This window comes from Eretmochelys imbricata, chromosome 2, assembly GCF_965152235.1.
Source record: "Eretmochelys imbricata isolate rEreImb1 chromosome 2, rEreImb1.hap1, whole genome shotgun sequence".
Lineage (NCBI taxonomy): Eukaryota > Metazoa > Chordata > Testudines > Cheloniidae > Eretmochelys > Eretmochelys imbricata.
Genome location: NC_135573.1, coordinates 178,499,591 through 178,787,948, shown reverse-complemented (window position 1 = coordinate 178,787,948; position 288,358 = coordinate 178,499,591). Strand labels below are relative to the sequence as shown.

Genomic DNA, 288,358 nt, shown 5'->3' with positions numbered 1-288,358 from the left:
TTTACTTAGTGGGTGGCGCAAACTCCCACTTCCCTGGCTCAGGCAAATCCCTACACAACTTGGGCTGGCCGAACGGGAGTTCACACTGGCCATGGTTTGTGGGACTGAGGCTATGCCTGTTGTGTAGGCTGGTGTGCCTGGGCCAGGGGCAGGGCTCAGCCTGTTCTGCTGCAGCAGTAACATGAGAGTTGAGCCCCACACACAGAGCTGTGGTGGTTTTTGTGCAGGGTTCCAGGAAGCTTGTGGCACTGTGTAAAACCCCATATGGCACAGTAATAGCGGCCGCTGTCTGTCTCTTCCAGCTTGTGCACCAACAAGTTAGAGATGCTTTGTCTCCCATAGGCTGAGAACTTCTTACTGGAGAAGCCTGCCTCTCGCTTTAACGCCGACCCAGAGAGAGTGAGGTACAGCAGCCTGTGTGGGGCCTCTCCAGCTGGGGCTCGGTACCAGTGGATGTAGGTAGAGTCCGATCCACCAAACACCTTGCAAGTGAATTTGGCAGAATTGCCTTGAAGTGGCTGCTTTGTGACCGAGATCTGTTCCTGCTCCAGGTGAATGGCCCACAGAACAACTAGAAGGGAAAAAGAGAGAAAGCAACCATGAGGAGACAGCAAATAGACACATTTCCCTCTTCCGAGAGCAGTAACACGTACATGGCCTTGCAACCTGAAAGTTCTTGAGGAAGGTACATAGGCTTAATTATCCATTGCCTTGCACCTTGTATAGCCATTTATGTCTCTGTAAATGTGAGGGGGAAATGGGTAAAGCCTATCTCTAGTGTGAGTGAATGATCAATTTCTGTTTACACCTGGGCAAAGATGGTGTGAACAATTACACGAGGTACAGGGCAGTGAAGAATCAGACCCTTTATCTGTGAGGAACCATCCAGGATTACGGATCCTGATTTCTCCATTTCAGTACACCCGTTTTATTTCAGTGCAATGCCATTGGCTTTATTGGTACTGTACTAACATCAAGTTATTACACTGGAGTTGAGATTCAGGCCCATGTTGGGTTTTTTTTGTTAACAATAAATACAGAATAAAATCACTAACTACAGTTAATGTGTCCAGTAAACTTACCAGGGAAGAAGCAAGCAACAAGGGCTTGCAGACATCCCACCATGTCTCCTTAACTTGATGTACCTTTTCAGGAAGGAAAGTTAATGGTGCTCAATTTTGTCAAAAGAAAAATACTGTTACCCAGACCTGACTGAAGAAAGCAAGAAATGAGGATATTGCTGCTGTTCTTACTCTACCATCTGGTTTCCTGTTGGGTTGGGGGTGCGAGCAGGATGGAGAGTTTGTGAGAGAGCCACTAACCATTTTAGGTTTCAGAGTAGCAGCCGTGTTAGTCTGTATTCGCAAAAAGAAAAGGAGTACTTGTGGCACCTTAGAGACTAACAAATTTATTTGAGCATAAGCTTTCGTGAGCTGCAGCTCACTTCATCGGATGCATTTTAGGTTCTTGGGTCCAGATCCTAATTCAGTAGTTAGGATGATTTCAATGGAAGTTAGGAGACTAAATACCTCTGAGAATTTTGGCCTTAGTGCATTCTCCTTCCATGGACAGAAACATACACTTAGCAAATTGTAGTGCACTTTCCCACCATTAATGCTTTGTGGTTAAGGCACTGAACTAGGACTTGGGAGGTCTGAACTCAATTCACAGCAATGCCACAAATGCCATGCATGACCATAGGCAAGTTACCAAGAGCCTGAATTTCAGAGGTGCAGAGTATCCATTGCTTCTGTCAATTTGTGCTGGAAGGAGAAGTGCTCAGCTCTTCTTTAAAATCTGGCCTATAATCTCCTGTCCTCCATCTGTAAAATGAGAACTATCTTTTCTTTAAATGTCTTATCTATTTAGACTATAACCTTTTTGAGGCTCTTTCTGTGGTCTAGAACATATAGCAGAGTGGGACCCCTCTCTTTCACTTGGGGCCCGTAGGCCCTAAATCATGAAAATAACAATTTTACTATTATAGTGGAAACCAAAGGTCCTAATTAGGATTAGGGTCCCACTGTCCTAGGTGTTGTTCAGATGTGCAAAAAGGCATGGTTCCTGCCCCCCAAACAATTTACCATCGAATAAGAAAGTTATATCCCTCTCCCTCCATCCTTCATATAGAATCAAATAAACCTGAATACATCATTTGTAAAACTCTTAGAGCAGGGAGTATTTTCATCACATGATTATACAGTTCTGAGCACAAAGAGGTCTCCATCAGTTTGGGTGCTACCTCAATAGAAATAATATTACTGTATTTGCATTTAAAAAATGTAACTAGATAAAAAATGTCCTGCTGCAATTAAAAGAAACAACTGCAAGCACTTGGGTGTTCAACAGATACATATGCAGAGAAGGAAAAGCAAATAAAGCTTCATAGAAACTGGGAGATACAAAAAGTAGAGCCCACTTTGATGTCCTCTTAGTGCTGTCAAAGTTCACATTACTGTGGTCAGTGCTCAGATACCATGGTGATGGACATTTTAGGAATGCCTTACTCAGACAAACAGTTAGCCGTTTAAATAGATTAGATCAAAAATAGCTACGATATCGAGAATAGAGTAAGATCAGTGAATTACCAATGTAACATAAAATGGATGCGCAGCCAACCTGCTCATTAGTCATTTGGTAACTGACAAGGAAACTCCCCATGACTTCCTAGAAATATGAATGCCCTTTCCTTGTTTGGTTTGAAGAGCTTGAAAGTTGTCAGGAATTGTACTGCTTCTCTTGCATTGAGGGCTTCTCTGGGTGTGTATAATGTACAGTAAAGTTAGTTCTGTTACGTTTTGTTGTCTACCCCTGATCCCTGCAGCCATGGCCACAGAATTCCTGCATCCTGTGTATACTAGGGCTCCTACCATTGCTGAGTGTGAAACTGGGGCAAAACTGTTTCTAAGGCCGTAGCCTCCCAACCTGAAGCAAATACTCACCAGCAGCTACACACCACACAACAAAAACACTAACCCAGAACCCTATCCCTGCAACAAACCCCGTTGTCAACTCTGTCTGCATATCGATTCAAGGGACACCATCATAGGGCCTAACCACATCAGCCACACCATCAGGGGCTCGTTCACCTGCACATCTACCAATGTGATATATGCCATTGTGTGCCGGCAATGCCCCTCTGCCATGTACATTGACCAAACCAGACAATCTCTACGCAAAAGAATAAATGGACACAAATCAGATGTCAAGAATTATAACATTCAAAAATCAGTAGGAGAACACTTCAGTCTCCCTGGACACTCAATAACAGACTTTAAAGTGGCAATTCTTCAACAAAAAAACTTCAAAAACCAGACTCCAATGAGAAACTGCAGAACTGGATTTAATTTGCAAACCGGACACCATAAAATTAGGCCTGAATAAAGACTGGAAGGGATGGGTCACTACAGAAACTAATTTTCCCCACTGTTACTCACACGTTCTTATCAACAGTTTGAAATGTGCCATCCTAATTACATTGCCCTCATTACCACTACAGAAGTGATTTTTCCTCCCTTGGTATTCCACTGTTGAGAATAGCCCACTTCCTCTTTAATAGAATTGTCACATTAGCACTACCCCCCGCCCCCCACTGGGTAAGGCAACTCCCATCTTTTCATGTACTGTGTATATATACCTGTCTACTGTAGTTTCCACTCCATGCTCAAATAAAACTGTTAGTCCTTGTGGCACCTTAGAAACTCCTCATTGTTTTTGCTCATACAGACTAACACGGCTGTCCCTCTGAAACTTGTCTGTGTTAGTATTAGTCCCTGAGTGGGTTGTCCGAAGCAGAGATTGAAAGCATGAGCTCAAAGAGCCAGCAGTGTTAGCCAAGGCTGTAGCAGGCTATTCAGTCTCTTTCTGTTGCCCAACCATCACTAGCGGGAGATAAGAGCATCACACTGAAGGGGTTCATTCAGCATCTTTCTGTACCTTTGTCTACCATTGTTCACTTGGGCCAGCAACGTAGCAGATCCAGGAATGGTGACGGCGGTAGGAGGGAGAGAGCACAGTGGATGAGGTGTTTTTACACTGCATGATTTAGACCTGGGTTGAATAGGGTTAAACAGTGAGGTAGCAAAAACTCCTGCACCCTGGTTAGTGCTCCAGTCATTATTAAAATTTCCTCACAGAACAATTGCTTGTTCTGCCTTTAGGGATGGAGCCGGTATTGCTAGGCAGATGCTGGGGAACTGGGCCCAGTGCCACTCACGAAGAAAGTGGGATGATTGAGCATCAGCATGGGTGGGTGGAGCTGGGGCAGGAGTCAGTCTGCTGTATTGGCTACGGTATGAGTTTGAGAGGCTGTCTGCCCCATAGATAGGGTTGCCTGGTGTCCGCTTTTCAACTGGAACACCGGTTGAAAAGGGACCCCAGTGGCTTCAGTCAGCATTGCTGACCGGGCCATTAAAAGTCCAGTCAGCAGCACAGCAGGGCTAAGGCAGAGTCCCTGCCTGCCCTGTCCCCACATGGCTCCCAGCAGCAGCCAGCATCTCCCTGAGGCCCCTAGGTGCAGGGACGGCCACGGGGGCTCTATGCGCTGCCTCTGCCCCGAGCACCAGCTCCTCAGCTCCCATTGACCAGCATCTCCCCTCCACCTAGGAGCTGGACGTGCCGGCCCCTTCCAAGCGCCATGCTGAGCCAAGGTAGGCAGGGAGCCTGCTTTAGCCCTGCTGCACTGCTGACCCGGAGCTGCCTGAAGTAAGCGCCACCCGTCTGGAGCCTAAACCCCGAACCCTCTCCTGCACCCCTGCCCCAGGCCTGAGCCCCCTCCTGCACCTGAAACTTCTCATCTCTGACCCCCTCCCAGAGCCTGTACCCCAAGTTGGAACCTGCACCCCCTCCCACACTCCTGCCCCAGTGAGTGAGGGTGGGGGACAGCGAACCATGAAGGGAGAGGAGATGGAGCGAGCGGGGGCCGGGCCTCAGAAGGGGCAGGAAAATGGCGTTAGGGTTGCCAACTTTCTAATCACACAAAACCAATGTATAGAGTGGGCTGAGGGTGGGTCTCGGTGAGCTCTGCTGCAGCAGTAACATGAGAGCTGAGCCCAGCCCCCCAGGCTGTGGTATGTGTGGTTTTGGTGTTTGGGGGGTTTTTTGTGCAGGGCTGCAGGAGGTTTGTGGCACTGTGTATAATCCCATGCGGCACAGTAATAGTGGCCGCTATCTGCCTTTTCCAGCTTATGCACCAACAGTTTGCAGAAGCTACGGTCTTGAAAATGAGCGGTGAGTTTCTTGCTGGAGAAGCCGGCGTCCCAGCTAGGGTCAGGCTTGGAGTAAGAAAGGTAGAGCAGCCTCTGTGGAGCCCCTCCAGTTGGGGCTCGGTACCAGTGGATATAGGTAGAGGTCGATATGCCAGACAATTTGCAGGTGAATTCAGCAGTGCTACCTATATGAGGCTCCTTTGTGATGGAGATTGGTACCTGCTCCAGGTGAATGGCCCACAGCACAGCTGGAAGACAAAAGGAGGATAAGGAGCAATGAGGAAATGGCTGCTAGAAATAATCCCTCTACATGGAGCAGTAATGCCTGTCCTATGCAGAGCCCATGCTGCTTAGACTGAAGGGACGCGGGAGTTGCTTCTCTGCTGCCTTTCACCTTGTATGTTCATTTGGAAGTGTGCATGGTGAGGGTGAAGTGTGTAATTTCTGACACAGGTGTGAGTGAGAGGACAATTCTGATCTCAGGGTTTTTTCTCTCCCAAGCACAGATGTCAGTGACTACACAAGGGGTAGGGGAGTTGATAACTGGGCCCCCTGGAGTGTGGATTGTCTGTAAAGCTCATACACATTCAGGGGTGCTGAGACTCCAGTCTTACTCCACTGCTCTCACTAGAGTTGTCCTGGAATAAAACTGTTGTAACTCTGGGGATCCAAGCCCACAATGCTGCATAAATAACCATAAATGATAAACAGAACTGAGTTAAACGAACTTACATGGCAAGAGGCAAGCAAAGAGAATTTCCAGACACCCCACCATGTCTCCTGAAATTGCTCTGGCTCCTGAGGAGAAATAAAAGCACAAGAAGTCAATGCTGCTCGGTCTTCAGTGACAAATTCTCAAATACTGAAAGAAAAAGGTGGGAGAAGACTTCCCAGTCCTGAGCAGAAGAGATGAGGTGCTGTCGTTCTCACTGTATCAAAGAGTTTCTAATTTATTTAAGAGTGTGAGAGGGGACACGTGTCAGCCCAGTGTGTGAGCCACTAACCAAGACCAAACTCCTCACTGCCTTCTCTTCACTGTGTACTAGAGAACTACACAGTCACACGTCTCGATTAGTTGAAGCATACACACTGTAAATAGTTAATGTTAAAAGAATTCTTAGTCAGTAAAACTGGGGAAGGGCCAAACCATGACTGACTTTCAAAAACTCCACACCAGATCCCTCCATCGCAACAGGCAGGAGGTGCTGTCATTGGAAATAAAACACAAACTCATCCCTTCTTGGGAAGATCACTGCCTGCTCACATGCTTCCTTTTTTTTTTTTTTAATGAAATGTAAGACAAAGGTCATATTAACTTCCCATCATTAAAGATCCCATAGAACCTTTTGTAAGAGTAGGAGCCTATGCCCAATGCTGAAAGTATTTCTGTGCCTAACTCCCATTAATTTAAATTTGTGTTAGACACCCATAAACCTGGAAGATGTGGGCCCCAGTATCCTTGTCAACTTCCAATTTGAGTACTTCCGTTCCTCTCACCTAAACTTCCCCCTGGAGTTTCAGTTCGAGATGGTGTAATCCTCACTTCCTCTCCAAGCTGTTGTGTAGGCTCATTACATTTCACCCCTGAGACAGCTGCATTACAATATAGATAGGCTTGGAAGGATTAGATTTTTATTGTATGCCGGTAGCTATTCATTGCAGAATAGATAAGGGGAGCGAGTATGGTTTGATTTCTGGTATATGTTTTAATATGCATATGTGTTTCCCAAGGTGGTTTGCTATTACGTGTGATGCTGTGTATTGAATAATCTCCTTTATTTTTGCCGGCAGGTCTCAAAAGCCAATTACTGTAAGTGCAACACTGATTTTGCTTCTATAATTTCTCTTAATTTGCTCTGTCTATCTGCATAGATGACCCCTTCTTCCATGATAATAAATATTGCACCCAATTCCTGCTTGAAGACTGAACAAAATAGCAGCTCAGGTTAGCTAAATACAAATTCAGGCTTCTGGTACCCCCTTGTGGCGAGAAAGGAGTAAAACTCTAGGGAATCCGTTTGAATAGGCTAGTACTGAAATATGAAGAATGGTGGTTTCTCAAACTATAGCTGACAATCTTCTTTGATGTTTTTTTGTATCAATCACTCTTTCTTCAGTGATTTTAAAAAACAACAACACATAGATGAGGTGATTTTTAGTTCCCAGTTCATGCCAGGAAAGCACACGAAGAATGAAGTTTGTAATTCCAGTGCTGGGAAAGTGCTGTACCAGGACAGAGGAGATCCTATTGTGAAATATGCACAGACCACTATCAGCCATATGCTGATTGCATTTACAGAAGTGCGAGACCATGGCTGGTTCTGGCATTGCCTGTCTGTAACTGGTGTCAGAATTTGGCATAATTCTAATGAGCTGGTGATTGTACTATACATCCAAAAGTGATATTCCTGTAGCTGATATTCTCTAGGCCAGACTCTGCCCTTCATCACAGCACATGTTCAAGAACATGATGTAATGTTGAGCAGAATTTAGCCCACTGTTCCATGGCTCCCCAGTGGTCTTCCAGCTGCTGGGGATTGCTGGGCCCAGGGTGCTCCTGCCATGCCTACCTTCTCCCGGGAGTTTCCCCATCAGCCAAAGTGGAGGGGGAGGTGGTGGTTGCAGCGCAGACCTGCCATGCTGGTGCTTTGCCACCCGGGGTAGTTCTTACACAAGGGGAATCCTCAGAGCCAGCTATGCCACCAGAATGGTACGAAGTGATGGAGTGGGTCCTCCTGTGTGTGGAGCTGCTGATCATCATCTTTTGTAGTCAATGCTCCTGTGAGCTGTGAAGCCAAGGCAAGGCTGTCGTATTATTCAGGGTTCAGAGCTCTGCTTTGAAGGAACAGCAGGTCTTTGGCATTATTACTATTTTCAGGCAAACTCAATGCATTTCAGGGGTGGTGAGGAGCAGAGCTGGTGCCTCAGCTCTAACTACCTCATCAGCCCCCAGAGCCTCACTCCTCTGTGACAGAATTATTAATTTCCACCTGGGCAATTCGGCTCTCTCCAGCCTCTGAAAGTTCCACTTTCCATGGCCTCCAAAGCCCTCTGTAGTTCTCTGAATCGCTAGTTCTTGGTGTTTGTGGATGGACTGAAACTGTGTGCACTTCTACCTGTTAACCCTTTCATTGGTGCTGTTAGAACTGCTTGGGAACTTTGTTTCCCAAGGATTTATCATGGTGAGAATCCAAACATACAGTATTATTACCTTCCAAAATGACTTCAGCTTTGTAGAATTTGCGTTCATTGGAACTGCATCCCCTTTAATCACAGAAAACCTTCCTGTGTGTGCGTGTGTGTGTGTGTTTCTCACTTGTTCTTCCCTTTCAGTGATTTAAAATGTTGGCTTCTAGACACACTGAGGAGAGACTGGCTTATTTTAAATGCTGCTGACCAGCTGGTGCACACAACAAGAATCTATGGTGTGTTTGCATGAGGTCTGGATATGGGTAATTATTCAAGATCTACGAGGATTACTTGTGGCACCTTTGAGACTAACAAATGTATTTGGGCATAAGCTTTCGTGAGCTAAAACGGATGCATGCAGTGGAAAATACAGTAGGAAGATAGATATACACAGAGTATGTGAAAAAATGGGTATTGCATACCAACTGTAATGAGACCAATTTATTCAGGTGGGCTATTATCAGCAGGAGGAAAAATACCTTTTGTAGTGATAATCAGGATGGCCCATTTCAAACAATTGACAAGAAGATCTGAGTAACAGTGGGAGGTGGGGAAATTAGCATGGGGAAATAGTTTTTACTTTATGTAATGACTCATCCCCTCCGAGTCTTTATTCAAGCCTAATTTAATGGTGTCCAGTTTGCAAATTAATTCCAATTCTGCAGTTTCTCGTTGGAGTCTGTTTTTGAAGTTTTGTTATTGGAGAATTGCAGCTTTTAGGTCTGAAATTGAGTGACCAGGGAGGTTAAAGAGTTCTCTGACTGGTTTTTTAATGTTATAATTCTTGATGTCTGATTTGTGTCCATTTATTCTTTTGTGTAGAGATTGTCCAGTTTGGCCAATGTACATGGCAGAGGGGCATTGTTGGCACATGATGGCATATATCACATTGGTAGATGTGCAGGTGAAGGAGCTTCTTATGGTGTGGCTGACGTGATTAGGTCCTATGATGGTGTCCCTTGAATAGATATGTGGACAGAGTTGGCAACGGGCTTTGTTGCAAGGATAGGTTCCTGGGTTAGTGTTTTTGTTGTGTGGTATGTGGTTGCTGGTGAATATTTGCTTCAGGTTGGGGGGCTGTCTGTAAGCAAGGACTGGCCTGTCTCCCAAGATCTGTGAGAGTGAGGGATCGTCTTTCAGGATAGCTTGTAGATCCTTGATGATGCGCTGGAGAGGTTTAAGTTGGGGTCAGAAGGTGACGGCTAGTTGCGTTCAGTTACTTTCTTTGTTGGGCCTGTGCTGGAGTAGGTGACTTCTGGGTATTGCCAGGTTTGCTGTGACATACGGCTACCACTCTGAAACCTGTATTAAAGATCTGTACATTTGGGAAGACAGAGTCCAAATACCGGGAGCAGGTCTACACTACCGCTGAAGTCGATCTAACTTATGTCACTTACGGTGTGAAAAAGCCACCCCTCTGAGAGACGCAAGTTACAGCAACCTAAATGCTGTCCACACCAGCACTATGTCAGCAGGATATGCTCTACCACTGACATCACTTTAGCCTCTCGCAGAGGTGGAGTAATTATGCCCAGAGGAGAGCTCTCTCCCATCGGCACAGAGCATCTTCACCAGATGCACTCTAGCGGCGCAGGTGCATCAGAACATCTGCGCTGATGTAGTGCTTCTAGTGTAGACTGACCCTCAGATCTTAGCCTCAGTCTAGGGTTTTTATAAACAAATATACTGTTCTACCAGCCAACACTCATTTGCACAAACAGTTATACATATGCAACATTTTGTTGCCATAGGTGATTGTCTGCTCTCCAGGGATGGTTGACTATCCAGGTGCTCAAAGTTAAGCCTGTGTGTAAATCTGTCTCTTCCAGCTTGTGCACCAAGTTAGAGACGCTTTGTCTCCCATAGGCTGAGAACTTCTTACTGGAGAAGCCTGCCTCTCACTTTAACTCTGACCCAGAGAGAGCGAGATACAGCAGGCTGTGTGGGGCCTCTCCAGCTCGGGCTCGATACCAGTGGATGTAGGTAGAGTCCGATCCACCAAACACCTTGCAAGTAAATTTGGCAGAATTGCCTTGAAGTGGCTGCTTTGTGAGAGAGATCTGCTCCTGCTCCAGGTGAATGGCCCACAGAACAGCTAGAAGGCAAAAAGAGAGAAAGCAACCATGAGGAGACAGCAAATAGACACATTTCCCTCTTCCGAGAGCAGTAACACATACATGGCCTTGCAACCTGAAAGTTCTTGAGGAAGGTACATGGGTTTGATTATCCATTGTCTTGCACCTTGTATAGCCATTTACGTCTCTATAATTATGAGGGGGAAATGGGTAAAGCCTCTATCTCTAGTGTGAATGAACAATCAATTTCTGTTTACACATGGGCAAAGATGGTATGAACAATTACACAAGGTACAGGGCAGTGAAGAATCAGACCCTGTATCTGTGAGCATCCAGGATTAATCTGTCATCCAGGATTATGATTTCCCCATTTCAGTACACCAGTTTTATTTCAGTGCAATGCCATTGGCTTTATTGGGATTGCATGAGCATCGAGTTGTTACATTGGACTCGAGATTCAGGCCCATGTTGGGTTTTTTTGTTTTGAATAAATACAGAATAAAATCACTAATTACAGCTAATGTGTCCAGTAAATTTACCAGGGAAGAAGTAAGGAAAGAGGGCTTCCAGACATCCCACCATGTCTCCTTAACTTGCTGCACCTTTTCAGGAAGGAGAGTTATCAACGTTAATGGTGCTCAATTTGGTCAAAAGAAAAATACAGTTACCCAGTCCTGACTGAAGAAAGCAAGAAATGAGAATATTGCTGCTGTTCTTACTGTACTGGCTGGTTTCCTGTTGGGTTGGGGGTGGAGGGAAAAGGGGGAGAATGTGTGTGTGTGAGAGAGAGCGAACCACTAACCATTTTAGGTTCTTAGGTCCAGATCCTAATGCAGTGATTAGGATGATTTCAATGGAAGTTAGGAGACTAAACACCGCTGAGAATTTCAGCCTTAGTGCATTCTCCTTCCGGGAAAGGGAAGATTCATATAGCAAACTGTAATGTACTTTCCTCCTATTAATGCTCCGTGGTTAAGGCACTAAACTAGGATACAGGAGGTCTGAACTCAATTCACAGCAACGCCACAAATGCCATGCGTGACCACACGCAAGTTACCAAGAGCCTGATTTTCAGAGGTGCAGAGTACCCACTTGTTCTGTCGATTTCTGCTGGAGGGAGAAGTGCTCAGCTCTTGTTGAAAATCTGGCCCATACTTCTCTTTTTACAGCTGGAGGACAGGAGATTATTGTTTCTTTTTATGTCTTGTCTATTTAGACTGTAACCTCTTTGAGGCAGGGACCATCCCTCACTGTGGTCTACAGCATCTAGCACAGTGGGACTCCTCTCTTTCAGTTGGGGCCTATAGGCCCTAAATTATGAAAATAATAATTTTATTATTATAGTGGAAACCAAAGGCCCAAATCTGTCCTTGGAGTTCCGAGAATTAAACCCAGGAATCCTGAGTTTCAGTATTTCTCTTCTTTCAGCAAATATGTGTGAAACCCATTGGCAAAATGCGTGTATCCTCCCCCTTCAGTGCCTGATCCACATAGAGGATAACAGCCTAGTAGTGATACCAGTTACTCTGTTAGTAGAAGTGACAGAGGTCTATGAATGGAACCTCTATTTTTGTTTCTGTTTTTTAAATTAGGACAGTGTATAAAAAAAGACTACTTTAATAGACTATTAAGGTTGCAAAATCAAGCACTCAGAAGTTAGCAAATGCCAGACTTAATGTTGCCCAGGCAACTTTAATTTGGTCCGCTTATGTATATGTGTTACGATACAGTCTTTAATTTCATGATCACACACTTTTTCTTCTGCTGGACTCCTGTTTCATTTTGTGCACAGGGTGGCTGGTGCTCTGGGGATCAATCAGAGCATTGGAGGAGGCTGTTGTATGTAGGACCCTGGACACATTTGCTGCAGAATTTGGAAGGTGTCTGGTGGATGAGGGAGGGGCTTGCAGGAAAGGGAAGGCTGGTCTCATGATAAAGGCAGTTGGGTGTCAACAGGGATAATTGGATTCTATCCCTGCCTGTGCCTCAGAGTTCCTGTGTGATGCTGGGCAAGTCACTTAAAGCAAAATATTCACAGCTGGACACACATTATGTGCGTCTCCTTTTCTGGGTGGCCTCCTGGGACCTGATTTGCAGAAGTTCTGAGCGCTCATGACTGCAACTGAAGTTGGTCGGAGCAGTGCTTTGAACATATCAAGGTGCTATGAAAATGTGAAGTACAGTGGAAAATCGGGCAGTAGATGTCTCAGGTTGAGCACCCAAAATTAGTGGACACTTTTGACAATTTTGGCCACAGTCCTTCTGTGCCTCAGTTCACCAGCGTAAAATGGGGTTACTAACACCATTTAATCTCACAGGGCTGTTGTGGAAAGAAATTCATTAATGTTTAAGTACCCAGATAGTACAGTGACCGTACCATAGAAATGCCCATGTTTGGATGGTCTGCATTAAATAAGGCTTAGGGCCACATAATGGATGTGGAGGATAAAGAGAAATTCTGAATAACTACTGATTCACTGAATGAGGTAGGGATCCTATCCAAAAATTTCTTGTGATCATGTAAGTAAAGACTCTATCATAATACCAGGAAGAGGCAAGCATATATTTCATATTACCCACCTGCAACCTAGTTTTACTTTCACGTCCTTCCTGTTTTGGGGTGAATATTGTCAAGCCTGGGGGCAGGTCTACACTACCGCGTAAGTCAAACACACCCCGAGCTGCGTAAGTTAGAAAAAGCCACCCCCCTGAGCGACGCAAGTTACAGCAACCTAAATGCTGTCCACACCAGTGCTAGGTCGGCAGGAGATTCTCTACCGCCGACATCGCTTTCGCCTCTCGCAGAGGTGGAGTAATTATGCCAAGAGGAGAGCTCTCTCCCTTCGGCACAGAGCATCTTCACCAGACGCACTCTAGCGGCGCAGGTGCATCAGAGCATCTGCACTGATGTAGTGCTTCTAGTGTAGACTGACCCTCAGATCTTAGCCTCAGTCTAGGGCTTTTATAAACAAATATGCCGTTCTACCAGCCAACGCTCATTTGCACAAACAGTTATACGTATGCAATGTTTTGCTGCCATAGGTGACTGTCTGCTCTCCAGAGATGGTTGACTATCCAGGTGCTTAAAGTTAAGCATGTGTGTAAGTGTCTGAAAAATCCCCTCCAAAATTTGTTTTGGCTCAACCCAAAATAAAACCTATTTTGATTATTCTCCCCAAAATGAAAAACTGAAATATTTTCATTTCAGATTGAATGAAACATTTTGTTCTCACCAAAACATTTTTTTGTTTGTTTTGTGTTTCATTAGGTTTTATTTTGGGGAGGGTTGTACCTTTTAGGAGTTTTTTTTTTAAATGGTTAAATAAGTCTGACTAAATTTCAACACAAAATGTTTCAGAATGAAAAGTCAAAATGTTTCATTTTGAAAATATTGAAATTTCAACTTTAAAAAAAATCATTTTTTTCAAAAAGAAAAGGAGTACTTGTGGCACCTTAGAGACTAACCAATTTATTTGAGCATAAGCTTTCGTGAGCTACAGCTCACTTCATCGGATGCATATGAAGTGAGCTGTAGCTCACGAAAGCTTATGCTCAAATAAATTGGTTAGTCTCTAAGGTGCCACAAGTACTCCTTTTCTTTTTGCGAATACAGACTAACACGGCTGTTACTCTGAAACCTGCCTTTTTTTTTCAGTGAAACTATTGGAAAATTCAACCCAAGTTTGCAAATAGTTTTGGTCAAACTGAAATTGCAATTTTGAGGGGGAATAAACTATCTGTCAAAACAAATTTGACCTGCTCTAATCTGATTGATTTGTTACAAAATGTATTTCAAAACTGTAGTTCTGTGCTGTTGTTCTTCCTGTCATATTGCAGAAGCCAGTCAGGAGTTTCTGCAGCTGGTTCCAAGATGAGAATAAGGACAAGGGATGTGTCTGGTTTCATACACTTGGCTCAGAGTGCAGAGTGGGTTTTTGTACAGGCTGTCTATGGCTTTCTAGTACTGTGCGATCCCAGACGGCACAATAATAGGTAGCAGCATCCTCTCGGGTTAGTTGGTGTACTCTGAGATTAGAGGTGGATGTAAAACCAATTTTCTCAGCTTCAAACTTTTTGCTGTCAAAGCCTTCATCCATAATAGCTGATCCTGATCCAATATACAGAATCCTCTTTGGAGCTGCCCCAGGGCTCTGTTGATACCAGTGTATATAAGCACTGTTAAAATTAAAACTTTTGCCAGAAATTTTACACCACATATATGAACTTCTAGTTTCCGCTATGGTGACGGACAATGAAGTTTGTATCAGAGTTATTTGCATATATCCATCTAGAAAGAAAAAAGGAGAAATGATATTATAAACCTGAAGTCAAAGGAATTTGGAATGTGTCTGGTAGCTGAAGGAATGTGTACATGTGAGAAAGAACAGAATGGAAAAATGACTTACAAGGCTATGTCCAAGTCACAATAAGAACCTGCAACAGTAACATTCTCACTGGTTGGGTTGAACTTGAAACAGATGACTATGAAATAACCCCTCAGTTGGAGAGAGGTGCAGCTGGGGACAGAAAATGGGTTGTTTAAGCCTTCTCCAATGATAGCTCTCCTGGCTGCAGATGTGTGGGGTAAGTTTTTAGAAGAGTCAAACTATGTATGTAGTCAGGTGGTCAGAAGCGAAAATCCCAGGTTGGGGAGGGGGCTGAAGTCTCATCTGTTTTCATAAACCAACTGGAAGGGTAAAAATGTTTGCAAAGCAAGGATTGTGTCCTCCCGATAATGCAGCCACACATTCTAAAGCAGAAGTGAAGGCAAGTACAGTAAAACTTCTGTAGTTGTTTGAATAGAATCCCATCTGATTGCCATCTGTCAGGGGCTTTATTTTTGGTTTGTTTTACAGGCAGAGGAAGCAGGGGCATGCACAGGAATTTAAATTTGACCGCTTTTGGATGGGCACGTTGGAACAGTGGCCGGGGACTGGAGCAGGGGCCCAGTTGGGGCCAGGGCGGGGGCTGGAGCAGTGCATGGCCAGGGCTGGGGCAGTGAACGGTGGTCAGCTGCCAGGGCTGGAGTAGCGGCCAAGGCTAGGGCCAGAGCTAGAGCAGAAATGCATATTTTTTAGATGAATACTGGGGGGGAAGGGTATGCCCCTGCTTGCCCCCACTTGTGCATGCCCCTGGGCACAGGCATATTAGGAGAGCATGTAATGTGGTTATGAGCACGCTTCATTGCTCCTAGCAGTGCCTGAATCTGTGCTCAGTGGCTCACGTGGGCCAGCACTGATGTCCATGCTGGCTGGGCAGGAGCACGCTCCCTCCCATTACAAATCTGAGTCTGCGTCTTCTCTCAGGTGTACACATAGTCACTGGGCTGCACACCCGTCATTGTCAGTTCAATTGTGTGCTATTGGTGCCCACTACTGAGATATGACACGTGCTCGTGTACATTAATAACTGACCTTATCCTGTCTTCCAAAAAAGGCCATTTGTACACTTAATTACTAGTATGTAATTTTGCTTCAAATGTGTAGGTAAAATGTTGCCACAAGGTTTCATTTTAAAGATATAATATAAGCACATATCTATGAGATATTAAATAGCATATGTGATGGTGTGTATACTGCACACTGGCAAAGAAAAAGTTAACCTGGGCCCCTGCCAGACAGCAATTAGTGCATCTAGTTGCATCTGGAGGGTGGGCCAGGCCTAATTTAGAATTATGCTTATCTGGGTAGGATTTGGTGGGTGAATTAAGGATGAATGCTAGTTGGGAGGTACAGGCTGTCTGTAGTGGCTTGCCACAGGGTTCCTGGATTGGGCTGAAGATCTGTCATAAAGTCATTCAACTGTTGTTTTGTGTGACGCTCTGTAACTCTGTAATGATAACATCCTGTCTGGCAAGAACTCACTTATCAATAGCTGGGATGTGAAATCGTCATTTCTTTGTTGTTCTTTCACTGTAGTCCCCATTTCCCTCTTGTTTGTCTGTATAATCTCTGTCTGGTTCTGTGATTGTTTCTGTCAGCTGTATAATTAATTTTGTTGGGTATAAACCAATTAAGCTGGAGGGATATAATTGGTAAGATAATCATGTTACAATATGTTAGGATTGGTTAGTTAACCTTCAGTAAAATGATAGGTTAAGGTATAGCTAAGCAGAGCTCAAGTTTTACTATATTGTCTGCAGTCAATCAGGAAGAAGGGGGGAATGGGGTGGGGGAACTGGAATCATGATTTGCTGAGGGGGAATGGGAACAGGGACACAGGCAAGGCTCTGTGGTGTCAGAGTTGGGAAGGGGGACACTAAGAAAGGAAATTGGAATCATTGCTTGCTGGGAGTTCACCCCAATAGGCACAGAATTGTTTGCACCTGTGGACTTTAGGTATTTTAGCTCTCTGTTCATGTGAGAAGGACCAGGGAAGTAAGCGAGTGAAGGAATAAGCCCCTAAGACCCACCCTCAAATCCTTATATTATCTCTTATGAAACTCCAAATGCACAATAGCTTTACTCCAAGAAACTCCTTTATCTGCTAATGAGTTACAAAAAAACTGCACAGGGACTGGGTAACAGTTTCTGTATTTAAACAGCCTGATCCACTTGACCTTTAATTCTGCTTGATTGCACTTGCACAAATTATTGACTGGTGCTACTGGGCCACCAGACTGTGGTATGAGGGTGTGGATTTTCCTTCTCTGTATTCCTCCAAATGATCTTAAAAGCCCTTGATAGATACTGTGATACCCTGATTAGTGTATATGTGCAAAGAACAAGGATGGTACCCCAAATGCCCAGCTATGTGGCATAAACCCAGTCCTGCTAGCAGCTAAAGAAAACTCTTCCTCAGCCCAAGTGGAGGGGGCTGTGCTTTGAGTTAGAAGGATCTGAAATGTATCCCTGCTGCTGCCAGGGACTGCCAAGGCCACAGTGAGTAGCATCGCGACAATTTCAGTGGTCATGGATTTCTTTCTTTTCATTAAATGATGGAATGGAACTTCCACATGGCTCTGCCTGGGACATTTCCAAATGTCGATTAGCCTCATCTGTCTACACTAGACTTTTTTCCCTAAAATTTCTCTCAGTTTCTACCCCTGGGTCAGTTCTACTGGTGGAAGCAAGTACGGGAACGCTGCTGTAGAAAGGTGCCTGTGGCTGCCAGCAGATTTATGTCTTTCAGGGTGTGTTGTCACTCTAGATTTACGTTGGCTCTTACCCTGGTTTTAGCCAAAACCCCTCTCTCCTCCTCACACAAAACCCTTATGCCCAGGCTTATATGTGTTTTGAACCTGGGCTTGCTTGCCTGGCTGGGAGTGTAGATTTACAGCCTGGGTTTTGCTCTAAGGTAGGACCAAAGCTGCCCACTTTTCAGTGGGGATGCAGCTGAATCCCAGGTTGTGGAGCTCAGGTTTTGATACCCCTTCAATGCCATCTCACAATTCCCCGGAGCTGTATTTTCTGGCCTTTTACCTACACTACTAACTTCCCATTCGCCTCTACTGGCTTATATACCCAGTCAGCATTTAACACCTCATTTCATCTAACTTGCTCCACCTCTGCCCTGCTCAGCTCAGTCGAACAGCTTGAGAAGATGCTGTCCCAGCATGTCCTTGCTGGTCAAAGTTCATTGCTCTCTGCTGTGATTTTGGGAGGTGCATCTGAAACCAGCATCCTTGCGAGAGCATCTCGAAGAGGCTAGCAGAGGAGGGATCCGGTAGATGGCTCTCCAATGTTGGGAGTGAATCAAAATCCTTCAGGGTGCCTATCACAAGGCAAAGGATGCCAGGCAAAAATCCGGCAGTGGCTCATCAGCCTGCCCTTACTCCAAGGAGATTAACTGGGTGTTCACCAACACCATGAGTATGGATCCCTCCCTTCTTGCATGACAGGCTTTTTAAGCTGGGACAGTGTGAGTTCTAGACTAGTGCAGAGGGGATGAGGACAGCACCACAGGGTTCTCTGGTGGCAGAGGAGCAGGAAAAGAGCCCAGACATGGACTAGATCCTGGGACAGACTCAGTGGCCAGTTGGGCTGGGGAATGTCCTGCATCTATGTTCTGAGGATCTGTTTGGGCCCAGGGCATGCGCTGGACAGGAAACACCTGTGGAGCCAGAGCTGCAGCTGGGAATTGGCCATTGCTGCCACCTTTGTTACTATGAGGGAAAATTACAGCAGAAGTGGGATAGAGTTTGGGTTACAAGCAATAAAACTATTGTTATGGAGGATATTGATATGCTATAGGGTGGTCTTAGCTTCAGTTGTGGGTGGAAGCCATGCCCAGTTCCCTGGTCCCCCATCCTCCAACCTCCACACCATGTGTGATCCAAGCCTGGGGCGGGGTGGAATTTAAATGTGCAACTCTTGATTTATTCTAGCAACTGTTGCATTGATGGTGGGAGGAAATCTGATCTGGGACTACCGGTTTAGCAAGCTTAAGTACATATTTCCACATATTCTTCTTTCTATAGCTGTCACACTGTAGTACAGTTATTCCAATACTAGTAATACAGCGCTATGGCAGGAAGACTGCATTAGAATATATCCCAATATCTCCTGGTGACAATGGCATCTTGGTGTTGTGCATGCGTGGCACAATGTCTGGGGGGTTGGGGGATGTGTGGAGGCAGTTCCATTGTCAGCAAGTTTCTGCACCCTAGTTCAGAAGCCTGGTAATGTTTGTCTGAAGTTTTCCACGTTCCTGGTTATTGATTTTTCTCCTCTATAAAAAAAGTCTTAAGCATCAAGACAGTCAGGGATATTTCTGGGCATGGCAAACTTCTAGTAATCACCCCCGGGGACTGGAACAATTTGTATGTAACAAGGAGTCAGGTGGCACCTTAAAGACTAACAGATATATTTGGGCATAAGCTTTTGTGGGTAAAACATCTGAAGGTAAAAAATCCATTGCAATCCACATACTACACTGACTATGGTGAGAGATTGTGCCACACACTCTCAAAGAAACTGAGGAACCACCCGATCATCATCCTGTACAGCAAACAGGAGAAGATCAAGAATGAGCTCTCAAAACTAGAGACTCTCATACAAAACCAACCTTCCCCACAAACTTCCACTTGGCTGGACTTTACAAAAACAAGACAAGCCATTTACAATGCACACTTTACTTCTGTACAGAGCATAAAGGACAGTAAACTATCTAAACTCCTGCATGCCGCAGGGGGCTACAACAGTGGTACCCTTAACTCACCCAACAATATTGTTAATCTATCAAACCACACACTTAGCCCGGCAGAAAAGTCTGTCCTGTCTCGGGGACTCTCTTTCTGCCCCACCACCCCCACACATATGATACAGTTCTGCGGTGATCTGGAAGCCTACTTTCGCCGTTTCCGACTCAAGGAATATTTTCAACACACCACTGAAGAGAGCACTGACCTACAGGAACCCTTCTACCAACACTACAAGAAGGAGAATTCTGTGTGGACTCCTCCTGACGGTCTAAATGACAGATTGGACTTCTACATAGAGTGCTTCCACAGATGTGCACAGGCTGGAATGTGAACAAACAGCATCACTTGCCCTATAACCTTAGCTGTACAGAACACAATGCCATCCATAGCCTCAGAAACAACTCTCTGACATTATAATCAAAGGGTCTGACAAAGGAGGTGCTGTAATCATCATGTAAAGATCGGATTATGAACAGGTGGCTGCCAGGCAACTCTCCAACACCACATTCCATGGGGCACTATCCTCCCATCCCACTGAGGAATACCAAAAGAAACTACACCATCTACTCAAGAAACTCCCTGCTACAGCACAGGAACAAATCTACACAGACACACCCCTAGAACCCTCATATCTACTCTATCGACACCATCATAGGACCCAACCACACCAGCCATACCATCAGAGACTCATTCACCTGCACATCTACTAATGTGATATGTGCCATTATGTGCCAGAAATGCCCCTCTGCCATGTACATTGGCCAAACTGGACAGTCTCTATGTAAAAGGATAAATGGACACAAATCAGATGTCAGGAATGGTAACATACAAAGCCAGCGGGAGAACACTTCAATCTCCCTGGACACTTAATAACAGATTTAAAAGTAGCTGTCATAAATATAAAGGGAAGGGTAAACCCCTTTGAAATCCCTCCTGGCCAGGGGAAAGCTCCTCTCACCTGTAAAGGGTTAAGAAGCTAAAGGTAACCTCGCTGGCACCTGACCAAAATGACCAATGAGGAGACAAGATACTTTCAAAAGCTGGGAGGAGGGAGAGAAACAAAGGGTCTGTGTCTGTCTGTATGCTGGTCTTTGCTGGGGATAGACCAGGAATGGAGTCTTAGAACTTTTAGTAAGTAATCTAGCTAGGTATGTGTTAGATTATGATTTCTTTAAATGGCTGGGAAAAGAATTGTGCTGAATAGAATAACTATTTCTGTCTGTGTATCTTTTTTGTAACTTAAGGTTTTGCCTAGAGGGGTTCTCTATGTTTTTGAATCTAATTACCCTGTAAGATATCTACCATCCTGATTTTACAGGGGGGATTTCTTTATTTCTATTTACTTCTATTTTTTATTAAAAGTCTTCTTGTAAAAAACTGAATGCTTTTTCATTGTTCTCAGATCCAAGGGTTTGGGTCTGTGGTCACCTATGCAAATTGGTGAGGCTTTTTATCCAACATTTCCCAGGAAAGGGGGGGTGCAAGTGTTGGGAGGATTGTTCATTGTTCTTAAGATCCAAGGGTCTGGGTCTGTAGTCACCTAGGCAAATTGGTGAGGCTTTTTGCCAAACCTTGTCCAGGAAGTGGGGTGCAGGGTTTTGGGAAGTATTTTGGGGGGAAAGACGCGTCCAAACAGCTCTTCCCCAGTAACCAGTATTAGTTTGGTGGTGGTAGCGGCCAGTCCAAGGACAACGGGGGGGGGGGAATATTTTGTACCTTGGGGAAGTTTTGACCTAAGCTGGTAAAGATAAGCTTAGGAGGTTTTTCATGCAGGTCCCCACATCTGTACCCTAGAGTTCAGAGTGGGGGAGGAACCTTGACAGTAGCCGTTCTTCAACAAAAAAACCCTTCAAAAACAGACTTCGAAGAGAAACTGCAGAACTACAATTCATTTGCAAACTTAACACCATCAATTTGTGCTTGAATAGGGATTGGGAGTGCCTGGTTCACTAAAAAAGCAATTTTCCCTCTCTTGGTATTGACACCTCCTCATCAATTACTGGGAGTGGACCACAGCCACCCTGACTGAATTGGCCTTCTACCTTGGTTCTCCCCTTGTAAGGTAACTCCCTTCTCTTCATGTGCCAATATATATTAATGCCTAGATCTGTAATTTTCACTCCATGCAGCTGAAGAACTGGGCTTTTTACCCATGAAAGCTTATGCTTATTATGAAGGCCAATAAATCTGTTAGTCTTTAAAGTGTCACCTGAGTCCTTGTTGTTTTTGTGGATACAGACTAACATGGCTACCCCTCTGATAATTTGTATATAGTCAGGATGCTGAGACCCATTGAACCAAGCTGTAAAGCCTGCATATAATGGAAACCACTTCAAGCCAGATGGTGCAGCAGCATCCCTAGTTCCAGCACCTATGACCACTCCAGTAGCTTACTAGCCCTCTCCATTCATTGATTTGCTGTTCAGTCAGCAGGGGGAAAAATATCATCTTCTTAATAAATGGCCTTTTATCATAGGCCTGGAAAACTTACTTTCTCTTCCAGTCAGGGATCTTCCGCAGACTGTGATGGTCTTATATCTAGCTCAGAGAAAATGAGTATCTACTCGTGATTTCAGCTGATTAAGATTAAGAAGGCAACTATGTGTGTGGAGTTTTGTATTTTTTTTTTGTATACTTTTGAAAGTCTGTGGCTCCGAATACAGAATAAGGTTTTTGTGCAGCTTGTCTATGACTTTCTAACACTGTGCGATACCAGTAGGCACAGTAATAGGTAGCCATGTCATTTTAGGTTAGTTTCTCTACTGTTAGGGTACAGGTGGATTTTTCAGTTATCTTAACTTGAAACGTGTCCTGGCCAAAACTTGATTGATTAGTTTGTGTCTTAAAGTAGAGTATCCACTCCAGAACATCTCCAGGTCTCTGTCGATACCAGTGTATATAAGCATCACCAAAATCGATGCCAGAAACTTTACAGTGAATTCTTACTGTTTGTGTCGGTTTCCTTGTGCTGGATAACTGAGCTTGTGTCAGTTGTACTTGTGCAGCCCCATCTACAAGAAAGGAAGAAAAAAATATCATAAGCATGAATTTGGAGGCTTTCTGGTTATTGCTCAGTAAACTGCATATCTGTAGAAAACTAGGTGAAAACCAGCTTATATGACCAAACTGAAGCCACAATAAGAACCTGCACCAGTAACATTCTCACTGACTTCAGTTGAGCCTGCATGTAAGAAACAGAAGGCTGTAAGTTAGGATCTTGGATGGAGGGCCTAGTGCCTTTGGGGAGAGGAAGTGACTCACTTAAGTAGCAGCCTGTCATAAATATAAAAGGAAGGGTAAACACCTTTAAAATCCCTCCTGGCCAGAGGAAAAACCCTTTCACCTGTAAAGAGTTAAGAAGCTAGGATAATCTCACTGGCACCTGAGCAAAATGACCAATGAGGAGAAAAGATACTTTCAAAGCTGGGGTGGGGGGAGAAACAAAGGTTCTCTCTGTCTGTGTGTTGCTTTTGCTGGGAACAGAAAAGGAATGGAGTCTTAGAACTTAGTAAGTAATCTAGCTAGATATGCGTTAGATTCTGTTTTGTTTAAATGGCTGATAAAATAAGCTGTGTTGAATGGAATGTATATTCCTGTTTTTGTGTCTTTTTGTAACTTAAGGTTTTGCCTAGAGGGATTCTCTATGTTTTGAATCTGATTTCCCTGTAAGGTATTTACCGTCCTGATTTTACAGAGGTGATTCTTTTACTTTTTCTTCAATTAAAATTCCTCTTTTAAGAACCTGATTGCTTTTTCATTGTTCTTAAGATCCAAGGGTTTGGGTCTGTGTTCACCTATGCAAATTGGTGAGGATTTTTATCAAGCCTTCCCCAGGAAAGGGGGTGTAGGGTTTGGGGAGGATTTTGAGGGGAAAGACGTTTCCAAGCAGGCTCTTTCCCTGTTGTATATTTGTTAGACACTTGGTGATGGCAGCAATAAAGTCCAAGGGCAAAAGGTAAAATAGTTTGTACCTTGGGGAAGTTTTAACCTAAGCTGGTAAAAATAAGCTTGGGGGTTTTCATGCAGGTCCCCACATCTGTACCCTAGAGTTCAGAGTGGGGAAGGAACCTTGACATGGTGGCAGAGCGGTGGGATTAACTTGAAATCATTTTGAGATCAATTTGAGATTTTTTGAACAAGAAGCACAGATTTTAAAAAGTAATTTTTTTCCCCTTTGGGCTGCTGGAAAGCAGGTTTTCAGCTGAAAGCAGTTAGAGGTTTTTTTGTCTCTGCTTGGGGCCCAGAGCAGAGACAAAAGGGAATTGTCTTTTGTGAGCTGGAGTTTTCTCTACCTAAAGGCAGGGTAGTTACCTCCTGCAGGGAAATTCACAAGTCTTCACAGACGTGAAGAAATTTTTTTTTTTTTTTTTAACCTAAGAGCAACTAGAGGGGTTTTCTGTCTATTTGCCTGGAGACAACGGTGTTAGGGTTTTTTTTAAGGATTTCTCTGTAGGCTGACAACCACTATCAGAGAACATAGGTATCCAGTTACAGCACAACCTATTTTGTTTGACAAGCCAAGTTTTTTGTTTGTTTGTTTTCTTTTTCACTCTCGGGTTTAAAGTTAGTTAAAAACAGAGAGGCAAACATGGCAGAAACCAAGGCACAACACAAACTGGAGTTAACCAGACTGGAGGCAGCAAAAGAGGCAAAAAAATCCCTAGAGGCTGCCCACAGGAGAGCTATGGAGGCAAAGGACAAAGAAATGGAGGCAGTGAAAGAGGCAGAAAAGAACCAAGAGGCTGCCCACAAGAGAGCTATAGAGGCAGAAAAGAACCAAGAGGCTGCCCACAGGAGAGCTATGGAGGCAAAGGAAAAAGAAATGGAGGAAAAGGAAAAAGAGAGGAAGCATAAACTGGAGATGCAGAAGGTTAGGGCTGAGCAGAATCTGTTGGATAACCTGAACAATCCTTCCCCAACAATCCACAAATGAGAGTGACTATGTCCACAGTATGATGAATCCAGTGATATTGCTGAATATTTCCTCACCTTTGAGAGACTGTGCACTCTCCATAAAATTCCTGAAGCTCCCAAGATGACCACATTGGTTGCAGAATTGAATGGAAGAGCTCTGGACGTATTCAGTAAGATGCCTATTGATGAGGCTTCTGACTATAATAAGTTCAAGGATTTGGTTTTAAAGCAATTTCAAATTACATCTGAAATGTACAGAGTAAAATTTGGAACCCTTAAGAGAGGGTCTGGACTAAGTAATGTGGCTTATCTAAACCAGGTGAAGGATCTGTTAGATTAATGGGTCCAAGGAAGGGGTGTCACTAGTTTTAAAGGAATGTGTGATTTGATAGCTCAGGAGCAATTCCTGAATATGTCCAAGGAGGAAATAAAACAGTGTTTATGGGATAAGGAAATGGACTCAGGAGAAAGTCTTGCTTTTTATGCTGATTGTTATGAGCAGTCCCAGACCGCCAGAGAGGCAGGGCAAGCCAGAACAAAACAGGTGAAGGGAGGAGAGAGGAACAACTCTGGTCACAGTTGGAGCGGACACCAGAAGGGACACCCTCAGACCACACCCTACTACCGGGGGCAGCCCAAGGCCCCAACTACACACCAGCGAATACTCCAGACACCTTATCATCCTGCCACACCATTCTCCAGCAACCCACCTCGCCCCAGTGATCCGTCAGCTGGACGATGTTTTAAATGTAATGAGCCAGGGCATGTGAAGGCCAACTGCCCCAAGAACCCCAACAGCTTACAGTTCATTGCACCGGAATCACACCAGAGGTCCTCAGGCCCAGATGCCTTCCCCAGAGCAGAGGGAAACTGTGAGTGTGGGCGGGAAGAAGATCACCGCATGGAGGGACACCGGAGCACAAGTGTTGGCTATCCATGCTTCCTTAGTGGACCCAAATTTAATCGACCCAGAGATCCAAGTGACAATTCAACCCTTCAAGTCCAACTCTTTCTATTTGCCTACAACCAAGTTGCCTGTCCAGTACAAGGGCTGGTCAGGAACGTGGACTTTTGCAGTCTATGATGATTATCCCATCCCCATGCTGTTGGGGGAAGACTTGGCCAATCATGTGAAGCGAGCCAAGAGGGTGGGAATGGTCACCCACAGCCAGGCTAAACAAGTCATCACGCCTAGCTCTGTTCTGGAAACTTCTACCAGGACCCAGTCAGAGGTGATGGACCCAGACCCCAGGCCAATGTCTGCAACACCAGTAGTGGATCCAGTCCCAGAGACTCAGACAGAGCCAGTCCCGGAACCGGCGGAACAACCAGCACCAGACCCATTGCCAGCACTGAATCCAGTACTTGCAACCCCAACACCAGAGGGCCCCACCAAACCTGATCCGGCAGCAGCTGATAACCCTACATCAGAGGCTCAGCTGGAGCCTGAACCCCAACATAGTGCACCAGCGGAGAGCGGTTCACAGTCAACAGAAACAGTCCCATCACCTACATCGCTTCCAGAGGGACCAAGCCTAGGTCACAATCCAATGAGGAACTGTTGCCTCCAGCATCAAGGGAACAGTTCCAGACCGAACAGGAAGCAGATGAAAGCCTCCAGAGAGCTTGGATGGCGGCACGGAGCAACCCACCGCCTCTCAGCTCTTCTAATCGATCCAGGTTTGTTGTAGAAAGAGGACTTTTATACAAGGAAACTCTTTCTGGTGGACACCAGGAAGACTGGCATCCTCAGAGACAGTTGGTAGTTCCAACTAAGTACAGGGTCCAGCTCTTGACCTTAGCCCACGATCATCCTAGTGGCCATGCTGGGGTGAACAGGACCAAAGATCATTTGGGGAGGTCATTCCACTGGGAAGGAATGGGCAAGGATGTTTCTACCTATGTCCGGTCTTGTGAGGTATGTCAAAGAGTGGGAAAACCCCAAGACCAGGTCAAAACCTCTCTCCAGCCACTCCCCATCATTGAAGTTCCATTTCAGTGAGTAGCTGTGGATATTCTGGGTCCTTTTCTGAAAAAGACACCCAGAGGGAAGCAGTACATACTGACTTTCACGGATTTTGCCACCCGATGGCTGGAAGCAGTAGTTCTAAGCAACACCAGGGCTAAAAGTGTGTGCCAGGCACTAGCAGACATTTTTGCCAGGGTAGGTTGGCCCTCCGACATCCTCACAGATGCAGGAACTAATTTCCTGGCAGGAACTATGGAAAACCTTTGGGAAGCTCATGGGGTGAATCACTTGGTTGCCACTCCTTACCACCATCAAATAAATGGCATGGTGGAGAAATTTAATGGAACTTTGGGGGCCATGATATGTAAATTCGTTAATGAGCACTCCAATGATTGGGACCTAGTGTTGCAGCAGTTGCTCTTTGCCTACAGAGCTGTACCACATCCCAGTTTAGGGTTTTCACCATTTGAACTTGTATATGGCCACGAGGTTAAGGGGCCATTACAGTTGGTGAAGCAGCAATGGGAGGAACTAACTTCTCCAGGAACTAACTTCTCCAGGAACTTCTCCAGGAACTAACATTCTGGACTTTGTAACCAACCTACAAAACACCCTCCGAACCTCTTTAGCCCTTGCTAAAGAAAACCTACAGGATGCTCAAAAAGAGCAAAAAGCCTGGTATGATAAACATGCCAGTGAGCGTTCCTTCAAAGTAGGGGACCAGGTCATGGTTTTAAAAGTGCTCCAGGCCCACAAAATGGAAGCGTCGTGGGAAGGGCCATTCACGGTCCAGGAGCGCCTGGGAGCTGTTAATTATCTCATAGCATTCCCCACCTCCAACCGAAAGCCTAAGGTGTACCATATTAATTCTCTAAAGTCCTTTTATTCCAGAGAGTTAAAGGTTTGTCAGTTTACAGCCCAGGGAGGAGATGACGCTGAGTGGCCTGAAGGTGTCTACTCCAAAGGGAAAAGTGCTGGTGGCGTGGAAGAGGTGAACCTCTCCATGATCCTTGGGCTTATGCAGCGACAGCAGATCAAGGAGCTGTGCACTAGCTACACGCCGATGTTCTCAGCCACCCCAGGACTGACTGAACGGGCATACTACTCCATTGACACAGGTAATGCTCACTCAATTAAAGTCCAACCTTACCGGGTGTCTCCTCAAGCTAAAACTGCTATAGAACGGGAGATCCAGGATATGTTACAGATGGGGGTAATCCGGCCCTCTGGCAGTGCATGGGCATCTCCAGTGGTTCTAGTTCCCAAACCAGATGGGGAGATACCTTTTTGCGAGGACTACCGTAGGCTAAATGCTGTAACTCTCCCAGACAACTATCCAATGCCACACACAGATGAACTATTAGAGAAACTGGGATGGGCCCAGTTCATCTCTACCTTGGACTTAACCAAGGGGTACTGGCAGATACCACTAGATGAATCCGCCAAGGAAAGGTCAGCCTTCACCACACATGTCGGGCTGTATGAATTTAATGTACTCCCTTTGGGGCTGCAGAATGCACCCACCACCTTCCAAAGACTGTAGATGGTCTTCTAGTGGGATTAGGAGAATATGCAGTCGCCTACCTTGATCATGTGGCCATATTTTCGGATTCCTGGGCAGAACACCTGGAACATCTACAAAAAGTCTTCGAGTGCATAAGGGAGGCAGGACTAACTGTTAAGGCTAAGAAGTGTCAAATAGGCCTAAACAGAGTGACTTATCTTGGACACCAGGTGGGTCAAGGAACTATCAACCCCCTACAGGCCAAAGTGGATGCTATCCAAAAGTGGCCTGTCCCAAAGTCAAAGAAACAGGTCCAATTCTTCTTAGGCTTGGCCGGTTATTACAGGCTATTTTTACCGCAATGACAGACCTAACCAAAAAGAAACAGCCAAATGCCATTCAGTGGACCGAAGAGTATCAGAAGGCCTTTAACCAGCTTAAAGCGACATTCATGTCTAACCCTGTACTAAGGGCTCCAGACTTTGACAAACCGTTCCCAGTAACCACAGATGCATCCGAGCATGGTGTGGGAGCAGTTTTATTGCAGGAAGGACCGGATCAAGAATTCCACCCTGTAGTGTTTCTCAGCAAGAAGCTGTCTGAGAGGGAAAGCAACTGGTCAGTCACTGAAAAAGAATGTTACGCCATTGTCTACGCTCTGGAAAAGCTATGCCCATATGTTTGGGGACGGCATTTCCACCTGCAAACCGACCATGCTGCGCTACAGTGGCTTCATACCGCCACGGGAAATAACAAAAAACTTATTCCGTGGAGTTTAGCTCCCCAAGATTTTGATTTCGACATCCAACACATCTCAGGAGCTTCTAACAAAGTGGCTGATAAACTCTCCCGTAAAAGTTTCCCAGAATCAACTGGTTAAAATCGTCCTTGAGATATGGAAAATATTGTTAGTCTTTATATACTTGGTAGTATATTTAGAGGTGCATGTGTCTTATTAACTCTGTTTTATCCTAGAGCTCCAGGAAGAAATCACAGCCAGCATTTCACCCTATCTGTGATTTGGGGGGCGTGTCATAAATACAAAGGGAAGGGTAAACACCTTTAAAATCCCTCCTGGCCAGAGGAAAAACCCTTTCACCTGTAAAGGGTTAAGAAGCTAGGATAACCTTGCTGGCACCTGACCAAAATGACCAATGAGGAGACAAGATACTTTCAAAGCTGGGGAGGGGGGGAGAAACAAAGGTTCTCTCTTTCTGTGTGTTGCTTTTGCCGAGAACAAAAAAGGAATGGAGTCTTAGAACTTAGTAAGTAATCAGCTAGATATGCATTGGATTCTGTTTTGTTTAAATGGCTGATAAAATAAGCTGTGTTGAATGGAATGTATATTCCTGTTTTTGTGTCTTTTTGTAACTTAAGGTTTTGCCTAGAGGGATTCTCTATGTTTTGAATCTGATTTCCCTGTAAGGTATTTACCGTCCTGATTTTACAGAGGTGATTCTTTTACTTTTTCTTCAATTAAAATTCTTCTTTTAAGAACCTGATTGCCTTTTCATTGTTCTTAAGATCCAAGGGTTTGGGTCTGTGTTCACCTATGCAAATTGGTGAGGATTTTTATCAAGCCTTCCCCAGGAAAGGGGGTGTAGGGCTTGGGGGGATTTTTGGGGAAAAGACGTTTCCAAGCGGGCTCTTTTCCTGTTATATATTTGTTAGATGATTGGTGGTGGCAGCAATAAAGTCCAAGGGCAAAAGGTAAAATAGTTTGTACCTTGGGGAAGTTTTAACCTAAGCTGGTAAAAATAAGCTTGGGGGTTTTCATGCAGGTCCCCACATCTGTACCCTAGAGTTCAGAGTGGGGAAGGAACATTAACACAGCTGAGAACAGTTCTGTTGGTTGTAGGTATGTCAGTCCCATGTGAGGTTAATTTGACTGATAGTCATTAAGACAAAAGTGAGCCATCATGAGTTTCAGCAATAAGTCTAGTATGAAGCAGATGCTCCAGTGAACTTAGGACCCAACACACCACTGTTCCTTAAGAGGCTGGACAATGAAGGGTTCATGTTGGTTGGTACAGTAGACCCCAACTTTCTTATTTAAGCCTTTATTCAGGAAAGCATCTGCATTAAGCCCATGTTTAATCTTATGTGCTTTGCTGCCATCCCATTGAAGACAAATCAGTGCCTGTTTCTATTTTAATGATGATTTTTTCCCCAGAGTAAAAGCCTTCAGCAGTATTCCCTGTGTGGTACAGGGGACTGTGCCTGTAAGGTCTGAGATTCCCAGACAGAGTCTGGATGGGGCATTGAAGCATTTGTTGCTATGAATAGCCAGCTGGAATCTGACACAGAGAAAAGCAGATCTTTTGCAAGCTCCTTAACACTGAGTGATCACTGAACACTACACTTACCTCCACCCTCCCTATCAGGGGTATTATAGTATGTTGAGTGGTTTTTTTGTTTTGTTTTTTAAAATAAGCTAGTGTGGAGTTTCTGCAGCCGAATGGCAAAATCATGGAGGTAGCTGTAGTTTCATACATTTGATGGGATATAGCTCAGTATTCAGAGTGGGTTTTTGTACAGGCTGTCTATGGCTTTCTAACACTGTGTGATCCCAATAGGCACAATAATAGGTAGCTCCATCGTTAGGAGCTATTTCATTTACTGTTAGGGTAGAGATGGGCTGGTGAGGCTTCTTTTCACAATTAAACTTGTTCTCATCAGAGTCTTTGTCAAATTCAAGTTTTTCAGATGAGATGTACAGAATCCGCTCTGGAGCTTCACCAGGTCTGTGTCGATACCAGTGTATAACAGCACTCCCGAAGTTCTGAATGCCAGAAGCCTCATGGACTATACGTGCAGTTTTCTTTTCTGCCCTGGTAACAGACACCTGAGCTTGTCACAGATGTATTTGTGCACATCCATCTAGAAAGAGAGCAAGAAAAGAAATTAACATGAATCTAGAGCATGGTGATATGTTACTCAATGATGTACAACTGTGTAGAAGAGGGTAAAAAAGGAAACGTACAAGACAAAACTAAACCCAGAATAATGATTTGGAGCAGCTACGTATTACAGGTTTTGCTTGGACCTGCATTTATGAGAAATATGACTGTTGTGTTGGGATGGACAGAGAAGTGCATTTGAGGACAGGAAGTGACTTGTTTAGTTAACAGAGGATGAGGTTTTGCTGGCTGCATATGTTAATTTAAAATAGGTAGCGTTATGGGTGAAACTCCTCCGAAGATAAAAGTGTCTGGCATGAAGCAAATTCTTCCGCTATCTTTAGACCAGTGTGGGTTGCATCATAGAAGTCTGTGTAATGAAGGATTTGTCTTTTTATTATATTAGAGTGGTTCCAAGAGGCCTCTGTCCGGGTGCTGTCCCCATTGTGTGAGTTACTATACATAGCAATATATAGAGTGACTGTCCCAAAGATCTTCAGTATTTGCACCGGCAGAGAATTTTTGGTACACAATGTTTAAATATACCATATCCCTCACCCTCCCCAACCAGAGTTGTCATTTGCCAGCAGATTTCTTGTAGGAGTAGCAGCAGGAGTGGGTCTTGAGAGGGATTCGAAGGAGATGAGGCTAGTGGTTTAGGGATTTGGGGGCGGGGGCATTCCACACAAAAGTGGTGGAAAAAAGCACCAAGATGTTTGTGGCCCGGGATGCAAACTTTGTTGCTTGTTTGTACAGTGCCCTGTGCAGTGTGGACCAGATCTCTGATTGGGATTCCTAGCTATGATTATAACTAATACAAAGATGAAGGGACAGGCAGAGAGCCATGTTGATGTCACAGTGAAGACTAATTTTCTTGGGGGTTATTTTCTTTCCCTGTTGAAGATGGGAGCTGCTGCCCTGAGGGGTGCTGTCCTCGGTACAGCACTCGGAACGCTTCTGAAGATATTAAGCACTTCCCAGGATCCTGGTCTCGCTGAGTTTCCTAGATGTGAAGTAGTGGAATATCGCTTCCTACTACGGTGTGATACTATCCGTCTGTTCTATAAATAGTGTTGTACAGTGGCTATTATATCTGTGCACTAATGCCCTCTACTGAGATAGGATGGATCTGCAATTGTATATTTGCAGTCAATTTTGTCCTAGTTCTGAAAAAGGGCCAACTCTACACTGACGTTTTTCTCGAATTAATTTACGAGTAGCCTCGTGTTTTCTTAAACACTTCTTTGTTTCCTTGTGATGAGAGCTAATCCGATCCATGATGTCTTTTCTATATTGTAGCTCCATTAGTTTTCTTATGTCTTTCTAGCATCATTTAATAAGCGATGCTTCCACGTCTGCCCTTCTTTCAAGTATCATCTGCGATCACACGCTTTCCCCAGGGGTTCTGGAGAACCTGACTCCATTTATCCCCATTGCTCTAGTAACCCTCCTTAGACTATAAAATCCCTGGGGCAGGGACTCTTATTCTGTAAAGTTCCCTGAACGTTCATGCGAAGATTGAAATTCTACAGCATAATATCAGTTCAAGCAGAGTGTGGCCTGCTGTCACACCATGTGTTTTCTGCTGAACTGGCTTCAGAGAGTAAAGATAGGCTGGTCCTTCAGAACAGAACTCTGTGGTTTTTATAAAGTGAACAATAAGCTCTTTGTGGTTCAGGGCTAATTAAACAGCAGAAAAGCAACCAAAATAAACTTACTCCTGTTTCCATCGGAGTAATATCAAAATGTAAAGTAGCCAGGCTGGTTTGCAGTGCCATTAGGTGACTTGTGGTCTGATCCAAAGCCCATTGAAGTCAATGGAAAGACACTTAGGGCTTGACCCAATGGCCACTGAGATCCACAACTGGAATCTATAGACAGTAACATGAGGCTCTGTATCTAGGGAGGACACTATGCAAGATGAGCCCCAGTTACTTGGGAGTTATAAGGAGGTACATTGTTGCACCTGCACACTGGGTCCAACGCTCCTGTTTTACTTTCACTTGCTTCCTGTTTCAGCAGATGAATGATGTCTGGATTGAGAGACTGTAGTGTCAGGCAGCTATGGGGGTGAAAGCCTGGCCCCATTTCCTTCTCTGGAGCCAGGATTTTCACCCCAAGTGTTCTGCTCCTCTAGACTGATGACAAATCTCCACTCAGTCAGCCCATGATAACCCCCACAGACAACGATTGACAGTCAGCTTCACCTAATATTCAGCGGGAAATTTTTTTTTTAAAGGCCAAGGGGCAGCTAAACACACAACTCCCATTGACTTGTAACGAGATTGGGTGCCTAACTCCCCTGTGTTCCCTAGGTGACCTCGTGTTCTGCTAAACCTGACCTGGTCTTAGTGATTTATGTGGAAAATACGCACTAAATCAGCAGTTGCTGTTCATATCTAGTTGCAGAAGCCAATGAAGAGTTTCAGCCACTGGCTCCAGGCTGAGAGGAATTTTAAGGGAGGTGACAGTGGCCTCATACACACAAAAGGCTGTGGCTCAGAATGCAGAGTGGGTTTTTGTACAGGCTGTCTAATGTTTTCTAACACTGTGCGATCCCAATAGGCACAATAGTAAGTTGCAATGTCACTGGAGGTTATTTTGTTTATGGTCAGGGTACAGGTAGACTGGCCAATCTTCTTTTCAGCATTAAACTTTCCTTTATCCGAGACTCTGTCAAATTCAGACTGCGTTGAGATGAACAGAATCCGCTCTGGAGCTGCACCGGGTCTCTGTCTGTACCAGTGTATAGGAGCCTTGCCAAAATCCTCCGACAGAGAAACACGGCAGTCAATTCGTATGGCTTTATTTCCTTCCCTGGTGATGGACAGTTGAGGCTGGGTCAGAAGCACTTGTGAGGAGCCATCTGTGGAGAAACAAAGAAAAAATATCAACGTAAAACTGAAATAATGTGAAGGCTCTCCAGCTGCTGCTGTTATGTGACAAATGTATGCGGAGAGCAGTGTGAAGAGGGTGACCAGATTTCCTGATTTTTATAGGGACAGTCCTGATATTCAGGGCTTTGTCTTATATTGGTGCCTGTTAACTCCCTCAACCCCATCCCAATTTTTCACACTTGCTATCTTGTCACCCAAAGTGCGAGCAACACACTTACAGGAGCAAACCGTAGCCAGAACAAACGTCTCTAACAGCAACATTCTTGCTGCTCTTGTTAGAACTCCAGCCAGGGAATGTAAATGACGGTCTTGAATGGGGAGAGACATGTAGATGGGGAGAGGAAATGACTCATTTAGGTAACCTCCAGTTAAGTGGTACTGGCTGTATTAGATTTATTGCAAGCTGAGATAGTTACTGCTGGTCAGTATGACAACTTTGACCTTGGGTGAGTGTCAACCCTAGCACTGGAATGAAACAGATTCCTCGGGTGTGTTTCAGGATCAGTGTTGATTATTATTACTGTTGTTTATTACTTATATTACAGAAGCAACCTGAGATACTGTGCTGGATCTGGGTCCCAGGGTGAAAACAAAGAGGTAAAGACCTGCCTCATGCTGCTGACAGCCTAAAAAAAGGAGTGACCTCTCAAGCTTCAGTAGTTGCGGGTATTGAGGTTCTGTGCACTCCCCCTTTCTTTTCCTTTTCAACATAAACATCAGCATATTTGATCAAGGAATAATGCTCTCAGCATGAAAAAGGCAACTAATAGAACTTTTTCAAGCAGTGGTGAAAATAGATCACTAAGGGTCTGATGCCAAGTCCATTGAAGTAATTGGGAAGTTCTTCAATTGATTTCAATGAGCTCTGGAATAAGCCCCAATTCCTAGGGAGAATTTACTTAGGAATTTTTCATCCTCTTAACTCAGACTCTCCTCAAGTTTATAGATCTAATAGAATTGTTGTCAAGGAAAAGAAATCAGGAATCTCTTAAATAAACACATTGTGCTTCCACTGAATTTCACTCTTGCGTCATCCAAACTCAGAGTTGCCTCAAGGATTAACTTTTTGTTTTCACCTAAATCAATAGATTCCCATTGTTTTATTAGGGGTTTCGTATGCTGTTTGTGAATTCTGTTGCTATATATACCCTGTCTGTGAGTTTCCCTTTGGGTATCTGTTGGTGTCTATTTCCCCCCTCTGCACAAGGGTATGTAACTTTATTGGGTGACCTTCATCTCTGTGCAGAGAGCCAGAACAAGGTCCTTACACAGTTTTAACCCCACTTAAGTCCTATTTTGAGGGTTATAGTGAGAAGTAAGTGCTGTATAAGCCTCGTCCTTGCCCCTCTACAAAGAGCTGATTAATCTTTACAGTAAACTACTGTGAGAACTCCTTAAAATCTGGAACATTTTAAATATACTTTGAACACTATCCAAAGAAACATAGCAACAAATATACCATATTTCAAAAGTGTAGTGATTAAGTATATAGATGGAGTGCTATCAGCACTGTCCTTGCTTTTTGGGGCTGGGATGCGGGGTGGTGGGGGGGGGGGGCAAATATACCTTTTCCCCCATCAACACAAACTTCTTATGACCTTTCTTTGAACAGACCTAGCTGGGGAAAGGGAGTTAGGGCCAGATCCCTAAAGGAATTTAGGAGCCTGAACTTGGTCATCCAGAGAAACTTGGTCTGAATTCCAAGGATTTAACAATCATAGTTTGTACACAGGCAGTGATTTTCTAATCATGAGACCAGGAATAATCTCACAAAGAGGGCTGTACTGGATGTGAATGAGTGCGGACGTTTAAATGAGACTGAGAGCCTCCCGGTAGAATTCTTGCTGATGATGAGAATTATCTGAGCCGTGCCTTGTTAATTAAGGGTTAACTTACCTCTGACTCTTATGGGGATGTACAAGGGAGAGGAAGGTTTTGAGTAAGTTGACCCACATTAATAATCCCATTGACTGAAGTGGATTCATTCAGGATAGATGGTGGTTTTCAGAATCAATTCCTCAGGTAGTTTGATAATGCTCCATCTTCATCTAGCTCAGTTATATTTAAACAAGAACATTCAATTTATAGTAATTCATTTGCTGTGCACTTATTTTCGTACACCTTTATATCCTGTTAAATGGCCTTGTGATAGAAATCTATAGGGTTCTCTGATTTTAATTTTACCAGATAGTTTCTATGGAAACATGCAGTTCTAGAATGGAAACACTGTAATGACTGCTGTAAATATACAATATTCCTGTTCAAACAATCTCGCCTCTGAAGAATCAACATCATCCCTCTTCTTGGCATCTGGAGAGAGCCCTTTTACAGAACTTGTAGTGCCTCTGCGAAAGGGTGAGTGAAAGTCTCCAGGGAGTGTGTTGTGGATGTCTGGGGGCCTGATCCAAAGCTCATTGAAGTGGCTGGGAGTTCTTCCACTGACTTCACTGGGCTCTGGATGAAACTTGAAAAGGCCTGTCCTGTAAGGTGACGAGCACCTGCGTCTCCCATTACAGGCAACAGGAACTCACAAGGCCAGGGCCTTATGGCTTTAAATCCCACCAACAGTAAAATGAAAATCCCATTCCTAATAGCAGAATGTGGGAAAAGATTCTTCTGCGTGTACTTGGGGTGTTTTTGTTGTTGTTGTTGTTGCTTACAGAAAAGCTCCTTGCAATAATGATGAAGTAATTGGAATCCAAACCTGCTAGATGTTTAAACAGCATTTGTTGGTTTCCTGTTTTGATGATGAAGCAGCTGAAAGGTGACACATCCTGTTTGGTTAAAAGAATGTTTGTGTTCTGGGCAGGTTGGAAGTGGGGGTGGGGGGGTGGAATTTGCTGTATAAACTTTTTATTCTCAAGACGTCTTGTAGCTTCACAAAATAAGGTGTTAATGGTTCACTATGAATTCTGTTAAAATTGTTGGGTCATTTTCTCCCTTCACCATTTGCTCCATGTTACAGGAAGGAGCACATTCTGAAAAAGGTAGACTTGAGAAATCTCAGCTTCTAATGCCCAGGTCCATGTTCCAGATCTTGCTACAGCCCTTTGAAAATTCTTTTTTGAGGAACACAGTGGGATAACTTTGCATGAGGACTGGGTCATAACTTTTTAACATATATATATATATATATATTATATAATTACCGTTCATAGAATCATAGAATATCAGGGTTGGAAGGGACCTCAGGAGGTCATCTAGTCCAACCCACTGCTCAAAGCAGGACCAATCCCCAACTAAAACCGTTATAGTGTTGAAGAGACCAGGAGGAAAACAGTTATCCGACTCAAGTATGCAATCTTATTATGACTTCATTGAAATCTCCAAAGAAAACCTTTTGTAGTGATAATCAAGGTGGGCCATTTCCAGCAGTTAACAAGAACGTCTGAGGAACAGTGGGGGGGAGGGGGCGGGAAATAAACATGGGGAATGATTATCACTACCAAAGGCTTTCTCCCCTTCCTTCCCCACCCCACCCCCGCTCTCCTGCTTGTAATAGCTCATCTTAAGTGATCACTCTCTTTACAGTGTGTCTGGTAACACCCATTTTCTCATGTTCTGAGTGTATATAAATCTCCTCACTGTATTCTCCACTGAATGCATCCGATGAGGGGAGCCGTAGCTCACGAAAGCTCATGCTCAAATAAATTGGTTAGTCGCTAAGGTGCCACAGGCACATGTACGACTCTCTAAATTATATGTGAGTGAGTACCATATATAATCCATTGATATTAACAGGAGCCCCACACATCCATCAACACTACAATAGCCAGTTTCCTTTGCTCATTTGTAATGATGATCAAAAATTCTCAGTCAAAGGTGATTGATGGTGAAATGAGCTATCAGAGGACATAAGTGTGAGCCAAAACCTATCCATTCTCAGGAGCGGCTGGAATTCCTGGAACCTAGGATAAGGTATTCCATTTCCACTCTGCTGTAATGGACAAGGCTAGAGGGAGGTACTGCATTACTGTGATCCCTAACTCCCACAACTCCCGTTCCTAGCAGGGCACAACTAAATGCGCTAAGGTGTAGGGGGAGCAAAACAAGCCACTAGCTGACCCCAGCACTATAGGGGCACAGAGATGGCATCCAGCCACCTTTGTCACCAAGCTCAGTCTTGCACCGAGTGCAGTGCAGATGAATATGAGGATCTGGCCCTTTTCCATGGGACAAAGCCCCCCACGATTTCCTGTGTCCTTCTCACATTTACAATGAAGAGCTTGTAAGCTATAAATTTTGCTGCTGTTTTTGTCTTAAATCCTCGAGCATGGCACACATGTGCACTCAGAGGAGCCAAGTTAGTTATTTTATGTTTGGCCACTGAAACTGAGTAGAAAACTCCTGTATTCTGTGTACACTACAGCTCCAGCCGTGGAGATGTGCTGAAAATTCCCAGTGGAGATGCAAACTGCTGTTTGTTCCAACCAAGAAAATGTCTTCCCCTCACATTCCCTATTCACTTTACCCTGTCCCCCCCCAAGTCTCTCCCCAGTTATTGATTATCCCCACCCCATTCTCCCCCATTCTCCCACTCCCCAGTGTCTCTGGTCACCCATTACTTTGTGAAGTCAAATGGGTAGTGACTGTTCGATCCCTTGTTCTGCCTTTAGAGATGGAGCCAGCACTGGCAGGCAATCACTGGATGTCAGCTTTACATAGTGGGAGGCGCAAACTCCCACTTCCCTGGCTCAGGCAAATCCTACACAAATTGGGCTGGCCAAATGGGAGTTCACACTGGCCGTGGTTTGTGGGACTGAGGCTATGCCTGTTGTGTAGGCTGGTGTGCCTGGGCCAGGGGCAGGGCTCAGCCTGCTCTGCTGCAACAGTAACATGAGAGTTGAGCCCCGCACACAGAGCTGTGGTGGTTTTTGTGCAGGGTTGCAGGAAGCTTGTGGCACTGTGTAAAATCCCATGTGGCACAGTAATAGCAGCCGCTGTCTGTCTCTTTCAGCTTGTGCACCAACAAGTTAGCGATGTTTTTTGTCCCATAGGCTGAAAATTTCTCCTTGGGGAAGGCTGCCTCTCGCTTTAACTCTGACCCAGAGAGAGTGAGGTACAGCAGCCTGTGTGGGGCCTCTCCAGCTGGGGCTCGGTACCAGTGGATGTAGGTAGAGTCCGATCCACCAAACACCTTACAAGTGAATTTGGCAGAGCTGCCTTGAAGTGGCTGCTTTGTGAGAGAGATCTGCTCCTGCTCCAGGTGAATGGCCCACAGAACAGCTGGAAGGCAAAAAGAGAGAAAGCAGCCATGAGGAGACAGCACCTAGACATTTCCCTCTTCCAAGAGCAGTAATATGTACATGGCCTTGCCACCTGTAAGTTCTTGAGGAAGGTACATGGGTTTGATTATCCATTGCGTTGCACCTTGTATAGCCATTTATGTTTCTATAATTGTGAGGGGGAAATGGGTAAAACCTCTATCTCTACTGTGAATGAACAATCAATTTCTGTTTACATGTGGGCAAAGATGGTGTGAATAATTACACAAGGTACAGGGCAGTGAAGAATCAGACCCTGTTTCTGTGAGCATCCAGGATTATGATTTCCCCATTTCAGTACACCAGTTTTATTTCAGTGCAATGCCATTGGCTTTATTGGGATTGCATGAGCATCGAGTTGTTACATTGGACTCGAGATTCAGGCCCATGTTGGGTTTTTTTGTTTTGAATAAATACAGAATAAAATCACTAATTACAGCTAATGTGTCCAGTAAACTTACCAGGGAAGAAGCAAGCAAAGAGGGCTTCCAGACATCCCACCATGTCTCCTTAACTTGCTGCACCTTTTCAGGAAGGAGAGTTATCAACGTTAATGGTGCTCAATTTGGTCAAAAGAAAAATACAGTTACCCAGTCCTGACTGAAGAAAGCAAGAAATGAGTATATTGCTGCTGTTCTTACTGTACTGGCTGGTTTCCTGTTGGGTTGGGGGTGGAGGGAAGAGGGGGAGAGTGTGTGTGTGTGTGTGTGAGAGAGAGAGCGAGCGAGCCACTAACCATTTTAGGTTCTTAGGTCCAGATCCTAATGCAGTGATTAGGATGATTTCAATGGAAGTTAGGAGACTAAATACCGCTGAGAATTTCAGTCTTAGTGCATTCTCCTTCCAGGAAAGGGAAGATCCATATAGCGAATTGTAGTGCACTTTCCCACTATTAATGCTCGGTGGTTAAGGCACTGAACTAGGATACAGGAGGTCTGAACTCAATTCACAGCAACGCCACAAATGCCATGCATGACCACACGCAAGTTACCAAGAGCCTGATTTTCAGAGGTGCAGAGTACCCACTTGTTCTGTCGATTTCTGCTGGAGGGAGAAGTGCTCAGCTCTTGTTGAAAATCTGGCCCATACTTCTCTTTTTACAGCTGGAGGACAGGAGATTATTGTTTCTTTTTATGTCTTGTCTATTTAGACTGTAACCTCTTTGAGGCAGGGACCATCCCTCACTGTGGTCTACAGCATCTAGCACAGTGGGACCCCTCTCTTTCAGTTGGGGCCTATAGGCCCTAAATCATGAAAATAATAATTTTATTATTATAGTGGAAACCAAAGGCCCAAATCTGTCCTTGGAGTTCCGAGAATTAAACCCAGGAATCCTGAGTTTCAGTATTTCTCTTCTTTCAGCAAATACCTGTAACGTGTATATCATCCCCCTTTAGTGCCTGATCCACATAGAGGATAACAGCCTAGTAGTGATACCAGTTACTCTGTTAGTAGAAGTGACAGAGGCCTATGAATGGAACCTCTATTTTTGTTTCTGTTTTTTAAATTAGGACAGTGTATAAAAAAAGACTACTTTAATAGACTATTAAGGTTGCAAAATCAAGCACTCAGAAGTTAGCAAATGCCAGATTTAATGTTGCCCAGGCAACCTTAATTTGGTCCGCTTATGTATATGTGTTACGATACAGTCTTTAATTACATGATCACACACTTTTTCTTCTGCAGGACTCCTGTTTCATGTTGTGCACAGGGTGGTTGGTGCTCTGGGGTTGAATCAGGGTTGTGTACTGAAGGAGGCTGTTGTATGTAGGACCCTGGACTCATTTGCTGCAGAATTTGGAAGGTGTCTGGTGGATGAGGGAGGGGCTTGCAGGAAAGGGAAGGCTGGTCTCATGATAAAGGCAGTTGGGTGTCAACAGGGATAATTGGATTCTATCCCTGCCTGTGCCTCAGAGTTCCTGTGTGATGCTGGGCAAATCACTTAAAGCAAAATATTCACAGCTGGACACACATTATGTGCGTCTCCTTTTCTGGGTGGCCTCCTGGGACCTGATTTGCAGAAGCTCTGAGCGCTTATGACTGTAACTGAAGTTGGTCGGAGCAGTGCTTTGAACATATCAAGTGCTATGAAAATGTGAAGTACAGTGGAAAATCAGGCAGTAGATGTCTCAGGTTGAGCACCCAAAATTAGTGGACACTTTGACAATTTTGGCCATAATCCTTCTGTGCCTCAGTTCCCCACAGTAAAATGGGGTTACTAACACCATTTAATCTCACAGGGCTGTTGTGGAAAGAAATTCATTAATGTTTAAGTACCCAGATACTACAGTGACCGCAGCATAGAAATGCCCATGTTTGGATGGTCTGCATTAAATAAGGCTTCGGGCCACATAATGGATGTGGAGGATAAAGAGAAATTCTGAATAACTACTGATTCACTGAACGAGGTAGGGATCCTATCCAAAAATAGCAAGTGATCATGTAAATAAAGACTATCATAATACCAGGAAGAGGCAAGCATATATTTCATATTACCCACCTGCAACCTAGTTTTACTTTCACGTCCTTCCTGTTTTGGGGTGAATATTGTCAAGCCTGGGGGCAGGTCTACACTACCGCTTAAGTCAAACACACCCCGAGCAGCGTAAGTTAGAAAAAGCCACCCCCCTGAGCGACGCAAGTTACAGCAACCTAAATGCTGTCCACACCAGTGCTAGGTCGGCAGGAGATTCTCTACCGCCGACATCGCTTTCGCCTCTCGCAGAGGTGAAGTAATTATGCCCAGAGGAGAGCTCTCTCCCTTCGGCACAGAGCGTCTTCACCAGACGCACTCTAGCGGCGCAGGTGCATCAGAGCATCTGCACTGATGTAGTGCCTCTAGTGTAGACTCACCCTCAGATCTTAGCCTCAGTCTAGGGCTTTTATAAACAAATATGCCGTTCTACCAGCCCACGCTCATTTGCACAAACAGTTATACGTATGCAATGTTTTGCTGCCATAGGTGACTGTCTGCTCTCCAGAGATGGTTGACTATCCAGGTGCTTAAAGTTAAGCATGTGTGTAAGTGTCTGAAAAATCCCCTCCAAAATTTGTTTTGGCTCAACCCAAAATAAAACCTATTTTGATTATTCTCCCCAAAATGAAAAACTGAAATATTTTCATTTCAGATTGAATGAAACATTTTGTTCTCACCAAAACATTTTTTTGTTTGTTTTGTGTTTCATTAGGTTTTATTTTGGGGAGGGTTGTACCTTTTAGGTGTTTTTTTTTAAATGGTTAAATAAGTCTGACTAAATTTCAACACAAAATGTTTCAGAATGAAAAGTCAAAATGTTTCATTTTGAAAATGTTGAAATTTCAACTTTAAAAAAAATCATTTTTTTTCAGTGAAACTATTGGTAAATTCAACCCAAATTTGCAAATAGTTTTGGTCAAACTGAAATTGCATTTTTGAGGGGGAATAAACTATTTGTCAAAACAACTTTGGTCAGCTCTGAATTGTGTCGTGGTGTATTTGTAACGAAATATAGTTCAAAACTGCAGTTCTGTGCTGTTGTTCTTCCTGTCATATTGCAGAAACCAGTCAGGAGTTTCTGCAGCTGGTTCCAAGTTGAGAGGAAGGACAAGGGATGTGTCTGGTTTCATACACTTGGCTCAGAGTGCAGAGTGGTTTTTGTACAGGCTGTCTATGGCTTTCTAGTTCTGTGCGATCCCAGGCGGCACAATAATAGGTAGCAGCATCTTCTCGGGTTAGTTGGTGTACTGTGAACTTAGAGGTGGACGCAGAAACATAATTATCAGCTTTAAACTTTTTTCTGTCAAAGCCTGTATCCATAGTAACTGATTCTGATCTAATATACAGAATCCTCTTTGGAGCTTCCCCAGGGGTCTGTCGATACCAGTGTATATAATCACTGTTAAAATTAAAACTTTTGCTAGAAATTTTACACCACATATATGCACTTTCAGTTACCGCTCTGGTGACAGACAATGGAGTTTGTATCAGAGTTATTTGTGAATATCCACCTAAAAAGAAAAAGGAGAAATGATATTATAAACCTGAAGCTGAAGGAATGTGTACATGTGGGAAAGAACAGAATGGAAAAATGACTTACAAGACCATGTTAAAGTCGCAATAAGAAACTGCAGCAGTAACATTCTCACTGGTTGGGTTGAACTTGAAACAGACGACTATGAAAAAGCCCCTCAGTTGGAGACACAGGGAGAGAGGTGCAGCTGGGGACAGGAAATGGGTTGTTTAAGCCGTATCCAATGATAGCTGGCTGCAGATGTGTGGGGTAAGTTTTCAGAAGAGTCAAACTATGTATGTAGTCAGGTGGTCAGAAGCTAAAATCCCAGGAGAGGGGAGGGGGCTGAAGTCTCATCTATTTCCAAAAACCAACTGCAGGGGTAAAATGTTTGCAAATCAAGGATTGTGTCCTCCAGGTAATGCAACCACATATACTAAAGCAGAAGTGAACGCAAGTACAGTAAAACTTGTGTAGTTGTTGGATATCAGATGGGATTCTATGCAATCTGTCAGGTGTTTTATTTTTGGTTTGTTTTACAGGCAGAGGAAGCAGGGGCATGCACAGGAATTTAAATTTGACCGCTTTTGAATGGGCACATTAGAGCAGTGTCTGGGGGTTGTGGGCTGGACCAGGGGCCGGGTCAGGGTCCAGGGCTGGGGCTGGAGCAGTGCATGCCCAGGGCTGGGGCAGTGAACAGTGGTCAGCCGCCAGGGCTGGAGTAGTGGCCGGGGCTGGGGCTGGAGCTAGAGCAGAAATGCGTATTTTTTTTTAGATGACTACTGAGGGGCGGCTGTGCCCCTGCTTGCCCCCACTTGTGCATGCCCCTGGGCACAGGCATATTAGGAGAGCATGTAATGTGGTTATTAGCACGCTTAATTGCTGCTAGTGGGGCCTGAATAATAATCTCTCATTATTCTCCTAACCAACTCAAACCCACCCTCAAATCCTTACACCCTCTCTTATAAAACTCCAAATGCACAACAGCTTTCCTCCAAGAAACTCCTTTATCTGCTAATGAGTTACAAATAAGCTGTGCAGGGACTGGGTAGCAGTTTCTCTATTTAAACAGCCTGTTTTGGAAAGTGTCATCTCTGGATCCACTTGACCTTTAATTCTGCTTGATTGCACTTGCACAAATTATTGACTGGTGCTGCTGGGCCACCAGACTGTGGTATGAGAGTCAGGATTTTCCTTCTCTGTATTCCTCCAAATGTTCTTAAAAGCCCTTGATAGATACTGTGATACCCTGATTAGTGTATATGTGCAAAGAACAAGGATGGTACCCCAAATGCTCAGCTATGTGGCATAAACCCAGTCCTGCTCATAGCTAAAGAAAACTCTTCTTCAGCCCAAGTGGAGGGGGCTGTGCTTTGGGATAGAAGGATCTGAAATGTATCCCTGCTGCTGCCAGGGACTGCCAAGACCACAGTGAGTAGCATCGTGACAATTTCAGTGGTCATGGATTTCTTTTTTTCATTAAATGATGGAATGGGACTTCCACTTGGCTGTGCCTGGGACATTTTCCAAATGTCAGTTAGCCTCATCTGTCTACACTAAACTTTTTTCCCTCAAATTTCTCTCAGTTTCTACCCCTGGGTCTGTTCCACTGGTGGAAGCAAGAACGGGAACACTGCTGTAGAAAGGTACCTGTGGCTGCCAGCAGATTTGTCTTTCAGGGTGTGTTGTCACTTTAGATTCACCTTGGCTTTTACCCTGGTTTTAGCCAAAACCCCTCTCTACTCCTCACATAAAACCCTTATGCCCAGCCTTTTATGTCTTTTGAACCTGGGCTTGCTTGCCTGGCTGGGAGTGTAGATTTACAGCCTCGGTTTTGCTCTAAGGTAAGACCAAAGCTGCCCACTTTTCAGTGCGGATGCAACTGAATGCCAGGTTGTGGAGCTCAGGTATGATAGTCCTCTAATGCCATCCCAGAATTCCCCGGGGCTGTATTTTCTGGCCTTCTACCTATAGTGCTAACTTCCTATTCACCTCTACTGGCTTTTATAGCAAGTCAGCATTTAACCCCTCATTTCATCCAGCCTGCTCCACCTCTGCCCTGCTCAGCTCAGTCGAACAGCTTGAGAAGATGCTGTCCCAGCATGTCCTAGCTGGTCAAAGCATTGTTGCTCTCTGGTGTGAGCACGGCAAAGAAAATGATTTTGGGAAGTGCATCTGAAACCAGCATCAGTGCGAGAGCATCTCGAAGAGGCTGGCAGAGGAGGGGATCCAGCAGATGGCTCTCCAGTGTTGGGAGTGAATCAAAAACCTTCAGGGTGCCTATCACAAGGCAAAGGATGCCAAGCAAAAGTCCGGCAGTGGCCTATCTACCTGCCCTTACTCCGAGGAGATTAACTGGGTGTTCACCACCACCCTGAGTATGGATCCCTCCCTTCTTGCATGACAGGCTTTTTGAGCTGGGAGAGTGTGAATTCTAGACTGGTGCAGTGGGGATGAGGACAGCACCACAGGCTCCTCTGGTGGCAGAGGAGCAGGAACAAAGCCAGGACCTGGACTCGACCCTGGAACAGACTCTGTGGCTAGCGGGGCTGGGGAATGTCCTAAGTCCATGCTCTGAGGATGTGTGTGGGCCCAGGGAATGTGCTGGAGAGGAAACACCAGTGGAGCCAGAGCTGCAGTTGGGAAGTGGCCACTGCTACTAATGTTATTGTTACTATGGGGGGAAATTGCAGCATAAGTGGGATAGAGTTTTGGGTTACAAGCAATAAAACTATTGTTATGGAGGATATTTATATGGTATAGGGTGGCTTTAGATTCAGTTGCAGGTGGAAGCCATGCCAGTTCCCTGCTCCCCCTTCCTCCAATCTTCCCACCCTCCCCATCATGTGTGATCCAAGCAGGGGTGGAGGGGGATTTAAATGTGCAACTTTTGATTTATTCTAGCAACTGTTGCATTGATGGTGGGAGGAAATCTGATCTGGGACTACAGGTTTAGCAAGCTTAAGTATGTATTTCCACATATTCTTCTTTCTATAGCTGTCACACTTTAGTGCAGTTATTCCAACACTAGTATTACAGCGCTATGGCAGGAAGACTGCATTATAATAAATCCCAGTGGCTGTACCATGTGACAACGTCTCCTGGTGACAATGGCATCTTGGTGTTGAGCATGCATGGCACAATGTCTGTTGGGCTGGGGTGGGGGTGGAGGCAGTTCTATTGTCAGCAAGTTTCTGCACTCTAGATCAGAATCATAGTGATGTCTGTCTGAATTTTTTCCACTCCTGGTTAGTGATTTTTCTCCTCTATAAAAGATTCTTAAGCATCAAGACCATCAGGGATATTCCTGGACAGGGCAAACTTCCAGCAGTCATCTCTGGGGGTGCTGGAACAATTTGTATATAGTCATGGTGCTGAGAGCCATTGAACCAAACTGTAAAGCATGCATATAATGGAAACCACTTCAAGCCAGATGGTGCAGCAGAATCCCTAGTTCCAGCTTTCTCTTCCAATCAGGGATCTTCTGCAGACCAACATCCTCCAAAGGTTGTCCCTGCCTGTGATAGTGTTTAAAACAAATATTGCTAACAGTCCCCTGGTCTGAGTGTCCCAACCCCTGTATCGAGCCCCGAAATGGTAGCAAGCATGTAGAACATTCAAGGAGGGACTTGATAGGAATGGCTTTCTAAAGATTATTAACCAGAAATGAAGGAGGAATTGGATATCTGACTTATACTATAAGTATCTCCAGGATGTGGTCAATGAGATGCTATGCTGTACCTATAAAAGTTAGCTTTTATTACACCCTTTCAAATTTATGCCTGCCATACTTAAAAACATCAGTTGTATGTGATGGTCTTTGTCATAAATATAAAGGGAAGGGTAAACCCCTTTGAAATCCCTCCTGGCCAGGGGAAAGCTCCTCTCACCTGTAAAGGGTTAAGAAGCTAAAGGTAACCTCGCTGGCACCTGACCAAAATGACCAATGAGGGGACAAGATACTTTCAAAAGCTGGGAGGAGGGAGAGAAACAAAGGGTCTGTGTCTGTCTGTCTGCTGTGCTTGGCCAGGCATAAACCAGGAATGGAGTCTTAGAACTTTTAGTAAGTAATCTAGCTAGGTATGTGTTAGATTATGATTTCTTTAAATGGCTGAGAAAAGAATTGTGCTGAATAGAATAACTATTTCTGTCTGTGTATCTTTTTTGTAACTTAAGGTTTTGCCTAGAGGGGTTCTCTATGTTTTTGAATCTAATTACCCTGTAAGATATCTACCATCCTGATTTTACAGGGGGGATTTCTTCATTTCTATTTACTTCTATTTTCTATTAAAAGTCTTCTTGTAAAAAACTGAATGTTTTTTCATTGGTCTCAGATCCAAGGGTTTGGGTCTGTGGTCACCTATGCAAATTGGTGAGGCTTTTTATCCAACATTTCCCAGGAAAGGGGGGGGTGCAAGTGTTGGGAGGATTGTTCATTGTTCTTAAGATCCAAGGGTCTGGGTCTGTAGTCACCTAGGCAAATTGGTGAGGCTTTTTACCAAACCTTGTCCAGGAAGTGGGGTGCAGGGTTTTAGGAAGTATTTTGGGGGGAAAGACGCGTCCAAACAGCTCTTCCCCAGTAACCAGTATTAGTTTGGTGGTGGTAGCGGCCATTCCAAGGACCACGGGTGGAATACTTTGTACCTTGGGGAAGTTTTGACCTAAGCTGGTAAAGATAAGCTTAGGAGGTTTTTCATGCAGGTCCCCACATCTGTACCCTAGAGTTCAGAGTGGGGAAGGAACCTTGACAGTCTTGTATCTAGCTCAGAGGAAGTGAGTATCTACTTGTGCTTTCAGGTGATTAAGATTAAGAAGGCAACTGTGTGTGTGTGGAGGGGGGGTGTACACTTTTGAAACTCTGTGGCTCAGAATACAGAGTGAAGTTTTTGCACAGCCTGTCTATGGCTTTCTAACACTGTGTAATCCCAGTAGGCACAGTAATAGGTAGCCATGTCATTGTAGGTTAGTTTGTCTACTGTTAGGGTACAGGTGGATTTTTCAGTTGCCTTGTCAACGCTAAACTTGTTGTTGTCAAAATTTGATTTATCAGCTTGTGACTTAAAGTAGAGTATCCACTCCGGAGCTTCTCCAGGTCTCTGTCGATACCAGTGCATATAAGCATCACCAAAACTGATGCCAGAAACTTTACAGTCAATTCTTACTGTTTTCATTGTTTTTCTTGTGATGGATAACTGAATTTGTGTCAATTGTACTTGTGCAGCCCCATCTACAAAGAAAGGAAGAAAAAATATCAGAAGCATGAATTTGGAGGCTCTCTGGTTGTCGCTCAGTAGTCTGCATATTTGTAGAAAACTAGAGTGAAAACCAACTTACATGACCAAATTGAAGTCACAATAAGAACCTGCACCAGTAACATTCTCACTGACTTCAGCTGAGCCTGCATGTAAGAAACAGAAGGCTGTAAGTTAGGATCTCGGATGGAGGGCCGAGTGCCTTTGGGGAGAGGAAATGACTCAGTTAAGTAGCAGCAGAGAACAGTTCTGTTGGTTGTAGGTGTGTCATTTCCATGTGAGGTTAATTTGACTGACAGTCATTAAGACAAAAGTGAGCCATCATGAGTTTCAGCAATAAGTCTAGTATGAAACGGATGCTCCAGAGAATATAGGACCATATCCATTGTTTCTTAAGAGGATGGACAATGAAGGGTTCATGTTGATTGGTGCAGTAGACCCCACCTTTCTTATTTAAGCCTTTATTCAGGAAAGCATCTGCATTAAGCCCATGTTTAATCTTAAGTGCTTTGCTGCCATCCCATTGAAGACAAATCAGTGCCTGTTTCTATGTTAATGATTATTCTTTTCCTAGAATGAAAGCCTTCAGCAGTATTCCCTGTGTGGTACAGGGGACTGTGCCTGTAAGGTCTGAGATTCCCAGACAGAGTCTGGATGGGGCATTGATGCGTTTGTTGCTATGAATAGCCAGTTGGAATCTGACGCAGAGAAAAGCAGATCGTCTGCAAACCCTTTAACACTGAGTGATAACTGAACACTACACTTACCTCCACCCTCCCTATCAGGGGTATTATAGGAGCTGTGGTCATGGTACTTGGTTTTTCTGACTTTGAATCAGGTACGTTATATGGGTGGTGGCCTTAACTACTTCATAATAAAGATTTTTAGTAATCATGTTGCTTTTTTTTTAAACCTTTTAAAATAAGCTAGTGGGGAGTTTCTACAACTGATGGCAAAATCAGGGACGTAGCTGTAGTTTCATTCATTTGATCGGATATAGCTCAGTATTCAGAGTGAGGTTTTTGTACAGGCTGTCTATGGCTTTCTAACACTATGCGATCCCAATAGACACAATAATAGGTAGCTCCATCGTTAGGAGCTATTTCATTTATTACTAGGGTAGAGATGGGCTGGTCAGGCTTCTTTTCACAATTAAACTTGTTGTCATCGGAGTCTTTGTCAAAGAGAGGTTGTTCAGATGAGATGTACAGAATCCGCTCTGGAGCTTCACCAGATCTGTGTCGATACCAGTGTATAACAGCATTCCCGAAGTTCTGAATGCCAGAAGCCTCACAGACTATACGTACAGTTTTAGTTTTTGCCCTGGTAACGGACAACTGAGCTTTTCTCAGACGTATTTGTGCACGTAGAAAGAGGGCAAGAAAAGAAAAGCAGAAATTAGCATGAATCTGGAGCATGGTGACTCAGTAATCTACACTTGTGTAGAAAAAAAGGTAAAAAAGAAACGTACAGGACAAAACCAAAGCCAGAATAACAACCTGAAGTAGTAACATTTTACAGGTTTTGCTTGGTGCTGCATCTATCAGAAATGTGACTGTTGTGTTGGGATGGACAGAGTGGTGCCTTTGGGGACAGGAGGTGACTCATTTAGTTAACACGGGATGAGGTTTTGCTGGCTGCATATGCTAATTTAAGATAAGGTTGAGTTATGGTAACTCATCCAAAGTTACTTTTATCAAAGAGCATTATCTGGCATGAAGCAAACTCTTCCACTATCTTTAGACCAGTGTAGATTGTGGAAGTCTGGGTAATGAAGGATTGGTCTTTTAATTATTTATATTACAGTGGTTCCCAGAGGCCTCTGTCCGGATGGTGTCCCCATTGTGTGAGGTACTACACATAGCAATGTATGGAGTGACTGTCCCAAAGATCTTCAGTCTACAAGGGTATTTGCACCAGTAGAGAATTTTTGGTACTTCATGTTTAAATATACCTTATCCCCCTGCCTTCCCCAACCAGAGTCGTTATTTGCCAGCAGATTTCTTGTAGGAGTTGCAGCAGGAGTGTGTCTTGAGAAGGATTCGAAGAAGAAGAGGCTAGTCGTTTAGGGATTTGTGGGGGGGCATTCCACACATAAGTCCTGGAAGAAAGCACCAAGATGTTTGTGGGCAGGGATGCAAACTTGCTTGTTGGATTGTACAGTGCCCTGTGCAGTGTGGACCAGATCTGTGACTGGGATTCCTAGCTATGACTGGTCTCAGAGTAGCAGATGTGTTAGTCTGTGGCACCTTAGAGATTAACAAATTATTAGAGCATAAGCTTTCGTGAGCTACAGCTCACTATGACTGAAACTAATACAAAGATGACGGGACTGGCAGAGCCATATTGATGGCACAGTGAAGACTAATTTTCTTGGGGGTTATTTTCTTTCCCTGTTGAAGATGGGAGGTGCTGCCCTGAGGGGTGCTGTTGCCGGTACAGCACTCAGAACCCTTCTGAAGATATTAAGCACTTCCCGCAATCCTGGTCTTGCTGAGTTTCCCAGATGTGAAGTAGTGGAATATCGCTTCCTGCTTCAGTGTAATACTTTCCCTCTGTTCCATAAATAGAGTGGTGTACAGTGGATATTATATCTGTGCACTAATGCCCTCTACTGAGATAGGATGGATCTGCAATTGTATATTTGCAGTCAATTTTGTCCTAGTTCTGAAAAAGGGCCAACTCTACACTGATGTTTTTGTTGAATTAATTTACCAGTAACCTTTCTTTCCTCAGACCGGTTTCTTCTTTAGTCATTTGGTGCACTTCTGCCCAATTCAGCTGAATCTTTCTAAATGTAAGCGGGGGGATAGTCCCGCTGTTGTGGGGAACTTTCCTGGCTTCTGCACTACCCTGGTGAAGTGGGCTAGCGAAAGGAACTGAGTCCTCGCTCCCACTTCCTTTACCCAGTGGCCTCCCTGCCCTTGAGGACTCCCCTTCCACTCTCCTATCTGGCAGAATCCTTGTAACCCTAACAAGGCTGGGCCTAGGATTCCTGGGGGGGCTCGACCCCCAACTCTGCTGTGGTCACCTAGGACAAGGGCTAGGGTATCCCCACTCCGGGGTACTCTCTCTGCACTGGGCACTTCTCTGACCCACTGACCATTACATACAAGTTAAAGCAAATGCATGTTATTTAATCAACAATTCATTTTAAAAAGAATAAGGAAAAATGGGAACGGTTAAAGGAAACACATCAACCTGCTCTGTGGCAGGGAACATCACAAACAGTGTCTCTGGAATGTCAGGGCAGTTCACAGTCTGTTCCTTGTAAGTCCCAGGCCTTCTTCTCAGGCCCTGGCTGTGCTGCAGGGATGCTGTGGGTTGGACACTCACTCTGGTGGTGGCCACACGCTCTCAGGCTCTAAGTGGTAGGACCCTTCTTCCCAGTGTCGCCCCTGCCCTGTCGGGGTTACGATCCAAGCCTGGCCTGCAGAGCCTCTTGGCTGAGGCGTCTCCCTGTGCTGGACCTGCTGCCCAGGGTCCCACTCGCTCTCCCCGGTGGCTCACTGCACCCAGCTGCACCACTCTGTCTCTGCACTGATGCTGCTGCTCTGCCTCCAGCTCCCTGAGCTGCTTCTTTGGCCCCTCTGGCTCTGGTTGCTGCCGCTCTGCTCTCAGGACAGGTCCTGCTCTGCAGGCTGCTTCTGTGACTCTGCTCCCAGCACTGACCTGCTTCCTGGGCTGCTTTTCTGGCCCCTCTGGCTCTGGTTGCTGTAGCTTTCTTCCCAGGGCAAGTCTGCTCTCTCTGGGCTGTGCCTCTGGCCTTGGGGCTGCAGCTCTGCTCCCAGAACAGGGTCTGCTCTCTCCGGGCTGCTTTTCTGGTCCCTCTGGATCTGGCACAGCTCTGCTCCCCAGCTTAGCTTGGGCCCTTACTTTCTCCTTAGCTCGGCCCCACTCTGTCTGACCCAGGCAAATCCAGCTCACATGGAGGATGAGACCTCCCTGGCCTCCTGACTCTCTGATTAGCCTGCCTGCCCTGTTATTCAGGCTGTCCTGGAGCATTGGCCTCTCCCCATTGTTCCTGGGGGCTGGCAGTCTCAGGGTCCTGATTCCCCATCGACCCTTCCCCCTTTTTAGTACTGGGAGCTAGCAACTAAAACACCCCCGCTGAATGTTACTAAGGGGGCAACAGTCCCCTTACATAAACCAAGACCTACCCATTAAGTCTGGGTAATTACCCTCTCACCACAAACAGTGGCAATTTAGCAGCCTGTCTGTGCATTGAGCTCCACCTTAACATCAGTAATGCTCAACATGGAGACAGCTTCTCCCATATACGTCTTCAGAACAGTTTTCATTGCCTTAAGTGGAAGATGCTGTAGCTTTTCTTTATACATGGTCTCGGAGACCAGCGAGACGGCTCCACCGGTGTCCAGTTCCATGCGTATAGGTTTGCCGTCCAACAAAGGGGTTACCCAGTATTCATGTGAGCCCACTGCCAAAGACAAAACGTGGAGTGGCACTTCTTCTTGTGATGAGGTGTCTCCTTGGTCATCCTGGGTCTGCTCTAGGTTATGCAGATTTCCCTTTTTGGTCGGCCAGACCACAGGCCTCTTTTTCTTTTGTTTACAGGCACACTCAACATTTCCCTGCTTGCCACAGTGTCGACACACCAGGTCCTTACACCAGCATTCTGATGCCTGGTGACCACAGCGGTAACATTCCTGACTCTGAACAGTTTTGTGGGTAGATTCTTGTGACACTTTATGCACCCTAGGGGATGCACCGATGTATTGCACCTCCTTTGTAGCCAGTTCCATGGAGACCGCAATATCAACAGCCTTCTGTAAGGTAAGTTGAGCCTCTGTCAATAGGCGCTTCCATATAGCTTCACTGTGCAGGCCACACACTAGCCAGTCACGCAGGGTGTCATTTAATATCTCCTTAAATTCACAGTGATCTGCAGGCTTTTTCAAAGTTGCTACAAATTGTACAACTGTTTCATCTTCTTTCTGGTCTCTTTTGTGGACCCTATAGCTTTCAGCAATGACCAGTGGTTTTGGATTAAAATGGGACCCCAGGATTTCCACAATGTCACTGTAAGATTTGGTCTCGGGCTTAACAGGGTGCAGTAAGCTGCATAGCAGGGAGTAGGTCTTAGTCCCTACAACACTTAAGAATATTGGCACCTTCTTCTCTTCTGTAATGTCATTTGCAATAACAAAAAGCTCAAAATGCTCAGTATATACGTGCCATTGCACTATAGTCTCCCCAAAAGGTTCCAGCGGCTCTGTAAGTGTAGCCATGGTTTTAGTTTCAGTTTGCACACTCAGTGCAAACAAGCCAGTTCTCACCCCCTTCCAACAGCAAAAAGGTGGGTTTTTTTGGTGGTTTTTGGTTTCATTTTTGTTGTTGTTGTTGTTTTTTGGTACTTTGACTTCTACTTCCTTCTGTTGCCGGGGCAGCACAGACATCCCATCCTCATTGCCACGTTGTTATATTCTTGGGGGCAACAGTTTTAGGAAGAAACCACTTGAGACACGAGAGCTGTAAACCTTAAAAGCAGCCATTTATTGCCGCACACTGAACTAACCAAAAAGCAGCCAAAACTGGCTGGGCTATCCCCTAATAATCTACCTCAGTTGCCATAGCAACAACAAGATTCTATTACCACAACAACCAAATACACAACACTACTGAGATCCACAACTAGAATCTATAGACACAAACATGAGGCTCTGTACCTGGGGAGGATACTATGCAGAATGAGCCCCAGTTACTAGGAGTTATAAGTAGGTATATTATTGCACCTGCACACTGGGTCCAACGCTCCTGTTTTACTCTCACTTGCTTCCTGTTTCAGCAGATGAATGACGTCTGGATTGGGAGACTGTAGTGTCAGGCAGTTATGGGGGTGAAAGCCTGGCCCCATTTCCTTCTCTAGAGCCAGATTTTTCACCCCAAGTGTTCTGCTCCTCTAGACTGATGACAAATCTCCACTCAGTCAGCCCATGATAACCCCCACAGACAACTACTTACTGTCAGCTTCACCTAATATTCAGCGGGAAGATTTTTATTTTTAAAAGGCCAAGGAAGGGGCAGCTAAACACACAACTCCCATTGACTTGTAACAGGATTGGGTGCTTAGTTCCCCTTTGCGCCCGAGGTGACCTCGTTTTCTGCTAGACCTGACCCGTTCTTAGTGATTTATGTGGAAAATATGCACTAAATCAGCAGTTGCTGTTCATATCTAGTTGCAGAAGCCAATGAAGAGTTTCAGCCACTGGCTCCAGGCTGAGAGGAATTTTAAGAGAGGTGACAGTGGCCTCATACACACAAAAGGCTGTGGCTCAGAATGCAGAGTGGGTTTTTGTACAGGCTGCCTAATGTTTTCTAACGCTGTGCGATCCCAAGAGGCACAATAGTAAGTTGCAATGTCACTGGAGGTTATTTTGTTTATGGTCAGGGTACAGGTAGACTGGCCAATCTTCTTTTAGGCATTAAACTTTCCTTTATCCGAGTCTCCGTTCAAGACAGATTGCATTGAAATGAACAGAATCCATTCTGGAGCTGCACCAGGTCTCTGTCTATACCAGTGTATAGGAGCCTTGCCAAAATCCTCCGATAGAGAAACACGGCAGTCAATTCGTATGGTTTTATTTCCTTCCCTGGTGATGGACAGTTGAGGCTGGGTCAGAAGCACTTGTGAGGAGCCATCTGTGGAGAAACAAAGAAAAAATATCAACATAAAACTGAAATAATGTGAAGGCTCTCCAGCTGCTGCTGTTATGTGACAATGTTTGCGGAGAGTAGTGTGAATAGGGTGACCAGATTTCCTGATTTTAAAGGTTTCAGAGTAGCAGCCATGTTAGTCTGTATCCGCAAAAAGAAAAGGAGTACTTGTGGCACCTTAGAGACTAACAAATTTATTTGAGCATAAGCTTTCGTGAGCTACAGCTCACTTCTTCGGATGCATGTAGTGGAAAATACAGTGGGGAGATTTATATACACAGAGAACATGAAACAATGGGTGTTACCATACACACTGTAAAGAGAGTGATCAGGTAAGGTGAGCTATTACCAGCAGGAGAGCGGGGGAGGGGCGGGGAACCTTTTGTAGTGATAATCAAGGTGGGCCATTTCCAGCAGTTGACAAGAACGTGTGAGGAACAGTGGGCGGTGGGGGGGAATAAACATAGGGAAATAGTTTTACTTCTTTTAATGACACATCCACTCCCAGTCTTTATTCAAGCCTAAGTTAATTGTATCCAGTTTGCAAATTAATTCCAATTCAGCAGTCTCTCGTTGGAGTCTGTTTTTGAAGCTTTTTTGTTGAAGAATTACTACCATCTTCAGCGCCCAACTAAAACCTCTCCAACGCATCATCAAGGATCTACAACCTATCCTGAAGGATGACCCTTCACTCTCACAGATCTTGGGAGACAGGCCAGTCCTTGCTTACAGACAGCCCCCCAACCTGAAGCAAATACTCACCAGCAACCACACACCACACAACAGAACCACTAACCCAGGAACCTATCCTTGCAACAAAGCCCGTTGCCAACTGTGTCCACGTATCTATTCAGGGGACACCATCATAGGGCCTAATCACATCAGCCACACTATCAGAGGCTCGTTCATCTGCACATCTACATCTCAGATCTCACCTTACCTGATCACTCTCTTTACAGTGTGTATGGTAACACCCATTGTTTCATGTTCTCTGTGTATATAAATCTCCCCACTGTATTTTCCACTACATGCATCCGAAGAAATGAGCTGTAGCTCACGAAAGCTTATGCTCAAATAAATTTGTTAGTCTCTAAGGTGCCACAAGTACTCCTTTTCTTTTTGATTTTTAAAGGGACAGTCCTGATATTCAGGGCTCTGTCTTATATAGGTGCCTATTACCCCGCCCCCCAAACTTGCTGTCCCAATTTTTCACACTTGCTATCTTGTCACCCTAAGTGCAAGCAACACACTTGCAGGAGCAAACCGTAGCCAGAACAAACGTCTCTAACAGCAACATTCTTCCTGCCCTTGTTAGAACTCCAGCCAAGGTATGTAAATGACGGTCTTGAATGGAGAGAGAGATGTAGACGGGGAGAGGAAGTGACTCATTTAGGTAATCTCCAGTAAAGTGGTACTGGCTGAAGAAGATTTATTGCAAGCTGAGATAGTTACTGCTGCTTAGTATGACAACTTTCACCCTGGGTGAGTGACAACCCAAGCATGGGAGTCAAATAGATTCCTTGGGTGTGTTTCAGGATCAGTGTTCATGATTATTATTACTGGTGTTTATTACTTATATTACAGTAGCAACCTGAGATACTGTGCTGGATCTAGGCTCAGGGTGAAAACAAACAGGCAAAGTCCTGCCTCACACTGCTGACAGCCTATAAAAGGAGTGACCTCTCAAGCTTGTGGGAAAGGGAAACTTCAAAACCCCTTTTTTCTATATTTTTTTTTACCATGTCATTGTTTATGCACAAATACACTATTTTTTGTTTTCTCCTCACTCACCCCTAAAGCTTCAGTCACTGTGTGTTAGCAGATTTCTTATACATCCTGTGGAATAGAAATCTTGCAGAGGAGAAGGTAGTGATTTTCCATATGAGACAAGGGCCCTGTTCCATGAGTATGTGACAGTATGGAAGAAAGCCTGTATAAATTTGTTGGAGAATTGAATAGGCAGGTGGTGGACAAGATGGGGGAGGACAAGAGCTCCTGACCGTGTAGTTAAAACTGTAGTTGTCTTTCTGTCATTCACTTATCACTTGCCCAGAGAAGCTGCTGAGCCTTTCCTGATGGAGAGAATGAGTCAGTGCCCTCAGATCGCATGGATACCAGTGGAAGTTGATGGTGTTCACGACGTTTCTGGAGACACTGAGCATCTGGCAGAATTGAGCTGTAGTGTATTTCTCAGTCTTAAATTCTTCAGTTTTTCTCCTACTTAATTGTGATACTTGGCCATTTTACATCTCATTACTCATAACAGTGCTCATAATATGTGTACTAATGCCCTGTACTGAAATAGGATGGCTCTGTTCATGGACATTTAGTTTCATCCCAGCTCTGAAAAGGGGCCAATTTATACCTGAAGGCGTCTTGTACAATTAATTTACAAGCAACTTCTTTCTTTTATCCAATATTCGTTTTTATTGTCTTGCAGTGAGGACTAATCCACTGCAGAGAACTCTGCTTGAAGTAGAGAAGGACTCTGTTCAGCTCTCATTTAGTGATCAAAGGGCCACCAAGAAGATGATGTTCTGTGTATTTCAAGAGCCATTTTTGTGAACCGACAATTCATTTATCTATTAAACACAGAATAAAACAGCATGATCTCCCCTCCCCCACACACAAAGGAATTTGTTTAGCTGTATAGGGCCTAAGTCACATAGCTGAGCAAATCTAGAACCATCCACTAGAGGGTAGTGTGCATGAGCGCACACCCCCCCCTGCACAGCCTCCAGTTAATTAGAGCATATGACAATTGCTTGTAACGTTCTACACAATACCACTACTAGTTCACATTTATACCATTATACCCTGTTCCAATCGGTCATGTTTTCACTATCTCCCCTCAAAATTTCTGTCAAAATGCACTCTTTCCATGGGCCTTCAAAACCTAATTCCTCTTGGTGCTGCATGCGGTGTTTGTTTGTTTTGTTTGTTTTTTTTTTTTAAAGGGATGTCACATCACTTGCAGTCCTTGTTTTCCTTCCTTCGTTATCTATCCAAGCATTAATCCACATTTCTCTAGTAACTCCTCTCAGTTTAGGGGATCAGCTCTGTGGGGCTGGGACTTTGATCATCTATTTGCTCATAAGGTGCATTCACATGTATGGCTAGATAGAAATATCTGCTCCAGGAGAGCATAACTTTTAGATTACATGTCATCTAATAAACTGGTATCACAGACTAAGTATGAAACCGTTCTTTAGAACTGATTTTAGTGGTTTTATGAGCAGGCATCTGCTGGGCTAACAAGCTCTTTGCTGGTAAAATGCTAATTAAATAGCTTGAATCTTTTTCCTGTTTCTACTCTAGCAGTGTTGCAACATATTTTACACTAGCAGTCTAGTTTCCAGTGCACTTGAGTAACTAACTACATAAAGGTTACTGGAATATGTAGGCAGTATTAAAATGAGTTTATGGACCAGGTGTTAGACGAACTAATCCTCCATACTGTCAGTAACCAGGAGATTTTTCATTAGATCTGCATATTGGATTGAACTCCCTGGACTGACTCTCCTGTCCTTCCTGTTTCAAGGCATGTCCAATCTTGACCTAATTCAATCATAGAGTCAGCTCCCTTATGCAAACTGGTAACTGTGCACCCGTATCAAACCTTTGTCACCCATAAAGAGCAACTGAAAATTTAGCTGCCCTGTGCAACTACTTGGTCTTGTTGTTTGGCAGAGACAGGTGGGATCTTACTGTTTGCAAAACTTGTGAGAGCAACAGTTGTGTTGTTTTTATCTCTTGTTGCAGAAACCAGTAAGGTGTTTCTACGTCTGGTTCCATTATGAGGGGCAGGATTAGGAGGTAGCTGTGGTTTCATACATTTGAAAGATTGTTGTTGAGAATACAAAGTAGGTTTTTGTATGGAATGTGAATGGTTTAGTAATACTGTGTGATCCCAATTGGCACAGTAACAGGTAGCCACATCACTCTTGGTTATTTTCTTTACTGTCAGGACACAGATCGACTCGGAGAGCTGCTTGTCTGCCTCAAACTTTCTCTTCTCAGAATCCTGACCAAAAACAGGTTTTCCTAATGAAAAATAGAGAATCTGTTCCAGAGCTGCATCAGGTCTCTGTCGATACCAGTGTATATAAGCACTATTAAAGATTATGCCAGAAACATGACAGTCAGTTCATCCAGTTCTATCTTCTGCCCTGGTGATGGATAGTTGAGATTGTACCAGTGCTTGGGCCTCTCCATCTACAGAGAAAAGAGACAAATGCCATTTAATTTGAAATTGAATGAACATGGAGGATCTCCAGTCATTGCTCGGTAATGTGCCTGCATGTAGAAGGGTAGGGTGAAAAAAATCAACTCACAAGACCAAACTACTGAAGCAACAAGAAAAAGCTGCAATAGTAACATTCTCACTAGGTTATGATGAACCTGCTACTGAGAAACAAAGGAATATGAATTCTGATCTCAGAAAAAGGGAGGGGTTCACTTGAGTAGAAGTGACCGATAGACAAATCGTTACTGGATATTTCTCATCTGCAGATGAACATTTTCAAGGCAATACAAATTTACATTTGCCTTATATTAAAGTTCATGAAGCTCCACTTTGAGATATGAACATCTACTAACCTTCCATCGTGCTATTCAGCAACTCTTCTGACTGCTCCCTTGTTTAGAACTTTTTCAAAAAGAGTATGAGATTTTTATAACAGTGGTTACAGGTTCTTTGCACTCCTTCCCCCTCCCCTCCCAACATAAACGTCTGCAGATTTGATCAAGGAATAATGTTGTCAGCATGAAAAAGCCAACTAATATAACTTTTTCAAGCAGTGATGAAAATAGATCACTAAGGGTCTGATGCAAAATCCATTTAAAGTCAATGGGAAGTTCTTCAATTGATTACAATGAGCTTTGGAATAAGCCCCAATTCCTAGGGACTAACCTAACCTGACGATTACTTTAGATAAGCTATTACCAGCAGGACAGTGGGGTGGGAGGAGGTATTGTTTCATATTCTCTGTGTATATATAAAGTCTGCTGCAGTTTCCACGGTATGCATCTGATGAAGTGAGCTGTAGCTCACGAAAGCTCATGCTCAAATAAATTGGTTAGTCTCTAAGGTGCCACAAGTACTCCTTTTCTTTTTGCGAATTCCTAGGGAGAATTTACTCAGGAATTCTTCATCTTGTCTTAACTCAGAGTCCCACCAAGTCTACAGATCTGATAAAATTGTCTAAGAAACAAAAATCTCTTAAAACGCATTTTCCTTGCACTAAAATCGGGCTCTTGTGTCCTCCAAACTCAGAGTTGCCTCAAGGATTAACTTTTTGTTTTCACCTAAATCAAGTTTCCCATTGTTTCATTAGGGGTTTCGTATGCTGTTTGTGAATTCTGTTGCTATATATACCCTGTCTGTGAGTTTCCCTTTGGGTATCTGTTGGTGTCTATTCCCCCTCTCCACAAGAGTATGTAACTTTTATTGGGTGACCTTCATCTCTATGCAGAAAGCCAGAACAAGGTCCTTACACAGTTTTAACCCCACTTAAGCCCTATTTTGAGGGTTATAGTGAGAAGTAAGTGCAGTATAAACCTTGTCCTTGCCCCTCTACAAAGAGCTGATTAATCTTTACAGTAAACTATTGTGAGAACTCCTTAAAATCTGGAACATTTTAAATATACTTTGAACACTATCCAAAGAAACATAGCAACAAATATACCATATTTCAAAAGTGTAGTGATTAAGTACCAGCACTGTCCCTGCTTTTTGGGGCTGGGATGGGGGGCGGAGGGGAAATATACTTTTTCCCCCATCAACACAAACTTCTTTATAACCTTTCTTTGAACAAACCTAGCTGGGGAAAGGGAGTTAGGGCCAGATCCCTAAAGGAATTTAGGAGCCTGAACTTGATCATCCAGAGAAACTTGGTCTGAATTCCAAGGATTAGAAAATCGCTGTCTGTGTACAAGCTATGATTTTTAAATCATGAGACCAGGAATGATCTCACAAAGAGGGCTGTACTGGATGTGGATGAGTGCGGACGTTTAAATGAGACTGAGAGCCTCCCAGTAGAATTCTTGCTGATGATGAGAATTATCTGAGCCGTGCCTTGTTAATTAAGGGTTAACTTACCTCTGACTCTTATGGGGATGTACAAGGGAGAGGAAGGTTTTGAGTAAGTTGACCCACATTAATAATCCCATTGACTGAAGTGGATTCATTCAGGATAGATGGTGGTTTTCAGAATCAATTCCTCAGGTAGTCTGATAATGCTCCATCTTCCTCTATCTCAGTTATATTTAAACAAGAACATTCAATTTATAGTAATTCATTTGCTGTGCACTTATTTTTGTACACATTTATATCCTGTTAAATGGCCTTGTGATAGAAATCTATAGGGTTCTCTGATTTTAATTTTACCAGATAGTTTCTATGGAAACATGCAGTTCTAGGATGGAAACACTGTAGTGACTGCTGTAAATATACAATATTCCTGATCAAACAATCTTGCCTCTGAAGAATCAGCATCATCCCTCTTCTTGGCATCTGGAGAGAGCCCTTTACAGAACTTGTAGTGCCTCTGCGAAAGGGTGAGTGAAAGTCTCCAGGGAGTGTGTTTGTGGAAGTCTGGGGGCCTGATCCAAAGCTCATTGAAGTGGCTGGGAGTTCTTCCACTGACTTCACTGGGCTCTGGATGAAACTTGAAAAGGCCTGTCCTGTAAGGTGACGAGCACCTGCGTCTCCCATTACAGGCAACAGGAACTCACAAGGCCAGGGCCTTATGGCTTTAAATCCCACCAACAGTAAAATGCAAATCCCATTCCTAATAGCAGAATGTGGGAAAAGATTCTTCTGAGTGTACTTGGGGTGTTTTTGTTGTTGTTGTTGTTGTTGTTGCTTACAGAAAAGCTCCTTGCAATAATGGTGAAGTAATTGGAATCCAAACCTGCTAGATGTTTAAACAGCAATTTGTTGGTTTCCTGTCTTGATGATGAAGCAGCTGAAAGGTGACACATCCTGTTTTGTTAAAAGGATGTTTGTGTTCTGGGGAGGGAGGAAGGGGGGGAAAATTTGCTGTATAAACTTTTTATTCTCAAGACGTCTTGTAGCTTCACAAAATAAGGTGTTAATTGTTCAATATGAATTCAGTTTGGAAATTTTTGGGTCATTTTCTCCCTTCACCATTTGCTCCATGTTACAGAAAGGAGTACATTCTGAAAAAGGTAGATTTGAGAAATCTCAGCTGCTAACGTCCAGGTCCATGTTCCAGATCTTGCTACAGCCCTTTGAAAATTCTTTTTTGAGGAACACAGTGGGATAACTTTGCATTGATGACTGGGTCATAACTTTTTAAAATATACATTATATAATTGCTGGTGTAGTGGTTAAGAGACTAGAAGGAAAACAGTTACCCGACTCAAGTATGCAATCTTATTATGACTTGATTGAAATCTCCAAAGGAAAGGTGCTCTATCCTGCAAGATACTGAGCTATTTCTAAAAGCTAGTGGGTGCTATCATCATCATCATCATCTGTAGACACTAATGAGAGTTGAGAGACTTCTTCCAGCATTACTTACTGCTTTACAGGATAAGCTCTGTATGAGCAAAGTGTTCAGTTTATTTTTAATAGTTCTGACTTAGGTACAGAATTCAAAGTGCTTTAATCAATCTTTAATGCAAGAAAAAAGAAACGCCAAACATCTTCCTTACTAACGCAGAGGATGGCATGAACAACACACTTACCAAAGTTGCATACGATTCAAAACTGGGTTGAGTTGTAGACACCAGTGGGGAGAGAGAAAATATGGAAAAATTAGAATATCAAAAACTTAGTGACATTGATCTCAGTCAGGCATGGAATCATCTTTCAAAGGAGATGATGGAAGCCCCATTTTGGAGACCTTTAAAACTAGACTCAACAAAACACTAGAAAATACTTTGTAGGGAATAGTTCTGCATTGGCAGGAAGATGGACTGGATGATGTAATAGGCCTTTTCCATTTCAAACCTCTATGATTTTATGAACCTTAACTACATGTTAATGAAAACTTTGGAAATATATATGTAAGGACCACACTTCTGTAAATGTCCCATGTTCATGATTTGTTGTGGACCAAATGGTTTCCTTAACATACATGCCAAGAACTTGAATGGATATTAATCTATATTGGATATCCTGAACGGTGTCTGTAAGTGACATGCATATGTATTACTCTCTAAATTGTATGTGAGTGAGTACCATATATAATCCATTGATATTAATAGGAGCCCCACATAATCCATTGATATTAATAGGAGCCCCACATGTCCATCAACAATACAATAGCTAGTTTCCTTTGCTTATTTGTAATGATGAAGAAAAATTCTCAGTCAAAGCTGATTGATGGTGAAATGAGCTATCAGAGGACATAAGTGTGAGCCAAAAACCTATCCATTCTCAGGAGCGGCTGGAATTCCTGGAACCTAGGATAAGGTATTCCATTTCCACTCTGCTGTAATGGACATGGCTAGAGGGAGGTACTGCATTACTGTGATCCCTAACTCCCACAATGGCTCCTTAGGGCCATTCCTAGCAGGGCACAACTAAATGCGCTAAGTTGTAGAGGGAGCAAAACAAGCCACTAGCTGACCCCAGCACTATGGGGGCACAGAGATGGCATCCAGCCACCTTTGTCACCAAGCTCAGTCTGGCACCAAGTGCAGTGCAGATGAATGTGAGGATTGGGCCCTTTTCCATGGGAAGGAAGCCCCCACAGTTTCCTGTGCCCTTCTCACATTTACAATGAAGAGCTTTTAAGCTACAGATTTTGCTGCTGTTCTTGTCTTAACTCCTTGAGCATGGTGCACTCAGAGGAGCCAAGTTAGTTATTTTATGTTTGGCCACTGAAACTGAGTAGAAAACTCCTGTATTCTATGTACACTACAGCTCCAGCCATGGAGATGTGCTGAAAATTCCCAGTGGAGATGCAAACTGCTGTTTGTTCCCACCTAGAAAATGTCTTCCCCTCACCTTCCCTATTCACTTTACTCCCCCCAGTTATTTATTGTCCCCATCCCATTCTCCCTTATTCGCTCACTCCACAGTGTCTCTGGTCATCCTTTGCTTTGTGAAGTCAAATGGGTAGTGACTGTTCGATCCCTTGTTCTGCCTTTAGAGATGGAGCCAGTACTGGCAGGCAGTCACTGGATGTCAGCTTCACCTAGTGTGTGGCACAAACTCCCACTTCCCTGGCTCAGGCAAATCCCTACACAACTTGGGCTGGCCGAACGGGAATTCACACTGGCCGTGGTTTGTGGGACTGAGGCTATGCCTGTTGTGTAGGCTTTTTGCTCCTGGGCCAGGGGCAGGGCTCAGCCTGCTCTGCTGCAGCAGTAACATGAGAGTTGAGTCCCACACACAGAGCTGTGGTGGTTTTTGTGCAGGGTTGCAGGAAGCTTGTGGCACTGTGTAAAATCCCATGTGGCACAGTAATAGCGGCCGCTATCTGTCTCTTCCAGCTTGTGCACCACCAAGATGCAGGTGCTTTGTCTCCCATAGGCTGAGAATTTCTCACCAGAGAAGCTTGCCTCTCACTTTAACTCTGACCCAGAGAGAGTGAGGTACAGCAGCCTGTGTGGGGCCTCTCCAGCTGGGGCTCGGTACCAGTGGATGTAGGTAGAGTCCGATCCACCAAACACCTTGCAAGTGAATGTCGCAGAGCTGCCTTGAAGTGGCAGCTTTGTGAGAGAGATCTGCTCCTGCTCCAGGTGAATGGCCCACAGAACAGCTGGAAGGCAAAAAGAGAGAAAGCAGCCATGAGGAGACAGCACCTAGCCATTTCACTCTTCAGAGTGCAGTAATATGTACATGGCCTTGCCACCTGTAAGTTCTTGAGGAAGGTACATGGTTTTGATTATCCATTGCCTTGCACCTTAAAATGCCATTTATGTAAATGTGAAGGGAAAATGGGTAAAGCCTCTATCTCTAGTGTGAGTGAATGATCAGTTTCTGTTTATACTGGGCAAAGATGGTGTGAACAATTACACAAGGTACAGGGCAGTGAAGAATCAGACCCTTTATCCGTGAGAAACCATCCAGGATTATGGATCCTGATTTCCTCAATTCAGTACACCAGTTTTATTTCAGTGCAATGCTACTGGTTTCATTGGGATTGTACCAGCATCAAGTTATTATATTGGACTCGAGATTCAGGCCCAGGTTGGAGCGGGCGGGGGTTGTTAACAATAAATACAGAATAAAATCACTCACTACAGTTAATGTGTCCAGTAAACTTACCAGGGAAGACGCAAGCAAAGAGGACTTCCAGACATACCACCAAGTCTCCTTAACTTGCTGTACCTTTTCAGGAAGGAGAGTTATCAACGTTAATGGTGCTCAATTTTGTCAAAAGAAAAATACTGTTACCCAGTCCTGACTGAAGAAAGCAAGAAATGAGGATATTGCTACTGTTCTTACTGTACTGGCTGGTTTCCTGTTGGGTTGGGGGTGAGGAGAAGGAGTGTGTGTGTGTGAGAGAGAGAGAGACAGAGACTCTCTCTAACCATTTTAGGCCCTTAGGTCCAGATCCTAATGCGGTGATTAGGATGATTTCAATGGAAGTTAGGAGACTAAATACCTTTGAGAATTTAGGCCTCTAGTGCATTCTCCTTCCATGGAAGGATAGATCCACGTAGCGAATTGTAGTTTACTCCCCCACCATTAATGCCCTGTGTTAAGACACTAAACTAGGACTCAGGGCATCTGAACTCAATTCACAGCAATGCCACAAACGCCGTGCATGACCATAGGCAAGTTATCAAGAGCCTGATTTTCAGAGGTGCAGAGTACCCACTGCTTCTGTCAAGTTCTGCTGGAGGGAGAAGTGCTCAGCTCTTCTTGAAAATCTGGCCTATAATCTCCTGTTCTCCATCTGTAAAATGAGAACTATTTTTGTTTCTTTGAATGTCTTGTCTATTTAGACTATAACCTCTTTGAGGCAGGAACCATCTCTCACTGTGGTCTAGAGCAGAGGTGGGCAAACTTTTTGACCCGAGAGCCACCTTGGGGTTGCAAAACTGTATGGAGGGCCGGGTAGGGAAGGCTGTGCCTCCCCAAACAGCCTGGCCCCACCCCCTATCTGACCCCTCCCAACCCGCCTGCTCCTTGTCCCCTGACTGCTCCCTCCCAGGACCCCTGCCCAACTGCCCACCCAGGACCCCACCCCCATCCAACTCTCCCTGTCACCTGACTGCCCTGATCCTTATCCACACCCCCGCCCCCTGACAGGCTCCCCGGGACTCCCACACCTTTCCAACCCCCCTGTTCCCTGTCCCTTGACTGCCCCTCCAGAATCTCCGCCCCATCCAACCACCCCCTGGCAGGCCCCCCAGGACTCCCACACCTATCCAACCACCCCCTGACTGCTCCCTGGAGCCCCCCGGTCCCTTTACCATGCCGCTCTGAGCCAGATGTGCTGCCCTGCGGGAGCGTGCAGCCCTGCCACCCAGAGTGCTGCCCACGCGATGGCGTGGCTTCGGGGGACAGTGGTGGCCGGGGCTAGCCTCCCTGCCTGGGAGCTCAAGGGCCGGGCAGGACGGTCCCGCGGGCCATAGTTTGCACACCTCTGGTCTAGAGCATCTAGCACAGTAGGACCCCCTCTCAGTTGGGGCCTGTAGGCCCTCAGGCCCTAGGTCCATGCAAATAATAATTTTGCTATTATAGTGGAAACCAAATGCCCTAATCAGGATTAGGGTCCCACTGTCCTAGGTGGTGTTCAGATGTGCAAAAAGACATGGCTCCTGTCCCAAACAATTTACCATCTAATAGGAAAGTTATATCCCTTTCCCTCCATCCTTCATATGGAATCAAATAAACATGAATACATAATTCGTAAAACTGTCTTATAGCAGGGAGTATTTTTATCACGATTGTACAGTTCCGAGCACAAAGAGGTCTCCATCAGTTTGGGTGCTACCTCAATAGAAATAATATTACTATGTTTGCATTTAAAAAATGTAACTAGATAAAAAATGTCCTGCTGCAATTAAAAGAAACAACTGCAAGCACTTGGGTGTTCAACAGACATATATGCAAAGAAGGAAAAGCAAATAAAGCTTCATAGAACCTGGGAGATGCAAAAGGCAGGCCCCACTTTGATGTCCTCTTAGTGCTGTCAGAGTCCACATTACTGTGTTCAGTGCTCAGATACCATGGTGATGGATGTTTTAGGAATGCCTTACTCAAACAATTAGCTACTTAAATAGATTAGATTTAGATCTGAAATATAGAGAATAGAGTAAGCTCACTGAATTACCAATGTAACATAAAATGGATTTGCAGCCAACCTACTCATTAGGGATTTGATAAGTGGTAAGGAAGCTCCCCGTGTCTTTCTTGTTTGGTTTGAAGAGCTTGAAAGTTGTCAGAAATTGTACTGCTTCTCTTGCATAAATCCATTAAGGGCTTCTCTGGGTGTGTATAACGTGCAGTAAAGTTAGTTCTGTTACGTTTCATTGTCTACCCTTGACCCCTGCTGCCATGGCCACAGAATTCCTGCATCCTGTGTGTATTCGTGCACCCACCATTGCTGAGTGTGAAACTGGGGTAAAATTGGTTCTAAGACCTTGTCTATGTTAGTGTAGTGTAATGTCATGTCCCTGGGTGGGTTGAGGGATCTGGGAGTGAAAGGATCTGGGAGCTCAAAGAGCCAGCAGTGTTAGCCAAGGCTGTAGCAGGCTATTCAGTCTCTTTCTGTTGCCTAACCATGGCTAGCGAGAGATAAGAGCATCACACTGAGGGGATTCAATCAGCACCTTTCTGTACCTTTGTGTTGTATCAACCAGGCAAGTTACTAACAAGCTTCAACAGGACTTTATTTTCAAAGTGGAAGCCTCTTTACCAAGCTGCTGCTGCACCCTCTGTAGCTTTCTCCCAGCCTCTCAACTCTTCCCCCCTCCTTCCTGTTTCCTGTCCTATCAGACTCCCAACACCCAGTGTTCCCAATTCTGATAATTACAAGCAACATCTAAACACCACATTCCCTCCTCTCTTAAGAAACTCTCCCAATTAAAATAAACATTCTTGTTCTAACCACAGGAACAAATATGAAACAAGACACTATACTGTTGGCAGAAATATTACACTGAAAACACTGTAGATACTACATAACACAGTCTCTAGTCCGGACAGGTGGTCGTCTGTGTCTGACAGGCCGTCTCTCAAGCCCCGGTTCCAGTGCAATGTCTTGTTGTGTTGGTACTATGGTGAAGTCATCCAATGCAGACTGGGTGTTGGCATAATCTCCTCTTGGTGCATAGGCAGGTGCAAGATAAGAAGCATTTCATACCCGCCCATCAGAAAGTCAATAGGTGTAAGGTCCCTTCTTCTCTATGATTTTAAGAGGAGCGGTGAATTTAGCTTTGCATAAAATTCCAGTTTTTTCGTATTCTAACGAAGGAACCACAGTCAAACTTTGGTTCCTTAGCACCCCGCTGCTTGTGTGTGGAAAGCCTTAGACTTTGCTTGGTTCTGTTCAACTGTTTTTCTCACATCATCCTCATTTGGGACATCAGGTCGTGCCTTTAACAATCCAGCAATGTTCAGTTTAGTATTCATCTGTTTCCCATGCAGTAACTCTGTGGGTGATCTTTGCATTGTGGCATGTTGTGTAGCCCAGTATGCTTGCAAGAAATCAGTAGTGAAGGGTATCCACAATCGCCCTTCCAGTTTAGCCGTTTGCAAACTCTCTTTCAAACTTCTGTTAAACCGTTTGATTTCCCCACTGGCTTGAGGGTAATATAGGGATGAACACCTGTGTAAAATGTTCCTCTGTGCTAGAAAAGTTTCAAACTCCAGGGAAGTAAATTGACTATCATCATCTGAAACCAGTTCTTTGGGGTTGCCTTCCCTGCTAAAAACTGAAGAGAGGAACTTAATTACTGTAGCAGAAGAGATTTGCGATGTAAACGCTACCTCGGGCCATTTACTGAAATAGTCTATTAAAGTGATGGCATAATGGCAGTCAGTTGGAGCAGTATCAAAGGGTCCTACAGTGTCAATCGCCACTTTTTCCCACGCAGGTTCAGGAAGAGGAACAGGCTGTAATGGAGGGGTACATGTCACTGCTGTCTTATCATGCATTTGGCAAGTGACCCAGGATTTTATGAGCGCTTCAGTTTGAGAGTCCATCCGTGGCCACCAATGCAGATCCCGTAGTCATTGTTTGGTTCAGACAATTCCTTGATGAGTATTGTGTGCCAGGTGTATGAGTTTTGACTGTAATTCTTCTTGCACAAGGAGCCAGTGTGTACCTCATAGCACGCAGCCATCAAACAAACAAAGTTCATCCCAAACTCTAAAATAAGGCAGCAAAACTGGGTCAACGTTTTTAGGGTGACTGGGTCGTCTGTTTGTCAGAAATTCCTGTACTTTTTGTTGAATTGGACATGCTGAACAAGCAGCTTGAAATTGTTCTTTTGTAACTGCAGTGAGAGTGCTTGTAATAAGTCCAACAACTACATCCTCATCCTCTGGTGGACCATCTGGTGAAGGCAAAGGCAGGCAAGAAAGGCAATCAGCGATGACATTTTGGTTTCCAGGCTTATATTCCAGTTCATAATTGAAAGAGAGTAGTCTTGCAGACCATCAAGCAATACGGTATCCTGCTCTTCCCAGTTCTTTTGTGGTGAGCAACATCGTCAAAGGGCTATGGTCTGCGCGCAACTTGAATGTGCGGCCCCACAGGTAAGTTCTCCATTTTTCAGTAGCCCAGACACAAGCAAGTGCTTCTTTTTCAACTGTAAAATATTTTCTCTCAGCATTACTTATTGTCCTTGAAGCAAATGCAACAGTCCTCTCTGTGTTGTCCTCATGCAGTTGTGTGAGAACAGCCCCAAGTCCATAATCAGAAGCATCGGTAGTTACAATTGTGGGCAATGCACGACTGAATAGTGCAAGTACTGGACTATGTACAATCAAGTCTTTCACCATTTCAAAACTAGCTTGTGCATCCGTTGTCCACACTAAGATAGAACGTCTCCGTAAAAAGAAAAGGAGTACTTGTGGCACCTTAGAGACTGACCAATTTATTTGAGCATGAGCTTTCCTGTAGCTCACGAAAGCTCATGCTCAAATAAATTGGTTAGTCTCTAAGGTGCCACAAGTACTCCTTTTCTTTTTGCGAATACAGACTAACACAGCTGTTACTCTGAAACTTCTCTGTAGTAATTCCCGTAATGGTTCAATGACAGAAGCATAATTAGGAATGAATTTTGCATACCAGGAGGTAGGACCCAAGAAGGAACATAAGGTTAGCAAATCTGTTGGAGGAGGAGCATTTGAAATTGCCAGGATATGATCTGGATCAGGTTTTAGTCTAGCCTGTAAAATTGTATGCCCCAGAAAGAGTTCAGTTTGTCTAAATATGCATTTGGACCTATTGAGCTGGAGGCCTGCATTGCTGATGCAGTTTAGTACAGACTGCAGGTTATTGTCATGCTCCTCAGAAGTATTTCCAAACATGATAATATCATTCAGATAGCACTGAACTCCATGTTGCTTCTTCAGAATCAATGACATCATGTTTTGGAAAGGCACTTGGAGCACATGCGAGACCGTATAGAACATGTTTAAAACGAAATAGTCCCTCATGTAATAAATGCTGTGAGGTCTCTGCTATCTTCATGCAACATAACCTTGTGGTATGCGCTCTGCAAATCAAGAGTAGAAAACATCTTTGCTCCACGGAGTTCTGCAAATACTTCTTCTATGTGAGGAAGAGGGTGGCTGTCAATCACAATAGCTTTTATTTGCCTTCCTTAAGTCCACACAAAGGCGAATGCCTCCACCCTTCTTCTGCGTCACTACTATAAGTGAAACCCATTCCGGGGAGTCGATCTCTTCCATAATGTCCTTTTGAACAAGTTTTCTAAGTTCCTCTGAAACAGCTTCCCTGACTGAGAATGGTAAGCACCGTAACTTCTGTCGTACAGGCATCACATTATTCCACATTTTAACTTTATGCAGAAACCCATAAGCACAGCCGAGTGTCTCCTCAACCTGGTGTTGGGTTCCAGCTGAAACTGGTGTGTGTACCACAAGAGTGCTTTGCTGAGGAAGATCAATTCGTCCGTTAACTACCCTGAGATTTAAAGCAGCCAATAAATCTCTGCCAAGAATAGGAGTACCTTTGTGGACAATGTAGAACTCTGCAATTACACAGCAATCACCAAAAGTAACTATTACTGGCAGGCAGCCATGTACTGGAATATGGTTTTTCAAATAGCACACCAAGTGAAGTTTGGATTCAGTAAGAGGCACATCTTTAAAGTAATGCAGATAGATGGAATCAGGTAGTATAGATACTGCTGAGCCAATGGCCAACATTAGCTGAATAGAGTGTGGTTTGCCTGAGGGTATGGCGGAAACGTTTACAGTGCACTTTATCTGTTCTGGAATATGTGCAGTTGTGATTTTGTCCATGCTCAACACAGTAACATCTGGTATTGTAACTGCATGCACCTGTTGATTGAACTGGCTACTGTGACATACTTTAGCAAAATGTCCAGTCTTTTTGCAATGATTGCACTGAGCTACTTTTGCCGGACCTCCTGTGTAGCTTGCAAGGTGTTGTGGGGATCTACAGTGAAAACATGCTTTTACTGTATTTTGAATTTGCTGATTTGGTGGTTTTTCATTAGTTTTCCTCTTGCAATTGTGTGTCTGCAGTGGTAGTGAACTTTTCTGCAAAGGAGTCACAGCCTGGACTGTGCCTCCTGTATCCATGCTCATTATTTTGGCTTCAGCTGTAGCTGACTCAATCTGAGTAGCAATGGTTATTGCTTTTTCTAGTGTAACTTGTGGTTCTAGAAGTAAGCATTCTCTTACATGAAGCATGGTTGTTTTCTCAATGAGCTGGTCTCTAATCATCTCATCTGCCATATTCCCAAAGTCACAAATTACAATCAGACTCCTCAGAGAAGCAATATACTGCATTATAGTTTCCCCTGGTTTCTGCTCATGCTGGTGAAATCTGTAGCCATTAGCTACTACATTCACTTTTGGCACAAAAAAGTTCTTAAATGCAGCGAGTGCAGTCTCGTATTTATCATCTGCAAGGGGAAAAGTGTAAAATGTATGCTGCCCTTCTGCTCCAAGGCAGTGGATAAGCAGAGCACGCTTTCTTACTTCAGAAATCTCTGTAGCACTGATTGTAAGTAGATAAGTCTCAAACATATGGATCCAGGTAGTAAAACCAATTGGAGGCTCACCTGGGCTTTGCAGAAAGGGTGCAGGTGGGTTCAGAGGCAAAAAGAATCCATTCTCATCGCCAAAATGTTGTATCAACCAGGTAAGGTACTAACAAGCTTCAACAGGACTTTATTTTCAAAGCGGAAACCTCTTTACCAAGCTGCTGCTGCACCCTCTGTAGCTTTCTCCCAGCCTCTCAACTCCTCCCCCATCCTTCCTGTTTCCTGTCCTTTCAGACTCCCAGCACCCAGTGCTCCCAATTTTAATAATTAGAAGCAACATCTAAACGCCACACCTTGTCTACCATTGTTCTCTTGGCCAGCAATGTTGCAGATCCAGTGATGGTGACAGCAGTAGGAGGGAGAGAGCACAGTGGATGCAGGTGTTTGTACCCTGCATGATTCAGACCTGGTTTGAATAAGGTTAAACAGTGAGATAGCAAAAACTCCTGCACCCTGGTTAACGCTCCAGTTATTGCTAAAAATTCTCAGTGGACATGCATTCAGTGACTTGCTCATGTGAGCAAACTAGAAATTCTCTTCCCCTCAGCTTCCTCATTCACCTACCCCAAATTCTCTGCAGTTTTTTATCCTCCCCACCCTGTTGTCCCTTATTCTCTCCTCCCCCGCCATCATTCTCAAGTCACTTGTGAAATAGTCACATCACAAGACAATTGCTTGTTCTGCCTTTAGAGATGGAGCCGGTATTGCTAGGTAGATGCTGGGTAAGTGGACCCAGTGCCACTCACTAGGAAAGCTCCTTCTTCCAGTTCCTGGGATCAGCATCAGCGTGGCTGGGTGGATCTGGAGCAGGAGTCAGTCTGCTGTATTGGCTACGGTATGTGTTTGAGAGGTGTCTGCCCCATAGATAGGGTTGCCAGACATCCAGTTTTCCACTGCAACACCCGATCAAAACTGGACCCTGGCGGCTCTGGTCAGCACTGCCTGCCCTGGTTCCATGCAGCTACCTGGAGTGGCCAGCATATCTCCCTGTGGCTCATAGGCTCAGGGACAGCCAGAGGGGCTCTGTGTGCTGCCTCCACCCCGAGAGCTGGCTCCACAGCTCCCAATGGCCAGGAACCTCCCTCCGCCTAGGACCTGGACATGAGCCATACAGAACTGAGGTAGGCAGCGAGCTTGCTTTTGCTCCGCTGCACCGCTGACCCGGAGACGTGTGAAGTAAGCACCACCTGGCTGGAGCCTGCACTCCGAACATCTTCCCACACCCCAACCCCCTGCTCCAGGCCTGAGCCCCCTCCTGCACTCATACTTCTTATCCTGGCCCCACCCCAGGGCCTACATCCAGAGGCGGAGCCCACACCCCCTCTCCCAGCCTGAGCCCCCCCCGCGCTCCGAACCCCTCAGCCCCAGCCTGGAGCCCCCTCCTGCACCCCAAATCCCTCACCACTGGCCCCACCCCAGAGTCCACACCACCAGCTGGAACCCTCACTCCCTCCTGCACCCCAATCCCCTGCCTCAGCCCGGTGAAAGTGAGTGAGGGCGGGGGACCGTGAACTGTGAAGGGAGAGGGGATGGAGTGAGTGGGGGGCAGGGCCTCAAAAGGGGTGGGAAAATGGTGTTAGGGTTGCTTTTGTGTGATTAGAAAGTTGGCAATCTATAAAGTGGGCTGAGGGTGGATCTCGGTGAGCTTTGCTGCAGCAGTAACGTGAGAGCTGAGCCCAGCCCCCCAGGCTGTGGTGTGTGTGGTTTTGTTGTTTTGGAGTTTCTTTGTGCAGGGCTGCAGGAGGTTTGTGGCACTGTGTATAATCCCATGCAGCACAGTAATAGTGGCCGCTGTCTGCCTTTTCCAGCTTGTGCACCAACAGTTTGCAGATGCTACAGCCTTGAAAATGAGCGGTGAGTTTCTTGCTGGAGAAGCCGGCATCCCAGCTAGGGTCAGGCTTGGAGTAAGAAAGGTAGAGCAGCCTCTGTGGAGCCCCTCCAGTTGGGGCTCGGTACCAGTGGATATTGGTAGACTCTAACGTGTCAGACAATTTGCAGGTGAATTCAGCAATGGTGTCCTCATGTGGCTTCTTTATGATAGAGATTGGTACCTGCTCCAGGCGAATGGCCCATAGCACAGCTGGAAGACAAAAGGAGGATAAGGAGCAATGAGGAAATGGCTGCTAGAAATAACCCATCTACATGGAGCAGTAATGTGTCTCTATGCAGAATCCATGTTGCTTAGACTGAAGGGTCGCTGGGGTTGCTTCTCTGTTGCCTTTCACCTTGTATGTTCATTTAGAAGTGTGCATGGTGAGGGTGAAGTGTGTAATTTCTGACACGGGTGTGAGTGAGAGGACAATTCTGATCTCAGGGTTTTTTTCTTTCCTAGGCACAAGGGGCAGGGCAGTGGAGAATTGGGCCCATTGTCTGTGGATTATCTGTAGAGCTCCATACACACTCAGGGGTGTTGAGATTCCAGTCTTACTCCATAGCTTTCACTAAGGTGGCCCTGGAATAAAACTGTTGTAACTCTGGGGATCCAAGCCCACAATGCTGCATAAATAACCATAAATAATAAACAGAACTTAGTTAAACAAACTTACATGGCAAGAGGCAAGCGAAGAGAATTTCCAGAAACCCCACCATGTCTCCTGAAATTGCTCTGGCTCCTGAGGAGAAATAAAAGCACAAGAAGTCAATGCTGCTCAGTCTTGAGCAGAAGAGATGAGGTGCTGTCGTTCTCACTGTTTCAAAGAGTTTCCAATTTTATTTAAGAGTGTGAGAGGGGACACGTGTCAGCCCAGTGTGTGAGCCACTAACCAAAAACACACTGTTCACTGCATTCTCTTCACCCTGTACTAGAGAACTACACAGTCATACATCTTGATTAGTTGAAGCATAAAAACTTTAAATAGTTAATTTAGTCAGTTAAACTGGAAGGGCCAAACCATGACTGACTCTCAAAAACTCCACACCAGATCCCTCCATCGCAACAGGCAGGGGGTGCTGTCATTGGAAATAAAACACAAACTCATCCCTTCTTGGGAACATCACTGCCTGCTCACATGCTTCCTTTATTCCTTTTTTTGTTTCAGTGAAATGTAAGACAAAGGTCATGTTAACTTCCCATCATTAAAGATCCCATGGAACCTTTTGTAAGAATAGGAGCCTGTGCCCAGTGCTGAAAGTATTTCTGAGCCTAACTCCAATTAATTTCAATTCATGTTAGACACCCATAAACCTGGAAGATGTGGGCCCTAGTGTCCTTGTCAACTTCCAATTTGAGTATTTCCATTCCACTCACCTCAACTTCCCCCTGGAGTTTCAGTTCGAGATGGTGTAATCCTCGCTTCCTCTCCAAGCTGTTGTGTATGCTCATTACATTTCACCACTGAGACAGCTGCATTACAATATAGATAGGCTTGGAAGGATTAGATTTTTATTGTTAAATGGAGGGGTCTCTCTCTCACACACACACACGTATTTCCGTCAATGATGATCAATTTACAGATAGATAAAGTAAGAGAAGTGCAGCTTGAGAACTTACTAGCTTGATTTAAGGATATTTAATTTTTATATTTTGACATGCGATGTCGAAAAGTTGTACTTTAACAGCCATAAAGCTTTTAACATTTTGAATCTGAACATCTACTGTCCTTAAACAATTGTCTGATCTCCCATAAAGAAACAGGCTTATTTTAAATGCTGCTGACCAACTGGTGCACACAACAAGAATCCACGGTGTGTTTCCATGGGGTCTGGATCTGGGTAATTATTCAAGTTCTGTACGTTTGGGAAGACAGAGTCCAAATACCCAGAGGAGCTTTACTGTTTGCATTTTAACCGGGGTTGAGAATTTGCTACGGCCTACAATTCCTGTCCCTGTGGCTTCATTTTAAACAAAGTTTGATTTTTAAAATTCAGTGTTCCATGTAACTAAAGCAAAACTTTATATTTTGCAAGAACACAGACTAAGGGGTGTTCGTTTTGTGTAATACACTGCTGCTTGCTTATTTGCATCAAGTCCATTCCAATCACTTTGACTCCCATAAGCAGCTAAACTAGTTGCCCATGTGATCAGCAGAATGCATAGCAGAGCTTGCAGAGTGAATGGTGCTGGTTATAATCTTGTTAATGCCTGACTGACAAACATAACTTTAGTTGTATTCAGTTCTCCTAATCACATGGGTCTGTTGTTTTTTTCCTATTCCATGCAACAATGTGGCTTTATTTATTAAGCAACAATTTATTGTCATCCTTGATTGATTGGATTATCCACCAATACTTGCCTAGAGCAATCAAAACAGATACTTGTGTTGTTTTTTAAATACAAGTAATTTGGTTCTTGAACTTTTGATGAACTTAACGAGTGAAAAGCCAAACCCTTCTTGAAGTGCATTGTGTAAATAGCTGGGTTCTGCACTGTGGCAGTGTGAGGATCAAGGAATCCTCTTTTTATTCAAACACTGGGGAAGCAGTGGAGTTATGGGGGAGGAGTGGAACTGCTCCTGTAACTCCCCAGCTCTGGTATGTGGGTGGGTGGTTTTTGGGGTGTGTGGAAGTGAGTGGTTGGGAGTGTTTAATGTGGGAAAGGGAAGCTAAAAGAGTTTTTCAGTTAGTTCTAAACCTAGTAAAACCTCTGGTCATCCTTCACTCTTGCAGTAGTGAGCCCCATAATCTAAGTCCAGCCCCTGTGAAATGAGTCTCATGCAAGCCTCTTCTTGTTGGCTGATTAATACTAGTGTTCTGATGGAATATGGTTTTCATGACACATCTTAGTTGCAGAAAGAGGCAATGTCTTAAGTAGGGAGAGCAAATCATATGGAGGGCTTTGAATGTCAGGCCAGAGACTTTCAACAAAGCTTGGTGACATCCTGCTATGAGCCAGGAAACTTTTGGTGCCAACTGGCAGAGGGCACAAGGGGTTACAGTAATCCACTGGGTGTGATGTCTACATAACAGTGCACCAAAGGGTGGCATGTGGGGGCTCTACTACCAGCCACTAATGTACTGGTCAGCTTAGTCACCGTGAAATGCATGTGTGGGTAATGGTTAAGAAGTCCTGTATCTATACTGGAAATTAAAGCCTTGAAGTTTTAAAAGCAGGTCACCAGGAGGTGACAAGCCTTGGCCAGACTCTGTTCAGGCAGGGGATAGGTAATGCTTCTCTTGTATTGTGCATTGTATCTCTCACAGTGCAAGCCTATCTGCATACAAAGCCAGATGCCAATTTAAAGATTTCAAGGTCAGCAAGAGAGGGGAGGCCAAGAACCATCAACAGGGGATTTCCTGATTATGACCAAAGTTGAAGGACTTTTGATATGTCTGGGATTGCAAAGAGGCACGAGATCTTACCATGGAGGAGACAAGAGGCAGTATGACTCGTCTCATGAACAGAACATCACAGCTATGCCTGGCTGTAATACACTGGGAGAACTTTAGGTGACCTTTTCCTCCATACAACGTGACAATAACTAGTTTAAGTCAGTCTGGGTCCTAGAATACATGTTATAATTTTATTTTGTATGTAATAATTTGTTTCCATTAATTCTACTTGCTTCTCAATCTCTGTTCTTTCTTCTGGTTACAAGAAGAACAAATAGTTTATTTCTTAGAGCTGTGTGTTAAGTGGAGTGGTGACCCTGAGGTGTAACTGACAAGCTGGTGTATGCTATTCCTTTGGGAGTAGCAGATCTGTGAATTCTGTGAGTGTCCAGTGGAAGCAGATTGTCCTGATTTGGGAGGCCATATAAAGAGGTGCGAGATCTGCTGCCATAATTTCCTTCTCAGCTGCCTGCAGCTCAAGACAGAGCAATTGCATGCCTCTCACCCTCTCTCGTTTCTTAATTTTCCTCTTTATTATTTTTGTTTTATTTTTTAGTTTCATACAGTTGTATTTAAAGGGGTGGAGGGTGTGCCCCTCGTGTCCACTAACACTCACTGGGTTATGCTGAACACCGCAGGCTTTAAGCCCTACCAGAGATCTCCTCCCTGTAGTGATGGGCATTCAAGCTGTCTTTGCTGCCTCGGAGACACCCATGTCCTATCTAAGTGTAAGGTCTGTATGGGATTTAGAGGCAGGTTGGGGAAAGGCAGCGGCTAGATTGATGCTCCTTCTAATGGAGTGTTTGCTAGCCCCAGTGGAGTCTGCTTCCCCCAGCCCCAGACACCAGCCTCAACATCCCAGCCTGCCTCCATGGCAGCAGCACCTTCAGAGGCTTGGAAACCTCTTTCTCCTTCCAGAGAGCCTAGGAAGAGGGGTAGATGGCCCCATAAATCCCACTCTAAGGAGACCTCATGTCCCTCAAGGGGTTTAGCTGAGGCTCCATCTGAGCCTGGTATTGAGCCATCAGTACCACACAAGAAGCAGTGTACAGACAGGTCTTCTAACACTGGGGTTCCGAAACTTTTTTCCCTGTGGCCGATGTGTGCTGCTGCAATGGGCAGGGTGGCCCACTATTAACACTTCTTGAGGAACAGTATTAACTTTAATTATTACATGCATATAAACTCTGTGTACCCATAGGTTTCAGAGTAACAGCCGTGTTAGTCTGTATTCGCAAAAAGAAAAGGAGTACTTGTGGCACCTTAGAGACTAACCAATTTATTTGAGCATGAGCTTTCGTGAGCTACAGCTCACTTGAAGTGAGCTGTAGCTCACGAAAGCTCATGCTCAAATAAATTGGTTAGTCTCTAAGGTGCCACAAGTACTCCTTTTCTTTTTGTGTACCCATAGGGAGCCATCTTTCCTCTCCCCTATGAATCCTGGCCTGTCCACCCTGCAGCCTGAGGATAGATGCCACCCGTCCTCCCAAAAACCAGTGTACCCCATTTATGCCCAGCATCCCTTCCCTTGAAGAGCCAAGGCCAAAAGCACTGTTTTTTGGGGGGAGGCAGCCTAGGTGCTGCCCATCACTGTTCTTATCATTACCATATCATTCACATGGACTATATTTATGTGCTATCGGGTGGCCTTAGCTTCAGTTGTGGGTGGAAGCCAGGCCAGTTTCCTGATCCCCCTTCCTCCAACCTCCCCACCATGTGTGATCCAAGGGATCCAAGCGGGGAGGGGAGGGATTTAAATGTGCAACTCTTGATTTATTCTAGCAACTGTTGCATTGATGGTGGGAGGGAATCAGATCTCGGAATGCAGGCTTAGGAAGCTTAAATACATGGTCTTCGCTTCCTAGAACTGTCTCATTGTAGTACAGTTATTCCAGTCCTAGTATTACAGCACTGTAGCAGGAAGACTGAATTATAAATTCCAGTGGCTGTACCATGGGAAAGTCCCTTACTGACAATGGCAAACTTATGTTGTCCGGGGGGTAGGAACACCATGTCTGGGGGGTAGGAACATGGAGGCAGATTCTAGTTTCTGCATCCTATTTCAGATAATGTTTGTTAGAATTTTTTCACACTTCTGGCTAGTGAGGCTTAAGAATTTTTCATAGAGGAGAAAATCAAGACAGTGAGTGATATTACTGGCAGGGAAATCTTCCAGCTCTGTAGCTTAGCTCTCTCCGTTCATTTGATGTGCTGTTCAGGCCGCCATGGACAAAATGTCTTCTCGTTGAAAAACAGATCTTCAGCCATCGGCCTGGAAAATTTGCTTTCTCTTCTAAGCAGGGGACTCCAGCAAACTAACATTCTCCAAAGGTTGTCCCTGCCAGTAATCGTGTTGAAACCAACATTGGTAAGAGGCCAAACAAATGGTAGCAAGTATGTAAAACTATATTCAAGGATAGATTTGATAGGAATGACTTTCCCAAGATTATTAACCACAAATGAAGGAGAAACTAGATATCTGACTTATAGTATACATTTCTGCAGGACATGGTCAGTCACATACTGTATTGTACCTATAGAAGTTTGCTTTTACTACACCCTTTTAAATCTATACCTACTATACTTAAAATCATCAGCTGTATGTGTTGGTCTTATGTCTAGCTGAGAGAAAACAGGAAGGAGTGTTGTCATAAATATAAAAGGAAGGGTAAACACCTTTAAAATCCCTCCTGGCCAGAGGAAAAACCCTTTCACCTGTAAAGGGGTAAGAAGCTAGGATAACCTCGCTGGCACCTGACCAAAATGACCAATGAGGAGACAAGATACTTTCAAAGCTGGAGGGGGGAGAAACAAAGGCTCTCTCTGTCTGTGTGATGCTTTTGCCAGGAACAAAAAAGGAATGGAGTCTTAGAACTTAATAAGTAATCTAGCTAGATATGTGTTAGATTCTGTTTTGTTTAAATGGCTGATAAAATAAGCTGTGCTGAATGGAATGTATATTCCTGGTTTTGTGTCTTTTTGTAACTTAAGGTTTTGTCTAGAGGGATTCTCTATGTTTTGAATCTGATTACCCTGTAAGGTATTTACCATCCTGATTTTACAGAGGTGATTCTTTTACTTTTTCTTCAATTAAAATTCTTCTTTTAAGAACCTGATTGCTTTTTCATTGTTCTTAAGATCCAAGGGTTTGGGTCTGTGTTCACCTATGCAAATTGGTGAGGATTTTTATCAAGCCTTCCCCAGGAAAGGGGGTGTAGGGTTTGGGGAGGATTTTGAGGGGAAAGACGTTTCCAAGCGGGCTCTTTCCCTGTTATATATTTGTTAGATGCTTGGTGGTGGCAGCAATAAAGTCCAAGGGCAAAAGGTAAAATAGTTTGTACCTTGGGGAAGTTTTAACCTAAGCTGGTAAAAATAAGCTTAGGGGGTTTTCATGCAGGTCCCCACATCTGTACCCTAGAGTTCAGAGTGGGGAGGAGCCCTGACAAGTGTCTACTCCTTAATCTTGCCTTTGAGCTGAAGCCAGGAGGCAGCTGTAATTTTTGTACTCTTTTGAAAGTCTGTGGCTCAGAATACAGAGTGAGGTTTTTGTACAGGCTGTCTATGGCTTTCTAACGCTGTGCCATCCCAATAAGCGCAATAATAGATAGCGCTGTCTTTAGGGTTTATTCCATTTACTCTTAGGGTAGAGATGGGCTGGTCAGGGTTATTTTCACCATCAAACTTCTTATCGGAGTCTTTGTCAAATTGAACTTTTTCAGGTGAGATGTACAGAATCCGCTCTGGAGCTTCACCAGGTCTGTGTCGATACCAATGTATAACAGCACTCCTGAAGTTCTGAATGCCAGAAGCCTCACAGACTATACGTGCAGTTTTCTTTTCTGCCCTGGTAACGGACAACCGAGCTTGTCTCAGACGTATTTGTGCACATCCGTCTAGAAAGAGAGCAAGAAAAGAAAACATGAAATTAACATGAATCTGGAGCATGGTGAGTTGTGACTCAGTAATGTACAACTGTGTAGAAAAGGGTAAAAAAGAAACGTACAGGACAAAACCAAAGCCAGAATAACAACGTGGAGCAGCAACATTTTACAAGTTTTGCTTGGATCTGCATCTATGAGAAATGTGACAGTTATGCTGGGGTGGAAGGAAACGTACATTTGGGGACCGGAAGTGACTCATTTAGTTAACATGCAATGAGGTTTTGTTGGCTGCCTGTGTTAATTTAAAGTAAGGTAGAGTTATGGCTTAAACTCACCAGACTTTACTTTTATCAGAGAGCATTATCTGGGAAGAAGAAAATTCTTCAGCTATCTTTAGACCAGTGAAGATTGTATCATAGAAATCTTTTTTTTCTTCTCTTTTCTTGTTTATACCACAGTGGTTCCCAGTGGATGGTGCCCCCATTGTGTGAGGTACTATACATAGAAATATATGGAGTGACTGTCCCAAAGATCTTCAGTCTAAAAGGGTATGTCTACACTGCAGCTGGGAGTGGTAGTGGGGCTCGATCTTGCACACTAAAAATAGCAGTGTTTGGTCTGAGCTCGGGGGCTAGCCTGAGTCATAACATCCATGCTGGTATTTTTAGCACACTGGCTCAAGCCCAGTAGGACAAGTCTGTCTACCCAGAGGTGGGAATGTCTGCCAGTTGCAGTGCAGACACTCTCACTGGTTTTGGGGAAAAGAAACACTAACATATACACTATATATGCAATGTTTAAAGCCAGTTTCTCTGCTGGTATCAACTGGCACAGCTCCATTGGTTTGTTTTTGTTTTTTAAATGAGGTTTCAACCATTTGTACCAGCACATAGTTTGGTACGTAATGTTTAAATATAGCATTTCCCTCTTCCCTCCTCAGCCAGAGTCGTCATTTCCTGGCAGATTTCTTGTAGGAGTTGCAGCAGGAGTGGATCTTGAGAGGGATTTGAAGGAGAAGAGGCTAATGGTTTAGTGGGGTGTGTGTGTGTACCAAGATGTTTGTGGTCAGGGATGCAGTCTTTTTACTTGTTTGTACAGTGCCCTGTGGACCACATCTGTTATTGGGGTTCCTAGCTATGACTGTAACTAATACAAAGATGAAGGGATAGGTAGAGCCATGTTGATGGCACACTGAAGACTAATTTTCTTGGGGGTTATTTTCTTTCCCTGTTGAAGATGGGAGGTGCTGTGTTGAGTGGTACTGTTGCCAGTTAGGGTGACCAGATAGCAAGTGTGAAAAATCAGGACAGGTGAAGGGTAACAGTCCTGTACATAAGACAAAGCCCCAAATATCAAGACTGTCCCTATTAAATTGGGGCATCTGGCCAGTAGAGCATTCAAACTGTTCTGAAGATACTAAGCACTTCCCATGATCTTGCTCTCGCTGAGTTTTCCAGATGTTGAAGTAGTGGAATATCGCTTCCTTCTTCAGTGTGATACTTTCCCTCTGTTACATGAATTGAGTCTTGTAAAGTGGCTACTATATCTGTATGCTAATACTCTCTACTGAGATAGAATGGACCTGTTCTTGTATATTTGCAGTCAGTTTTGTCCTAGTTCTGAAAAAGGGCCAATTCAACACTAAGACGTCCTTGCTGAATTAATTTACGAACCTCATTTGTTCTTAAACCCTTCTTTGTTTCCTTGTGATCAGAGCTCATTCAACCATGATATCTTTTCTACATTGTGGCTCCATTAGTTTTCTTATGTCTTTCTAGCTTTATTCAGCAAGCAATGCTTCCACCTCTGCCCTTCTTTCAAATGTCTGCAATCACATGCTTTTCCCACGGGTACTAAGAATCTGACTCCATTTATCCTCACTGATCTAGCAACTCAGCTTAGACTATAAAAACACTGGGGCAGGGACTGGATCCCTTATTCTGTGAAGTTCCCTGAACATTCATGCTAAGATTGAAATTATACAGCATAATATCAGTTCAAGCAGAGTGTGGCCTGCTGTCACACGATGTGTTTTCTGCTGAACAGGCATCAGAGACTCCCTTAGGGGAAGATCTGTTAATTGAGATTCTCTATATCTTAGTAAGGAGGAGAGGATGGAAGATGATAAATACAGGGAGGATATGATGAGAAACAGCCAAATGAAAGAGTCCAATTCAATTACATCACAAAATGGAAGACAGCTAAAAAGTGACCATTTTTAAAGTTCTTATATACAAATGGTACAAGTTTAAATACTAAGGTGGAGGAACTAGACTGCCTCATATTAAATGAGGATATTGATATAATAGGCATCATAGAAACCTGGTGGAATGAGGATAATCAATAGGACTCAGTAATACCAGGGTACAAACTATATCAGAAGGACAGAATAGGTCATGCTCGTGGGGGAGTGGCACTATATGTGAAAGCAAGTGTAGAGTCAAATGAAGTAAAAATCTTACCTATTCAGTGTGCAGCAGCAGTCAAAAAAGCTAACAAATGTTGGGAATCATTAGGAAAGGGATAGATTATAAGACAGAAAATATCATATTGCCTCCATATAAATCCATTGTACGCCCACATCTTGAATACAGTTTACAGATATGATTACCCCATCTCAAAAAAGATATATTGGAATTGGAAAAGTAACAGAAAAGGGCAACAAAAATGTTTGGGGTGTAGAATAGCTTCCATATGAAGAGCAATTAATAAGACTGGGACTTTTCAGCTTGGAAAAGAGGTGACTAAGGTGGGCTACGATAGAGGTCTAAAGATCATGACTGGTGTGGAGAAAGTAAATAAGGAAGTGTTATTTACACTCAAAAGGCTGTGGCTCAGAATGCAGAGTGGGGTTTTGTAGAGGCTGTCAACAATTTACTAATGCTGTGGGACCCCGCCCCCCAGTAGGCACAATAGTAAGTAGCAATGTCACTGGAGGTTATTTTGTTTATGATCAGGGTACAGGTAGACTGGACAGTCTTTTCAGTATTAAACTTTCCTTTTACTGAGTCTCTGTCAAAGACAGACTGTGTTGAGATGAACAGAATCTGCTCTGGAGCTGCACCGGGCCTCTATACCAGTGAATAGGATCCTTGTCAAAATCCCCAGATACAGAAGCATGGCAGTCAATTCATATGGCATTACTTTCTTCTCTTCCCATCAGGTTGGGTCTGATGCACTTGGGAGGAGCCATCTGTGGAGAAACAATGAAAAAATATCAACATAAAACTGACATCATGTGAAGGCTCTCCAGCTGCTGTTGTCATGGGCCTACAGATGTGGAGAGCAGTGTGAGCAACACACAAGAGCAGACCGTAGCCAGAACACAAGTCTTCAGCAGCAACATTTTTGCTGCTCTTGTTAGACTCCAGCCAAAGAAGGTAAATGCTGATTTTTAATGGTTAGGTAGGACGAGGAAGGTACATATAACTAACCTCCAGTTAAACGGAACTGGCTGTAGAAGACTTATTTCAAGGTGTTGTAGAGTTACTGCTGCTCAGTATGACAACTTTGACCTTGGGTGAGTTTCAGCCCTAGCACTGGCATGAAACAGATTGCTTGGGTGTGTTTCATGATCCTTTAATGAACCATGACGGATCAGTGTTGATGATTATTACTCTTGTTTATTACACCCTAAGGTACTACGCAGGATCTGGGCCCTGGGATGAAAACAAAGAGGCAAAGTTCTGCCTCAGTCTGCTGACAGTCTAAAAAAAGGAGTGACCTTCCAAGCTTGTGGGGAAATGGAAGAGTCAAAACAAATAACCGTTTTTCCCCATGTCCTTGTTTATGCACAAATATACTGGGTTTTGTTTTCTCCTCACTCATCTCCAAGGCATTGTGTTGTGGGCAGTTGGGGAAAAAGAGTGTGGAGAAGAAACACAGTTGATGGTGCAATTAAACTGTTGTTGTCTTTAGATCATTCACTCATTGCTTTCCCTGCGAAGCTGCTGAGCCACCACAGAAAGAGAAAGAGAGACAGAGTGCCCTCAGATCCCACAGATGCCAGTGGAAGTTGATGGTGTTCACAATGTTTCCAGAGACACTGAGCATCTGGCAGAATTGAGCTGTAGTGTATTTTTCGGTCTTAAATTCTTCAGTGTTTCTCCCTGTGACGTTACACTCCATATGTTTGAGTGTGAATATAATGTAACTGGAACATGCTTTATGCAAAAGGTCTCTTGTAAGGTATCATTACAAATCTTGTAATCTACTGAGCATGTTCATCCTATTTGTATGAATGTATCATTCTTATATCTGAAGCTAGAAATATGAAGTATTAGTCTGAAGTCCTATTGTAATTATGCAAAGTGTGGGCCATTAATGGTGGCTTGGAATCTTGGTGTCTCCCATTAACTAGGACAATTGATTGTAAATGGCTCTGTTTACTTGCAGGCCTTCCTGCTTTCATGAGAGGCCAGAAAGAGGAGGCTTGGGGTTTCACAGGACATGTCACCATGTCACCTGGTCCTGGAATCCATCTTAAACCTGGTGCTTTTCCATTTAGAAGGAGGGGTGGGGACCCAGAGAGACAAAAGATTCCCGCCTTATGCCAAAGCTATAAAAGGGGCTGGAACAGAACAAAGAAGGTGGCCAGTCATGAGAAATCCCCTGGTTACCACTTGAGCTGGAACTAACAAGAACTGTACCAGGGGAAAGGATTGGGCCCAGACTAAGGAGGAGCCTAGTCTGTGAAAGAAGCTTATTGGAACATCTTTGAGGGTCAGCTTTACCTGTGTTCAGTTTCTTCATGTATTAGGCTTAGACTTGTGTGTCTTGTTTTATTTTGCTTGGTAACTTACTTTGTTCTGTCAGTTATTATTTGAAACTGCTTAAATCCTACTTTTCATACTTTTGTTTATTAATTAACCCAGAGTAAGTGATTAATACCTGGGGGAGCAAACAGCTGTGCATATCTCTCTCTCAGTGTTCCGGAGGGTGAACAATTTATGAGTTTACCCTGTATAAGCTTTATGCAGAGTAAAATGGATTTATTTGGGGTTTCGATCCCATTGGGAGCTGAGTGTCTGGGTGCTGGAGATAGGTAACTTGCTGAGCAGTTTTTGGTTAAAGTCTGCAGCTGTGGGGGCGTGGAGCAGACCTGGGTCTGTGTTGCAGCAGGCTAGCATGTCTGGCTCAACAAGGCAGGGTTCTGGAATCCCAAGCTGGCAGTGGAAAACGGGCTCAGAAGTGATTCCAGCACATTGGCTGACAGTCCCAAGGTGATCTTTGTGACCGAACCCATCACACTCCCTACTTAATTATGATAGCGTGGCCATTTAATATCTCACTACTCATAACAGACCTAACATCTCTGTGCTAATGTCCTCTACTGAAATAGGATGGCCTGCTCCTGTACACTTAACCCTGGTCTATAGTACAAACTTATGTTAGGATAACTACATCACTCAGGTGTAGAAAATCCTATGATCCTGAGTAGCAGTTATACTGACCTAACTCCCGGTATAGACAGCATTATGTTGATGGCAGGGGGAAGGGGGGCTTCTACCGTTGACATAGCTACCATGTCTCAGGGAGGCAGAGTATCTACGCTGACAGAAGAATCTTTCTTGTTAACATAAATAGTGTCTTCACTAAGCACTACAGCAGCGCTGTAAATGTAGACAAGTCCTTAGCTTCACCCCAACTCTTAATTTACAAGCAACTTCATTAATTTTTCGTTATTAGTTTTTGTTGGCTTGCACTGAGGACTAATCCAAGGCAGAGAACTCCATCTATTTGAACTGAAGAAGAACTCGGTTTCGCTCTCCCCTTTAGTGATCAGAAAGCCATCAACAAGGTGATGTTCTGTATATTTCAAGAGCCCTTTTTTGTAAACAGACAATTCATTTCAGTGTTAAACACCAGAATAAAGTAGCATAATCCCACACAAAGGAATTCATTTATCCGTATAGGGCCTATGCCACATAGTTGGGCAAATCTGGAATCGTCCACTAGAGGGTCGTGTGCATTAACGCATGCACACACCTACACAGCCTCCAGTTAATTGCTTTTAACGTTCTACACTATGGCACTATTAGTTTACATTTATACTGTTATACCCTGATCCAGTCTGTCATGCTTTTACCATCTCCCCTCCTTCAGATTTCTGTCAAAATGCACTCTTCCCGCAGGCCTTCAAAACCTAATTCCTCTATTCTGTGTGTGTGCATGTGAGAGAGAGAAATATATATATGTGTGTGTGTATGTATATATATATATATATATATAAAATGCCTGACCATATGGCAGAGAGTAGAAAAGAAGTAACTAAATAGATTTTAAAAAAGCAAAAAAAAAAGCGTGAGTCTGAAGATGTGTCCAGATTCATGTCACATGACTGCAGTCCTTGTTTTCCTTCCTTCATTATCCATCCACGCATTAATCCACGTTTCTCTAGTAACTCCTCTCAGTTTTGGGTATCAGCTCTGTGGGGCAGGGACTTTGATCATTTATTTGCTTGTAAGGTGCATTCACATGTGTGGCTAGATAGAAATATCTGCTGCAGGACAGTGTAACTTTTATAGTACATCTCATCTAATAAACCGGTATTGCAGACTAAATATGAAACCGTTCTTTAGAACTGAATTTTGTGGTTTTATGAGCAGGCATCTCTGGACTAACAAGCTCTTTGCAGGTCAAATGCTAATTAAAGAGCTCAAATCTTTTTCCTGTTTCTGCTCTGCTAATGTCAAAATGTGTTGTAACATTGCTAGTCTAGTTTTGTGTGCTCTGGAATATGTAGCTCTCCTGTGCAACTACGTGGTCTTATTGTTTGGCAGAGACAGGTGGGATCTTATTGTTTGCAAAACTTGTGAGAGCAACAGTCCTGTTGGTTTGATCTCTTCTTGCAGAACCCAGTAAGGTGTTTCTGTGTCTGGTTCCATCGTAAGAAACAGGATGAGGAGATAGCTGTGGTTTCATACATTTGAAAGACTGTTTTTGAGAATACAAAGTAGGTTTTTGTACAGAATGTGAATGGTTTTTTGATGCTGTGTGATCCCAAGTGGCACAGTAATAGGTAGCTGCATCACTCTTGGTTGTTTTCTTTACTGTCAGGGTGCAGGTCGACTCGGAGAGCTGCTTATCTGCCTCAAACTTTCCCTTCTCAGAATCCTGGTCAAAGGAGGGTTTTCCTGATGAAAGATAGAGAATCCGTTCCAGAGCTGCATCAGGTCTCCGTCGATACCAGTGTATATAAGCAGTACTAAGGGTTATGCCAGAAACATGACAGTCAATTCGTGCAGTTCTATCTTCTGCTTTGGTGATGGATAGTTGAGATTGTACCAGGACTTGGGCCTCTCCATCTGCAGAGAAAAGAGACAGATGCCATTTAATCTGAAATTGAATGAACATGGAGGATCTCCGATTATTGCTCAGTAATGTGCCTGCATGTAGAAGGCTAGGGTAGAAAAAAGCAACTTACAAGACCAAACTACTGAAGCAACAAGATAAACTTGCAGTAGTAACATTCTCACTAAGTTATGATGAACTCGCTACTGAGGAACAAAGGACTATGAATATGTGATCTCAGAAGAAGCGAGGAGTCACTTGAGTAGAGGAGGTGACAGGCAGATCTGAAAATGAGAAATGTCCAGTGACGACGAGCTATTTCAAAGCAATATAGATTTGTGTTTTCCCTCTATAAAAGATCATAAGGCTGGACTTTAAGACAGGAACCTCTCCTAAGCTGCCCCAGTTTCCCCCATGCTATCCTACAACTCTTCTCTGACTGCTCCCTTGTTTAGAACTTTTTCAAAAAGAGAGTGAGATTTTTATAACAATAGTTACAGGTACTGAGATTCTCTGGACTTTTTTGTGTTGGGGAAAAAAATCAACAGATTTGATCAAGGAATAATGCTCTCAGCATGAAAAAGCCAACTAATAACTTTTTTTTCACCAAGCAGTATTGAAAATAGATCACTAAGGGTCTGATGCCAAGTCCATTGAAGTCAATGGGAAGTTCTTCAATTGATTTCAATGAGCTTTGGAATAAGTCCCAGTTCCTAGGGAGAACTTACTCAGGAATTTTTCATCCTGTCTTAACTGGGAGTCCTATCAAGTTTATAGATCTGACAGAATTGTTGTCAAGGAAAAGAAATCAGTACTCTCTTAAATAAACACATTTTCCTTGCACTTAATTTGACTCTTGTGTCATCCAAACTCAGAGTTGCCTCAAGGATTAACTCTTTGTTTTCACCTAAATCAGTAGATTCCCATTGTTTCATAAGGGGTTCATATGCTGTTGGTGAATTCTGTTGCTATATACACCCTGTGAGTTTCCCTTTGGTTATCTGTTGGTGTCTATTCCCCTCACTCCACAAAGGTATGTAACTTTTATTGGGTGACCTTCATCTCTGTGGAGAGAGCCAAAACAAGGTCCTTACTCTGTTTTAACGCCACTTAAGCCCTATTTTGAGGGTTTAAGTGAGAAAGGAGTGCTACATAAGCCTCATCCTTGCCCCTCTGCAAAGGGCTGAATTGAACCCATTAAACATTACAACGAACTATTCTATCTGACAGGTTTCGGAGTAGCAGCTGTGTTAGTCTGTATTCGCAAAAAGAGAAGGAGTACTTGTGGGACCTTAGAGATTAACAAATTTTTTGTTCTATCTGAGAACTCCTTAAAATCTGTAACATTTTGACTGTACTTTGCAGACTATCCACAGAAACATAGCAACAAATATGGTACAATTATACCACATTTCCAAAGCATAAAAGCATAGTGATTAAGTATATAGATGGAGTGCTACCTGCACTGCCCCTGTTTATTTGGGGGGGAGGGAATGTACCCCCCCAACACAAACTTCTTTGAACAGACCTAGCTGGGGAAAAGAAGTTAGGGCCAGATCCGTAAAGGAATTTAGGAGCCTGAACTTGGTCACCTTGAGAAACTTGGCCTGTATTCCAAGGATCTAAAAATCATAGTTTGTACACAGGCAGCCATTTTCTAATCATGAGACCAGGAATGATCTCACAAAGAGGGCTGTACTGGATGTGGATGAGTGCGGACGTTTAAATGAGACTGAAAGCCTCCCACTGGAATTCTTGATGATGATGAAAATTGTCTGAGCCCTGCCTTGTTAATTAAGGGTTAACTTACCTCTGACTCTTACGGGGATGTACAAGGGAGAGGAAGGTTTTAATTTGAGTAAGTTGACTCACATTAATTAACTCATTGACTGAAGTGGGTTTATTCAGGAGAGATGGTTGTTTTCAAAATTGACTCCTCAGGTAGTCTGATAATGCTCAATCTTCCTCTAGCTCAGTTACTAGAATTGAATTTTTTCTTATTTCTATGTAATGCATTTGCTATGCACTTATATTCATACATGTTTATATCCTGTTCAATAGCCGTTATAGAATTTTATCACAGGGTTCTCTGATTTTATTTTTGCCTTTTAGTTTATATAGAAACATGCAGTTGTAGGGATGGAAACACCGTAATGAATTATGTAAATATACAATATTCCCGATCAAATAATCTTGCCTCTGAAGAATCTACATCAGTAGTTATATATTAAATTAAAACTTGGAAAATATGGGCCCCATCCTGCTCTCATTTATGTCAATGACAAAGCTATTACCAACTTTCATAGGAGCATGCTGAGGCTGTAAGGGTCAAATCCAGCCCTCTCTTTGGCATCTGAAGAGAGCCCCTTTATAAAGTAGAAGTTCAGTTCCACTGCAAAAGGCTGAGTGACAATCTGGGGTGGGAGGGTGCGCGCATGTGTGCTTGCCTGATCAAAAGCCCATTGAAGTGGCTGGGAGTTCTTCCATTGACTTCATGGGGCTCTGGACGAAACCTGATGAGGCCTATCCTGCAAGGTGCTGAGCACCTTCATCTCCCATTACGGGCAACAGGAACTCACAAGGCCAGAGCCTTAATGCTTTAAATCCCACCAAAGTAAAAAGCACATCCCATTCCTAACACTAAAGTGGGAAAAGATTCTTCTGAGTGTACTTGGGGTGTTTTTGTTGTTGTTTGTTGTTGTTGCTTACAGAAAAGCTCATTGCAATAATGGTGAAGTAATTGGAATCCAAACCTGCTAGATGTTTAAACAGCAATTTGTTGGTTTCCTGTCTTGATGGTGAAGCAGCTGAAAAGCGACACATCCTGTTTTGTTACAAAGGATGTTTGTGGTTATGTGGGTGGAAAAAATGTGCTGTATGAACTTATTTGTGAAAATACAAGATATCTTGAGAATAACAAGGGATTAATGGTTCAGTATTTAATTCAGCGATTAAATGTCCTTGTCCCTGGCTTTATACATATCAAATGGGTTTGTCTCCCTTCACCATTTGCTCCATGCTACAGAAGGGAGCACATTCTGAAAAAGATTAGCAGCTTAGATATCTCAAGTCTATTTATGTCCAGGTCCGTGTTCCAAATCTTGCTACAGCGCTTTGAAAATTCTGTTTTTCTGAGGAATGTATTAGGAGAACTTTGCATTGAGAACTGGATCATAATTTTTAAATATATATTATTGCCACTGTAATGATCAAGAGAGTAGAAAGGAAAAATACCCAACTGAAGTATGAAATCTTAAGTCTTTCTTAGTTACTAAATTGTGTACATAAATCTACTAAAAATAAAAAACTGAACACTTTGCTCATACAGAGCTTATCCTGTAAAGCACTAGGTAACCCTGGAAGTGCTAAGGTCTCCCAACTCTTATTAATTTCTATAGAAGATGAATTCACCCACTATCTTTAGAAATTGCTTAGGATCTTGCAGAATAGATCCCCTTTCATTTTGAAGATCTCAGAGTGCTTTAATCGGTCTTCCTTATTGATGTGGAGGATGGAGTGAACAATATATTTAAAACATTTGCATATGATCCAAAACTGGGTTGAATTGCCGCCGTCAGTGAGGACAGAGAAAATATGCAAAACTTAGAAAATCAAGAAAACTTCCTGACTTCTCAGTCAGGCTTTGGAATCATCTCCCAAAGAACATGATGGAAGCCCCATTTTGGAGATCTTTACAAATTATTTTCTAGTGTTTTTTGTCTAGTCTATTTTTAACGAACAATCCTGCATTGGCAGAAAGATGGACTGGATGCTGGACTCCATTTCTAATCTTTATGATTTTATGAACTTTAACCACATAGTAATGAATTCTTTGGAAATAAATATGTAAGTACCACACTTCTGTAAATGTCCCAGGTTCATGATTTGTTGTGGACCAAATGGTTTCCTTAACATACATGCCAATGAATGGATATTAATCTATATTGGACATTCAGAACAGTGTCTGTAAGTGACATTCACATGTATGTCTCTCTAAACTATATGTGGTGATTTAGTACCATTTACAATCCATTGATATTAACAGGGTCCCCATACATCAATCAATATAATATCCAATTTAATTTGCTTATTTGTAGTGATAATTAAAGATTCTGTCAAAGCTGTTTGATGGTGAAATGAGGTACCAGAGGACATAAGTCTGAGCCAAAGCCTATCCATTCTCGGGACAGGCTGGAATTCCAGGAACCTAGGATAGGGTCCATTACAACAGAGTAGAAATTAAATACATGGCTAGAGGGAGGTACTGTACTTCTGTGAATGTACTTCTGTACTCCCAGAATGGCTCCTCAAGGCCACTCCTAGCGGGGCACAACTAAATGGACTAAGTTGTAGTGGGAGCAAAACTAGCCACTAGCTGACCCCCAGCACTATGGAGGCACAGAGATGGCATCCAGCCACCTTTGTCACCAAGCTCAGTCTTGCACTGAGTGCAGTGCAGATGGATGTGAGCATCGGGCCCTTTTCCATGGGAAGGAAGCTCCGCAAGATTTCCTGTGCCCTTCTCATATTTAGAATGAAGAACTTGTAAGCTACAAAGAATTTAGCTGCTGCTCTTGTCTTAACTCCTTGAGCATGGCACAGAGGTATGCTGAGAGGAACCTAGTTAGTTATTTTATGTGCGGCCATTGAAACTGAGTAGAAAACTCCGGTATTCTGTGTACACTACAGCTCCAGCCATGGATATGTGCTGAAAATTCCCAATGGAGATGCAAACTCCTGTTTTGTTCCAAATTAGAAAATGTCTTCCCCTCACCTTCCCTATTCACTTTGCTCCCGCCTCCAGATATTTATTGTCCCCATCCCATTCTCCCTCATTCTCTCACTCCCCAGTGTCTCTGGTCTCTGGCTTTGTGAAGTCAAATGGGTAGTGACTGTTCAATCACCTCTTCTGCCTTTAGAGATGGAGTCAGCACTGGTAGGCAGTCAGCTTTGTGCCACCCACTAGGTAAACTCTCTCTTCACTGGCTGAGGCAAATCCCTACACAACTTGGGCTGGCCACACAGGAGTTCACACTGGCCGTGGTTTGTGGGACTGAGGTTATGCCTGTTCTGTAGGCTGGTGTGCCTGGGTGGGGGCAGGGCTCAGCCTGTTCTGTGGCAGTAGTAATAAGAAAGTTGAGCCCCACACACAGAGCTGTGGTGGTTTTTGTGCAGGGTTGCAGGAAGCTTGTGGCACTGTGTAAAATCCCATGTGGCACAGTAATAGCGGCCGCTGTCTGTCTCTTCCAGTTTATGCACGAACAAGATGCAGGTGCTTTGTCTCCCATAGGCTAAGAATTTCTCCTTGGGGAAGGCTGCCTCTCGCTTTAACTCTGACCCAGAGAGAGTGAGGTACAGCAGCCTCTGTGGGGCCTCTCCAGCTGGGGCTCGGTACCAGTGGATGTAGGTAGAGTCCGATCCACCAAACACTTTGCAAGTGAATGTCGCAGAGCTGCCTTGAAGTGGCTGCTTTGTGAGAGAGATCTGCTCCTGCTCCAGGTGAATGGCCCACAGAACAGCTGGAAGGCAAAAAGAGAGAAAGCAGCCATGAGGAGACAGCACCTAGATACATTTCCCTCTTCAGAGAGCAGTAACATGCACATGGTCTTGCAACCTGTAAGTTCTTGAGGAAGGCACATGGGCTTAATTATCCATTGCTTTGCAGTTTGTGCAGCCATTTATGTGAATGTGAGGGCAAAATGGGTAAAGCCTCTCTCTAGTGAGTTAAGAATCAATTTCTGTTTACACCTGGGAAAAGATGGTGTGAACAATTACACAAGGTACAGGCAGTGAAGAATCGGACCCTTTATCTGTGAGAAACCATCCAGGATTATGAGTCCCGATTTCCCCATTTCCGTACACCAGATTTATTTCAGTGCAATGCTACCGGTTTGATTGGGATTGCCCCAGCGTTAAAATTGTGTTATTGCACTGGAGATTCAGGCACATGTTGCTGTGTGTGTATGTATATGTGTGTGTATATATATATATATAGTTAACAATAAATAAGAGAGAATAAAACAATTAACTACAGCTAATGTGTCCAGTAAACTTACCAGGGAAGAAGCAAGCAAAGAGGGCTTCCAGACATCTCACCATCTCTCCGTAGCTTGCAGCAGCTTTTCAGGAGGGAAAGTTATCGAAGTTAATGGTGCTCAATTTTATCAAAAGAAAAATACTGGTACCCAGTCCTGACTGAAGAAAGCAAGAAATGAAGTTGTTGCTTCTGTTTTTTTACTGTATTGGCTAGTTTCCTGTTGGGTTGGGGGTGAGGAGAAGGAGGGAGAGTGAGTGAGTGAGTGTGTGAGAGAGAGCCACTAACCATTTTAGGTTCTTAGGTCCAGATCCTAATTCAGTGAAAAGGATGATTTCAGTGGAAGTTAGGAGATTAAATACCTCTGAGAATTTTGGCCTTAGTGCATTCTCCTCCCATGGAAAAAGACATCCATGTAGTGAATTGTAGTGCATGCTCCCACCATTAATGCTGTGTGGTTAAGGCACTAAACCAGGACTCAGGAGGTCTGAACTCAATTCACAGCAATGCAAAAAGCTCAATGTATGACCATAGGCAAGTTACTAAGAGCCTGATTTTCAGAGGTGCAGCGTACCCACTGCTTCTGTCGCGTTCTGCTGGAGGGAAAAGTGCTCAGCTCTTCTTGGAAATCTGACCCATAGGTCTCATTTTACAGATGGAGGACAGAAGATTATCGTTTCCTTTTATGTCTTGTCTATTTAGACTGTAACCTCTTTGCGGCTCTCGCTGTGGTCTAGAGCATCTAGCATAGTGGGACCTCTCTCTCTTTCAGCTGGGGCCTGTAGGCCCCAAATCATGAAAATATCAATTTTACTATTATAGTGGAAACACCAAAGGCCCTAATTAGGATTAGGGTCCCACTGTCCTAGGTGGTGTTCAGATGTGCAAAAGGCATGGCTCCTGCCCCAAACAATTTACCATTGAATAAGAAAGTTATATCCCTCTCCCTCCATCCTTCATATGGAATCAAATAAACCTGAATACATCATTTGTAAAACTCTTAGAGCAGGGAGTATTTTCATCACATGATTATACAGTTCCGAGCACAAAGAGGTCTCCATCAGTTTGGGTGCTACCTCAATAGAAATAATATTACTGTATTTGCATTTAAAAAATGTAACTAGATAAAAAATGTCCTGCTGCAATTAAAAGAAACAACTGCAAGCACTTGGGTGTTCAACAGATACGTATGCAAAGAAAGAAGCAAAGAAAGCTTCATAGAAACTGGGAGATGCAAAAAGCAGGCCCTACTCTGATGGCCTCAGTGCTGTCAGAGTCCACATTACTCTGTTCAGTGCTCAGATACCATGGTGATGGACATTTTAGGAATGCCTTACTCAGACAAACAGCTACCTAAATAGATTAGATCAAAAATAGCTACAATATAGAAAGATCACTGAATTACCAATGTAACATAAAGTGGATGTGCAGCCAACCTGCTCACTAGGAATTTGATAACTGGCAAGGAAGCTCCCCGCGACTTCCTGGAAATGTCAATGCCCTTCCCTTGTTTGGTTTGAAGAGCTTGAAAGTGGTCAGGAATTGTACTGCTTCTCTTGCATTAATCCATTGAGGGCTTCTCTGGGTGTGTATAACATACAGTAAAGTTAGTTCTGTTACGTTTCGTTGTCTACCCTCGACCGCTGCTGCCATGGCCAGAGAATTCCTGTGTGTACTAGTGCAGAGATCCTCAACCTTTTTTTTTTTTTCCCTGAGGTGCCCCCCCCCCAATGCTATAAAAACTCCACGGGCCTCTTGTGCCACAACAACTAGGTTTCTGCATATAAAAGCCAGAATCGGCATTAGGGGGTAGCCAGCAGTGCAATTGCCTGGGGCTTTATGCCTCAGAGGCCCCCAGGAAGCTAAGTTTCTCAGGCTTTGGCTTCAGTCCCAGGTGGAAGGGGTCGGAGCCCCGGGCTTCAGCCCCAGGCGGTGGGACTTCAGCTTTCTGTCCTGGGCCCCAGCGAGTCTAACACTGGCCCTGCTTGGCCAACCCCCTGAAACCAACTTGCGGCCCCCGCAGGGGTCCCTGGACCACTGGTTGAGAACCACTGTACTAGTGCACTCACCATTGCTGAGCGTGAAACTGGGGCAAAACTGGTTTTAAAGCCTTGTCTGTGTTAGTGTAATGTCATGTCCCTGAGTGGGTTGTCAGAATCAGGGACTGAAAGCATGAGCTCAAAGAGCCAGCAGTGTTAGCCAAGGCTGTAGCAGGCTATTCAGTCTCTTTCTGTTGCCCAACCATGGCTAGCGGGAGATAAGAGCATCACACTGAGGGGGTTCAATCAGCACATCTCCGTAGCTTTGTCTACCATTGTTCACTTGGCCAGCAACGTTGCAGATCCAGGGATGGTGACAGCGGTAGGAGAGAGACAGCACAGTGGATGAGGTGTTTTACGCATGATTTAGACCTGGTTTGAACAGGGTTAAACAGTGAGATAGCAAATGCTCCTGCACCCGTGTATGCTAGTGCTCCGATCATTGCTAAAAACTCTCAGTGGTGATGAATTAAGTGACTTGCTGATGTGAGCAAACTAGAAATTCTTTTCCCCCTCGTCTTCCCCATTCACTTACCCCAAATCCTCTGCAGTCTTTTATCCTCCCCAGCCTGTTGTGTCTTACTCTCTCTGCCCCCAAACCCTCATCATTCTCAAGTCACCTCTCTTGTGATGTGATTATTTAACAATTGCTTGGTCTGCCTTTAGAGATGGAGCCATTATTGCTAGACAGACATTGGGGAAGTTGGCCCAGTGCCACTCGCTAGGTAAGCCCCTCCTCCCACTTCCTGGGATGAATGGGCATCAGTGTGGGTGGGTGGAGCTGGGGCAGGAGTCATTGGCTAGGCGGTGTGTGTGGGAGAGGCTGTCTGCCCTAGAGAGTGGGCTGGGGGTGGGGCTTGGTGAGCTCTGCTGCAGCAGTAACGTGAGAGCTGAGCCCAGCCCCCCAGGATATGGGGTGTGTGTGTGGTTTTGTTGTTTTGTGCAGGGCTGCAGGAGGTTTGTGGCACTGTGTATAATCCCATGCGGCACAGTAATAGTGGCCACTGTCTGCCTTTTCCAGCTTATACACCATCAGTCTGCAGCTGTTTTGGCTTTGAAAATAGGCAGTGAGCTTCTTATTGGAGAAGCCGGTCTCCCATCTTGGGTTAGAGTCTGAGTAAGAAAGGTACAGCAGCCTCTGTGGTGCCCCTCCAGCTGGGGCTCGGTACCAGTGGATATAGGTAGATTCCGACACGCCAGACACTTTGCAGGTGAATTGAGCAATGGTGCCCACATATGGCTGCTTCGTGATGGAGTTTGGTACCTGCTCCAGGTGTATAGCCGATAGCACAACTGGAAGGCAAAAGGAGGGTAAGGAGCAATGAGAAGACAGCAGCTAGAAATAATCCACCTAGATGGAGTAGTAATATCTATCCCAGTGGGCTGAAGGGACACTGGGGTTGCTTCTCTGCTGCCTTTCACCTTGTACATTCTTTTACAAATGTGCATAGTGAGGGTAATGGGTGTAAATTTCTGCCACAGGTGTGAGTGAGAGGACAATTCTGATCTCGGAATCTTTTCTTTCCCAGGCACAGATGCCAATGACTGCACAAGGTGCAGGGTGGTGGAGAACTGCGGCCCTGGTCTGTGGATAATCTGTAAAGCTCCATGCACGCTCAGGGGTGCTGAGACTCCAGTCTTAATTCATTGGTTTCACTAGGGTTGCCCTGAAATAAAACTGTTGTAGCTCTGGGGATCCAAGTCCACAAAGCTACATATTTAACTAACAATAAATGATAAACAGAACTGAGTTCAGCGAACTTACTTGCAAGAGGCAAGCAAAGAGAATTTGCAGAAACCCCACCATGTCTCCTGAAATTGCTCTGGCTCCTGAGGAGAAATAAAAGCACAAGAAGTTAATGCTACTCACTCTTGAGTGACAAATACTCAAATGCTGAAAGAAAAAGGTGGGAGCAGGCTGCCCAGTCCTGAGCAGAAGAGATGAGGTGCTGTCGTTCTTTCTCTATCAAAGAGTTTCCGATTTTATTTAAGAGTGTGAGAGGGGACACGTGTCAGCCCAGTGTGTGAGCCACTAACCAAAAACAAACTCCTCATTGCATTCTCTTCACCCTGTAATAGAGAACTACACAGTCAAACATCTTGATTAGTTGAAGCATACAAACTTTAAATAGTTAATGTTAAAAGAATTCTTAGTCAGTAAAACTGGAAGGGCCAAACCATGTCTTTCTCTCAGAAACTCCACACCAGATCCCTCCATCGCAACAGGCAGGAGGTGCTGTCACTGGAAATAAAACACAAACTCATCCCTTCACTGGCTGCTCACATGCTTCCTCCTTCCCTTTTTTTTTTTAAATGAAATGTAAGACAAAGGTCATGTTAAATTCCCATCATTAAAGATCCCATGGAACCTTTTATAAGAGAAGGAGCCTATGCCCAACGTTCAAAGTATTTATGTGCCTAACTCCAATTGATTTCAATTGGTGTTAGACACCCGTATATCTGGAAGATGTGAGCCCTAGTGTCTTTGTCAAATTCCAATTTGAGTACTTCCATTCCGCTCAGCTAAACTTCCCCCTGGAGTTTCAGTTGGATATGGTGTAATCCTCACTTCCTCTCCAAGGGCTCGTGTAGGCTCATTAAATTTCACCCCTGAGACAGCTGCATTACAATATAGATAGGCTTGGAAGGATTCGATTTTAACTGGTAAATGGAGGTAAATGTTGATTTCAGTGTGTGTGTGTGTGTGTGTGTGTGTGTATATATACACACACACACACCCCACAAACAGTATTTCCATTAATGATAATCAATTTACAGCTAGATAAAGTAAGAGAAGTGCTGCTTGAGAACGTCTTAGTTTGATTTAAGAATATTTACTTTTATATTTTGACATGCGATGTCGACAAGATGTACCTTAACAGTTATAAAGCTTTAACATTTTGAATCTGAACTTCTACTGTCACTAAATAATTGTCTGACTCCCCCATAATTTCCTGCAGCTGTAAAAATTAAATTGATAAAATTGCTGAAAAATAAACATTGATATTAGCTGTCACAATTACAAACAAATAAAAATTGAATTATTCCAAGCCTAAATCTAGGATGAAGTGCGTCCTGGATGTAGTGTATATATCAATTTAGTAAAGGTACACCACCCAATTGAAACAGACTTTGCCGTCTGAAGATGCTGTGCCTACTATTGGCCCAGAGCAGCCCCTCCTCTGGGAAATCCATTCACAGGAGCTCAAGGAGAGGATGTCCCTCTAAAGATGCCCTCACTGACTTTCTTGCACATTATCCATTGGGGGCGGGGGGGGAACTATATGGAAACAGCTATGGGGCCCACCTGTCCCCAGGCTGAGAGGGGCTTCCCAAGGTTCATTATAGGAGAGGCAGGGCCATTTGATTGGAGTCCCATCTCCCTAGCAGCCCTCCCCTCAGCTCCCTGGCAGTGCCATTCTATTGAACTCTGGGAGGCAAAAAGGTGGGTTATACACAAAATGGCACAGGCTGGAGCTAACTTGAAATCAGACACTATTCTGCATTTCCCTTGCCCTGATAAAAGAGCCAGGATTATAGAGGAGAGAGAGAGAGAGAGAACTTGCTTATTTGGGTTGTTGCTACCCTTTCTTAATTCTCTCCTTCCTTTTCCTTTTTTCCCTTCCCCGACATATGATGCTAGACAACTAAGGCTGTGTGTAAACTATGTTGCTGAATACTGACTTATGAAGAGTGCTTTATATGGGAGAGTCAGTTTGTGTTATATGTTTTGTGGAACTAAAAGGGTCACTATTGGACAGATGTGAGCCAATATTTGGGGGTCAGCTACTGGGTAAAAAGTGGGGAAGAGGGAGATTTTTACATACTCTAATGTGAATAAAATGAGAACCATTTTGTTTGTGATTAAAAGCATTCTTTTGCACTGCTTGCAACTCAAACATTGCAGCTTGGGGCCAGGGCACGTAAACCAAGAAGTGAAACTAAGTAATTTGTGTTCCTTGTCCAAGTGGAAACAAACAGAAAAAGTAAATCTAAGAAAACTGGGAGCATAAATTGGGTTTATGGCTGCTTTGCATCGCCAAAGTAGTGTGACGCTCTCTGAGCCGCAGAGTGAATTGGGCAGTAGATTTAAACATTGCTTTCATTATTGTGAAATGATGATTTGAGTTAGTTTTTACCTATTTCAAATAAATAGCAGACTGTTTTTTTCCCTGACAGTGCCCCTCAAACCAAATCAGCTGTATGCTGCTAGTTATGCATTGCAGAATTGCTAAGGGGAGAGAGTATGGTTTGATTTCTGGTGTATGTTTTAATCTGCACGTGTTTCCCAAGGTGATTTGCTATAACATGTGATACTCCATGTGCATTGAGTAACATACATTTATTTTTCTGCAGGTCTAAATAGCCAGTTACTGTACATGCAACAAATTCAAGCTTCTGCTACCCTCTCGTGGTGATAAAGGAGTAAAAAGTGATTTTTTTATTTTTTTTTTTTTTTTTAGTGCACATTCATGCCAGGAAAGTACATGAAGAATGAAGTTTGTAATTCCAATGTTGGGAAAGTGCTGTACCCAGGATAGAGGAGATCCTATTATGAAATATGCACAGACCTCTATAGGCCAAATGCTGATTGTATTTACAAAGGTGTAAGACCATGGCTGGCTCTGGCATTGCCTGTATGTAACTGGTGTCAGAATTTGGCATAATTCTAATGAGCTGGTGATTGTACTATACATCCAACAGTAATATTCCTGTAGCTGACATTATTTTCTAGGGCAGATTCTGCCCTTCATTACAGCACATGTTCATCCCCATTGAGTTCAAGACAATGATGTAATTTTGAGTAGAATTTGATCCACTGTTCTATTCATCTGTAAACCACCTTGATTACAGGATGTATGCCAGCATCTCCTTCCTGATCTCTAATGGTGGTGGTGGTAGTTTGTTATAAAATACATATGCGTCTTGAAAACCTGTTAACCTCCTCTTTTACAGGGTGACTTACCTCTGCAGAGTACTGGCATTCTATCTACTCCTGTAGGTACGATATACACAAATGAACATGGAGCTGAAGCTTGCACTGACATACTCAAGGTTAGTCTGTGGCTATGTCTACACTACGAAATTAGGTCGAATTTATAGAAGTCGGTTTTGTAGAAAGCGGTTTTATACAGTCGATTGTGTGGGTCCCCACACAAGTGCTCGAAGTGCATGTAGTCGGCGGAGTGTGTCCACGGTACTGAGGCAACCGTCGACTTCCGGAGTGTTGCACTGTGGGTAGCTATCCCACAGTTCCCGCAGTCGCCGCTGCCCATTGGAATTCTGGGTAGAAATCCCAGTGCCTGATGGGACTAAAACATTGTCGCGGGTGGTTCTGGGTACATATCGTCAGGCCCCCGTTCCCTCCCTCCCTCCGTGAAAGCAAGGGCAGACAATCGTTTCGCGCCTTTTTTCTTGAGTTACCTGTGCAGACGCCATACCACGGCAAGCATGGAGCCCGCTCAGCTAACCATCACTGTATGTCTCCTGGGTGCTGGCAGACGTGGTACGGCATTGCTACACAGCAGCAGTTCATTGCCTTTTGGCAGCAGACAGTGCAGCATGACTGGTAGCCGTCATCGACGTAGTCCTGGGTGCTCTTTTAATCGGGCACCTGGGCAAACATGGGAGTGACTCATCCAGGTCATTTCCCTTTTAAGTTTTGTCTCGTGGCGATTCAGTCCTAGCGGCAGCGCGCTGTCTTTTAACCTCCAGCCAGCAGAAGATGATGGCTAGTCGTCATACTGCACCTTCTTCTGCCGAGCACCCAGGAGATGATGACGGTCATACTGCACTGCTAGCGGTCATACTGCACAGTCTGCAGCCAGCAAGATGTATAAAGATAGATGAAGTGGCTCAAAACAAGAAATAGACCAGATTTGTTTTGTATTCATTTTCTCCTCCTTCCCTCTTTGAAATCAACAGCCTGCTAAACACAGTTTTGAGTTCTATCTTTGAGGGGGCCATTCAGTTTCTCGCAAAGCCACCCCCTTTGTTGATTTTAATTCCCTGTAAGCCAACCCCGTAAGCCATGTCGTCAGTCGCCCCTCCCTCCGTCACGGCAACGGCAGACAATCGTTCCGCGCCTTTTTTCTGTGCAGACGCCATACCATAGCAAGCACGGACCCCGCTCAGATCACTTTGGCAATTAGGAGCACATTAAACACCACGTGCATTATCCAGCAGTATCTGCAGCACCAGAACCTGGCAAAGCGATACCGGGCGAGTAGGCAACATCAGCGCGGTAACATGAGTGATGAGGACATGGACACAGACTTCTCTCAAAGCAGGGGCCCTGGCAATGTGGGCATCATGGTGCTAATGGGGCAGGTTCATGGGGTGGAACGCCAATTCTGGGCTCGGGAAACAAGCACAGACTGGTGGGACCACATAGTGTTGCAGGTCTGGGACGATTCCCAGTGGTTGCGAAACTTTCGCATGCGTAAAGGCACTTTCACGGAACTTTGTGACTTGCTTTCCCCTGCCCTGAGGCGCAAGAATACCAAGATGAGAGCAGCCCTCACAGTTGAGAAGCGAGTGGCGATAGCCCTGTGGAAGCTTGCAACGCCAGACACCTGCCGTTCACTCGGGAATCAATTTGGAGTGGGCAGATCTATTGTGGGGGCTGCTGTGATGCAAGTAGCCAACACAATCAAAGATCTGCTGATATCAAGGGTAGTGACCCTGGGAAATGTGCAGGTCATAGTATATGGCTTTGCTGCAATGGGATTCCCTAACTGTGGTGGGGCCATAGATGGAACCCATATCCCTATCTTGGCACCGGAGCACCAAGCTGGCAAGTACATAAACTGCAAGGGGTACTTTTCAATAGTGCTGCAAGCACTGGTGGATCACAAGGGACGTTTCACCAACGTCAACGTGGGATGGCTGGGAAAGGTACATGACGCTCACATCTTCAGGAACTCTGGTCTGTTTCAAAAGCTGCAAGAGGGGACTTTATTCCAGACCAGAAGGTAACTGTTGGGGACGTTGAAATGCCTAAATGTATCCTTAGGGACCCAGCCTACCCCTTAATGCCATGGCTCATGAAGCCATACATAGGCAGCCTGGATAGTAGTCAGGAGCTGTTCAGTTACAGGCTGAGCAAGTGCAGAATGGTGGTAGAATGTGCATTTGGACATTTAAAAGCATGTTGGCATGGTTTACTGACTCGGTTAGACCTCAGCGAAACCAATATTCCCACTGTTATTACTGCTTGCTGTGTGCTCTATAATATCTGTGAGAGTAAGGGGGAGACGTTTATGGCAGGGTGGGAGGTTGAGGCAAATCGCCTGGCTGCTGGTTTTGCACAGCCAGACACCAGGGCGGTTAGAAGAGCACAGGAGGGCGCGGTACGCATCAGAGAAGCTTTGAAAACCAGTTTCATGACTGGACAGGCTGCGGTGTGAAAGTTCTGTTTGTTTCTCCATGATGAAACCCACCGCCCCTTGGTTCACTCTACTTCCCTGTAAGCTAACCACCCTCCCCTCCTCCCTTCGATCACCGCTGTCAGAGGCAATAAAGTCATTGTTGCTTCACATTCATGCATTCTTTATTCATTCATCACACAAATAGGGGGATAACAACCAAGGTAGCCCAGGAGGGGTGGTGGAGGAGAGAAGCACCAGGAGGGGTGGTGGAGGAGGAGGGAAGGACAAGGCCACACAGCACTTTAAAACTTATTGAAGGCCAGCCTTCTGTTGCTTGGGCAATCCTCTGGGGTAGGTTTAGTTGTGTTTAGTCCCTATAATCACATGGGTCTGTTGTGGTGGTGTCTTTCTATTCCATGCAACAATTTGGCTTTATGTAAGTGGACAGTTGCCCCCTTACTCACATTCAGGGGGGGTGTTTTAGTTGCTAGCTCCCAATACTAAAAAGGGGGAAGGGTCGATGGGGAATCAGGACCCTGAGACTGCCAGTCCCCAGGAACAATGGAGAGAGGCCAATGCTCCAGCCTGAATGACAGGGTGGGCAGGCTAATCAGGGAGTCAGGAGGCCAGAGAGGTCCTGTCCTCCGTGTGAGCTGGATTTGCCTGGATCAGACAGAGTGGGCCTAAGCTAAGCTGGGGAGCAGAGTTGTGCCAGATCCAGAGCGACCAGAAAAGCAATCCAGAGAGAGCAGACCCTGTCCTGGGAGCAGAGCTGCAGCCCCAAGGCCAGAGGCACAGCTCAGAGAGAGCAGACTTGCCCTGGGAAGAAAGCTACAGCAAACAGAGCCAGAGGGGCCAGAAAAGCAGCCCAGGGCTGGGAGCAGAGTCACAGCAACCAAGGACAGAGGGGCCAAATAAGCAGCCAGGGATCTGGAAGCAGAGCAGCAGTGCAGCGACAGAGTGATGGAGCTGGATCAGTCCGGAGCTCGGTGGGGTGAGCAGATGGGGAGAGAAAGAGGGACCCCGGGCAGTGGGCCCAGCACAGGCAGACACCTCAGCCAAAAGGCTGTGCAGGCCAGGCTTGGATCGTAACCCCGACAGGGCAGGGGCGACACTGGGAAGAAAGGTCCTACCACTTAGAGCCTGAGAGCGTGTGGCCACCACCAGAGCAAGTGTCCAACCCACAGCATCCCTGCAGCACAGCCAGGGCCTGAGAAGAAGGCCTGGGACTTACAAGGAACAGACTGTGAACTGCCCTGACATTCCAGAGACACTGTTTGTGATGTTCCCTGCCACAGAGCGGGTTGATGTGTTTCTTTTAACCTTTCCCATTTTTCCTTATTCTTTTTAAAATTAATTGTTAATTAAATAACTTGCATTTGCTTTAACTTGCATGCAATGGTCAGATAAGTGCCCAGGGCAGAGAGAGTATCCTGGAGTGGGGACACCCTAGCCCCTGTCTTAGGTGACCACAGCAAGGTTGGGGGTTGAGCCCCCCAGGAATCCTGGGCCCAGCCTTATTGGGGTTACGAGGACTCTGCCAGACAGGAGAGTGGAAGGGGAGCCCTTAAGGGCACGGAGGCCACTGGATAAAGGAAGTGGGAGCAAAGACTCAGACCTTTTCACTAGCCCACTTCACCAGGGTAGTGCAGAAGCCAGGAAAGTTCCCCACAATAGTGGGACTATTCCCCTGCTTACATTTACTTATTAAGTAACATCTTCCTGTCATCCATGATTGATTGCTCTAAGCAAGTACTGCTGGATAATCAAATCAACATTGATACTGGTGTTTTTTTAAATACAAATAATTTTGTTTTTGAGCTTTTGATGAACTTAACCAGTAAAAAGCCCAACCAGTCTCAAAGTGCGTGGTGTAAATAGCTGAATTGTGTGCGGTGGCAGTGTGAGGGCCAAGGAATCTGGTTCAAACACTGGGGAAGCAGGTGAACCAGGGAGGGGGAGTGGTGTTGCACCTGTGACTCCCCCTACCTGTGCTGGGAGGAGCGGGAAGCTAGCAGAACGAGCAGCCAAGGCCTACTCCATCACCAGCCACATTTGATTAAGTAAAAGGCACTGTAATGACACTATCCTCTACTTATTTGGGCCCTGATCCAGCCAGGTACTGTAGCTCATGCCCATCTTTAAGCACAGGAACAGTCCCTTTTGATTTCAGTACTTAAAGATTAGCACTTCAGTCAAGCAATCAATGTCTCTGAACTGGAAGCTGTGGAACCCTATTAGCACAGGTCTGTGTCCTGAACAGTTTACCCTCCCCCACCTCAGAGCTGATCTCTGGGGAGAGGAGGGAAAGCAAATGGACATCAAATTTATTTACAAAAATTAAAGTAAAGGTAAGGGCTGAAGACCAGATACAAATATACACTGTACTAGGTAGCTGTATCTTAGACTATATGTTACTCCCCTGCCAGGTATACTTTCAAGCCCACCTGGTGCATAATCAATGCACAGTAGTGGGAGGCCCATTAGGTCTTTCAAGGGTTCATTTTATTCAGACTTAGAAATTGTCGCTGTTATGGAAGGTTACTAGACTCAGCATGTGCTATTGCTCCAGCATAAATAAGTCATTAGAAAAATTGAGATACAATGGGTTTGTGCTCCAGTGACGCAGAGCCTGAAATGCAGCAACTCACCAAACCCAAGCCTGTGCATTCATCAGAAATATAAAGCAGGATGTCATTCTTAACCAACCTACAGCTGGCAGAAAGTCATTGCAGTGTGTACAGCTTCATAAGAAAGTATTTCCTGGCGTACTCTAGGGCAGGTGTATGTACACTGATACATGAAATTTAACATTTTGTCCATTTATGGAGCTGCAGACAGGAGAGTGCCACAGAGAAAACTGTGACTGCATAATCACGCTTGAGTACGAAGAAATTGCGTATTGAAAAAATCAGTGTTTGCCGTCTACAGAGACACACAAGATTCATATTCACAGCCTGCACTTCCTAAAGGGAAAAGCAAAAATCATTATGTATCTGTTCATCTATTTATCACAATAGTGCCCATCACTGTAGTATTTAAGCATCTCCAAAGTATTTTAAAGATATAACACTTCCTTTTGAGTGGGTTGGAGTTAATGTTTGATTAGAATTGTTTTTGTGGTGGGGTGTGTGGAAGTGAGAGTTTGGGGGTGCTTAATGGGGGGAAGTGAAGTCAAAAGAGTTTTGTGTTCAGTTCTAAACACAGTAAGACCTCTGGACATACTTCACTCTTGCAGTAGTGAGCCCCATAATCTAGGTCCAGCCTCTGTGAAATGTCTCTCTAGCATTAATCAGCCAACAAGAAGAGGCTTGCATGTGTTCTGGTGGAATGTGGCTATCCTGACACATCTGAGTTGCAGAAAGAGGCAATGTCTTAAGTAGGCAGAGCAAATCATATGGAGGGCTTTGAATGTCAGGCCAGAGACTTTCAACAACTCTTGGTGACATCCTGCTCTGACCCAAGAACCTCTTAGTGCCAACTGGCAGAGAGGGCACAGGGGGTTATAGGAATCCCCTGGGTGTGATGTCTACATAACAGTGCACCAAAGGGAGGCACGTGGGGGCTCTACTAGCAGCGAGTAATGCCCCGATCAGCTTAGTCACTGTGAAATGCATGTGCGGGTAATAGTTAAGAAGTCCTGTATCTATACTGGAAATTAAAGCCTTGAAGTTAAAAGCAGGTCACCAGGAGGTGTCAAGCCTTTGACAAATTCTGTTTCGGAAGGGGGTGCTCCTGTCTTTATCTGGTCAGGTGTGTATTGTGCATTGCGTCTCTCACAATGCAAGCCTATCTGCATGCAAAGCCAGAATCTAATTTAAAAGTTTGCAAGGTCAGCAAGAGAGAGAAGAACAAGTAGCAGGGGGTTTCTTGATTATGAATAAAGATCAAAGGTCTGCCTTAGGGACACCCCCATCCTGTCTAAGCGTAAGGTCAGTATGGGATTTAAAGGCAGGTCAAGGAAAGACAGAGGCTAGACCAGTGGTTCTTAACCTGCGGCCCAATCAGCACATAGCTGCAGCCACGTGACATCCTCAGGGCCTTACAAGTAGTATTGGATGCAGCCCACAATGGTAAATAGGTTGAGAACCACTGGGCTACACTTACGCTCCTTCTAATGGAGCATTTGCTAGCCCCAGTGGAGTCTGCTTCCCACAGCCCCATATATCATCCTCAACATCCCAAGCTTCAGAGGCTTGGATTTCTGAGAGGAAGAAGCCTCTCTCTTTACAGAGCACCAAAGAGGAGGCATAGATGACCCCATAAATCCAACTCTAAGGAGTCTCCATGTCCATCAAGGGATTCAGCTGAGTTTCTGTCTGAGCCTGGTATTGAGCCTCCAGTACCACACAAGAAGCAGAGTGCAGACATGTCTTAGACCAGACAGCCCAGGGAGCCAAGAGGCTGCCTGCATATGCCCCAGTACCATCACCTCCCTGACAGCAGGGCTCTGAGGCTAAAGAAGCTCCACTACAAGTCTCACAGGTTCTGTACTCACCATCTCACAATGCCAGGCCCTGGTACTGACTTGGTCTTCTGGATACTATTGTTAGGGGATATTTTGTTAACCCAGCAGTATGCCTAGGCCACTACCACTAACTGGAATATCAGTCACACTTATTGCCAAAAGCAGCTATAAGGCCTTTATAGCAGCCTTAGCATAACCAGGTAGAGGGGGTTGAATGCAAGAAACTCTGCTGCCATCCTGTTGAGCATTCCTTTAAAATTTCTGAAGCATGCAGCTTTCAAAAACAGGAAGTCTAAATATATTTGTTGGTATGTAGAAATACAGCTGCACAATGAATGGCTTGAAGTGGCTTGCTTAACAGTTTTGGGGTTTTTTTTAAATGTATATATATGTTGTTGTAATGCTTAGAAGCCTGAAAAGGTCTGGGTTGAGTGGACTCTTCTGTGGACTCATCTTAAGACCCTAGGTAGCAGACAGAAGGCTGGTCACCGGAAACCTACCATTGACCACTCAAAGACTACTCCAGATTTGGGTAATTATAGATTTGGGGTGCTCTAAGCTGTTGCTCGTGTGTTTGTGCTTGAGACTGACTAAAGGAAAAGCTTTAAGCGAAAGTACTCATGTTTGGTTTATTAGACAGATGTGCTGTGTCCGCATTGATTCATTTCCTGACACTGCCTCACAAAGAATAAGGTTACCAAGAGATTTGGGTTCAGAAAAACTCCAGGTAACATCATAACCCTCCAGATTTTTTTTTCCTGGAAGACCTATTTATACCTGAGGTACTGGAGTCTCCTGTGCTATGATCTTCTACCAGGACCCTTCACTGGCACTGCTCATCTATATCTGAGGCTGCCCCATTCAGCCCAGTGGATGATTCTTAGTCAGACTCTCAGATCTCAGCACAGGGCTCTCTTTTGGCGCTTTACCACCATGTCCTGCAGAGCCGGTATTCTGAAGAAGCTCTTTTGAAATATCACTCCACAGGCTCAGGAAATGGAGAATTCTTTTCCCATTCCACTCCCAATTCCCTGGTGGTGGATGTAACTAATGAAATTAATAGACATTGCAGACCTTCTCCTTGTGATAAGGAGTCTCACTGTTTAGATTTCCTGAGTAGGAAAAGCTACTCCTTGGTAGCTCTCCTTTTTCGCGTGATACATTTCGCCAACAGGGCTTGGTAGTTTGACTTCAACACACGTCCCAAGTTCACGCATTTTAGTGAACATCTGCTACACAACCAGAGGGAACAATTTCAGGCCTTCATTTCAGGAGGGTCAGGTGGTATCCAGAACCTCCCTCTGAGCTGTCCTTGAGGCTGCAGAAACAGCCATGATTGGGTAGAGAGCATCCAGGCTCCAGTCTTCCGCTCTCCTCAGAGAGATGCAGGGTTCTCTAGAAGGCTTTCCCTTTGAAGGCCCCTAGCTCTGACACAGACTGCCCCCTCCACACTCTGAAGGACTTAAGAGCTACCTTATGGTTGCTGGGAATTTACATTCTTGAAACAAAGAGACAGTTTAGGTCTCAAACATCACCACAATCTAGGCCGTTCCAGTACAACCCCAACAGCCTTTTCCCAGACCTTTGGAATTTCAGAGTAGGCGATCTAGATGTGCTATAGAAGGGGATGCTCCCCTTTTCTGACATCAGTTGCACCTCCCTTTTAAAGAAACAGTTTTGACTTCTTAGTTGAGGGCCTCAAGAAACCTCCCTCTCGGGATCATGTGCTGAACAATTCCATCCAACCCTCTTTTGGAAATCGGCTATCCCACTTCCTCCCTGCACACCAATTATATTTGTGGGATGGGTGGATGGCTAGATGAAATTAGGTGTCAAGGGCAATGAACCAGTCTCCCAGATCTAGGGATGAAACTAGAATGGCTGGAGGTGATTGACATGGAATACTCTATCCCCTTCCACATGATCTCCCCTCCCACACCCCTGCCCTGTCCCTCTTCCAATCTCTCAATCACCCCCAAGAGTAGGAGAGAGTTTCTCCCAGAATTTGTTGGAAGAGAGTTCTACTCCAACTATTTCCTACTTCTGATGAGGGGCAGAGGATGGGGACCAGGTTTCTTAGATTGATGATTGAACACCTCTATCCTTTCCCAGCACTTCACTAATTTCATCCCTAGATCTGGGAGACTGGTTCACCACCCTTGATCTCCAGGATGCCTACTTTCATATAGTTATCTACCAATCCCACAAACATTTCTTACACTTCAAATTAGACTCAGAACATTGAGTACCGAGTCTTTCCTTTCCAGTTTACAGCTGCTTCTAGGTTCTTCTCTCAGCATTGGTTGCCCTTTTTCAACAGTAGGGCATAGCATTATTCCCTGCCTGAACAATTGGCTTCTCAAGGGTCAATCACCTCTAGAGGTCCAGTCAGCAACCTCCAGGGCTGTAGGTCTGTTTCAGTCTCTGGACCTTTATATCACTTGTAAGAAGTCTACATTGACCCCAGTCCAAAGAATAGACTTCATCAGAGTCACTTTAGACTGCCTAACTACCAATCTCCCCAAAGAGATTATATTCTCCACTCTGTTCAGTCTAATCTCAACAATGCAACATGGCCTGCAAACAACTGCAAGAACCGGTCTAAAACTTGTCCACGTCAGCCTCCACGTTCATCATGCCTCACGTGAGACTGCACCTCAGATGTGTACACCCCAGACAGACAGTCTCTCCACCAGCATCACAGTACTTCAAAATTCTGGACTCTCTCTGGTGGTGGAAGGAGCCACTGAAGGTCTGTGTGAGAACCCATTCTCAGATTCCCCCATCTTCAAAGATTCTCACAACAGATGCTCCTCTTCTGGGATGGGGGAAGGGAGGGGAACTCACCTCCAAGGAAAAGTGGTCTGCACAAGAGGTCATGCTCCATATCAATATTCTGGAGCTGAGCAATTTTTTACGCGTGCCAACATTTCCTTCACATAATACAGGGCCACTCCATCGGTGTGTGTATGTATATATGTATTAACCAACAGGGTAGAGCAAGATCCCAGTATTTATGTGCTGAGTTGCTAAGGCTATGGAACTGGCACATTTCCCCATTAGATAGAAATCTCAGCTGTCTGTCTTCCAGATCTCCAGAATACAATTGCAGACACTTCCTTCAGGGTCACAAATAAAAACTCAATGGTTCTATCTTCCACAGAATTTGCCAGACTTGGGGCTTAGCAGAAACAGACTTCTTTGCCACTCCCAACAATGTGAAATGCTGTCTTTTCTGCTCCAAGGGAGGATATGGCCACAACTCATTGGGAAGTGTCCTCATAACACTGTGGGTCTCATATCCTATTGTAGGCTTACCTGCCTCTACCTCTACTCCACAAGACCTTACTCAAATAGCGTCAGGAAAGACTGTCATCCTCCTAGCACTGTCTTGGTCAAGACAAGTGTGGTATTCGAATCTCCTACATCTCTCTGTGGCAATGCCTCTCAGGAAGGAGCTCATGTTGCAAAACCCAGGGACCCTGATCTATCACAACTACTCCTTGAACCTGTGAGCATGGTTCCTAGATTGCTCTTGAACATGGAACTAACCTGTTCAGATATGGTCCAGTCAGTTCTCCTATTTAACAGGAAACCAAGTACTCACAAAACTTACCTTCAAAAGTGGAAATGCTGCTTCCACTCCTGGTGTTCCCTTTGCTCTTCCCAAGCCTCAGCTGTTCTGCTCTCCAAAATCCTGTACTACCTGTTGGCTTTAAAGATGCAAATTCAATCAATTGGCTCAGAGTACATTTTGGCCATTATAACAACCTTCCTCTCACCCATCAAAGACTTCTCAGTCTTTGCCCACCCTACTCAGCTAGATTCCTCAAGGGCTTATAAATCTTGTCCCCCTGCCCCCCAATACAGAATCTGGCCCCTCAGTTTGGTTCTCTAGGCCCAGAGGAAACCTCCCTTCAAACTGATGGCTACCTGATCTCTCCTTCATCTCTCCCTCAAGACTTCATTCTCCATAGCCATCGCTTCAGCTAGACAGCCATAAGTGCACTATGCTCTCCCATTTGACCCATTCTATGCCACCGTTTATAAAGACAAAGTAACACTGCACCCCATTCTCTCTTTCTCCTGAACTTCTCTTTAGGATACCACATTAATGAAAAGATTTGCCTGCCAGAGTTCTACCCAAAACCTCATACCTCTTAGAGGCCAGTCTACATATGCTAGATGTCAGATCTGTCAAGGTAGAAGCTGAGGGCCCTACTAAGACCTTCTGGGCCTCTCCTAGGCTATTTGTATCATTTGAGAAGAGGATGAAGGAACAACCCATTTCCACTCAGACTTCAAAAGGTGGGTTTCGAGTTGCCATCTTAACTTGCCATGAATCTAGTGGGATGCAGCCCCCTCAGAGAGAGAGAAAAAAAAAACACATTTCACTCGAGCTCAGTACACATCTACAGCTCTACTGAAGGATGACCCAATAACATAAATTTGTAGGGCCGCAAATTGGCCTTCCCTTCATACTTTTGCCAAGCACTATGCCATCTTACCTGCTTCCAGGGATGATGCTGTTTTTGGTGTCCCAGCACCCTCCTCCTCACTGCGTTACTGCTTGGGAGTTTCCTATGATGGAGCACCCATAGAAACATATACTGACGGAGGAGGAGAGGTTATTTACTTTACAGTAACTTGAGTTCATTAAAGATGTTCTGTTGCTATGGGTGCTCCTCCTGCTCTCCTCCTTCTCAGCTGTGTAGGGTCTGCTTTGCAGTTGAGAAGGAAGTGAGTAGCGGTGGGTTTACACCTCCGTTATGTCCTTACTTGGAGGCAAGAAGTGCTACTCTGTGCAGGCACTGGCTTGCGGACACTGCTTTGCACTCTCCACTTGAGACCCCACAGGCACATACCATCCCACAGCAGAGCACCCACAGGGACAAAACATCTAGAAGAACTCAAGTTACTATAAGGTAAGTAACTTTTCTCCTTTAAACCTTCAAAGCTGGCTACTGGAACCCCTTCCCTCCCCAATAAAAAAATTCCCCCTCATTCTAATTTCTCCCTTCCCTCTACTGCAACCCCTGTCTGCATCTAAAGGGCCTTTTATATACTGCAGCACACATGTTACCACCTTCCATGTCTCCCTACCTTTTTCCCTGTCAGGGAGAGAAAATGGTGATGGACTCCGCTATTGGACAGATTTTACTCCAGACCTTCTGAATCCTTCCTGGGTGACCGCAAGCAGTAATAGTGCGCAGATAGTTGGATGCCCCTTCATCTGCCTCTGGCAGGGCTAATCTGAAATTAGACTTGTCAGAGGCTGACACGCTTCAGGCAGGCACCTGAAACCTTCCTCTGCACCTGTAACTCTGGCTGCCAGCAGCCCATGTACTGCATTGATTTAGATTGGAAAAGGCTCTACTCGAGCAGGAGGAGTTCCCCCATGACATATCAGCCACACTTGCAGTAACCTGCAGCACATAATCCATATGTGGATACTAGAGTCATTATTAGTGGGTCTTATTATTTCTGGTATCCTGTTGACTTATGAACTGCCATTTTTCTTTTAAAAAGGGAGGCAAAATTGCAACATGAAGAAAATAGTCACATAGTATTTATGTGGGGCAAAAGTATCCATGATGGCTGTTTACTCTAGATCAGAGCTTTCCCGTTTTAATATATATGTGCTCTGTGTAAATTCTTGTGTAGGCTGCATACCAGATACCAATGGCAGTGAGACCAGCACCAATGGCATGGGACAGTCTCAGATGCACTTAGCACCCCCAAGGCATCAAGTGTACAAAGTACAGTCAGCATTGGTTAAATTAAGACATTCAGCTGATCACTATGTCCTCCTGCCTCTTATCTCCTCTACTGTTCTGAAGCAACAGGGCCTGGAGTCCTCAGTCTCCTTGCTGTCAGGAGATGAGGACAACCGTGGTTCTAGGAAAGAGGTGAGGATGCTCCCTTTAATGCGGGGGCGGGGGGGTTGTTTTGTTTTTACTGTTTTACAGAAAATTAATGAAATGTAGATGTCAAACACCATTTAAAGCAATGTGGGGCATAAGGACATCAAATCTGTGACATACACCAGCAACACTGGGTCTCATTGACCACCTCAAACTTGTGGAAGCAGAATTCGGGGTCTACTGCACCAGACCAAAACGGAGGAACAGTTTTGGTTCCCAAATGAAATCCTGTATTCTGGATCACTCAAAGACAAGGACTTCTAGGCCTGTGGGAGCTACAAGATCAAAAGTCCTAGCAAGTCCACTAATGGATGTGGAACCAGGCGTCAAGAAAAAGAACTCGAGGAACATCCTAGATGTTCTTAAAGATACACAGCCCCACAAACAATGCAATTCATGAAAGATTTTTCTTTCCAAGATTTGGATTCAAAGTACAGTAAATGGACAAAGGATGCAGAATAGAAAATGTGAACTGCAGTTGTGCGTTAACCAAATCCCAGGTAAGCTCCTTCTCTTGTGGTCAGAAACTAATTGGGGGTTAGAGCGCTAAGAAAAATTCATTCTGTTTGAAGAGCAGGTATGAGATGGTTTGTGCTAGAACTCATACATATGGGTGGGTATCTGTTGTGCTGAGTATCTTTTGGGGTGGGGGTGGAAGGGAGAGTAACTGGTAGGATTATATTCATTCCAATTTAACCAAACTTCAAAAAACACTCTCAAAAACAGCTTCTTTTGGATCAAAGGTTTATTTTGAATGACACAACACTGAAAAACATAATAGTTTACATATGACTTCTTGATACATGATACATTATATACCTTATTTTAAAAGGATCTGTGAAGGTGTGCTGCATAAATACATCTAGTGAAAATATATTGTTTGTTTTTGTCCTCAGATATTTTTTGTTTTCATAATTCAGCCAATTAAAGTATAGATTAGCATTATAACCACTCCATCCACACAATCTCAAACTATTGCAGCTAGAAATAGAGGAGACTGAGCCATGCCTTCCAATGTTTTAGCAGCTTTGAACGTGATAGTAATAATTGTTCATCTCAGAATGAAAATTTCACATTACAAACACAGATACTGTATAATGTTTTGGCAATGGAGCAGCTAGCTTTGTTTTGGAACAAAGCTATTGACTGTAATGCCAGACCTGGTAAGAGCAATGCATCTATCAGTGATACTACAGAGTCAAAGAACTACAATGGAGGGTAACGTGTTAATGCATATGTATCTGTATGCACTTATATACACACAAGCATATATGTGTATATATGTTCAAAAATAACATTGAAAACCTTTGCAGCAGTTCATTTTTTTAAACACATAATTTAATAATTTGACCTCATTACTAAAGGATTACTAATAAAATCTTCTGTAGTGCAGCAACTCAATACAATACACTTAGTGCAGAGAAGTTAAGGTTCTTGTAGTGAGGAGGCTAATTTTAGATTTCATGGGAAAGGATCAAATACAGGATCACCATAGCTCCGACAAAGCACAAACAAACCTGTTGCCACATACGTGTGAACAAAGAAGGACATTTCTCTTAATACATTTTTTCATATACTGCTTCAGACGAGGCTAGCTTAACTGTTTGCATTCATGCTCATTTGATATGTTTCACCAAGCTTTGTCTGGCACCAGTCTGTAAACCATTAGCAGTTTAACTACAAAAGTGGATTCCTGTGTTTCAAAGAGATTTAAAAACCTACCAACTGAACTTCTTATAACACTGTTATGCCTGAGCTGAGAACTACTCCAAGGGCTTTGTGAAGTTCTCTGGGAAAAGTCCCTTATAGGTTACTGCATCTCTGTACTGCAGCCAATCAGATTCTTTAATGCCTGTCAGCCATCCAGCCTCCTGCAAGGTAAAAGGGAGAATTTATAGGCAGACAGCATTTTACAGGTGCAAAGTGGGAGGATGTGGTGAGGTCCTTTTAAAATTCATACTGTGTAATATTAGGGGTGTTTGGGGTGGGGGAGAACCTTCTAACCCCAACAAGCTAGAGAAAATTACAGGTTTTTTCCTTTCCAATCACCCTAAATTCTCCCCTTTTTATGCAGGATAGTTCACTGTGGTTCCTGTAGTGGAAGTGGGTGATGGCAACAGGTCCTGGCTCTTCCCTGTTAAAGTACCTCTAAGATTCCAAAACCATTACTTGAAACTTTTCCAAATATCCAGGCTGAGGCAGACACCTGGCACTGAAAACTTCACACCAAATTATTATAGTTTGGCAGTTAAGTAACTGAAAAGCAGGGTCTCACAGGGGCTGGCGTTGGGGAAACTTAACTTGCTGTGGTGCTAACCTGCCCTGCTTAGAATAAAATTCATTCAATGTGTTTCAAAATATATCCTCTGCTCTCAGCTCCAAATCTTTTTGGCTAGGTCAGCGCTGCAGCTGGGAGTGAGCCTCCCAGCCTGGGTAGACATCATACTTTATATACATCATACTCTAGCTAGCATGTTAAAAATAGCAGTGTGGATGTTGCAGCTCCAGTGGAGACTTGGCCTAGCCCCCTGAGCTGCAGTGTTCACATGGTGAGCTAACATGAAGCAGTTCAATTGACCACTAACAGGCCCATGAAATACAGTACATTGAACTGCTGCTATAATTTAGGGCAGCAGAGATTGCTAAGCAAATAGCAGGGAAACGTTGAGACCTGTCCCAGCTTTCACAAAAGAGACAAAAATAGGTGGGGGTGGGGGTGGGAAGAGATAGTAGGCTAAATTTTCAGTGTCTTCAACTACCCTATAACTTTGCAACTACACTGTTGTTGTTGCACATTAGACTATAGCAGTGAGACCTGCACAGATGACACAGAATTGCAGTGTCTAACTTTAGGCATCCTTCTGCCTAGTGGAATCCACAGCCCCTAGTAAAGCACCCAGCCTTCCTATATAATGAATGAGGAGAGCCTGACACCTAGGAATGGGATTTACAAACACCAGCATGCTGATTTGCCTAAGCCAGCCAGTAGGAAATGCCAAGGAGGGGTGTGTGGCCTAAGCCCTACTCCTAACAAGGGACTACGGGCTAGTCTACACTAGAATCACTACAGCAGCGTAGCTGTGCATGCTTTCACAAAATAAAAAGAGAGCAGAGGTGGTCTCTTATATCCTAGCTCAGTGGTGAGTGACCTCACCCAGGATGTGGGAGACCTAGGGTCAAATCCCCACTGTGCCCGATTTGGAGTAGGAACTTGAATCCAGGTCTCCCACCTCCCGAGAGAGTGCCTTTACCCCTAGGCTATGGGATATTCTGGGGCAGGGTTCTCTGTCTCTACGGTTTCACTTTGTATAAATAAAATACTCATTGGGCCAGAGAGTGACTAAGTACCTCAACCACTGGCTTTAGGTGGGAGATGTGGCTTCAACTCCCTGCTCCACCTCAGATAGGGACAGGTGAGATCTAAACATGACTCTTCCCATATTGTGTTGGACTATGCTCATCACCGGGCTATGGGCTATAAGAGGACAATATCCTCCTACTGTGTTTTGTAGGGAGCCCAATCCGCTAGATACGCACTCTGGCAGTCTTTGAGCAAGTCCACCAAATCGCTCTAACATCTGAACTTTAAGATTTAGAGCTAGATCCACAAAGGGATTGAGGTGCCTGATCTGCATATGCAAGTGTCTGTATCCTGGCCATTTAAATTTAACCATTTTTGCCCACAAGTGACTACACTTGCAGAATGGTGGGCACACTTAACTGAATCCATAGTAGTGTAGGTCCCAAATTAGAGGCTGTTTTTCAGAAATATGATCCAGACAGTCACAAAATAATGAGACATGGTGGAAACTCCTGCCATTGCATTGTGATTATTTTATCATGTACATGTAGAGGTTGAATGCTTTTGATAGAACTTCAACACAATACAAAATTACATCAAATTGTGATTATTTAATGGCTTTCTGAAGCTTTTAGTCAGTGGTGAAATGACTTTCTAATTAATCAGGATTGAGTACCACTGAAGCAGGTAAGGATGACAACATTTTAGACTGGCAGTGAAATAAACCACGGTAAATTTAACTGAGAAAATATCTTTCAAGCACGTGGCATGATTGAGACAGAAGGGGCAGTAGTAAATGACAGCTTCCTGATCATAGGAGGCGGCAGATTCTGCTAGGGACAGGTGCTGACTAGAACTAATCTTAATCAATTCAACTCAAGTATATTAGAAAAAATGGAGTCACCAGGATCAAACAAGCACAAAGTGTTCTTGTTTGGTATGTTCTGAAACTATGAATCGATACTACCAAATATACAAGAAATATGGCTTTAGACAGGCCACTTTTGAAGGAAGAAAAATGAACAGCTGAGAAGAAAAAAAAAGAAAAAACTCAATCTTTTTTGTCCTTCACTAGGGTATGTTGTGGTATTATATTAAGTTTAATGATGATGATAAACATGAAGGGCAAATGTGCACTGAATAATAATAGATGTTAACTGAATTCAGAAACATGAATATATAAAAAAGTCTATTTTCTCCATCAATACACACAATTTACTCCAATTAATGCTAATAGGATTTACATGAAAACAACAAGAGAATAATATACCTTTCTAGATTAACCCAGAAAAAAATATTAAGTTTACATTTAATACTCCAAGAAAAAAGAGCTAAGGCATATAGCCCAGAGCTTCAGAAGTATTTGAGTGCCCAACTTCCATTGACTTCAATGGAAGCTAAGGGCTTAAGTAGCTTTGAGACGGATTCTGTCATCCTCACATTTAGCACCTTACTCTGTGAATAATGCCATTGAAATAAATGGGACTACACATGGAATAAAGTACTACTCAACTTGAATCAGGATAGCACAATCTAGCTTTATAAGAAGAGTGTAGGGTCATGCTGAAAAAGTATCCAGTACAGTATACTAGAAATGTAAAACAGATAAGATATCCTGCTCATATATTAAAGCAAGAGATCAGCTGATAACATTAGCACTGCTTAAAAGGAATATTACAAGGACTGAATGTTGCAAACACATGCTGTCAGGAACAGTGCTTAGCATTCTGAATAGTCCCATAGAAGACAATAGGATTATTTAGGGTGGTAAGGAATATTCCCAGCACTACGTACTTGCAGGATCAGGCCTCGAAATGACAGAAATAGAGGCATGTTCTTCATATCTTCCCCTACCAATGGGGAACTAACCAACAAGAAGAAGCTTGGTAAAATAGGTGCAGTACCTTCCTTGAACCCTTTGAAAAGGTAAAATCATTTCTCCACTGCCTATGGAAGAAGGGGGGAGGGTAGATCCATGTTTTAAGCAAAGCTGAAGACTGCTTTTTGTTCAAATCAAATTGTGATCTGGAGCTATGATCTCTTTTGGGCTTATCCTTTGGGAGTCTTTCCATTGACTTCAATAGGCATTTTATTTAGCGTATAAAATTGTATCTTCTATTTAAAAACCATTTTATTTTATTATTGCAAATGTTTAAAATTTAAATGAAATTAAAACATCTTTCTGTGTTCCAGCAAAATTAAAGCTCTGTTGCCAACAACCTGAACACTTTTGGGGGCCTGGTCCTCCACAGCTAATACCACTGGAGGTTTGGCTGAAGCTGCCAGATCTTTTGCCTGGGTAGGGAACTGCAGGATTAGTAGAAGTTGATATTTCCAGAACCAATACTATAGGAGATTTAGACTTCCAGAGGGCAGAGTTAAAGCTACAGAGTTACTACACAATTTGGTTGTAGGGTTACACAATTTGTAAGCAAAATACTCTATGGCTTAATTTGTATTGATTTGATCTGTTCCAATCTATATGTATAAGCTCCAGACACTAGACAACGATTTTGCTGCAATGTTAAAACAAGATTTACAGTGACTTAATGCACTGTTTGTATGCATCTACTGTGTGTGAGAGAGAAGTAAAACCATGATTTAAAGCAGCCAAATGAAATCTAGAAGAATGTTGGTCCATAATGAAGGTTAAATCATGCTATCAATACATCTACTGCATTTCCAGGTTATAATCAACATTGCCTTTTACTCTTAGATGAAAATGAAGTATGAAGACCATTTTAGTCTTAATATGTTCTAACAGTGCCATTTTAAATGACTACATTTCTTATTAACTCTAGACGGTTAGAAATATCTCCAGGAAAAGAAAAATAGCAAAAGAAATGGTTCCTCGGTTGTTTACCTGGTCATCTGTGGCCTCAGAAGGGATTACTAGTACAGTATCTCCTCGTTTTAAGTTAAGCTCATCAGTATTAGCTGCCTCAAAATCATGTAGAGCTTCAACCTGAAGAAAAGAATACAAAACATGAGGACATCATCTAGGGAAAGTAGTAAGAAAAATTAAGTAGAAACAAATTCTCTCTTTCACAACTCACATTTAACAATGTGCAGCTGTACTGTGCTTTCAAACTCTCAAACACACTGCCATGGCATTGCCTCTTTCAACTGATATCATTACACATACACTTCATTTTTTTGTTTGATATGTTTGTTAATTCCATGTTTTTTATTCTCTTCCATGAAGAAATTCACTTATTAAATATGAATTTAATTATTCACTCATTCCTTCAATGACAGGTGGGTACCCTCAACTCACAGGGATCTGGAGGATCGGTGATGCTGCAACATCCCATAAGTACTGCTGCTTGGACAAATCCTGTTGTCCTTATTCAAAGACTGGCATAATTGGAGGCTTTCCCGAGGAAGGGTGAAAGCATTTGGCCAACCTATCTTAGGCAAACTGAGTATGGAGTTAGAGTAATGCTGATGCCCTAATGATATCTGTGGTTCTGGGGTTTTGATCTTATTCCTGAAGGAATTATCTTCCTGAAGCAATCCTCCCTGTAAATAATAGTGAGGAAAATGGTATAATTCCAGTGGTAAATTAAAGGTGTGGGTAATAGGAATCCTGCTGTGTGGACCGGGAAGCACTCGTTTGCTGGTAAATTAGGGCTATGATATTTCTCACTTCATCTAGTAATTATTGATGAGATAATCTGTTCGCAGAGCTAAACGGTCCACTTAACTAAATAATTCCATCTCCATAAACAGATACCCTGTTCTAGTTTCCTTGATGGCAACTAATCCCATGGCATCACTGCGGCAAAGGCCGGAATGGTAGCTGTGCATTCTCCCTTAACTCACAAGAGTTTGGTGAAAAAATAGAGGCACACTATCAGTGTGTCTTAAGTCATAGTCACATGACATGTCTCACTCTGACCTGTTACTTTTAAAGTTTGCAAAGAATATTTGTGTATGAGAACAGAAAAAAACAATCCAAAATAACTGGGCATAACCATGGCTTGTTGTGGGACTAGTTAGACTGAACTATCCAAATTATAATACAGAGCACATGAACGTCATTCATCTTCGTTCAGCTTACCTACTAGTCAATCATTCTGAAATAAGAAATATCAGGTACCTGGGAACCAAGAAACACAAAGGTTCTTAGGAGCCAACACACACTTAGGGCAGAATTTCTCAGACCTGTTCACTGAACTACAATGCTTTACAACATGATCACTTTAAAAGATACTCTAATAATATGTGGAATCTTGGTTGCATTGAAGTCAATTGCAAAAGTTTCATTGGATTTCAATGGGACCATGCTTGTACTGATAGATTTTCAGGCCAGAAAGGAACATTTTGATCTAGTCTAATCTGCTGCATAATGCAGGCCATAGAAATTCTCCCAACATATTAAAATATTTTCACTGCTCTGATTAGATTAGTGTACTTGCACATTTGATTGAATGCCATACTTCTACATGGATCATGTTTCCACATAAAGAACAGTACAAGTTTTATTTCCCCCTTTATGTAGAAAAAAAAATTCAAGGAAAAATAGCTTGACATTTTTGCTATTTAACCACACAGCCATCAGCCTAAATAACCTGTGCCCTTGGATATACTTACTTACACTTGATGCTAGGTTTAAAGGAATGTTTAAAATAAGAGTGACTAAATACTCAAGTAAACCTTAAAGAGAAAGCCAGGTGGCATTCCATGGGCTGCATCATCTCCTGACACAGGCTGTTCTTCAGAGGATGTAGTTTGGGTTTCCTCAATGGTTTTCTGCTCACTTACAACCTGGGAAGTTTCACTGGCATCACTTTCAATGCCCTGAGCGCCAACGTCTTCCACAACAGCTTTGGATTCATTCACTAGGACTTCGTGTTCCTCTCCCTCCCCTTCGTTGTTTGATGCTGGCTCTATTACTAGTGAAGGGATGCTGCTGACTTTCTCCTGGGGAAAAAAAAAAACAAAGAGAGAAATGTTTTGAGAGTGATTAATTGGCCTCGTTAGCACTGACCCCCTACTTGGTAAGGCAACTCCCATCTTTTCATGTGCTGTGTATGTATACCTGCCTACTGTATTTTTCACTCCATACAGCTGATGAAGTGAGCTATAGCCCACAAAAGCTTATGCCCAAATAAATTTGTTAGTGTCTAAGATGCCACAAGGACTCCTCATTGTTTTACTTCTAAAAAGTATGGAACAAAACTTACTTTATTTGCTTTTCTGTTTATGAGAGAAAATACGGATGTATTTTCCTCTCATCCACAGCTGATCTTCTCATTGAGAAGAGCTATGCTAGTGCATCTAGAAGATAATATCCTCCCAATTTGTGACTGCCGGTCTCCATTCCTCCCCATGTCAATTCTCTCTCTTACTCCCCATGGATTAGAACTGTCATCATAGCAGATAAAACATTCTACACCCTGTTCTGTTTTCACTTAGGCTCCTGTCCAACTTCCAGTGAAATTAATGGGAGTACTTCCACTAACTTCAGAGTGCTTTGGATCAGGCCATAACACTGCCCTAAATCAGCAGTAACTCCACTTACATCAGTGGAGTAACACTAGTGTAAACTTTGTGAGAGATCGAAATCAGGCACGCTATATTCACTTGCAATAGTTTAAATGCCAATTAAAATTTCTCCTGATTTACACCAGCATAAATGAGAGAAGAGACCATGTGAAGCTCATTACAATCATAAGAGCCCTATTCAGACAGTATTTTAGGCAGCTGTCTGGGGCATGCAACCCTCTAAAGGCCGCATTGGCTAGCTATTCACCTGGCCAACATATCCAATTCAGCCTGGTGCTCAAGGGAAATACCTCTCCCCCAATTCTGTAGCATTGTTCATTAACATGTGGGTGTGGGAGAGGTTGTGTAAATGAGTTCCCCATTTCCCAAATCTCAATCTGTACCTCCTCTCCCATCCCCCCCATGAGGAAGCAGGTAGAATGGAGGATGATCAGGTCTATCAAACTATTGCTTATTTTATATAGTCTGGGTCAAAAATACCCCCAAACCCTTCAGAGAGAGAGAGAATTTTTATTGATGGGTCAGGGACTGTTCTGATTATTATTATTTGTACTGTGGTAGCACCTGGGGCCCCAGCTTCATTGTGTGAGGCATTGCATAAGCACATAACAAAAAGCAATCCACAACCTGAAGAGCTTGAGACAACAGGAGGGTGACTGAAACAAATGGATATGAAGAGCCTAAGGTAATCATGACATGAAGTCCTTGATCTCTAGAGTGCCAGAGTACCACTTGGGGTCTTTTCTTTGGTCTCCAGCTGCTAGAAAGCTGAAAGCCAGCCTGACCACACACTAGAGTATCCTTGCAATTTATGGCTTCTAGAGTTACATGAGATTCAAGGCCTGACTTTCAGCAGTGCCGGAGGGGGAGGACAGGGGGAGGAGGGGAGGGGATTTTCAGAGGCACAAAGGTACTGAACTCCAAATGGAAATCAGTGGGAGTTAGGCCTTTGCTACCCTTTGTGCCTCTGAAAATCTCCCCTGTTAAGCACTCACCACTCGTATTGACTTCAAGGGGAATTACATGTGCTCAGCATCTCTGAACACCAGTGCACTTGATCTTATTTATCATTATGGGGGGGGGGGGGGAAGAGCAGTTAGATAAAAAACACATTTGAAGAGAATCAAAGCTCTGTTTAACAAGCCACTGCTCTCCAGATTTATAGCTAATGGAATGAAATAGCTTCTGCTTATCTTTAAGATTAATTGAGCCTGTTAAAAACCCCAGAACACATCTGAGAGTATCTATCAATTGTAGAGTCATCAGAAATTATTTTGTGTATACTGGGCCAGATTCCCAGCTGGTATAAATTGGCATCGCTCCACTGAAGTTATGGTGCTACTTCATACCAGTGTCACTTAAAACAGAATGGGGGCCAATATAGACAGATAAGTCACCGCTCTCCTGAGAAGGGGTGTTGTGGTAACTCAGGCCAGGAGACATGAACAGTCCAATATTTTCTTGTGTAGTGCTTCAGAAAGCATCTTACTTGAGCCACCTCTGCTTCCTTCTCTTCTGTTTTAAGTTTGTCACCTTCATCAGACGTTTCAGATGCAGCAGTAGCTTCACTGGCTTGAGTTACAACAGCATTTTCTACTGCACCAGCATCTTCAGTTATAGCTACCATCTACAGCCAACAGAAAATGGAAACAGTTCAGGCACATCCATCATTCTGGACAACAGCTATTCACCAACTGCACCCAGGCCACTTTAAAGAGCTCCAGTCTTTAGGTAGGTAGATAGGTGAACTGGCATCAGTTCGCTTATTTAGATCCATTAGACAATGCAGTGGACTTTATTATGATCCCACACTGGTTTTATACCAGGGTAATGCCACTGATTTCAGTGGAGTGTCTCTGTATTAAAGTAAATACAAAAAGAATCATGCCATTAGATACTATTCTGCACCTTATGATAAAAGGTGGGAAAAACCTGTTATGATGCTTCCTTAGTATATTTAGTAACAAAAGTTACTTCTTCAGGGAGGGTTTCCTAAGGCATTAGCTAAAAGAAAAATGGATTAAAGGCATCCTGCTGCATATTGGGATGGCTCCTTACTGAGCACAGATATAGAACACACTCCACAATAAAAAAAAAGTTTTAGAGCAGAGTTTGAGGGTTCATTTGCCTTAAAGCCGCATTGCTGGAGGATTTGCCTTGAGGAGAGAGCAGAATAGGTCTGCACTGCACTTTACAAATAGGTTCTGCTAGAGAAGGGCCACTTGCAACAGGGCTGTGGCTCTATAGGAAACCAGCAGTGGAGGTTGTCCATGGAACATAATGAATGGCTGCCCTGGCCACATCCCCTCCCCAGCTAGTGTCATCTACTTTGGGGGCTGGGCAAATGGAAAACTCCTACTCTAAATCCAACCAGCTTCATTATGGTATTTCTGATTATCATGCAATAGTGAAATTGGGGGTAAAAATGAATCACTTTCCCCTCCACCACTGCATCTAACAAGTTGCATTTAACAGAATTGGCTTTGGTGGCTAAGAGTCTGATAACGCTTGTTGCCTCAGATCAGATATCTGCTTCATAGATGAGGTTGATCACATCCTATCTGAGTTGCTGGACATTGCATTGGTCTCTGCCATCACGAACTCTTAATGAGACTGGTAAACATTTTTTTTTTTAATACAGAGGAAAAGAAAAGCTATAAATTCACACAATATATTTTAGAGACTTTTTAATTGCATTCGACACAGAATCAAGTATACACTGCTTTAATGGGTAGCCAGATCAAATTATACCAGCAAATGTCACAGGATTTCTGAGTAAAGTCTTCAGGTCAGGACTTCATTGTACTACCGATTTCAGCAGTCTTGCTCCAATAAGAGATTTAAACAAACAGTAGTTGTAAAAACCCAGAAAGAAGCTCATGGAGGAGAGATGGGGGAAGCAGTGCATATTAGATTGCTTTATACACTATGCTTCTAACAAAATGCTACAGAAATTGATCCTATTATCTGATGTGATCAGAATCAACACTTTGTTTCTATTTATTGGATTTGTGCAGTCCATGATCCATGAAGGAAGCATGTTCTAATTTTACAAATATCAGTCCTAAAATACAGTACACTGAAACGGTCAGACTCTGACAGCCCCTTGTCATAAGTCACCATATGTACAGCATGCATCAAAATGGTATGATAATTCATTCTTGTGACAGACTATAACAAGAAAGGAAAGAAAATCATAAATATGGGGTTTTGCCGATATTACAAGGGTAAGTGGCAAAAATGAAGCCATTTCTTTCTATCATATCTCAAAATCTTGGATTAGCCCCATAGCTATTTAGGATGAAATTCTAATCTATTTAAGTCAATGGCAAAATTCCCATTTACTTCACCAGGACCACGACTTCACCCTAGATAGCAGTGGTGAATCATACAGGTACTTTTATATTTACATATGCTACCTGATTTCATATTGTAAACAAACCCTCCTGTATACAAAAGAGGTGTAAGTAAGAGGAGAAACACGGCCCAAGGTATTTACTGCTAGGGGAAGTCTATGAGTTAATAGGATCTAGTCCACAATGTTTGACCTGAATAGTGCACGCCAGTTTTCACTAACTTAAGATTGGTCCCAATGGCTGGATTTAAAAAGGGACTGGATAATTTTTATGATCATTAATTATAATTGTAGCTAAGCAAGCTAATATAATGCTATGGGGAACCGAAGCTCATGCTTTAGGGAATAAATCCATTGCCTGCGGAGGTCTGGATGGATTTCCCATATACGGAACTGCACAATTGGCTAAACAAATAATGGTGAGTGTGTGGGTCTCTCTCAAGCATCACATACCACCTTCTGCTGAAGGCAGGATACAAGACTCGATGGATAGAGTTTGGCAGCTGTTATACATTGAATATTGCCATTTTAAATATGAGATTTTTAAAAACTGATGCATGTGTGTGACAGGTGAATGTGCCATGCAAGAGAGGTTGAGTTTACATATACACTATACTAGCGAGCTCGATGAACAGTTATATTTGGAAGACAGTCAGCTCGCACTTTATGGACAGTAAAGGATTTCTTGGATGCAAGCTGCTGAAACAGACATATCAAGAGTGACAAGCCAATTGCTCTAGAAGAAAGATGGTGGTGTATTAGATACTATTTCAACCCTCAGATTTAGAAAAGTAAGGCTTGATTGACCACTATATTACTCCAGTGTCATGCCTGTGTAACTCCACTGATTTCAATGCAGCTACGCTGGTGTGAAATTGGAATAAGCACTGGTGAATCGGGTCTATAATTTTCTGTTTAAATGGAAAAAAAAAAAAATCAGCATTACACTGCAGGGCCTGGTTCTCCATTCACGCCAATATAAAGCAGTAGCAACTTTCATGAAGTCAATGAACCAAATTCTATCCTCAATTACCCTGGCATAAATTTGGAGTAACTTTACTGACAGTAGTAGATTTACTCCAAATTTACACCAGTATAACTAAGGAGAATTTGGCCCATTGGAGTTACAATCATCCAAAACCAGAATGAGTAGTGAATTGGTCTATGATATTTTAGCAAATACTTACATACCAGAGCTTGAAAACTTATAAAAAGAGAAGTAGTTAGCACCTTGCAGGATTGGACCCAAATTGAGGAGTTACCGGAGTTCACGGTTTCCTTATTTTTCAATCCTTTTTCCTATTTCTGAATTTAATTTCCAGTCTCTAGTGCTGAAAATCTCGTGTTACTTTCACCATAATTTAAAATGCATTGTGAAGGTTGCACTTTAGTAAACAAAGATCCAGAATAAATAGTATATGTTCTCTCACCCATATGAGAACATAACCTAAAACAGTCGATCAGAGGGTACCTGGTCTTAAAGAGAAATTCAATAGGTCATTGAACTTTTAAGTTGTTTTTAATTTGATTTTAATCATATCTAATGAAATGCCCAATTTGTGCTTTAGAAAATAAAGTTGTAAGATAATTATATTCTAACTTCTGTTTCAGTTTAGGGCTTAGCATGCTAGAAAAATGGAATGATGAATGAAAGCTTTTTTTTTTTTTTTTTTTTTTTTTTAAAGACACTGTTCGGAGCCCAGACAAACAAATCCACAGGAAGTGTTAAAGTCTTTCAGACTCCATGGCAGTATATTTTCTGTTCATTCTGAATGTCGATAGAAACAACATCATATCACCTTCTACCACATAACCACATTCTTCCCTGTCCGAAAATATTTATGATAGTATACGACTGCAACAGATAGGTTCTAAAATAGGTCTCCATTGAATTGAGAGATGTTCTAGCTAGCACATATTCTATTGGCCAACATATTCATAACACAGAAACAAAAAACCAATGCACACAACTTTGTGACACTTTTCTTGATATATTAAAGAACATATACCCTCCTACGGCTGTTCATATTTACCTCACTCTCCTCCTCAGCAATCCCAGCTGTCTCCTTTTCACCTGTTGTGACAGTCTCCTGCTTAAAAAGGAAATATGGTCAGCACACTAGAGTTTTTAGCAACAGAAAAGTATGCATTAATAAAATGTAATGGAAGCAGGGCATGTACTGGATGCAACAAAATTAATAGCTGAAGTCTAATGGCATATAATATATGGAAACTAATTCAGATATTGTCTGGCAAAACAAGCCATTCTTATTATAACACAGCATCAGAGCAACAAGTCAGCATGGTCTAAGAACTAAGAAAATTAATCCTTTCCTCCCTCTTCATCATCAATCACCACCACCACCACGCTAGGAATTTGGAGAGCTCCATTATTAACTTTTTATGGTTATTCTCACGGTAATGTTAGCTTTGAAAAGTTTTTGATAAGTACCTTCCCGGGAGTACTGTTGAGCTTTTCCTAAAGCTGGCTACAACTGTCCTGTCCCCGCCGTGTACCCCAACAACATTTAACACATTTTCCTCTTGGAATGTCTCAAAAATGAAAAGACTTTTTTTGATGTGGACAGTGATTCATTTAAGTGAACTGTGCAGAAAGATGTTGTGCCACAGAATATATTGTTTTTCCAAATTAACCAAGGACTGGTCTACTCTACAGTTGGGTTGGCTTAACTACATTGCTTAGGGCTGTGAAAAATGTCATGCCCCTCTAAAACATAATTAAGCCTCTCAGAAGAACCTCTTCCATTGCTGTAGTAATTGTCCACACCACAGCGGCGCATCTGTAGCCATGGTGCTGTATTGTTTCTAGTGTAGACATACCCACAACCTACTTTAAGGCCTGATTCAATGGGCCTCAAACACATGCCTAAAGTTAAGAATGTGATCAAGTGCTCTGCTGAATAGGGGCCTCAGATCTTTGCATAAGGTACTCAGATGTGTTAGGTTTTAATTGAATTAAAGAACTACTATGATGTAACTGGCTCCCCATACCTGGTATTTTCTTCAGTGTAGCTGGGACTTAACACTAAGGCCCTCTAGACAGGAGGAGTAAAACTGTACTAACTGCAAGACCTGCTGGAAAACAGACGACAAGTACATTTCTTCCAGAACTTTTCTGGACAACCATTTCCTAGCTGTTTTCTGGTTCTACTGTAGCAAGCAGAGTTTTAACACCAAGGTAGATGCAGCTGTGGACAGGGATTATTTAAAGACAGGCTATAAAATCTACCCTCTTAGCAAAATTTTAGCATGCTTTCTGAATGTGGGGGGTAACCCAGTCTGCAACAGTAATGTGTATGAACACAAAGCATGTTACAGTTGTTTGGCTACAGCCATAGCTGAAAATAGTTTCCACATAATAACGTGGACAGAGTCTCAATTAGCAACCTTCACAAGCCTGTAACTGTCACTCCAGAATTGCACAAATTTAATTGGAAATGGTTGTATTTTTTTTCCCCTAACAAAAGGATGCTGAGTTATTTCTGAACTTCATATCAATCATGTTTTTAATTTAATCTTCTAGTATTGCCTGCAGTCACATCATAAGCCCTAAACATGTCCAGATGCCAGGGCAAGTCAATTGCTATCGGCAGCGTTACCATGGAAACCTCTCACAGCTTTATCCTGTTAAAATTAGTGTTATATAACTATTATTAATTCTCCTTTGAAGCTACCAAAGCTGACTTCTTGAATTTTTTTTTACCTATTTACACCACAAGCTTGAGTGAGACTTTAGATGCATGAATATATGAACAAAGATTGATCATAAAAATGATAATTTCTTTTAAGACGTAAACACACACACACACACACTCCCCCCCACCAAATGCAATTTTCTGCTGAATCGACTTATCAATATAAAAAAAGTGTGTCATATAAAAATGGTCTCTCAAACTGGCACTTTTGCTCACTAGTACCCTGGCTTTTTGTATGCTTACTGGGAAACTTCCACTGTTTAGGTACCTTCAGTTGTTTAGGTCGTCCAATAACCTGGCTTTAGCCCTCTTCCCAAAGTGCTTCATCATATGTCCATAGATAAGGTCCAGTCCTTGGGATTTGCTTGGTTCACACTTCTATTGCATCTTGGAGCTTACATATGAGAGAGATCTTTCTGAAGCCAAGATTCTCAGTTGGATATGTATCCACGGTTTTAGATTCTCTTGGTCTGTCCTCTTGAATAATCCATCTTGTGTTTTGCACCAGCTCTGTCCTCATCTTTACATGTCAGCGTGCTATTTCTCTCTTTACATGTCAGCGTGCTATTTCTCTGTCACAATCTCTCACATATATGTCCCAGAACCCTCAGTTTTAAAAGAGCCTCATGCTCCAATTTGGCACCTGCAATTAAGTGCAAGCACAAAATTTTAGCCACAGTTAATTGCAGGTGCAGTCCATAGCACTTCCATACCTAACTACCTCACTGCACTCCCAAGTCAGCTAGTGAGGCATCTACATGCCATAAACTGTCCACAACTAGATGCAGCCACAATTTTGTAACCTCAGATGGAAGGCTGCTTTTTAAAATGAAGCCCAATGTATGCTGTACTCATTTTGTGCTTGCCAGGAACTTAGCAGGTGAGAGTCTCATACATAGTTGAATAGAACTATGAAAAAATATAGAATTTAGTTTAGACTTTGATTAATTTAAGGGAGGGGGCACGATGCAAGCAGGCATTACCAGTGGTTCTCACAATAAAAGTTTTGGTGGCCTCAGAGTGCGGGCACCAACTTTGGCTGCTGGCTGCATGGACACTTTTTCCTAAAATACTTATTAACTTGAGGAAAAACAAATAAATATGCACGTATATACACATCCAGATCATTGTCATTTATTTATGTAGGTTATTTTTACGGACTCAATAATAAAAGTAATGCTGTGAAAAATACTGGTATGTTAATATCACTTTTCACAGTAAGTTCTGGCAAACTAAGACCCGGATGAAGGACGGCGGGGGGGAGAGGCTGAGGCAGCAGAGGCCGGGGCAATGGATGTGGGGCCCCGCCACCGTGTGGGTTGGAGGCATGGGTCGGCACCTGGGGCTGGCACCCTGAGCTAGCACCCACTGGAGTCCATAGTCAGCACCCACAGTTGTGTGGCCAGGGCTGGGGATCAGCACCCACTGCCACGCAGCTGGGGTCAGCATCTGGAGCTGGCACCTTCTGCTGTGCAGCTGCTGATCAGCGCTTGTGTTCCATGCCCATTGCTGCACAGCCAGGGCTAGGAGTCAGTGTCCTGAGCCAGAACCTGCTGGAGCCTGGGGTTGGTGACTGCTGCCACATGACCGGAGCTGGGGATCTGCACCTGGGGCTGGGGGATCAGCACCCATGGCCAGCACTTGCCAGAACCCAGGGTCAACATCCAAGAGCAGTGCCTGGGGTCAGCGACCAGGGCTGGGGGTCTGCGCCTGCTGCCACACAGCCAGGTCTAGGGGTCAGCATCCAGTGCCAGCACCTGCCAGAGCCCAAAGCCAGTGCCCGGGATCTGCACCCAGGGCCAGCAGCTGCTGGAGCTCAAGGTCAGCGCCTGGGGTCAGTGACTAGGGCTGAGGATCAGAGTGCATGGACAGGGGGGTCAGCGCTTGGGGCCAGCGGCCACCAGCGGGATTGGGGGTCGGTGCCACACAGCCGGAGCCGGGAATTGGAGTCTGAAGCCCTATGGCTGGAGCCCTAGTCTGCAGCCAGGCTCCCTAAGTCCCTGCCGCCCAACCATCCCAGGGCGGAAGTCTGAGCCCCACTAAGTCCCCCATCTCCCTCACAGGTAGAGGGCTCACCTTGCTCCTTCAGCATTGTGCCCCACCTGTCTCCAGAGACGTGCAGAGTGACGCATCCAGGGACAACAGGGAGGAAGGGGAAGAGCCCAAAGCTTTGCCACCCACACCCCCCACACCCCACTCCCCCATCACCGCCCAGGAAGGTGGTGTGGACACAGGAAAGCCCCCTGGTGGCCGCATTAGACCCAAGGCACAGGAGAGTTCTCTCAGAACTACTAAGTGTAACTAATAAAACAGGGATCTCTGAATAGCCCCCATAAACATCAGTGTGTTCCATACAACATACAAATGGCTAGGAAATGAGCATAACACGGTTAATTAACTTTCACATTAAGACACCACATTGTTGCCTTCATTTCAAATCCAATCTCTTATTTTCCCCCACGTCTTGAATATGAATTACTACTATATTTGGTGGCATATTCTGACATTTCAATTAATGCACATCTTCCCCACACGTGCAGCAGGACATCTGCCCAAAACATACAGCCATACTCAGAGTTGTGGTCAGTGTTTGGCTGAAGATGTATTGGAGTTTGAATGAAAAATGGACACAGTGGAAGGAGCATTTTTTAAATCAGAAAAAGAAACAGCACAATGGCTAGCGTACTATGTGCTTTTTACATGGTATTCTACTGCTATCTTTTACTAGTGCATAGAAATAGGTGGCAGAACTGTCTCCAAAGAGCTGCATTAGTGATGAGACTGCCCTTCCTATACCAACATAAGCTGATGATGCCTCTACTTTCCCTGGTTCTACGGAACACTGTTAGAAGATAGCATAAGTGTACATGTTGCACCTTGGAATGCCAATCACTTCCTTCCCCACAAAAAATGAGAAAAAAACCCACAGATCAATTGTTGCTGACAACTAATAAAAATCTGCAGTTGGTCTATGGCACTTGAGCCCTGAAGGAGAAAGAAAGGAGCATGAAGCAAGTTCCTGTACTGCACTGACATAATGAGACACTGGAATGAGGACACAGGGGAACACAAATGGAAGAATGGCTTGTTTTTTTCTCCTTTCACTCCCCACATTAAGTATTTTGTTGAAGAAAAATGGAGGAGGAAAGAATATACCCATGTGTCTGACACAGCAGAAAATATCAGACTGATTTTTCAAGAACTATTCACATCTAAGGGCCATTTGTGTTAGTAGGAGTTATGCCTGAATAACAAGTACTTCAGGATTTGGCCTTTGGAAAATATACTCTTATATTACTGAATGAGACCTATTGGTAGGGACCTGAAGCTTACTATAAGCTAACATTTTACTTAAATCAGCTACTTACAGCTGGTTGAAAAAACAAATTTAGTCCCTTCCTCCCCACCCCATTTGCAAATCATTAAAGTACCAACCTGGATTTCTGCAAATTCATTTGTTGTTTCTAAGTATTTACTAAACAATTTGGGCAATCAATTTTCAGGCAAAGGATGGTTTTTGAACAGTTCCCTTTGTCTATTTGTTATTCTTTGTGTGTGTGCGCAATTTATTACTTAAGCCATGTCATACTGATTCTGTTCCCTCACTTGGTGACTGAAACATTTTAAAACAGGAGACTGAGGATTAAAGAATCACAAGTAAACAACAACAAGGCCAGATTCTGACAGCTACTACTCACTATGAGTTCATGCTGCACAAGAAGCCCCTTTGACTTACATGAGAATATTCAGATAGCAAATTTCCCAAGATATGCATTCAATAATAGAGGGACTTATCCATAAATCACATCTATCTAAGGTACCTCTATCCCCATTTTACAGATGGGAACTGAGGTACAGAGAGACTTAAGGGCCAGATTTTTAAAGGTATTGAGGTACCTGACACTACAAATATGAACCTAGTGGGATTTACAGAAGTGCCTAGGTGCCTATTGGCCATTGACATAATTGACTTCAGGTGCTTCTGTAAATCCCATTAGCTGCCTATATGCATCTTTAGACACTTAAATAAATACCATTGAGAATCTGTTCCAGAAGGTACGTCTACACTGCAGCAGCGAGGCTCCCAGCCTGGACTGAGAGAGACAGGCTAGTGGGGCTTGCACTATCATTCTAAAAACAGCTGTGTAGACAGCACTTTAAAGTCGTGGCTTGGGCTGGAGCTTCAGTGCCTGACACAACTACTTCTAAATGATGTCTACACAGCTACTTTTACAGCACTAGTGCAAGCACTACTAGCCCGAATCTTCTGACCCAGGTGGCTCGCTGATGTGAGCGGTGTCAATACCCTAAGCGACTTACCAAGGCCACACAGGAAGACTGTGCAGGAGCTGGGACCTGAACCCAAAGTCTACCAAGTCAGAGCTTAGTGTCCTGATAACTGGACTATCCCTTCCCTTCCTTCAAATTAAATGAGACCCACATTATGCTGGAAAATTTACCCTAGCCCCACAAGGTTGGCAATACATGTCCAAGGTACATTTTCTGGCATAGCATGGTCTGACAAGAAATATACTACAGGCAAATTACACCTATTGATGATGCCACAGTAATTTGAGTATAATGTAAAGCCAAGAGATACGTAGTGGGAGAAAATTTACAAATATTTTATAACACACATTTTTTAAAAATTCACATGGATAAACTGAATGCAGGACTCCTATTGAGGAATGTTTTCATCTATGGTAGCCTTATCAAATGTTGGCCTTTGACCTTTTGTCTATTTCTTCTTTAATCTTAATCTTCAAAAACTCTTCTTATATCACATATTAAAAGCTATTTTTCCAAAGTAACATTTGCTTCTCCCACTGGACCAGATTCCAACAGTAAAGCTACCGCATGCGTTATTAAAATCAGCATGTTTCATTTCTTATTTCCCAGAGGACTCTTTTTTCCAAATGAGCAAGAACTTAGTTTCATTTACAAAATAAAACAAAGCAGAGAAAACCTTAACAAAATCATTTAACTGCTATTTAATATCTATCATCTATCTTCTGAATTGCTACTAAGTCGCCCTCATTTTCTGGCTGTGAAGAATGCTTTCTGCAGGTGAACTAAAGCAGTGATACAATACATTTACTTGAGTCTACAGAGAGACTGCGTGAAACAGCAGTTCTAAAAAAAGGGTGAACAACCGCATTATAACTATTTCAATATAAACAAACCTCCAGCTATTCTCTAGTCAGTGGCCAAAGTATGGGTTGGTAGCATGATTCTGAGTAGAGTGCCTTGGCACATATGATAAGGCCTGTTCACCGCAGTACATATGCCATAAATAAATTCTATAGATAATACGTTTGTCTAGATGGAGACAAGGGCTGTTTTGATTTCATATAGTCAAATAGGAAAAAGCAGACATCCACTTCACCTACCCCTAGTGAAACGGTGGATAAAGAAAGGCCTAATCCTAATAAATACCTAACTTCACAAAGTAGATAGCACCAGAAAATGAGGCACAGAAACTTGTCCATGTCACTCATCAGGCCCTCTGATTCCCCAACCAATGCCCCTATCTCTGGATCAAACTGCTTCCTGGGGGTCATAAAAGGTGAATGAAACACTCATTGACTTCAATGGCAGAAGGACAGGCCCATAAAGCAGTTCTTTTCCTGTCTAATTCTGATCATGTGTCTGTAACAGTCCACAGGAAAATTCCAGACTCCGTTTTGGGCCTCACTGAACTGAATTTTTGGAGTAGCCATGAGGAATATCAAATAATTCTTTGGAGTATTTTACTAACTCTAAAAAGGAGTAATTAAGGTGCCTTCAAATGAGGGTGATGCCTCAGATGTCTTCCAGACAAATTCCTCTCTTCCCACACAATGTGAGTAAAAAGCAATGGTGATATAATCTGATTTAATAACCTTTAATGTGACTTGTGGAAAGTCAGGATTTGGCCCAGTGAATACCTGTTCAGATTTTAACAGTGACAGACCACTAGTTACTGACCTGGAGAAAGATAATACACTATTAGGCTGGCAATCAACAGAAATAGATGCATTTTTCTTTAGATCATGGATTCTCAGCACTGGGGTGAAACCCTCCTGGCCTTTCCATATTGCTAAATAGAAGGGATGCCCTGGCTAGATGGAAGGGGTGTCAATGGTGGCACCATTATGGAAAAATGGAGATCCAATATGGAAAAGACTGAGAACCACTGGCTTAGAGTACCTCTTGAAATCTAACAGCTTGGCTGAGGAGGAGAGGGAAGCAGCTCAGGCAACCTTGCTGAGGTTTTCTTTGAGAGCTATCATCTTTTTCCACAACATTTGAGTCCCAGTTTTCTGAATGTTGACTTTGAGACCTTCAATTTAGATACCCTCAATTGGCTTTGGAGCTCAGTTCTCCGGCTGACTTCCAACCTTAGGAGACTTGTATAAACCTGTGTTTTGGTTTCTATTAGGAAGCAGTTCAATGCTCAGGCAAACAACATTCAAGATGTACATTAGCCCAGTACTTCTCTCTCTACTTGAAAAGAGAAAAGCATGAATAGTGTCATTTATAAATAGTATCAATTCATTTCCCTGGTTATGTTTGTCTGACAGTTACAATATCTGAATCCACAGTAGTTCAGTTGAACTTCACTCTGAAACATCAGCCATAAGAGGAAGGACATTTTAGGGTAAAAAGGCACACACAGCTTTTGGAAAGCCTGTTGTGACATGGGAGGCTAGAACGGAAACCAGCCCTAAAAGTAAAGAGGATAAAAATGGAGAGGATGGCTGCAATATGGTGGACACATATGCAATGATGAACAAAAAAAAAAATAATCAGATGAAAGCTGGGGCATATGAGGTAGTGGTCACTCACCACAGCTTCCTCTGCTGGCTCACTAGGCTCAGCAGGCAGAGCTTCCTGTTCAGGAGCCACGGCCACAACAGGAGCAGGAGCCGTGGCCGGAAAAGAGAGGGGTTCTTCAGCCTGGGGTTCCAAAGATGGAGCTTCTTCCGCCTCAATCTTATTTAGGTTTTTTAAATGAAAAAATCATTGAACATTTGAAATTGGGGAACAGGAAAGAGTGCACAACTACAGTTCTGTATTTATTACAATTCTCTTTCCCTGGTAGCTGTCATAACGGGCTTGATCTTGCAGACCCATGCCTCTGAGAGGATAGCAGAACTGGGCCTCGTAACAACAATAATTAACACCTAGCATTTTCATCTTCAAAGCACTTTATATATATTTAACTGATCCTCACAACATCCCCCTGAGGTAGGGAAATAGTATCATCCCAGTTTTAGAGATAGAAAATGAGGCACAGAGAAATTAGATGACCTGAACAAGGATATTCTGAAAGTCTGTAGCAGAGCCAGAACCTGAACTCAGAGCTCATAAACCCCAGTCCAGTCTCTAAACCACAAGGCTATTGTTACTATGAGATTTTAAAACAATCCCTTGTTCTTTTATATGCAGTTTTGTCTGTTCTGAAAATAAATGGTCCCTGTTCTGTCTATTTATGCTGGATGTAGTCATACCAGACAGCCATTTATAGGGAGCAAATATCATGGACCGAAACAATTTGCACTCCTGCTCTTTTCCAGATCCACTGTCTACCCTTTTTCCCATTAACAGTTTATTTAAATCTGGCAGAATGAAAATAACCAGATTGTGATGAACAAGCTCCCCCTCTACCAGTTAATTCCAAACCACCTATGTGGAATCCATCTTCTGAGCCATGTTACCGCGATTCAGAGTCTGATGAATTTTAGCATACATTTGTTGTTAGCATAAGGATGCATCCAGGAACACCAGTCCTGGCACAAACCTCAATTCTGCAGCAAAGTGCCCCCCTCAAAAAAAAGAGAAAGCTTTTCCACCGTTCGTAAGACAGTTTCCAAGCAATTAATGTAACAGCGGTTAGTTTGGGGGTAAAAATACTTAGGGCAGGATTTGTTCCATATTGAAGGAGAGCTACAGGTTGGGATCACTTACACAGAATAGCTAGCTCAACCAGACAAAATAACCTTAATGGATTAGTCCACCATGAACAAATTACTCTGTACATTGCAAAGCTCAGAAGTTACTGAGTTCAGTCAAGCATCTTCATTCACATTTAATAACACTTTGGGTGGAAAGTCTCTTGTGATATAAAAGGCAGCCTCTATAAAAGTCTCTAAGATTAAAACATTTTCTTTTTCAATATTTTTCAAGTAAAATCAAGAGGTCTTTACTTATTTTTCACTCATTCCTTAAATAGGCCAATTCCCACTGCAGTCAATGGAAGTTTGCCTAAGTAAGGATGTCAGGAGTTGGCACAGTATAAAGACACACTCATTATATTGTACCATGCTGTGCAGCACATTTCTATGTAGTGAATTAATATTAGCTGTATGGTATTTCACAAAGAAGACATCAGAAACTGGAATGAAAAACACTAGGCAGTTCTATCTAGGGGAGTCCACTAATAAGTTTCCTGAGGTTTATTACTATAAGTAACTGTAGCTACTTAGACAATTGTTATAATGCAGATTATATTGATTTTCTTCAAGTTGCTTGCACATAACAGGATTTATCAAGTAATCTGCAGTCTATTTACCATGTTTGAACTTCAGCTAAATACTGCCCATAGTACACTTATTGAATAATGGAAATACAGTATTTGATTATGTTTCTGGATATATGCATATGCACATGCACTGTACAAAAGCCACACCAAATAATGTTCTCAAACTTTTCCTGTTTGCCAGCTGACATATATAGTGTATGTCTATTTCCTACTATGCTGATACTTCATATTTTTACATCACCTTTAGCTAAATCAAGACTGCAGTAGAGTATTGGTGAGAAGAAATTGTCTACCAGAGCATGGTCACTTGCACAAACATTTCTAAACCCCTATATGATAATAAAAATGAATGTGTCTGATTAAATATATGAAAAACCACTAATCAAAAGTAATATTTCCAGGTGGATAAATTGTGACAAAGACAATGTATTATTGTAACAGAGAATAAAGTTGGTGACATTTTGTGCCAGCTTCTACTTGGTTAACATTGCACAGTGGTGTTTATTAATACCCTTTCTTGATTGAAATGACTGCACCAGTTATAAAAACAAATATAAATTATGTGCAAACTGACCATTGCTGTTATATCATAAAACTAAAATTCTAGAAATTAAATTTGGAATATTTAAAAACATCCCTTTTTAAGATGCTGGGTGTCGGGCAATATTTCCGGTTGTTGTGGGGTTTATTTTGTTTTGGTTTGCTTTTGTAGAAAAATGTTTGAGTGGGGAAAGTTCACAGCTACACAGAATCCTTAGCCCAATGTTGCAAGCAAAGGGTACATGTTTTAAAAGATGGAAGCACATCAGTGCAATAGAGGCATTTGCAAAAACGCAACACAATATTTTAAGGGATATTTTAAAAAAAGGAATAAAAGCCACAACTTACCAAGTTATCTACCACATTCTGATTTGATTGCACTGTGAATAGAGAAGTATCCTAGGGATATACAAAGAAGCAGGAAAAATATTTTAAGCAAGCTTGTAGAAGTCTAAGCCTTACAGAATCAAGCCTTTGGTAGTCAGGCAACCCTCTCATTGATTACAGAGCTTTACCTAAGTAAGTGATGGAGAATCAGATTCCCAGACAGATCATTTTAATAAGTTTACCTCAAATGTAGACAGTTAAACATTGTTTTTTAGAAATACTTTATGGAAGAATGAAAATCTATTAAACATTATCCTGATGAAGGCATAGAAGTGTAAAACTGAGTTCACAGTCTCACAATACACCTAACTTACAACAGCTCCATTACAGAGACAAGGTGGGTGAGGTAATATCTTTTATTGGATCAACTTCTGTTGGTGAGAGAGGCAAGCTTTCGAGCTGGCACTCCCTGTGTCACAGCTTAATACAAGGTGGAGCAGTTTGTTTAGCATAAGTAGTTAGCACATACTATAAAGGACCATTCAAGGTAGAGGGATAAGCGTCTGCGGGCAGGTCTACACCACAGCAGGGACTGACACTCTGAGACCCACCAAATCGACTGCAGATCGCTCTCCAGTCAACCCCTGTACTCTACCCCGACGAGAAGAGTAAGGTAAGTAAACGCGAGAGTTTCTCCTGTCGAACCTTCCCCCCCCCTCCACCCAGTGTAGACCCTGCGGTAACTTGACCTAAGGTACGTCGACTCCAGCTAGCCCAGGGAGTTGCTTAGCATAGGGCGACTTACCGCGGTAGCATAGACAGCCTATGATATGCTTTTAAGGACAGAAACCCAGAATAAGCAGTCCGGGTGCTGGGGTGGGGTGGGGCAGGTAGGGGGGGAAGAGGAGAACTAAGATGGCTATAGCTCACCACTGTACTTTCCTGATTCTGTGCTGTTCTGAGGCCTGGACTGGCTAAATTATGGCAGCCTGCCCCCATCTTTCTATGGGAGGCAGCACTGCTCAGAATCTCCACAATGTTGTGCTGTGGCTCTGCCTACCCCTAGACATGCTCTCAGCACATCCCCTATATAAAAACCAGGATTCATGATGGGGTTCTTGGAGGATAATTTGAATCCATCTTCCTCAGTTCCTGCACTAAAGGAATTCTCCTTCAGCTGGACCTGGGGTTGTTAGGGCTCCTTTATGTGGCTCTGGCTCTTTTCTACATTGTAAAGTGGCTGGAGCAGGGATGAGAATCACAATCACAGAGCCCAATTCTGCCTTCCCGCGCACCCTAGCAACATGGTCTATTCGTATTTACCAGAAGACAGTTTGGTAAAATGATTGGTTGTTGTCAGCCCAATGATTATGTTACATTTTATGTCACATTACAGGATAGTTTCAAAATCAATGAAGACATCTTTAAAAATTTGAAAAGAAACTCATAAGAAAAAAGGAATTTAAACAATGAACCATACACTAGCACAGAACTTTCAGACAGTTAAAATCTGCTTATCCACATGAGATAGGGGATGTGAAAGAAAGTTAAATAGGTTTTTTTCACATAAGTATGGAATTTTGGTACGTGTATCAGATTTCACATAACAGATTTAGATAACTAACGTTTTACTAAATCTACAAAATGTTAACTAAGCACTATCTGGTCTTTTGACTTCCTCTAGGGGGTTATAATATAAAATAGACATTGGGCTGTTTTACAAGTTGAGTGCATTGGGTGCAATAACTTTTACATTTGTTAAATGTTTATTATAAATACACAAATTCTCTTCTGCCTTTCTTTGGCAGATGATAGCACCAGCTAGACAGCTCAAGCTGTACAGCTGTTCCAAAAAAAGGTTAGTATATTTTGTGAAACATTTTCAAAGAGTGGATTTTTTTATTTCTTTCAAGAATTTTCATGCTTTTTTGATGAAAGTTTTAGAATTAGATTTTTTTTAATTAAAGAAAATTTTGTTTTGGTGGGGAAACCTCCCACTCTCCCCCCACTCCCTTCTTTGCACACTTTCTCCCATTTTCTCCAATGGAAAAAAGTTTAAAAGGGAGAGAAAGTATGGATTTTTCTATCACTGTCTCACCAGCAAAGAACAAACAAAAAGCTTTACAAATTTAAAAAAAAAATCAAACACTTACAAAAATGTTCAATTTGAATTTTTACTGACATTGAAATGTGGTAAGAAATACCTCAAATTTGTTGAAACAGCATTCTTCAACAATTTTTTTTTAAAATCAAAAAACATTTTGACCAGCTCTGCATGGCTGTTTTATAGGTAAAGTGCACTGGATTCAATAGCTTTTAAGTTTTCTAAATACTTCAGCAAGAGAAGAGTCTGGCCAACATTCATTTGAAAATCCTACCCTAAAATTTCAGTGTCAATTTAAAATCCCTCCATGTAATGAGGTAGATTTTTAAGTACTGGCCTCCATTTTTGTGTTTGTAATTATTTGCTCTATTCTGTTCTACCCTGCTTAAGTTCTTTTCTGCTCCCATCACAGAGTTATCTTAGCAGGTGAAGATGCATAGATGTCCCTATGATGTAAACTGTCCCACCAAATAATTGTGGATACAAAATTGCACCCATAATTTGCAGGTGCAAAGGTGGAAGACCACTTTTAAAAATCTGGTCCTTTATATGCAGTCAGGTCATTCACAAAATACTAAGGACAAATTCTGGTCCTACTGAATTCGATGAGAGCTTTGATTTAAGTGGGGGTACAAAGATTTGGTTCTGTAAGACATTAAGGGTGAGATTTTCTTACCCACTCCAGACCCACTGTATGGGTAAAAGGGCTGGAGCAGCATTGAAAGCCCCAATTCTAGCTGTGCCTTCTGAGGGCCACACCACAAGACTTAGTGTAAGGGGGGGATGAGTGTGGGAAAGGCATCAGGAGAGGGGCCACAGCACTGCAGAGATTCCAAGCAGCATGCTGTGGCCCATAGGGTAGCCCATGGATGCTGCTGTATCTCAGTCAGCCCTGGGTCCTAAGTTATGCTGGGGGCCCTGGAGCAGCCCAAGATTGTGAGGGTGCAAAGGTCACTTAAAGCAACTTTTCCCCATCATACCCCCTTTTGCTTCACCTCTCAGAGGCCCAGCACTGAGTAAACACTAGTAAATTTCTGTGGTTAACAAATAATCTAGAACTAACTTCCTTACTGAAAATCAGATTTAAAAAAATGAACACAAAGGTGTACACAAGTATAAAAGTTGGTGGAAGAATATGAAACCCACACTTAATATTTTGCGGTCTGAGTAAACTCACTTCCAAAAAATTCAACTAGAAATCTAAAACACAGTAGCTTACTGGTGGAAACCTTGGCCCATAGAAGTGGTGGGAGTTTTGTCATTAATTTCTGTGGTGCCAGGATTTCACCTGAAATATTGGTGCCATATCAATGACATTTAGGGTGACCAGACAGCAAGTGTGAAAAATCAGGACAGGGATGGGGGTGATAGGCACCTGTATAAGACAAAGCCCTGAATATCGGGACTGTCCCTATAAAATCGGGACATCTGGTCGCCCTAATGACATTGGGTATGTCTACACTGAAGTCATGGGATGTGATTGCAGCTTGTACAGATGTACTTGTGCTAACTTTACTCAAGTTGGACAAGCCCACCCAAAACCCTGGTTAATTACTCATGGGGCCAGCCTATGCTGAAACCCATCTTGGAGCAATTTCACTGCTCCAGTATCCGAGCTGCCTAGATTAAAGCTAACTTGGGTATAGCAACATGAATATGCCCATTATGTATGATGTTTGGAAATGGAAGGGGTAACTCATGGTCTGGTATTGTCCTCTGCTTTTTATGCTTCTGGCAGTTTGAGACTCGCAAAGCATAAGGCCAGTCCCTGTCCACTCTTGACAGCCCAGCAAATCTCTCAAACATGTTTATTTCTTACCTGTGTGAATCCATTAAATGTGCTGCTGGATGCCTAATAGAAGTGGAAAGCAGAACAAATATTATTAGTTTATTAACTCAGAGAATAAGTCAATATATTCTTAGTTGAAAATTTTTTTAAAAATGCAAAAAATACACCAAAAATATAAAATTAAAAAAAAAAAATGAAGGTCAAGACAGTGAGAGAAGCTACTTGGTAACTTTTTAATAGGCTAAAAAAGGCAGAATGATTGATTTTAGGATTTTGAAAAGACTGTAGGTGTATTTTTTTTAGAAAATATAAAATACAAAAATGGGCCTTGATGGTTTAGTGCTGCACCACATTTTGGATAGTTGCATGAGAAATTTTCAACAAGATTAGCAAGGGGTTTAGAGAAGGCGGGGGAACAAGTAAATGGATTGTTTATAAAACACAGGGTTATGTACAACCTAAGGAACTCTTTTTCTAGACTATGCTACACACTGGGGTAGGTACCTCTTCTTTATCAGCCTCAATTTCCTGGTACAATAATCCAAATCTCCGGTTAGCAATTTCATCTTCAGATAAATCTGAGTTGTTGGTCTCATTGTCTTTGGGACTAGTTGAACTCTCGGTGCTAGTGTTTCTGGAATTTCCCACTTCAAACAGAACCAAGGGTCTAGCTATCTCCTTGCTTAGTCCAGAGTTGCTAATGCTTGCCTGCTCCCCGGATGAGCCTTGTTTTAAAGGTACCTCCTGATTTTTATTGCTTGTGGTTACACCCATATCTTGCCAGCTATTATCTATACTTCCCAAGTCTTGGGTAGACCATTTATCACTAAAGCTTGGCCAAGTGTTTTCCATATTACTTTCCTCTGAGTCTTGTTGCTTAGGGGAAAAGGGCCAGTTATCAAATCCATTTGTTTGGCCACCTGACAGACTAGAAAACCCCCAGGGATCATTATTAACGGTGGGATCCCAGTTTGTCAGCCAGGGATCTGTTTCCAAGGCTCCTCCAGGGACACTAATGTTACTACTATGGTCTTCAGTCACTGCAGGTGCTGCCCTAGCTACCAATTTATCTCCCACATTATCTAAACAAGAATCACTGCACTTTGCACTAGCTTGGTCAGCTGTCTCAGGCTGCAGTGCCAACTCTTTTTCAAAGGGTATAAAGTCAGCTTGACCTTCATCAGCAGCACTACCATTTTGGAGGGTGCTGAAGCTATTGTCTTCAGTTTCTTTAACAGACTCTTCCGCACTGAATAATTCAGCATCACATAGAACTTTCCCAACATCCGCAGTGTCCCTTTCAGAGTGGTCTGTAACATCTAGGACAACATGTCCCAAAACATTTATGCGCTCCATGGCTGTACTCCCACCAGCAACACTGCCAGCATGGTCTACGTCATCCAAAAACTCTGTTTCATGGTCACGATTCCAGTTATCTAAGACATTTTCAGGTTCAACATCAGCACATTCTACATGTTTACATGTGTTCTCTACTATGTTAGCCCCATCTTCCAACCCTGCACTCAAACTTCCAGGAACCATTCCATCTATCTCCTGAATGACATTTACCCCTTTAAATTTTATTTGCCCATGATTTTCCAGGCCAGTTTCCTCAAGGTAATTGTCAACAGTTGTCTCAGTTTGCCCACTATTATATTCTGACTCCCATACAGTTTCTATCTCAGTATTTTCTACAATTTCATGGTCTCGTTTTGCTAAGCCCTTAAGAGGTTCTACTTCACTGTGTTCTTTATTTTCATAATCTGTCTCTTCAAACTCCTTTGTATGTTTTATCTCCTTGAAGTTAACAGCTCTGGTCTCTACCTTTTCACATGGCTCCACACCTGCCCACATAGACTCTTCCTCCTCCTGCTTCTTCTCCTCTGCCTTTTCCACATCACATGGGGATTCATCCAATAAGCTATCAGTTCCAATTATAGGCATCTCACAACTGGATTCATTTGCTAAAGGCTGATCAGGCTCCAAATCTTTGCATGGGATATTTCTAGCATCTGAACGTGCCTTCAGTGAAGTCCTCTGATTTTCACCTATAGAAGAGGACCCTGGTGCATGATCCTCCTGTTCACCTACAGCAGGCCAAACACTAACAGACAACGTGCCAGTGGATTCTCTTGAGGTTTGCTCTGCCTCAGGGAAAGGCAAAGAACCACCTGCAGTGATCTCCTGGCTGACACTGGCTGTGCTAAGTTCTAGGCCCCAGTTGAGTGAACCTAGATCAGTTTGGGATCTGTTAATATCTTCTGTTGACCCATTGTTTGGGTTTTCCTCCATGACCAGGTTACACAGGGAAAGACTTTTTGAAGAATCAGGCTTTAGGCAAGCAGAAAAGCAAAGAAAAGAACAAGATGAAAAAGATAATGGCTGACTTGATGAGAAAACACAAAATTCATATTATACTATAGTAATTTTAGTTTAAAGATAAAGAATGCAAAATAATTAAATCAAACAGCTTAAGGAAAAGTTATGTGGTTTGTAATATTTGGAGACAATTGCTACAATCTAAAGAACGGTATCGGTAGATGAAAGAGAGAATACTAATTAAAAGATTAAAACAGATAGAGTTTTAGTAGGTTTGCTTACCGGCTGCACCAGTTCACTGCTTGTCTGTATGGAAGAAAACCATATAAATAAACAAATGTAAAACTAAACCCTGTGGTTCATCTAAACTAGTGGTTTGTTGTTTTTTTTTGTTTGTTTTTTTAATCAGTACCATATAGATTACCAGTGGTTATGGAGCTGCTCAGTGGATGATCACATGGTGCTGGCTCTCTTCCATGTTTCCAGATGCTAACTCATATTAATAGCTAAATTAATATTAAATAGTTCCTTAACATTGTTGTTCCATGTAAGGAATTTCTGTGCTTGTCAAAAAGATCTTATACAATCACCAACAGAAAGGGAGATTACTCTGCGTGATCATGAATAGGATGGGAAGTGATCCAAAAGACAATAGTTCTGGTCTATACAGTGTAATTGTAGCCTTGTTGGTCCTAGGATTCTAGAGAGACAAGGTAATACTAGAGAGACCGACAATGGGTCTGATATCATTAACTCTAGGGCCCTTTACACAACTCTGGCAGGGGCCTTACTGTAAAATAGGTCTGATTCTCTGTTATCATCCACCTTGCATAGACATTTGCATCAGCGCCAAATGGGTGTAAAATGCTGCCAAATTAAAATGCCAGCTTTTACAAACACTTTGCACTGGTACAAATGACTAGACAAAATGCAGGGCAAAGGTGAATCTGGCTCAGTTTGTCTGTTAAGAGGAAGTTCACAATGTAATAAAGCTTGTGAAACCTCTGATCCAAACTATTTAACAGTAAAGCCCTTGTCAAGCTTGTTACTTGTTTTAACAGGAATGGAGAGAACTAGAGTTAGCTATAAAAAAAAAGAAAAATATTGACAAGCTACAAAGGAAAAATGTGAGACAAGCAGACTTACATAAAACATCTACTATTCATTCAGTGTTATAATTTCAAGAGGTTCTCATGGCATTTACACTGGCTTTGAAATTAAAAGTAAAAAACTGAATTCTAACTAGTGTGTGTAGATGAAACCTTAATTTTTCTTCTGGACTCTGTTTAATCCTCCCTAAGAAGCAGAGGTGACCATTATAAAAGCATCACACTTGCTATCTATTCATGCAACACTGCTGTAAAATTTTGCTACTTAAGGCCTTGAGTCAACAGAAAAGATCCATAGATTTGTGTGCTGTTTAAGTCTGCACAAGGTCACAGATTAGAGTTTTGCTTCCTCAGGAGGTCTAGCCAGCCATCACTTTGACATAAAGTAGGAAGAAAGCTCACGAAAACTAGCCCTCTTCTTCCTGAACACCATTATACCCGATTCAGCAGCAGGAGATGGGAGAAAGAGCAACTGCATCTTCTACAGCAGTGGCTGCTTTTCTGAATGATACCAGAGTATGGTATGTCCACTGTTGCTTTTAAATTTACTGTATTTAAAGATCAATTCTCTCTCCACCCCTGAACTTTGAAAAATAAAAAATTAGGTGTCTATTGAAAGGAAGTTCAAAGGAAATACAACCTCAGAAAAGAGGTGACCAGTAGCGTCCATTACCACCCACCAACAGCTATTAAATACATGAAAATAAAAGCAGAAAATAGCGGTCATCAGCTTGACTGAGTGAACCCATCTTAGAACAATTCAATATAAATACATCATCTTTGTTAGCACTGCCCCTTCTGTTCAGAAGCTGAGTCTCTCCTTCCCTTCATATAGGATTGCCTTCCATCTCTGTGACCAGATCTCCTATTTCTGGCCCCAGAGCTCTGAAACCCGGTTTGGTTTCCTTGCTGGCCTGTAATGCATCCTCAAAGGCTTTGCATGTTGTGCCTGAAGCAGTGGACATGAGGCAAAACTTTCTGGGGTCTATTACTGCTGCTGCTGGAGGGCAAACAAATGGGTTCAGGAGTGCTGAGGATATTCATGGAAAACTAGCACAGCAGGGATGTAGGAAAAAGATAAGGCCAGATGCTCAGCTCATATAAATAAGTGCAGCTCCCAGGAAACCAACTATGCTAATTGACACTGGCTGAGGTTCTAGACCATTTACTTTTGTCTCTCTGTGCTTTACATGGGATGGGTGAGGAATTGTACATATGAATCCCCTGCATATGAGACATCTGTTCAGCAGGTAATGCAGGATTTAGAGAGAAGGTTCACTTTAAATCATTTAAATCCAGGAGTTGTTTCCCTCTTGAGATGAAATTAACTCCACCTCCAGTGTGATGTGACCATAAACGGGCAGCTGGGTACATATCTAGGCTCTTACCAAAACAGGCCGTCTAGGTCAGGACCTCATTCAAACTTATTGACTTCAATGAGCTTTAGATCAGATCCCTACTGTAAAGCTTTCTGACCTGGATTATGGCTTTGCATCAGATTGTTTTACATGTAGGTATTTAGATAGGTAAAATCTTATTCTGGCTATCAATTAAGAACAGCCAAACCTTCCTTACATATGTCAGAAACCCTCTATGTGCATCTTCAAGGGGACTCCCAAATAACATTCCCTAATGGCTTTATACGGTACTCAGGATGGGATGAGCAACACCTCTTGGGAGTGGAGCAGTGACTGCACCAATGGCTTAAACGTACATTGTTAAAATAGGATTTTGGCTGATTAATTCAGCTATAGGGCTATGGTAGAACTCTGGCTGAAGATCCTATTTCCTTTTAAATTAAGCCTCCAGAAAGATTTGTTGTATATGAGCTAGATGATAAAGGTCATAAAACCTTGTTAATATACTGCAATTTGTTGTTTGCACTAATAAGCAAAATAAATCCCTTTAAATTACATTAGTAAAAATGACTTTATCGGACCTTGAATCACCAGCATGGCAATTTTAAAGCCAAAAAATGTCACGAGTAGCAGAATCCTATTAACCTGGATGACAGTAGCTGTTTGTTTTTTGTTGTCCAAATAATAAAGACTTTTTTTCTGTTCATTCCTAATGGTGATAGGTGGGCTTCACATACTTTAAAATATTCTGGCATTCTCTGTAAATGCTTCATTTTGCCTTATGTGAAATCCTCTAGAGTGCTACAGAATCAGAGGCACAGAAAACATCTCAATGCACAATGATAAATATCAATCTTACCGTCCATAAATCCCAGGGCAATGTCTGGAAAAAGGGCGAAAAAAGACATTGTTGAAAATATTGTCTGTACACTGTATGTTAGAACTTATCTATATAGTGCTGTAACTATACCCGGTACTTAAGCACAGCCTTAGTATATTTTGGGGGCTGGGGGAGGGCAAATGGAGGGTTGTGATAGTTCCTACTACAACAAAACTGCACTTGTCCAGTGAGATCATACCACTATGCATATGACTGGCATGTATGGAGAACTTCAGGTAGGAAGGATAGGTCCACCAATGGCTATTAGCCAGGGATACAACACCATGCTCTGAGCGTCCCTGGCCTCTGTTTGCCAGAAGCTGGGAGTGGACGATAGGGGATGGATCACTGATGATTGCCTGTTCTGTTCATTCCCTCTGAAGCAGCTGGCATTGGCCACTGTCGGAAGACAGGATACTGGGCTAGATGGATCTTTGGTCTGACCCAGTATGGCTGTTCTTATGTTCAGGTCTCCCCAGTCTGCTATTACTGCAGAAATGGAGGCCAGCTACTTGGATCATCAACATAGTCATCAATAGGTACACAAGTTTTGCGAGGGACAGTTGCTCATATAAGCCAGAGATCTGGCTTTCCAGTAACTGTAGGGTCTTGTCACGATCCCTGTACAATACAGGGATGTATTGTTTTATTTTACAGATGGGGAAACAAAAGCAGAAAAATTGTGACTTGACCAATACCACAGAGAGAATTAGTAACAGAACCAGGAATTGAATTCAGGAGTCCCTTGCTGTCAATCCCTTGCTCAGCACACTGGATTTCTATACCTCTGAATCTATTAAAATATTGATAAAATTTAGTGGCTTATCAGAAGGGCCAGCCTAGCTGCATGGCACAGCTGGGAAAAATCTTGTAGTGACTTTAGCAACATCAGAGGCAGGATGGGTGTCTCTGCCTCCCACAGCTATTAAATGATCAAGATTCCTTTCAAAAGATCAAGGAATATGTGGCCATGATTCCCACAGACCTTAAAGAATAATCTTGTGTGACTGTTGTAGGGACCCAAGAAAAACCTATAACTTTAGGTGAAATCAAGTGACAAACTTTACACCCTCACAATTGGTTTGCATTGGTTTACATTCTGAATGTTCTCACCTTAAGCAAAGGGCCAGAGAAAGATGGACAGACAAATGGATGAAAGAAAGCTAAGTTTAGTCCTGACATTAATATTCCCCCACATCCAAAGGGTCTTCATTGATCTCAAAGGGTGGCTGGGACACTTTACAACAGATAAAACTTGTGCTCCATAGAGGTTACAAAATAAAAACACAACTACCAAAAAAAATTCAAAAACTGTTTTGAGAACTGCTACTAAATATTTGCTTAACTTCAAGGATGGAGCATATTACCTTTGCCTTCCTGTCTTGCTAAATGCCTGCACCCTAAATCTTCTGAAGGCCTTGAAGCAAATCTGCTGCTTATGTAATGAACTACTTCAATTTTTTATGACTACAAACCCCTTTCCATAAATCAAAATCAAGTACTTCAGTACCCAGCTTTCCTGAGGATGAACATCATCATCCAGTTCTCAATTAGTTTATTCCCAGATAAGTATCTCTTTTATGGACATATCCCAATTGATATTTATCTGCATGCATCTTTATAGTCTATTAGCTAAATATCACTACTTTCCTGAAAAATTATGGGCCCAGATCTGCAACCTTTGCTCAAAGGAAACAATCCGACTTATTGACGCTAAAAGTCCCATTCACTTTAAATTACTTCTCATTCACATATGTAGTACCATTAAAGTCAAAGTTGGAGGGTTGCATCCCATGCTGTTGTCTGACATTAATACTACAATTAAGTAGCTGCTAGAATTTTCATTAGAAACCCTGTTTTGAGTTGTGGCTTTTTTGTTAGTGACAATAGTGGTGTTTGGGAAAATTTCTTTGCATCCCTTTATCTCTCTTCCCCCACAATGTCATAATCTTCTCCAATTCTTAAAACTCCATGGTGTGACGGCAACACAACTCTGGCATGTCAGCAGAACTATTTCTCCCAATTCTACTATTTTAAAAAGCACAAAAATTAAATTCCACAATGCTGGTCTCTTTTAGGCTGATGGATGTGTCTCTAAACACTAGGGTAACCAGATGTTCCAATTTTATAGGGACAGTCCCAATTTTTGGGTCTCTCTCTTATATAGGCTCCTATTACCCCCCACCCTGTCCCGACTTTTCACATTTGCTGTCTGATCACCCTACTAAACACACTCAAATAGCATTAACTTAACTGTTCAGATGCAAAATACCAACAGCCAAAAGAATTTAAAGTAACATTAACCCTAAGGGATGTTATCTCATTCCCATGCCAGTGGCACCTGAGGAAAAGGTGGATTTAAGATGTTAAAATCAGGCACTTGTGAGTGATATGGAGATTTGACAGCTCGGAGGTGGGGCAGAACTGTGTGCTCTAGGAGACAGGATACCAGCAGGACTCAGAATGAAGATCAGAATGTTTCTCTGGTTGGGTTTATTAGCTAGGGGGGATAGAGACTAGGTGCTTGTGGGATGCATGTGTAATAACTGGGGAGAGAAGGGACAGAACACAGAGGGTGGTCTGGACTGTGAGGGTGTTGGGAGGTGGGGAAGTTACTGCTGGAAGAGTGGGATAGGCAGAGGGAGAATACTGCCAGGCACTTGTGGAATGAGGGTTACAGAGATCGAAAGGAGGTAGGGGCAGAGACGAGAGCAGACGGGCACTTTTCAGGGTCTGTTTGCAGTTGAGGGCATGTGGTGGGAGAATTAAATGGCAGGTTGGGAAGGCATTTGGGAGCCACTGCACAGAAGACTATGTTTATCTTCAGTACACTTCCTCAGTGCACTTTACTGAGAGGGGGAAAAAAAACCCACAACAGTAAAACCAACACAAACTCAGAAAATGCACTTAAGGCGGGAACTCCATCCTTAGCGTCCCCCTCCCCTCCAGTATTACAAGGCTCTCCAAACACAGATCAGATTTCATCCAGTTACACCTAGTCAGAATAGTGGATTGTAAGTGAATTGTAATCCTCAAAGATATCCTCTGAGTGGGGGTAGCCACTATGTCTCACCCATACAAAAGATAGATAATCCCCTTCTGCATGTTTATAGGGGGTGGGGGCAGGGCGGTGGGAGAGCGTTTAGTGAATGCCTTCTATGCACCTACTTGGGAATACACAGACAATGTACATAGTCTCTGTTTAATAGTTCTCTATATTTCATGTTGGCAAATATTTCCAGCCACTGCAAAAATAAAACCTACTGCTATTTGTACATTATCCTGACAGCGCATGAATGCTCTTTTATGGAAGTTTCATGTTTTGTGTTTAATTCTCCCATTTCTCTTATCACATTCAGGATTATTGAATGAGGAGCTGAAAGGGCAGAGCTTGCAGAGTCAAAGCTGGAATTTTCTGTCAATACTGAACGCATAAATCTAAAACCAAGGATTCTATTTTTTTCAGGGAGGGGAATTAAACAACAAGCAGGATGTGACAAAGCTCTATGATAATTAAACATTGAAAACTGCAACTAGAAATCTGACTTGGAGTTTGGAGTGCTGATAGTGTGATGTTTTTCTGTCCCCACATGTATCAGTGGAAATCACCACACATCTATTATGTAACCAGGCATGCTCACCAAATAAGTTAATTCACAGAGAGAAAGATCAGCAGAAAACCTGGATTGTCTCAACAACCTGGCTTGTCTTCTCACTCCTTCACCACTGTTGAGCTCCTGAACAATTGATTTAGACTCTAACTACATTACAGTTCAAATCATGTCAGGCCAGAATCACACTGAAACATGGTCCTTGCTAGCAGTGTTAACATGGTTTCTCTGGCTGCTGTATAAGAGACAGGTCCATGCTGGCCAGAGAAATTCTTATCACCCAACCAGAAGTGTATTTAGAAAGGATTCTATTAACATTATTTAGTACCAGTATAGACAGAAACTTAAAATTGCAGCTTCACTAGGTCAAGCCAGCAACTCCCATGTTGCCCATAATTCTGCTGAGGGAAGCTATCTTCAGTCAACATGGCATAGAGTGTTATATAGTACAGAATAATTCTTCCCTATAATATCCCACATAAAAACATGTGAGACAGTTTTATTTTATTTTTCTTATAGTCTAACTAAAACAGATTTATGAAAAAGAAAGCCAATCAGGTCATATTCTGTATTTAGTACAAAGACTATCACAGCATAGCAGTAGTATGCTGCCCCTATAAGACTGAGTGTCTCCTGAGCCACAGACAGTCATAGCTGGATTTTAAAAAAAGAACCTGTCAGCAAAGCAGGCTTGGGAAGATTACAACATTTTTTTCAGAGTTAGTCTATGGTTTGAAAAAAAGGTATAACGTCAGAGTCAAAGCCATCAGTTACAGGTGGCTGCTCTGCTTGACTATAATCTCATATTAGCCTGACGCTTCTCTCTTCCCCTACCCGGTCATCAGGTTGTACTGGTATTGCTGAAGAAGGAAGATGGATGGCTAATGAGAACTATGAAAGATCAAGTTTTTCAGAAATTGTAAATCCATCATTCATTAATTCATGAGGCAGATGTTTGTTACCAAAGTCAACACACTCCATTCCTGTATAGCATACCTCTAGCAAAGAAATACCTGAGACATGGGAGAGTGGGTTAGGGTTATTCCTGTTGATACCACTTCTGGCTTGAAAGGGTCAAAGTCCAGATCTAGCAAACATTCCTCTTTCTTCACTTCAGGAGCTTCATTCTGTTGGAGAAGAGATGCTCACTTAAAACTCATATAGAAACCACACCGTACAAGCAAAATATGAAGGTTTCCTATCTACCTGCAACCAGAGGGGAAAAGTTCTCTAAAGACTTCAGAGGATTCTCCATAGAATTCAGTGTTCACGACTGCCAGACCTGATAAAAAAAAAAAAAAAAAAAAAAAAAAACAAAAAAAACCCCTTCCCTTATAGCTTTAAGTTAAAGAGATTTGGATGCCTAATTCCCATCCGACATCCAACGTCCTGGGGTCCTCAGAAAATCCCAACAATAATGCTCGACTGTTTGTGAAAAGTTAACATAAAAGGACAATGAATATGCGTGAATCAAATTTCACTCTAATAAAGGTCTGTGACTCCAAACTGTAGAGTCATCCACAGCCCTGCTTAAATCTTGCTACACTGATCTGTCCAAAAGTCTGCATTAACTACTGTAGTGCCTTTCTTATTCACAATTAATTGTCAAGCAAGGGCCTGATCCCAAGCTCAATGGAGTCAATACAAATATCTTTTTTGACTCATTGGGCTTTGAATCAGGCTCTGTGTGAACAAACATGAAAAAATAATTAGAATACTGCATCAGAAAGTGCTTCTTTTCACTAATTTCACAGTTACAACTTAGATTTAATTATTTTTCATAACTGTCCTAGTTTTTGCAATAAGACCTCACTAAAGCATTTGTTTTTTAAATTTTGGCAGAAAAATAGGGAGAGACCCCACTGGTTTTTTACATATGAATTGGGGAGTATGCAGGTTACTGAAGTGTTAATTTGTGAGGCTCTGGTGTATTGTTTTTAAAGGAATTCAGGTTAGCCACACCAGTGTGGCGAATGATAAAATTCCACACACAAACACCTCTCTGGTGGCTAATGGTCTAAACAGATAGATCCAGAGTTTTAAAATGTTAAGAGTGAAAACACTGTAAATGAACTCTACTACTGGGAAATGGCAGGTTCAAATGTGTCTGATTAGATAATTTCTCATGAAAAAAGCTGACCTGCATGCACAAGCATGTCAACTGTCCCATGGAAATTAGGTGCATAAATTATCTGAAAATCAGGCTATTAATATTTTCTATGAATTCATACACTTCATTTTAAAGCTGTATATACACAGAATTTATTGACCTATTCAGTGCAAGGAATTACACTGCTAAAAAAATCCCTCGGCTGTTGATTTTCATATGAACTGGCTCACAGTTTTACATGGAGGAGTTCCAGTTAGATTTGAGCATAATCCTAGGTCACATGGATATATTGAAAATATAGTAGATACCATGACTCAGGTAATTAACACTCCTCCCCACCCCTGCATACACACTAGGATTATATCCTTTGTTAAGATTTGTCAAGTCAGCTTGTCAGCAACATTTAGATTATACCATAATCTTGAGGCACTAGCAGGGCCGGCCTTACCTAAAGTGATGCTCTGGGCGAGGCTGAAGGTGGAACAGGGTTGGGGGAGTGGAGCTGGGGGGGGAGGGGGAGGGCTGGAGCTCGGCTGGGGGCGGAGCAGAGGTGCAGGCAGAACAGGAGATGGGGAGGAGCTGGGGATGGGGGAGGAGCTATACTGGAGGTGCAGCTGGGCAGGAGGGCAGAGATGCAGGAGGCGCAGGGGATGGGGGCAGACCAGGGCTAGAGGTGGACCGCAGCTATGAGGTGAATAGGGCTGGGGGTGAAACTGCGGGGGTTGGCAGAAGGCTGTTATTGTGACACTCTTGATGCCCCTCTCCTCCCTCCCCTGCCAAGCACAGCACCCTATGCAGTCGCCCATGTCAACCACCCATAAGGCCAACCTTGGGCACTAGCATTCATATAGTTATACAGCTTCATGAAATAACTCAGAGTGTTAACCAGTATGTAATCAGAATCAGATTGAGTACAGAGAAATTAATCATCTTTTACTGAGATTTGGGAAGGAAGCTGTTATTTATGAGAACTGAAACACATGAGTGGGAGTCTTATTTAATCCCTGCAAAGTGACAAGGTGAAGTACCTGTTGTGATAGGATATGGACTGTTCAAGAGATTGTTACATCATCAGCTACCTTTAGGTCAAAATGAACAGCATGCTCATTTTAACTCTAGAAAAAAAACATCTCAGAAGAAAGCTATAGTTTAATTTAGATACTGAATTATTAGGAAAGTGGAAAAACTAAAAAAGACGTGAAACACATAGAAATGTCTAACAAATTACTCAGTATATTCTATAGATTAACACCTGTAGAATGGGATGAAGCATGAACAATGGCATGATCTACCTCTAAGAAGGCTTGAACTGGGAGTGTATTGCAAAGGCAAGATTGTGCCTCTCTAAGCACAAGTGTGCAAGGGAGGAGGAAGATGCAAGAAATGTAGGCACCCATGCTAGGGATCAGCATGATGTGCCCTTTGCCACCCAGTGAGTACAAAGACTATGTAAGGCCACGGTCAGTACTAGCCTCTCCAAGAGAGAGAAATATAAAGGGGTGGAGTGGAGACAGGGCCATTGCTTTGCTTCCTCACCAGGAAGAGCCAATGGAACTAGCTCAGTGCAGTGGGGAGTGCACGCTGTAGCCTCTTCAAGCTTGACTCAACAGCCATGCTCCCCAACCCTCACTGGAGCTCGGAGCATTGTGTGAGACATTTTCAAAAGTGCTCAGCATTGGCCTCATGCTGCTCCCACTGAAACAAGCAAGAGTGTTCCCACTCACTGAAAAGGAAGCAGCGTTAGGCTAAAGCAGAGTATTGTTGAAAATTCCTCCTCACACCTGCTTCATCTCTCCAACAAATGTATCTGGCACCCAGAAATGACAGTGATGGGAACGGCTCAATCATTTTCTATTTGGTTTGTCTGGCAGCTGAAATCCTGAAAATAAAAAAGAGTTATGTGAACAGCAAAAAAGTATTATGCAAGTATTGTAGTGACACCTAAAATCTCTAAATTGTGTCAGATGCCTTCAGTATCTCAACCTAACACTGTCTGAGACCAGGGAAGAAGAAAACACACATAAAAGCAATAAAACAATTCTAAATTATCACCTTCCTCTGGTCTCACAAGATGTCAGTTTTCTTGATGTCTGTCTTTTAGTCAATGGGAATTAAATGCTATCCTGAAAAGGGATGGACATGAGCATGTCCTTATCTACTTTCCTGAATCAGAGCCCTAAATTTTAAACTCTCTCAGGAAGGACTGTCCTTATTTTTACATCTTGTGCAGCACCAAGCACATCGTTGGTGCTTACTAAATAAACAACCAACAACAAACATGACCAATCATCATAATGTTTTTTTTTTTTCTGCTGGAGGGGAAAGGAGGAGGTAGGCTCTGAACTACTGAAAATCCTTTTTGAAATGGGTAACCAGTGCAGCATGGCACCACTCATCAATCTGTGGCTTTGGTGTTTCTTAACAACGTTAAAAATGTTTTAAAGCTCTGCACCAGTAGAGGGCCTTGTAGGCTAGATGGCATTCAGACCACTTGGCACTGCACTGTCAAATCAACTGGAGTAACACAATACTGCATACGTAATATATAATGTAAAAGTGTATGAGGGGCAAGTATGCTTTCTACTCTTTTCATTTATTATATTTTCAATAATTACTTCCCTTATAGAAACCTACAACACCAGTAGTAAAAACACATCGTATTCTCTGTGCGTGCATATATATTTACCCAAAATTCTTAGTTACATTAAAGACCCTTTATACCATCTGGCCGTGTAAAAGGGCCTTGAAAGTGGTAGAAATATGATTGACCTTCATTCAAGGCCCTTTTACACCATTAGATCTTTGTGTAAATGAAAATCAGGCCCACAGCTATCAATCTAGAAAGATGCAAATTAGATAGATATGATATTTAATGCAGGGGGTTATATTCAGGAACAGGTTAGACTGGCACCTTCTGCGTAAGCCAGGACTCAATTTCCCCCGCAGTGGCAAGTCCACATGAACTCAAAATACTGTGGTGCAAGGCACCTGAAACACTCACTCTGTCAGGGCCCTTACAACCTACCTGCAAAGGCCTCACAGTTAGTGGTTTTGGCCCAGCAGAGGTGTGTGGCCATGGTGGCCAAGGCATGCACTGTGTCACTACATCCCACTGCCAGCAAGGCCCCATGGGGCACTGACTATAAGGGGTTGTCTATATTACAAGCGCTACAGCAGCACAGCTGCAACTGTGCCATGGTAGCGCTATGGGGTAGATACCTACTACAGCAACAGAAGGGGCTTTTCCATCACTGCAGTAAATCCACAGCCTCCAGAGGTGATAGCTAGGCCAATGGAAAAATTCTTCCATCGACCTAGTTGTGTCTGCAGTGCAGTTCGGTCAACCTAACTACGTCACACAGGACATGACATTTCTCACAGCCCTGAGCGATGCAGTTAGGTTCAAGGTGACCTAAGTTTAAGGTGTAGGCCAGGTCTAAATTAACACGGCCTTCGCCACGGTAGAATCCTTGCGAAAGGTGGCACTGCATTTTTGTCAAGAAACTCAAAATATTACTTGAACTGAGTCTGGAATCTAATTTTGTTTTTCTTAGTTCCGTTTACACCCTCTTGATCTTCTATAAATTTAGGTGAAAATATTAACTCTCAAACACATACCACATCAATGCATACTTTATATATTTGTACACAGCATACCAGACCTAGGCTCAGATTTCAGACTATTTGTACCTGTAATTACATGACTGCCTGCAATCACAACTACTAAGTGAAATTTATGCATGCACATTTTGCACAACTGATTTTTGTTATAGGTATTTGAACATACACCATTTTTTATTTTATTTTACAGTATAATTAGATTAAGAAATCACATTATCTTGTACAGTGCACTGTTGTGTAATTAATATTCATACAGGTCAAAACCAGAGAAGTACCTGATTCAGTCGGGGATGCTTTACATGAATACATGCAAATATATATTTTGCTTTCAATACACATAATCATGGAGAAATCTGCACAAAAACATAACTGAAATCACAGTGTCAACCTCCCCTCCCACCTCCCCCTGCTTTCCCCAGTCAGAATCAAGAGAAAGATTTTTTCCCCCCTCATTATTTTGTTGGAAGCCCATAAATTACCCCAGGATTACTCAAAAGTGGATTTTGGGATATTTGGAAGTATTAGGCTTTAAAAACAAAGTAGGCTGATTTTTAATGAAACCTGAAATCAGATGAATGTCAAGTTTGGTTGCAAACATTTCACAGGCTTTTTAGTTGTAGCCATCCTCAGAACATTGCATTTCTTCATTTTTCAATATGCCACCACTTCTAATCCTCCTGAGAGCGAACAATGTGTATAAATCATTCAACGATACTATAAAAGATGAGTGTTGTATGCCCTCTGCACTCAGAACCCCAACTGACATTAATAGTAGTTCCCCTCTTGGAGAATTGGAGGATTTGCAAGATTATACTCATATTGTAGCAACCCATCATCTCTGAGACTGACCTGTGAAGGAGTCGTCACACTGATTTCTGGTACGAAGTTGTCTTCAAAGAAGCTGATGATATTCTCCTGCTGCAGTTCCTTTGTGGGTGTGAGTTTAGGCATCGGTGGGACAGGAGGCCCTTTCCTCAACTAAGCAAAGAGCAAAAATGTCACAAAGTAAAACCTTAAGGCAGGTATAACTGAATGAATTTTAGGTTTTAAGTAGGACTAAAATAAAGAGTTCATCTTAAATATTTTGGGGTTAGATTCTGATCTCAGTTGCTTCAGTGCAAATCTGAAGTAACTCCGCTGACCTCAGCAATTCCACTGTGGTAATTCAGATCAGAAACTCACTGTCTGTTCAAAATCATCTGGTTTGAGGGAAGAAAACATTTTTTAAAATAAATCTCTCATGTTTACGAGGACTCCAGTTGAGAGGATTAATACGACAGCATTTCTTGGCTGAAGATTCAAACTATTAGAGTAATAGGCTGGAAGACACTTCACCTGCAACACAGTAGCATCATTTGCACTGCAGGGTTGCACAGAAACTTAACTCTCTCATTACTTGTTTTCTTAAACTTTCTTCAGTTTATTCATTTTTCGGACCCATGTTCACCCATTATTTAAGGCTAGTAATGGTTAGTTCCCAGTGCTGCCAGGTACTTATGTCCTAAGACTAAGGGAATGTCTATGCTGCCCTGGAGTTTGGCCCATGGAGGCGTGAATAGCAGTGCATACCAAAGTGCTGTGTTGTAACTCACCTGTGTGGACGACAAAAGGTGCCATTCATCTACATCAATTACTTTTTTCTTGACTGTGGCTTCTTATCCAATAGAAAAAATGTAAGTTTTTCTTTATTTAAAACTACAAGCAAGCAATCCAGAATGAAATCAATTAAAGGCCAGCGATTTAGCCAGAAGTTGCCTAGTCCCCAATTGATAAGATAGGTACAATACTGTATATTGTATGTTCAAGAGGAAACTTGAGTGCCTATAGAAAAATCTTATTTTACCTTTGTGCTATTATACTCTAATCTGCAGAACCTGGACTTCACCCTGACACAGGATTTGTTAAATTTTGCAGTTACAAAAGTTATTCGCTGTAGTGACAGGTTTCTATGTGGAATAATCTATTGGTAAAACATATTTTGGCATTTTCTGTTTTCCAGGGAAACCATCCAGTATATTGTCTGGGACAGAGTATACCACAAAACTACAATTACTTTTTTTAAAAAAAGTAATCTTTTTACACTTAAAATTAATTTTAGGGGGCTACAAATTTCAGAGGCAGCATCAGAGACTTGTGCTGCTGAAATCCTCAAATATGAAAGAATGAAAAAATCAGGTCTTTTAGGATAAGTTTTTAATCTTTGTCTTGTGGGTCCTGATCCAAAGCGGAGTGAAGTCAATGGGAATCTTTCTATTCACTTTGCTGGGCTGTGATTATAATTGTGATAAACAGCATCAAGCAGAGATGGCAGAAAAGAGAACATTCAGGGTCTGCTACAGCAGGGGTGGGAAAACTTTTTGGCCTAAGGGCCACATCAGGTTTCCAAAATTGTATGGAGGGCCGGTTAGGGGAGGCCCAGCCCCTGCCTCCTATATAACCCCCCTATTCTCTGTCCCCTGATGGCCCTCCCGGGACTCCTGCCCCATTAACCCCATCCTGTTCCCTGTCTGCCCGCCCCCGGGACACCTGCCCTATCCACCACCCCCTGCTCCCTGTCCCCTGACCACTTCCGGACCCCCACCCTGACTGCCCCCTGTCACTCCATCCAACCCCCCCCTCATTCCTGACTGGCCCCCCCAGAACCCCTGCTGCATCCAACCCCCCGTTCCCTGCCCTCTGACCGCCCCGACCCCTATCCACCCTCTCTGCCCCCTAACCACCACCCCGAACTCCCCTGCCCTCTATCGAACCCCCCCTGCTCCCTGCCCCCTTACCATGCAACACAGAGCACCGGCTCAGGCCACGGCTCTGCAACTGCGCTGCCCGGCTGCCCAGAGCGTTGTGCCGGCGGCACAGCGTGCTGAGGCTGCAGGTGTGGGGAGATAACGGGGGTGGAGGGGCTAGCCTCCGGGGCCAGGAGCTCAGGGGCCGGGCCAGATGTGGCCCGCGGGCTGTAGTTTGCCCACCTTTGGTCTACAGTCAGGAACTAACAAAGTCTAAGGACATCTACTGTCCAGTTGGTCTGTACAGCATTGTATCCTGCACTGAGGAGAATCTGACGGTTGATAGTACTGCACTTTTTCCAGATGTAACAAGCATGCTGTGATGACATTTCTTACAACGTGACACAGAAAAAGTGACAAAACAAATCAAATCATATTTATTCTTTAGGAAAGGAAACTATAATCCCTCTGATATCACAAGGATAAAAATAGCCATGGTAAATCCATAGTTTGGACTAATACCTAATAGGATATCCGTGCCTATGAAAATGTCAAAAACAGGCATATAAATCTTGGGCAGACCTCAGATGATGTAAAGCAATGTATCTCCAATGAAATCAATAGGGCAACATTGAATTACAAGTAGACTGAGTTACAGAGGCAAACAGTGTGCAAACACACTCTTCGGAGACAAATAATTTCATGAAAATACAATTATGTTTAACTGTTCCCCATATAAAAATAGGGATTGTCTCATACACTGCAGTACTACTATTTTAACATATAGTATGTCAAACTACTATCATATTTTTACTGTAATTTTAAAAAATATAATTCTGTAATCTCTCTTTTTATAAGAGTTTTAGCAGTGTTGTGCTTGTTTTAATTAAAAACTTTAAATTCTGCCTTACTATAGAAAGTATATGCTTGATATACATGTAAACCATCATGTACAATTCTTACACTACTCAAGCTGCCATTAATGAGCCAGATTCTTATCTCACTTTCATGATTCTCAGTGTATGACTCCATCGAGATCAAACTTCTCAATCTAGTATAAAAATCAATATAATAGGACAATCAGGTCCAATAAGTGTTTTGCCAAAAATTACCACAGTAGTATAGTATTTGAGCTACCACAAGTATTCCTTATCCCAAAGAAAGGAAAAATTATGGTATCTCAGATAGCTCTGTGTGGTGACAACTCTTGGTTAATGTTGACTTTTTAATGGCAAAGCTGTGCCTAAATAGTCAATAATAAACAAACCGTAATCTACAATTCTATTTTTGTATTAATACACAAATGTTTTTAAAGTTTTTCATACAGTAATTTATGTGCTGGATAGATCTAATTCCCATGAAAAACCCTGAATATACATTCTTTTAAAGGTCCTATACATAAAGTATCTCAACACACACACATAGTTCAATCAGCACCACTTTCTAGTCTCAATCCATTCTCCCATCTCCTCTTATTAAGATCAATTTCAAACAAACACCTGCAACAGGGGAATGAGCAGCTGGGGCAACTAATGGTGTTACAGCCCTTCCTGATAAAGCCACATCAGTGCTGCTCACCATCACTTTTTCATTTTAATGTAGACATCACTCCTCCTGCACTCACCACCCAAATGTAAATCTCACCCGATTTATCTCTGTGGAATCTCCCACAATAGCTCAGCTACATCTGTGTAAGAGGCCCACTCCCCAGGTTAGCTTTGCTCCTACCTGTGAAGGTGATTTAGGCCGAGCTGGTGCAGGAGATGAAACAGGTGCCAGTGTATGATTGGGACTAGATGAAGGGCTAGGCAGAGGAGAGGCCTCCTCAGGGGGTGATGGTGTTTTCGCAATGCGGAGAGGACCTGAGTCACTGGATGAACACAAAGTAACAAGTTCTGAATATATCATGAAGCTTCACTGACTTTATACCACGAGTTACATTTCTGAACCCTTTGAGAAATGTAGGTTTCCAACTCTATAGCCTCAAATGATGATATTTTTGACACAATAGTTGAAATGCATCCCTGGCATCAGGGATGTATTTTGCCCCTTATGTGATTAAATAATTAAAACAGTGATTAAATTCAATCTATCAATGAACTATAGTGCCAAAGGAAATTCTTACTTTCTAGAGGTTGTTTTCTAGAACATCTACTGTTCTCGTGTCTTTATCTTCAAAAAACAGAGTCCTTACATTTCAGAAGGTTCTGTATTTGAAATGATTTCTCGTGTCAGTTTGAAAATATAAAATGTGAATGACAATTATTGTCTTCATTAACCAATTTACTTTACACAGTTCACAATCTAAAAGGCTCTAGCGATATACAATCCCAGTTCAAGGGGCAATAATAATTAATAGTAATCATACAGAACAACAGCTATAAGAAGAAATTTAATCAAAAACCAAAACTACTAATTATAGGGCCACATGCTCAGCTGGTGTAAATCAGCATAGCTCAGTTGATTTTTGTCAGTGCTACATCAATTTATACCAACTGGATCAAGCTCAAAGTCAGAGGGACATTTTACTGTCTAGAAATTTCTAACATCTAATATTGAAGAAAACAGATTTTTCCTTCTATAATTAATGAGCCTACAGTCTACAGCATTCTATGAGCACAGTATTCAATAAGAAGAGAACTGGCCCTACATATCTTTAGGGAGAAGTGAAGCATTACATGATTGAGGAGACCAACCACAATCATGTTTTTAACACTAAAGCAAAGCAAATTTATTCTTTGGCAAGAATATATTGTAGCTCACACTCACCACCTCTTTCTGTGGAAATTTTAAAAAAAAAAGGAATATGCAGTTATTAACAAGCTCCTTCCTATCTATTTTATTTCCCTTCAAGGTAGCATATTCAATTACATGCCCCTTAAAATTTTTTGTTTTGTTTTCCTTCTCACACTCTGAAGAAAAGTCCAAACTTCAGTGTGTTCTTTATTTACTTCTTAATAAAAAATATTAACTCTCTTATTCTGAAATGACCCTTTCCTGAGTTCCTGAACAAGCTTTTCAAACGCCACTAAAAAAAACTGCCCTCAAAGAATCCTTCCAGGTTTGACACAAGATCTAGTGCACGTTGGGGCATAAGATATTTCAGAGTGTGCACGGTAGTTAATTTTATGCAGGCTTTCGGCAAAACAGTTAGACTCAAGTAAAGCTGTTCGTTCTTCATCTTAATGCTGAATCTTAGCATAACAATGAAAAGCTTCCAAACCAGGGTTATGACAGTATTCACATAACATAATGTAGTGATGCCATTATATATATATTTTACACACACACAAAACTTGTCATACCAGAAGGTCAAAAACACAAGGTTATTTAAATAAATTAGAAAATAGCCCATACTGTATTAACCACTCTCTCTCATTCATTTCTGAGAAGAGTAACTTGGCAAAGGAAGAGCAGGGGAAGCATGTGTGTGCTTGTGGGGCTACAGCTGGCCAGAATATGGGTATATATTAATGCTAGTTTAAAAGTATTTTGATGGAAAATTCCTAACGGCAAGTGTGTTTTCTGTAAAATCAAAGTTTCTGCAAGTGCATCATGGGAGCTGTAGTCCAAACAGGGAAGTCCATAGGGAAGAATGGGGACATTAAGGAACTAAAACTGCCATGCGGCACTGTGGCAGCTCAGGGAGATGCAGATTAAGGTCAAATGAACCCAAAATGAAATGTTTGGATAATTCTGAATAGACATTTTTCTAACCTTTGCATTTTGTGAAAAGTTCCAATATTTCAAGTTTACCTTCTGATTTAGGATGAAAACAAATGTTGAAATATTGGAATCTCCTTTGGGATAGAAATTCTGGTTTATGATGAGCTCTAATGAATGCTAATGTGACACTGTTTTGGGGGCAAATTAGCACATTGGTCAGAATTTAGTTCCACAATTGCTTATGGAAGGGATGATGGTTATAAATGAAGGAGTTATGTATTCTGTCTCTCTAAAACTTAGATTTTTTTTTCTATAGATCAGTACCATTCTTTTTACACTTTGTGCCGTTTCATCCCATCATCATTATATAACTGAAAGCAGAAAATCCATTTCTGTCTATGCCAGGCAGAGAGGCAGCTGATCAAGCTGTGCAAAGTAAAAGTCAGGAGATAAAGCATCAGTATCACGAACCCAAAATATTCCCAAAACATGAGCATGAGATTGGCTTAGAAATCATAATTTTAAAAATATATATATAATTTTGGGATTCCTTTAATTTGCCTTTTAGTTTTTGAACCTTTAGGGGGCACTTGGGCAATGTTCTCAGGCTTTCCTCGGCCACCATGAGGGTTAGAAACAGACTGTTTTTAACTAAATCTACATGCCTTCAGGAGCCATGGCTTTAAGTAAAACACCATATATTACAAGATTTGTGGTAAAATAATTAGACAAGGCAACACTGTTGTATATTCCACCTATAAGAATGCAAGGGCTAGATCCTTAGCTGCTGTACACTGGTGTTCATGCTATAGCTGGGTTGACTGTTTTAGAAAGGTGAAAGCCCATTGTAATTTCTATTACCTGGGTGCTCCTTGGATGGTGAAGGCCTTGTCAGCATGCTGATCTCCCAACTTGGTCATCACCTCATACAGTTTGTGGCATAGCTGAGAAGAAAAACACATGCCTATTAAATGTGATATTAGGTTAAAGGTTGCAATATTAGATAAAAGTGCAGATGGTAAGCCAGGTTTACAAATTGCCGACTTCTCTAAAACAATATAGACCTCTTCAGGTATACCGTAGTGTCATGTTCATTTAGGGCCTGATTCAAAGCTGACTGAAGTTGTGATGATTTGGGGAGTCTATATATAATTTATTCATTGTGTATGTGATTATGAATTCCATGTGTTACTCTAACCTGCAATGTGTAGTGAATGAGCTGTGGCTGTCAAGGACACTTGCATATTCACACCCTATCTGGATGAAGCACCAGAACAAATAAAAGAAGTGGTTAACATGAATGGCTCTCATGCAAATGAGAACACCATAGGACATTAGGTTGCCTGAAGCCTAGGAAAACAAGTTTTCTTCAACTTCTCTGCAGGGTTCCTTGGTTTGAAGAAATGGAATTTCCACAGAAGCAGGACATAGAACCAAGTTGCTAATACTAGCTTTTAAAAAACTACAGACTGAGTGTGTCAGGGAGCCAAAGGGAAGCTTAGGGCAGGAGAGACTAACAAAGGGACAGGCTTTTGACGGAGAGGGGACTTTTTTGACTACAGAATCAGCCAAGGAAGAAGGGAGCTGTCTGCAGAAGGGAGAGAGAAAGGTTCCATGGTTCAATAATTAACTGACATTTGTAAAGTTCTATGGGGTGTTTCTTAGATGAAAAAGAAGCCAATTTTATGGCATATTTTGGTTTGCGGGGAGAGCTCCTGAAGGGAGCCAGTCTTAAGCTAACTTTATTAACAACAGAGAAAACAGGTCACAAACACCTCCTGTAGCTTGTTGTGTCTAAAAAAACCCGTAAAACAGAGTTCTGTTAATTACCAGGCTTAATCCATAGGTTTGCCCTTAGTCCACCTTGACATCCTACAGATATGAAGCAGAACTCACCCTGTACCAGTACTGTAGAAGGGTGTGGGTTTTATCATTGCACACAACTAGAACGCATACCTCTGGAATTCACACTCAAAGGAACAGGCTTTTTTTATTTTTGGAATGTGGTGGGATCTCCAACCTGTAAGAGGACAGTGGCTGGGGATTTCAAGTGTGAGGCACAGTCAAGATTACTGCTGGACCCTTACCTGAAAACTTGGTTAGTTTCTAGTATTTCTTTAACTCTCTCTCTCTCTCTCTCTGTCTGTCTCTCTCCCTCTCACACACACACACACAATCTGGTCTGCACACAGTTATTGTACTAGTCTAACTATTTTTAAATTTAACTGATTTTTGGGTGTAGACAAGCTCTTAGGCACTGACTTGGTGAAGTATATAAGCATACGGTCATAAATAGCTTACTGAAGTTACTCTATTAGCTTGAGAACCGTGGCGTATTGATAAATTGCTGGCAGTGTAGGAATTCACAGAGGTAGATCTTGAAAGGGGAAGCCTCTACCATTGCCTCTTGTACCTGTTGAGTTGATGCCGTTTGAAAGTTAATGCTGGCACAAGGTGTTCAACAACCTTGCCCCATTAATAATGTGTAAGAGGACAGTGTGAAGGTGGAAAAAAGAGAGGGAGGACATTCTAAAAAAAGAGAGAAAGAGCTTAACATTGCAACTGCAGTTGGATTTTTATCCAACAATGTCAGGGAAATTACTTTTGTATAGTGAGAAGAAGTATAGTGAAAACTCATGTTAATACTACACTGTCACCAGAGATCAAGGCAGTAAGGACAAATTCTCAGATACATTGCTGCAATATTTTCCACTGCTCCCAAATAAGACGACATTTGTTTGTTGCATAATTCACACAGCACATTTAGTTTTACTCACCAAAGCTATCTCCTTGTGAAACTTGGCTTCAAGGCTGGATATATTTTTGAAAGTGTTCACATAGAAGCCAACTCGTCTGAAAGAAGATGACAGAGAGAAAGGAAAAAAGGAGGGTGAAGAGAGTGAAGGAGAGAAAATGAGCTGTTCATTTCTTTCAAACAACAAGAAACGTTCTTCATTGTGTTCCGACAACTGAGAAAAGCAAACAATTGAACCAGAATATTAAACAAAAAATTGTATCTTGATTCACTGATCATGTAACAATTCCTGAAGTGGTGCAGCTGCGGGGCCAGATTCTGCCACACTTGTTCATGCTGAGGGTTGCTTTCTTCCCAGTATGGTCCCATTTATGTCAGTGGAAATACTTAGGGAGTAAGTTAATACTCATTGTGAATAAGGGTGGCAGAATCTGTCCTGTAGGCATTATCACTGAAGTTAATATCATCAGTGCCCAATAAAACAATTATATTTATGTATTGTACGTAAGCTCCTACCATGTTAGTACAGAATTATTATTACGTATTTGTAGTACAGTAGCCTCTACAGCGCTCCAATGGGAGCAGGGCCCCACTGTGCTAGGCACTGTACAAATACATAGTAAGAGACTTAGGGCATGAGAGAGGAACAAAAAGGGACAGGCTTTTGGAATTTACAGGCTAAATAGACAAGACAAAGCGGGGGGAGGGGAAAGGCAAGGCAGTCAGAATTGAAGTGACTTGCCTTAGGCCACACTGCAAGCCTGTGGCAGAGCCTAAAACAGAACCAAGATCTCTTGGATCTCAGTCCAGTGCCCTATCCTGGGCCACACTGCCTGTTCAAATCATGGTAATTTCAGATCCAAGAGACGAGAAACATGTTCCCCAAATCTGGAATACCCATCTAGTTGCTGGCCTTACTGAAACAAGAATATATGATGTTTAAAGCATCCAGGCTTTAAGCAAGCAAAAAAAATTTTCCAATGTCTATTTTTCACAAGACTCTTAATGAGCTCTTCCAGTCTCACTATAGTAACACTGTGAGACAGGCAAGATTAGCAAATACTCCTGTGCACATAGAGATTAGTGCATAAGTATCTTATCTCACATAGGGCTTCTATGGTGGAGAACATTACAGTATCCGAGTGCTTCAAAAACATTAATGAATATATTTTCACAGCATCCCCGTGAGACGAGGTGGCATTATTTCCATTTTACAGATGGTGAACTAAGGCACAGGGACATTAATGTCAAAAGCACACACTAATATTGGGTGATCAATTTGAAAATCTGAGGGGTTTTTGAGGGCATTTAACATTGTGCAGTTTTTTTTGTTTGGAACACAGTCTCGCAGACTTCAGTTGCAGTCAGCACTTCTGCAAATCTGATCTCCAGGGTGTCAAATTGGGCATCCAGAAAATGAGATGCATACAGTTAGTGACCTCCTGTGAAAAGTTTCGTTCAAGTGACTTGCACAGAAACAAGGATAGAATCCATTTCTACAGACCACCGTTAAACTGTTGTAATCACAAGACTGTCCTTTCTCTTCCTGCATTACACCTTCCAACTTCTGGAACAAATGAGCTTCATTCACTAAACAAACCTGATTCATTCTTCAAGCACCATCCATCGCCTCACAGGCTGTATACATACAAAGGTTGACTGCAAGTTTTAAAACACAGATGACTAAATAGAGGATGCAAAATATGCACACATGTAAAAGAAAATAATTATGAATGCAAAATACATACTTGTACATGCATGTAGGTATTTGCATATGGAAGTTTGTGAGACCAATTAATTGCACTGTGTGTGTATGCATATTTTTGAAATTGTTTGAATTTTTTTTTAATTTGGTCCTGAAAACATGTCTTTGGTTTATATTAGTGCAGAAAACTTTGAATAATCCTAAGAGCATAAAAACTTAAATTTTACACCTGTTTGGAAATTCCACATGCAATTTCTCTAAATTTTCACCAGCAAAAAATCGCCTTTGGGCCGAGAATAAGCATGAGAAATTTCATCCCAATGGGGTGGGAGGGATAGCTCAGTGGTTTGAGCATTGGCCTGCTAAACCCAGGGTTGTGAATTCAATCCTTGAGGGGGCCATTTAGGGATCTGGGGCAAAAATTGGGGATTGGTCCTGCTTTGAGCAGGGGGTTGGACTAGATGACCTCCTGAGGTCCCTTCCAACCCTGAGATTCTATGATTCTATTTTTCTGTAAAGTGTCTAAAAACAGGGGCTTTGAAGGAATGTGGTTCCTGAACCATGACTGTAGGCTCAAATGTACATTGAAATTCTATCAACCCTGTAGTCTAGTTAGAAGGTAACAGACACACCGTGATGCAAATAACGTGTATGCCAAAGTGTGTGGTGTGGACTTTTGGGGGGGTTTGGGGCAGTTGGTTGGGGTTTTTTGTTTGGTTTGTTGTTTCTTTTGGTAGCCTGCAAAAAGAATGTATTGAGGTGATAAGTGCCTGAAAGGACTAACAGCACAGAAAAATCTGAACTCATCCTCACTTTAAACAGAAGTTTAGAGGACAACAGCAGACAAATTCTGGCCACCCAAAGCATCCTTTTTTCAAGTCTCATTTGTCAAATAATGTAACACTCTAATGGAACGTTTCTCTGCAGTTCTTGTTCACCTGCCTATTAAATCTCTAATAGAAACAGAATACCTGCATTTTACAGCTATTTATCTCTTGCCAGTTTTTAAATTGTAACTTGTAACACAGGGACTGCCATGCAATTTTAAAGAAAGCAAGCTGCTAGAGATGCTCAGAAATTATGGTTCTGATACTAGTTCAGACACTGGGGAATTGGACCTACTTCATTTACTGGGCCAGCCATCCTGTGACACACATTAAAATTCAGTGGAAGTTGGGAGACTACTGATTCTTTGAAAATTCTAGCCTATATATGCAAGTTGTTTGGCTTACCTTGACCATAGAGATGGCAGCTCTTCTTGTAAATCAATATTAAAGTCTTCAAACACTTTCTGTGCTTTTTGAAACTCTTCTTCTGCCTATAACAAAGCAAGACATGTTGGCTTTTATTCTCCAAATAATAGAAAAACAGATTTGTGCAGTTTCACTGTACTGATCTGTTTTTCTATTAACAAAAGAAGAGCGTGGTTCAAACTACTGTTGTTTACTATAGCTTGTTTCATTTCGCAAAGGCTACTGCAAACATTTTTGTCTCGTTTGGCTTGCATAGGTTTGAATCCCAGGCATTTCTGGTTCCAAAGAATACAATCAACACCAAAAGAAAAAGTCACCTTTGTGTGTCAAAATGTGCAAAATCACAAAGTTCCATGGGGTTTCAATACAAACAATAAATTGGCCCAGCTTTACTGTATAGGTTCAGAGCCTCTCTAAACCTTTGGGTGAACCTTTGCCGAGTCTTGAATTTATAACAAAACTGAAAACCAGCAATTTTCCAAAGAACTCACGTTGTAACGTCATTTCTCAGTTTTACTATTTACACTCTTTTCTTATTTATTTACAGAGCGATAGACAATATTCTGAAGAATTTAATAATCCAGGGCAAGATCATGCAAACCTCATTCATGTGAGCAGATGCTGTTAAATCAGTGGGACTACACATATGATTATGGGCTGTAGGATGAAGCCCCTCATGGTGGTCTTTCATCTCATAAAGGGCACAACTGATCCCTGTACAAAGGGCAAGCACAAAGCCTATGAACCCCTTAAATCCCAGTGCAACTCAAAATAGGATTTAAATGGGACTCAGTCCTTCAGGAAGCTGAGCACTCTGGCCCTGATCTAGCAGAATGAATAATGTGTTTAAACGTCAGCATATGAGCAGTCCCATTTTCTGGAATGGAAGAGAACAGACTTTATGCTATCGAGTGTGCAGAAATAAATTTCACCCAAACTCAGGACGTCTGCGCTAGTAACATTATTATTTAAAGATATACCCTACCTTTGTAATTCTGCTTTCATCTCTTCTTTTTGAGCTCTGCAAGGCTTCCAAGTGATGTCTTGCACTGTCATAGTCCACCAGCTTTCTGCTTCGCTTTGCAATGCGAGTCTGCAAAAAATTCAGCACTATTGCCACACAGCCAAGCAATCGGAGATGGAACTCTCATTTCATTTGCTTTAATTTGTCTTTGATTCTTTATCCTCTCACTTGCAATCTAAATTTTATTTATCATAAGATTGTACAGTGAAAGAGACAATTTAGGTAATTTATTATTTTAATAAGGAACCTATTTATTGAGAAATAAGGGCATGACAAGAGATGTCTGCGTGGAGAGCTTGCAGGACTGGAATCTCGCATATCAATTTTATAATATATGAACCCACGCATCTTTTCTCCAGCAGTGTGAATGGACTCATTAAGCTAGACTATAATAGTATCATAAACTATCTTCCCTTTCACATTACACAGTGTGTGAATTTAATGATTAATATATATTAATTTTTTCTTTGAGTTAGGGAAAATGCTGAAAACACACTTCTCAATATGACTTTTGAATGTATAACAAATCTAATTTTGACATCACGTAATGGGAATTCCAATTAAGCTACTGTAGGTGTCATAGGACCGCTCATTATACTAAAAAGGTGCCTTGGAAAATTGCTGACACTACACTAATGCATATGGTATATGAATTTCCTTTTATAATACTGTGGACCAGATCCCAGGCTGCAGCTAATGAGAACCAGGCAAGCTCAGGATCAGGAATGGGACTCTCACACCTTTGAGCACCCAGGACTCTAGGGTTGTCCTGGTGCAAATGTCAATTATAGCAGGGGCTGAATGTACAACCCATACACTCAGCTGAAGATCATCCCTTCATAAGGAATCTCTGGTCATGTCCCCCTTTCCCTGGCTATTTTTCCTGTGTCAGAAGCCTGGGGAGTGCTGAAGTCACTAAGCTGGCTCTATGCCCCTCTAAGATGCCTCAGTACTACCAGAATCTTCTAGTGGCTGGCTAAAATGACTTCAGAGCAGCTTTGCACCAACGGCAAGATGTAAAGTTGACCCAGCATATCAGAGGATCTGCCCGTGTCTCAAATGAGACTAAGTAAACTTGCCAGTTACGGTGGTGATTTTTGCAATATGGCCACCTGTTTTATAGAAAGTCATTGAGTCCACTCTTTCCTTTCAAATAAGCACTGAACAGCCCTTAGATGACAATTTTGAGAGTCACAATTAGCGTAGGCCTGATTCAAACCAGCAACACAGAAGCAAAAGGACTAAATTAATCACAGGCATGAGTGGCTGCACCTTAGTCACTCATGGGTGAATTTTGCTCAGAAGTCTTGAGCTCCAATTCCCCAGTACCGGAAGCCATCCAATCTGGCTATGGCTCTTAAAATGGATGGTGTTAACATAAGCTGGCTACAGCTTTGATGGTACTTATAAAGGCAACACATCAGGATGTTTGATTACAAAGATTGCTCCAAATTCAGTTCAATACATCTTGACATCCTTATCACCTCAATAGCATTTCATTGTGAAAACAAAGCTGAACCCAGCATTTCTTGAAATATCAGAACACATGCCTTTAACAAGTACCACCAAGAGCTGTAGCCAACCTTGACTGGCTGCCAATGCCACAAAATAGTAACCTTAAACTTCAGCCAATCACTGTCTGTAGAAACAGAGTATTTCTGCCCTTCTGAACAAAGGTGAAATCTTTATTTTTTGATGCTTTGGCATAAGTATCCAAAGGATGGCATCTACCTGGCAACTAAATGCGAGTCAGGAATGCTTTGAAAATTTACGGTATCATCCAGTTATAACATTCTCCTTCCTCATCATCTGTTGGGTTAATGAGTTGTTTTCCTTAAAGTCCCATCTCTTCTTTAGTCATGTACTTATTATGTACTCCTCCACTGCACACGGTTGATCATAGCCATGCTCCAGGGCCCCAGTCCAACAAGGCACTTAAGCATTTGATTAACTTTAAGCATGTGAATAGTCCCATTTGTCTTCAAGTGTTAAGCTTTGTGCTTCAGTGTTTTACATTATTGAAATTTCACACGATTGGGTACATGCTACTTTGAAATCCTTACAGGGAAGACAGAATTAAAAGGGGACTTGGGGAGTGTATGTTGTGATTTGTATAATAGAAATCTCTATGGAGATGTATTACAAAGCTTTTGTGATTGATCAAATCACAGAAGCCATTTATTGCTTCAAATTCAACAAAGAAAACAATTGACTTTTAAACATCTAGAGGTGCATCTCACCAAGAAAAGAATAATGGCAGAACTCTTCTTATTCTAATAATTCTGCAGTAACACTTTGGACCCAAGGGTGTGCTCCAGCACTGCTGAAGTCAGTGGTAGTTATGCCATTGACTTCAGTGGGAGCAGAAAAGACCTACATAAAAGTCTGAGATACAAAGGCTAATTTAAGAAAATTAAAGGCTATTTTAAGAAAATCAAATGGTGCTACTGCATAATACTTAATTTTGTTCACTCAGGAAAATAGCATAGACTATGAATGGAATTTGCTTACAGAATTAGATGTGTTACATTCCACATGAGAGCTGGCTTCCTGTATATTCTTTATTTCATTTCTCGCATGATTTTGACTCAATTGTAATAGGTAACCTTTTAAATCTTCCCTGTATAGAAATGTATTACTGTACTTTGATATCAGGAAACTGTCCCAGGTATGTATCCAGTGTCAGCAGTGATCCATCCACCAGCTTTTGATGAAAGTCTTCCCAGAGCACATCACATTTCTGTAAAGAAAGATGAGATATAGAGAAACAGTTGACAATCACTTTAATTTCACTCAAAATTTAGGGGAAACGCTTCTGTAAATGGAAAAACACTTATGTAAATTGCAAATCTTAATTCTCCTGTAATCTTATGTTTTTTCAATAAAATGTATGGACAATGGAGAAATTGGGTTTATTTTATTTTGACAGTTGTTTTCTGGTTGAGTATCCTTCCAGACCAGGGGAAGTCATACATTCCCCATATTTGTTTCTCTCTGCCTATCATTAATAGAGCATTTTGAAGGCAAATAGGTGGCCTTCACAAAACTCAATGGATCTGTAAGTCAGAAAATTGCATTCAGGATACAAACCACTGCTACCCCAACAGATAAAAAGACCCATTCTTCACATGAACCTCACATCACATCCATTCTTCGCGTCAGCTGGGGGCTGTCTCACTCCCATGTAAAGTCATGGGGGGACTGCCAGAGCATGCTCCTTGGAATTCTCTTGTCACTGAGCACGTTAATGCAGCTGGACTGATCAGGAATACTATGGAGAAAGGCAAAGTTCTGCTTCTGGTAAACATCAGTGCCCTTCTGAAAGTCTCCTGGGACTTGGTTTCCCAACGTTGGGATTTGAACAGGTGTTGGGGTGCTCACAATCACCTTGTTCTTCTCATTTTTCCAAATGGGAGGGAGGCCCCAGCTAGATCTCACCTAGATAAGGGGGAAGTTTTGGGGGGTTCCTGGTATGGGAAAGGTGAGAACCACTGCCCTACAGGATCCAAGCAGCAGTCCTGAAGGCTATTTTCTAGTGACACTGTTTACTCATTCTGTGCCACAAGGCAGACTTATTGTAAATGCAGGATGACACACAATGCCAGAATTTATTTCATCTATTTCCTATCTTAGTTGAAGACTCTAATGAAGAATACTCCATTAATAATCCATCACACTTTAAAAAGTCCATATTTATTAACACGATTTAATTACAGTTGTGTAAAAAGCAGCAAAGCATTAGATCATAGCAAGCAATAGCAATTATGGTACATTGGCATTTGAAAATAATTTGCAGTGACACATTTTAGATAAATTAAAATCTTGGAGATTTTCAAAAAAGCTAATGGGACTGAATAGCACTTGCTAAATAAATGATTAGTGCCTCAAATCACCTTCTCTGCTCACATAAAGATCAAGATCATTTAGATGGAACAATTTAGGAATAATTGCCTGTGGACTTGACAAGGTAAGCATATTCTCCTAAACTCTTTTCAGCACTGCATAAATCTATAACATCACATCCAAACTTCAGATTAAATTGGAAAAGACTCAGCTGTAGAAACTATAGTGTGTCATGTGTTACCCTGATTGAGACCATATTCACACAGGTGGGGAGATAGAAGATTCTTCCTGTATGTAACAGAGACCAAGACCCAGCTGTGTTCTCAGGTAAACTATTGTGACTCCAAGATCATTCCTCTTAAATCAGCGGGAATACTTTGGATCTACACCAGCGTGTGATGGATCTGCTAAGCACAGGACAACAACTCACATCACCCTCTCTCCACTGCACTTCCCTACCTATTTCCATTATTGGAGCTCAGGGGAAAACTTAGATCATCACGGTTGTTCATTTCTACCCACCAAGTAGCCCTCGTGCCTCTGGCTCCTGCCCTTTACATCCTGCCAGCCAACTTTGCCTTTTGGAATCCCATCGCTGACACCAGTGTAAATTACTGGGGTTTCTCATGACAGGACTACACCGAATCCCTAAGGTTCCAGTGGCATGCCAGGTGCACCATGATGTAGAGGCAGGCATTGCAGGTGCTTCAGCATCTAGGCCTTGTAGGTGCTAGCCCTCGTGGGATTCAATAACCACTCAGACCCATGGCTAAGTGAACAGGTATTTTACAGGGCTAGTAGGCAAGGAAATGGTTGCAAATACCCTAGTTATAGAGGCTTAAACAGTAACAGTTCAAAGTGAGCAATAGTGGTTCTTATTCAGGATCCTGGGGCAGTCCAACTGAGACACTGGGCTCTCCATTCCTAGTGCCTGAGGTGCTGTCTCCAGTTCAGTTTCCATTCAAGCAAATAGGAGCTTGCAGACTAGTCTCAGTCAGTGTCCGTCATTGAGACCCTTCTGCACTGGCTTCCTGCCCAGCTGCTGCTGTTCCTTATGCATACCATACTAATCTGCACCTGGCTGTAATATTAGCAGCCACAATCTGTTCCACATGCAGCTATGTATGCAGTTCTTGAGGAATCTGCTCTGAATTCAGCTTCTCTGCAGTTCCCTTCTTGCCATGTGGCTACTGCCTCCCAGCAGAGGCCAGACAGCTCTTGGTTCAGGATCTTTCTCCTTACCTGGCCAGGGGAAATGGAAATGCAGTGGGATGGGGGACTGATGAGAGCTGTAGTCCCCTGCTTCGCAACTCTTCTGGAATCAGTGGTAATATTTTGTATTTACAATAGCATTTATGAAATAAGATTCTGTACCCAAGTCCAAAATTAGCAATGATGTAACTGGTAATATAAGTTATATGTCAGATGTAAGTTGTTCAGACAATAAATTTAAGTGGGTATAAGCAGTGAAGTAGTATAACTTATACTAATTTGGCACTGTGTGTGTTTACAACACAAATGTAACTTGTATTCCATTGGCAGCGAGCAAGGTGGGAGGAGAATAGCAAGAAAAGCAATTAATAGGAGATTTTGTATTTGTTTTTCCTGCTACAGCTCCTACACTTAATGCCAGATCAGTACAAATTACATTTGATTATAATTTACATCATTTTCTGACCAGCTTACACCCTCATCATCAATAAATTTGCTTATAGACTTCCATGGGATTTAAACCGGCTTACACTAGGTCCTAATTTGGCCTCTAATATTTATTACACCCTAAAGAAATTCAATAAAAACACCACCACCACCAGGCTTGGTCCAAAGATAAAAGGGTCATATTCTACTCTCACAATGTTATAAATCTGGAGTAACGGTTCAGTGGAGTTACTCCAGTCTTGCACCACTGTAAACAAGAACAGATTCTGGATAGAGAGCAGTCAGTATGCAGTCAGGTATTCTCTCTTATAATTAGTCCTACCATTATTATGAAATACTTCGGGATGATCATGAACATTCTAAATCTTATAAACGTGCATATAAGTTATTTGACAAGCTACTGCGAGGCATCTGTTATTGAGCCTGAATCTGCTTTCACCTCCGGTACACTGAAGTAATTCTGGAATAACTCCAAATTAATGAAGTTAATAGAATTACCTGGGTTTTCAATGAGCATGTGTGAGAGGAGAGTAAAGGCAATTATGCATAATGGTTTAGAATGTCAACCACATTTTTATTTTAAAAATAATTATTTTAAGAACACACTTTTCCACTATTGCTGTGTTTTGTAAATATGGTTCATGGAGTGTTTTCTGATTACCATGAGATGCTCTCTAGGAATCTTACAATTACATTCTGCACCAATACATTAGTACAGTAAATGAGCAACTCAGTGACTTAAGTTTAATATTTCCATTCTTTGGTTCAGATTAATATATTCTCAACCATGTTTCTTCACATTCACATCTCTTACCTCTCCAACCATTTTCACATCTTCCCGGCCATACCATTCGGGTTCGTACACTTCATGAAGAGACTCTGTAAGCTTCTTAGAGGCTTCTTGCATGCCTAGGATTTTGTAGAAAAACAATATATTATTCTACACAACACAGGGAATAGTGGGTCAAATCTTTATTTACTTCCACATTTTCCTCCTTCTATATAAATAGGACCCTACCAAATTCATGGTCCATTTTGATCAATTTCATGGCCAGAGGGTTTTTAAATTGGTCTATTTCACATTTTCAGATGTGAACATCTAAAATTTCATGGTGTTGTAACTGTGAGGGTTCCAACCCAAAAGGTACCCAGAGAAAGGACTGACCTCCCTTGCCCCCCCCCGAGAGTGGCCAGTCCGGGTAAGGACAAGTCCTGTCCTCCCCTAGCCTGGCTACAACTCACAGCTAGGAGCCCACCTCCACAAGCCTCCTCTGGCTGCAAGAGCCTCTAAGGCGGCTGCCCAGCCCCAGAGCTTCCTGCAGCACGTGGAGGCACCCAGAGATGATCTCCTCCCCGACAGTGGCCGGAGCTCGCAGCTGGGAGCCCCGAGCTGGGGTGCTCAGATTTCATGGGGAAGGGCTTATTTCATGGTCTGAGACACGTTTTTCGCAGCCATGAAATTGGTAGGGCCCTGTATATAATGCTTGTTGGTATGGTAAGAATGTAGCTTTCAAAGAGTTTAAACAAAAAATAAACCTTGTGTTCAAGGTATAAACCAGCTACTAACTACCTGGAGTTAACAAGAAATGTCCTTTATAGTCTGTTATGAGTGTGACAGAGTAGGGTATCTTTGTACACAATTATGAACTCCATTTTGTATTATGTGCTGAACAGGCTTCTAAACTGGCCCAAGGCAGTGTATTGAATTACATTCAGACAGCTGCTCTGCCCATTCAGATTGTGGCTCTGCCCAGGAAAATCACTTGAAAACTTGAAGGACTGTCACTGAGAAGCCAACAAAATGGCGATCTGTAGCTATCAACTTTGAATGCTCTCAGCTCCTGGCTCACCCCCATGGAACAACGTTTTTCTATGCAGGTGGTGCCAGCATGAATGGGGGATGGGACTGAAGCATGCCAGGGGAGCACAGGCAAGCAGGCAGAGACACTGTTCAAGAGAGCATGCTGCTGTGTGCAAGAGGCCAGCCACTGTAACACTTAAGCAGGATGTGCAGGAGAGACTCTACCCAGCCTGAAACACTGACTCGCAGAAGGGGTGAGATCAGACTGGGGTAGGCAGCATCCCAAGACCTTTTGTCATTTTAAAAATCTGTAAGTCTTGAGAGCTTTTAAGAGTAAAGTGACTTTGGTTAAGAAATTCTTTTGCTAAACCTGTGTTCCTTGCTTTCTTGCCACATTGAAATACTTGTTTAACCCCTTCACGGACAGAGAGACCACAGCCTCAGCAGAGCTCTAGGGGAGCTTGCGTACATGACTGATAGTTGGGAGCTTGGGTGGTTTGAGGCACAGGTTTCAGGGTCTAGGGTAGTTGCATTGCAGTCCCATGGAAAGGATCAGACAAAGAGTCTGAGCCTGGAAACGTGCCTAACAAACCCAAAGCTAGAAACAGTGGCCATAATTCTGTCCAGACCCAGCTGGCTTGAAAGCACATGGGGCCCAGTGATGGAGTCCACTCGCAACAGACTGCTGGTCATACTGAGAGGTACTGTGCCAGATTGTAACAATGAGATTCTTATGCCCTCCTTTGAACCGTTGGTTATTACTGGTGAGAAGATAAAATGGTCTAGCTTAGTCTAATCACTCTAATATACAAAATGTCTGCTTTCCTCTCACTTACATTGATGTAAGTAAGTAGTAACTCCACTGAAGTGAGCACAGGTAACATCAGTCTAAACCTGTGAGAGGAGAATCAAACCCAGACCAACTGGTCTGACTGAAGTAGATGGGAGTGTTGCTGTTGATTTTAATAGTGGATGAAATCCTGGCTCTATCTGCAGAAGTGATCTGACCCTTCCTGAGATACCCATAAGGGTCAGGCCAACATTATAGCTTTCTTGTTTTAAAATTACAGCCAAACTTTATTTAAACTTTTACATAAAACCTGCTGAAAAGAGCTGAATTCCAATGACAACAAAATGGAATGGTTGAAAAAAGTCCAGCTTTTCAATTACAAAAAAATTGCCAGCCAAAATCTTTGTTTGCAACAGCACATCTGCTCTGCCTTGGAAATATCTCTAGTGTAAGCTTTAGAATAAACCCTTAATTGACTGAATTTTGGAATAGCAGTGAAATTTCTATTTTCCCTGGAAAGAAATAGAGACGTTACCCCCAAAATCTGGAATAGCCTGAAACCCCTGTTCAAATACTCCAAGGAAGGTATTTTGTGACCTGCTCAGCGACCCTCCCACTCATTGCCCACTCTTTGAAAAACACACGGGACATTAAAAGTAAAACAAAGTACTTTTCTGTTTACAAAAATGATTTTCTATGTAGAAAAGAAAAAAATTAAGATTTCTCTTTTCTGGCCTCTGCATGGAAACTTAAAGGAAGGAGGGGCACAAGGGTCAAGCACAATGGGAGTTCTTGCATTCAATCTTGCACTATTAAATCCATGGGTGTCTTGCCACTATGAGCAGGCTGGGACCAAGGAATGCTTGAGCACCTCAGGGCTCTGAGTGCTAATAGGGGTTTGTGTGGAAGAGGGTAGGAGGGCAAGGAAGGGGAGAGAGCAGGATCAAGCCTCATCCCACCCCTGTGGAGCTGGCTGAATGCAGAGTGGCACTTTCACTGCACTCACTTTAAAGATAGTGCAGTGTCTGTGTGCTTCCCCAGAGCAACAGGAGACACTGTGTACAATGCCTCACAATGCTCCAACTGGGCGTGCTGCATCACTCCCAATGAAGGACGATTATTTAATGCCACAATCTAGCCCAGAGTGTTTAAATTGATGGTAAGGGCTTACGGAAGATTTCCCTTCCTCTGCTGGAATTCACTCCCCTCTCTAGATATGGCTACCTGATCCTTGCTAGGAATAATGCATCACTGGACCTTAAAAAGGTATTACTGATTTTTTTTAAAACGTGATTTAGAATTTACCAAACAAAATGAAGAGGATTTTCAAATCTTTTAGTAGAGCTCTATTTCAAATCCTCTTTCAACTGCCACAAATTAATTCAGCCAATAAAAAAAAGAAACAAAGCAGCATTGTTGCTTTTAGGAATACTGCGTTCTGACCATTCACTCAATAAAAATGCACGTCAGGGAGGTTCAGACATCCTTACTCACACTTTGATCTACTCTGAATCATCATTCTTCTGCTCTTGTGCCCTTGAGCACACTGCGTATTACACCCCCAACATATGTTCCTGCCAACAAAGCCCTTCTCTTTATATCTATCTGCTGCTTACATTCAACTCAGCCACAGATAAGATACTGTGCAAACAAAAATCAGTGCTGGGTATAAGATCTCGATTGACAGATACTTTCTTTTAAACATTTTATATAAAAACAATAAAAATAAGCATATATATATACACACACACACACACGAAGGAAATAGCAAACAAACAAAATTCAACATTCATTATTTGTAAAACCTGAAAAAAAAAAAATGAAAACCAACCCTGAACATGCAGCTATCACACAAGGCATCAATTATTAAAATGACTAAATAGATAAATAAGTGAGAACATAACCTATGAGTATCGTGGATTAATACACACAAAACTGACCACACATTCTCATTCTTTCCAAGCCAGTCATTTTTTTTTCCACTAATGCAGTAGTAGAAAGGACAAATATTATCTAAATGTTGCAGATCCTAATTATACGTCTGTTTTTAAAAAATGAAAAGGACTCTTTATCTTGCTTGGCCTGTATCAAAAATACACCAGAAAAGTGCAAACATAATATTTTTATCAATACCCAATAATCTGTTCTTTCCCCATATTGCTGTAGACCCCATAGACCAAATTCAGATGTAACCTGAGATAATGGGAGTTGTACCTTAGGGCTAAATTTGGCCTTGTGACTATGATTCTTGCCTCCTGACTATAGTTTTTATGTTATATTTATTGCTATATTCTTCATATGTGTATGTATACATGTACAATGATCTATGGCTAGGCTTTCAGCTTGTGGCTTCCCATTTGTATGTGTGTACACATCTGTCTCAGCATGAACTCACAATGTCCAGGGATTATTTATTTCTATTCACATTCAATATTTTTCAGATACTGATAACTCTTATGTGTTTTTTCAATACTGAAATTAAGAAGATTAGTGCCTTTCCTAGGCTGTGTGCTGTCTCTTAACTGCTGTCATGAGAAAGATAAATTACTTTTAAAAAACCATTTAAGTTCTGAGGAATGGTAAAATAATTTGTAGCAATGATGAATGGTTAACAATTCATATTTAATATCAATTGCTTGTTCTTGGTAATTGGATCACTTACTTTTTAATCACTAGTCATGATGAAATAATTGAGTTACTTAGTAAAATCTGTGGTAAATAATCCAGGTCTTGAGGTTTGTATCTTTCCCCTGAAAACTTCACATGGATGAAATCGACTCCCTCTTTCCATGCAGAAGAGCCACCTTCCATGGATCTTGCAAGGGCTCTTAGCAAGATTAGGGATCCACACATGGAGAAGGGCAAGCCTGAAAGCAGCAGGCCAGGCATGGGAGGGAACAAGTCTGCCCCTACCTACTCTGAGTAATTTGCTTTAAACATTATAAAAGCCTGAAGAAGTGGAGATCTTCCAAGATGTGATGCTCCCACTGATGGGTGTTTCCAGGGGCAGCAGGGAATCAGAATCCCTAATGGCACAGCATCCATGAAAACAGGCTGCCAGGGAGTCCAAAGCCAGCAGAAAGCCATGGCTAGGGTTCAGAGGAACAGGGTTGCTGTATGTGTGTGGTGGGCCCTTAACTCCAGTTGCTCCCTTGTGATCGACACATTCTGGGGCTGACCTTCTTGTGTTCCAAATGGAGATCCCCACTCAATCTATGAGAAATTTCCGTACCTGTGGCTTGAGCTGAACAATCCGGCCTGGCTCCTAGTATTTTATTACTCAAGAGGGGAGGGTTTTTTTCCAAGGAGGTTCTCAGAGGAATTATCTGAGTTCATTAGTAAGTCTTATCCAAAAGACAAATTCTAAGAAATGAAGTGACTAACTTTAAGTAATTTATGTTTTGGGTATGTGTGTGATAGGAGCTCATATGTCAGCCACAGAATGTGTGAGCTTTCCTACAGCTCTTCTGAAGGCCAGCTGTCATTTCCATGCCAGATCAAAGAGACAGGGCTTGACTCCGTCAATTTGCATCCGCAAATAACTGCAGGTAAACATCTACATGCCTTTGTGTACCTTGCAAATAATTTAGGGGTACAAAAAGGGAAGTTGATTTAGGATTTATTTAAAAATCAGGACCATTAAACCCAAAATTGATTAAAGCCAACTACAACTCTGTGGCTTTTGAAGAGCTCAGAGATAAAAACCCCCAGAGAGCCCTGAAGGCACTTGATACTAGAGAGGCTTGAGGGAAGGAAGGACCCCAGCCATCAGATGAAAACTATAGTAAACAGGGAAATTTTATCCACTCCCTTAATCCTCTGCTCTAAGACAGTCCTAATACAGGTTGAATAGATGCAGTGAAATGTAGCCAGAATGATACAGAAATGCAGGCGAGGTGTAGCATTCTCTTATTAGCATCTCATAAATATTCTACACATATTTAACACAATTACCTTATTCCTTCCAATGGTCACCAGAAAAGAGCAAGAGCCATAGAGGGACAAGAAGGGCCTGAATAGGCTAAAGCCAAGAGATTTAGGAAGCACCACAGAGCCCAGGGAGGTGCATGAATTCTGTAGAAACTCTTTTCTTTTAGGAATGTGCATTATTAAAATTCAGAAATGATCTTCTTACATTAAAATGAATGAAAAAAAATGGTCAAAGATAGTCATTTGACTACACATAGTTTGAAGCATGCAATGATCTGCTAGGGCTTTTCCACATTTAACTTCTAGAATCCTGAGATTCCAATTTCATGGAGTAAAATTAAGTTTATTACTAGAGTTCATACCATGACAGCTTACTGCCAAATAAAAGAGAAAAATCCTTTTAATTAGAGATTAAGTGTTTCAGTTTGTCTACTTCCTGAGACTCATGATGCTGGTCTACTGTACTTATATCTTTGAAAATAGCTACCAGTGTAATCTGTTCTGATAAGGATATCAGCCATCTCATCAAAAATGTATCCATAATTAAAGAGCAACTGATGCAGGCTCTGTAATTCTGCTCAGAATTTCAAACTTCTGTTTCTGCCTACCACATCAACTAACAGTATTTCCTGACTGTTGAAACACATCTAAGTATGACTAATTATTAATTATTTATTGCTATTACTGTAGTATCTAGGAACCTCAGTCACGGACCAAAATCCCATTGTGCTAGGCACTGTGCAAACACAGAACAAAAAAGACAGTCCCTTCCTCAAATATGCCAAGTTATGGTATACATTCTCTGTTAATATGGTTAGAAAGTGCTGACTTATCTCCTATGTATAAGTCCTTATACTAAAAGGTAACAATTGTTTGTTTTATTATTTATTTGTTGAATTCCAACAATGTGTTCAGCACAGTAAAATACACAAAAAGACAGTACCTGCCTTGAAGAACTAACAATTCAAGAACAGTTGTACTATTCAGCAAGTGCAATTGTGATAAAGTAGCAGAATTCCCATATATGCCTCAAATGTCAGTTACAAGATATCATCATCAGTTTACAGTGGAGGCACTGACCAGTTCAAGAACTATACACTAATCTGTTATTTGCTGTGCAGTGAATACTCAACTCATACGTGTGTGGGCTGGAATGTTGCAGTTTCAACAAATGCAAATTTTGGCATTAGGTTGAAGAATGTTCAGCAGTTTCCTCATCACTGAGGTGACTGGACAATCTTCTGCTGGTTTTTCTAGGAGCTCATCTAAACCTTTCAGCACAGCTACAAGCATAGGGCAACACAGAGCTCGACAGCCCTGGGAGGAGTATTAGGGCACAGGTATCTCTCTGAAGTACAATTCCTCTGGCACTCCCTGTTCTCTGCGGATGAAGGAGCGTACTGCATGGTGGCGGGGGGAGGAAATGAGGGGGAGATGAAGGGAGGGGATTACTCCTGACTCACTACACATTGTGCTCAGTTGCTCGCTTTTGGGTGAGCAGTCTGTGTTCCCCACCCACACCCAGAACAATCTCCACATAAAAGTGTTGTATGGCCAACAAGGGAAGAAGGGATTCTTTCCCTTTATTGCCCTGTGTGGCCATTCAGAACCCGGGCACAATTTAGCCCAGTGTAAATATGGGGGGGTGTTACCTTTACGAAATAATAGGTTTATTCTTTGCATAATCTTAGTATAGTACATTTACAGCAATTCCTCTTTACATATTCAATATCACAGTCCTTTGTATGACATTTGTAACAAGAGCTGCTATATGTCTGCCTTGGCAAAAAAGATCATTTTGTGCTCAGTAGGATTCCCAACAAGTATGCCATTTGCCACAAGTTGTGATTATGTCACTTTTCTTGAGATGATCACTGGGAAGGTACTGAGCCACCAAACTTACTTCATTCATCACATTGAAAGTCTCTTGAGCTCCATTTATTACCAAATTTAGATGGCAAGCAACATGACGAGAAACAGACTAGTATTGCCGATAAAGCGAATCAAGAACTTTCATGTAAAGTTAAAGTAAATTCGGTGCAAAGAGTAGTCTTCATTAAATAATTTAGTAAATAAAGTGGCAAAACATTAAAAAAATAAATAGAGATGAAGAGGAGGATTGTTGTCACCAGCACAGAAATCAAAGCACCATGAAAATAATCATCCTACATTGAGGAAAGATGACCTGGCTAACAAGCAGCTGCATCAGAATCTCTCACTAAATATATGGCTGGTAATGCTAGGGGTCTGAGTAATGAGGATACAATACTAGCACCAGGCAATGCCAAAAGGAATTCGTATTCCTTCCAACTGTAAAATAGTTTGTTCTGATCTAGATACCAAGGAATGTCACATGCCTATTATATGACTTTTCTGTACAGTGCCTTGCACAATTATACAAACAATAAATGGTAAATAATAACTTGAGAATCACAATATCGGAGTAAAAAGAATGGCTCATCAGCAAGAATTTCCTAGCATATCCATGTCCTCTGAAACTTTGTTATGACTTGCAGTAACTGCAACAAGACATTCTTTGAGCACTGTTGCTAACTGGTCCATGTTAGAGCATCCTGGGGATGGGGCCGGATAAAGAATCAGGAAACCATCACCATCTCTCTAATGGCCTACTTCTTTTGCTATCCCCCAAGAATCAGGCTTCAAAGGTTTTCTAGAAGAGATTATTACAAAACAGACACCTCTCTGCAGGGAATAACTGTGTTCAGTCAGTTAGATTTACATGTCCACTAGGATTTAAACAACTCTGCTTTATCCCCGACGTTTGGCTGATGTGCAGTGAACTTCTGCGGAGAACATAGAAAACAACTTTGATCCCAAAAAGAGGAAATTATCTTTCATCTACCAAAGAAAAAATCATGTATTATGCACCTGACAGTCAGAAAGGTGTGATAAACCTCAATGCAAAGACTTAGAGCCTGAGTCAGACTGACCGGGATTGAGAGGAAGGGATCCACTGCCTGAGCAGAAAGGTCTTCAGGCATTATGGCTGCAGAGGTCAAGTGCAGCGTTCACAAGTGGTAGCATGTTCACCAGTGGCCTCTATTTGGGCATAATATTTTTGGGACACTGTCATTTGTGAAGGTGAGTCACAGAATGCAAGCCCTGTTTTTGCTTGTTCTGCGTGCTCAAATGGGAGTTTGTGCATGTGAAATACATCACTTGTCTGTATAAGGACTAGCATGGGAAAAATGTGTGCAAGGCTGCACGTATGTAATGAGGGGTCACACATTTTGAAATTCAGAGCTTAGACCACAATGTCTATGCAAGATGACAAATCAGAAATGAGGCACCATGATGAGAAAAATGCTCTCTCATTGACCTGGTCTGTTGGACAAGCCACACAATTACACACTGATTTCCCCATTGAGTATTTAAAATTATTTCAAAACAGCCTATTTGTTTGAGAGTAGCAGCCGTGTTAGTCTGTATCCGTAAAAAGAAAAGGAATACTCCTTTCCTATTTGTTTGGGGATCTTTTTACAAAAACTGTTAAAAAAATAAACACAAATATTAAGCCTGTTAAAAAATTACCTTTGATGGCAGCTAAATATCCTCTTAGCTCTCTCTGGAGCCTGGAACCTTCCGCCTGAAAAAAAAAAAAAAAACGACATGAAAATAGAGGTTGTATATCCAGAACGTAGCTGAGCAAAATCCACGTACCTCCAGAATGGGCATTTCCCCACATCGTCTCATGTGCTTTAAAATACATACATATAACAGTCATTTAAAATAACTGAAAGTGCCTCTAAAGCTTAATTAGCAATAAAAACCAATTTCAGAAAATATCCATCAGATGATGCCACATTATGACTCATTCTAAACATTACATACACCCTCTTTTTGGATGTGTGTACATGAATACACACAAGCAGATGTTGGCTCGTATAAATCTTATGTGCTACTTAAACTATAATTTGAGGTTTTAATTGGGGCATAGCCCTTGTGCTCCACACAAAGAAGAATTCCAATTAGTAAGAATCACATATTTCAAAGCCAAGGTCTGATTGACATGTATGATATCCTATCTTTTCCCTAACAATGATGAACATGTAATTAATTAAAATCCCATAATCACCACCTGCTCTTGAAGTCAATGGAACTACGCCAATTTATACCAGTTGAAGATCTGGCCACCAACTGTAAATCTCATAATAGTTTGGCAAAGGGATTTCAAAAATAAATTTAGAAGTTTTTTATTGGCTATTGTAAAAAAAAAAAATAATAATTTTACCCTTTAATTTTTTTCTAAAGGTCTTCTCAATCGTTATTGCACTATTAGCAATTTTTCAGAAAATTTTAGTGCCATTGTGGCACTAAATAACCACAGAAATGTTACTGGAAACTTAATATCGTTCCAAAAGGACAAAGCAATCTTAAGAAAAATACTTTGGCAATAAAATCCTACAGTCTGCTCTGAAATCTTAACTGTTTCCTTTGCAACTACATCAAAGGGATCTTTATCTATTATCAATATCCTTTGAGAATCCCAAAGACCATACGTAAGAATACTGACTGGGTGTACTTTAGCAGTGATTGTAACACAGTTCATGCTTCACACTTCAGTGGCGTATTTACAAAAATCTGTCATATTTTAGTGCCCTTAAGCATATTTTAGATCCAAAAAGCTGTTCTTTAGGATGCTTTTCATATTCTGCAGAATTAGGAAAATCTTAAATGTATATTACTGTCTAATATCCTTTAAATAGTTCTTTTGAAGCTATTGTTTAAGAATATTAGCTTGCGGTCATATTTTCTCCTGTATGTCTGAGCACTGCCTAAATGAAGCATCAGTTGTGTGTTCTGAGCTTTAATCATGTTTTTAATATGAAAGTTAGGCGCCTCTCTTGGGAGCTATCTGAACATTCGGGGGAGGAGGGATCTCAGCTGGTGTACAATGAAATCAGTGGTACTATGACACTTCACACCCATTGAGGATCCGCCCTTAGGTGCCTATAGTGCTCAGGTAAGGGGCACATAAATAGCTGGGATAAGTGTCTCTTGTGATTTTGTCAGATTAGATAAATACACGTTTTAATACAAATTATTCTCACTGAAAAGGGTCACACACCTAGGAGCATTACATTCATTTAAAAAGGAAATAAATAAATGTACTGTTGGAGTGGGAGCCATGCAGATTAAAGTTGTTTGTTTTCAGCAGAATTGGGCAATATGGGTGGCTACAAATGCACAATTTTCCATACTGCCTCTAGATTGAAACTGGTGGGGAAGTTGCCATCACAGTATCAAGGAGGAGTGGGAGCTATGGGCCACACTACTTACCCAAGCCAGAGAGAGGAGGGGAGTTTGTCCTCTGCTTTTAGCAGAGAAAGAGGAGCTGTGCACTTCCTCCGATTTCACTCCACCACCAGGTCTCAACCCAGTTCTGGAAGGACAACCTGTCTAGTAAGAGGACAATTCAGTTCCCATTCATGGTTTCTTTGCAGAGACAGTTAGCATGGGTTCTAGTCCAATTGTAATAGTGGGAGTTTGGCTGTAGACACACGTCTACTAGGAACTACATTAAATCCACCGTCTTGTATTGCGAACAGATGGTTAGATGGTAAAGACTTTTGATCATTCATGAACTTGATGGATTTGACTCAGTGACAAACTGGAAGGTTCCATATCCTTTACCAATCCGCTGAGCTATCCAGGTCCCATTTTAAGTACAATGTCTATGTACTGTTCAGAGGTAAACTACAGAATTGTATATGATGTGCTACCACTGTTGTGAAACAACAAGCACGTAACAAAAAGTGCAGTAGTGACAAGTTATTCAGGAACTAGTTTCCAATTCTAATTCCACATATTATTTTAGGGTAACATCACAAAAATTATGTAATATTTTATGATCAATCAGTAAATGTCATGAGTTGCCAGTGACCACTGGACAGAGACATGAAAAAAGGTCATATTTGATCATATTGACAGTTAGCATTATCCTTCTATATGAAGAGTCAGAACTTACAATGTGCAGCGCTCTCAGTCTATGGTATTTTAGGGCTCAAGTCACTGAAGTATCTAAGCAACACAGAACTCCACCAGCAAATATTCTATAACACAGCCAGTTCCAGCTTTCATCATCAATAGCAAAAGGCCCACAGACTTCAATGATAGGAGAATTAGGCCTTACTAGACAGAAAGGCAAATTTGCTTCAGAAATCCTCTGCCCTGTCAATCTTACAATGTAGCTATTGATGAAGATATATATAATTTGATCAGCTAACAAACTCTTTTTTCACATAGGGTAATCAATGAACTCCTTTTGTCCCTACCCTCTTTGGCATATTGTTTTTCCAATTTTGACCACATCTCATATTTTTCCCCTCTATCCTTTGAATGCTCCCATAGTCTTGTCTTACAATTTTAAAGAGTTTTCTTTTCTATTCTTCCAGATTATGCTTATGGTGCTAGAAGCCCTGGAACATTGCAACACCTCACACCAGACATGAAACCACAATTTAAACAATGCACTTAAGGATGAAATCTAGTGAAAGAAAAAAAAATACAACTACAGCAAAAGTAACCCACCCACCCCCACCAAATCTTATTGCTATAATGAATGTGCTATGACAGATATATGCCGAGGATTCCCCCTCCTTTCTGAGCCATCACACTAAAGCATTTGCTAGCTCTGAAATCGTTGTTGCATGAATTTGCATTAAGACAATCAGTCTATCAACTTTGTTAATTGAGATGTAGCTTCTTGAAGGCAAATGACTGCCATGTACCAGTCTGCTGCTGTACGCATCTGTAAACAGTGCGCCTAAAAGAGACTTTAAAAACAAATCATGTCCTATTTATTCTCAGGCACTGATGCCTATTTTATCCTTAACATTGTATACAATAAAAACATGACAGCAAACAAGTAATAGTTTTAGAATACAGAAAAACAGGAAAAGACTCAAAAAGGATAGCAGAATCCTCACAATCCAGTTGTTTGATGTCAATGAGAATGTTACCATTAGGCCACACATTGTCAAAGTTAATATATACGTCCACAATAATCTCACAGGCAATCTCATTAGATTGCACATAATAGTGATATGGGATGCTCCACATACAAAATACTACCATTTGACCTATTCCGTACTAAAAAACCACCACAAAACTCTACTCTGATGTCAAAAACAGTAACTTACAATAATTATCCAAAACACCATTTTTATAAAAATCCTTGGTCTTGTGGTCACATCACCCTTCTTCTCTTTTATTCACCAACCCTGGTGTCCTATTTTATAAGCATCAATATCCTGTGGTCAACAAAGGCGTGAGCACCTCAGGGCAGAGGTCAAACACAGGCAAAATGTTGAGGGAGACCAGGAAAATTCTTGACTGTTAAGGAGCCCCTAACCCTCCATAGCCATGGGGCTCCATGGTCCATTAAACCATTAATCAGCCCTTTTAATGAAAAATATAAATATGGTACAGCAGGTAGGCATATTTTGAATCATAGATTAAAACACTAAGGGCCAAATTCAGTCACTTGAGGGATAAAATTGGCATAAGACTCTGGAAACTTTTCTAGATGTGGAGGAAGAAAATTAGAAGTGGAGCTGCCAACAGACACATTAGGAATGCCTTTTTCCACCACCATCTCCCCCCCCCCCCCCCGCCCCCATTTAGAATGTGAAAGTCACCTCTTTGTGAATTTAGGAAAATTCCTTCGTATCAGCTTATGGAATTGTTTCAAAGCATCATTGGTTCACACTGTCACTGAACAAGGAAGATAGGGACATGATTTTCTTAATCATTTCATTTACAAGATGCAGCTGCAGTGCAATTTATGCAGTGAGGCTGGAAGTATCATGTACTTTATTTCTGAAAGAAATAAATCACCTGAACTAGATGAGAGTCCAGAGCATTGTCTACCACCTGATTGCCACAGGTGCAGATTTGTTAAACTGAGAGACAGAATTACAAAAGGGTTAATCATTTATGTAATTCTAAGCCTAACAGAAAATTGTCATTTCATAACTAAATATGTCTGGTACAACAGTTCAAATTAAAGCATTTCCTATATCAATTGGCTGACATGCTTTATTGAAATATGCAGTTATTAGTCTTAGCAAAAAAACCTAGGCTGTCATCAAGAGCTCTAATTTGCATACATTTTAGATAGGGATTGACATTCTTTAGAGACATCAAAGTATGACTTTAAAGAACTGTTAACACCAAGGAAAGCTTGAAAAAATATGAAGGGCCAAATCCTACCCATTTGATATGCGCATATACCTCCCATTGAGTTACCTGTGCATACCAATGAAAAAAATTTAAACCAACCCTGTTTTCAACATTATTTTCTATCTATCTAGGCTTGTGTATGGTTCCTATCACTGTGGTATCTGACTGCCTCCCCAAATTAGGAAGTGCACTCAATGACATATTCTTCTGTTTTTCTCTTTTTATTTTTCTTTGGTGATGTTACTGTAAGAAGTCTAGGTTGAGAGAGGTAGGTTTTGAATGATAGAATCATGGAGTTTAAGGCCAGAAGGGACTACCAGATGATCCAGTCTGACCACCTGTGTACCACATGCCTCTGACACCACCCAGCACCTGCACACTGAACCCAGCAACTGAAATCAGAGAATTGGGAGATGAAGCTATTGTGTGCTACAACAAGTCTTTAAACCACGAATCGAGGACTTCAAGAGCTCAGACATAGGTGAGAGGTTTTTCGCAGGAGCGGGTGGGTGAGATTCTGTGGCCTGCGTTGTGCAGGAGGTCAGACTAGATCATCATAATGGTCCCTTCTGACCTTAATATCTATGAATCTAAGCACACCAATGCCCAAGACCCACAATAGCAGGGAAATGATTAAGTGAGAGATACCCAGATGATTCTAGCAAGCAACCCACGCCCCAGGCTGGAGACAAAGGAAAAAAACTGGCTATGTCACTGCCAATCTGATATAGGGGAAAATTCCTTCCTGATGCCACTTATGGCAATCAGTTAGACCCTGAGCATGTGATCAAGAACGAGCCAGGCAATCAGCTGAGAGAATTCTCAGTACCACCTCAGAGTGCCAACTCACCCTGTCCAGTGTCCCCTCATCTCCTGTTTGGTCCTTTCCGATGCTTCAGAGGAAGACAAAAAACAAAAGCAAACCCACAACAGAATATGCAAGGGAAAAAATCCCCTTTGGACCTCTGCAGGCCAAGAGCTATGTAGTATAAGATTTTAGGAACATAAGATATAAACCGGAAGAGACCTGCCAGGGCTACTGAGCTCAGCCCTCCTTCCCCACAGGCAACCCCAGCATACAATCATAAATTTGTCAACCTCTCTCTTAAAACTAATTAAGTTGTTTGGCTCCACAACTCCTAGGAGGAGGCTGTTCCAGAACCTCACTCCTCTGATTAGAAACCTTCCTTTATTTATAGCCAGTTTGTATCCATTTGCTCTTGTGCCATCATCCTCTTTTAGCTTAAATAGCTCTTCTTCCTCCTTGGTATTTACCTCCCCCCCGATGTATTTGCACAGATCAATCGTAGCCCGCCCCCCCCCCCAGCCTTGATTTTACTAGGCTAAATAAAGCAAACTTTTTTAGTCTCCTCTCATAAAATAGGTTCTTCATTCCCCTGATAATCCTAGTAGATCTTCTTTGTACCTGTTCCACTTTGACTTCATCTTTCTTGAACATGGGTGACCAGAATTGTACACAGTATTCCAAATGAGATCTTATCAATACCTTGTTCAATGGCATTAATAGTTCTCTATCTGAACTGGAAATAGCTCACACAATCCATCCCAGGATCTCATTTGCCTTTTTGGTAACCACATCATATTAGTGAGTCATCGTGATCCTGTGATCAACTACCATACCCAAGTCTCTTTCCTCCTCTGTTGCTTTCAACTCACGAGCCCCCAGCTCATAGGAGACATTTTTATTATTAAACCCTAGATGCACGACCTTGCACTTTGTACTATTAAAATTCATCACACGTCTGTTGCTCCAGATAGCAACGCTATCCGGATCTTACTGTATAATATTCCAATCCTCCTCTCTATTGACGATGCCCTCCCTGTCCCACATAGTACGATCAGTAAATTTAATCAGCGCAGTCCTACTTCTTTTGCCAAGGTCAGTAATAAAAATAATAATATAAGTCCCAAGATCAATCTTGGAGGAACTCCACTAGTAACCTCCCTCCAGTACGCACATTACAACCTTTCAGCACAATCCATTTTAGTCAGTTCCTTTACTGTGTTACAATTCTTGTACTGATCCCTAACTTCTCTAACAACTAATAATTTCCTGTGTGATCCCATGTCACCTGTTTTAATGAAGTCAAACTGATTAATTTGAGAACTTGTCTGAAATCAACAAGATGAAATTCAATAAAGACAAGTGAAAAGTACTACACTTAGGAAGGAAAAATCAAATCCAGAACTACACAATGGAGAACAACTGGCTAGGCAGTAGTACTGAAAAGGATTTGGAGGTTATAGCGGATAACAGATTGAATAGGTCAACAATGCAATTCACTTGTGAAAAGGCTAATGCCATTTTGGGTTGCATTAACAAGGGGATTGATTGTAAGACATGGGATTGTAAGACATGTCCCATTCTTCTCAGCACCGGTGAGAAGCTGGAGGCCTGTGTCCAATTCTGAGCACCGCACTTTAAGAAAGATATGGACAAATTGGAGAGAGTCCCAGGAAAGAGCAACAAATATGATAAAAAGTTTAGAAAACCTGATCAATGAGGAAAAGTTAAAAAACTGGGCATATTTAAACTTAAAAAAAAAAAGAAGACTGAGGGATGGGGGATAACGGTCTTCAGATATGTTAAGGGTTGTGTGACAAGATGGCCGATGTTAGTCTGGTGGGTCCTGCGCTTTTCTTGGCAGGGAGCTAAGATGCCACCCCTTAGCTCTGTTCTTGGGGTGTCAATGGCCCTGCTAGTGGCCTAGGAAGGTGCTAAAGGAGGGAAGTGGGGGAGGGGTCTGGGTTTGCTCCTCACTCTGAGCCCCAGCCCCTCTCAATCCCTGTGGGTTCTTACCCTCTTCCCCCTTGGGTGGGGTACCTGAAGTCCTTACATGCTGGAGCAGGGTCCCCCTTACTTTGATTCTCTGATTTTCCAAGTCTCACAGCACTCCTCCAAGCTCCAGTCCTTTCTCCTTCCTCCTCCTCTGTCTGCCTGAAGCAGGGGGTTTTATTAGGTTCCTAACAGGGCCTTAATTGATTGCAGGTGCTCCAATTAACCTGCAGCCACCTTCCCTAGGCTACAGGAAACCACACCTTAATTAGCTTTGAGCTTATATATTTCCCTTCTAGCACTCTCCCATTGCTCCTTGGCCTTCCTGTATCACAGTTGTTACAAAGAGGACAGTGATCAGTAGTTCTCCCTGTCCGCTGACGGCAGGATGAGAAGTGATGGGCTTAATCTGCAGCATAGGAGATTTAGGTTAGATATTAGGGGGAAAATATAACTGTAAGGATAGTTAAGCACTGGAATAGGCTTAGGTGGTGAAATCCCCATCATTAGAGCTTTTTAAGAATAGGTTAGGCAAACACCTGTCAGGGATGGTCTAGGTATAGTCATCCTGCCTCAGCATAAGGGGCTGGACTAGATAACCTCTTGAGATTCTTTCCAGACCTACATTTCTATGGTTCTATATTAAATCTACTACCTTTCCATTATCTAAAATGTCAATTATCTTCCCTAAGAAGGAAATCAAGTTAGTCTGGCACAATCTCCCTTGGTAAACTCATGTGACATGACATCAACTTTTCCATTTTCCTCCCTAGATTTAATTATTCTTTCCTTCAAAATTTCTTCTAAAGCCATGCATGATATCAGACTAATGGGTCTGTAATTGCCCAGATCTGTTGTTTCCCCTTTCTTCAACATAGGTGCAATGTTAGCTGTTCTCCAGTCATATAGTACCACCTCCGAATAGATAGATTTATTGATAATCCTTGCTACTAGACTAGCAAACTCATGTGCCAGTTCTTTCAGTGTCCCGGGTTGCAAATTATCCAGTTCATCCTCTCCCTTCCTGCTCCCACCTAATTTCAGTGCTTGAGCCTTTTTCATCTACTTCAGGTCAGGTAATTTCTATTTCTATACATGCCTTTCAATTGTCAGGCCTGTCTTCATGCCCTGAGTTTTCATCCTTATTGTAACCTGAGGCAAAGTATTCATTTAGTTTTTGGACCACAGATTATCTTTAATCTCTACCCGATTCATACTGCAGAACAGCCCAACCTCATTCTTCTTCATTCTCTTTTTATTTCTACAACTAAGAAACCTCTTATTTATTTTAATTTCCTTGGCAAGATCTACTTCAGCTTGACTTGTAACAATTCTCACTTTATTCCTCCATTTTTGGATCTTTAAGATGTAGCTTTCTTTGCTGATCAATCTGTTTTCTCTTCCCTATAGCCTCTTTGCTACTCCTCATAACTTTTTTGAGGTGGATATTCCTCCAGTTCGGTATAAAGCCCTTCCCTACATGTTTTTTCCCCTTGCTTGGGATGCAAATTGTAGGTAGTTTCTGTATCCTTAACTTAAAGAAATGCTAAGCCTCTTCCACATTTAAGTCCTTCACACTTTAGTTGACTTCTCAAACTAATTCCCTTTTTTCTCAAAGTTCACCCTTTTGAAATGAATAAAAGCCATAGTTGTCAACCTGGTTTTGATTACCCAGCCATTTAATTTAAATGTAATCGACTCATGATCACTTGAAACAAGATTATTTGATGAAGAAAATTGTCAGCTATCACATTCAGGAATAACTGAGCCCTACCATTATTAATAGCATTTATCTTCCAGTTTATATCCAGGAAGTTATATTGTCCCATTATGACATAATTCCAAGTAGTATTTCTCTCTCAAATAACTTTAAAGAACTCTCTATCCATGTCAGAGTCTGAGCCTGGGGGACACTATAGAAGCATTTTTGCAATCCTTTCCCAAAGTCATTTAGACCTCAACAGATTCTGTTTTATACTATCACTTCTCATTTCTTTATAGTTTACCACATCGCTGATATACAACACTGCCCCACTACCTTCATTTCTATCCCTCTCAAGCAGTACATACCTGTCAATACCCATACTCCAGTCATGACTGCTATTCCACCATGTTTCTGTAATCCCTGTTTTAATGAGGAGAGCAGACACCTGCAGTAGAAGACGATCTTATAGCAGTGCTCAGTTCTTCTAAGTGTTACCTTCTCTCCCTCTACATCACCCCAGAGTTTCCAGTCTTGATTTTTGTAAAACAAACCTACATGCAAAGTCTAATATTAAAGACGTGGCATTCACATTGCTTGCACTTCCCTTATCCATTATATCCCACTAATTAATTATCTCATAAGATTCTTATTTCTTTATTATATATGAATGGGAAAAGTGTGGTGCTTCACAGTGTAACAGTCTGTGATTAGTGTAATGAAAGAAGTGGCAAATTCGGGCATCTGGAAGACGGAATGAGCCAATACAGAGAGAGCCTTTGTTCAAACACAAATATCTGGGATAATAATCTAAAGTAAAAACAAAACAAAACAAAAAAACTCCCCTTGACAATGTAGAAAAGGCACAAATACACTAGTACATCTTAGAATATGAAACAGGTTTTCCTTGATTTGTCCTGATAGAAGTTAACCACAGAAGTCAATTTTTTTTCACATCTTATGTTTACTGCTTACCATATATTGTTCCAGTCAGGATATTCTACTCGTGGTATTTTTTGGTCTTTAACGTCCATATCTTTTTCCTATTTTCTAATGGAGATTACTAGAGATGTGAGCCTGCATTATTTATATACCTCAATCTTTCACTGGAGTCAAAGGAAATGTTGAGTATGTGAGGAATGCAGGATCAGACTCTAAAGTGTGTGCCTGAATATAATCTATACCTACATGCAGTACTATATAGATCTGTACTTTCTATAATTGTACTTTGCCTCTGTCTGTAGCTATATTTGTATCCTACCTATATCTGTACCTATATGCATTTATGATCTATATCTAAATGCTGTGTGTTAGTGGACTTCTTAACAAATGTACTTTTTATGTTCATTTGATTTAATATTTTTTAAACATTGAGTAATTGGCCCATGTTGGGAGGCAGTGTTAAAACATTTCATATCCCCCAGGGTAGATCTGCTGGATGGCATTCCCTCCATTTGTCAAAGCCCAGATGTAGATGAAGTCTAGTGTCTCAGTGGGCAGATATTTGAAGGGTTCCTGAAGTAACATACAACAGTATGTTTGATAAACACTGAATGATAGTTTGACTTAAAAAAATCACAGCAAGGTTTTGTCTTAGAGAAAGCAACTAACAAACACTCATTTAAAAAGGCTGAAATATAACAGGTAAACACAACCAAGAAGTGTCAAGATGCAATCTAAACTAACCCTAATTTGATTAATTAAGCTTTCCATTTTAGATTTTGTCTGAGTGAACATCTAAAAAAAAAAAACCCACCCAAACCCAACCAACTACTGTCTCATGTGAATTGTGGAATTCATTAGAGAATAGACAGGTATCTCCTGAAAAAATAAACCTATGAAAGTACAGATTCTCCACCTTCCTGAGATCATGCCTAATTGGAAACTAGTGGGACTGATATGGGATTTAATTGTACACTAGGTCACCTAGTAGTCCTGGTGAAATCCACAAACAGGGCGTGTGTTTTTGAGTATTCATAGCTCATCACTGTGCCCATCATGATCACGCATACATTTTAGGACAAAAGGATTCCCAGTGGCAAGCAGGAATGCATTTCTCATCCTTCCCTGATGACTTGCAGTGTTTATTCCCATCCTCATTGGGCTTAGTGGTCAGCAGACATCTCAGCTGTGCCACAGGCTTGCTCCATGGAAAGTGTCCATTAGGTGAACAGGCTCTGGGTGTAATGTTCACATGATCCTTACTGGAATGCAGAGGACTTTCACTGATCACCAGTTTTGAGATTAGGGGAAAAAAATCCCCACTGGAGACTAGATATTCTTTGGAGAGTCTAGCTTTCTGCAGAGTATCCACTGGGAATCACTTTTGGCATCAGCTCTGTTTTAGGAAAGAAGGCTCCCTGAATGGAGATCTGTATTAACATACAGAGGTATGGGAACCCTCATGTAATTACACATTTTTCTCACAAAATATTAAGTGTCAGGAGTTCTCTGCAGTTTTATGCTGAGATTTTCAAAACTGTAAGGGACTAATACCAGCTAATGGGAATTAGACTTCTAAATCACTCAGGCAGCTTTAAAAAATCTTGTTTATTGACTGGTCCTTTTTTCCATCCCAAGCCCAAGCACAGGAGTGAGTGCCAAGGGAAGGAGTGTGAAATGGGCTCTATACTCATCATGACGCAATACAGATTTAAGATCCATATGTGGGGCACCAGGCATTCCCGCAAGAAAAAGGCTGCTGGAGAATTTCAGTTCAGATTGATTCCAGGTGACTAGGGTACATGTTGGTGTGCTCCTTCGCCTTCATACCTTTTAGTCTCTGACTGGTATTGAGAAAGGGGCCACAAGGACCCTTAGTTAGCTACCAAGTGATAGTTTGTTACTGTTCATTCTCTTAACAAAAAATGTGGGCTAAGAACCAGATTCACAGCTGGTGTAAATCAGTGTAGCTACATTGCCTTTTCATCAGATGAGGATCAGGCCCTAATACTTTCACCAAACCATTTGTTTATTGAGTGGATTTTCCTACCACAGGGTGGCAGCAACAACAAATGGTAGCATAAAGCACATGAATGGAAACTCATGTGCTACAGCATGGGAACAAATCTACACAGACACACCCCTGGAGCCCCGACTGGGGTATTCTATCTGCTACCCAAGATCCATAAACCTGGAAATCCTGGACGCCCCATCATCTCAGGCACTGGCACCCTGACAGCAGGATTGTCTGGCTATGTAGACTCCCTCCTCAGGCCCTACGCTACCAGCACTCCCAGCTACCTTCGAGACACCACTGACTTCCTGAGGAAACTACAATCCATCGGTGATCTTCCTGATAACACCATCCTGGCCACTATGGACGTAGAAGCCCTCTACACCAACATTCCACACAAAGATGGACTACAAGCCATCAAGAACACTATCCCCGATAATGTCACAGCTAACCTGGTGGCTGAAATTTGTGACTTTGTCCTTACCCATAACTATTTTACATTTGGGGACTATGTATACCTTCAGATCAGCGGCACTGCTTTGGGTACCCGCATGGCCCCACAGTATGCCAACATTTTTATGGCTGACTTAGAACAACGCTTCCTCAGCTCTCGTCCCCTAATGCCCCTACTCTACTTGCGCTATATTGATGACATCTTCATCATCTGGACCCATGGAAAAGAAGCCCTTGAGGAATTCCACCATGATTTCAACAATTTCCATCCCAACATCAACCTCAGCCTGGTCCAGTCCACACAAGAGATCCACTTCCTGGACACTACAGTGCTAATAAACGATGGTCACATAAACACCACCCTATACCGGAAACCTACTGACCGCTATTCCTACCTACATGCCTCCAGCTTTCACCCTGACTATACCACACGATCCATCGTCTACAGCCAAGCTCTGCGATACAACCGCATTTGCTCCAACCCCTCAGACAGAGACAAACACCTACAAGATCTCTATCAAGCATTCTTACAACTACACTACCCACCTGCGGAAGTGAAGAAACAGATTGATAGAGCCAGAAGAGTTCCCAGAAGTCTCCTACTACAGGACAGGCCTAACAAAGAAAATAACAGAACGCCACTAGCCGTCACCTTCAGCCCCCAACTAAAACCCCTCCAACGCATTATTAAGGATCTACAACCTATCCTGAAGGATGACCCAACACTCACAAATCTTGGGAGACAGGCCAGTCCTTGCCTACAGACAGCCCCCCAACCTGAAGCAAATACTCACCAGCAACCACATACCACACAGCAGAACCACTATCCCAGGAACCTATCCTTGCAACAAAGCCTGTTGCCAACTGTGCCCACATATCTATTCAGGGAACACCATCACAGGGCCTAATAACATCAGCCACACTATCAGAGGCTCGTTCACCTGCACATCCACCAATGTGATATATGCCATCATGTGCCAGCAATGCCCCTCTGCCATGTACATTGGGCAAACTGGACAGTCTCTACGTAAAAGAATAAATGGACACAAATCAGATGTCAAGAATTATAACATTCATAAACCAGTCAGAGAACACTTCAATCTCTCTGGTCACGCGATTACAGACATGAAAGTTGTGATATTGTAACAAAAAAACTTCAAATCCAGACTCCAGCGAGAAACTGTTGAACTGGAATTCATTTGCAAATTTGATACAATTAACTTAGGCTTGAATAGAGACTGGGAGTGGCTAAGTCATTATGCAAGGTAACCTATTTCCCCTTGTTTTTTGCTACCACCCCCCCCCCAGACGTTCTTGTTAAACCCTGGATTTATGCTGGAAATGGCCCACCTTGATTATCATACACATTATAAGGAGAGTGGTCACTTTAGATAAGCTATTACCAGCAGGAGAGTGGGTTGGGGGGGGGGGGGGAGGAAGAAAACCTGGATTTCTGCTGGAAATGGCCCAACTTGATTATCATACACATTGTAAGGAGAGTGATCACTTTAGATAAACTATTAGCAGCAGGAGAGTGGGGTGGGAGGAGGTATTTTTTCATGCTTTGTGTATATATAAAGAGATCTTCTACACTTTCCACAGTATGCATCCGATGAAGCGAGCTGTAGCTCACGAAAGCTTATCCTCAAACAAATTGGTTAGTCTCTAAGGTGCCACAAGTACTCCTTTTCTTTTTGCGAATATAGACTAACACAGCTGTTACCCTGAAATGTGAATTCTGTAACTCAACTAAAGGAGCAAGCTTTGCTCACTGCAGAAAAGCCTCTTGATTTTCTCATAATTTTATAAACCAGCACCCAGAACACTGGACATTCTACTTAATTTTAATCCAGGCAACATTTTATTTTATAACAGTGAGTGGTGGATAGGCTATTTTTTTAATAGCCTAATGAAATACCTATAACTTGCTTTTTGTTTTCCATCACAGAAATGGTCTCACATACTGATGGAGTAACTGAGCAATTAAAGATAAAGATGCACAGGAGACATTAAACAGAATATTGATCTGTTATGAATTATAATGCTGGCATTATTCTGATTAGAATACACTTAGCAACAAGGGAATCACTGTTTAACTTTGCATAATACTAGTCAGCAAGTAATAAATTCTTTCCAGGAGACTGGGATCAGAAAATAAAAATAAAGTGCAAGATGCATTTGCTTGAACAATGGAGCAGAGAGAAAATTTAGGCCCAAATCCTTCATCATGTTTATTAGTACAAACTCCCACTAGAATCAGTGATATTTTTGCCTGAGAGAGGAACATGCAAGATTTGGCACTTGTTTTTTTTTACTTTAGGCTGAATTAAAAAGCTAGGCATGTTCACAATTAGCTTATGCAGAAAAGAAGAAATAAAGCTTCAGGAATTGCTATCTTTTAGTATACAGAAAATGTCTGTGTTCTATATGAACCTATTCACAGTACATGAATTCTATTTAATAGTGACAACTTCCTTGCAAAGCAAAATAAAGCTAAGATATGAATATGTTTTATGTATTGTTTAAAATCCAAATCTCATTGCTCTATGCTAAGAGACCCTGGTTCAGTTCTGGTATCTGGCTTCTTCTGATTCATAGAACTTGGAAACTATGTAAAGGCAGCCTGCTCAGTGCCTGCAAAAAATGAACTGACTCGTGTTAGCCTGTAGTGATTCATCTGGCCAATTCAACAGCTGGTTTGATAGGCCCAGAAGAGGATTCTATTCTGTAGTCCTCAGCCAAGAGGTGGATGGTGGTGGGTAAACCTGAAGGAATCCTCAGGAATCCTAAGTCAGATGAAATTCCTCCATGGGAAAAAAAATTAAAAAGCTCAGTTCAAAGTGCCTCCAGAAAGACCATACAGTTGACTTTTTTGTTCAGTGACAGCTCTATTTCATCAAGGTGCATAAGGAGGTGACTAAACTTAAGCATGTGGTGATACTCAAGTGGTTAAGTATCTTGCTGGATCTGAACCTGAAGAAGAGCTCCGTGTAACTCGAAAGCGTGTCTCTCTCACCAACAGAAGTTGCTCCAATAAAAAGATACTACCTCACCAACCTGGCCTCTCTCATATCCTGGGACTGACAGAGTTACAACAACATTGCATACAAGAAATGGTATTGGCTAAAGATTAAATGGCCCATATGTAGATTTTGATGAATGTATGTATCGATGGCAATGAGGCTGCCTAGCAGATCTCAGTACAGGGGAGACAAACTTCCTTTCCTGAGTTTGTCCGTGCTCCAAACTTTGATGCTTAATGAAAGGAAGATTATTTCTTCCATCTATTTTGGGAATGAACGCTGTGACAGTTGTGAGAACTGCTTCTCTGAGTTAAAACTAGTATACTGGAAGTCTTCTCTGAGGAGACCCAACTTCAGAAACTCATCCGACTAGAAATAGTAGCTATTGGGACATCTATTTTAATGGGTAGAAAGTATAGTGATACCTCTGGCAGGGGTCTGGGTAGTGCTGCATGGAGCAGAATGAGGTCCCAAGGCAGTTTTCTGTGAGCTCGTGAAAAAGGGTTGTTGCCCCCAAGGAAGTATTTAATGTTGGGATTCCTTTTCTTGAGCATGCTGATAACAGACACTTGGCCTTTTTGCTTGGATATTCTGATACACCCATATTAAAGTCCTCCTGGCTGCTGGTGTGAGGAAGTGGGGTTCCTGAGAGAGGTGGAGGGTCAGGCAGGGAATCTCTGCCACCCCTTTCTACTTTAAATAGTACTCTGTAGCTTCTACCTCAGTGGATCACTATGTTCCAGCTGGTGGATGCTGTGCTCTGTCTCTGGTACCCATTTTCTGGATTGAAATGGGATCTAAATGAACCTTCCTCCATTATCCCCAGTTGGCCTCTGACCTAAAGATCGCTCTGCCTGGTTTGCTAATCAGTGAATCCCTTAAAAATGTCTGATTCGCCGCATTCACCAGTTGACGGAGAGGAGAATTTACAATGGGACTGTGGTCTCTGCCAATGGATATGATAGTGTGAGATGTGGAAGGAACAACAAATAATACTGGACAGGTCTCCTATGCACTCTTGGTTCACTGAAGCATGCCTGTGTCTGAGATCAGAATTCCTAACAGGCTCCAATAGTAATTGGATTTTTGTTTCTGTTTATGGCTTTTGTGGCCATTTTCAGTTAATATTCATCTGAAATAAGACTTTGTACCAGATAATATTCTTTCTCATCCCAGACCTTTGATTGACTTCCCTGGTACCATGTGTCTGTATTTATTATGAATCCAACATATTCCAGAAACCATATGACTCTGTGGTTAGATTCAACTCTCGCTGTACAGAGTTCTGATAAGAAAAATTATCCAGAAAAAGATAGAAGTGATTTTTCTTCTTCTTTAAGTCAGTATTAACACTAACACAATCCTGGAAGAAATGTTAGCATAGTTTGTGACAGCATGTGCAGGAGCTTAGAGTGTCATAACTGATCATAATTTTTTTTCCCAGAGGGTGGGGTGGTCTGTTGCCATCTGAGAGTTTTCATGCCCACAAAGGAAACTGAGGTGATGTCTTTCTGGAACTGGCTGCCTGTGAAGTGCCAGTGTATTGAGAAGGCCATTCTTTCAGTTAACCATCTTCCTTAGTTAGAACCACTGGGTCTTCAACCATCAGAGGAGATAGTGTAACTACTGAAGGTAAATGTGGCTATTTTGAATTTGGACTGATATGCACTGAGGAACATTCTGGCCTTATAAAATGTGGGCTAAGGGTTAGAAGTAAATAAATGGTGGGCCAAAAAGAGATCCCTTGCTGCCTTGTTATTCTTCCACATCTGGGTTTCTGCCCCTCTTCTCACTCCTTGGCCAGCTGCTTGGAGGAGGTCGAAGCATGGAAACAAAGTGGGCATTGGAGAATGGTGCTGTGTCCAGTGCTGTCCATCCATGATTTATGGGGAAAATGGATGGGTAGGAGGAGGATGGAATGACCATCAGAGGCATGGCTGCTAATGTAGGCTATAGGAACCCAGGCACAATCTTCCATCTGGCTTCACTGCTCTAACACAGATAGAGGCGGGGTGGTTGCTAGCCCCTGTAGCCAGTTCTTTCCTGTTAGGGAATGGGGAGTGGGGAAGATGACCCTGCCTGGATAAGTAGGGGTATGGACTGCATTCTGCTCACAGAACTCATCAAGATCCCCCAATGAGACACTTGATAAGAGAGGGAGAAAGTGAAACAGACCTTTCTTTTATTCTCTGGCATTTCTCAATTTAGCTCACTCACTGAAGCCTGCAGAGGCATCGGTGGCCGCATCCACCCCAGAAGAGGAAGCAAAGCTGAAGGGACAATCTCCCCAGAATTCAAATGCAGCCCTAGGGCACAGCTGGGAATCAGATGGATGCATTATTGAGCCAAATTGCTAGTCAGAGATTTTAAGTAAAGTTTGGAATTTCCCTTAAAATGTTCTCTGACTGGGAGGTTTGGTTGAGTTGCTTTGAAAGCTGAGAAATGCTACATTCATCAGAATGGGTGTTAATTCAGATGCACAATGATAATATTTTATATCTGAACTTTGTCAACTATTTCACTGTTGATCAAAGCAAGGACAAACCAAGAGAAGGCATATTATGAAGACCTATGCAAACGGACAGGCTTTTGTTTTTCCATAATCAAGCACTAGGAACCAAGCAGAGCCTATGGATACATCTGAACCCCACTGAGGGGGAATGCAGCCCAAGGAGCCCAATCGAGCTCAGAGAGCATACATGATCAGATTTTGAACATCTGCACTATCTACTCAAAATGGTGTCAATTTGGAACATCACATGGGCAGGGCTTATTTTGTGGGTGGAGTTTAGAAAAGGAATGGTAATACTTTCCCCCTCAGTTCAACCTCTTGCCCTAAGTCATGGTTATGTCCTGATTTAGTGCTATCTAGATTCTGCTGTGCCCATGACTGCTCATTATTTACAGTCTGTCCACCAAAGACTGAGAAGATAAATAAAAGTAGCATCATCAGCCTTGTTTGCCCACAGCAAGACTTCCAGCAGGAAAATACCACTACAGCAAATTCTTCAAAAACAAATTATCTTAGACAAAATTTTGTTGAAATAGGAGATTCCCCCCACTCCTTTCATCTTCCTTCTTATTTCTTCTTCTATTACTAGAGTCATTTGACTAAAAATTACATCTTACAGGAACTTTGTTTCTTAACAGGGCCTCATTCCTCCCACCTTTGCTCCACCAAAGAGAAAACATATACCTCTGTTTTTTGACATCACAATTAGATGCCATGCAAATGGCACTGACATTACCAAGAAATGATTATGGCTTCCCACTCGACAATAAGCAGCTGCAGAAGAGGAAGTAGAAAAATGCCCCATGTTAATGTAAAGGTCCCTGTTAAAAATCTTGGAAAAGAGAAAAATACAAGATCCTTGCATGGCCCAACAGCTCCCAGGTCTGCTCTCTGCTTTGGGCCCAATGGCTCACGGTATCTCCATCTCCCTCCAGGCCTCAGAAAGGTGAGTGAAGAACCACCCTCCCAGAACAGTGACTGCTGCTGTCTCCCGTCCCTTGAGCCTTGGGATGGAGAAGTGAAGATCCACCTGGACAAGCAATTCCTGAATTGCTCCTGGGCCTCACGGAGTGGGGAGTGCAAATCCTTTGCCACAGTGGCTCTCTGCACCCCTCTCCATTAATTGCAAGGACACTGAGCAAGAGCCCAACTGGGGCTGGCCAGTCTGGAGCAAGTGAGGCGGGGGGAGGAATGAGCAGTGTCTGTATGGGAGATACACCAGTGAGTGGCATGGGTAGGGACTGATTCAGGGAGGGTATCACAAACACAGACAGTCTCACGCTCCCAAAGCCAATTCTCATGTGCCATACTAAAATGTGGAGGACCAATCCTGATGCTCCCCGAGTCCTAGTTACCTCTCCCATGAGTGAGTTTCTGGATTGTAAGAGAGGGTATGAACAACCAGAGGTGATGGAGATACAAATCGGTCCCTAGCGGCTTCTCATTTAAAGTGACCATTTCACCATGTTAGCTCTTTTCTAATGGGGCTGTTTTTATAGAAAACATCTTGATACAGGTGAACTTTTAAAAAAATAAATTTGTTATTTTCACTTACATGTGAAACATTTTAGATAAATAAAACAGATCTTTTGTATCCCAAGTACATTCAACAACAGATGGAGAAATAACTTCTTGGGCCTGAACTATTTGAATGTCTTTACATGTGAGCTAAACCGCAAGCAAAGGGAAGAACAGAAAGACTATGGTTAAACCTCTGGAGACCTGGATTCATACTTGTTTTACATAACAAATGAAATAATCTTGGTAGAATTCATCTAATTCTTAGTGGGTATTAATTCACACTAGAAAGGTGCCATGGAATTCAATATAATTAGTCACCTCTGATCAGTATAGCAAGGAGTAATGGAGGTTAGAATTTAGAGTACATTGTAAGCAGAGTAGATAATAAGGTCTTTGGGACAGAAAGTATCTCATCATATGTGTACCTACAGTACCTAGCCCAATGAAGCTCCAATCTTGATTGGGGTGCCTGTGCGCTGTTGTGAAATACATATTAACAATAATAATTATTATTATTATTAATACATCAATAGGGCAGTGCAGGAAGAATACACACTATAGTCTAATGTTCATGTTCATCTTAAGACTTTGACAACTACTAAGAAAACAAGCAAAGAAATGCCTCCCCTTTGTAAAATACAACTACAATTTTGCATTTGCAGTATTAATTTGGGTAAGATTCTGTTTTCAGTTATACTGTTGTACGTCCACAGTCACTCCAGTGAGTTACATGATATTATGTTCAAGAGAGTGCCCGCAGTTTCAGAATGGTGTTGCATGAAATCAGAACTTGGCCCTTTATTACAAATGTTGGGCCCAATCCTGCGGCCCCTTTGCAAGCAAAACTTGAACTGAGTTTTGTTTACATGAGGACTGCTGGATGAAATCCTTTAACTGTAAATCTTCACACAATGTGTCTGACCTGTTGCCAGAAAGCATGTTCATCACAATCAATGAATTCAAATGCACCCCAATTTTTTGGTGTTACACAAACCAAACAAGAAACTGACCTCTTGTCGTTTGAAGTTTTGAATATATTCTTCAAATTGTTCATCTTTTGTTTCATCAGCTTTCCCTAGCTTTTGAAGTACCTAAATTGGAAAGAAGAAAAAAAAAAAGAATTGCATTATGTCTAGTAAGGAGAATATTTGGAGTCACAATAGAACAAAATCTTGACTTTAACTGCCTCTGTTCTCACCAGAGCTGCTGTTATGTTTTAATGGCATTTTACTTTTTAGCTGTGGTACGCACTACAATGTATAATCTGTCTCCAAAGTACATACATGATACTACTACCTTTGCAAAAAATAAAGGAAGATTATAGACACAAAACTCTGAAACATTTTGTGTGTGTGTGTGGGAGGAAGAGTGTGCATACATGGAATGTGTGGAGTTCTTGCTCCCTTTTTATGAAGCAATACATATTTCTGACACTGAAATAACCCCAAGGTTCAAAGAAAGAGAGAGATTTTCTGGAAACATCAGCTTCAGTCTGAGTGTGATGGAGCAAAGATCAAAATTCATAGACCTTTTCTACATCTTATGGCTCATCCTATGTTACGCTATTAACACGATCCTGATTTGTATGGCTTTTAACAAGAAATATAGAGTGAAAAACTGAAAATCACAAATAACTATTTTAAACTTGTACTGGAATTGGTATTTAGTCCTCCCATTCATTCAAACGTACTTTATTATGAGTGTTATATATAAGAGATTTGTAGCAGGACTAGTCATGTGATAATAATTTGGAAAACCATGCAATTCTGCTATACTTTTCATCTGTTTGCCTACCTACATGCACTCGATCATTAAAATCCCTCTCCTCAGCTCTTATTTTAATATTCCAAACAAAAGTTTAATTCTTTCCCCCAAAGTGTGGAATTTCTCTACAATTTAATTTATTTATTTATACACACACACACACACACACATACGAGGGGTGAAATCCTGGCACCATTGAAACCAATGGTAAAACTTTACTGACTTCAGTGAAGCCAAGATTTTACCAGAGGTGTGTAGCTGTTGGCCCTGCCACTAAAAATCTTCCAGAGTTTCCTACACCAGGGGACAAGCACAAATGGCAGAGACAGGGCAGAAATATAAACAATGAATTAGCAACATCTCCTAGTCTGCGGAAAACAAGTACTTTATGCACCTGATCCACTCATTATCTTCTCTCTAATTTCCACTAATCATGCCTTGGACTGGTTAGAGGCCACAAAAACTGGGCCAGTAAAGGAGAACAGAAGTGCAGCACGGCTGGTAATGATGATAAAGGTGAATGTACTGTATGCCAATACCTTGCAATATCTTGGACAAACCTTAAACTTAATTCAATAAGTATTTTAGGAGTTCACTGTATTAAAAATGCAAATGTTCCATGTACTATTGAGGGATTGTATGTATTTCCATGGGAGCGGGGGACCACAGCCTCCCAGGAACTAAGTGGAGGTTGGTCAGGTAAACGGTTTAGGTGGGTGGTTAGCAAATTCACACAGAGAGCCTCCAGAGAGCTACGACCACCTGAAGAGAATCTCACCTATACTGGTTCAAACTGGATTTTTGGGGACCAACAGACAAAGAAGGGAATTTTGGTTAAATAGCTTGAGTTAAAAGTGACTTGGGGACTTCCTTCTGATCCAGCAAACAGACAGGACCTCTGGTTCAATGGAGGGTGTATCCCCCAATCCTTAGGGAAGAACTTTCAAATACTGAGAGCCCATAAGGCTGATGGTGCTTGTTCTGAGCTGAACCTGTGATGAACTTGTGACCACAGGGAGAACCCCTAGGTAGAGTTTGAAGGACTGTTCACTGGCTGGAGACCTTGTGGAGTTGTGGTGATCTGTGGTAAGCTTATTAGCATGCATGTATTGTGTTAGTAGGTTTTCTCTGAATGCTTTCATTTTAAGAATAAATGTGCTTGCTTACATAGAGCTGTGTGATAACCTAACTGTGGCAATCATGCTGTGTACCATCTCTGAGGAGAGAAGTGAAGCAGGCCTGCTTAGGCAGTCTGTCTTTTGCTGGGGATATCACAGTATAGTCAGGGAACTGTGCAGCCTGCAAATACCCTTGGGAAGGGAGGCCCAGGTCTCCACCCAAAAGAGGTGACAGCTGACAAGCCAGGGGCCTAGAGTAGATGCATTTATTGGACCACAGAAGGGGAATACAGGTGCAGCTGCCCTGAACTGTGACACAATGATGATTATGATATTGTTAATGCACTGAAGGTAGTTTCTGACATATCCACTATAGGCAGATACTGAAGAGTTAGGAGTAAGGATAAATAATTTTAAAAGCTAGTAGTTTACTGGTCTTAAGCACGTTTTAGATTTCTGTTAATCTCAGTTGTATTTTTTAGCCTGTTGTGACTGGTCACTGGTCAACTTTCCTCACCAAACACTCACCAACTTCCTGTGCATCACATCTTTATGCACGTTGACAGAAGAAAACTGAATCTTTGACAAAGATGGAGCAAATGAAGCCACTTGAATCAGGTGTAGAAGCAGTCACATGCTAGCTACCAAAAATAATTATATAGCCCACATTACTGTAGTATCTGAGTGCTTCAATCTTTCAGAACATAAGAATGGCCATACTGGATCAAACCAAAGGTCCTTTCAGCCCAGTATCCTGTCTGCTGACAGTGGCCAATGCCAGGTGCCTCAGAGGGAGGGAACCTAACAGGTAATGATCAAGTGTCTCTCCTGCCATCCATCTCCACCCTCTGACAAACAGAGGTTAGGAACACCATTCCTTACCCATCCTGGTTAATAGCCATTAATGGACTTAACCTCCATGAATTTATCCAGTTCTCTTTTAAACCCTGTTATAGTCCTAGCCTTCATAACCTCCTCAGGCAAGGAGTTCCACAGGTTGACTGTGTGCTGTGTGAAGAACTTCCTTTTATTTGTTTTAAACCTGCTGCCCATTAATTTCATTTGGTGGCCCCTAGTTCTTATATTATGGGAACAAGTAAATAACTTTTCCTTATTCCCTTTCTCCACACCACTCATGATTTTTATATACCTCTATCATCTCCCCCCTTAGTCTCCTCTTTTCCAAGCTGAAAAGTCCTAGCCTCTTTAAACTCACCATGTATTGGACCCATTCCAAACCCTTAATCATTTTAGTTGCCCTTTGCTGAACTTTTTCTAATGCCAGTATATCTTTTTTGGGATGAGGAGACCACATCTGTACGCAGTATTCAAGATGTGGGCGTACCATGTATATATCCTCACCACATGCCTGTGAGGTGGGGAATGGGGGAAGTATAATTATCTTAATTTTACAGATGGGGAGCTGAGGGATAGAATGCTTAACGACTTGCCCAAAGTCACACAAAATCTGCAGCAGAACAGAGAATCAAAATTGGATCTCCTGAGTCCCACGCTAGAGCCCTCACCATTGGACCATCTATCCTATCTCACTTTCTTCAGGATTAGCATATTTTCCTGAAAATAAATGGTATTGCAGACAAATAGGAGAGGGTGCATGGGAGACCCAGAGGTACCAGAGAGCTACATTTTAGTGAAACCACGTATGGGATTGCAAAGTTAGGGAAAAAATTCAAAATTTTTAAGACTATCTTGATCTATGAAAGAGTGCCACATGGGAAAGCCACATTTTCTACACAGCTTGGACTACTGACCAGAGTAATATATCCAAGTCATACAAATATGAAGTTAGCAGGTAGAATAAACAGAGACTCAGTTACTTGTGGTATGAGTAATAACCAAGTGAAAGCAAGGTTATTGCAGGAAATTGACTTGCCTTTATAAAGAAAAGTCGAAATTTGCTTTAGACTGTGTTTACCAAATGAAAGGTTAACAAACAGTGAAAAAAATGAAGTGCATCCAATTAAAAATGTATAGCAAGGACAGAATGTTAAAAAAAATGGGGAATAAAAGGTTAGTTTGCAATAAATACAGGAAGCAATCATGAGTGCACTGTCATCCAAGGCATAAGAGCAACCATTTTCTAAGTGTGCTGCTCAGCTCCAAGCACAACTTTCAAAGAAATACAAAAGCAAAATACTTTCACGAGCATACAGCATTGATGGTGAAAATGATGATATTACAGAAACAAGAGGTGTTAAGTTGAGTCTCTTTGTACATTTACAAAACAAAGCAAGAGTCTAAAACAGATTGGTGTGTACACCAGTAATAAATGAGCAAAAAGTGATTTTTAAAAAAAAAGACTAGCACTTGCAATGTAATCTCAGAAAAAGTATACAAAATAATCAGTGAATATTCAATTTTATAAGGGGCACAAAGGTGCAAAAGTAAAACCATGCAGGCATGTCATATAAGGACAGATACCACTTAAAAGAGTTTGGAACAGCGGAAAAGGAAGTCCCAGGCTCTGCTCAGGTTAACAGCAATTTGCACATGCAGATGACCAAATAGGCATACAACTTGTAAAAACAAGGATGCAAAAGAAATTATTAAAATATTTGATGAGATGTTTAATGGACTAGGTTCAGGATATAACTCATTAATAGGACTGTCAAGATATTAAAAAAATTAATTGTTATTAATCACACTGTTAAACAATAGAATACCATTTAAATATTTTTCAATGTTTTCTATATTTTCAAATACATTGATTTCAATTACAACAATACAAAGTGTACAATGCTCACTTTATTTTTGATTTAAAATATTTCCACTCTAAAAAACAAAAGAAATAGTATTTTTCAATTCATCTAATACAAGTACTGTAGTGCAATCTCTTTATCATGGAAGTTGAACTTACAAATGTAAAATTATGTACAAAAAATAACTGCATTCAAATGTAAAACAATGTAAAACTGTAGAGCCTACAAGTCCACTCAGTCTGACTTCTTGTTCAACCAAGCGCTCAGACAAACAAGTTTGTTTACATTTGCAGGAGATAATGCTGCCCATTTCTCATTTACAAGGTCACCTGAAAGTGAGTACAGGCATTCGTATTGAACTATCATAGCCGGCGTCACAAGATAATTACATGCCAGATGGGCTAAAGATTCATATGTCCCTTCATGATTCAACCACCATTTCAGAGGACATGAGTCCATGCTGATAACAGGCTCTGCTCCATAATGATCCAAAGTAGTGTGGACCAATACATGTTCATTTTCATCCGCTGAGTCAGATGCCACCAGCAGAAGGTTGATTTCTTTTTTTGGACTTTTGGGTTCTGTAGTTTCTGCATTAGCGTGTCGCTCTTTTAAGACTTCTGAAAGCATGCTCCATATCTCAGATTTTGGAAGGCACTTCAGATTTTTAAACCTTGGGTTGAATGCTGTAGAAATCTCACATTAGTACCTTCTTTGCATTTTTCAAATCTGCAGTGAAAGTGTTCTTAAAATGAACAACATGTGCTGGGTCATCATCCAAGACTGCTAAAACATGAAATATATGGCAGAATGCACGTAAAATAGAGCAGGGGACATACAATTCTCCCCCAAGGAGTGCAGTCACAAATTGAATAAATACAATATTTTTTTAATGAGCGTCATCAGCATGGAAGCATGTCCTCTGGAATGGTGGCTGAAGCATGAAGGGGCATACGAATGTTTAGCATATCTGGCACCTAAATACCTTGCAATGTTGGCTGCAAAAGTGCCATGCAAATGCCTGTTTTCCCTTCTATTGACATTGTAAATAAGAAGAGGGCAGCATTATCTCCTGTAAATGTAAACAAATTTGTTTCTCTTAGCAATTGGCTGAACAAGAAGTAGGACTGAGTGGATTTGTAGGCTCTAAAGTTTTACACATTTTATTTTTTGAGTGCAATTATGTAACAAAAAACCCCCTAAGTTTGTAAGTTGCACTTTTACAATAAAGAGATTGCACTACAGTACTTGTATGAGGTAAATTGAAAAATACTATTTCTTTTGTTTATAATTTTTACAGTGCAAATATGTGTAATCAAAAATAATACATAAAGTGATCATTGTACACTGTGCTCTGTATTGTAATTGAAATTAATATATTTGAAATTGTAGAAAAACATGCAAAATATTTAATACATTTTAATTGGTATTCTATTATTTAACAGTGCGATTAAAACTGCGATTAATTGTGATTAACTTTTTTTAGTCGTGATTCATTTTTTTGAGTTAATCACGTGAGTTAACTGCGAGTAATCAACCAGTCCTACTCATTAATATAGATATCAGCATGCCACATAAAGTCCCATTAGTATTGAGAATAAAGTAAATGCTGAATTTGATCAGCTAGTAAAACTAGACGTTATTGAGTGAACGGACACCAACTGATTGGATTAGGAGTATGGTCACCATAATAAAACCAAACAATTTAACAATCTGTATAGACCTAGACAATTTGAATAAGGCCATCAAAAGAGAATGCTGTTGCTTGCAAACAGTTATAAAGAGGACACGTCTAGTCTTCAAAATGAAAGATTATTTTCATTTTTGGATGCAAGCCAAGGGCTTTGTCATGTTTAACTCAATATAGTAATGTAAAATTCTGCATCTCCAACCAACCTTTTGATAGATATATGATTGAGCAACTGCCCTTCTAGATTCCCCGAGCAACAGAGGTCTATGAAATTTAGAGCCACCCTCTCTTGCACTCAAACCCCAACCAAAATTTACAACCCAAGATCTTAGTTGATGCAAACTCACATCGGTTGGGGGCTGTCCCGATACAAAACATATTTCCAATAGGATACACTTTCAAGCACTGACTAAAATACAAAAGAACAAAAGAAATTCTAAGATTGAAAAAGAAATTCTGGCAATAGTTTTGGGTTGTGAGCAGTTCCATGAATACAGTTATAGGCAGAAATCGGTTAAGGTCAAAACAGACCATATGGAAGCCATTTTACAGAAACTAAAGTGCAAAGTATCACAAATACTGCAGAAAATAATCACAAAACTGTAAAAGTATTTCTTCGATGTGAAAAACAGGTTTGGAAAGGAGCTTCTTATAATGGACATGTTTTCAAGAATGCCTATTCATTAGAAAAGCAAGGAACTGCAGGAGGAGGAGTTTGAAGTAAATACGGGGTGAAAGTAAGGCGGTATGAGCCGCTACGGCATACCGATAAAAAGTGGCTGCCGGTACCAGCCCCTACCGCCTTACTTTAAAGTGCTGCCATGGCAAAGGACCCTATTTAAAGCGCTGCCATGGCAGCGCTTTATTGTCGCTGCCCCTTTTGCACCCCCCAGGCTGCCAGTGGAGGGGGGAGGTGGGGCAAAAGGAGAAGCTGCCCCGGGAAAGGTAATTTAAAAGGGCCCGGGGCTCTGGCTGCTGCTGCCCGGGTCCTTTAAATCGCCACTGGAGGGCCCTTTAAATCGCCCAGCCCCTTCTGCCTGAGGCCCCGCCCCTTCCAGGGGGCCAGAGCCAGCCCCCATACCTGTAAGTTTTCAATTTTACTTTCATGCCTGAGTAAATATGACTGTAGTTCAGTTGTACCCATTGCTAAACTAATGTGTGATGTCTCAGAAGGAAAACACAAAACACAGAATGACTCAATTTCAAAGCAGCCTAAGAGTAACTCTAAATCAGTGGACACCAACCGGTAGATCACAATTGACTGGTCGATCCTGCAGCCTCTGACAGTCGATCGTGATCTCCAGACACTAAAAGTCTGGCGGCGCAGTGGGGCTAAGGCAGGCTCCCTAGCCCCACGCTGCTCCTGGAAGCAGCCAACCCACCCCTAAGGCCCCAGGGGGGCAAGGGATCTCCATGCATTGCAAGCACCGTCCTGACAGCTCCCATTGGCCGGGAATGGGGAACTGTGGCCAATGGGAGCTGCGGGGGCAGTGCCTGAAGAGAGGGGCAGAACATGAAGCCACGTCCCCTCCTCCACCAAGGGGCCGCAGGGGTGTGATGACCACTTCCAGGAGCGGCATGGAGCCGGGGCAGGCAGGGACCCTGCCTTAGCCCCACTCTGCCATCGACTGGAAGCTGTCCAAGGTAAGTGCCACCCTGCGGGATCCTGCACCCCTCCCACACCACAACCCTCAGCCCTGAGCCCCCTCCTACAGCCAGAACCCCATACCCCCACTTGCATCCCAACACTCTGCCCCAGCCCAGAGTGCCCTCCTCCAAACTCCCTCCCAGACCCCACACCCCGCATCCCCTCCTGCATCCAAACCCACTCCCCCAGCCTCAGCCCAGCCCAGAGCCCCCTCCCACACTCGAAAACCCTTGGCCTCAGCCCAGAGCCCACACCCTGCTCCCACACCCAACCCCCTGCCCCAGCCTGATGAAAGTGAGTGATGGTGGGGGAGAGCAAGTGATGGAGGGAGTGGGGATGGAGAGAGTGAGGCGGGACCTCAGGGATGGGGCGGGGTAGATCCTGGGTTGCACTCAAATTCAAAAAGTGATCTTGTACATAAAAAGGTTGGAGACGACTACTCTAAACAGATGACCAACAGAACACCTTGAAACATAGCTATTTAGGACTATGGAGATGAAATGGTTTCATGTGATTGGATTCTGCACAAAGGACCCAGTATCATAAAACCACAAAGAATCAAGCTAGAAAATGCTATGCATAATCCACAGTGCCCATGTGGTATTGAGAAGCATCAGACTAAAGCCAAATGTGGCCTGCTATAGCCAGGCATAAATGTTGCCTTTGAAGACGTTCTATCCAAGCATGAAATCTGCAAAAAAAACCAGATCCAAAGCCCACCATCTCTCATTCACTTCAATGGACATTGAATGAAACCCTAAACAGAGAAAACAGAATGCAAAAGAGCCACTGAAATGACAGGAAAATCCTGATTTCTGACAATTGACTTTGGGGCAACTACAACAAAACTATACATCAGTAAACAAGCACAAAAGAAATATTACAACAAGATTGTCACACAGTTATCCCTACTGAAAAGGGGAACAGGACAAGGCAGTTTGTGATGTGCTTTGGTGAACCATGTTACAGTATCTAGATGTAAGGTATATCTATATACAAGACACTTATTTCAATTGTCTGCTTTTCTGTTTGGCAAATTTCAGAAAAATGTCATGTTTTGGCATGATGATTCTAAGAACAATTTTGTCCAGGTCTGTTACGTCTCCTGGCCCTGATTCCTTGCCAATAATGATTCTTCAACGTGGAAAGAAAGGAAGATGTAAGTTTCCTGATTGTTTTGCTTTCATTTATATGTTAGGATTAAAAACAATTACTATACCATTACTCTACAGATTTAATAAAAACAGTCCCTTAGACATCTGCTTAAATTCTTCCTGCAATTGTTTATTGTGGGCCTTATGCAGTATAAAATATAAAAATAGGTATACTTCAAATTTCTGTAACAACTTCCACTGAAATATCTCAAATCGTTTTAAAAGCATTATTGAACTGTACTCCGATATGGGGAGTATTATTTGTTATACATAAGGAAACAGACACAGAGAGATCAACAAGGCCAATATTTTCCAAATTACGTACCAAAAGGAAATCAAGTCATTTATTTAAATGCCTACATTGAGGCACCATCATTTAAAATTTTTGGTCTATTGGCTGGATAGCATAAGAGAGTATCAGCCTGCTATTACTTCTAGCTAATCAATTTAGCCTTTTAGCTTAAGTGGTAGAATCCTGTCCTTTGGAGTTTGATTCAATCCCAGTTCATAGCTGAACCAGGAGGTCATTACATCATGTTTTATGTAATGTTAATAACTTAATTAACTGGCTCTTAGTACCCAAAACATATCTAAATGAGTTAAAATGTTCATTATTTAATTAGGAAAAAATACACACATATGCAAATATCATTTTATCTTCATTTCAACTATATAAATATAGCCTGGTTTCATCAGGTACAGCTTCCATTGCCTGGAATAGGAGTTGTGTTTGATTATCCCAGGGCTGAATTTCATCCTTCGTTTTCTTCACTCCTACCACCTCCAAGAGCACAAGGTTATTCTTGGACCATATTATTATGTTGCCATTGTTTTTTGGCAGTGCCATCAGCTGACGACTGCAGAATGTTTGCACAGGCCTCAATTTTCATTAATTCATACTCCATGGCTGTGAAAAAATCCATTTGTCATTTATTCAAAGCTAACATCTGAAAAGCTAACATCTGTCAAACCATTTAAAACAACAGCATACACTTCAGTGTTTATCAAAGAAGAGCTGTGGAAGGCTTGGAAGAATATCGCAGCAAACCTCTTCACTGATAAATAACTGCTCTTTGTCCCCTTGATATTTTATCAAGTGACTTCCTATAATAGAGCTACTTCAGGCATGCTTGAGGACTGCACTTAGCAACCCTGCTAACAGAGTAGCTGAATCAGCAACGATGATGCACTGGACTGTTTTTCAAATATCAAGAAGAACCATTGACATGTAAAGCACAGAACCAATCTGGAAAGCCTGCTCCGTATCACTAATGAACAAGCAATAACCCTCCAGTCCAGAGTGTGCAGGAGACTTTCCTGATTTCCGCCCCCTCACACACACACACAAATTATTACATGTTCAGAAGATGACACCGAGGAGCAAAGCTGACAAATTTACACCTGCTCAGTCACATAAAACAAAGAAATGGAAAATTTAAGAAAAGCAGCTAACCGCACATGCGCTCTTCCTAGACATCATACATGCAAAGCAAAAAATTGTTCTAAGGCAGTAGTTCTCAACCATGGGTATGTGTACCTCTGGGGGCTCACAGAGGTCTTCCACGGGATACATCAACTCGTCTAGATATTTGCCTAGTTTTACAATGGGCTACATAAAAAGCACCAGCAAAGTCAGTACAAACTAAAGTTTCATATAGAAAACGACTTATTTATACTGCTAAGTACAACATTTATATTCCAATTGATTTATTTTATAATTACATGATAAAAATGAGAAAGTAAACCATTTTTCAGTAATAGTGTGCTGTGACACTTGTGTATTTTTATGTCTGATTTTGTAAGCAACTAGTTTTTAAGTGAGGTGAAACTTGGGGGTACACAAGACAAATCAGACTCCTGAAAGGGGTACAGTAGTCTGGAAAGGTTGGGAGCCACTGCTCTAAGGAACACTCCCAATAACCTATCTTAACTGACCTGTTTACACTGAGCCCAAGGCTTCCAGTACAATTTTGTTTGACTTTTAGCTAAAGATTCCTTCTACCACAGCACCAAGTTTACTGAATTAATGCTGTAGAGAAAACCTGACTTCTTTTGATAAACAACAGCAGTTCATGCTGGGCTCCTCTGAGCTTTAGGACACCAAACACTTCAGTGGCCATCCAGGAAGCAGTTATGCTCCTGCATATTTCACTGCAGAGGTATCTGCATTTCAATGGTGTTATATGAACATAATTTGCAGAGTACCATGGGAAGCTCCAGGATAAAAGGCTCTGTACAAACGTAAACCAATTGGCTGATCCATTCTCCTGAGTCAGGAAGCCTGAAGACTTACTTTACTGAAGGCTGCATTTCTACTGTTAATTTTATGCCACCCTTTGTTAGTGTTCTGTGTATCATAAAGGGCCATGGGAACAGTTAGTTAACAAACAAGAACAGCACTTCTATACTATTCATACAAGCATAAAATACTGTGATGTAGAACTGTTCTATTAATCAAAATAAGCACTGAAAATGTGAGCTTTGTACACAGCCTAAATGACAAAATGTGCAAATTATGCCATGGGAAAACTAATGACTATGATAACCTTTTATAGGAATTACAAAACACATTTATACATCATTCTGCAGATGACATAAGGATTCACTAGGGAGCAACACTGAACAAATGTCATCAACAACACACAAAAAGTAAGGCACAAGCTTTCTTGGCTAGTGATTGATTGGTATACGAAATTATCGACGTCATTTTTGTACGAGAGTAGAGCAGCAGTATGGATTCAGAACACTTTGGAAGACGGACTTGAGCCTGATTAATTTTTGATGATAATGACAATCAATACCTGTTGGTATTTTCAAAGGTTTATTTGAGAGGTGGTTACGGATTTTTTTTTTTTTAAGTTAAAGATGCGTTTAAGGACAGTAGTCACTTGTTTAACACAACAGTGTATTGTTGGGCTGTGATGGATAGACCCCAAAACACATATGCAAACAGGGGGTTAACACCTGGTCCTGTGTAAATAGACACCCTCGTAAAATCTAACTGGATTATACAGGATGGCAGCCACCTGCTAATGTGATTGTAAGAGATCCAGCAGGACAGCTTAGCTGGTCAGCAGGAATTCAAGGAGAATCGGGAAGGGGATGAGCCTCAGACCTGGTTTCCAGGTGAGAGGGCAGGGATATATACAGTAGTAGCAGTGTCTCCCCAGCAACTTTTTCTGTTCACTGTCTTTCTGATGGCTGCCCCTCTGTGCCTTTTCATAGAATCATAGAATCATAGAATATCAGGGTTGGAAGGGACCTCAGGAGGTCATCTAGTCCAACCCCCTGCTCAAAGCAGGACCAATCCCCAATTAAATCATCCCAGCCAAGGCTTTGTCAAGCCTGACCTTAAAAACTTCTAAGGAAGGAGATTCTACCACCTCCCTAGGTAACGCATTCCAGTGTTTCACCACCCTCCTAGTGAAAAAGTTTTTCCTAATATCCAACCTAAATCTCCCCCACTGCAACTTGAGACCATTACTCCTTGTCCTGTCCTCTTCTACCGCTGAGAATAGTCTAGAACCATCCTCTCTGGAACCACCTCTCAGGTAGTTGAAAGCAGCAATCAAATCCCCCCTCATTCTTCTCTTCTGCAGATTAAACAATCCCAGTTCCCTCAGCCTCTCCTCATAAGTCATGTGTTCCAGACCCCTAATCATTTTTGTTGCCCTTCGCTGGACTCTCTCCAATTTATCCACATCCTTCTTGTAGTGTGGGGCCCAAAACTGGACACAGTACTCCAGATGAGGCCTCACCAATGTTGAATAGAGGGGGACGATCACGTCCCTCGATCTGCTCGCTATGCCCCTACTTATATATCCCAAAATGCCATTGGCCTTCTTGGCAACAAGGGCACACTGCTGACTCATATCCAGCTTCTCGTCCACTGTCAACCCTAGGTCCTTTTCCGCAGCATTCCTTTTACAGCATTTAAAATAGTACTCCCCTCTCATCTACTAATGTTTCATCAAATACTTACCACATGAGTGCTGTGAGTATGCAGAAGGGTGCTGTCTACAACAAAATGTTAAGACTGCATTGTAAACCCTGGATGGCTTCAAAGAGTTCCGGTTTACTCTGAAAAGTAGCATAAGGAACACAATTTTTTCAAACTGCTTACCTAATCAATGTTCCCCAGCCAGTTGTGTCTGACTTGCCTGTGAAAGGCAGAGCAGAGCACCCATCCAAAGGAGGAGGTGCTGGAATGGAATACAGCTGAGGAGTCTCACAGGGATGTGATTAGGAGGAGGACGTCAACCAAAATGAAGAATATCAAGGTGTTGTAGGTAGCGGAGAGCCAAGAAAAGATGTGAGAGAGGAAGAACCCTGTGCAGGTTGGGGGAAAGCTAGTGCAGAGAAGCCATCATGAGATTTAGGAAGGAAGAGATAGGTATAAAAAAGTCACAGAAGGGCTTCAGGGTCCTGATATCTGCCATGTTCAGAATGCACACATTAGGAAGAGAGAGCTGAATAGAAGAGAGAGGAGGATGAGGAGTCATAGAGGCATCTCAAGGAACTGGAGAAGCTGCCTACCCTGCTTTCTTTTGCTACAGCTGTTTCTGCACCTGTAGGTCCTGCCACTTCATACAAAGACTTATTCGATCCTTTTTGACTGAACAAGAGCATGCTGTGATATCTCAAACGTAACTGCCCAACCACATAGTAACAGCATAACCAAATGCATTTCTATGCCTTTCACTGCATCCCAAACAAATCACAAGACCACTCTTGTGAATTAATGAATATCCAAACAAACGATCTCACTCCCGCCTGATATTTGCTCATTTGGCTGAAAAGTGACTTGGATGTTTCCCATTAGCGTGCCTACTGAAAGACTGTTTAGATCAGCAGTATATGTAGTCTCACCACACTGATGTTTAAATCCACCCAGCACAACATATAGTTCTTTTATCCAAAAATTCAATATTTTCCCACTTGATACTGACCAAAACCAAGAACAAAAAACTAATAACCTAACCCAGCTACTCTGCACAGTCTTAGTAGCACATTTCCATTGCTTTGGACAGAGCATTCTGTGGAAGAGACACTACTGCCAAAGTCTCCGTCAAAGACCATAGGAACATTGGCAGGAGGATGGAGTATATGATCTTTATAAAACTTGTCCAGCTCTCAGTTGCATGGGTCTAGGACTAATAATTTCATAACTGAAATGAAACCTAGTACAAAGTTTCTTTTTTTATAGCAGTGTACCGTGAGGAAAAAATTAGCAGACTGAAATATTGTGTCTCCTCCACAGTAAGAACCCTTAAGTTTATCATACTACAATTAACTTAGTACAGTTTATCTTCCTGTGGTTCACAGTAGCAGTACCTGACTGGAAAGATGTTATCTCAAAATGAATCAAGTTTCTCTTGTGCCAAGAACAGAACACCAATTATAAAGCCTTAATTTAATTGTGGCTGGCATAGTTTCACTCTCTTAATTAGACATTCAAATTCTATTCGGGGGGGGAGGGGGAAAGAACTCAGTCATTTCCAAATTTTATCTCCGAGTTAAAAACTTCAATGTACCAAGCATAAGAGGTTTCCTTATCTCAGTTGGGAGACTGTCATAAATATAAAGGGAAGGGTAAACCCCTTTGAAATTCCTCCTGGCCAGGGGAAAGCTCCTCTCACCTGTAAAGGGTTAAGAAGCTAAAGGTAACCTCGCTGGCACCTGACCAAAATGACCAATGAGGAGACAAGATACTTTCAAAAGCTGGGAGGAGGGAGAGAAACAAAGGGTCTGTGTGTCTGTCTATATGCTGGTTTCTGCCGGGGATAGACCAGGAATGGAGTCTTAGAACTTTTAGTAAGTAATCTAGCTAGGTATGTGTTAGATTATGATTTCTTTAAATGGCTGAGAAAAGAATTGTGCTGAATAGAATAACTATTTCTGTCTGTGTATCTTTTTTGTAACTTAAGGTTTTGCCTAGAGGGGTTCTCTATGTTTTTGAATCTAATTACCCTGTAAGATATCTACCATCCTGATTTTACAGGGGGGATTTCTTTATTTCTATTTACTTCTATTTTTATTAAAAGCCTTCTTGTAAGAAAACTGAATGCTTTTTCATTGTTCTCAGATCCAAGGGTTTGGGTCTGTGGTCACCTATGCAAATTGGTGAGGCTTTTTATCCAACATTTCCCAGGAAAGGGGGGGTGCAAGTGCTGGGAGGATTGTTCATTGTTCTTAAGATCCAAGGGTCTGGGTCTGTAGTCACCTAGGCAAATTGGTGAGGCTTTTTACCAAACCTTGTCCAGGAAGTGGGGTGCAAGGTTTTGGGAAGTATTTTGGGGGAAAGACGCGTCCAAACAGCTCTTCCCCAGTAACCAGTATTAGTTTGGTGGTGGTAGCGGCCAATCCAAGGACAAAGGGTGGAATATTTTGTACCTTGGGGAAGTTTTGACCTAAGCTAGTAAAGATAAGCTTAGGAGGTTTTTCATGCAGGTCCCCACATCTGTACCCTAGAGTTCAGAGTGGGGGAGGAACCTTGACAGAGACAAATGAAACTGTTTCACCTGGTCTCTTTTTTTAAATCACTAGTCAAAACTAAAGAATACTTTAATGATGATGGACCTTGAATTTAAAACTCCATTGTTGATCATATCAGTCTCTACTGAATCACAATATCTATTTTGCACCTTCATGTTACTTTCTGCAGTTCAGCTGATAACAGTTTTAGTGGACTAAGCAATCTGTAAGTAAACCAATCTTTAGATCTGAAGTAATGGTGCTTTTTAACATATATCTGGCTTAAATCCACAATGTGGCATCTGGTTCTTAACAGCCAAACCCTTTCCCTTAGTTTTAGGCAAGTCCACCAACCTGATCTAATTTATGTCCAAGGTACCTTGGGTTTGGCACTTACAAGAAGAGAATTTGAATATGTGGTTTCCTTCTTAGAATTTACATGAAGTTGGGACCAACCCAGCTAGAACAACACCGCATACTTGAAGTTGGTAGTCAGCATTCAATAACATCATATTCATCTTTAGGACATTTCCAATCGTGTAAGAGCTGGAGGTTGTTAGGATGGTATTCATGTTATTCAGTTGCTAGAGAAGGTGAGCTATGGTAGTCTGGTGGTAGAACTGGTCAGAAAATTTCAGGAAGGTCAAAATTTCTATGAAAATTGGCAAAAAAATCATTTTTTTATTAGCTCTAACTGAAGGTGGCTTTTCCATTTCCCAAGATAGTTCTCTATAAGACTGTCTGCAAGCATTTGGGGGAGTGCTCAGATTTTAATATTATCAGATCAGAGATCAGTATTCTTGGACCCAACCAGATGCCCCTCATTAGCTGCTGTGTATTGTGACTGGGTTGGGTCAGATGGCTATAGGAGAGTAATCCTATTGGGATCCAGGAAGTGGGTGGGCAAAGCCTGCCCACTGCACCGGAGGGTTGGGGGGTCCAGCAGCCGGCCAGCAACTAGGTAGCAGAGAAGGAGGGTGTGGTGTCTGGCCCAGCCAGGGGAGTAGCTGGAACAATAACAGCAGCAGGGAGAGCCCAGGGCCTAACAGCAGCAGTAGCAGCAGTAGCAGCAGCGGGAGCAGCAGCTCTCTCCCTCCTTCTCCCTCCAGGCCAGCTGGCTATAGGAGAGTAATAGAAGGCAGATATATTAGGGCTAATCAGGGCACCTGGGTTTTAAAAAGGAGCTCACTTCAGTTTGTGGTGTGTATGTGAGGAGCTGGGAGCAAGAGGCACTAGGAGCTGAGAGTGAGAACGTGGACTGTTGGAGGACTGAGGTGTACAAGCATTATCAGACACCACGGGAAAGGTCCTGTGGTGAGGATAAAGAAGGGTTTGGGAGGAGGCCATGGGGAAGTAGCCCAGGGAGTTGTAGCTGTCACATAGCTGTTCCAGGAGGCACTCTAGACAGCTGCATTCCACAGGGCCCTGGGCTGGAACCCGGAGTAGAAGGTGGGCCCGGGTTCCCCCCAAATCCTCCCAACTCCTGATCAGACACAGGGGTCATCGACCTGGACTGTGGGTTCAGAAAAACGGACAAGCTGAGGGCTGCCGTGAAGTTCCAAGGTGAGCAAATAAGCACAAGACCCACCAAGGTAGAACAGGAACTTTGTCCCAACTGGTGTCAGCTGTGGGATCTGGTGTCCACAGCACGCCGGAAGAAGGAGGGTGTTTGGAAGGGAAAAAAAAAAAAGGGAAGAGGGTCTTTTTTTATTTTTTTTCAACACAATGGAGGAGGTAGTGCGGGCACAGCTGCCCAGCAGGAGGCTACTCGTGTCCAGGCAGCTGCCCAACAGGAGACAGTGCGGCTGCAGCAAGAGACTAATCACCTGCTGATGGACCAGGCTGCTCAAGACCAGGCTATGTTGTGGGAAACTGGCCAGACCCATGCTCCCTAATCCACCTTGTGGGGGTCTCACTAACCCCACATATGTACACCAGACCAGTGAAGCTAAATGGGGTAGAGACCACAGGTTGATTTGGGGAGTGCTATCACACTTGTCTCGGGGAAGCTCGTGAAGCGTAGTCAGCTGCTGTGGGCTAAGCGTACGGGGATAACATGCGTCCATGGGACAGTTGGTTATTACCCCACCATCCCAGTAAAAATCGAGATTCAGGGGAACACTACTGAGGTAGCAGCAGGTGTAGTCCCTATACTCCCATACCCATTGCTCCTAGGGAGGGACTTCCCAGGGTTTGGAGACTTACTCCCGGTAGGGGCATTGGAGAAAGGGGGAAGCCTTGAAAGTAGTGCGGCATCCACAGTAGACTGTCAACCCCCAACCGTCTCTGAAATTTCTCCAGATTTGTTCTCCATTCCCAGACAGTGTAGAAAGACGAAAAGGGAAAGAAGGGCAGCTATGGCCTTGGGAACCCAAATACTGATCCAAAGCCAGAGGGTTGCTCTCGTAGGTAGGCGGACCCAAGCAGCTGAAAAGGAGGCCACCCAGGAGGGAGAAGCACCCGAGTCTGACCCACACCTAACGCCTCTGAACCAGTAGAGGCAACAGAGACCGGCCCCCTAGATCTCGGGCAGATTAGCCCCGAGAGAGGAAATTTTGAATGGGACCAGGCTGAAGACTCAAGGTACGACAACACTAGGAAGGAGGTGACCAAAATAGGTGGGGTCCCTGTGGAAGGGAAAACCCAGGGACCAGGACCCTACTTCATAATGAAGAAGAATCTCTTATACCGGGTTGCACCAGTACAGGGGCAGAAGGTACAGCAGATCCTAATAGCTCAAAAACACCAGAATGCTGTATTAAGTCTGGCCCATAGTCATCTTTTTTGGGGGGCATTTGGGGGTAGAGAAGACCCTGGCACGGATCCTGCGACAATTCTTCTGGCCCGGAGTACATGAAGAAGTGCGGAGGTATTGTGCGTCCTGCCCGGAGTGTCAGCTGCACAGTTCCTGTCCCCACTTGAGGGCACCTTTAGTACCCCTTCCCATCATAGAGGTCCCCTTCGAGCGAATAGCCATGGATCTACTGGGACCCCTGGAGAAGACAGCCCGGGGCCACCAATATATACTTGTCGTTCTGGATTATGCTACTCACTACCCAGAAGCCGTCCCCCTGTGGAACACGGCCTCTAAAACGATAGCTAAAGAGTTGGTGGGGATCTTTTCCCGAGTGGGGCTACCAAAGGACATATTAACAGACCAAGGTACCCCATTTATGTCGAAGCTAATGAAGGACCTCTGTACGCTGCTCCATATACATACCCTGAGAACTTCAGTCTATCATCCGCAATCCAATAGGCTGGTAGAAAGGTTTAACTGAACCCTCAAGGCAATGATAAGGAAAGTGGTAAGTCGGGATGGGAAGGATTGGGACACCCTACTACCCTACCTTATGTTTGCAATCCAGGAGGTACCTCAGGCCTCAACTGGGTTTTCCCCCTTTGAATTATTATACGGACTCCACCCCCGTGGCATATTAGATATTGCAAAAGAAATCTGGGAAGAGGAACCCAGTGAGGGGAGAAATATAATTGACCATGTGTTGCAGATGCGAGAACGGATAGCCCAGGTCACCCCTATTGTACGGGAACATTTGGAAAAGGCGCAGGAGGCCCAGCGAACGCATTACAATCGCCAGGCAAAAGTCTGACAGTTCCAACCAGGGGATCAGGTGATGGTGTTGGTACCCATGGCAGAAAGCAAGCTTTTGGCCCAATGGCAGGGGTCCTATGAGGTGGTTGAACCCATGGGGGAAGTAACCTACAAGGTGCGGCAGCCAGGACGCCAGAAATAAGAACAAATTTTTCACATTAACCTCTTAAAGCCTTGGCACCAACGAGAGGCGTGTGTAGTGGCCCCAGAGACCCCGATCCAGGGAAATAATATGCAGAAGCAGATCAGGATATCCACTGATCTGACACAAAAGCAAAAGAAGGAGGTAACTGAGATGATCAACCGATACCAGGACATGTTTTCAACCAAACCAGGCCGGACCACCGAAGCACATCACCAGATTATCACAGACGTTGGGGCAAAGGTAACTTTAAGGCCCTATCGGGTCCCAGCAGCAAAAAGGGAGGAGATCAAGGCAGAGGTAAAAAGGATGTTGGAGCTGGGAGTCATCGAAGAGCCGCACAGTCAGTGGTCAAGCCCGATTGTGTTGGTGCCCAAACCCGATGGCACCACTAGGTTTTGTAATGACTTTCACAGGCTGAATGAGATATCCAAATTCAATGCATACCCCATATCGATGAGTTAGTTGACCGCCTGGGCAATGCCCGATTTTTGACCACCCTTGATTTAACAAAGGGATACTGGCAGATTCCCCTTGCCAAAGGTGCAAAAGAAAAGACGGCATTCTCTACATCAGAGGGTCTGTTTCAATATATTGTTCTTCCTTTTGGACTGCATGGGGCACCTGCCACCTTCCAGAGTCTTATGGACAAGCTCCTACGACCCCATACCAGTTATGCAGCGACATACCTGGATGATGTGATTATTCACACCCCCGACTGGGAAACCCACTCAGGAAAGGTGGAAGCAGTTCTGGACACGCTAAGACAGGCTGGCCTCACTGCCAACCCAGCCAAGTGTGCTATAGGGTTAGACGAGGCTAAATACCCTGGCTACATTGTTAGGAAGGGGTATGGTCAAGCCCCAACTAAATAAACTAGAGGCTATCCAAAATTGGCCCCAGCCGAATCAGAAAAAGCAAGTCCAGGCATTCCTGGGTGTGGTGGGGTACTACCGACTATTTATTCCCCATTTTGCTACCAGAGCGAGTCCCCTGACAGATTGGATAAAAGCCCGGGGTCCAGACATGGTGAAGTGGACAGATGCCGCAGAGAAAGCATTCATGGATCTACAGACAGCCCTCTACAGTAACCCCGTGCTTATAGCCCCAGACTTTAAAAAAGAATTCATTTTACAAACAGATGCATCTGAAGTAGGATTGGGAGCTGTCCTATCGCAGATGGTCAGAGATGAAGAACACCCAATCCTCTACCTCAGCAGGAAACTCCTCCCGAGAGAGCAGAAGTATGCCGTGGTTCAAAGAGAGACACAGGAGGAGTCGACCTGGACTATGGGTTCAGAAAAACAGCCAAGCTGAGAGCTGCCGTGAAGCTCCAAGGTGAGCAAATACACCAATAAGCACAAGACCCACCAAGGTAGAACAGGAACTTTGTCACAGTATCTACAGAATTGGCCACTAATTTTCATGGTCTATCAGTACAACCTGGTCTGGTTGTCACCTCCAATCCGACTGTCCCATTTTTAGAAGAGACTCCCACTTCTCTAGAGACATTAGCTGAAGCTATTAGGAAAGATACAGTATTGGATCCAGAATATATTTATTCTGTTTCAACAAAACGTTGTCTTGTGCCCAGTGGTGATGGAAAATCTCAGCCAAGGACAGAGTTGTGCTTTGGAGATTTAGGGTAATCATTCCTGGCACCTTCCACATATATAGCTAAGGTACATAATGGACGTAGGGACATTGTGAAAATGAAGGCAAGAGTGTACAGCATGGTTTGGGGCCTAGCTCTACACTCAACAGTTAGCTGTACGCCATGCCAGCACAATCTTCCACCACACACAGATTTGTTCCAGCCAGGGCACCTTGATTTCGGAGAGAGAACAGATGACCATTTTGTTTACTAGTCTGGGATACACATTTCAAATGTACTGAAATTTGATGCTTTCCCTACGTTACATCTCCGACTCCTCATGCTGCATAACATCACTTTCTCACTCACTGTGACTTATCTATGAAGTAGTATCAGGTAATGAGTTTCCTTTCACGTCTGGGAATTTACCAAACCTTTTTTTCAGAGTAACACTATCTGAAGTACCACCTTGCATGCTATCAGTCACCGCTGAATGAGATCGCAAATTAGTACAGCCTTTCAGATAGCCTGGGGTAAATATCCCAATCAGAGTGAAAAATTAGATGGAGCACATCCATTGATTTAAGCATATAATTGATTTAAATCCATTGACTTAAATATATAAGAAATCTTTGAAATCACAGGCCCAGATCTCCAAAGGCATTTAGGCATCTAACTCCCATTGATTTTAACAACAGCTAAACGCCTAAATATCTTTGAGGATCTGCGCTTGTGAGATTTCTCAGAGCATTCTCAAAAAAATATACTGATCCCTATGAATGTTTGTTGATTTATAATGAGATTGTGTGTTGGAATATTTTCATGGCTATCCACAAGCATCTTGAGGCATAGTGCCTATGAAGCAGTAATTACAGTAGCAAACTTGTATTACACAAAGAAATATTTTTTTATTTCTGGGAAAGGATTAGTCTTCTCAAAGTTTCATCAGAATTCACTTTCACTACTTTATTACTTTAATAAATTCCAAACACTGAACAATTTTGAAGGTCAAATGACACATCGAGGAAACAACAAAGGCAATTGAAACAGCTCCATTAATATATATTTCTTGCGGTTCAACTCTTCACATTACCTGTTACTAAGAATATTTGTGTCAAGAGTATTGCCTTTTCTCAAGAGTTTGTGCTCTTGCTGCTTACTCTTCACCTGAGATCATAACCTTCTGGATATTGGAGAAATTATTACAATGTTACAGGGAGGATTGTGACTTCAGGCAGGGAATAAGTGGATTAACTGTTAAGAAAGATTCTATTTTCATACCTGTGGCAACAACATAAAAAAAATTAGAGCAAAAACTGTAGTTTTAGTAATAGACAATGTTTTCATAGAATATTTGTACTTGAGGGACAAGACAGTGAAGCGAGTGATAGAGAAAGGGTTGGAATCTTGTCAGGACGATATGGCTCGTGTTGCCTTGTTGAAGGGAGACGGGGTAGAGGGCGGGGGTTGGACAGTGAGGGGCCTAAGGTCTTGTACATTGGCACAGAATGGGCACAGAATGGAATTTTATTATTTTTATTGCAGGAGAGCCTATTTCTACCACAGCAGGCACTCCTGTGCATATGTATTATGACTGACACCGTCTTTAATTAGGTGATGACCTCATATTTTTTCCACAGGACCCTCGCTTCATTCAGTGCACTGTATGGACTTGCTCTTGGGGTGAATCAGGGTTGTATGGTAAAAGACTGTTGTCTGAAGGACCCCTGACTCATTTGCTGCAGAAGTAGGAATGTGAATGAGGAAGAGGATTGCAAGAAGAAAAAGGAGGATCTTATGGTTAAGCACATTGAATGCTGCCCTAGAGAACTGGATTCTTTCCCTGCCTGTGCCACAGAACTCCCACGTGATGTTGGGCAAGTCACTTAAATTAAACTTTTCACTGGTTGTCATTAACTGTGTGTTCCTCATTTTCAGAGTGCTGAACTAGAGACCCTGAGGTCTGATTTGCAGAAGGGCTGAGCACTCACAGCTGCAACAGAAGTCAATGCGAGCTGAGCCCTGAGCATACAAGTACTATGAAATGCCAAGTACTCTGCAAAATTAGGTCCTAGAGGTCTCAAATTGGGCACCCAAAATTAGTGGATACTGTTTATCTTAATTTCTTGGCCTCAGCCCCTCATCTCACAAGGGGATTATGAAAATAAACTAATATTTGTGATGCACTGGGATACAACCATGACAAGCACCATAGAAAAGTCTGCAAGGAAATAAATAATTCTATCTTCAGATCAGGGTTTGCATTGTGTGCAGTAAATAAGGCCTGGAGACACATACCGAACAAGGAGAAAACAAAATATTGATTATTAAGTGAGCACTGTCTATTCTGTGTAGTGAATGAGGCAGGGGGTCTGTGGGGAAAAACAGTATGTATGTAATTAAAGACTATATCCTAATGCATATACACAAGGGGGCTGAATTAAGCAGGTACTCTTAATTCTGGCACTTCCTAACTTTGGAGTGCTTGATTTTGCAACCCTAATAATGTTCTTTTAATGTGGGAGTGTGTGTGTGGAGAGGTAATTTTTAAAAATTTTCTCTGTGTCTGTCTGTCTCTCTCTCTCTCTCTCACACACACATTAATCCATGTCAGTCCAGCCTCCTATTTCCCCACCTATTACTTGTAGCTCTCAGTTGCATGATTTCTAGAGGAGATTTTGGAATTAATTGAGAAACTTAACAGTACTGTAACAAGTCACCGGGACCAGATGGCATTCACATAAGAGTTCTGAAAGAACTCAAATGTGAAATTGCGAAACTACTAACTTTGGTTTGTAACCTGTCCTTTAAATCAGCTACTGTACCCAATGACTGGAAGATAACTAATGTAATGCCAATATTTAAGAAGGGCTCTAGAGGTGCTCCTGGCAATTACAGACCGGTAAGTCTAACGTCAGTACCAGGCAAATTAGTTGAAACAATAGTAAAGAATAAAATTGTCAGACACATAGAAGAACATAAATTGTTGCACAAAAGTCAACATGGTTTCTGTAAAGGGAGATCATGTCTTACTAATCCATTAGAGTTCTTTGAGGGGGTCAGCAAGCATGTGGACAAGGGGGATCCAGTGGGCATAGTGTACTTGGATTTCCAGAAGGCCTTTGACAAGGTCCCTCACCAAAGGCTCTTACATAAATTAAGTTGTCATGGGATAAGAGGGAAGATCCTTTCATGGATTGAGAACTGGTTAAAAGACAGGGAACAAAGGGTAGGAATAAATGGTAAATTTTCAGAATGGAGAGGGGTAACTAGTGGTGTTCCCCAAGGGTCAGTCCAAGGACCAATCCTATTCAACTTATACATAAATGATCTGGGGAAAGGGGTAAACAGTGAGGTGGCAAAGTTTGCAGATGATACTAAACTACTCAAGATAGTTAAGACCAAAGCAGACTGTGAAGAACTTCAAAAAGATCTCACAAAACTAAGTGATTGGGCAACAAAATGGCAAATGAAATTTAACGTGGATAAATGTAAAGTAATGCACATTGGAAAAAATAACCCCAACTATACATACAATATAATGGGGGCTAATTTAGCTACAACTGATCAGGAGAAAGATCTTGGAGTCATAGTGGATAGTTCTCTGAATACCTCCATGCAGTGTAAAGCAGCAGTCAAAAAAGCAAACAGGATGTTAGGAATCATTAAAAAGGGATAGAGAATAAGACGGAGAATATCTTATTGCCTTATATAAATCCATGGTATGCCCACATCTTGAATACTGCGTACAGATGTGGTCCCCTCATCTCAAAAAAGATATACTGGCATTAGAAAAGGTTCAGAAAAGGGCAACTAAAATGATTAGTGGTTTGGAACGGGTCCCATATGAGGAGAGATTAAAGAGGCTAGGACTTTTCAGCTTGGAAAAGAGGAGACTAAGGGGGGAGATGATAGAGGTAAAATTAGTTAGATAAAATCATGAGTGCTGTGGAGAAGGTGAATAAGGAAAAGTTATTTACTTGTTCCCATAATATAAGAACTAGGAACCACCAAATGAAATTAATGGGCAGCAGGTTTAAAACAAATAAAAGGAAGTTCTTCTTCACACAGCGCACAGTCAACCTGTGGAACTCCTTGCCTGAGGAGGTTATGAAGGCTGGGACTCTAACAGGGTTTAAAATGGATAAATCCATGGAGGTTAAGTCCATTAATGGCTATTAGCCAGGATGGGTAAGGAATGGTGTCCCTAGCCTCTGTTTGTCAGAGGGTGGAGATGGATGGCAGGAGAGAGATCACTTGATAATTACCTGTTAGGTTCACTCCCTCTGGGGCACCTGGTATTGGCCACTGTCGATAGACAGGATACTGGGCTGGATGGACCTTTGGTCTGACCCAGTATGGCCATTCTTATGTTCTGCAAGATGGTTATTGTGGACAATTTGCAACAATTCATCTATCTCAGTGTAGGTGCCATATTTCAGTAGTCTTATTTAGTCAAGACTTTGGAGTCTGGCTTTTCTTGGCCAGCTACTTCCTCATGCAGTCGGCCCTCTTCTGTTACTTATGCTCTGGAAATGCAGCCCCAGAATCTACCCCTTCTCTGGCTGCTTCCCTGCAGCCACCATTGCCATTGTGTTCCTGGCTGCTGAATGTGGATGGGGACAAGTTTAGGTTTGGATCAGTGGAATGCAGAAAATTCAGGCAGGTTCAGCTTTTCAAGCAAGCTGATTTTGCACCTAATGAAAAGGCTTTCTGTCCTATCCAGCATGCTTTTCTGAACTACAACCTATTAACAAGCCCTCTGGTGAGGATACATTTTCTATACAGAGAGGCATTATGAGGAGGGGTGTGTCTACCCATGCTGGAAAATCTCTGCCATTCCATGAGCTTCTCCTTAGCTCAAACTTGGCTTGCTGTCGTTCTCACGGGGGAAGAGGTCACTCTCCTGTACACCCTCCTTCAACAGGCCACGTCCTGAGGTTTCTATTTGGATTTAACTGTCCTTACTCACGCAAATTCCACCTGACCTAGCGAGAGCTCACCTGAGTGATAACAGAGTTAATAGGGAGCAGGGAGCTCCGGATTTGGCCCCTCGTTCACGTTCAATAAACAGGGGTTTAGAGAGAACTGGTGATGATATTACTGTATGTTTCTCTAAACAAAAACTCACTGCTGTAATGATAGTTTGGTCTCTGATAGTTACATGGCAAGGATTTATAAACCCATCAAAATGTCCTAAATAGTTTTAAAAAATAATGTACGAAAAATGCGCCAAACGGATTCATCGTAATGCTTTCAAACAAAAATTCCAGCCATGGGCCAAAGAGTAACTGATGCATGATTCCAACGTTCTTAAAGCACTTAGGCTGGCCATCCCCAATGCCACTCCTTAGAAACAGCACCAACTGTAACATTCAGGAAGAAAAAAGTCTTTCATTAGCCATCCTAAATGTAGAGGTGCCTCTAACTGTTCAGCATACAATCTGTTCACGCTGATGCTACGGCAAGGCTTGCTGTCAAAGTGCTTTGGCTGTTCTTCAATGAACAGAAGTCTGTATCAGACAGGTAATATCAAACAGCAGAACAAGACATCCTTCAATAAGATGCAGCCACAGACAAGCTGTCACTGAAAATCAACAGGGGTAGGGTACATAGCTGAAGTCTATTAGTTAAATTTGACTGAAAGAGACATTCTCCTCCTCCTCCTCCCCAACCATTTACTGTAACAGCAAGGTATCATGTTAAAGTCCTCCATCCTTCACTTTTGGACACAGTGCTCTATTTATCCATAGCTCAGAACAATCAGAAACAATCCATGTATTTTGCACTCAGCAGTGAATGGCAAAATTGGGAGAGAAATGCCACTTTTTGCTTTCTATGGTAGTTTTGTGTACACATTTTTGCCTTATAATGCTGCCCTCCTGGATTTTCAGTGCTTTTACAAGTCAGTCATAATTTAAAAAAAAAAAGATCTGTGGTACTTAATTCAGTACTGAGAAAAACAGTGGCACGCACTGAAAATGAGGTTAGGTGTGAAGGGGGGTTAGGCATGTATAAGCAGCAAAGCAGCACAACCTGCATCAAAATAAATATTTGTCATTTCTGCACACCTCTAATCAGAAGATAGTAGTTCTTCAGTGCCTCAATGCTTTTAATGCCTAATCCAGCAACCCTTCAGTATATCTAGGTACTTATATGGCCCCATCACTGTACTGGATCAACATCTCCCATGTATTTTTGCTCACAACCTTCCCCTGAGGTTGAGAAATATCTCCATTGTACAGATGGGAAAGTGAAGTACAGGACAGAGTGAAAGATTTCCCTCTCCAGTAAATCCCACACTGAATCATCTGGGAAATGAGCTCAGATCTCCTGTGTCACAGTCCAGTGCCTTGACCACAAGATCATCCTTACTCATTTAAGGACCAGCACCACGCCTCCTCAAAGGTAGAGGTTCACTCCCAACAAGTAGTTCTCACTTGCACACACAGTCCTGCTCAAGGCAATGTAAGTGAGGACTATGTGAGTAAGTATTTTCAGATCCAGTCTCAGAATGCCCCATCATCTCTCCTTGACTTTACAAGCACTGAGCATCTCTCAGGAGGCATTCAACACCTCATTGGAGTGGGATCAAATCACCAGAGCTACACACATGAGTAAGGATTGCAGTACTGAGCTCTCTATGAATCTTTGTGAGGGCTGATTCTCTTTCTGATGGAGCTATGACATTTAGACAAGTGAGAGAAAGTTCAGAGACATAACAAGACGCAGTACTGCTCACCTCACTCATATGAGTAGATCCACTTAGTGGATCTACTACAAGAAGGATTTAGTTCTATATCAATTGCAGAAATTATTATTAAAAAAGTAATGGTAATTATTTAATTTCTGCTGACATGTAGCAAAAACTTTAAAACCAATTTAATTAAAGTTATGAGTGCAAAAATAAATAAAAGATTATAGGTAGTGAATATGGTTTTTGTATTTATGCAACTTAGGTTTTTATTATTATTATAATTTTAAACTAATAGCTGAAACTTTCAACTGTGCAAAATGGCTCCTGCAGCAGGTAGCTACTTTGCAAAGACATTTTTAAAAAAATGATTTTGATTCTGAGCTTAAATACAGCATGCTTTTCTTATAAACCATAATGGCTTTGAAGGGCAACCAGAACTGTACCTGTTTAAAAACAATGATAAATACATATTTAACCTCTAACAGCCACTAACAGATTAAAAATGCAATGCAAATCCCAGCATTTTGTTAATTTATTCCTACATTTCCTTCCTGTAGGCACTGAAGCGCTCAGAGGGAAGTACTGTAGGAAGCATACCAGGCACTTAGGCATATATTGGTTTTTATTTAAATCTATAAAGAAATAATTAGAGTCTGTCCTGTGATCCCACCATACTCTGTGACATTACAAAGGCTTGTTTAATTGAGAGACTAGTTTATATACCTGTAGTACATGCTCCATCAAGGTTCATATGGTTGGGATGTATAAGTCAAGTAACTTCCATATATTTCCTTCATGACACATAAGGTCCTAATTCAGTCAGGTACATGACTAACTTTAAGCACAAGATGCACTGAATTCAATGGGATTATGCATGTGGTTAAGTACCGGCTAAACTGGGAATTAACCCCTTCCCAGAAGGATCAATACACCTGCTAACAGAGTAGAGTGTTTCAGGTAAATACTGCCAGACTTTCAAAGACTGTAGATTTATACCCTGATTAGACTGATTATATTGTTGCAAGATCAAGTGGTTTGGTATAAAAGAGAACAAGATCTAGAACTCAGTATCAAAATGAAAACATGGTCAAAATAATATCTGCATAGGAAAGAAGGAATTTTTATTCTAAAAACATGGACTAAAACCAGATTTGGGTTGTATAATACAGAGTGGTCACCTGCAAAGACTTAACAATGTGAAGAGCTATAGTGTTTTGGTGAAGTTCCACATTTGTCATTCACTGTATCTGTCTTGTTTTCCCTTACAAATTAATGCAATAAGCTCTGAAACATTCATTCCAAAATGTGTTCTGAATGACCTTGCCTAACAGTGGTCCTCAGGTTTAGGAGTGTTACCTTCTGTAAGTAAGGATAGCTGTTGCCCTTGGCTCCCTTATTAGCTGGATATTGTGGGGTGTGATTTAAAGGGTATTTAGAACAACTGACACAACCTTTTTAAATGTCAGGATGAAGGTGGATATATAGCCAACCTTGGTCTTTATTTCAAACAGTAACAATTTTAATGGTTTGGGCGCCCCTCATAGCCCCACTTTAACCCCTTTTGACCCTGGAAACCTAATCTCCTGGTGAGAGATATTATCTACAGCAACAAGAGCAGCAGAGTATGCCTGCAGACAGAAAAGGGAGCATGGTGTGGGATAGAAAGCTTTAAGACAAGCAGCCCCCAGGGGAAAATTACTCTTTCCCTCAAAGAATCTGGCTGCTGGGGTATAAGACGACAGTGCTGGAGGGCTACCCATTGGGAGAGACAGGAGGAGAGAGGTGAGACAGGTCCCTCTATCAACACCCTTCCCCGATAGCCAGCTCTTCCTACATCCAGGTTACCTGATTCTTGTCCTGGTGTGTGGATGTAGATCTTCCCATTATCCCTGCAGCGGCTCCTCTCTGAAGCAGCAGATGCTTGTGGAATCTAAAGAAGTTTTAGCTTCTCCTTTTTGCTCACTTTACCCCCTTGCTGCTGATATTGGCATCAACCCTACGTTAACTTAAATGCAACCAGGACCACACCTATAGACAGCAACTTTTGGAAACGGATCCCAAGAAAATAGGTGGCTAGCCTCAAAATCCTACCATTAAAATTATATGAATTATTGTAAAGCAAATACCAACAGGATTCCAGCTTTTTTCAGTATTTATCCAGCTCACCCCAAAGTGAAGGTCTGGAAAGATCTCATCCCCGCCATCCTTTTCAAGATACTGTAGTTGTAGGAAGGTAGGGCTGGAAGGGGTCTTGAGAAGTCATCAAGTCCAGTCCCCTGCACTGAGGTAGGACCAAGAAAATTTAGATCATCCCTGACAGGTGTTTGTCCAACTTGTTCTTAACTAAGTCCAGTGATGGGGATTCCACAACCTCCCTTAGAAGCCTGTTCCAGAACTTAACTACCCTCATAGTTACCTAATATCCAACCTAAATCTCCCTTAGCAGATTAAGCCAATTACTTCTTGACCCAACTTCAATTGTTCTCCATGTCAATTGATCACCGTCCTCTTTAATAACAGTCCTTAACATACATGAGCAATGAGGTGTCACTTTTTTTTGCAATTAGATTACCCAATTAAAAATGCAGTCTATTAAGCTTCACATATAGGCTTTGCTGTCTTTGCTATGTCTACACTATGAGGTAGGGGTGTGATTCCCTTGCTTGTGTACACATACTTGTACTAGTTCTTATCCAGCTAGTGCAAGTATAAATAGCAGTGTCGCCATGGTATCATGGGCATCAACAGCAGCAACATGGCTTAGCTCTGCCAAGTTTGTATTCACCAGTTGCAGACAGGTTTGTACTTGGCAGGGTTAAATCGTGCCACCGCCGTTCATACTATCATGGCTATGCTGCTACTTATATTATACTCACATTAGGTCAATGAGAGCTAGCACAAGTATGTGTACACAAGCTAGGAATCACACCCCACCTCATAGTGTAGACACAGCCTATATGGAATGTGAGGCTGATGATACAAGTAAATTATAATTATAATTCCACTGAAGAGATTGGTGGGGGGAGGAGAAAAGAAAACACATCTTATTTCTGTTAATATTGCCAAAAGAAATAATCCTGGCATTTGTTACATGAAACTCTAAAGATCCTAGTTCCTTCCATGCCATCAGTTAGTGAGTGATGGATTCCTGCAATATCCTTTGCCTAACACTACTTGGGGAAGGGAGGTCCTGTTTCCCTCCAGCTACACAGGCTATGTAATTTGCGGTGAGCATTCCTGCCATATGTGCATTTTTACTACACTCTTCAGACTATGCCTCTAGATAGAAAAAAAACCTTTTACAAATCTGGCAGAGCAGTAACCCTTTTATGGGGAAAAAATGCCAATTAGCAGGACTGCTAAAGAGGTGAATAAACAGGCTGACAGCAAAAACTAAAAGAGCTCTCCCTCCTTTATAAGCTCTTCACTCTATAGCAGGGTAATCAATTATTTTTTGTCAAGGTACAAACGTCTTGGTCAAAGTCCAGACTCCAGAGAAAAAGAATACCAAACCAATAAGAATACTGATAAGAAGAAGTTGCAGTCTGTTCAAAAGCGTCTGGCGGTCTGGATTTGGCCTACAGTCCACCTATTGACTACCCCAGCTCTATAGTAAAGCTAGGGAAGCAGTACTCTGACTCCCAGCTTCATTTGAAGTTCATTATATATAAATTATCTCTTTACAACAAGTAACGTCATGGGCCTCCAGTATGGAGGAGGAGTTGGCCAATATCTTTTTATCAGTAAAATTACAAGTACTTCAAATACATAAATCATAAACAGTCGAATGCATCATTAAATTGATGTCCAAGCTCAAAACAGATTAACATTAACCAATTGACTGTTCTCATAATTTAACTCTAATAAATCTCATCATAATATTCAACCCCTAAATGTATGCAACATGCTTTAGCTGCCACAGACCTGAATGTTGTAGACTGTTTAACACAGGGTTGAGTCAAGTGTGAGCCAAATGTGACCCATGGGATTACAGGAACCACAGTGCAATGATGCATCCAAGTGGCCTAGACTTTGTTGGCTCCATTAAAGTTTTATGCTGGCTGCAATCTACACTATTTAATGCTGATTAGTAATTTAACAGGATCCTGAAGGTTGTAACCGATGTGGCCCTCCATTGGGCAAGGTCTGGATGCCACTGGTTTATTACATTAGCCATCCTCTCAATATCCTGAACTCAACAGTTTACTTGGCATCTCTGATACAGGTATAATATGACGTATTCTGCTTTAACTTGCGTGCAGTATAGTAAACAGCTGATGTGTTGCTTTGAAAGTACTCTAAGGAACCACTGATGGCCATGGATTATAAAACTGTCATTTTACCATTCACTTGCCTATCAAAGACTCTCCAGAGGTATTTATTTGCTCACCTCTAAATTATGATAGGAGCGGACACATAATTTACACACAATAGTGTCTTGAATGATCTCTTTTAAACCTGTCTGGCCCTTACAATTTATATAACAACTGTTCCAAAGTGAGGAGAAATAACCCTTCAGAACATATATCAGAATATATATATATATATATATATATATATATATATATATATATATATATATAAAAAACCCTTCAGAACATATATCAGAATATATATCAGAACATATATATCCATTACAATTCACCTTGAGCTAACTTGTTGCAATCAAAATTAATAGTCATTGGAAATAATCTCCCTGTCCCGTTCTACACAGGGATGGTTAGAACACCTTTAGACATATGTCTCTGACAATGTTGCCACTGTCGTCTGCCTCATAAGTATAACCTGCCAGGAACTCCTTCTCTGTATAGGAATATATAAGCTCTGGTTCCAACATCAAACCACATTTTATCCCACATGGGGGGGAATCTCCCTAAGGTGTCTCTCAAAACAGTTTCACTTCTGCTCTTGAGGAACTTAGGCAAGCAGCGATACTAGAAGAACCTAACAAACCATCCGTTTTTTAAAATTCGTGATAATTTTTCCTCTCCTACTATCAAATGCAAACACTGTCAAATACAAAACAAAACAAATCGAAAGCTCCTGCATTTGTTTGGCCCCACAAGTAGAAAATGTGAAAAGCCCTTGAACACACAGCAGGACTTTTACATTGGCACACCTAGCCGGTTCATTTTCCACCAATCTCATTTCAGTTTGACTCATACTAATTTATCCATGTGACTGACGTTCAGCTGCCAATGTTCAAGCAGCTTCGAAGAAAGATGAGGAAAATAAAAGGAGGTAAACTATTATATTAGGGCAGTGTTACTCAACTTGCCAGTCACAATAGGCAATCAAAGAAAGGTTGTAAGGTATTGAAAATTAATTACCATCTAAAGCAAAGAAAATTTAGCTCTCCTATTCTGACTACACCCTTACCCTTCAAGGTCAACCCCCACCCCATCTTTCTCTCTCTCACACACAATTATACAGGGTTATCAATGTTATCACTGATAATTGTATAGTTAACATAAGACTAAAACATGCAAGAGGATCATGAAAATATTTGAGTTCGAACAAAGACTTGGCAACCTGAAAAAGTTGAGAAGCACTCCATTACGGCACCTCTCTGTCCATCCTTCTGAGACAGACTTGCAGCCACACCATTTTATGCTGTGAACTTGTCAGACTGCATAACCTAAGCATGGTCAGGCCTGGTCAGTACTTGGATTGGTGACCTCAGTGGAAATCCTCAATGCTGTAGGAAATGGTATTGGTCATTCAGTAGCTGACACTATTCTTCCGAGTAAAACTGAACCCTATGCCTCAGCATATTATTAGAAAGCTTGGGTCACTGGAGGTGTCATTTTTCTGATGAGATGTAGAGCTTATGTCCTGACCATTTGTATTTTCACAACAGTAAGGATGGTAAACAAGTTCCCATTTGGGTAGTTACATATCTGCCTTTCTACCCTTTCTCCTGTGGTTCCAATATTATGTTCTTTCCTTTCTCTTCCTTTTCTAAACCACTGTACAGCATACAGTGTACATGCTGTTAACCATTTGTCACATCCCCTCCAGAAGAGCCTGCATTTAAGTAGTGAATGAAGTAATTCCTGTATAGAACTTTGTGGTCCTTCTGGACAATAGGCCCTATAGAAATGTGAAGCTGTATGTTTAACGTAAGACTGTGTTATTAAGTGCAAAGCAGCATGATTGGGGCTGGAACATACTATCCTCTGCTTTCTCCTTCCATAATAATTAATTCTAAATAAATTCTGAAATTAGGAGGATACAATTTAAAGCAGTACAAACTTTTCCACTCCAAAGCTCCATGTCAATGCAGCATCTCCAATGTCATAAATGTTCATCTTCAACTATTTATTAAATATTTCAGAATAAATAAATAGATCCATGAATGTTTAAAAAGTCTCTCCGAGATTCACAGCACAGTGTCAGAGACTTCACAGCCTGTTTGAGCAAGAGACAAAACACCTAAGAACAATTTTGACCCACCAAACAACATACCTTGCTGAATACAGATAACTTCTGCATTAACTAAACAGTATTTGCAAGTAATCATGCATGCTATGTCCAGACTTTAACAAAAATCAGAATGGATGAGGAATTTCACCATTCCTGCTCTTGACAAGAGATGGGAGGAGTTTGGCTAAGGTTTTCAAAAGGGACTAGGGATTTGGGGTACCTTGATTTCTGTGTGCCCAACTTGAGGCATCTTAAGAGGCCTGATTTTCTGTGAGTGGCTGCTTACTACTACTGAAAATTAAGCCCCTTTAAACTGTGTCAAATTGGGCACCCTAAAATCATGGCACCCCAAAGCACTAGTCACTTTTGACAATATTCGTGCTTATTTTTGACAAAAGTTGAAGCTCACTGGTGATCTCAAACCCTGTTTCTTATGGATTCTCTCTGCTGCCCTTCTTCCTGCACCCATCATGCTGTTCATTTCAGTGGAAAGTATTGACAATGACAAACAAGTTTCTAATACAGCTCTAAGCAACATGGGGCACTATATTGCATTCCTTGTTCATGCAGGACTCCCATCAATGTCAATGACAGTTTCGTTTGGTGCACAAGGAATGAACGCAGGATCAGAACCATTAGGTTCATCATCAAATTTTCATTCCAGCATGTCACTATACCAAAGAGAAATTTTTTAAAGTTACAGAACTTAAATTAAAGTTAGGGCTGTTGATTAATCGTAGTTAACTCACATGATTAACTCAAAAAAACTAATTGCAATTTTAAAAAAACTGTGATTAATTGCAATTTTCATTGCACTCTTAAACAATAGAATACCAACTTAAATTTATTAAATATTTTGGATGTTTTTCTACATTTTCATATATATTGTATTCTGTGTTGTAATTGAAATCAAAGTGTATATTATTTTTTATTATAAATATTTGCATTGTAAAAATGAAACAAAAGAAATAGTATTTTTCAATTCACCTCATACAAGTACTGTAATGTAATCTCTTTGTTGTGAAAATGCAACTTACAAATGTAAAGTTTTTTTTGTTACATAACTGCACTCAAAAACAAAACAATGTAAAACTTCAGAGCCTACAAGTTCACTCAGTCCTACTTCTTGTTCAGCCAATCGCTAAGACAAACAAGTTTGTTTACTTTTACAGGAGATAATCCTGCCCTCTTCTTATTTACAATGTCACCAAAAAGTGAAATGAGGCATTTGCATGGCACTTTTTAAGCTGGCATTGCACGGCATTTACATGCCAGATATGCTAAACATTCGTATGCCCCTTCATGCTTCAGCCACCATTCCAGAGGACATGCTTCCATGCTCATTAAAAAATAATGCATTAATTAAATTTGTGACTGCACTCCTTGGGGGAGAATTGTATGTCCCCTGCTCTGTTTTACCTGCATTCTGCCATATATTTCATGTTACAGCAGTCTCGGATGATGACCCAGCACATGTTGTTCATTTTAAGAACACTTTCACTGCAGATTTGAAAAATGCAAAGAAGGTACCAATGTGAGGTACCAATTTCTAAAGATAGCTACAGCACTTGACCCAAGGTTTAAAAATCTGAAGTGCCTTCCAAAATCTGAGAGGGACAAGATGTGTAGCATGCTTTTGGAAGTCTTAAAAGAGCAACACTCCGATGCAGAAACTACAGAACCTGAACCATCAAAAAAGAAAATCAACCTTCTGCTGGTGGCATCTGACTCAGATAATGAAAATGAACATGCATTGGTCCACACTGCTTTGGATTATTATTGAGCAGAACCTGTTATCAGCATGGACGTATGTCCCCTGGAATGGTGGTTGGAGCATGAAGGGACATATGAATCTTTAGCACATCTAGCACATAAGTATCTTGCGACGCTGGCTACAACAGTGCCATGAGAACACCTGCTCTCACTTTCAGGTGACCTTGTAAACAAGAAGTGGGAAGCATTATCTCCTGCAAATGTAAACGAACTTGTTTGAGCGATTGTCTGAACAAGAAGTAGGACTGAATGGACTTGCAGGCTCTAAAATTTTACATTGTTTTATTTTTGAACGCAGGGTTTTTTTGCGCATAATTCTACATTTGTAAGTTCAACTTTCATGATAAAGAGATTGCACTACAGTACTTGTATGAGGTGAATTGAAAAATACTATTTCTTTTGGTTTTTTTACAGTGCAAATACTTGTAATCAAAAATAAATAGAAAGTAAGCATTGTGCACTTTATATTCTGTGTTGTAATTGAAATCAGTAGATTTGAAAATGTAAAAAACATCCAAAAATATTTATATAATGGTATTGTATTCATGTTTAACAGCGCAATTAATTTTTTTAATCGCTTGACAGCCCTAATTAAAATATCAGTGATTTAAAATAATAAAAAGAATCAGTGAAACAGAATGTCAGGAAAGGAGGAACACAACAATATCTGGGGTGGGCTGTTCTTCAATACTAGAAATCACTTAAATAGCATCTAGAACCCCATTCATGTTTGTGCAAGTACCTAAAATTACTGCGTGCAAATCACATTAATCAAGAAACAGCTTGATAAAAGAAAGTAAAAAGATAAAAGCATTCAGTGTCCAGATCACAGCAATTTACTGAAGATCTCTGAGACACTGTGCCCTAATCAGCATTAAGAAATGTCAGCTGCATAGGAATCACAGTGGGAATACTCAATATGCCAGCTTCACTACAAGAACAGTTACATTCTAAAGTGCCTTGCAAATTATATGTGCTCCACAAAAAAAAATGAAAAGGCAACTCCTGTGTAGATGAATTTTAGGCTGATAAATCAAGCACTCAAAGGCCAGGGAGGCTAGAGTGAATTATATTTTCCGGCATCAGCTGGAGCCATTGTGAAGGGATTCACTCTGGAGAATCAGAAGCAATGTCAGGATTTGTCAAGAGCAGCTGTAAATTGCAGGTGGTGATCAAGGGATATGCTGACTCAGCGTTTTGGAATTTGCTAGTCCTCTGGCAGATAGATTTTTCCACCACCACAATCTCCCTCCTCCCTCCTTAAGTACTGTACATGTTAAATTTTAAGTTTACAGGTTATGTTGTTTTTGAGTTGAGTTATCCCTCCACTGCCACAAAACAAGATAAAGCATATGAACATTGGAGGGCATTTTTACAATGGGAAAAATGTTTGGGCTTCCTGCCCTACCTCTGAACTCAAACTGGCTGAATGGATTTTGCCCAAAACTTTAAAAACAAAACAAAAAAACACGTTTGGATAGTGGCCAAACAAGGAAAATTCCACCCCAAATCAGAATGATTTGGAAAATTGTCAGTGCATAAAAAAAGGAGGCTACCATGGAAACTTAAAAAAAAGCAAAAACAAAAAAAAACCCAGAAGGGAAGCGACCATTTGCTCATTGTGTGAAGAATAATTTCACGCACTTCACTAAAATGCAGCTGCTTCTAGGGTGCAAAAAAGCAGCAGTTTAACAGTGTGCAACAACACCTCACAAGAGCTGAGATCCAAAAGCAAAGATTATCACATCTAATTAAAACATCAGAGAGAATGACCAAAATCCTGAAAGGTATATAGGCACCTAACTCCCATTTAAATCAATTGGAGTTAGGCACCTAAATACCTCTGAGGATCTTGGCCAATGTAATTACCCATACTAGAATTTGGTCAGTTCCTTTTCAGCTGCTAACGTAAAGCTGATTGGAGGAACAACAGGGAGAAAGTAAAGGAACTATTGTGTACGCCGAAAGTAGACATTTATCAGCTCTGTATTAATGTCATAAAACGCATGAATTTGATTATATTGTCATTTCTACTTCAAATGCGTGTGTGCTTCAACCTCTCACTGAAATACAGTGCTATCAGCACAGGTTAATCTGAATACAATTTTTCTCCTGCGCTGCCACTTTCATCATTTTGCATTCCAAGAAGAGAAAGAAGCTTACTAGTCATACCTATGAGGCCAAAATTTAGGCTACTACCTCATAATTAGGTACCTAAGTTAAGATATTTATGAATCTAAATATGGATGTAGAAGTCTAGCCAACCATCTCCCCCACAATTTTAATTTTGTTTGCCATTGTCCCCCTTCCCAATGTAATTTACCCCTGCACAGACACACTTTTCAGATTTTTAATTTGGAATTTATTACAGCAAAACTTGCCACTGCCAGAAAAAAATGAATAAGAACTTGACCTTTGAGACAGAAGAGCTTGCAAAAGCATCAATCAAAATCCAACTGTGCCATTCTGAACCATAATTTAAAAATGAAAACTTGTTAAAGCATTGCTATTCAAGAAGCTACTTACTTCCCCATCATATAATTCAGCCCCTCAAATCTGCACATGAGTTCAATCACAACTTCCAAATACTTGAAAAGCCCTGGCAACATCTGGGGTTGGAAAATTAACTGCATTCATACTTCAAGGATGTCATACTTACTTACTGTATGGACTCTGCAAAGTAAAAGGAATTATATTTTTGTATCCTATCGATGACCCTTATTGCAGTTAAGTTTTCTCCTTACAATGCCACTTGAACATCTAGCTTTGTCATTAGTGCAACATCACTGCTGAGTCACTTCTCCATCTTAAAGATGGATTTCCATAGCTTACCTAGTTTGCCTAGCTCAAATAAGACTGACCACACCACCAAATAGCAACTGAGAGGCAGAGTGACTGTAATAGCATCACGAGCTGCATTAGCAGCTGATGAGTTGTGCTAATTCCAGCTGTAGCCCATACTCCCTGATGGGCCAGCCAAGTTGAGTTAAAAGCACCACCACAGTTGTGTGAAGGGGTTTTGTGTGTGTGTGTGTGTGTGTGGGACTCAAGATAGGGGGCAATACTTGGGTTATAATTCATGTTAAGATTACAATGAATACAAGCCCTTAGTCCTTTTGGAATCAGATCTCCTCTCTTTGCTTATTATGAAGTACTGCAGAGCGGCACGTACGCTGGGAAATCTAAATACAGTTGACCCAGCAAACAGCACATAAGGACACGGTGTTTCAAAAACATATGGCAGAAGAGAATTTTCATTAAGCAATAAAGCATGACAGAAAGGGTGACTGGTTCCTAATCCCTCCCAGAAGTACCACGTTGCTAAGTCTTTATTGTGGGATCAAGGGAGTCTGTGTTCCATGTATTGCAAGATGTTACAGTGGCATCTCAGAATGTTAACAGAAATTTGAGGTGAGAACTGCATCATTCACAGTGATTAAATTATTTTGGGACAGACCAATCTGACCAGCCAACCATTTTAATATATTTTAGTAATCTATGCGAGAATCCATGCAAGATTCTGTAACAGCAATCATAATTCCCCAATCAACCAAAGACGTGACATTTATTTATGTCTATGGCATGTTTTGCTTTTTTTATGACCAACGGTAGCTAGTTGATCTTTTTTCTTAAAGCATAATTCTAGGGTACAAATGGCATATTTTTACTCAACCGATCTGCTCTCTGTGCCTTTCAAAGTCACTTATTTTTCTCAATAAAATACATTTTCACTACATTACATTCCTCTTAGCACTGCAGTGCTTATACAGCTGTGGGAAGGAGTACACTAGATTCTATTCTGTTCTGCGATTGTTCACACACTTTAATCACATTCCAATTGCAGAGTCTTTATTGCTGTTAATGTGTAAACAGAAATAACCCAGTCTGACTTTCAGATTAAGTATGCCATGCTGTCAGTTAGGAAAACTATTGGTTTTTTTGTAAACTGAGTAGATTTAATCTGAAAATCATAGAGACACAGCAAGCATGGAATTCAACTATGGCATTTTCACAGAGTGGGCTGGTTTTTTTTCAGAATACAGCCACACTTTCAAAAATTTCTCATGTTTTCCAACTTTATTGCAGGATACATATCGGTGTGCGAGATTTTTATGCGATAACAGATGTATGGCCACAGTGAGAATTATACAGTTCTTCTGAAGCACATGCTGCTGTCTTCACACAATTATTTATGGAGCCTTTAATGTTTTCCCTAACCCTTTCCCCACAAAATAAGAGGATAATGCTGGATGACAACAACACTGATCTGGAATTCGGTTAGAGTTTTTCATATCATACAAGATGGAAAGAGAATGGTATAGAATCAAATCTTTTACATCTAGAAGAGACCCCCTAGCCTATCCTTCTTGACAATGCAGGATTGCTCCCTCCAGTATATTGTCTGTTGTTCAGCCAGTCTAGTTTTAAATGCTTCAAGTGATGGGCTCCTACCCCTTCCCCTGAAAGGTTATTCTGCAGCCTTAGAGGAAGGAGAAACATGTATTACTGCTCCAGTGAGTAAACTATCATTCTGAAAATGTAGTTGCATGAAATGAATGCCTCAAGGCACCTTGAAGGAAGAAGCAGAGGAGAAATGGTACCTTCAAAACAGAGGCTGTATTATTAAATAGGAAGCAATCACCACATCTGTAAGGAAGAGATTATTTAAGAAAATAAAGACAAAATGTCTTAATGCCAAACTGTAGACCAACTGTCACATAAACACTGGAAGTTCTTTCTTATCTTGGTTATGTTGCAGTCATGTCACACAAATGCTCCATAAGTATTCCAGTAAAAGTTCATAATGTAGAATGGAATTTTTATTCTGTATCTAAGATATGCTTTCAATATTTTAACAAGGTTCTCCCACAACATTTTCCCTCCTTTACCTGTGATAAACCCTGTATAAAAGGGAGCGTGCTTTTGCAAAACAAATGGTGAGGGACTGAGGAATCTATTCAATTGTTTTCCCAGTTACACAAAATAATTTTTCTGTAACCAAGGAGAAAGGCAACATCATGTGGCAAACAAATATACTGTGTGGGTCTGACAGGTGTCTGGTGCTAGGACCCTTCGCAGAGGTGCAGAGCTATTTTGCTATTTCTGTATTTCTATTACTGTACCAGGTGGGTTTCATTACTTAGTCAGGAATATAAAAGGGTTGAGAGTTTCTCAAAGACTGAAGGAACTATAGACAGAGGATTCCTTCAGGGAAGAAAACTTAAGAACAGCTAAGTTCAGACTATGGTTTATCTTCTTATTGTAAGTTAATTTAACAAAGGCACGTCCCAGGAAAAGGATACGTTTGGACAATGACCACGTATGAAAAGAGTTATTATAGAATTCTCTTGCTGGAAGTGTGTGTCCTTTGTTCCTGAAAAAGGTTCTGGCTATACTGATGGTGGAGCATAACATTCCATTTATAGACTATATTACTACAACAGATCATAAAATGGAGTCCAATTAACAATATATAGATTATAGAAAAAGTCTAATTTGTACAAGATGCAAGACTAGATTTTTGCTGAAAAGTAGAGTCCAAAAGGATCTCCAATTATTTTTGATGTTTTATAGTTTCACATTTTAGGAACTTTCAAGTGTCTATAGTTCTCACTTGCCTTCAGCATTTTTGGGCTTTTGCAGCACAGGAAGGTGACAGATATGAGAGCTAAATGAGTATCTTAGTTACATACCAAAACAACAGCTAGTTAGACAAATTCCATGTCCATCTAGTTCAAAGAAAGGTCTTATTATGAAAACAGGGCCATATTTTTAACTCAGCTTTACTGAGACCTCTGTTTTGAACCTTCCAAGCTTCACTCATCACAGGACTGGACTGGAAGGAGGAGATCAAAGATAGGTTGGGGCTATGACACAACTTAGAGCAGCCTCAGGGCTATTATATCTTGTGCCCAACTACATATGACCTCAAGAGTCTCCAGCAGCTGGAAATTGCAGGGATGTAGACCACATCCCTCTTCCTCCTAGAAACAATCTTGTACTCTGGGGGCCAAGACAGGAAAATTATGTGCCACTGTGCCAGATCTCCCTTGAGGAATCTTTAGGAGATAGGGTAAGCTAGTATTATGCCCTGTTACCCCATCATAACAGAGAATCGTCCAGATTCTTTGCTCCACGATGGATCCCCTTCATAACTAACTGTGCTTGCAAAACAGGCAGTTACATGTCTCAGAGACATTAATTGTGCCCAGAGACTGAAGTCACAGAAAGGAAGGCTGGCTTTTAAAAATCTGTCATAGTATCAACAAAAGTAAGGGAATGGAACAAAATGGGGAACTGTGTTATTAAAGTAATAGAAAGTCAAAAAAGAAAGTCAGTTAATGATAACTAGGTTTTTAGCTGAGACTTTTACTAACCCTAATTCAGGAAAAGCATCTCTATTCAAGAAGGGCACTTAAGCACATGCTTAAAAGTTAAGCATATGCTTAAGTGCTTTGTTGAATCAGAGCCTTTGTGATTAATAATCATGCAGACTTTATTCATAGGAGTTATTTCATAGACTTCAAACGAGTTTGTACTCAGTTTGCACATGGGTAAATGATAACACAAGCTGCCAGGCAGGGGAGAATCAGGCCTCATGTGTAATTTTAAAGATGGTATATGCCATTGGGATACTTGTCTTATTCACATATATTACAAGTCATGCAAATTTTTCAGTGAGTGGAGGTGTTTCACTGTGAATTACTTGGATCACAACAGCAAGTGTCATTCCTCCAAAATGAAATCACTGTCAGGATGGTTTCCTGTCTAGGATAGGATTTTCAAAATGCGCTAAGTGTCTTGAGAGCACAAGTCTCACTGACTTTCAATGGAACTTGTGCCATTTAGTTAAATCACTAAGGCAATTTTGAAAATCTCACCTCTAGTGTCCGGGTTGGGTCCATTTCTAGTATGTGTGTGGAGGTGGGGCACATATGAGTTTTTATATAAACTATGTCTATAGACCATGCCAGCAACCTGGTATCTGAGCACATAATGACATGGACAGTTTCAGCTTATGTAAGAGATATTTCACTGGAAGAATGAAAAACATATAGCACAGGGGTGGGCAAACTTTTTGGCCCAACGGCCACATCTGGGTATGGAAATTGTATGGTGGGTTATCAATGCTCACGAAATTGGGGGTTGGGGTGCAGGAAGGGGTGAGTGCTCCCGCTGGGGGTGCGGGCTCTGGGGTGGGGCTAGGGATGAGGGTTTGGAAGTGCAGAAGGGTGCTCTGGGCTGAGACCTAGGGGTTCTGAGGGTGGGAGAGGGGACCAGGGCTGGGGCAGCAGGTTGGGGCATGGGAGGGGGTCAGGTTGCAGGCTCTGGGTGGCGCTTACCTCAAGCAGCTCCCGAAAGCAGCAGTATGTCCCCCCTTTGGCTCCTACGCGTAGGGGCAGCCAGGGGGTCCACATGCTGAGCTGCAGGGACAGCACTTGAGGCGGGGGCAGCGTGCGGAGTCCCCTGGCTGCCCCTACACATAGGAGCCAGAGGGGGGACATGCTGCTGCTTCCGGGAGCCACATGGAGCCACAGCACATATGGAGCGGGGCAAGCTCCCAACCCCGCTCTCCAGCTGGACTGCCAGAGTGGGGCAAGCCTCAGACCCCGCTCCCCGGCAGGAGCTTGAAGGCCAGATTAAAATGTCTGATGGGCCGGACATGGCCCACGGCCTGTAGTTTGCCCACCCCTGGTATAGCACATCCCATAGTGATCATTATGCAGTATATGGGGATGATAGACAACGCTGGTTGGAATAGTGAATAGTGAAATAATTCAGTTAAAGACCTTAGTTTACATTAAAAAATTAAAAATTGTTGCAGAAACATCTAGCCAGCTGATAGTGTTGTTAGCATGATTGAAATCTTTGGGTTTTTGTACACAGAAACTTAGTGCGTGGCAAGCCAAAGTGTGAATGCATTTGGATGTTCCTGACAGCAGACAGGTATGGCACCTTGGTGTTCTGATTTGTTCTGAAGCCTGCAGGGTTTTAAATTAATAACAAAAAATACTATTTTGGGCTTGTCTACATGGAGACTTGATGCACAACAAGCCAGGGCATAAATCTACAGCATGCTAGCCTGCCACACGCTAACCTGCTGTGTGGACCCTGCTACGACTCACTAAAACGTATGTAGAGCACTTTGACATACTGCAATGGTTTAAGTAAAGATAAGGAGTACTTGTGGCACCTTAGAGACTAACCAATTTATTTTAGCATGAGCTTTCATGAGCTACAGAGCTGTAGCTCACGAAAGCTCATGCTAAAATAAATTGGTTAGTCTCTAAGGTGCCACAAGTACTCCTTTTCTTTTTGCGAATACAGACTAACACGGCTGTTACTCTGAAACCTGTCATTAAGTAAAGATGTGACTTTGAACTGATTTAGCTAAACCAGTGTCTGTGGATACACTTATTTCAGTTTAAATCAGGCTTATTTCTGGTTAAATTAAAGTTGATTATTGGTTTAAGATAAACCAAAATAAAACGGTCCACACAGGGTGGACACCAGTTTACATTAACAAGTTTAAAAATCAATTAAAGTCAAACTGGTGCAATTATCTCACGTAGACAAGGCCTTAAAAGATGAAGCAACACAGCAATCAAGAAACACAGAATGAAATTTGGACATTAACGATCTGTAGCTGGAGGGAAAATTTTGAGGAGTTAATTGAAAAATACGTTTGAGTAATAAGTAAGTGAAGAAATCACATATCTGGTCAAGCATATTATGCTAGTGGAAAAAGAGACTACATCATTCACAATGAATTATTCACTCAGGTCTAATTAAAACACACATTTGCATTCTCCAGTTCTCATTTATACCTACTCTAAGGCCTATTTGCACTCTCAGGGAGGCGAAAGTTAGCCTTAGTATAAATGAAAATCAGGTCCACAGAGAGGTAAAGGAAAGTAATTTCAGATTTCTCGTGAGAATGATTCAAAGCTGTCTCATATTCTTTGTACATTACTTCCCTAAAGTTTGGTTCAGTTAAGTTTCCTTTTCAGAAGGACAAGATATTGTTTTAATGTCTCTCTCCCCATCTCTCTCTCCCTCTCCCAATAGGGTCAAATGATCAATAAACTACAATTTGGTAATATGAAGAAACAACTGAAAGAAAATAGCTGCAAGAGATCCAGCCACTGATACAAAATATGCCTATTCCATCCTTGGTAACAGCCAACAGCAAGAGTAACAATTAATTGATGATGGAACAAGGTCTCACGTAAAATCACATTTTACGTCATACTTTTACCGCCCATCCTCTCTCTCTCACACACACACATCCATCCATAAGGGGGTGGTGGAGTTATGGATAAGTACAACTATATATTGAGGCTCTTATTGTGGGATTAGGAAAGGCCTGAATGATCAAGGCCATTTATTCAACAGGCTTTTCAGACAACTCTCCACAGCCTAGGGTTGCCACCTGTTCAGGTTTTCCCAGCATCATCCCTTTTTTGAGGTAACTGTCCTGGGAAATCTGTAAAGGTGCTCAGTACAGCTTCCCAGTGGTCCAGTTTTATGAGCTCAGGATGATCCCAGATGTTCCAGGTTTTTTCTACCTCCCAGAACCAACCCTAGCCACTCACAGTTACAGCATTTCATTAATGAGTTATGAAGGACTAGTTGCCAGTGATTCTGAGCTAACGATTGCTAGCAAAAATTCAGATCATATTCAGTTACAGTAGAAAAGAAAAGTGTTAAAATTTATCTAAATTTATCTCTCTCTCACCCCCACCCCCAAGATGAAAGCAGTATAGATTCACTGACACTTTGAAGTCTTAGCATGGAGGGGAAAGGGATGCAGGGGAGGGGGAGGGAGGAGCTAAGAGGAAGGAAATACCGTCTTAGGAAAACCAGATGAGTGAACTCCCAGATCACATTTTTTCTCTCAGGGATTTATGCAACAGATGTGTGAACCAGAACGGTGAAAATCTAAACTTTTTCTCAATCTCAGGGGTTTATATTAAACAGAATACATCACTAGCCAGGTCATTTAGCTCTAATTCAGCCGCATATTGCAAGTGCCCAAAAAGAAAAAAATGTTTTGTTTTGGGGTTTCTCCTCCTCTCTCACATTGTGTCTCCCTCACATGCACAAAGGCACACATTCCTTCTTTCTTTCAGCGCTCAGCAGGGTGACCGGATGTCCTGATTTTATAGGGACGGTCCCAATATTCAGGGCTTTGTCTTATATAGGTCGTATTATCCCCAGCCCTGTCCTGAGTTTTCACATTTGCTGTCTGGTCACCCTAGCACTCAGTATGTTCTGAAATGGAACACAAAACCAAAAAGTTTCTCCTTTTGGACTGAACCTCACAATGTTAAAAAGCATAAGAGGACTAAGGAGGGAAAGCGAAGGTGCAAGCCCAAGCTGGCAATGAAAACAAACACCAAAAAAGTGTGTTGTGTTTGAATTCAAACTTTCAGGGCATGCACCTGGCATTGGATCACTGAGGTGTCACAAATCTCTTCTCGTCTCACAAAGCACTGCCCTCTTCCATCCTACAGGAACTTAACTTGGGAAACAGCAGAAAACAAAATGGGTCAAGAAATCATACTGAATGTGATTATGAAAATAATACTTCAAAGCAGAAATATACCATTGATCTTTTGACTGTTATAGGCTTTTTCTTGAAACTCTCAAGGAAATTAATAAACATCAAGGGCCAGATTCTGGCTCACTCTGCTCAAATATGCAAGGGGGAAGAGTTTGGAAGGAAACTTTCTCCTTCTTATTCATCCACACAAATGCCAACTACAATCCTGGTTTTTGTGTCCCTTGGCTGCAAACGCAAGGCAGCAGAAGGGGCACTGGATAATCCAAAGGAGGCCTATAGGCCTGCCCCTTTCTAAAATCAGCTGGTGGTTCTCAGGGCTGGCACTGTGGGGTGGTGGTGGGGAAGGCTTGCTGTAATTCTAACACACACATACCCCATCTATCCCCTCTAGGCATGCTGCCTCTATCTCTCTCTCTCTCTTCTCTGCAGGTGGAATACCTCCAGCTATTGATGTAATGATTGGTCACAGTCCTTTTCATGCAGTAGTGGCTCTGAAAGCTGCAACATAGCCTTTATTAAGCCTCTCATCATCCTGTAAAATACCTAAGGACAAATCATGACATGCATTTTACAGATGGGTAAGCTGAGGAACAGAGAGTTTAAATGACTTGCACAGAGTCACACAGCATATCAGTGGCAGCATCAGAAACAGAACTCAGGGGTCAGTCTACTTGAAACACTTTCTTTTTCAGTGCAATTTACAGCCCGATTTCAAAGGGTATTTCTATGCTACAGAGACTATACCGACATAGCTACATTGCCACCTCCCTGAGCAACAGCAGCTAGGTCCACAGAAGCATTTTTCCACTGACCTAGCTACATCTATGCTGGGGGTTAGGATTTTCACATTCCTGATTGACATCAATCTAAATTTTAAGTGTAGACCATGCCTAAGTAGATTTCTAAGTGCAATCTATTGTACCTGAAATAAAAGATTTAAATGGCGGTATTTCTCCACTAAATACAGTTGTTTATTAATGATCCTTTGATCCCTGTTTTCTTTTCTCCTTAAAATGATCTGAACATATTCCATTGAAATCAGAAAATTTTGGAAAAAACTGAAGATGAAAAAACAAATTAATAAAGATTTTAAGGTTAACAGACACTTAGTTAAAAGTACCCCAAACATGTTTCTTAGACTTTTTTCCAACAAACATACCAAAAAATAAACCCATTGAGCCCTCTTAGCTCTGTACAATCACAAACCTACAACTGCTATTTCCTGGCAAGGATTCTTCATTTAAAAATAAATACGTTGCTACTGAGAAAACAGATCATTCTTTTAGGGATAACTTTTTTCAGAGACGCTTTTTCAGTTTGAGATTGTACTCACTGGCTTTGCTTTGATGTTTAAAAGAAAGCAAGGAAAAAACAACTACGAACAACAAAAGCATATGAATATACTTCACTCCACAGCAACTAGTACCATGAAAATTAAGTATGATGACGACATGTAGAATATGCACTACCTATGTTCTTTTGGATAACTCTTAATAATCTAACCTGTAGCACTGAAAATATTCAAAGACCTATTAGTTTTAGCCATTTACTTCAATAGTTTTGGTTTAACTTGGCACGTCTATAGAAATATATAATTAATTGCTGCATTTTCATTCAGGATGGAAACATACTTGGCCAAACTCTGCCCTCATTTAAAGTGAGGTCAGGGAGATTGCAAGGACATCAGAGGGCACCCAGTCAGTGGGGGATTGGAGAGGAAGAGGCACGGCTGGGGAGAGGACGTGACTTGGTAAGGGGCACTGGTGTATTCAGCCCTGGTGAGAATGCTTAGTTTTTGAGCTGGTAAGTGTTGGTTAAATTGTTCAATGACTGGAGCCAATCCTAAGAGATGCTGAGCATTTCCTGTAAAAGTCATTTTGCACTTTCATGTGGTACTTATCAACTTGAATAATCAGGCCCTTATAACTGGGCAACTCCATTGAGCCTGGCGAGGTTACCCTGGTGCAAGTGAGGGAAGAATTTGGCCCACTGTAGCTATGTATTTTGTAATCAGTTAAACAGTTTTATTCTGCTTCCAGGAGCAGATGGGGTGGCTCAGTGATTTTACCACCAAGGGGGTATTTGCCCAATAAATGTCAAACTCCCTCTGCTGGAGATGGTTACAGGCCATGCATTTAGGTGCATCCTGATCTTGATGCCCACCCGTAGGTTGTTTGGTTTAATGGGCCTCACACATGCATCAAAATAAGAGTGATTCTGACTACATGAACAGGGTTAAGAGGAAAACCTTCAGTACTAAACCAGCACACTCATGGCAGAATCAGTAGCATGCCATTTTTGCTATGCAAGAAGTAGTTTACACTTGACTAAATAGTTAAGTGCTCCATTGTGCCTTTAAGGTAGAGCCCTACACTGGGTGCAGCGTGATGATGCACCATCCTCAGACTGTCTGTTGCAGCTCCAGGGAATTGTAAGTGTGGGGGGAGGATGGTCCCTTTAAAAGGGTGCATTGACCACTTCCCTTTCTGCTCTGCCATCTCCACTAGCCAATAAGAAGTGGTGCCTGACCACCATCTTGCCCCTTCGCTATCATAATCCGGACATTATAGATAAACCAGCTACAGCAATACCACACTGTGCCTTGTGAAAGGATATGAGAGAGTGGGGCACTGCATTGCACTACCTTTGTGCTTCTCCAATCCCCAGCACGGAGTGGTTTGAACCCCCAGCACAATTTTGAGGCCAAGTCAAGGTTAGGGTGTTTTCCCTATACCAGGAGAATCACCATCTGTCCAATTTGGGCATCTTTATGGTACCTGTGCATTACCAGAGAAGCACACAGCGACTATATCTGAGGTCTGCCTATGGTTTTTTGTGCCCTCCTCTCCATCTTCGGATAACAATGCAGACCCAGACCCAGAAATAGTCTTAACTGATCTTTCTTTTCTGTCAGAGAAAATTATGGAGAGAAAAATATTTTCCAATTCATATTTAAATACTAGGTTTTGTTTACCAGATATAGTTAAAACAATTTCTGATTGGAGAATATTATGGTCATTACAGAGGGTAAATGATCTCTCTGGATGCGAGTACACACAGCTTCCATTAGCATTAAGGGGAGCTATGCAGGTGCACCCAGGGAAGAATAGATTCTCTCAGATATGCAAAAGTCACACAATGTTTAAAAAAAAAAAAAGGTATTTCGTGATGTTTCCCTGCAGGGATCAATTATTCTAATGGTGTATCTCTCACCTAAAATGGGCACAAACATAATCTTGTTTAAAAACCAGTGCACAGTCATGACAACATTCAATTTCAAGAGTATGAGGGATAAATATTTATAGATTTTTTTTTTTTTTTTTTTTTTACATTTTGCAGTATTCATGCTCAGACCTTCATTAGCAAACCATAATGTCAATGCCGGAAGAAAAGGTTCAACAGAGCTTCCAGAAAACACAGTAACATCCCATTTCATTTCATTAACACTTTAAAAGCTGTGCACTAAAAAGACAACTCACATAACACAGTCTTAGTGGTGATATTTTTGGACCAATTCTTATCTCACCCCAGTTTTACATTGGTGGGACTTCAATGAAGAATTACTTCTGTTACCTGTGAGCATGCATACCTGACAGTTTCCCATCTGTACAATAAGATTTTTGCTAACTCTGTACTATAGAATCATACAGTCCTTCACCCTAACAGATCAAAGACATGGGAAGGCTAGGGGATATCATCCAATCTATAATCTTTGCCTCCAGAATAGTATTTTCCTTGCTGCAATTATTATTTGTATTACTGCAATGCTCGGAGGCCCCAGCTGAGATAGGCTCTGTCCATACACACAGTAAGAGATATGTAGGCCTCCGGATAGGACACTGGACGGGCAGTCAGGAGTTGCATTGTATTCAATGTGTTGTATTCCCAGCTCTGCCACTGACCTGGGCAAATCACGTTACCTCCTTCAATTTTCCCTTTCACCTTGGTTTCATTTCCAATGATATCAGCACATCAATAGCCTGAAATGGTTTGTTTCATGATGCGATAGAACCTTGCTAGTACATACTTTGCTAAACTTCACACCTGGACAAAAAAAAAATCTGTCCATCTTTCTTTATCTCTCAGAAAAGATTCAACAGAAATAACAGAGGCAATAGTGATTTGCTATAGCCCTACGGTCTCTCTCTTTTTTTACGCAATTCATTACAAAACGTTAACTTGTACATTATAAAGTTTTATAATAAATAATTAAAACTGGCCTATATTTGTCAGAATCAGTTAAAGTACATTTGGTGATATTTATTACCTTTGCTGTGTTATGTGTTGATGTTCTCATTACTTTGCAAAATGCATAGTTTGCAGTGGATTTACCTGTCTTTACTGCAAAACAGCCAGGTTCTACTGAAATGCTAATATTGCACCTTTACTTTATATCAGCAGGGTGGGTCAGAATTCATGGCTATGCAGTTTTAGAGAAAATAAACTAGCAGGTTACAAAATGTCTTTTCTCCACAGCTCACCTCCAGCTCTCCTTCCCCGCAGGAGAGCAGCCAATAGTGAGACTTCAAATAAAATAGGAACAAACATCAAAGTCAGGAAAAATACTCAGATAATTAAAATTTCTTCTCAGACATAAAGAGTACCATTATATATAATAGAACTGAGGACCAACAATAGCCTGGAGTACAAATTCTGTATTTAATAAAGGTTGCAAGTCCAACTTGTAGTATCTATGGGAGACATAAGATTGTTCCACTCATAAAGCCTTTGCCTGTTCAAATGGCCCTTTCTACCTTCAGTGGGTTAAAGCCTTTTATATCATTTGCCTTTGAAAAAGAGGTTTTGATCCATTCTCCTAAAGATTATTTTGATATTTTCATCTCTCTTGACCTTGGGTGAAAAGTCACATGACAGACCATATATTTTCTCAAATTGTTTGTTCTTCTTATAGTCTACTAGCCAAATTCTGCCCTCACACCCATTCAGAATCACTGAACTCACTAGATCAATCAAAGTAAGTGAATCTAAGCCTGAGTTAGTGTAACATATCCTTCCCTCCCTCCCATGTGCTGCATTGACTTAGACACTCACACATTTACCAATATGTAACTTACACCTCCACATAGACATCACCTCTGATCTTGGCCCACTGAGTCTCACTGTGTGAAATGGGGTATAAATGGGTGTAACTCACAAACCAATGGGGTCCTAAGACAGGCGGATAGCTAGCAGGAGGCTCTGAGAAAGTGTATTTTACAATAATCCTCACCAACACATTATTCCAGACCCTCAGAGTGTAAATTACACCAAGTTAGATTAGAACTCAGTCATACCTCAGTAAGTGTAAGTAGATCTAAGGAGGTCTAATGTATACTAGCTTATACATAACCTTTTCATGTGGATCATGAATGCAAAAGTGAGGTAATTTTTGCCCTTTTGTGGTTTTGCGACTTTGCTATCACTGAGATTGTGCCCTGATCTTTCTTTTTTATGCTTCAGAAGAGGGCAAAACAGGGAGCTCCTTATCTTCCATGATCAGCAGAATATTGCATTCACCCGGAAAAGCCTTCAACAACTCTTTATCATTATCAAATATGCAATCCTTGGCCTAAGGTAATTCTTGGTGCTACTGACACCAAAGTGAGTTGAGTTTGGCCTATGGTCTATCAAATGTCATAAAGGTAGCTCCAAAATTCTTCTTGCTAATATAATGGATAAGAAAACTAATGTAAAAGGATAAACAATGTAGAAAGAATAACTGTATTGGTTCAGAGGACAGTTTAATCAGAGACTGAAGACGTACATTCAGATACTATAAAAGGCAGTCCTGATTCTGGTGGCTATAATAAACTTGACACCCCCATAAAACAAGTCACAGATGGGTGAGTCCAAATGGGAACTTCTCCATCCACCTGAAGCACACAACTAAGGGGTAGATTGTGACCTACAGCTGCAGCCTGCGTTGAAGAGAACATAGAGGGCTGCTCTGCAGATGCTGCCACACTTCTTCCTGGGATTCATGCTGCAGCTGCTTCTCCACTGCCTGCCTTTCATAGGTGTAATCATGAGAGATGGGGGTACAAAATCACGAAGATGGGTCTCCCTTGGTTTTACTGTTTGGCTTATGTCCTTCTCAATGCACAGCAGAACCCATGCACTCCCGTTCTTGTCCCCTTTCCCATCCCCAGTCAACTATTTTTGTATGGCTGCAACACTGCTCTCCTATCCTGGATTTCAGAAATGTGGGGTGACATGGCTTAAGGGAATCAGTTCTGGTTTTACCTCTTGTGATATAAGATATTTACCTCCTGGTGCCCCCTTCCCTTTTGCACATAAGAGAACACTGTAAATATTTCCCAGCATTACTAATGCATGTGGGTGTAACATCTGAGAAACACTGAACTACATTAAGCATCTATTCATCCCCAGAAAACCAGTGCTAATTTTATTTTCCCGTTGATTCTAAGTTCCTTGAGCTGAAGCATGACATACATGGGCTCAGTCGTCTTTCAAACTGGAAAAAACTATGATAGCAATTTGCTTGCACAGTAACTGAAGGGAAGATTCTTTTGGTACGTTGACTTATTTCATTTCAGCCTAATGACTGTGCAACCTGATGTGGAAGAACTATACCAAATTCTGAAGTCCTCTGTGGGGCACTAATAAGATAAAAGGAAGCTCTGAAGGAGGCACGTTTTTGCCCATGTTACCACATCTATGCTGAATACCATTGTGCCTTGTGTACCAAGTGATATCTTGCTTCAGTATCTGACTCACTCTAACACATCTCAGAACTCCATAAATTCTTATGTCTGAAATGCTCTATTTGTCACACACTCTCTTCTTAGCCCATTTAACCTCCTGATGTTTACTTAGGTGTTCCCACACCCCTTCGCCCGTATTGTCATGTCCCCTAAAAGGAGCAGCGATGTATCACAGTCCAATGCATAGTCCAACCTGTGGCTGGCCTGGGGATCATTTGCTGCTCCTGAGGTTCCAAACTGTGGCCCTTGTGGGCAATTGGGGTAAGAAAAAAAAACTGTGAATTAAAAATGCACTCCAAGCAGTGACTTGTGATTCAGCTGAAGAAGTTTGGGAAAGTTACAAAGTGGTGAAAGAAAGAAAGAAAGAAAGAAAGAAAGAAAGAAAGAAAGAAAGAAAGAAGACCTTTCTCACTTTATTGCATTAAATGACAAAAAGGAAAAAGGGGGGAGAAAGGAGAAAAATTGAAAAGCCAGAAAATGAAGTTTTGAAATGTCTGGTTTTGACCCAAAAAATTGAAAAACTAGAAACTTTTCAAAGAACTTTCTGGTTTTGAAAAAGGTTATTTTTTCACTAAAAAAACAGATTTGAACAAAACATTTTGAACAGTTCTCAAGTCAGTTGGCCTACAGAAGTAGAAGTGAGAGCAGAACCTTTCCCTTGTAAGCCATAATCATTAAAGAATGGGTTTGTTTCAATGGAAAACTTTGACAAAACGAAAAGAAAAGCCATTTTCTTTAGACTTTTCATTGAAAAACCCAAAACCAGAAAATTTCAGCCAAAAACCAAAACCTTCCCAGTTTGGGGTTTATGTTTTTTTGACAAAAACTCAACTTTTTCCACACGAAGCAGACACTTTTATATAAATTTTCATTGTGTCAAAAACAATTTTCTGTAGAAAAAAACTTCATAGCTTTAACATTTCTTGAAAAGCAACCACTGTACAAGTACTTATCCCCAGTTCTGTAATTTAAGAATGCAATAGGTCCATGACATTGCATGGTGCCTCTTTGTACTCTCCACAATGTGACGGGTGCAATGGAATGCTTAACTATATAACACTGAGTTTTAATGACAGTGGGAGCACTGTAACAGTGGTGTGCAAATTTAAATAAAAATAATAACACCAAAATTTCCTGTGTTCCCAAAGGGAACCCAATACTACTCTACAGAAATAAACCTCAGAGCTAGAATATTACCAAAATTTAAAAGACAAAAGCTTTTTTTGAAAATGGGAACTGAAGAAAGTTTCCTTCAGCCCCTTCACAGCAGAGGTGGAACTTCTGTGTTTGGCAGAAGTTAGCATCTGGGCTGCCTATGGTTGACAGCTTTGTACGGCCTTTCCCTCCCCAGAGAGAGAGAGAGACGATGTCCCTATACTGAAAGTTATATGGATACGCACAACAGAAGAACAACTCCTTTCTTTGTGCGTGACACGACTCTCCACTCCAGAACCTTACGATATTTTCAGGAAGGTAGTATTTTTATTACGCAACAGAAAAAATGGAGAACAGGAACATTCTATTCTTATTCCAGCTGCCCTAAAACATATAATAGCCCAGTGGTTTTCAACCTGTCATCCGCGGACCCCTGGAGGTCTGCAGACTATGTCTAAGGTTTCCACAGGGGCCCACACTTCCATTTAAAACTTTTTAGGGGTCCACAAATGAAAAAAGGTTGAAAACCACTGCAATTAAAAGGCCTTTTTCTAAATAGAAAAATATTAATTTTTTAAAGGAAGAGAGAATAAGATGCATACTAATGTTAACTTAAATTCTGAGGGAGAGATCCTGAGTGAGACAGATGAGAAAACTGTCTCTCTAAGACAGCTTTCCGCTTCCATGGTCCTAGGGACACCTAAGGGCTACTCTCCATTACTTCAGCTAGAGCAATCTCCCAGAGTGGCACTCTGCCACATGAGGGTTAGCCAGACTGTGCCATGAGCACTCTTGGAAAACAGCAGGGCTCTCTGAGGACCTTCAGATGTCAAGAGGTGAACAAACAATCTCAATTCTCCCCACTCTACCAAAACAAAAAAACACAAAACACAAAAGCTCCAAACTAGAAATAGACCAAAGAAAGAAAATGAACAAACATTTGAGTTACCCCAGGGCATTCAGCTCTTGTAGGCAATCCCTCCAAACAGAAAGGAGTGTGGAAAAATGAAAATCTGCATTGCTCAAAATCATATCTGAATTTCTGCTCTGGGATGATGTTAAGAGGACAAACAGAAACTCAAATATAAATTGCATTGTTCACAGGGACTTTGTCAAATAAAACTGGTTTACTATGAATAACAGCTCCCAGCAATTTATAGTATGTATCAGTCATTACTGTGAGGATTAGTTAGTAGTACAGCACGTCTGCCATGTAAGCATCTACATATATGCTGCATAGTTTTTACTATTATATATCCTCGTTACTGATGTTCAATTTATTTGAATTGGTGGAAGGAAGCGCTCCAAACACGATGCTGGAGACCAACTTATTGGTGCCAAATACATTGAAAAAATTTCTAACAAAAGTTAATCTCTGTGAAAATACCATCCCTTGTGTTACTGATGGTCAGTGGGACCTTGGTTGATTTGCTGTGTAATTGCTGGTTTGCGGCCACATTCTGACACTTCCATGATAAGAAATACCTTACTCCAGGAGTATTCCCGCAAAACCAATGGAACTACTCATGAAGTGAGATAGTATTTAATAATGGCAAAGGTAAGGTTATCAGAAGCTGGCCTTAGTAAGCTAAAAGTCTGTGTGGGCTTCATTAACTTACACGTTCAGTTAAATAAAATAAAATAAAATAAAAGAGCAGCAAATTCTGCTTTCAGTTAAATTCATGCAACCCCACTGATTCCAGCAGACTTCTGCAGGTGAATCAAAAATAAAATTTGGCCCACAGTCTGTGTAACTTATTCATTGGCCCAAATTCTCAAGTTTTCCTACAGTACTACTTCCACCCCCTTTTGAGCACACACCCTTGTATCTGATACCCTTTTGAGGAAGCACATAAAATTTTATCCAGCAGAATGCCCACATTTCATAGCTTTAGTAAGGGAACCCTGGACCAGCCTGTGTATTTCACTTTTTCAGCTCAGTGACCTATCCCATGAAATCAGTGTTCAAGCCCTGAATGTCAAGTGTTGTGTTATCAAGATATCCAACAACTGTTTCCCTTTTCTAGTCTTCGGGCCAGATCTTCAACTGGTATAAAGTGGCATCATTCCATTGAAATCAGTTCCATTGAAATATGCAGATTTACACCAGCTGAAACTCTGACACAGATTAAGGAAAGCTGCAAATTTTTAGGATTTGGCTCACATGCTGCACATCTCTGACTATGCAGCAAATACAATGTAACAAGTAAATACCATGGAAGTACTTCTTAAATGATATGAAAAGGGAGCAATCAAACTACTCATGTAGCATCAGGCAAGCACCATACAACTGATTGGTATAAACAGACAAAGAAAAATTAGCAAGATTAAAAACAGTGACAGACGGCCCCAGACTGATCTATTAAGCCCTCTGCACTTGTGTGTGGGCGTTTGTTGGGGTGGGGGAAGCAAGCAATAGGCTGATGCGAGTGAGTCTGCATGCAGTCCTTGGAAAATTTTAGCACAAAGTCAACGTTGGGCATTTCCCTGCAATGGGATGTGATGGGTTTGCACATTCACTTAAGTCTGCTGGCACAGGTACAATTAGCTGACTACTTCATGGTATCAGCAAAATATAAAACTGCTGATGAACAGAATGTGCATTTTGTCTTATTGTATAAATCGATACTAAAAGGGGAGGTCAATGAGGAACTATTTAACCCTAGGTCAGATCCGCGGCTGCTGTCACTAGCATAATTCACACAAGTTAATAGAGCTCCATTAATTTACAACAGTTGAGGATCTGGGCCCTTACTTTTAACACTGACTAAACAAAAAAAGAAAAGGAGGACTTGTGGCACCTTAGAGACTAACCAATTTATTTGAGCATAAGCTTTCGTGAGCTACAGCTCACTTCATCGCATTTTTGCGAACACAGACTAACACGGCTGCTACTCTGAAACCTAAACAAAAAAATGCTTCTGACTTTAGTGCATGTGTGTATTCACATTTGTAGGTACGTAATAGAGACAACTCTGTAACAATTAAAGGTTAAACTCAGCCCTGTGCAGAGAGCTAGCACAAGACCTATGGACCATTTAAATCTTCAATGGTCCATCGGTCTTGTGTGAGCTCTCTGCATTGGGCTAAATTTAACACAAGGAAAGCTTGATCCTGCTGCCACTGAAGACAACAGGAGCAGAATCAGGCCTTTAAAAGGTAATCCATACTATGAACACTACTAGATAACATCAAGTGCACTTCTGTTTAAGTCTTCTTTAGTCTTGGATAGCTTTGCAACTACTTTAGTGAATTCTCAACCAGACTATTTATATGTGGTAGGCCTCATTTGCCAGAGCACTATTCCAGTTTTATACTAATCTGACTCCACTTATATCAGACCCATCATCAATGCCTTCTAAATTTTACACGTTTAAGCCTCTTATTTAATGATCATAGCATCAGATATTACAGTCACCTGTTCGTATCCAACATGCGTTATAAAGTACATATGGTTATTCTCCATATCTAATATATAGAAATAGGGTGGAAATGTTTACAAGCAATCGAAGTATATGTGCTGTTCATAGATTTGCTAACCCAGTATTTACCCCTTTCTTTCATCCCAATTTCTAAACTATAAAAAAAAATTAAGGAAATTCTATGATTTCATAACAGCACACCTCCTGTTAGTAAAGGAATTGCACTTTGCCAGGGAGTCAGGAAGACCCGTGAAAAGTTTGGCTGTGCCCCATCAGACTTTGATTCCTCCCCATGGCATGAGTAGGAAAGCTGAAGAATTTGGCTACTGAGTTTATATTTTGTCAGTCTCTTGGCTGTCCACAAGCTTCCCCTCTTTGAGGGCCCAGTCCAACTACAACTACTGTCAGTGGGAGTGGTGTATTACAGGGCAGGAAGGAGACAAGCGATTTGAAATTGTGACTCTGAAACTGCATTTTCAGCAAATTTCATTTCCATAAAAAAAAAAATTCATGAAAACCAAGCACACACATTACAATCCACCAAGGGTGGTTTGGATGAGGCTTAGCGACAATGCCTTGCCTGAAGCTGAGCTCAGAATACTCTATTTCAGGCAGAGCAATAGAGGGATAAGGAGTCCTTTGTATTTGTGACCAACTTTCTGCTTATAGAATGATTTCAAGTGCAGTGGATCTAAAAAACAGCAGTCTTCAAGACACATTAACATGTAGTCAAATCTGCTTCAGGTATTTCCATTAATCAGTGATTGTGTGAAACAGAACACTTGTATAATGGAGGGTAAAATTATTTCCTTTTTCAACTGGTGGAGAGAAGTGGTTACAGTGGCTGAACACTATGGTCTCCATCCTTGACTTCCTTCTGGGTTTAGTGTTTGCTACCGAGAGCAATCCCAGTGCTATCACTGAGACTACGTCCATTAGTAACTACCAGACCCCAGAATCAATGTTTTCAGGACAGGCCCTATGATAGGAATTAGCAAAGAGATGCTGTCTGGTCACTGTATGTCCCCCGGGAATTTAAATAGCGTGAGAGAGGATTAGTTGCCCCTAAAATGTATGCTTGTGATCCTGATGGTATCCCAATTTTAGGGGTTTTAACAAACCTGATAGAATAGTATCCCCTTTAAAATACATGTTTAAACGTTGTCCAGTTAGTATTCATTCTATATTTTTCACATGCAATTAATTCAATTTTTTTCACAGTAATCACCGTAACAACAAAGCCCTCACAGCGAACCTTTCTATTCCAATATCACTCAAGACCAAGCTTACCAAACAGCCTACTTCTGTAGTATGAGACAGAGTGTTTTTCACTTGCAGTGTCACTTCCTATGCTGACCATGGCCATGGCATGACCAAATAGAAGCTTGCACACACTGCTCTACCAGAGTGCTTCAAACTTGGAATCAATATTAAGATTAAGAGACTGATTCAGTTTCCCTGCCCATGGAACAGCTGTTGAGTTTGCCAACAAGGGATCCATTTTTGGTGGAGGTTCCTGAGTTGGGCATAGCTGTTTACTAGGTACAAGAATGAGACTAGTAACACATTTTACATAGGCCACCAAACAATTACCCACAGGCAATTAAAATTCTCCTGAGTCCTGCAGTCACACTTAAAAATGACTCTTGACTTATGAAGATGTCATAGAAACCAACACCTGTGTGTGTGAACTAACAACTGCCTAAGGTCTTTCCTTAATTTTTATTCAATTTGGCAATCAAAGCAACTTACATTCTCAGCCAACTTATGGATCACCATTTGGATTTTATTCTAATAAGAAATTTTGCAACAAAAGATATAGAACCTATATTTCAGTGGTTCCCAAAGTGAGATCTCCAGACCCCTGGGGTCACCGGTGGTTACACAGGGCTCTGTCCCTTGAACCATGGCCAGAATGCACCAAAACAGCATTCCAGCACTTTTGCCACATGAAGGATGCCATTTTGTTCTTGGGCAGGGGCATTTCAGTAGTACTGGAAAGGAAAGGAGTCTAGGACAACTAGGTAGATGCCAAAGGTGTCTTTGGTGGAAAAAAGTTTGGGAACCACTGCTACATTTGAAACAAACAATGCTGGAAACCTTATATAAAATATATCAGCTCAGCAAAAGTTTCAGCCTGTTTAGTGTCTTCGGAACACACTATTCTAAGCCCAGCATTAAGATTTCATAGCAACTTTTAATGGACATAAAATCAAAAGCGGAAAATATATTCAAATGCTGTGGAACAGAGACTGCCATCTACACAGTGTTGAATCTAGGGAGATGTTGCCATTGAGCCAAATTCTAAACTGCTGCATCAAGCAAAACTCCACTTAAGTCAGTTGGACTTTTCCTTAGTTTAGGACCAGACTTTGCCTCCCAGTTCACTGTTGAAAGCTTTGACTTACCTGTTTGAACTCCTTCCACTAACTTCCCCGCTTCCTAGCTAACTTGCTCACCTTTCAATAGCTTCCCCTTACCTTTCAGAATTCCACCCGAGGTGTATGTGTACTGTAGATTTTCACAACATATTTGGCCTTCCATCACATTCCCAATTAGTAGACCTCTGCCCACCCAAATATGAAACTGTGGTAGCAGAATATCATGGGTCAAGAGAACCAGGAGCAACCAGACTTGCCAACTCTCACAATTTTAGGGCTTAATCCTGTGTCCATTGCAGTCAATGCTAAAGCTGCCATTGACTTCAATGGGACAGAAGCAGGCACTTATTGCAAATCTTATGATGTTTATTTTATTTCTTAAAGCCCTGGCTGCTGGAATCAAGAAACTGAATGAAAATCTCAGCTTTCATGGGGAAAAAACTTATTAACCCCATAATTGCAGAGAAAAGTTTGAAAATGTGAAGTAAGTGCACTTTTAACATTTAACAGAATGCAGGAAAAAAAATAACCTAACATTTTAAAAATCTAATTATTTTGTGTGTCTGACATGACTTTTGAAGACTTAGGGTTGGCCATTCTGCAACCAGCACAGAGCCGTGCAGCACAAGATAAATAAATAGCCCTAAATAAGCCAGTTCTAGCTGTAAATGGTTTTTGCATTTGAGCTCAGAAGTACTTTTCTACTAATCCTACAAGAGAAGAGTCAGATAGAGAGGGAGAGACTCAAAGAAAGAACAAAGGATAGGAGAAAAGACAGACAAAGAAGAGGGTGGGGTAGGAGAGAAATTTGGAAGATGAAGAGATAAACACAAAAGGGAAAATTTAACAGACTAATCCTAAAAAAATGGGCATGTTTAATCTTGAGAAAAGAAGACTGAGTGGAGATCTGATTGCAGTCTTCAAATATGGTAAGGGATGTTAAAAAGAGAACCTAAAACATAAGACCAATAGTCTATCTAGCCCAGTATCCTGTCTTCCGACAGTGGCCAATGCCACATGCTTCAGACGGAATGAACAGAACAGGTAATCATCAAGGGACCAATCCCCTGTCATCCACTTCCAGCTTCTGCCAATAAGAGGCTAGGATCACTCAGACCACAATGTTGCATCCTGACCATCCTGGCTAACAGCCATGGATGGACCCATCCTCTGTGAATGTTTCTGGTTCTTTTTTGAACTAGATAAGTTTTAGTCTTCAGAATGAGTTCTACATGTTGACTGTGAATTGTGTGAAGTACTTACTTTTCTTTGTTTTAAACCTGCTGCCTATTAATTTCATTGGGTGATAGGTTTTGTGTTATGTGAAGGAGTAAATAATATTTCTTTATTCACTTTCTCCACACCAGTCAAGATTTTATAGACCTCTGTCACATATCCCCTCTTAGTCATCTCTTTTCCAAGCTGAAAAGTCCCACTCTTTCTAATCTCTCCTCATACAGAAGCTGTTCCATACTCCTAATCATTTGTGTTGCCCTTCTTTGTACCTTTTCCATTTTTAATATATCTTTTTTTGAGATGGGGCAACCAGATCTGCATGTGGTATTCAAGATGTGGGTTTACCATGGATTTTAGAGAGGCAATATGACATTTTATATATACATATATATGATATGAGGAGGATGGTGATCAGCTGTTCTCCGCATCCACTGAAGGTAGGACAAGAAGTAATTGGCTTAATCTGCTATAAGGGAGATTTAGTTTAGATATTAGGAAAATCTTTCTAACTACAAGATAGTTAAGCAGTGGAATAGGCTTCTAAGGGTATGTCTACACTATGAAATTAGGTTGATATTATAGAAGTTGATTTTTAGATATCGATTTTACACAGTCGATTGCGTATGTCCACACTAAGCGCATTAAGTCAGCGGAGTGCATCATCACTACTGTGGCTAGCATCGATTTACAGAGCGGTGCACTGTGGGTAGCTATCCCACAGTTCCCGCAGTCTCCACCACCCATTGGAATTCTGGGTTAAGCTCCCAATGCCTGATGGGGCAAAAACATTGTTGCGGGTGGTTTTGGGTACATGTTGTCAGTCGCCGTGAAAGCAATGGAAGACAATCGTTTCGCACCTTTTTTCTGCGCAGAGGCCATACCATGGCAAGCGTGCAGCCCGCTCAGCTCAGTTCACCGACACTGCCACTGTTGTGTCCTGGGTGCTGCTAGCAGCAGACGGTACAGTAGGTCTGCGAACTATCGTCATCCACTGCTTCTGCTGCAACTCTGCTCTCCTGCAGCTCGGAGCATCCGTTCTGGTCCTCCTGGTGCTGTTAACCATCATTGTACACCGCTTCCGCTGCAACTCTGCTCTGCTGCTATTGTCTCAATAGCGAACTTCTCCATGCTGTCTGTCATGGGCTCCCGGGTACGTGTGTTCTTCCTCGGGAAATGTGTGCGGTGCTAACCGTCATCCTCCACCACTTCCGCTGCAACTCTGCTCTCCTGCTATCATGAATCCACCTCGCAGGTCCTCTCGTCGTTCTCTATAAATATCTATTCTTGTGGCATCCATCTTTAGCCATAGCTTCCGCTGCAACTCTGCTCTCCTGCAGATGCCATCCCACGGCAAGCATGGAGGCCGCTCAGATCACCGCGGCAGTTATAAGCATTGTAAACACCTTGCGCATTATCCTGCAGTATGTGCAGAACCAGAACCTGCAAAAGCAGGTGAGGAGGCGATGGCAGCGCAGTGACGAGAGTGATGAAGACATGGACACAGACTTCTCTCAAAGCACGGGCCCTGGCAATTTGGACATCCTGGTGGCAACGGGGCAGGCTCATGCTGTGGAACGCCGATTCTGGGCCCAGGAAAAAAGCACAGACTGGTGGGACTGCATAGTGTTGCAGGTCTGGGATGATTCCCAGTGGCTGCGAAACTTTTGCATGTGTTAAGGGCACTTTCATGGAACTTTGTGACTTGCTTTCCCCTTCCCTGAAGCGCAAGAATACCAAGATGAGAGCAGCCCTCACAGTTCAGAAGCGAGTGGCGATAGCCCTCTGAAAGCTTGCAATGCCAGACAGCTACCGGTCAGTCAGGAATCAATTTGGAGTAGGAAAATCTACTGTGGGGGCTGCTGTGATCCAAGTAGCCAATGCAAATCACTGAGCTGCTGCTATCAAGGGTAGTGACTCTGGGAAACGTGCAGGTCATAGTGGATGGCTTTGCTGCAATGGGGTTCCCTAACTGTGGTGGGGCGATAGACGGAACGCATATCCCTATCTTGGGACCGGACCACCAAGGCAATCAGTACATAAACCGCAAGGGGTACTTTTCAATGGTGCTGCAAGCACTGGTGGATCACAAGGGACGTTTCACTGACATCAACGTGGGATGGCCGGGAAAGGTACATGAGGCTCACATCTTCAGGAACTCTGGTCTGTTTGAACAGCTGACCAGATCAGAAAATAACTGTTGGGTATGTTGAGAAGCCTATAGTTATCCTTGAGGACCCAGCCTACTCCTTAATGCCATGGCTCATGAAGCCATACACAGGCACCCTGGACAGTAGTAAAGAGCTGTTCAACTATAGGCTGAGCAAGTGCATAATGGTGGTAGAATGTGCATTTGGACATTTAACAGCACGCTGGTGCAGTTTACTGACTCGGTTAGACCTCAGCAAAACCAGTATTCCCATTGTTATTGCTGCTTGCTGTGTGCCCACAATATCTGTGAGAGTAACGGGGAAATGTTTATGGTGGGGTGGGAAGTTGAGGCAAATAGCCTGGCCACTGATTACACGCAGCCAGACACCAAGGCGATTAGAAGAGCACAGCAGGGCACGCGGCGCATCAGAGAAGCTTTGAAAACCAGTTTCATGACTGGCCAGGCTACGGTGTGACAGTTCTGTTTGTTTCTCCTTGATGAAAACCCGCCCCCTTGGTTCACTCTACTTCCCTGTAAGCCAACCACCCCCCCACTTCGATCACCACTTGCAGAGGCAATAAAGTCATTGTTGTTTCAAAATCATGCATTCTTTATTAATTCATCACACAAATAGGAGGATAACTGCCAAGGTAGCCCGGGAAGGGTGGGGGAGGAGGGAAGGACAAGGCCACACTGCACTTCAAAACTTATTGAATCCTAGCCTTCTGTGCTTGGGCAATCCTCTGGGGTGGAGTGGTTGGGTGTCCGGAGTCCCCAGCGTTCTTGGGCATCTGGGTGAGGAGGCTATGGAACTTAGGGGGGGAGAGCGGGCGGTTACACAAGGGCTGCAGTGGCAGTCTGTGCTCCTGCTGCCTTTCCTAAAGCTCCACCAGATGCCGGAGCATATCAGTTTGATCCCCCAATAGCCTCAGCATTGCATCCTGCCTCCTCTCATCACGCTACCGCCACCTCTCCTCTTGCTCGTCCCTCCTGTCCTCGCGTTCATTTTCTGCTTTCCTGGACTCTGACATTGTTTGCCTCAGCATTCTGCTGAGGTCTTTCTGTGCAGGAGGACTGCATGAGCTCACAGAACATTTCATCGCAAGTGCATTTTTTTCACCTTCTCATCTGCGCTAGCCTCTGGGACGGAGATGATAGTGGGAGCATTGAAACATTTGGAGCTGCGGGAGGAAAAAAAGGGAGAGTAGTATTTTAAAAGACACATTTTAGAGAACAATAGGTAGACACTTTCACCATGAACCAAGCTGTTAACATTACATAGCACATGTGCTTTTGGTACAAGGTTGCATTTTGCCTCTTATAGTGAGGGCCTGCCGATTTGGTGTGAGAGATCACACACGCAGGGCCAGGCAACAGAATTTGGCTTGCAGGCAGCCATGCTAAGCCACAGTCTTTCGGCTTCTTCAGCCTTCATAACATGTGGGAATGGTTTCAAACAGCAGCGCCCTCCTTTCCCATCCCAAGCACCCGTTGGGTTGGCCATTTAAAAGGAGGGGCTGTACTGGCCGCGAATGCATCCCAAGTCTTCAGGGCAAATTAATCATTAAACATGTTTGCTTTTAAACCATGTATTATATTTACAAAGGTACACTCACCAGAGGTGCCTTCTCCGGCTTCATGGTCTGGGAGCCCACCTTGGGAGGGTTGGGAAGGTATTGGCTCCAGGGTGATAAACAGTTCCTGGCTGTCGGGAAGAATGGTTTCTCCGCTTGCCGGCTGTGCGCCATCCCCCTCATCTTCCTCGTCCCCAAAATCCTCATGCCTGTTGAATAAGACTCTCCTCTTGCAAGTGTCTACGGACAGGGGTGGGGTAGTAGTAGGGGCGCTCCCTAGAATTGCATGCAACTCATCATAGAAGCGGCATGTCTGGGGCTCTGACCCAGAGCAGCCATTTGCCTCTTTGGTAGGCTTGCCTGAGCTCCTTAATTTTCACGCAACACTGCTGCAGATCCCTGTTGTAGCCTCTGTCCATCATGCCCTTGGAGATTTTGGCAAATATTTTGGCATTTCATCTTTTGGAACGGAGTTCTGATAGCACGGATTCATCTCCCCATATAGCGATCAGCTTCAGTACCTCCCATTCAGTCCATGCTGGAGCTCTTTTGCGATTCTGGGACTGCATAGTCACCTGTGCTGATGAGCTCGCCACTCTGGCCAAACAGGAAACAAAATTTAAAAGTTCGCTGGGCTTTTCCTGTGTACCTGGCTAGTGCATCTTAGTTGAAAGTGCTGTCCAGATCGGTCACAATGGAGCACTCTGGAATAGCTCCCAGAGGCCAATACCGTCGAATTGCGTCCACACTCCCCCAAATTCAACCCGGCGATGTCAATTTCAGCACTAATCCCCTCGTTGGGGAGGAGTACAGAAAAAGATTTTAAGAGCCCTTTAAGTCGACAAAAATGGCTTCATCGTGTGGATGCGTGCGGGGTGAAATCGATCTAACGCTGCTAAATTCAACCTAAACTTGTAGTGTAGACCAGGGCAAAGGGAGGTTGCTGAAACCCTTCTTCAATGGAGGTTTTTAAGAACAGGTTAGACAACGACCTGTCAGGAATGATCTTGCCCTGTCTCAGAATAGGGGGCTGAATTAGCTGACCTCTCAAGGTTCCTTCTAGCCTTACATTTCTATGATTCTAACCTCTGCCAACTCATTTTCACTGAGAATAATTTGGGGGAAAGTTTAGAGATGAGCTATCAGAAATTGTATTTTGGCAGCCTGTAGACCACAATGTGATAAATAATTTGTTTGGTTTCTGCTCACTAATCCAAAATGAGTTTTAGGATATAGTGAGGAAAACTATAGTATTTTTGTTTTAATCATGGGAATTCCCTTTGCATAATTAGAGATAAGATGGGTGAGGCTCTGTGTGGTTCAAAACCTTGTCTGTCTCACCAACAGCAGCTGGTCCAGTAAAAGACATTACCTCACTCACCTTGTGTCTGTAATATCTTGGGACCAACTTGGCTAGAACTCCACTGTATACAACTTTGCATGATTACACTTTCAGGTATTTACACACCAACTTTTCTTGAAATCCAACTACTGACATTATATTTCATCTTAGAACTACAGCTGATGTTTCTGACTTCCTTCCAGATAACTTAATATCTGGACATAAGACCCAACACTTTCCATTCTATCTTGATGATTTTCTGTCTGCCTTTTCCTCAGATAATGAATCTGTTCCTCTAGCATCATCCTTTTCTGACAAAAGAATCTAGCACCCATGAACTCACTGTGGTTGCAGTAGCCATCTCTGTATAATCAGCCATGCCGTATCTGGAGTTCCAGTTCCTTCAGTTAAGCAGCCTTGGTTTTAAATCCCACTGGCTCTGCTGCTCTCTCAGAGTCTCTGAGTTATGCTAAAAGCAACTTTTAGCATCATTACCCAGCCTTCCCTGTTTCTTCTTTTAGATGAGCCACAACTTTGGAAACAATAGTCCCTTAAAACCATCTCTGAAGTAACTTGCTTTACTTCTCTTCAGATCTGATGATTGAACAACCCATTGAGGTTTTCCAATTCTTTGCACTGACTTTGATCCTCGCTCCTCAGTTTCCTCTCTGTTGTAAGTATCAGTATGATGTATATCTAAACATGGTGTACATGGTGTAAGCAATTCAATTCTTACCTCGCTAATCAGGACCATCTACTTTCCTTTGTGTTTTTAAAAATAAGCCAAAGTTAGTGTTTGTAATTATCCACCACTTCTACTTCAACAAAACAATGCCATGTTAACAATAGACTTGACTTCAGTGGAACTACCCAAGTGCTTACAGTTAGGCCCAGTCTACACACACATGCTGCATCAGCTTAAACAAAGATGCAATTGTACATTTTTAAACCTGGTTTACAGGAGCAAATTAAACAACCATAAACCAGGTTTAAAACTACAAAACACTGTCCTCTCACAAAGTTACACAAGTTTAACCAAACCATCCCATTTTTAATTACACAGGTGTGTGTAGACAAGCCCTTAGGTATGTAGAATCACAGAATCACAGAAGTATAGGACTAGAAAGGACCTCAATAGGTCATCTAGTCCAGTCCCCTACACTCAAGACAGGACTAAGTAATAACTATAGCATCCCTGACAGGTGTTTGTCTAACCTGTTCTTAACCTCCAAAGACAAGATTCCATAACCGCCCTAGGCAATTTGCTCCAATGCTTAACTACCCTGACAGTTAGGAAGCTTTTCCTAATGTCCAACCTAAACCTCCCTTGCTCCAATTTAAGCCCATTGCTTCTTGTCCTATCCTCAGAAGTAAGGAGAACAATTTTTCACCCTACACCTTCTAGCAACCGTTTATGCACTTGAAAACTGTTATGTCCCCACTCAGTCTTCTCAGACTAAACAAACACAGGTTTTTCCATCCTTCCTCATAAGTCATGTTTTCTAGACCTTTAATCATTTTTGATGCTTTTCTCTGGACTTTCTCCGCTTTGTCCACATCTTTCCTGAAATGTGGAGCCCAGAACTAGACACAATACTCCAGTTGAACCCTAATCAGCACAGAGTAGTGTGGAAGAATTACTTCTCATGTCTTGCTTACAACACTCCTGCTGTTACATCCCAGAATGATGTTCTTTTTTCTTTTTTGGGGGGGGGGAGGGGAGTGGGGGGATTGTTGTTGGTGTTTTTGCAACAGTGTTACACTGTTGACTCATATTTAACTTGTGATCCACTATAACCCACAGGTCCCTTTCTGCAGTACTCCTTCCTAGGGAGTCCTTTCCTTTGGTATGTGTGGAACTGATTGTTCCTTCCTAAGTGGAGTACTTTGCATCTGTCCTTATTGAATTTCATCATATTTACTTCAGACCATTTTTTCCAGTTTCTCCAGATCATTCTGAATTCTAATCCTATCCTCCAAAGCACTTGAAGTCTCTCCCAGGTTGGTAGTGTCCACAAACTTTATAGAAGTGTACTCTCTATGCCATTATCTAAATCATTTATGAAGATATTGAACAGAACTGGACCCAGAACTGATCCCTGCAGTACCCCACTCAATATGCCCTTCAAGCTTGACTGCGAACCATATGCTTAAGTACCTTACTGAATCAAGACCTATCATACCCATTTTACAGATGAGATAACTGATCCATTTTCCCAAGACTTAAACATGATTATTCTCTGAAAAGTACCATGTACAATGGAAACTTACTCATCAGTTCTGCTTCCCATGTGTATTCAGAGTCATATCTGCTTACGTCATAGACAAAATCAGTTTTAAGTACTTTTGAGGTATTTTTTACTCATGTTAGCTCTGCAGAGCTAGCATATATATGGGACAGTGAAATGGACTGTACTATATGCAGGACTGTGAATCATCAACAGAATTAATTGCAGTTTAATGCCACTGTGGACCAATTTCAGCCTTCAGTTACACCTGGGTCATTCCTTTGTTTTCTGTGGAGTTGTACAGATAAGGTGAAGGCAGAATACCTGCCTTGAATGGCGTGCAGAATACTTATTATTGATGACAATGCATTGGACAAAAAGAAAACAGCGTTCACTCATCTTCAGAGAACTCAATTTTTATTCCCTCAAAATCCTAATTTGTTAAAAATATTTATTTACTGAGACAGAATTTTACAAGTCTAGACCCGGTAGTAGCAAAGTTGACAGTTTCATTAAACAAAGAGAAAGAGAGAATTGGAAATATGTGAACTGCTCCTGAAAAATACCAGCTGCTTTTTGAACTATAGTAATAAACAATAATAAATACAGCTGGTTTTATTGACAGTATCACTTTTGCACAGGCCTCCCTCTCCCTATACATATAAAGTGTTAATTCCTGATTGCACGATTGAGTCACTGGACCGTGTGATGCTCTAAAGCACAGCTTAAAAGCTGCGGAAGCTACAGGAAAGGAAGTTTGACTATAGCTCCACGGGGGCAGGGCTGTGTGTGTGAATATGACTCAGAACTGAAGATTAAAGGGAATGGATAGCAATGAGGATGCCGAAGAGTTGGGGAGAACAAGACAGAAGGTCACATCAGGTGAGTAAGTCACAAAATAGAAACAACCAGAGAAGAGGTAGTGGAAGAGAGTGGGAAAAAACAAAAAAAGGTAGTGGTGAGGGCAATGGACAGGACACTGGACTGAGAGTATGGAGACCTAGTTCTAATTTAGCCCTGACACTGACCTGCTGTATGACCTAGGGCAAGTCCCTTTACCTCTCTGTGCCCCTGCTTCACCTGCCCTCTTTTGCCTGCCTTGTCTATTTTGATTGCAAACACATAATAAGAATTATGCCCAGAGATCTCACAAAGTGCTTAGCACAATGGGCCCTGATCTTGGATGGGGTGTTTAGATGCTGCCATAATACAAGTAATAAAATTAATTAATGAAGAGTCAGAATCTCAGGACAGTGTGGCAAGCAGAAACAATAGAACATTTTGGTGTGTGAGCTCTCTCACAGTGCCATAGGTACTTTAGAAATGTATTACATGCATCTTTAGAGTATGCCTATGTTTTCTATATACAATCCCATTGGCCAAGACAGGCTAGTGTGACATAAGACAATATAGCATTATTGCTTTCCTAGTGGATCAGTGGTTTCTGATTCTGGACACTATTCACCATCTAGCTGTTCTCTGAGACAGGAGCAAATTATGTTGCATTCAAAACCAGATAAGGCTCACTATGGTACAACACAACACTCACTATGGTACAACACTCAGCATGATTAGGGGAAAGAGACCCTGCCTTTGAGATGCTGAGGACTGGATTCTCCAGGTTACTAAAGTTTACTTTGTTTCAGCACAAGTTGAATTACTTAACCCTGCTGGATATTCCCCATAGAGAATTTCCCTACACTGGGGGAACTCTCTGGCAGTGTAAAGCTGACAGAGGCAGTGTTACACTTCCTACACCAGCTGCCCCTCCAATCCCTGGTGTAAGTGGGAGAAAATGTGTGGGAGATACAGGCCAGGGGTAATGCAAGGGTGGAACAGGATAGGGTGGAAATGAGCCCTACTGTGTCTGATCCCCCAATATCATAAGCGCTCCTCACTTATGCCAGCAGCAGAAGTTAGAGCAGCAGGGGGGCCTACTCTAACTGCTTTGTGGGGCTGAGCAACAGGGAACCACGGTTAACTCCCTGTGGCCACCACTGCAGAGGAGAACGGGACCTTAATGTTTTCTGCACAGTGATGGATTGGAAGTACATTTCCCTCTTGCTTCTAATGCTTATTAATCAAAGTGAGACGTGGAGGGCTGGGGTGGGATTATGCCAAATGGCCTGAAAAAAAGATGTAAAGAAACATACAGAAACTCTCAGGCCCTAGCAGATACAAACATCAATATTCTCAGAACACATGAAGGGCTCTGTTGTGGCTTTTACAGTCAGACCAGTGGTAGAGGAGATGGCGCAGCTGCACTGCAGCAGTAGCTGGAGGCATGCTGCCTACAGGGTGCTGAAGCAGACAGAATGCCCCCATAGCCACAGAGGAAAGAGTGCTCAGAAGCATCTTTTACACTTCCTTTTTTCCAAATGCAGCTCATCTGCCCCTCCAGCACTAGCTTCTAATCACTAGCCAGTTCCTCTGGGGTAAGGGGGGCTCACCATGCTCCCACGCAGTGGCACTCTCTTGCTGTGCAAGCCCACCTCATTTGCACTCAGGGAGCCAGAGCACAAGCATTTTCTTTGCCCCCTGCATGCACACCCACCCAATCACATCTTTGCCCCAGCTGTCTCTCTGTCACCCATCCCAACTGAAATGTCACAGAGAAGCAGGTGGTCAGCAAGGTTCCATTTGCAGTTCATGTTCTGGCTGCTGGGGGCAACTCAGGCTACTGAGAAAAGAGAGGTTTCAGAGTAGCAGCCATGTTACTCTGTATCCGCAAAAAGAAAAGGAGGACTTGTGGCACCTTAGAGACTAACACATTTACATGAGCGTAAGCTTTCATGGGCTACAGCCCACTTCATCGGATGCATAGAATGGAACATATAGTAAGAAGACTAAATTTGTTAGTCTCTAAGGTGCCACACGTACTCCTGTTCTTTTTGAGAAAAGAGACTTATTCATTGTTCCTGCTCCCACTAATCGTTCCTTCACCCACACAGTATCTGTCAATCCAGTTCAGTAAGGCAGGCAGTGGAGAGCAGAGAAGTGACCAGATCCCACTTTCAGGAGAAGAATGTTAGTTGTTGGGGTTGGACAATATGTGAGGACAGGAGAGATGGAATCTGATGGTGGAGGGGCCATATTTAGTGGAGAGGGAAAAAGATAGGATCTGGGTTGGACAAATTGGTGGGAGTTAGACAGAAACAGAGGAGTATCATTGAAATGCATGGCGGGGGGAATACTTAGGAGGAGAGGATCAGTTGAAATTTTGTGGAGAAGAAAGAGCAAGATGAGGGCAAAGAGGCAGACAAAGAATTAAAAAGTACATAATAATAGTACCCAACCACTTGTTATCATTAAAAATCCAAATCACACTTTTGGGTATTAGCCTGGCCAAATCTGAGTTTGGGTAATTATGTTCTACCTCTACCTACATTTCCCCTACAGTTTTAAACGGACACAGTTTCTTTCTCTTCTTCTGTCTTGAATCGTTTTGTAATGTTACAGCACAGTGTCAAACAGCTGTCATATTACACTCCAGATATGGGTGTAGTGATTAGTTTGCAAAGCTTTTTGGAATCCTTTAAGAAACAAGGCATGATATAAAACTTACAGTATTGCTGTTGATATTATTGAGTTTACTGTTCAATGGCCAAAAGTTTACTATATCACATACACTTTTTTTAAAAACGATTGAGACTGCTGAATCATATAGTGTGTACATTTACATTGGAGCTACTGTTTAACATTTAAATAGCGATATATCGATAAATAAAAGATTGATTGATTACCTAATATGAAGAAAGACAATATACTAATGTAACAAGAAAATATTTACATATCAATTTTAATTTAGTGAATAAATACACATGCACGCACACATACATTTTAATATTATATATATTAGGGCTGTCAAGCGATTAAAAAAATTAATTGTGATTAATCACACTGTTAAACAATAATAGAATACCATTCATTTAAATATTTTTGGATGTTTTCTACATTTTAAAATATATTGATTTCAATTACAACACAAAAAGAAATGGAGTACTTGTGGCACCTTAGAGACTAACCAATTTATTTGAGCATGAGCTTTCGTGAGCTACAGCTCACTTCATCAGATGCATACTGTGGAAACTGCAGCAGACTTTATATATACACAGAGAATATATTCAAGTCCAGTCAGTCCTACTTCTGGTTCAGCCAATTGCTCAGACAAACAAGTTTGTTTACATTTGCAGGAAATAATGCTGTCTGCTTCTTGTTTACAACATCCCCTTAAAGTGAGAACAGGCATTCTCCTGGCCCTGTTGTAGCTGGCATCGCAAGATATTTACGTGCCAGATGAGCTAAAGATTCACATGACCCTTCATGCTACAACCACTAAACCAAAGGACATGCGTCCATGCTGATGACGGGTTCTGCTCTATAACTATCCAAAGCAATGCAGATCGATGCATGTTTATTTTCATCATCTGAGTCAGACGCCACCAGAGGAAGTCTTGATTTTCTTTTTTGGTGGTTTGGGTTCTGTAGTTTCTGCATCAGAGTGTTGCTCTTTTAAGATTTCTGAAAGCATGCTCCACACATCATCCCTCTCAGATTTTGGAAGGCACTTCAGATTTTTAAACCTTGGGTCGAGTGCTGTAGCTATCTTCAGAAATCTCACATTGGTACCTTCTTTGCGTTTTGTCAAATCTGCAGTGAAAGTGTTCTTAAAATGAACAACATGTGTTGGATCATCTTCCAAGACTGCTATAATATGAAATATATGACAGAATGTAGGTAAAACAGAGCGGGGACAAACAATCTCCCCCACGGAGTTCAGTCACAAATTTAATTAAAGCATTATTTTTTTAATGAGTGTCATCAGCATGGAAGCATGTCCTCTGGAACAGTGGCCAAAGCATGAAGGGGCATACGAATGTTTAGCATATCTGGCATGTAAATACCTTGCAATGCCAGCTAAAAAAGTGCCATGCAAATGCCTGTTCTCACTTTCTGGTGATGTAAATAAGAGGGCAGCATTATCTCCGCTAAATGTAAACAAACCTGTTTGTCTTAGCAATTGGCTGAACAAGAAGTAGGACTGAGTGGACTTGTAGGCTCTAAAGTTTTACATTGTTTTGTTTTTGAGTGAAGTTATGTAACAAAAAAAATTACATTTGTAAATTACACTTTCACAACAAAGATTGCACTACAGTACTTGTATAAGATGAATTGAAAAATCCAATGAAGTGAGCTGTAGCTCACGAAAGCTTATGCTCAAATAAATTTGTTAGTCTCTAAGGTGCTACAAGTACTCCTTTTCTTTTTGCAAATACAGACTAACACTGCTGCTACTCTGAAAACTTTCTTTTATCATTTTTACAGTGTAAATATTTATAAAAAATAATATACACTTTGTATTCTGTGTTGTAACTGAAATCAATATATATGAAAATGTAGAAAAACATCCAAAATATTTAATAAATTTAAGTTGGTATTCTACTGTTTAAGAGTGCAATTAAAACTGCGATTAATCACAATTAATTTTTTGAGTTAATTGCATGAGTTAACTGCAATTAATCAACAGCCCTTATGTGTGTGTGTGTGTGTGTGTACACACAGGGAGTTGAAAGTTATGTCATTTATCATTAAAAAGATATTTTTCCATAATCTGGCTATTAGGTCTGGGATTTGACCTATGGCATTAAATATCTTGTAACACCAATGTCTTTGGTACAGGTATTATAGGAGTAAAACAAAAACAAAACAGAGCAGAAAATACTTATACTTTTGCTAGAATGTCAGCAAATCACAGGGATAAACTGAATAAACTGAACTCATTCATTTCTAACATATTGCTCTTTTATACCAGATAGCACACTGAAGTCTACGCATGTTGTACAGTATGTACATCACACAATCACATTGTACCGATGAAGTCAGAAATCAGACTTCCAATCATTTAAAATGTGTGATATCACACCAGTGAAAAACCTGTATAAAAATGTATAAATATCTGTTAATTTCTGCAACTCCCACCCCTTTTATTTTAAAAACTTAAATAAAACCTAAATAGCTGCACATGGAGCTTTTAGTATTCTCAATTATGCTTTTAAAAATATTAGCAAAAAAATGTTAAGAAATTTTGCCTCATATAACCATTATGGAGACCCAGAGCTACCTGGTGGTTTAAGTATGAGAGAAAGGTCTGGGGATTGGGAGATAGCTGAGAAGAGATCCCTGTAGCCCAAAGGGAGGGTCTGAGGCAGAACAAAAAGTCAGCAGAAGCATGAGACAAATATGGAGGTAGAGGAAAAAATAAGTAGACGTTGAAGGCAGAATAGCAAGAGAGATTTTGTGAGGGACAACAAGGAATGGGTGTAGTACAGATCTGTGTATTTTAAGCAATAAAACCATATGCAAACCTTGAACAGAGAAAAGACATATCTCTATCTGGCAACATCATAATCTACTCTGGCTGCACTTTTGCACTTTATGTTCTTACCAGACCCATTGATAAAATTTAATTTCCTTGTAAACCAAAAATATATGGTATTATTTCTACATTCTAGCTGTGATATATTTTTTCTCCCTTGAAACTCTGTAGCGTTGAATACATGGTACAAAGGCAGTGAGCTATGAAAAATAGCATCAGTAAAATAATTTTTAAAAAATCCCTAGAGCACTTATGTAAAATGTGTAGCAAATGCAGATAGTGTGGGTTACCGGTTTTATTGGCATTCAACTGGGATGACTTTGCCACTCACATGGAATATGGCTATCACAAACTCATGCTGGTAAAACCTTCACACTGCCAACATATATTTTCTCCATATATACATTTTGCACAAATTATGTATTTTTGTGCCCAAATTCAAGGTTTGTATTTATATTTCCATAGCTGTAAGAGATTTAAAGCTGGAAAAATGTGTGTCGCACATTTATACCCACTGGGTTCAATTAATAAGGCCTAATGTGGATATCCTGCAATACTGACTTTTGCAAATTCCCTGTTAACTTCAGTGACAGTTTTCTCTGATTAAAGACTGGGCTCTAAAACCTTTAACAACTGAAATGTGATCAGCTTCATGAGTTTTCAGTGTCATGACTAACGTTTTTTTTAAAATGAGGAACACAATTACAGTTCCAAACTCCAAGCAATTGCTAATGAAAATGCTGACATGAGCCCTTAAAGCAGTCTATGCTGTGGTCACTGTGGATTACTGACATGAGTGATTTAGAAGGTAGCTAGAACCACCTCTTTCATAGGAATGTTCAGCTGCCAAATGAACCTGGTGAGGAGGATCACTTTAGTTCAAGAGGAGCTTGGGAGGATATTAAAGGAAATACAATCCTCTTAGAGTATTGAAAGTATGCATGTGTGGAGGTGGGGACAAGAGACAGCCAAACCTTTATTTCTGTGAAGAGATCAAGGCGACGGATGCATTCCTTCTACTGTGCTGCATTCTACTGTGCTGCCATTTGGCCTAAAATTCTCCCGATATTTTGCTTCTCTTTAATTACAAAACACACGGACCAGACCCTCACCGGGTGTCAAACAATGTAGCTCTACTGCTGTTGAGGGAGCCACGGCAGAGAACATGCACTGAGGATCTGACCCAGTTGTGTTCTCTGAATGCCAAAGCAAGATTATTATCCAATAATTTTGCAAGTAGATGAAACCCTGGAATATTCAGTGCGTGAGGGAGGGGAACAATGGAGTAAAACAAAATAAATCCACTTTAGTCGCACAATATTTATTCTGAGAAAACTAAGGTTGATTGATCTGCACAATGGTATAAGAGTATTTCAGTCAAGCTGAAGAATAAATGGGCCAGTTATATTATATAATATCTGACAGCAGTAGCTTTCCTGACCTTAAGGCAAGAATACCCCATGTTACTTGGTAGTTATCCAAAGTATTTTGTTATACAGGCATTTAAAATTAAAATGATAATGGTTCTCTGGATTATTTTACATTCCATAATGAATCGAGATGCATTTACACGTCCCTTCTGTCGTTGTACAGGATTCAAAGAAAGCCAATTGAACAAGTATATGTTAAAACAAAGGCCATTCACAGTATGTGTGTTGTAATTACTGACTTTGTTTCACTGGAAACACTGTAGTGCACGCATCGATTAGAGTTTACACTTCCCTCCTGACCTTCTGAGGAAGGGCATACAATATTGCTTCTAACTGGCCATACAGGCATTACAAGACAAGACAGCCCCCATTAGATTTGTAGCCATTGTTTAGGGATCTTGCTTGCTTACGATTAAAGAAACGGGTTCTTTCCTCTCTTGCCCTAAGAGGGTCAAAACAGACATCATTTCCCCCGCTCCACTCCCTGCTGTTTAATCCCACCACAGTGAAGTCCACAAATACATCCGACCCCCTAGATATGAAACCAGCTGCAGCCCCGCCTCCTACCCGCCACAGACACCCGCCTACAGCTAAAGGTGAGCCCTGACAGCACAAAGGGGGGTCAGGGGTGGACCTTTGCATGGTCAGCAGGGGGGCTGGACAAATAGGGTGACCAGACAGCAAGTGTGAAAAATCAAGACACTTTTTTTTTTTTTTTGGGGGGGGGGAGGGAGGGATGGTATAGTTAGGTATATAAGACAAAGCCCCTAATCTGGGGCTGGTCACTCTGTGGAGGAAGGAACCCTGCCATGATTGAGCTGTCAGGGCGGAGCGCGGGGGCTGCTGCAGCGGCCCCAGCTGTGTGTGGCTGCCAGTGCGGTCTTCCCCGGTGCCATTGCTTCTGCAGCCCTGCCAGCCTGCGTCCCCCCGCGCCCGCCCTCCAGAGCGATGCATTTCCCAGTCCCGAGCCCGGGATGCTCAACCGCAGCCCCTTGCTGCTGCGGCCGCTTCCCCTTCGCATCCATCCCGGGAGGATGCAACCCGCCCATTGCACCTGCTCTCCCCCGCCCGAGGGTGAACAAGCCCCCTGCCCAGGTTTCCCGCCTCCCACCCCCCCAGCTCTGCGCTGACCTTCTCCTGCGCCCTGTTCAGCCGTTTCTGGACGTTTTTGGCGAAGATGCCCGTTTTCATGTCGGCCATGGCTGCTGGTCCAGGGAGCCTGGCGAGGCGGCGAGTCAGGCAGAGCCCAGCGGCTGAGACACAGCGCGAGCGAGGGAGCCAGCAGGAGATGGGGGAGGGAGGGAGGGGCCGACGGGACAAGGTGGAGGAGGGGATCTTAAAGATACAGAGAGAGAGAGAGAGCGCCTGGCCCCACGGCCCCCTCAGTGCTCAGGGGGAGCCGGCTCTGAGCTCCAAGCACTTTCCTGCCTTTAAAACACATCTTCCTTTCCTGATGCTCTTGAAGGAGAAGAAAATGGTACAAAATATTGAAAGACAGAAACAGCAGGCAAGGCCAGCATTAGGAATCTGGAGGTTAATTTAGGGGGGGAGGCTATTTACTCCAAATGATGTGCATTCTTCCTTGAAGGGACGCTATTGATTTCTACAACGGGAAAAGAAAAAGAGGTGGGGTGGGGGAAGAAGTATATAAAGCAGCACCCGCTGCTGTAGCGTCTGACAACACCATATAGTATAATAATATCACCTTCCACTGAATGAGAGCAAAACACTTTACAGAGGTTGTTTAACTCATCTCAACACCCTTCTGGGGCAGCTGAATATTACCCCCCTTTTACAGATCGAGAAACTCAGACAGAAAGATCAACTGTCAGGCTGGAGGGATGTTACTAATGGAGTGCCTCAAGGATCAGTTTTGGGACCAATCTTATTTAATCGTTTTATTACTGACCTTGGCACAAAAAGTGGGAGTGTGCTAATAAAGTTTGCGGATGATACAAAGCTGGGAGGTATTGCCAATTTAGAGAAGGACCAGGATATCCTACAGGAGGATCTGGATGACTTTGTAAACTGGAGTAATAGTAATAGGATGAAATTTAATAGTGAGAAGTGTAAGGTTATGCATTTAGGGATTAATAACAAGAATTTTAGTTATAAGCTGGGGACAGCATCAGTTGGAAGTAACAGAGGAGGAGAAGGACCTTGGAGTATTGGTTGATCATAGGATGATTATGAGCCTCCAAAGTGATATGGCCGTGAAAAAAGCTAATGCGGTCTTGGGATGCATCAGGAGACGTATTTCCAGTAGAGAGAAGGAGGTTTTAGTACCGTTATACAAGGCACTGGTGAGACCTCATCTGGAATACTGTGTGCTGTTCTGGTCTCCCATGTTTAAGAAGGATGAATTCAAACTGGAACAGGTACAGAGAAGGGCTACTAGGATGATCCGAGGAATGGAAAACTTGTTTTATGAAAGGAGACTCAAGGAGCTTGGCTTGTTTAGCCTAACCAAAAGAAGGTTGAGGGGAGATATGATTGCTCTATATAAATATATCAGAGGGATAAATACCGGAAAGGGAGAGGAATTATTTAAGCTCAGTACCAATGTGGACACAAGAACAAATGGATATAAACTGGTCATTGGGAAGTTTAGACTTGAAATTAGACAAAGGTTTCTAACCATCAGAGGAGTGAAGTTTTGGAATAGCCTTCCAAGGGAAGCAGTGGGGGCAAAAGATCTATCTGGCTTTAAGATTAAACTCGATAAGTTTATGGAGGAGATGGTATGATGGGATAACATGATTTTGGTAATTAATTGATCTTTAAATATTCATAGTAAATAGGCCCAATGGCCTTGTGATGGGATGTTAGAGGGGGTGGAATCTGAGTTACCCATGAAAGAATTTTCTATAGTACCTGGCTGGTGAATCTTGCCCATGTGCTCAGGGTTTCGCTGAACATATTTGGGGTTGGGAAAGAATTTTCCTCCAGCACAGATTGGAAGAGGCCCTGGAGGTTTTTCGCCTTCCTCTGTAGTATGGGGCACGGGTCACTTGCTGGAGGATTCTCTGCTCCTTGAAGTCTTTAAACCACGATTTGAGACTTCAATAGCTCAGACATAGGTGAGAGGTTTTTCACAGGAGTGGGTGGGTGAGATTCTGTGGCCTGCGTTGTGCAGGAGGTCAGACTAGATGATCATAATAGTCCCTTCTGACCTTAGTATCTATCTATGAGCCAAAGGATTCTCTTTTTCAAGGTGTCACTCATTTTGGGTGTCTCCACTTTTTGGCCACACAGAGCAAGACACCATAGGACCCAATTTTCAGAAGTGCTGAGTATTAGCCATTGATATCCAATGAAGTTGTGGGTGCTCAGTCTTATAGCTCAACATTGTCAAGCTTGGATTCCCATAGTGAGGCAGCTAAATCTATATTTGGCCACTCAATGGCATCTAGTGGCCTCATTTTCAGAAGTGCGGAGCGCTCAGTACTCCGATTGGGTGTATTCAGCAACATGAGTTATGCTCCCATTGCCTGTGCTCTGCATATCTAAATATCAGGCAACATCTCTATACTTAGACACCTAAGATAACTAACTTGGGTCAACCAGCTTTGAATTTTTTTCCTCTATGTAGTGTAACCAACATTAAAAAAAATACAGTTCTCAGAACTAAAGGCCACTTGTTGAAAATTGGGGCCTGAGTGTCTTGCCCAAGGTCAAAATCAAATATGTGGCAGAGCTAAGAATAGAACCTGAGTCTCTTCTGCCAAACCCACAAAAAATATTTATCCTGCCCTGAACCAGTTACCCAAACAATCCTTAAAACAGCCCACCATTGCCCTAAACATCAAGCAAACTTGGCTTGTAAGTCAGAGAAGCCCCAGTCCAGGAAAGCACTTAAACACTGGCCCCAACCCTCCCCGGTAAGACTTACTTAAATCTATCAGTACTGAATTAAACACATGCTTGCCTGACCTGCAACCAGAGCACAGCAACACAGTGGCATACGGCAAGCATTACTGTGCTCCAGGGTCTGCATCCGTGTGTCTTTGTCTGCAT

General features: G+C 42.2%; 1 protein-coding gene across 1 annotated transcript; it reads right to left on the bottom strand.

Annotated features, from left to right (window-relative positions):
* Nucleotides 1-116,216: 116,216 nt before the first annotated feature.
* Nucleotides 116,217-285,541, bottom strand: AMPH (amphiphysin). The gene is made up of 22 exons (XM_077811013.1): nucleotides 285,473-285,541; nucleotides 207,957-208,037; nucleotides 187,330-187,384; nucleotides 178,071-178,165; nucleotides 174,399-174,494; nucleotides 171,716-171,823; nucleotides 170,710-170,795; nucleotides 167,795-167,870; nucleotides 165,879-165,961; nucleotides 163,080-163,221; nucleotides 159,478-159,606; nucleotides 153,911-154,024; nucleotides 149,266-149,289; nucleotides 146,222-146,245; nucleotides 143,651-143,683; nucleotides 139,749-139,799; nucleotides 137,165-137,311; nucleotides 128,654-128,713; nucleotides 124,755-124,892; nucleotides 122,414-122,680; nucleotides 120,618-120,719; nucleotides 116,217-116,324 (listed from the first exon to the last, which is right to left on the bottom strand). Exons 1-22 carry the CDS (start codon nucleotides 285,539-285,541, stop codon nucleotides 116,217-116,219), a joined length of 2,088 nt encoding a protein of 695 aa, XP_077667139.1.
* Between the last annotated feature and the right edge of the window lie 2,817 nt (nucleotides 285,542-288,358).

Coding starts and splice junctions, on each gene's coding strand:
- AMPH (XM_077811013.1), bottom strand. CDS start 285,541: ATGGCCGACATGAAAACGGGCATCTTCGCCAAAAACGTCCAGAAACGG. Junction 208,038..285,472: donor TGAACAGGGCGCAGGAGAAG/GTCAGCGCAGAG, acceptor TTTCCAATTTAG/GTACTTCAAAAGCTAGGGAA. Junction 167,871..170,709: donor CTGCCATCTCTATGGTCAAG/GTAAGCCAAACA, acceptor ATCTTCTTTCAG/ACGAGTTGGCTTCTATGTGA.